This window comes from Nicotiana tomentosiformis, chromosome 6 (genome assembly GCF_000390325.3).
Source record: "Nicotiana tomentosiformis chromosome 6, ASM39032v3, whole genome shotgun sequence".
NCBI lineage: Eukaryota > Viridiplantae > Streptophyta > Magnoliopsida > Solanales > Solanaceae > Nicotiana > Nicotiana tomentosiformis.
The window spans coordinates 75,577,747-75,866,104 of record NC_090817.1 but is presented as its reverse complement, the minus strand read 5'-3'; the positions used below and the strand labels follow the sequence as shown (position 1 = coordinate 75,866,104).

The following is a 288,358-nucleotide window of genomic DNA, read 5'->3' as shown; positions in this document are numbered from 1 at the left end:
GAACCAAATTTTTCCATAATTAGCCCGTGTACGCACTCGTCACGTCGCGTACACGACGCTCACATATCACAAATTGTTACAACAGTACTAAATCCTAAGGGGATTTCCCTCACACAAGGTTAGACAAGTGACTTACCTCAAATCTCGCTCAATCAATCGATAAGGATGTCTTTCCCTCGATTTTCCGACTCCGAATGACCCAAATCTAGCAAAAAGTAATTATATCTCATGAATAAAACTACAAGGAACTAATTTAAATCATGAAACTACGACTTTAGAAACGAATCAAAAATTCGGCCCAAAATGTCAACCCTGGCCCACGTCTCGAAATCGGGTAAAAGTCACAAAATACGAACACCCACCCAACCACGAGTTCACTCATACAAAAATTACCAAAATCGGACACCAAATCGCCACTCAATTCCTCAAATCAACTCTCCAAATCCCTAACCTCAAACTCCCAATTTCCACCTTAAATCTCGAGTCTAAGCTGCTCCACCTCAGAAACTGCTGCCCTATCCTCGGACTGAACTGGAGCTACCGGCTGCATCTGTATGATCTTTGGAACCTGGTCGACCTGAACCCGCTGCTCTAGGGTACCCCCGACGGGAGTCTGTTCTCCTCCCCCCGGCCTGAGATGTGGAAGGAGCAAGCGGTATCAATCCTGCCTGAGCTAAGGTGCTGAACATGCTCTGAAACTGGGCTAGAGTCTCCTGGAGGGATGGTGCAGTAACAGGTGTCTTAGGTGCCTATCCTCCGACTGGAGCTACTGGTGGATCCTCTGTAGCAGCTCGTGCGGGTGCTCTGGCTGCACCACGTGGAGGTCCTCGGCCTCTACCTCGGCCCCGGCCTCTCGCGGCTCTAGCAGGGGGCGCGGGTGTTTGGTGATCCGATCCAGTTGTACGTGTCATCACCATCTATGAGAGAATAGAAAGACAGAAGTTTAGAGTCTGAAGTCAAAAGTCTCGCACGATAAGGAAATCAAGAAAGTGAAACTTTTCCTTACAGTTCCATAGCTTCCCGAAGATACTTACAGACGTCTCCGTACCGATCCGCGAGACTCTACTAAACCTGCTTGTGACTCACACCACCTATGAACCTAGAGTTCTGATACCAACTTGTCACAACCCCAATTTCCCCCGTAGGATGTCGTGATGGCACCTAGTCTCTAAGACTAGGTAAGCCTAACAATTTGCGGAATAAATGAATAATAAACTGAACTCCAATCTCAACACATGATATATAAATATAAAACTGCAAATCCATAATTACAATTCCCAAAACCTGTAGAAATAAGTCACAAGCTTCTAAAGAAAATATTAAGTGTCTCTATACATCAAAGTCCAAAGAGAATAAAGAAAACAACATAGTAAGGATAGAGGGATAGAGGGGGACTCCAAGGTCTGCAGACGCTAGCAGATATACCTTGAAGTCTCCACGTGCGGTCCAACTCACTGGTATCTGGTTTGGTGGGAAGAACCTGGATCTGCACAAAAAGATGTGCATAGTGTAGTATGAGTACACCACAACGGTACCCAGTAAGTGCCAAGCCTAACCTCGGTACACTAGTGACGAGGTCAGGTCAGGCCCTACTGGTTTAAAAGAAAGTAAGGCAAAAGATATAATAATATTTTTGAAATGAATGAGAATTTAAACAATAAGAAGTTTCAGAAAATTTCAACACAGTATATAGAGGTAAACAACAGGAGTACTCCCGAGGTACCGCCTTGTAGTCCCAAATGTAAATATGCACAACAGGGGAGTTCTCCCGAGGTACCGCCTCATAGTCCCAAAGTAAATATGCAAGACAGGGGGATCTCCCAAGTTAATGCCTCGTAGTCCCAAAGTAAATATGCAGTACAGGGGGATCCCATAAGGAATCACCTTTTAGTCCCAAAGTAAATATGTTGTATAGGTAATAGAAGGAAACACGAATTTACAGAAAGGATCTTACAGTTAAAGATTTAATTCAAATCAAGAAAAGCAAGTAATTCAGCTAAGCATGTTGTACAAATTGCAAGTAAGAGTTAAGGCACGTAGATATGCAATACTAGGCTAAATATGATCACTACATATGCTAAGGCAACTCAGTAAATGAATTTTAAGAGGAGACAACTCAGTTAAGGAATTCGAAAGATGACAAATCAGCAAGAACCGAATTTTTCCATAATTATCCCGTGTACGCACTCGTCACGTCGCATACACGATGCTCACATAGCACAATTTGTTACAACAGTACCAAATCCTAAGGAGATTTCCCCCACACAAGGTTAGACAAGTGACTTACCTTAAATCTTGCTCAATCAATTGATAAGGATGCCTTTCCCTCGATTTTCCGACTCCGAATGGCCCAAATCTAGTCAAAAGCAATTACATCTCATGAATAAAACTACAAGGAAATAATTTAAATAATGAAACTATGACTTTAGAAAAGAATCAAAAATTCGGCCCAAAAGGTCGACCCGAGCCTACGTCTCGGAATCGTGTAAAAGTCACAAAATACGAATACCCACTCGATCACGAGTTCACCCATACCAAAATTACCAAAATCCAACACTAAATCACCACTCAATTCCTCAAATCAACTCTCCAAATCCCTAACCTCAAACTCCTAATACATACTAAATAGGTGAGAAAAACAATGAGGAAACAAGATTATCGATCAAAAATAAGCACAAGGAACTTACCTCAAGAAATCCCTCGAAAATGCTCTCAAAACTCGCCCTAGACCGAGTTTGCAAAGTCCAAAATGACAAAAATCACGAAGTCCTTCGGTTGTAAACACTGACCAGGCTTTTTGCACCCGCGACCAATTATCCGCACCTGCAAAACCTCTTTTGGGGTAAATTTCTCCGCTTCCACAAAAATCACTTAAGTCCATCAGGGCCCGCACCTGCGGACGCGCTTCTACGGCCCTTGATACGCTTCTACGGAAACAACTCTTGGCGCCCATTTTGCTTCTGCAGTCCAAATTCCGCTTCTGCGGGTGCGCATCTGCATAATCACGTCTGCTTCTGCGGACATGCCTTCCCACACTCGTCCGCTTCTGCGACCAATCTTCCGCAGAAGAGACTCCGTTTCTGCGGCCTTCACACTGTACCTACGACCAATGGCCAATTTCCCTAGCCCCGCATCTGTGTCCTATTGTTCGCTTCTGCAGGCTCACACCTCCGTTCAATCTTGCGTAAGTGCGATTACACCAGAACCAACCCAGTACCAGAAAATCTTCTAAGTCCAAAATTGATTCGTTAACCATCCAAAACTTACCCGAGACCCTCGGGACCTCAACCAAATATACCAACCAGTCCTAAAATATCATACGAACTTAGTCGAGCCTTTAAACCACATCAAACAACTCTAAAAAACAAATCACACATCGATTCAAGCCTAATGAACTTTAAAACTTCAAACTTCTACATCCGACACCAGAACTTATCAAATCAAGTCCGACTGACCTCAAATTTTGCATGCAAGTCATAATTGACAATACGGGCGACCTACTCCACCTTTAGGAATTGGAATCCGACCCTGATATCAAAAAGTTCACTCCCGGTCAAACTTTCCAAAATTCATCAAATTTCCCAACTTTTGCCAATTAACGCTAAAATGACCTACGGACCTCCAATTCAACATCCGAACACGCTGCTAAGACCAAAATTACCCTACGAAGCTATAGGCGCCATCAAAACTCCATTCCGGAGTCGTCTTTACACAGTTCAAAGTGCGATTAATTCCTATGACTTGAGCTTCCATTTTAGGGACTATGTGTCCCATTTCACCCCGAAACCAAAAACAAATCCTCCCGGAAAGTTACATAACCACTAAATGAAGTAGATCGAGCAATAAATAGGGGTTCGGGCTAATTCCCTCAAAAAAACCAGATCCGAAGGACGACCACTAGTACCACAAATTAGAGGGAGCAATAAATAAGGGTTTGAAACTTGACTCTTCTATTCTCTCACAGATGATGAAGACACGTGCAACCGGATCAGGAAGACAACCACTAGTACCACCAATTAGGTCATCGAGAGGCCGGGGCCACTGTAAATACTGGGTCCACTGTAGAGGCCGAGGTAGGGCTCGTACTACAGAAAGAGCAGCATCTGTGGAGCCACTAGTTACTCCAGATGAGGAGTAGGTACCAGATATTATTGAGCTAGTGGGACCAGCTCAGGCACCGATAGTGCTATCGTTATTCTTGGCCTTTAGGAGGCCTTAACTTAGATTTTGACTGTATGCATAAGCCTAACTTAGTCGATTTTAATTCTAGCTATACTGGCTATCTCACAGGCTGTGAGGGAGGTGCCAGACTCCCACCGCCCGTACTCCAAAGTAGCTAGCTCAGGGTCTTCAGACACCGTGTGTGTTAGCAGTTCAGCCGGTTGCTTCTTCTCGGGTAGAGTTTGGTCCACATTTAACCGTTGAGGATCAGAAGAGGTTTGAGTGGTTTGGGAGGCTTAAACTACCAGAGTTTAGAGGAGGAGAGTCAGAGGATGCTCAGGATTTTCTAGACAGGTGTTAGCGGATTCTTCGCACAATAGGTATTTTGGAGACTAGTGGAGTTGTATTTATCACTTTTCAGTTGACAGGGGCAGCCTACAGATGGTGGCAAGATTATGAGTTGAGCAGGATAGTTGGCGCAACGCCACTTACATGGCATGAGTTCTCAGTTCTCTTCTTAGAGAAGTTTGTCCCACAAACTCGTAGATAGGAGCTGCATAGAGATTTTGAGCAGCTACACCAGTGGGATATGATTGTGACTCAGTATGAGATGAGATTCGCAGATTTGGACCATCATCCTATATGATTGGTTCCCACTGAGAGAGAGAGAGATGACCCGAAGGTTCATTGATGGCATTAACCATATGTTACAGTCTATCTAGAGAGGCCGAGATGGATGCTATGTTTGACCAGGTGGTCGAGATTGCTAGGCGCTTGAAGCAGGTTTGTAGGCTTGAGCACGAGGAGCGAAAGGGCAAGAGGCCCCGTGGGTTAGGTGGGTTTAGTGGTCCTTCATCCAGAGGCTAGTCACATCACAGCAGGGGTTGTCCTTATATGCCCGCTCAGATGGCTCGTCAAGTTCCTCGTGGTTGTTCAGCTAGCCACAGTTCTTACATCACTCGTCCATCTCAGTAGTCTTTTAGTGCACTTCAAACTCAAAGCTCGTACTGTGCTCCATCAGTTCAGGGTTTGTTGGAACCGGGTTCTTCCTATGGTTATTCTAGTTCTTGAGGTCCGATTCAGTCCCCACAGTCATTCCTAGTTCGAGGTTTCTACCATTGTGGAGAGTAGGGGCATGTGAGGAAGTATTTCCCCCATCATTACAAAGGTTCAGTGCAGCAGGGAGGCCAGACTATGATTTCTGCACCAGTTTCTATACCACCCGCTCAGCCAGCTCAGGGTAGAGGTCATGTGGGTCAAGGTCGCCCTAGAGGGGAATGTCAGTCAGGTGGTGGTCAGGCTCGTTTCTATGCATTTCCCACTAGATTAGAGATTGTTTTAGTGTACCACATGGATGCTTCAATATTATTTGACCCTGGTTCCACTTATTCATATGTGTCATCATACTTTGCTCGTTACTTAGATATGCCTCATGATTCCTTATTTATGCTTGTTCATGTATCTATACCGGTGGGTGATTCTATTATTGTGGACCGCGTATATCGGTCGTGTGTGGTAACTATTAAGGCCTATGAGACCAGATTTGATCTTTTACTACTTAGCATGGTTGATTTTATGTAATTTTGGGCATGTACTGGTTGTCTCCATGTCACTCTATTCTTGATTGTCACGCTAAGACTATGACATTGGTGATGCCGAGGTTGGAGTGGAGAGGCTCCCTGGATTATGTTCCTAGTAGGGTGATTTCACATTTGAAGGCTCAACAGATGGTTGAGAAGGGATGTTTGGCGTACTTGAACTTTGTGAGGGATGTTAGTGCTTATACTCCAACTATCAAGTCAATTCTTGTAGTGAAAGACTTTCCAGATGTGTTTCCAGTAGACCTGTCGGGCATGACACCCGACATGGACATTGATTTTGGTATTGACCTGGTGCCGGGCACTCAGCCCATCTCTATTTCACCGTATCGCATGGCACCTATAAAGCTGAAGGAGTTGAAGGAAGAGTTGCAGGGGCTACTAGATAAGGGCTTCATCAGGCCTAGTATTTCACCTTGAGGCAGCGCCAGTTCTATTTGTGAGGAAGAAGGATGCTACTAAGGGTGGCAAGTGGGCCGGTCCAGCCTGGGACCGCGGGGCCAAACGGGCTAAACGGGCCAGGACCGTTTGGCCCGGTTTTAGCGGGCCTGGGCCGGTCTCGTGGGCCGGTCCTATGATTTGGGCCCGTCAGGCCCGGGACCGGCCCGGTCCCTTAGCGGGCCAAACGGTCCCAACGGCTATTTATAAAATATAGCCATTGGGCTGGCACATCTTGATTAGTTTCTTTTTCTTCTCAATGGTGGTATTAGCACCTTGTTGTGCTCATTCCATAGGGGGATGAAGACTAAGAAAGATATTGCCATATTTTTTAATGCTATAATAAAATTACAAGGCATATCTCTTTACAATATTTTTGTCTTTAGACTTAGATATTATTTTTAACATCCTTTTGTCTTTAGACTAATATATATACTATACTATACTATATATACATCTTATATATAGTATATAAGCTGTATATATAGCTTATCGAATATAGCTTTTATATATATATATATACTATACTATACTATATATACATTTTATATATAGTATATAAGATGTATATATATCTTATCGAATATAACTTTTATATATATATATACTATACTATACTATATATACATCTTATATATAGTATATAAGATATATATATAGCATATCGAATATAGCTTATATACAAATATACTATATATACATCTTATATCGATATATATATATATATATATATATATATATATATATATATATATATATATATATATATATATACTATGTATACATCTTATATACTATATATAAGATGTATATATAGCTTATTGAATATAGCTTATATATATATACATCTTATATCGATATACTATATATACATCTTATATACTATATATACATCTTATATACTATATATATTCGATATTAAATATTGAATATTAAAATTTAGGATGTTAAATAAAATTTAGGTCACAATTCTATAATAAAATTTACAAAGCCTTGCCTTAGATATTTTTTTTAACATCCTTTTATCTCTAATATCTATTTAATTTTTTTTAAAAAATAAAATATATGTTGGGCTCACTTAGCCCGTTTAGCCCGCGGGCCGGAACCGTTTAGCCCGGGACCAAACGGTCCCGGTCCATACAAAAAGCCCGTTTAGACCCGGGCCTGTTTGGCCCGTTTAATTTGGGACCGGGCCCGGGACCGTTTGGACCAGCCCACTTGGCCCGTTTAGGCCCGGGACCGGCCCACTTGCCAGCCCTAGATGCTACTATGAGTGTGTGTATTGACTACAGGCATCTGAAACATTATTTGACCAGCTTCAGGGTGCTAGAGTGTTCTCGAAGATTAATTTGAGGTCAAGGTATCATCACTTAAATATTCGAGATTCAGATATTCTGAAAACGGCTTTCAGGACCCGCTATGTTCACTATGAGTTTTTGGTGATATCTTTTGGGATGACCAATGCCCCAACAACCTTTATGCACTTGATGAACATCGTATTCCAGCCATATCTTGATTTCTTTGTCATAGTATTCATTGATGATATATTGGTGTACTCATGTAGTCAGAAGGATCATGAGCAGCATCTGAGGATCGTGCTCTAGACTTTGAGGGAGAAAACACTATATGCTAAATTCTCCAAGTGTGAGTTTTATCATAATTTGGTGGCATTCTTGGGGCACGTGGTGACTAGTGAGGGGGGTCAAGGTGGATTCGAAGAAGATTGAGGCAGTTCAGAGTTGACCTAGACCATCTTCTGCTACAGAGATTCAGAGCTTCTTGGGTTTGGCAGATTATTATTGCCGTTTTGTGGAGGGTTTCTCATCCACGACTGCATCTTTGACTATATTGACTCAAAAAGGTGATCCTTTCAGATGGTCTGACGAGTGTGAGGTGAGCTTTCAAAAGCTCAAGACAACATTGACTACAACCCCAGTGTTGGTGTTGCCTACAGGTTTGGGATCGTATACCGTGTATTGTGATGTGTTATATGTTTGGCTTGGCGCGACGTTGATATAGGATAGTAAGGTGATTGCCTACGCTTCTCGGTAGTTGAAGGTTCATGAGAAGAATTATCCTGTGCATGTATTAGAGTTGGCAGTCATTGTTCACGTGCTGAAGATGTAGAGGCACTATCTGTACAGTGTTCCATGTGAGGTCAATATCGACCATCAGTCTCCAGCACCTGTTCAAGTAGAAGGACCTTAATTTGTGGTACCAGAGATGGTTAGAGTTATTGAAAGACTATGATATCACTATATTATATCATCCGGGGAAGGCCAATGTGGTGGCCGATGCATTGAGTAGGAAGGCTGAGAGTATGGAAAGTTTGGCATTTTACCGGTTACAAAGAGGCCACTAGCCATGTATGTTCATTCTTTGGCCAATCAGTTTGTGAGATTGGACATTTCTGAGCCTAGCTGGGTTTTTGCTTGCATTGTAGCATAGTCATTATTGTTGGAGCATATCAAGGCTCGTCAGTTTGATGATCCTCACTTGTTGGTGTTGAAGGATACGGCGTAGCGGGGTGGTACTAAGGAAGTTGTGATTGGTGATGATGGTGTTATGCGGCTTCAAGGACGGATTTGTGTTCCAAATTGTTGATGGGTTGAGAGGTTTGATCCTTGAGAAGGCTCACAGCTCGCTCTATTCCATTCACCCTGGTGTCATAAAGATGTACCGTGATTTGAAACAAAATTATTAGTGACGGAGAGTGAAGAAAGATATTGTTTCTTATGTCTCTCGGTGTTTGAATTGTCAACAAGTGAAGTATGAGCATCAAAAATTGGGAGGGTTGACTCACAGATTAGAGATACCGGAGTGGAAGTGGGAGCGCATCACTATGGATTTTGTGTTAGGCTTACCACGGACCTTGAAGAAATATGACGCAGTCTGGTTTATTGTGGACTGGTTAACTAACTCTGCACACCTTATTCCGGTGCTGACTTCCTAATTATTCGAGCGGTTGGCTCAGATTTACATTCAAGAGATTATACGCCTATATGGAGTGCCCGTTTCCATCATTTATGACTGAGGCACACAGTTCACGTTGCAGTTTTGGAGAGCGGTGTAGTGAGAGTTGGGCATACGTGTAAAGTTGAGTATATGATTCCATCCCCTGATGGACAAGTAGTCCAAGTGCACTATTCAGATCTTGGAGGACATGCTACGTGCCTATGTTATTAATATTTGGGGTTCTTAGGATCAGTTTCTCCCATTAGCAGAGTTCGCCTATGATAACAACTTTCAAATAAGTATCCATATGTCTCCTCATGAGGCCTTATATGGAAGGAGATATTGTTCTTCGGTTGGTTGGTTTGAGTCTGGGAGGCTAGGTTGTTGGGCACTAATTTGGTCTGTGATGCTATGGAGAAGGTTAAGGTGATTCAGGAGCGACTTCATACAACACAGTCCATACAGAAGAGTTATGCTAATAGGAAGGTTCGTGATATTGCGTATATAGTGGGTGAGAAGGTTTTGCTCAGAGTTCCGCCCATGAAGGGTGTGATGAGGTTCGGAAAGAAGGGGAAGTTGAGCCCTCGGTATATAGGCCGTTTTGAGGTGCTTGAGTGAGTTGGAGAGGTGGCCTACATACTTGCCTTACCACCTAGTCTATTGAGTGTTCGCCTAGTATTTTATGTTTCTATGCTCCAGAAGTATTATGGTGATCCGTCGAATATTTTGGACTTCAACACCGTGTAGGTAGATGGAAATTTGACTGATAATATAGAGCCGGTGGCCATTTTGAATTGGCATGTTCGAAAGTTGAGGTCAAAGAATATAGTGTCAGTGAAGGTGCATTGGAGAGGTCAGCTAGCGAGGAGGTTACTTCGGAGACCGAGCAGGAGATGCAGATCAGATATCCTAACCTTTTTGAGACTCCAAGCATGATTTTAGACCCATTCGAGGACGAACATTTGTTTAAGATGGGGAGAATGTAACGACCCGACCGGTTATTTTGTGTATTGTAGCCTTGTTCGCATATTTATTGCCTCTTCTATGTTCATTTGTGGTTATGTAACTTGTCGGGGTGGTTGGTTTGGTTCTGGGGATGTTTCTTAATGAATTGGGACACTTAGTCCCAAAGTTATAAGCTTAAGTTGGGAGAGTTGACCAAAGTTTGACTATTGTGTGAATGACTCCGGAATGGAATTTTGACTATTTTGATAGTTTCGTATGGTGATTTTGGACTTAGGCGAATGTCCAGATGTTGATTTGGAGACCCATAGGTTGATTTAGTGCTTTTTGGAGAAAGTTGAAAAGTTGAAGGTTTGGAAGGTTGAGAGATTTGACTTGGAGTTGACTTTATTGATATCGGGTTCAAATTTTAGTTCCGGAAGTTGGAATAGGTCCATTGTGGCATTTGGTACTTGCATGCAAATATTGAGGTCATTCGGAGTTGTTTTATCTTGTTCGGCGCACGTTTTGAATTTTGGAATGTTCATTAGTTCATTAGGTTTGAATTGAGGTGTGATTCATAGTTTTGATGTTGTTTGGTGTGATTTAAGGAGTCAAGTAGGTTCGTGTTATGTTTTGGGATTGGTTGGTGTGATTGGACGGCGTCCCGGGGGCCTTGGGCGTGTTTCAGATAGGTTTTAGACCATTTCTTGAAGTGTTTGATTGCTGCCAGTTGATGTCTGGTTTCCTCCTTCGTGATCATGAAGAAGGGGATGCGACCGCATAGGGTGTTCTTGATGGCAGGCGAGCTATTCTTTGCATTCGTGAAGTGGTGATCATGTTTGCGGAGGGTTCGGGGCATTGAACAATGCGATTGTGCTAGGGTGCACGCATTCGCGTAGAAGGGAGTTCTGCTGGGGGGCTTCAGCTGTAAGCTTTCGCAATCGCGTAAAGCTTCCCGCGTTTGCATATTTGCAAGGTGGTCATGCATCGCGTTAGCGATGGGGAGCTCGTGTTCGCATAGGCCAATGCTAGGTCAACGATTGTTTGTGCTTTGCGATCGCGATGAAGGTCCCATGATCGCGATAAATATACCTGGGAGACTATTTAACATCTCTATTTCAAGGGTTTGGACATTATATAACATTGAGTTAGAGAGTTCGGTTTTGGGCGATTTTGGAGGGTATTTTCTCGTTCTGGATTGGAGTAAGTGTTTTTAACTCGGATTTGTTATTATTTCATGATTGTATCTTTGTTTTTAGCAATTAATTGGTGATTTAAAGTGACGAAATTGGGGATTTTAGTAATAATTTTCCTAAAGTAAAAATTGAGGATTTGAAGGTCGATTTGAGGACGGAATTGGATGAAATTGGTATGGCTGAACTCGTAACTGAATGGGTGTTCGGAATTTGTGAGTTCGACTAGGTTCTGGGGTGTAAGGTCGGGGTTGACTTTTTGATTTTGATAAAGATCAAAACTTTATTGTTTGAAGTTGTTTCCTACGGCATTATTTGATAATATTAAGTTGTTTGTGACTAGATCCGAGTCGTTCGGAGGCCGATTCGTGTGGGAAGGGCTTTTTGGAGTATTGATTTGCGCGTTTTGAGGTAATTAACATATCTAAACTTGTATTTGAGGGTATTTAGCCCTGAGAACTATACTCTATGAGAGGTATTGGGGTGACGTACGTGCTAGGTGACTGGCGTGTGTGCGTGCACCAAAGTTTTCATGATTAAAGGTGACTTTTAGGCTATTATGGGATTGTTTTGCTATCATGCCTTGTCATATCTGTGAACCCTAAAACTGTATGATCATTTGAGTTCTGATTCATGTTAGAATTCATGTCTAGGCTATGTGCTACTTGTTTGAGACTTGATAGTGTTATTCTTGCCAGTTCTAAGCTATTTGCCTTATTTGTACACATACTCACAGTCATGATTCTATATCCGTGTATGATATCTCTATCTCCGTACTTTCTTATTTGATTCCTCACATGTTGTTGATGCCTTATATGTGTAACATTGTTTAATTGAATATCGTGAGATGTGGGACTTGATCAGTTAATGACTAAGTTTGGTCCATAGAGCCGATTTGGTATTGATTTTGAGGTGACGCGTATGCCAGACTCATATTAGGCTAAGTGTTCTTGATTTGGGGCGATGCGTGCACCGAGCCTCACCATTGGGCTATGTAATTATGATTAGCGCTTGGGCATGATCCGTCCCTTCGGAGTTAGACATGCCAGCAGTGGGCGCATGAACAATATTTTATATACGTGCTTGATGATGGGCAGTGATGACAGGCATCCTTACAGTGCTAAGTGTAATTATTCTTGATGGATCTACTGTGAATTATGTATTTGACATGTAGGCATAGAGATGTACTTTTCTCATGCTAGCTGGTAAATGAGATATTTTATCTGTGTTGGGCTTTAACTGTTATATATGAAAAACATGCCTAAATTCCTGATATGTGAACGAGCTAAACATGATATCATTGAGATACTTGCTTACATAGTTTTCCTTTATATCCTGAGGTTTATTAGTTATTAACATTGGTTTCTGACTGTTTCTTCTGAGCTCGTCACTGCTTTCAGCCCAATTCTAGGTTTGTTACTTTTTGAGTACGTGGGGTCGGTTGTACTCATACTATACTCTATACTTCGTGTGCAGATCTAAGTACTTGTGGATGAGGTGATCTCTAGAGTTCTGCTACTACCGGATTTTGGGAGACTACGAGGTAGCTACTATGTTGTTCGCAGGCCTTGAAGTTCTCTCATTATTTCTATTATTACTGTCCCACTATTCAGATAGTTGTATAAGAGGATTTGGCTTGTATTTTGATATTCAGTAGTGCTCATGTACTCGTTGACACTAGATCTTTGGGATGGTTGTAGCAGTATTATGATTGTTTTCATTAGATATTGCATAATATTTCAATTGTTAAGCTCATTAAACCATGTTTATCCAATTTTACTGTGCTTGTGTGACCATTGGCTTGCCTAGCAAGTAGTGTTAGGCACCGCCGCGACTCTGGTGGGAGTTGGACTATGAATTCAGATTTGAATTTGGATATTCGTAGGAGGTTTTGGCTCTTCGTTGGTAACAATCTTCTCCCAATTTTGTTGGTCTGATACAACTGTTAACGGCCAACTTTGGCCATCCCCTTTTAAATTGATTTATTTATACTTAATAATTTACAATAATTATTTTCAAAGTATTTTAGTAATAAATATATATTTTTCATAAATTAATCAAGAATTAGTTTTAAAATTAATCACATAGTATTAACATTATGTAATTACAAACATATTCACTATTTTTAAGATTATTAAAATAATTTTTATACATACGTTATATAGGTTCCTTAATTAATTTGATAAATTATTATTTAATTTCTAGTCAATTAGATTATTATGTGAAAATTCTAAATTTAGAGTTACAATGTAGAAAATAAAGTATATTATAAATAATTAATTTCAAATAATTAGTAGTATATAATAATAATTTTAATATTTACCACATTTATTGAAAACTATTAAGTTTATTTAAATTAAATTCAAAAGGGGTTAAAAGACCAAAAGGCCACGATTGCAATTCGTGAATCAAATGTAAAATGGGCATCTTTTAAATTATTTTTGGCCCAAATGACAAGCCCATTCCGAAATATACCCAACCCAAACAATCCCATCTCATCCCTCTTGGCAATCCTTGCCATCACTTCTCAACCAATCAATGCTCGCCATGTCACCTGTCTCCAGCACATACAAAACAAACACAAACCATCTGGGCCGTCCATCTCTTAAATCAACGGCCCACGTTTTAAGCCTATTTCCTCTTTAAATTTCAATCGCCCAAAGATTTAATTACAACCATCCAATCAAAGTAATCCAACGACCACCGATTTTCCCTATTTAAATCATTTCTAAATTCATATTCATCAAAATGATTGGAGCTGTTGATCAACAGATCCAACGACTCCCATTCCATCTAGCTATCTTAACTTAGAGACAACCCCTATTCCCTCCCCAAACCCTAATCATTCACTTGAAGACTCAGCCGCCCTCATTTCCCTAAACTCTCTCTTTTCTCTCATATGTCTCTAGCCCATCAATCCCAAATCCTTGCACAAATTTGTGCAAGATCACACAAATCAAACCCCAAATGTTTAATCTGCCTCCTTATCCGCGAATCTGCTATTTTCCTCTTTCAATAACTCAAATTCAAACGCCCAGTTCTGAAAACCTAAGCTCAAAATGCCATTAATCTGATTTTCCTTATTTTTTCAAATCAAACATACAACACATCCTCAAAATCCCTGGGCTATGAAACTTGTTGTTTTCTTTCCGTTTCACTTTTGAAATTTCAAAAGCCCCAATTATGAAATCACTGGCCAAAACATGAAACTTCAAATCCTGTAATACTCTGTCAAATCAGAGCATGCATGGAACTATCTTCAGAGAATCATCATGAAATTCTATATCTAGAGGTCAAACGCAGTGACCTCTAGGTTTTAGGGTTTGTCCGTTGGTTCGTAGTTTTCAACAATCGATTACCCTCATCTCAAGTAAACTCAACATTGTTTTCCCCATGTGTCCTCTGATTTTACCACTACTTTGCTATCATCACTCAACTATCGTCATCCTCCACTATCTGAATTGAATCCTTTGAAACCCTAGAGCCTTAAATGACACTATAAAAAGGGGTCTTCAATGCTCTCACCTAACACACACAAATACGAGCACTATCAACCTAACACTGATAGCACCTAAGAAAATTTAGAGTTCAAGAGCCTAGGTTTTCTTAATGTTCTTTTCTTTTAATTTTCTGAGTATTGTCGCTGGTTCAAACTTGAGGCTCCTGGGGTCTTAAGCAACTGAGAAAGCTTTCGATTGGTCTGCTGCCCTAAAAAAGGTCAGCACATCCCTCATATCTCTCTTTTTTTCATCTCCTTTGAATGTTTCGAACATGTTAGTTATATTCTCAGGATTACAGTTGTTTTATGGTGTTTGTGATTAGCATGTTAGTGCTTATGTTCTGATTAGTCTAATATCCATTTGTGATTATTTGTCCTGCTTTTAAGTCTTTAATCGATGGTTGATTAAGCCATGAAGGGATTCTTGTTGATTTTTTGTTTCTAGTTTATAATATCCTACATGTTTGAGTTGTAATGTGACTTGAATGATTGTGCATACTTGCCTAAATCCTACAGTCTTTCACTGATGATTCTGCAGCAACCTTCACCCCTATATGTTACTTCTCTGTATTATGTTAGTCCTGTATTTAAGATTATTGTTTGGTAACCATGACTGAGATGAATCTAAAAGTGCTTAAGTTTATATCATCTACCCTTTAACTTAAACATGAAGCTCTAAGTGTTTATATGTTCCTATATTCTATACTTATGTCTATTAAACTGTGAAGACCATTTCTGGTTGATCATTATGATATTCTCATTCTCATCTAGATGTTGTTGTATCTGTTAACTTAGTTTGTTTGAATCAAATTTTCTTATCTTCATGAATCCCATGAAGTTCTATTTGTACACATATGTTACAACTAAGTTATCTTTCCCTCTTAACACAATCTTGATCCTATCTCCTTTCTTTGTTATAAATGGCTGATGACTTGTTAATCTGAACTTGGTTGTTTTCTTGATTAGTTAACATGTTCAGCTGCACATCCAATCCAAAACTTACTTGGTATAATAGCCCCTGTCTCTAATCCTTTTAGGTTATCATTGGTCTTTGAAAAGATGACATGCATTTTATTTTTTAAGACCGTCTTCCCTAAAAATAGGACCTAGTTTCTCTGCTATAACCAAGTGATAATTTGTGAAAGCAGAAGCATGATCATTTCATACTTAGATACTAATCTAGACTTAGGTTTGAGTTAAACCTATTTTAATGGAATGCCTTTCCTTTATCTGTAACTCTTTCTCCAAATGTCATGCTTAACCTGAGTCTATAAATATATAAAGCTTCCCTGTCTGTATGAAGCTATTGTTCACTTGAAGTGTTCTTATAACTAACTAGGTATTGCATATTCCTGTTTAGTTCTTGATTTCATGTCTTGTCCAGAACCACCCAGTCCTTTCCCTACTGTTAATTTGAAATCAAATCTGATCCTTAAATCTTATAAGGACCTTTGCTGATGCTATCTAAACATGATAATTTATTTGAATCTAACACTATTAGGAGTATGACTCTGTTGAAGTCTTTAGGGATTCCATGTTTTAATCTGGCAACTTGCAGACCTATTGAGAGAGTTGATCTTGTTCTAGATATCTTTGATAACCTTTGTAAATGGTTAGTCATGACTGTGTTATCTGAATCTCCATTAATGACTTTTAAGGCATTAAAGTAGTATTATCAACCTATGTATGTGCTAGAAGCTAATCAATTAATTCACATTTGGTTTGCCAGAAACAAGAACATCTGAATATGTTGAGTTGTTGCATATATGACCCTGTATAGCTTGCCTTTCTTTAGAATATGTTCTTCTCTAATGTTCAGACGTTTATACCATACTTGTGAGGTTTTTTGCTCCTCGCCTAGGTGTGTTTGAAAGTTAGACCTTTAAATTCACTTGATATATGTCTGTTTGGTAGACTATATGTTCTTATGTTAGGAGGGAAAGTATATTTTTAAGGTAAGTAATGCTATAACATGTAGTTTACATTGAAAGGGCCTCATTGGCATCTAAACATGTACGGAAAACATGTTGTTAGTGTTTGAGGGTATTTGGGAGTAGAGTTTAACTCTAGGTTGGGCTGTTCTCCCCGACACAAGCATTGCCCTGGGCCTTGAGTCCCTTGGGAACTTTGAAGTGTCGGATTATTCAAAGGGAGCATTGAGCTTGGGTGGAACTTCCTCCTTAGTCCTTAATGTATTGATGCATTTAGTTCTTTAGGGGTTTAATGCTTAATGACAACGAAATATTTTCAATGTGAATTATTTGCCGAGTAGAACTACCACATTAATATAATTTCCCACATTATTCAAATTATTAATTATTTTCTTGTTCCAATTATTTGTCAATATACATTTCTTACATGTTTATGTGGGGCATGCTTCTAATGACCTTCTTTCTTTTTGGGCATGTATACATTTGGGCCTACTGAGTTCCTAAGGGACTCAGGCCCAAACAAGCTTTGCTGCATTTTTGAAGATCCAGTCGGCTATAGCCGCACCTTTTAATTATTGGGCCTACCTTCTTGAGGCTCAACCATCAGAGTCTAGTCCTCTCTCCCTTACTTTTTTCGTTACTATTCATTGCTTCCATAGCCTAGTTTCTTTCTTTATTACTTTCGCCTACTGCCTTTGTCATTTTATCATATTTCATTGTCATGTATTTAACACTCATATATTAGATTATGTGCTTTACCTTCATGGTTTAATATCAACTGAAACATAGGCAAACCTTAACTAATATAGGATTTAAAGAGAATTAGTTAGTAATTAATCTTTGCTTCGCTAATTATAATTTCTTCATCTTGTACACTCACCTCTCTTAATGATTTTTTGAAGCCCAGGCTCTAACCAAAAACAGCATCCCATTTTCAAAAGAAGTCAAGAAAGAATCTCTGGTGTTTTTTTACTAACATGAAATGAAACCAGATTTTTCATAAAAACGGTACTGCCACCCAAATGAGTTTTCAAAGATTGCTCTTCTTCAGAATTTTAAACCAAGGTACATTTAGAATCATTCCTACAAACATCTTTTAGAATTATACACATCTATTCTTTAAGTTAATTGCTTCCATAACTTAACAATCACAAGCCTTAAAATATGAAAATACTTTCAGAACTCTCTTAGCCTTCAATAACTCTTTTATAATCTCACATCCTCCTCAAGCCTCACATCCCTTATATACACACCCTTAATACATAGTAAGCCATGCCTTAGTAGTAATTAAGCATAGTACAAATAACTAGTTCCTAAAATATTAGTCTATGTCCTATGGAGCTACCTCAGGTAGATGTTAAAGGATGCCTAACACCTTCCCCTTAGAAGAACAAGAACCCTTACCTATAATCTCACCGGTTTGCAGACCTATAAGGAATATGACTTAGTAATTAAATATGTACCCTAATATACCTTTAAATATTAGGTGGCGACTCTCTTTTATCAACAATAGAGAAACTACAAGTTAAATCTTGTCTTGACTAGTACAAAATAAGGTGCAACAACATGACAACTCTGCTTGGGATACTTCACACTTAGGTTCTGCCCTTAGGAGACTTAGACTAATTGGGTATCTAGATTTGTTTATACCTTGCTTTGATTATAGTTGAAATTGCAATTACACGCTTACCTGCTTTGTTTGATTTTTATAATTATTTGCTCTTTATGATTATCATGCTTATTGTTGCTACGCCTTTGCCTGTTACTGCTTTATACATTGTCATCACATTTCTTCCAATTGAGTATTGGTTGTACACTATCACACACAATGGCATGCGTGGGTTGTCTTTTACACCCCTCCAAACCTTCTTTTCAAAACTCTCTAGTTTCAGAGAATGGCTTTGTCAGGTCAACTGACATAACTTCTCGCAACCTTCAGTCCAATTCAAAAGTAGGAAACATTCTACTCTAGTAAAATAGGTCATATTGCATAAACTTTAGGTGAGTCGGTCCTTGGCATCGACACACAATTAGGAAAGCCACCCTAATGTCAATGGGTCGTGCACCCAATGACATAACTTATATGGAAATACAAACAAACATGACAAGATACTTAAAGAACCGAAGCAAACACTTACCCAAATATCTTTCTTTTACCTACCTCAGAAAATGGAAATCAACCAAAACATCCCTGAAATCAGCATGGTGATGGGAGCACCACATAAGTTGAAACAGTAGTGGAAGAATATTCATCGGGAACACGGAGATGAGGTTCGGACCCACCTGGGGTCATTAACTGCATTGATGAACATCCGAGAATATAGGGTGATCACTCGCCTGTTATTAGAATTTTAGGATCCGGCTAAAGTGGTATTCAAATTTGTCGACTGTGAGTTAGTATCGGCATTAGATAAAGTCACAAGATTTGTGGAGTTGCCGTTCAACGAAAGAAAGCCAGTATTTCCAGTTAATGTGCCTGGTTACTGGTTCTTGGATGCCTTAGGCCTTGCCAACAACACAAGTCTCAGAAGTATCGAGGACGGATGGGTGAGCCTCGATAAGATGTTTGACTAATTTGGGCACCGTGAAGGCTACGAATGGTATTCAGGGGAGTTTCAATGTGATCAAGCAACGTGGGAGAGTCTCAGTCCTATCACTTTCACAATAACGCTGTTCGGATTGTTGGTCTTCCCGCAGTGAAAGGGCCGTATCAATATCAACCTGTTACTAGTGGTCATAGCAACCTTTCGTGGCAATCTTTAAGCTAATTTGGTGTTGATGGTGTTAGCTGAGATGCTGAGAGCTTTGTACGCATGTGCACGAGGGTATGATTTGTTTGAAGGTTATAACTTGCTGCTTCAGATTTGGGCTACTGAACATTTCTTCCAGCGAGAGGCCACTATCGACTAATTCGTGGGTGTCAGCAATATGATCCGCAGCCACAATGAAAGAATGCGACACTGGATCTCCCCACATGGGCAAGAAGAATGGAGGGAAACGCTGACCAATCTGACAGGAGAATGGATAAACTGGAAACTCTCTTGGTTAGGTGGAAGGGCAATCTTGAAGACTTTTCAGAAATACTTTATTGAGTTGATGCAACTTAAAGGCATTCAATCATACTCACCCCTATGGGTCCTCAGATAGTTCGGGATGATCCAAGATGTGCCCCTATGGACAAGGACAACACTATACGAGGATGAGTACAATGGAAAAATCCTAATTCCTAGGATAAAAAGGCTGCAAGAAGAGTGGAATGACCTGGTAACAATGCCTATGAGTCAAAACTAGTAGTGTACTTCTAAGTATTACGTCTGGATTAGAGAAGAAGGAGAACTAACCCGCCGAGCAGAGAGGGTATAGATTGGTTAGACGATATGATGGTTGCTTTGTAGATTTATCATGAGATCCTACCGTTATCTTATGACCACGTCAATGCATCATCAGGTGGTCCCAGGATCCATTGACCACATGTAGCCACCTGTTGAAGACAATGATCGGGTAGTGGAGTGCATCCAGATAAAATCAAGCACAGAGCCAGAAGAAGATCCGGAGGAGGAGTCGGAATTAAATGATGATGAGGAGGAGTTTGAGAAAGACCCGGAGGAGGATCTAGAAGAGGAGCCATAAGAAGAGAAGGATATAGGAAACGACTCAGGGGATGGTTATTAGAATTTGTTGATTTCCCCCTCTTTCTCGCTTTGTACCCTTATCCCTAATTTTCTCTCTTTTACTTTCCAAAAGGGAAAGTTGTCCAGGCCCATGCAGTTCTATGAAACAATGATGTAACACTTATTCCTGCTTGTATCAATCCAAATTATCAATGAAAACAAACTGCTTCGGATCTAAATGTGTCAAGTCTAAATGTCTGTCAAATATCTACTCATTGCCTACCTCCGGCAATGAGAGGTCCCCATGAATTCTAGGAACGCGCTAGCTGTAATGCACGAATTATCTGCTCAGTGTAATTTCCTGCTCGTACAAATAAAGAAACTAACTCTTGTTCCTTCTCTTTTCTTTCTTCTTACTTTTATTTGCTTTATTATTACCCCTAAAAAGAAAAGAATTTGGTTTGTGTCGACCAAAACAGGCGGAACTACCATACAATCTAAGGTCAAAAGGAAAGATATTAGCCGCAAAAGACCCAACTGAACATGCTCTGGTCATATCCGACAGCACAAGGCGATCGGGGGAAAACGACAACACTAGGAATGATGAACACTTCCTCAATCACCTTGATTTCCTTCTTTGGATTTATTTCCTGACCACTTTCCTTCCACATCATGCCAAAATAACCACTCCCCAACTTCAACTCCCACCACTCAAGTAATACCTCCAGTAACCCCCGCTAACCCACCAAATCCCCATATACACACCCCTTACGTACTACAATACAGTCAGACATCACAGAACCCCCTATTACCACTAATGCAACTACCCCTCCTCGTGAAGGAGTCACATTCACCACTAACCAGCACATACCTGTGGCACATGCTACCCATGAGCGGTATGTTCCTCCTGTATATGCCCTTTTTGAACCTACCTTTACAATACCTATCACGATCAGGGTGCCTTATGAGATTGACCAATACGCCGAGATGGAGAGAGAAGCCAGGTGTAAGGAAGAAGAATCAGTATCTGAGCAGTTGCAAATGTTGAGAAGGCAAATGAAGAGTCTCCAAGTTGCCCAGGGAAGTGAAAGTTTGGACTATGAGGATATATGTATTCATCCAGATGTGGATATGCCAACAGGCTACGAACCCCCAAAGTTCGATATCTTCAATGTGACGAGGGACCCTCACGCGTATTTGAGGGCATAATATGACAAGTTAGTCGGAGTGGGGAGGAACGAGAAGCTAAGGATGATGTTATTTATAATAAGTTTGATGGGAGAAGCATTAACCTGGTATACTCGACGGGATCCGCGAAATTGGAGAACTTTGCAAGATATAGCGGAGGACTTCATGAATCATTTTCGATTCAACACCGAGATCACTCCTGATCGGTTCACACTAGTGAACCTGCAGAAAAAACCATTTGAGTCATTCCAAGAATATGCACGACGGTGGAGGTCGAAAGCTGTCAGGGTGCAACCTCCACTGGATAACAGTGAACTAATCAAGTATTTTATCAGAGCCAAAAAGGGAATATACTTTGAAAAGATGATGGGAATGATGGAATAGAATTTCCCCGAGCTGATCAAGATGGGAGATTTCTTAGAAGAGGGAATAAAATCTAGTAAAGTACAATCCATGGCAGCACTGCAAGTGGCCAGTAAGGCCATCCAGTCAGGGTCAATCAGTAGCGGAAAAAGAAGAAATATGAGGTCTCAGCAGTTGTCCCTTACTACCAACCCAACCCACATCACTGGAGCACATCTTATTCCCCAAAAAATCATTCACCACCACCCACCTACGCTCCAGTCTATAATACCCAGCCATATTACCACCCTCAACCACAATACAACCCTCCTCGAACCAACAACAACCAAAACCCACAACAACCATATGCTCTTGTCCAAACCACTACTCACCAGAACCAACCTACCTATGCACCACGCCCTCATCCCAAATTTGAAGAGAGGGGTCCTAGAGCTTATGCCCCAATTGCTGAGCCTCTGGCCCAATTGTTCGAAAGATTGAGAAGAGCAGGATTGATACACCCAATCAAAGAAAGGGTTCCTGAACATCCCACCAAGTATTTTGATGACACTAAAATATGCATGTACCATTCTAATGTGCCTGGGTATGATATTGAAGATTGTTTCAAGTTAAAAAATAAAACTGAAACCCTGATCAAGAGCGGAGCCATTCAGTGCACTACGGCACCACATAATGTGAAACGTAATCCACAACCAAATCATCGAAACCAGGGAGCTAACATGATAACATTAGATGAAGAGTATGACCTAAAGTGAACAATTATCTGTTACAACCCAAATTCGCATACCATAGATCACGCCGTAAGTTAGTCGACGTAAATCCAGGAAGAGATTATCTTTGAGATAATAAGAAGTTAATCCTATTGGTCTTAGATGATACAAGGGTGTATAAGAGTGGTTAACAAGTATTAGAAGTTAAACGAATCAAGGATGTTGTAACCCGTATTTTCGGGTAACACTAGAGGTAATTAACTGTCCCAAGAGGTCTTGTTTTAATGTATTTGAATCATATAATATCCGTATCATAAGTCTTGAAGTCAAGCGAGTTATGAAACAAAAGTCGATAAAAGTTGTCGCAACTTAGGTTTATAATTTTACTTAAACTTTAGGTCAAATGTTACTACATTTTTCTCCCAATGTGCTTGGAATTATGGGGTGATCTACCTATCAAATTGAAGATCTATGAGTATAGTTTCCAACGCATTAAACCGTTCATCGATATGATCTCGGAATAGAGAGATATTTGTGTTTTCGCGAGAGTGCACCAAGCTGCTCTCTATGGGGCCCACAAAGGCGGTTTAAGACATATGGACATATATAAGATACCTCAACCCCGTTTTAAGTCATTATTTTTCAGTATATTCAGACCTTATAACCCTAAAAACAGTCTCTCAAGGATCTCTCATGATCCAAGACCCAAACAAAGGGCAAACAACACAAATCAAATGTCGGGAATCCCATGGCGCTAGTAAGTTTCTTGTTCTTCTTGTTGTTGCTGATTTTTGTGTTGTTCCAGCTCGTGTGGGAGGTTGTTTTAAGTGTTTTATGTTCTGTAAATACACCTTCAAGTTTTAATATCAACCCTAGGTGATTTCAAGTCTTCTAAAGTAATTCTAGTGCCGAAAAACCCGAATTAATTGCTAGTTTCGCTTCCTTGTTCTTGTGGCAGAATTGAAGGGATATTTCGTGGAAAATTAAGGTCAAATTGGAGTTTTTATTTCTGTTTAAAGGTAAGGAACCTCTTACTCTATATATATTTAAGATTATCCAAGTTGTGGCTAAGTCGTTGAAGCTAGAACTTGTGAAATATATATCGAAAGGCTTGGTAGTAATGTTGTTAGTTGGTGGACTGTTTTGGAGGCTCAATATGATTATTAATGATGTTGTTTGGGCTGTTTGGTGATTGTATTGACTTGTGGGAAGTCATATAATTAGGGGAGGTGCTGTCCGTTTCATCATAAAATAGGTTGCGGTCGATACATAATAGTTACGACGCTTAAACGATAATGATAGTGTCATTTCTCTTATTGTAGACTAAGGAGTCGTGACATTTGCATAGCTTGAGGTTGGGCAGTATATACAAGGTATGTGAGGCTATCCCCTTCATTCTTTTGCACGACTCCGATTGTACATAATGTAATGAACGAGCTCCCAAAGATACTCTACTCTTAGAAGCTAGCAGTACTTACATTGCTGCCCTTCTTATGAAACGATTGATATTGATGTTACTTCTCTTATTCTTATATTATCAATGTTGTTGGTAGTTCCTGATTCTTATAAGATTCTTGATGAAGAGTTAATCCTAATAACGTGTACGAAGGATACCGACCTTACGTCACTCCGAAAGGTTCAAAATATGATTCCAATGAGTCCAGCATGCATCATATATATGTATCTATTTTACTCTACCGAGCCGCGCTATAGTTGGCCGGGTATGGCACCTATTGTGCAACCACTGATCAGTTGGGTTTTACCGAGCTCCACGTGGCCGGGTACGATTCTACCGAGCCCTATGATGGCCGGGTACGTTTTACCGAGCCTATTACGGCCGGGTACGATATGATGATGGTGATGCCCACAAAGACGTATGTTTTAAAAGTTTATGTATATATATGTATGTATCATGTATTTCATGTCAGTAGCCCTCAGAGGTACCCAAATGTCACAGGTTGTATATTCTCTATCCCTGTTTACATTACTGTTCTCACTTATGCTTTCCTGCCTTACATACTCAGTACTTTATTCGTACTGACATCCTTTTTATTTGTGGACGCTGCATGTCATGCTGCAGGTCCTGATAGATGGGTAGACGTAGCTCCCCCACCACAGTAGGTTGTCCAGTTCAGCGGTTATTGGCGAGATTTCTTCTCCGGACTTGCCGTGGTCTTGGTATGCATTTTTGTTATAGACATTATGGGTATGTCGGGGCCCCGTTCCGGCAATATTGTAGCACTTATGTTCCTTTAGAGGCTCATAGACAGGTGTCGACTTATGTATGGTTTAGAATGCCTTATCGACTGATTTTTGTTGTATAGTCTTTCATGGCAGCATGGTAGCTCGTACCTTATATATAGTTTCTTGACAGTCTTGTCGTCCCATGTTATGTATGTTCATGACATTATCTTTCATTGTTGGATGTTCATGATCCATGTCTACTATTTGTATTGATATTGTCGGCCCTTAAAGATAATAAGAAAGGTTAGATAAAATGTACGTTGGTGCTCGGCAAGTATGGCCCGGGTGCTAGTCATGACCCTCCAGTTGGGTCGTGACATTATCACTATAGGAAATGCAGAAACTGAAAGGATCCCTCCTCAAAAGGCTTCGATCATTACAGTACAACTAAGGCCTACAATTACGGTTTAGACTTATCAGCAGCCACATGCTGTTGTTACAGGAGACGAAGAAGGTCGGGAGTACAAAACCGTCCCATGGACGTACCAACAAAAGGGAAAGGCCAAAATGATATACTCTGCCGCAGCCCATGGTATGACTAGATCTGAGGATGCTACACTCCTGAAGATGTCAATCGAGGAAACCCAGGGAGAGAACAAATTCCAAGGAGGAACATAACAGATCCAAAAGCCGCCAAGGTTTGGAAGAGAATGTCCAGCAAAAAGCTAGAGAAAACCCGAGCACAGATATCAATCATGGATCTATTAATGAGCTCCGACAGTCATAAGGATGCCATGTTGAAAGTACTAAGTGGGGTAAGTGTCCCAAGTAACACCACTAGTGAGGTGTTGGCCGCGATAATTGGGAAAATGATCGAAGCAAACATGATCACTTTCAGAAGAGAGGAACTCCCTGTCGAAGGCGCAAGTCACAACAAGGCTCTTCACATCACTATCAAATACGGGGACAAAATAGTGTCCCATGTGTTGGTCGATGGCGGATCTGAGGTCAACCTTTGGCCACTATCCACCCTACGAGAGTTGGGAATTCATTTGAGGGAAGTCAAAGAAAGCCATGTAAGAGTGAGAGCCTTTGATGGTTCGCAAAAAGATGTTATCGGAGAAAGTTATCTAGCCTTGCAAATCGGGTAGGTCGATTTTCCGATATTGTTTCAAGTAATGGACATCTCTTCTTCCTACAATTTACTGCTGGGTAGGCCCTGGATACATATGACAGGGGACATGCCATCCACCTTGCACCAATGCGTAAAATTTGAATGGGGGATGTCAGAAGATCGTGGTTCATGGTGAGTGGGGTCACTTCTCCCATTTGGAGTATGCTGTTCCATTTATTGAAGGGCTGGACGGAGTTGCCTTCCATGCTGTGGAAATCATGCAGACTACCGAGATGAAGAAAACTGAGCAAAACTTGGGAATGCAGTCGCCGTATAGATCCAAGATGGCTATAAGGGAGATGATAAAATATGGATACAGTCCAGGAACATGGTTAGGAGCAAAGTCAGATGGAATCACAGGGCCAATTGAACATAATGGCAGAAAGGAAGGGCTGGTATAGGATATCACCCTCCGGAAGGGAAAGTTTGAATCGTTAGCTTCGGGAAAAAGGTTTTTTTGCCAGAGCACGTTGCAAGTTTGGGACAGGGTTCAGTACCCGAAGATGATATCATCGACAAGATAGGAAAGCTGTTCGTGAATATGATTGAAGAATGCCGTAAAGGAACTAACATCAAGACACCGACTATAAGGGATGCCGAACCAGGGGAAGAGCTGCATAATTAGATCGCTAGTCCATCTTTGGTTTGCCGGGAGTCTTGGTAGTATGGAACTATAAAAGTTTTCTTTTGAAAAGAGCACAGTCAATTGAGGCATGTACCATGTCTGCACCTTTTTGTCATTTGCCTCTTATGAACGCTTGAGACATTCCCCTTTTGATGAAATAAAAAGAATCATTTTTTTCAAATATTGCAACTTTATTTACCACTTTATTTATACTTAGATTTTCTTTTCAGTAATCAAACCGATAAAATACCGTGTTCCACGATTATGACATGTAACGAAACCGTTAAGCGCAATGACCCAGATTACAAGGAGTATGACAAGAGCATGATGCCCGACAATCTCCCACAGGAGATCGAGCTATTGGAGAGTAAAAAAGCCCAACCTCGAAGAAATAGAAGTGGTTAATATTGGAAGTGAAGAAGATGTAAAAGAAACCAGGATCAACATTCACCTAGAAGCCGAGCAGAAGGAAAAAATGATTGAGATCCTCCGACAGTACATCAATGCATTTGCATAGCCCTATGATGACATGCCGGGATTAAGCACCTACATTGTTTCGCATCGACTACCCACCGATCCTACCAGACCGCCGGTCAAGCCGAAACCTTGAAAGTTCAAACCTGATTTAAGTCTGAGGATAAAGGAAGATGTGACCAAATAGATAGAAATGAATGTGGTAAGGGTCACCAACTATCCAAGCCATTTGGAAAACATCGTCCTAGTACCCAAGAAGGACGGAAAGATCAAAATATGTGTAGACTACCGAGATCTCAACAAAGCTAGTCCAAAGGACAATTTCCCCTACCAAATATCCACATCCTCATCGACAAATGCGCAAAGCATGAACTGCAGTCATTTATTGATTGTTTCGCTGGATACCATCAAATCTTAATGCATGAGGAAGATTCAAAGAAGAGAACTTTCACTACGCCTTGGGGAGTCTACTGTTATAGAGTTATGTCGTTCGGTCTCAAAAACGACGACGCTACCTATATGAGGGCCATGACGACCCTCTTGCATGACATGATTCATAAGGAGATTTAAGTGTATGTGGATGACATCATCATAAAGTCTCTAAAGAGCTAGGAGCACTTGGACAACTTGAGGAAATGTTTCGAACGCCTGCGAAGATATAGTTTCAAGTTGAATCCAGCAAAGTGCATGTTTGGAGTCCCTACTGGAAAACTATTGGGCTTCATTGTAAGCAGGAAGGGGATAGAACTGGACCCGTCGAAAATCAAGGTCATCCAGGAATTACCGCCACTAAAGAGAACCGAAAGATGTCATGAGTTTCCTGGGCAGATTGAATTATATCAGTCGTTTCATAGCCCAGTCTACGGTAATCTAAGAACCCACTTTCAAGCTGTTGAAGAAAGTTGCTGCCACAAAATGGACGGAGGAGTGCTAGAAAGCATTAGACAGAATCAAAGAGTATCTTTCAAGCCCGCCGGTGTTGGTTCCCCCCGAACCAGGGAAACTATTATTGTTTGTCAGTCTTGGATAACGCCTTCGGCTGTGTGTTGGGGCAGCACGATGAAACTGGGAGAAAGAAGCAGTCCATCTATTACTTGAGTAAGAAGTTCAAGCCATGCGAGGCCAAGTATACCCTAATAAAACGCACTTATTGTGCTCTAACTTGGATTGATCTGAAGCTAAGGCATTACATGTTAGCATATGCCACACATCTGATATCTCGGCTCGACCCGCTCAAGTACATCTTCCAAAAGCCGATGCCAACTGAAAAGCTAGCTAAATGCAAATTCTCCTCAGCGAATTTGATATTGTGTACATAACTCAGAAGACTATCAAAGGACAAGCCTTAATCGACCACCTCGCCGAGAATCTAGTGGATGGGGATTACGAACTGCTTACCACGTATTTCCTCGATGAAGAAGTACTATTTTCCAGAGAAGATATTGCAGAATCATACCCTGGGTGGAGAATGATTTTTGATGGAGTAACAAAGTTCAAAGGAGTCGGAATTGGGGCATTCCTAATTTCGGAATCTGGACAACACTATCCAACATCGGCAAAGATAAGATTCCCTTGTACCAATAATATGGCTAAATACAAAGCGTGCATTATTGGGATTAGAATGGCAGTCGACATGAACATCAAAGAACTTTTGGTCATAGGAGATTCCGATTTGCTGAAATACCAAGTCCAAGGGGAATGGTCCACCAATAATGTCAATATACTGCCGTACTTGCACTGCGTGAAGGAGTTGTGCAAGAAGTTCACAAAGATAAAGTTAAAGCACGTCCCTAGGATTCCTGACGAGTTCGCCAACGCCCTTGCAACCCTATCATCTATGATTCAACATCCAAATAAGAACTACATATGTCATGACCCAAAACTCACTATAGGCTGTGATGGCGCCCAATGTCGTCGTTAGGCAAGCCAACAATGAACTACCAACTTAATTATTCTCAAAATCGTGAATTTTATTAGATAAAGAAATCAACAAATTCAAATCATGAAAACTTAAAATTTTAACAGAATAGATAATAAAAGTGTGTAAGTGCTAAGCAAAATCACAAACAACTTCTAAAACATCCCAAAACCCAGTGTCACAAGTGCATGAGCATTTACTAAGGAGTACAATAATAATACAACATCTATCTAGAATGTAAATAAGACATGATAGAGTAAATGGTATGATGGAGACTCTGTGGACTGCGATACGTAGCCTGGAATGCAGCTCACCATAAAGTCTCCTCAACAGCTGCGCCTATGTGCCAAGATGACCATCAATTGAACCTGTCAGATCCTGCATAATTAGTGTAGAAGTGTAGCATGAGTACGTAAATCAACGCGTACCCAGTAAGTATCTATCCTAACCTCGGAGAAATAGTGACGAGGGGACGACATCGACACTTACTAGAGGTCCAATAAAGCAATATAATAAATCATAAGTAGATATGAAGCACAAAACAATAATGGGGTAAATCTATAAGTTACATAATCTTCCAAAAATTTCTTTTAAAGGGTATGATTTTCTCAGTCTTGTATTCTACCTCAACAGCTCAGATATATCAAATGCCAGCATCAAACGGATAAGGAATACCATATAAACTTCCAGACTCAGTGGAAGGATAATCTTGTGAACATTCGGAATGCCGGCGATATAATACACGATTATGCTGAGGTCGTTCGGCCCGATCCAAAATAATGTGTATACTATCGAGGTTCGAGCGGCACGAACCATTGAAGCATCTATTATTTTGCTGAGGTGTTCGGCCCGCTCCACAAGAAAGGAAGAAACTTATCGAAATATGAGTCACATGCTTACAACACACATACAGGTGCATAATGATAAATATACTCCTTTACGTTCATCAAATATCTTGGCAACAACTCAAGGTGATAAAGCTCGGCCTAATATATTTATATGTTTCTAAATCAATTTCAGTTATAATTTCAATTAATTAAGCTAGCAAAATGAGTCCAAACAATTCAAATATTACATGATAAAGTCCTAAGTCTACCCGAATATAAACATGCTTTAGCTACGTACGGATTCTCGTCACCTCGTGCGCACGTAGCACCCACAACTAGTAGCACATAACAATTACATCAAACCAGAGTCCATCGATCCGAAACTATTCAAACAATGTGCAAACCAATAAAAATACACTGTAATACCCATAATTAATCAATTCATAACAATTTCCAACTTCGCTCGAAATGTCAACAAAGTTAACCCTCCGGCTCACGTGCCCGGATTCCGAAAATTATTAAAAATAAATATTACCCATAACTCATATGGTTCATATCCATAAAATCATCCAATTTCGTTCATGAATCGACCCTCGAATCAAAGATTTATCATTTCTCAACTTTGAGGCTCAAATCCCAATTTTTACAATCCAAACACGGATAAAAATAATAACCAACGGAACTAATCATGGAGAAACATCAACATAAAGGTCATATATTTACCCCCTTGTTTAGATGAGAACAACGCCGCGAATATCACCTCAAACGTAGCTCTAGAACTCAAGATATGCCCAAAATACTAATATTCTCGGTTTAACACACTGTCTAGATGATTTTTCTTCATCGCCTTCACGGGAGAGCTTCGCGTTCGCGAAGATCAATTTTTCGTGTTGACTGGTCAACCCAGAAATCCTTCTTCGTGTTCACGGAACCTCTCTCACGTTCACGAAGAACAAAGTTTCGCACCAAAAACCAACAATTTTGTCCGACACGCAAATGGGCATAACTCTCTCATACGACATCAGAATTCGACGATTCTTGTTGCTATGGCTCCGTAATTACGATACAGATCTAATAATTCAATCCAATCATAAAGAAAAGGTTTTTACTCAATATAGTATCCTTTATACCCAGGAAAATGACGTTGAAACATCAAATAAGAGAGCGATACAACCCAAACACATCCGAAACACACCCGAGGCCCCCGGGACCCCGTCCAATTACACAAACCTGTCCCAAAACATAACACGAACCTGCTCGAGGACTCAAATCACACCTAACAACATCAAAACTATGAATCGACGGTCGAAACCTTTCTTTAAACTTTCAAACATTCAAACTTCGACGAACACGTCCAGTTCCTACTTAAACATTCTGGAATGATGCCAAACTTTACGCACAAGTCACAAATCACGATGTGAACCTATTCCAAGGCTCGGAACCTGAACGGACATCGATAATACCCAAATCTACCTCAATCCAAACTTAGGAATTTCTATAACTTTCAAAATGCCAACTTTCCACAATAAGCGCCGAAATGATTACGGGCGACCCGATACTCAATCCGAACATACACCCAAGTACGAAATCATCATACGAACCTATTGGAACCTTCAAATCTCGATTCCGTGATCGTTTACTCAAAAGTCAAACCTTAGTCAACTCTTCCAACTTAAAGCTTCCAAATTTAGAATTTTCTTTCTAAATCAACTCCGAACTTCCCGAAATTCAATTATGACCGCACGTACAAGTCATAATACCTTAAGTGAAGCTACTCGAGGCCTTAAACAGCCGAACGACGTGCTAGAGCTCAAAACGATCGGTCGGGTCGTTATATTTCCCCCCACTTAAATATATGTTCGTCCTCTAATGTGCCAAGAACTGTTTTGGAGTTGTCCAAAATCATTGTTTAACACCTCGTGCACCTACCCGTGCCACCGCAACCCATGTGAGTACATAGCTCGAGCCAGATTGAAGATCCTCCTTATAACCTTAGCTAACAAGCCTTAGAACCAAATTCCAACATCCGTAATTCTCCATGAGACCCGATTTTAACATACAAACACCGCATCAATCACTACACACTGTACCAAAACATGATCATGCACCTATGCTGAAATCACACCATGCACCACATAAGTCGGTTGCGCATAAAAACATTCTCTGACCACAATAGCTGAAATTTCACGAATCTGATGCCCACAATACACCCCATAACACATATAAGCGCTGTTCTAATTCTCGCAGTACTGCCACGACGAAAGAGATGTGTAGAAGCTCATAACCACCTGCCGAATCAATAAATCATGGAGTCTCTCCTCCTGACAAGAACCATTACTTCATTCTAAACTAAATAACAATATTTTATCTTTCATATACCCTACATAACTCCGATCGCACTAATGTCAGGTCCAATGACCTCATCTCACCTAATACAAGTTGCTCGTGCAATAAGCTGCCTCAAACACCGTCTAAAATTCCATACAGCGCCAACTAGCTACAACTCGAATGTGACACATAAGGTGGAACAAACTCTGGAAAAGAGCTACCTAACCCGCGTAACGAATAAAACAACCAAAAAAAGGCTAAGAACCTTTCTTAGAGAATGAGAAACAAAATACATAGAAATAAGTATAGGGAACCGTACCCAACATCTCACTGTTGCGGCATGCAACCCGATCCAAACAACATACATGTGGCGGCGTGCCACCTGATCCAGACATACCAATAAAAAAAAGGAAATACCCATCAAGCCATAATGCTTATACCTACGTAATACCCGAATATCGGCCACAAGCAAGCCAAGTGCATAAATACCACTCTGGGGAGACAGATAGCATCATGCGCCACAAAACTCGAGTTTGACTAAGGTGCAATAATGACAAGCTACACAGGACCACAACAACTGTGCGAATAATCAATCCGTATCACAACCCACATGGCATAATATAGTATTACATAGGATAACTGATGACAAGAATAACATTCAATACCCAAAGACTTCTCCATAAATAGTGCTATGCTGAATGAACACATCCGACCTAACGTAGAGCATAGATTCACATTAGATCTACTAGCGGACCTCAAACCGATTTCGATCACCCCATACTAGGCCAATAACCTTCCAAGAATCCACAATGACCCTATTCATGACACATAAGAGTAACCATCAAATCCGGAACAAAACCCCACAGTCTGTAACCAAATAAATAGAGCGCCTCTTAGTCATAATCTCTCCTGTTTGTGACTGTATCAAAATCTCCATACCTGATTTAAGTTTCTACAATTGGATGACTAACACATCCCAATTATACGATCTTCCCATGGGATATACTCCCACAACCTTCCACACCAGGTAGTAAAATCTGAACGTTAATGGCCATCGACCATTTTATTTCTATAATACTGGCCAAGCATTCACATTTCAATACACAAAGCCTCTTACACATGACACTGTTCTCAGGTGACACTAAGGAAAATGCCAGCTTACTCTGAACATCTGAATTCTTCCCTGCTCATCCGAGCTCGTGACATTCTTATCAACACAGAGCCGCAACCTTGATCCTCAACTTCCAATTCTCATGCCGCTCACTGCACCTATCATGCCGCTATGCGAGAGTATAAGAATTCATCATAACCACTGAACTAATAGTAGAATAAACACTTCATTGGCTAGAAACCTTTCACTTAACTAATTTCAGAAGAACAATTGCAACACATAACTAAATTCCCATAATCGTAGAAAATACAAACTTCAAGTCGTGGTCTAAACCTCCATAACTCTTCCGAAATCCATCTACACAACAAGGCCATTTGAATCAAATACCTCCCAAATCAATTAAAATATGGTGGCTGTCAAGCCCGCACGTACAACCACAAAAAACATATATAACTTAACACGCTGAAAGAACTGATTATTGCCACAATCATGCTGATTCAACCATTACTAACAAACCCAACTTCTTTCAATTTACTCTTGACTTACCTTAGAAATAATAATAGCTCCATTCAAAACATAACGTAACCCAACAACACTCATCCTGAATGACCCAATTCATGCGATCATATCGTCTCAATACCCATGAACCATCTCATACCCTCACTATGCGCACAATAGCACCTCCAACTGGTACACCCATTCTGAACGATCCTCTATGAATCTGAAGTTGTTTCCTCCTATTTATCCAATATTGCACCACATACCCGATGATAACATAGAACACTCCAAATCCCTTTCATAACCCAGTGCAAAAACTCGATCCTTAACAACACAACGGGCATGGAATCCTTAGGCACAACACTTTAATTCTTAAACCCACTAGAACCGTTGTTGAGAGTCACCCACTATGACCTAGTCCCGAATATAATCAAACTCCAACGCTCTGTTAGCACAGGAACACTCCTAAATAAGCAACCAGATGAATCACATCCACAAGAAGCATAAACTATGAGTCTTCCCAAAATCTGCACATGAATCGATAAGGAAAAATATAGCATACATTCATCAAGTTCTTTGCTCGAATTACCCCTGATGCTTTCTTTTCTTAGTCATAAATAATCCACCTATGCACCGATAACCAGAAACCGCACAAGCAGACAACCACGCAATTCAATCGTAGACGGTGGACTCCCCCACTTAGCTTTAAGCTACCATCACATAATGTAGAACCTACAAAGTTTCCTCCTTCTCAATTACCATGATCTCGCACCGTCAACCCGCCAGATTTCTTGTGGTCTCTTATTAAACTTTTCATGAACATTCCAAATTATTAACCACAATCGCATATTCAACCTTCTGTCGGGTATTAAGTAGAACTCTTCGAAGAAACTTCATCAAAAGCATGAAACCGCTAACCCGCACATAGGAGATAACCCACTTGTGGGATTCCATTTTGATATCATCCAACGACATTGCCCTGGTTACAACTACCACGAAATCAACAAATCCCTCCTAAGCCCATGCTCGGCCACCAGTTGTAAAGGTCTGTTTATTCCCTATTGACATCAACTGAAAGTTTGACAATACATTCCAAACTCAAAGTCACGTCGCATCCCATAAAGATAATCAAGATTTTACACCCCCCTTCATTCCAAGCAAACTCTCTTCTGTCATATTAACCCTTCCTTGGTGCAATAGCAATCGCCCCCAAATGGCATTTATGGACTTGGTCATTGTCCACCATGATTCTCAAATCGCTCTAAACTTTTATGAAGGCATGTGGCTATCCTACCACAGAATCCATATGCTACTCTGCCTCTCCCACTTCAGTTAAACCATTTCCTTTAAGCAACTTCTCGACCTCTGCTTTTCATACTTGACCTGCTAGCAATTCAACCACCACGAGACACCTCCCACCATGTCCTTCCTCATCCTTCGCTACCCAAATGCTGCCTCAAATCAAAATCCATCTCTGTAGCACTTGAACTAATAAATTTTTACCAACTGTAAGACTCCTCGAAGATCATCTTTCTCGAGCCATCATCATTAGAAACACCGATTCGATTCTGAAACCGCTACACACCGCCATCTCTAACAACCACTTCTTAGGCACCATTTCACAATACCCTACCCTGAAGGCAAATCAAAGAAGACTATAACACATGCGAGCCATAATGTGTTTAAACAAGGATGACGACACCACGTCACAAATAAGAATTCCACCCTGCTCAAAAATATCAAGTCTCGTTACTCCATCAACCAAAGCCTGAACATCCATAGTCTGATTGCCTTTACTCCGCTGGAATTAAATGTCGAACCTATAAACCATGCATTGAGAAATCCTCCTTTCGAGTCATTCACTGCCTCAACACATAAACAAGCACCCTACCATTACACCAACAATGTGGGATAACAATGCATGAACATCATAATAATTTGTGCATAGCCTCGAAACCATATGAAATAAAGATACTGAGCTAAAACGACAGAATACCCTTCCACAAGGCGACGATAATAGCTTGCCCAAACATGCAGGGAGAAACATCCTGCACCACGTCTGCTGTACCTATACAACTCCTCGATGCCCAATTGATGACAAGCTCTCCACATCGCATAAGATTGAGTAAGAAGGAAATGAAGGCATAAGCTTTAATGGAATCAAATCGCACGAAGAGGACTCAAGAAACAGAGCTGTAGCCTCTCAAAGATAAGTACAAACGTCTCTGTACCGATCCGCTAGACTCTACTAGACTTGCTCATGACTCGTGAGACCCAAGTGAAGCTAGAGCTCTGATACCAAGCTTTCACGACCCAAAACTCACTATAGGCCGTGATGGCGCCCAACGTCGCCGTTAGGCAAGCCAATAGTGAACTACCAACTTAATTATGAACTTTATTGTTCTCGAAATCGTGAATTTTATTAGATAAAGAAATCAACGCATTAAAATCATGGAAACTTAAATTATTTTTAACAGAATAGATAATAATAAAAAAAGGACAGCCCGGTACACTAAGCTCCCGCTATGCGCGGGGTCCGGGGAAGGGCCGGACCACAAGGATCTATCGTACGCAGCCTTACTCTGTATTTTTGCAAGAAGTTGTTTCCACGGCTCGAACCCGTGACCTCCTGGTCACATGGCAGCAATCTTTTATTATTATTTATTCGTAACAGAATAGATAATAAAGGTGTGTAAATGCTAAGAAACATCACAAACAACTTCTAAAATATCCCAAAACCCGGTGTCACAAGTGCATGAGCATTTACTAAGGAGTATAATAATAATACAACATCTGTCTGGAATATAAGTAAGACATGATAGAGTAAATGGTATGATGGAGATTATGTGGAATGCGATACGTAGCCTGGAATGCAGCTCACCATAAAGTCTCCTCAACAGTTGCGCCTACGCGCCAAGATGTCCACCAATTGAACCTGTCAGATCCTACACATTTAGTGCAGAAGTGTATCATGAGTACGCAAATCAACACGTACCCAGTAAGTATCTAGCCTAGCCCCGGAGAAGTAGTGACAAGGGGTCGACATCGACACTTACTAGAGGTCCAATAAAGTAATATAATAAATCATAAGCAGATATGAATTTTCAGTCTTGTATTCTACCTTAACAGCTCAGATATATCAAATGCAAGCATCAAACGAATAAGGAATACCATATAAAAGGCCAGGCATCAGTGGAAGTATAATCTTGTGAACATTCGGACGGTCGGCGATATAACGCACGATTTTGCGGAGGTCGTTCAGCCTGATCCATAATAATGTGTACACTGCCGAGGGTCGAGTGGCACAAACCATAGATGCATCTATTATACTGCCGAGGCGTTCGGCCCGCTCCACAAGAAAGGAAAAAACTTATCGAATTACGAGTCACATGCTTACGACACAGATGCAAGTGCATAATAATAAATATACCCCTTTACGTTTATCAAATATCTTGGCAACAACTCAAGGTGATAAAGCTCAGACTAATATATGTATATGTTTCTAAATCTATTTCAGTTATAAATTCAATTAATTAAGCTAGCAAAATTAGTCCAAACAATTCAAATATTACATGATAAAGTCCTAAGTCTACCCAGACATAAACATGCTTTAGCTACATATGAAATCTCATCATCTCGTGCGCACGTAGCATCCATAACTAGTAGCACATAACAATTACATCACCTAGGGGGTAGTTTCCCCCTCACAAGGTTAGACAGGACACTTACCTCGCTCCGAAGTTCCATAACCGGCTCTCGCGCCTCTCTAACACCTCAAACTAGAGCCCATCGATCCGAAACTAGTCAAACAATATGTAAACCAATAAAAATACTCTTTAATTCTCATAGTTAATCAATTCATAACAATTTCCAACTTCACTTGAAAAGTCAACAAAGTCAACCCTCGACCTCACGTGCCCGGATTTTGAAAATTATTAAAAATAAATATTACCCATGGCTCATATGGTCTATAACCAGAAAAGCATCCAATTGTGTCCATGAATCGACCCTCGAATCAAGGATTTACCATTTCTCAATTTTGGGGCTCAAAACCCCAATTTCTACAATCCAAACACTGATAAAAATAATAGCCAACGGTAATAATCATGGATAAACATCAAAATAAAGGTCATATATTTATCTCCTTGTTGAAACGAGAACAACACTCTAAAAATCACCTCGAACGGAGCTCTAGAACTTAAGATATGCCCAAAAATACTACAATTCTCGGTTTAACACACTGTCCAGATGATTTTTCTTCATCGCTTTCGGGGGAGACCTTCGCGTTCGCGAAGAGCAATTTTTCGCGTTGACTGGTCAACCTAGAAATTCTTCTTCGCATTCGCCGAACCTCTCTCACGTTCGCTAAGAACAAAGCTTCGCACCATAAACCAACAATTTTGCCCGACACGAAAATGGGCGTAACTCTCTCATACAACATCATAATTCGACGATTCTTATTGTTATGGCTCTGTAATTATGATAAGGATCTAATGGTTCAATCAAATCACAAACAAAATATTGTTTTCTCAATATAGTATCTTTATACCCAAGAAAACGACGCTGAAACATCAAATAAGAGCGTGACATAACCCAAACATATCCAAAACACACCTGAGGCCCCCGGGACCCCGTCCAATTACACAAAACAGTCCAAAAACATAACACGAACCTGCTCGAGGCCTCAAATTACACCAAAAAACATCAAAACTACGAATCGATGATCGAAAACTTTCTTTAAACTTCCAAACATTCAAACTTCGACGATCGCGTCTGGTTCATACTTAAACATTCTCGAATGATACCAAACTTTATGCACAAGTCACAAATCATGATACGAACCTATTCCAAGGCTCAGAATCGCGAACGGACATCAATAATACCAAAATCCACCTCAAACCAAACTTAGGAAATTCTAAAACCTTCAAAATGCCAACTTTCTATAATAAGCGCTGAAATGCTCCCGGGCGACCCGGTACTCAATCCGAACATACGCCCAAGTCCAGAATCATCATACGAACCTTTTGAAACCTTCAAATCCTGATTTTGAGATTGTTTACTCAAAAGTCAAACCTTAGTCAACTCTTCTAACTTAAAGCTTTCGAATTTAGAATTTTCTTTCCAAATCAACTCCTAACTTCTCGAAATTCAGTTCCGACTGCACGTACAAGTCCTAATACCTGAAGTGAAGCTACTCAAGGCCTCAAACCGCCGAACAACATACTAGAGCTTAAAACGACCGATTGGGTCATTACAAATCGACCCTATCGAGGTAAAGATCAGGAATCCACATGCCTATTGCTTTCCTGTAGATGGAGAACTAGATGGTAAACCTTGGTATCACGACATCAAGAAATTCCTTACAACTAGAGAATACCCGGAGAATGCTACTAATGGTCAAAAGCGATCCCTCAGGAGGCTGGCAAACCACTTTTTCCTCAACGGGGAAATCCTGTACAGGAGGACCCCAGACTTAGGTTTGTTGAGATGTGTAGATGCCGCTGAAGCGACCAGACTGTTGGAAGAAATACATGCAGGAACATGCGGACCCCACATGAACAGGTTCATATTAGCCAATAAGATTTTAGGAGCTGGATATTTTTAGATGACTATGGAAAGCGACAGTATCCGCTGCGTGCAGAAGTGTCACCAGTGTCAGATTCACGGAGATTTCATCCGGGTTCCACCAAATGAGCTAAACGTAATGGGTTCACCTTGGCTATTCGTCGCCTGGGGCATGGATGTGATTGAACTTATAGAGCTCGCAGCATCAAACAAACATCGTTTCATTTTGGTAGCTATCGACTACTTTACCAAATGGGCTGAGGCATCAACTTACAAGGCCGTCTTGAATAAGGTAGTGGAAAATTTTGTCCGAAATAACATCGTCTGCAAATTTGGGATACCGGAGTCTATCATCACTGACAATGCCGCTAACCTCAACATCGACCTCATGAGAGAAATCTGTAAGAAGTTCAAAATTGTCCACCGCAATTCCACAGCCTATAGACCATAAATGAATGGGGCAGCCGAGGCAGACAACAAGAAATATCAAGAGGATTCTGCAAAAAATAATGGACAATCACAGGCAATGGCACGAGAAACTACCTTTCACTTTACTGCGCTATCGGACTACCATGAGAACATCCACTAGGGAAATGTATTACATGTTGGTATACGGCATTGAAGTGGCGATATCTGCAAAGGTCGAGATATCGTCTTTAAGAGACATTCAAGAGGCAAAATGGGATGATGCAAAGTGGATAAGTGTCAGGTAGGAACTACTCATGCCCATTGATGAGAAAAGAATGGATGCAGTATGTTATGGTCAGTGCATTTAACAAATGAGTGAAGCCTCGTCAATTCACACTAGGGCAGTTGGTTCTAAAGAGAATCTTTCCCCATCAACAATAAGCCAAAGGAAAGTTCGCACCAAACTGGCAAAGTCCTTATGTGGTTCACCGAGCACTGTCGGGTGGAGGTCTAATCTTGGCAGAAATGGATGGAAGAGTCAACACGAAGCCTATCAACTGAGACGAAATCAAGTGGTACTATGTCTGAAGGCAAATAGAGTTAGGTTTTTTGATGTAACAGAACTACATTCAACTTAACTTCCAACGGAGGGATATGTAGGCAACCCACATAGGGTTCAGTTTATCTCCCCTCTTTCTCTTGTAATAGAAAGAACAAATATCACTTTTGTATGCTGTTCAGGAACTATGCCGACTTGATTTCCTCATAAAGGAATATGTAGGCAATCGTCATTAGATTCAGCCATCTTTTGTAATTGAACTACGTTCTAGCCCGATTCCACTTGGATACGTAGGCTGTCTGAGTCAGACTTGGCTATTTTTATTCTTAACCTCATCATTTTGCATCTATTATAATCGAACTACGCTTTGAACTGATTCTATTTGGTTACGTAGGCTGCCTGAGTCAGGCCTGGTCATCTTCATCATATTTCATCATAACCCACGAACTACATTCAGACCTGATTCCGTTTTGGATATGTAGGCAACCTGAAAAGGTTCAGTCTCAACCTTAGGAAAGCCTTGTAATGCATTAGTTCAAATTAGGATGCAATCGCAACAACAAGCAGCCGCATTGTTAGAGGCGTCACAAAAGATAAACATTAACAGGACGAAGTTTTCTCGAAGATACGCTCACATGTGGAGAATCTTTTGTAACACGTCATAATCCAGAATGACGACATTTGCCTTAAAAATAAGTTATTTTTGAAATGTTTTCTAAAGTAAAATATATGGATATACAGTAATTTGTTCCATCTATCGAACTTCATGGCGAAATCATATCCCAGGCCGGGGCAAACTAACACTGTGCTCAACACAACCGACTTCCCCTCCCCACTAAGAAGTTTTCTTTGAGTGCAGGGTCGACAGGGAGTAAGGAAGCATTAAGACCACACTGGGGCAAATGACGGACCCGCCACTTGCCTAAGATTATCTCTCCTCCTCCTTTACTTGAATTTTCCTAGTTCATCTAAAGCTAACTTTTGAATCCTTTGCAGGTACCTCGGAATCAAATGATTGATACAGAAGTCTTGTATATAGCAAATCGCATGCTCAATCAATCGGAGCATCTGGTACAAAACTAGTCATTGACTTCACCAATTGAAGTCCTGCATATAGCAAACTGTCTGCTAAACTAATCGGAGCATCTTGTACAAAGCGAGCTGTCAACTTCACCAATTGAAGTCTTGTATATAGCAAAATGTCAGCTCAATCGATCGGAGCACCCTGTACAAACCAAACGTTGACTTAGCCAATCGGAGCCTTGCATATAGCAAACTGCAAAATTCCTCCAACAAAGAAATTCGCATCGCCGCTCCGTCACAACGGATGCCAGAATAGACAGTCACAAACCTCGTCACTAATGTTCCGCCAATCGATGGCTGCAACTTAGCTTCGCAGTCAAGAGTATCTTTTGGGCATGCTTTTATTTCGTTTGTTGTCATTTTGAATGTTTTAACATTTTGCTCATTCAGCTTCAGGCATGGTCACAGTTTAGCCAATCACTCCCAAGCAGAGATTACTTTACGTTTCATTGCAAAGCTCTCCCAACAAGAGGAGACGCAATTTACAAATCAAGCTCTCCCGACATGTGGAGACATTTCTCAGTGCAAAGCTCTCTCGACAAGCGGAGACGGACTTTACCAATCAAGCTCTCCCAACAAGCGGAGACAATTTTCAAATGCTCCGACAGCTGCGGAACGGTATACAGCTCGGCTAACAAATCGAGTCAGGATCAAGTATCCTATCATCCCAATCCCAAATAATGGCTCACCGGCGGCCATGCATCATCATTCCTGCATCATTTACATCGCATCTTAATATATTATGTATTATAATATATGGTTATGTGTGTATTTCATTCATTTTGCATGAACAAACACCGCAATGTGGAACCTTTCTTAGCAGCAGACCAAACTACAACACTGTGGGGACATCTAATCCAGTAGCGGGTTTAAGATCCCAGCTCAAGACAATCAACGAAACTCAAAATTTTGAATCATTCAAATCAGGACGCAACATTCAAGCTACCATAAGTGACCAATCTTCCGTCTCACTGTATCGTCACAATACTATACTGGGGTAATTCCTGCAAGTGCCTCTTCCCCAAAGTCCCCACTCCAGAACCATATGAGGCCTGATCCTCATTAAGCCCGAGGTATGTAAGCAATTCAAAGCCAGAATTCGGCCCAATATTCCCAAACCTTTCTAGCTTCTTCCTCAACTCAATCCTGCAATTCACCATCTCCATTTCGTGCAATACTTGCCCAAAGGTCGGGACAAAATTGGCTTTAGTTCAATTTATTTTCCCGAAAACTCTTCCATCGTCTCCGGTCAAAGAGGGGTAGATGTTGACGGCCAATTTTGTCCCTTCCCTATTAAATTAATTTTTTTATACTTAATAATTTACAATAATTATTTTCAAAGTATTTTAGTAATAAATATCTATTTTTTACAAATTAATCAAGCATTAGTTGTTAAATTAATCACATAGTATTAACATTATGTAATTACAAACATATTCACTATTTCTTAAGATTATTAAAATAATTTTTATGCATACGTTATATAGGTTCCATAATTAATTTGATAAATTATTCTTTAATTTCTAGTCAATTAGATTATTATGTGAAAATTTGAAAATTAGTGTTACAATGTAGAAAATAAAGTATTTTATAAATAATTAATTTCAAATAATTAGTAGTATATAATAATAATTATAATTTTTATCACATTTATTGAATACTATTAAGTTAATTAAAATTAAATTCAAAAGAGGTTAAAATACTAAAAGGCCACGATTGTAATTCTTGAATCAAATGTAAAATGATCATCTTCTAAATTATTTTTGTCCCAAATGACAAGCCCAGTCCGAAATATACCCATCCCAAACAACTCCATCTCATCCCTTTTGGCAATTCTTGCCATCACTTCTCAACCAATCAACGCTCGCCATGTTACCCGTCTCTAGCACACACAAAACAAACACAAACCATCGGGGCCGTCCATCTCTTAAATAAACGACCCACATTTTAAGCCTATTTCCTCTTTAAATTTCAATTGCCCAGAGATTTAATTACAACCATCAGATCAAAGTAATCCAATGGCCACCGATTTTCCCCATTTAAATCATTTCTAAATTCCTAATTATCCAAATGATCAGAGCCGTTGATCAACAGGTCTAATGACTGCCATTCCATCTCCCTATCTTAACTCAGAGATAACCCCTATTCCCCCCAAAACCCTAATCATTCACTCGAAGACTCAGCTGCCCTCATTTCCTAAACTCTCTCATTTCTCTCATCTATCTCTAGCCCATCAATCCCAAATCATTGCACAAATTAGTGCAAGGTCACACAAATAAAACCCCATACGCTCAATTTGCCTCCTTATCCGTGAATCCCACTGTTATTTGCCTCTTTCAATCACTCAAATTCAAACGCCCAGTTCTGAAACCCTAAGCTCAAAACACCGTTAATCTGATTTCTTCCTTGTTCTTTCAAATCAAACATATAGAACACTCATCTTGTCCCTGGGCTATGAATCCTGTTATTTTTTCCATTTTACTGATGAAATTTCAAAAGCTCCAATTATGAAATCACTGACCAAAACGTGAAACTTCAAATCCTCTAATACTCCGTCAAATCGGAGCATGCATGGAACTTTCTTCAGAGAATCATCATGAAATTCTATATCCAAAGGTCAAACGCAGTGACCTCTAGGTTTTAGGGTTTGTCCGTTGGTTCGTAGTTTTCAACAATCGATTACCCTCCTCTCAAGTAAACTCAACACTGTTTTTCCCATGTGTCCTATGACTTTACCACCACTTTGCTATCATCACTCAACTATCGTCATCTTACACTATCTGAATTGAATCCTTTGAAACCCTAGAGCCTTAAATGGCACTATAAAAAGGGGTCTTCAACTCTCTCACCTAACACACACAGACATGAGCACTATCAACCTAAAACTGATAGCATCTAAGAAAATTTAGAGTTCAAAAGCATAGGTTTTCTTACTATTCTTTTCTTTTCATATTCTGAGTACTCTCGTTGCTTCAAACTTGAGGCTCCTGGGGTCTTAAGCAACTGAGAAAGCTTTTGATTGGTCTGCTGCCCTCAAAAAGGTCAGCACATCCCTCATCTCTCTCTTTTGTTCATCTCCTTTGAATGCTTCAAACATTTTAGTTATATTCTGAGGATTACAATTGTTTTATGGTGTTTGTGATTAGCATGTTAGTGCTTATGTTCTAATTAGTCTAATATCCATTTGTGATTATTTGTCCTGCTTTTGAGTCTTTAATCGATGAATGATTAAGCCATGAAGGGATTCTTGTTGAGTTTTTGTTTCTGAGTTTATAATAGCCTACATGTTTAAGTTGTAATGTGTCTTGAATGATTGTGCATACTTGCCTAAATCCTACAATCTTTCACTGATGATTCTGCAACAACCTTCACCCCTATATGTTACTTCTCTATATTATGTTAGTCCTGTGTTTAAGATTATTGTTTGGTAACCATGACTGAGATGAATCTAAAGGTGTTTAAGTTTATATCATCTACCCTTTAACTTAAACATGAAGCTCTAAGTGTTTATATGTTCCTCTTTTCCATACTTTTGTCTGTTAAACCGTGAAGATCATTTCTGGTTGGTCATTATGATATTTTCATTCTCATCTAGATGTTGTTGCATCTGTTAACTTGGTTTGTTTGAATCAAATTTTCATCTTCATGAATCCCATGAAGTTCTATTTGTACACATCTGTTAAAACTAAGTTATCTTTCCCTCATAACACAGTCTTGATCCTATCTCCTTTCTTTGTTATAAATGGCCGATGACTTGTTAATCTGAACTTGGTTGTTTTCTTGATTAGTTAACATCTTCAGGTGCATGTCTAATCCAAACTTACTTGGTATAATACCCCCGTCTCTAATCCTTTTAGGTTATCATTAGCCTTTGAAAAGATGACATGCATTTTATTTTTTAAGATTGTCTTCCCTAAAAACAGGACCTAGTTGCTCTGTTATAACCAAGTAATAATTTGTGAAAGGAGAAGCATGCTCATTTCATACTTAGGTTTGAGTTAAACCTGTTTTAATACGATGCCTTTCCTTTATCTGTAACTCTTTATCCTCATGTCATGCTTAACCTGATTCTATAAATATGTAAACCTTCCCTGTCTGTATGAAGCTGTTGTTTACTTGAAGTGTTCTTGTAACTAACTAGGTATTTCATGTTCCTGTTTGGTTCTTGATTTCATGTCTTGTCCAGAACTACCCCAGTCCTTTCCATACTGTTAATTTGTAACAAAATCTGATCCTTAAATCTTATAAGGACCTTTGCTGATGCTATCTAAACATGATAATTTATTTGACTCTAACACTATTAGGAGTATGACTCTGTTGAAGTCTTTAGGGATTCCATGTTTTAATCTAGCAACTTGCAGATCTATTGAGAGATTTGATCTTGTTCTAGATATCTTTGATAACCTCTGTAAATGGTCAGTCATGACTGTGTTGTCTAAATCTCCATTGATGACTTTTAAAGTGTTAAAGTAGTATTATCAACCTATGTATGTGCTAGAAGCAAATCAATTTGTTCACATTTGGTTTGCCAGAAATAAGAACATTTGTATATGTTGAGTTGCTGCATATATGACCCTGTATAGCTTGCCTTTCCTTAGAATATGTTCTTCTCTAATGTTCAGACGTTTATACCATACTTGTGAGGTTTCTGCTCCTCACCTAGGTGTGTTTGAAAGTCAGACCTTTAAATTTACTTCATATATGTTTGTTTGGTAGACTATATGTTCTTATGTTAGGAGGGAAAGTATATTTTTGTGGTAAGTAATACTATAGCATCTAGTTTACATTGAAAGGGCCTCATTGGCATTTAAACCTATAAGAAAAACATGTTGTTAGTGTTTGAGGGTATTTGGGAGTGGAGTTTAGCTCTAGGTTGGGCTGCCTTCCCCGGCACAAGCATTGCCCTAGACCTTGAGTCCCTTGGGAACTTTAAAGTGTCGGGGGATTCAAAGGGAGCATTGACCTTGAGTGGAACTTTCTCCTTAGCCCTTAATTCATTGATGCATTTAGTTCTTTAGGGTTTTAATACTTAATGACAACAAAAGGTTTTCAACATGAATTATTTGCCGAGTAGAACTACCATATTAATATGATTTCCCGCAGTATTCAAATTATTAATTATTTTTTTGTTCCAATTGTTTGTCAATATACATTTCATACATGTTTTGAATATGTTAAGTATGTGGGGCATGATTCTAATGACCTTCTTTCTTTTTGGGCATGTATACATTTGGGCCTGCTGAGTTCCTAAGGAACTCAGGCCCAAACCAGCTTTGCTACATTTTCTGAAGGATCCAGTCAGCTATAGCTGCACCTTTTAATTGCTGGACCTAAATAAGTTTTCAAAGATTTCTCTTTTCAGAATTTTAAACCAAGGTACATTTAGAATCACTTTCCTACAAACATCTTTTAGAATTATACAAGCATCTATTCTTTAAGTTAATTTCTTCCATGACTTAACAATAACAAGCCTTAAAATATGGACTACTTTCAGAACTCTCATCCTTCAATAACTCTTTTATAATCTCACGTCCCCATTAAGTCTTACATCCCTTATATACACTCCCTTAATACATAGTAAGCCATGCCTTAGTAGTAATTAAGCATGGTACAAATAAATAGTTCCTAAAAATTAGTCTAAATCTTATGGAGCTACCTCAGGTAGATTTTAAGGGATGCCTAACACTTTTCCTTTAGAAGAACAAGAACCCTTACCTATAATTGTAACGATCCGGCCAGCCATTTTGAGTATTTTAGCACCCGTTCCCCCATTTACTGCTCAATTTGTCCTTTATAACTGTATTATGACCTATCGGATTAGTTAGTTCGGGTCCAGAGAGATTTCGGAACGAATTGGGACACTTAGTATCGTAATTTAAAACTTAAGTTGGAAAAGTTGACCGAATATTGACTTATGTGTAAATGACCTCGGATTTGAATTCTGATAATTCAAATAGCTCTGTATGGTGATTTTGGACTTAGGAGCGTGTCCGGAAAATTATTTGGAGGTCCGTAGTGGAATTAGGCTTGAAATGGTGAGAGTTGAATTTTTGGGAAGTTTGACCGCGGAGTTGACTTTTTGTTATCGAGGTCGGAATGCGATTATAGAAATTATAATAGCTTTGTTCTGCCATTTATGACTTGTGTGCAAAATTTGAAGTCATTCCGGATTGATTTGACGTGTTTCGGCACAAGATATAGAATTTGAAAGTTCAAAGTTCATCGAATTTGATTTGAGGTGTGATTCATCGTTTCGATGTTGTTTGGTGTTATTTGAGGCCTTGAGTAGGTCCGTGGTATGTTTTAGGACTTGTTGGTGTATTTGGTTGAGGTTCCGGGGGACTCAGGCGAGTTCTAGATGATTACCAGATCAAAAAATTAGAGTTGTGAGGTTGCTGAAACTGTAGCCCTTCTGGTGTGATCACACCTGTGAGGGTCTTGGCCGCAGGTGTGAAGTTGGAGGGTATCAGCAAAGGTCGCAGGTGCGATGGGATTTCCGCACGTGCGATTGCGCAGATGCGGATAAAGATTCGCAGAAGCGAAAAATGGTGAGGAAGTCGGGCAGCGCAGGTGCGACATTTTTTCGCAGAAGCGGGTGCACAGGTGCGAGCCCAGGCTCCGCAGGTGCGAAAAGCCTGGGCAAAACCCTTTAAGTTCGAGGGTTCGATATTTTTACCCATTGTAGGATTTTAGAGCTCGGTTTGGGCGATTTTAAATAGGAATGTTTCCACACAACTTGGGATAAGTGTTCTTGACTCCCTTGTGATTATATTCCATGAATCCATCTTCATTTTTAGCAATTAGTTGATGAATTTAAAAAGGAAATTGGGGGTTTTGGCCTAAAGTTCATAAAATGATTTTTTGAGTTTTGAACATCGATTTAGAATCGGAATTGAGTGAAATTAGTATGGTTGAACTTGTAATTGGATAGGCTGTCAAATTTTGTAAGTTTTGTCAGATTCCGAGATGTGGACCCCATGGGCGATTTTTGGAGTGTAATTTCGGATTTTATGAGAAAATATTTGTATTTTGATATGAAATTAATTCCTATAAATTGTGTGGACTGAATCAAATTTATTGTGGCTAGATTCAAGCCGTTCAGGAGTTGATACGCGCCGAATGGAATTTCAGGAGCATTTTGATCTTGCTCGGAATTTGGATTCGTCTTATTCGAGTAAGTAACTCTTTTAATCTTGGAGCTGAGGCTATGAACCCTAAATATATGTATTATGTGAATTGTTGGGAGGTGACTCACATGTTAGGTGACGGGCTTGTGAGCGTGCACCATAGAAATTATGACGTAATTATTTCCGTAAAATTTTTTAGTCAAATAATCTTGGCATTTTCTATGCAGTTTTATGTGTTAAAGAAATTGAGCTGAGAATCATATTAAAAATGATGCTGAGGCCATGTGCCAGTATTATTGAGACCCACAAAGGTCATATTGCTGTGAATTATTTGTTTAAATTGTAATTTCATACTCAGTCATATTCCTTCCATTGCATATCATATCTCAGTCTCTATTGTTATGTATTGATGCATCATATCATAATTTTGGGCTAGTTTCATGACATTGTCAGCCTGAGAGACTGGAGAGATTGATGACTGAGCGAAGCCAAGGGCCTGATTGTGAGGATAATTATGGGATCGGTCTGCACGCCGCAGCTGGCCATATTAGCTTTATATATTATTATTATTATTATTATTATTATTACTATTATTATTATTATTATTATTATTATTATTATTATTATTATTATTATTATTATTATTATTATTATTATTATTATTATTATTATTATTATTATTATTATTATTATTATTATTATTATTATTATTATTATTATGTGGATCGGAGATGCCGGCCTGCAGCAGGCCTTATAGGCTTTACATAGCACGTGAGTTATCCGTGCAGCACGTGAGTTGTCCGTGCGGATCCAGATATTGATACTATAACACGTGAGTTGTCCGTGCAGCACGTGAGTTATCCGTGCGGTTCATAGAGCTTGGGCTGAAGGAGCACCTCCGGAGTCTGCACACCCCCAGTGAGCGTGGTTGATATTATTGAGGGATGGATCTTCCCTGGACATGAATCTTGTCTAAAGTAATATATACCTGGAGATGGATCTTCTCTACGGGCTGGATTGGCACTACTCGGTAATGAGTGACTGATGATCAGTTGATGTGTATATTCCAGGATAGATCTTCCCTGGGCCGGATTGACCATATACAGTACCGAGTAATTGGGCATGATGAGTGGAATGTGTGAGAAAGTGAGATTGAGTACTCTGAGAGTGTGAGTACATGAGTTCATCTTTGAGATACATTGTATTGACATGCACACATGACATACATGCATAGAGATGTATTTTCCTCATGCTGTACGGTATCACATCGTTCATGATTTCTCACACATATTGGCAGATGGGCATAGTGATGCATTTGTTTTACATTGGTTATCTGGAAAGAAAATGAAACATCTTATTTATTATTGAAAGGATTTTGGGAAAATTATTATTTTCAAACTTATTCATATTTTTTGCAACTCCGGTAAACGATTTGGGTTTTCATTGATGTATTTGAAAGGCAGAACTATTTTCAGAAATCATGTTTTTGTTGAGCATTTGATTGTTGAGTTACTTCTGGTATTACTTGTTTTATGTTGTTATGAACTATTGTTAGTTATTGAAGTTGGGACCCGACTTTGGTACAAGCTCGTCACTACTTTCAACCTAAGGTTAGGTTTGTTACTTATTGAGTACATGGGGTCGGTTGTACTCATATTATACTTCTGCACCTTGCGTGCAGATGTTGGCTGTTGCTATTGCTATGTTCGTTGGGAGCTGGATCTGAAGATGTACCTGCGTTCCAGTTGTAGTTGCCTCTTGTTCATGGTAGCCTTAGATTCATAAAACTCTGTTTATATACTTTTCAAACATATGATGTATTTACTTCATACCGGCGTTGTAAACTCTATTCTTATAAGATCATGATTTATAGTACCAGTTCTTGGGGAATGTATAAGATTAAGATAATTCTTTACTTAAATTACGTTATTAATTGTTATTGAAATTGGTTAGTGGTTAAGTGGCTTACCTAGTGGGTGGGTTAGGTACCATCACTACTAGTCGGATTTTGGGTCGTGACAATAATCTCACTGGTTTGTAGGCCTATAAGAAATATGACTTAGTAATTAAATAGGTACCCTAATATACCTTTAAATATTAGGCAGCGACTCTCTATCATCAACAACAGAGAAACCACAAGTTGAATCATGTCTTGACTAGTGCAAAATAGGGTGCAACAACAACTATTCTCCTTGAAGATTTCCTTTTTCGTCTGTGGTTTCTCTGACTCGCTCTCTTTATTGGTAACGGTCTTCTCCCTACCTCCCCCCTTGTGCCATCATCGGCGACCCACTGTGATTTCCCCTCCTTTTATACCACCATATGGGGCCCACCGAAAACCCAGCTAAGTGCCCTCCCTCTTTTTATCTTCTACTCTTTATTCTCTTCTCTTCTCCCTTATATTCTATCCTTCCACCCTCTAATTCATGCCTTTTTTTTTCGCCCTCTTTTCCCCATTCTCTTCTCCCCTCTAGCAGACACCTCCATATCTATTGTCCTTTTTTTTTCTTTTATACTTCCTATATTGCTTTCTTGTGGTGGTGTATTCAAGTGATCTAGAAACCAAACCCAATGGAGGCGATCAGAGAAGAAGCGCGTGAAGTACACGCACCGACAATGGCTAGCGGCAGTCAGGTGCTCTAATAATGCCATGTCGTTCGTGAGCATAACCAGGTTCTTACTCCCTGAGTTGGTACCTTCATATCTCTTGTCTCCTTTCTGTCTTGTTTTCTTGTGATCTATATAATTGCCATAGTATAGTACAATACTAGTTTGTCTGTTTGTAGGACAGATTGATGCCTTTTAGTTTTAGGTTTGATTCATTTCGTTTTGACTCTTTGCTTGCCTATACTCAATTTTGATTCATGTAGTTCGTTTGGTTTCTCTGCTGATTTCTCTAGCATTAGTGCTTTAGTAAAGTACTTTACTTGCCAATTTATCCTCATAACTTGTCTCTTAATTAGTTCCTTTAAGCTCTAGCCATTATTCTTCTCTCTGAGTCTCTTCAATTGTACTGTGGTAATGCTCACTTAATATTCATATAATGGTAGTGGTGAACAATTGTAGAATAAGGTCATATCCTCAGATGGGGTGGTGGGTGGGGGAAATCTAATGAGTTAGATAAGATTCTCCATAAGAGGAGGATCAATATAGCTTGTGTCTAGGAGACTAGAAGGGTAAGAACTAAGGCTCGGGATTTAGACAGGTTAAAACTGTGGTACTAAAGAGACGTGAAATGGGTAGGTTATTTGGTTGATAGGGAACTAAAAGAGCTAGTGGTAGATGTTAAGAGGGTCAATGACAAGTTGATCTCTATTAAGATAGTTGTTATTGGGGTGGGGGTCACGTTATTAGTGTTTACGCACCTCAAGCGGGCATGGACGAGGAGGTTAAAAGGCACTTTCGGGAAGACTTGGATGAGGTTGTGCGTGCAGTTCCACACTCTGATAAACTATTCATAGGTGGAGACTTCAATAGACATATCGGGGAGACTTCTAGGGGGTACGACTAGTTCAAGGAAAAGTGGAAGCCAAGAAAGCAGAGTTCTTGAAGCTAGTGATGAGCAAAGACGAGGAGGAGAGGAGTAGAAATAGAGAAGGGTATAAGAAGGCCAAGAAGGAGGCGAAGTTAGCCGTTAGGGAGGCTAAGACTGCAACTTTTAGATGTTTGTATGAAGAACTTGCAGCCAAAGGCAGGGACAAGAAGTTGTACGGGTTAGCCAAGGTATGGGAGAGGAAGGCTTGTGACCTAGACCACGTTAAATGCATAAAAGACAAGGGTGGAAATGCTTTGGTAGATGACTCTCTTATTAGATGAAGATGGTAGTCGTACTTTCACGGACTCTTGAATGAGAAGAGGGATAAGAATATTGTGCTGGGGGACTTGGAACATTCCAAGAGTAGTAAGGATTTTAGATATTGCAGGCGTATCAAGGTTGAAGAGGTTATATGGGCTATGTGTAAGATGAACAAGGTAGAGCAACCGGGCAAGACGTGATCCTTGTGGAATATTTGAAGAACGAAGACAAGGCAGACTTAGAATGGCTTACTAGGTTCTTTATGTCATTTTTAAGATGACGAAGATGCTTGGATAATGGAGGTGGAGTACGATGATTGCAGTATACAAAACTAAGGGTGATATCCAAAATTGTAATAATTATAGGGGTATCAAGCTGCTAGTCACAGTATGAAGATTTGGGAAAGAGTGATGGAGGCAAGGGTGAAGAGAAATGTATCTACTTCAAAGTACTGGTTCAGTTTTATGTCAGGGCGTTCGACTACTGAAGTCATTCACCTTATTAGGTGATAAGTGGAGCAATATAGGGACAGAAAGAGGGACTTACATGTGTTGTTCATTGACATAGAGAAAACTTGCGACAAAGTCTCGATGAAGGTTCTTTGGAGTTGTGTGGAGGATAGAGGGGTGCCTGTAGCATATATTAGAGTGATGTAGGATATGTATGATAGTGTTAAGACCCGTGGTTAGGAATGTGGGATGTTACTCAAGACACTTTCCAGTCATGATGGGATTGCATTAGGGGTCCGCGCATAGCCTATTTTTATTTGCCTTGGCAATGCATATTCAGACACGTCACATTCAAGGGGGAGGTTCAAGGTGCATGTTATTTGCGGATGGCATAATACTGATGGAAGAGACATAAAATGGTGTTAATGCGAGGCAGGTTTGCACACAGACCCTGGAGTAAAAAAGTTTCAAGTTGAGTAGGACAAAAATAGAGTACTTGGAATGCAAGTTCAGTGATTTGACTCACGTAAAGGATGTGGATGTGAGGCTGGATTTAAAAGTCATCCCCAAGAAAGGGAGTTTCAAGTACCTCAGATCTATAATCCAAGGTAATGTGGAGAATAAACAGGATTTCACACATCGGATGAAATGGAGGCTTGCTTCCAAAGTTTTGTGTGATAAGAAGGTACCACCAGGACTTAAAGTTAAGTTCTACAGAGTGGTGATTAAGCGTTGTATGAGGAAAAATGTTGGTCTGTCAAAAACCAAGAGAGATAAGATTAGGAATAAATATATATAGTACAAGGTAGGAGTGGCTTCTTATCCGTAGATTCTTTTACTATATGTTATTTATCTCACTTTGATTATTCTATCACCTTATCTCCTTATCTTGTGGTTATTACTACTTGTTATTTATACTTTTTTTTATTTTTGTTTGAGTCAGGGGTCTATCGGAAACAACCTCTCTATATTCACAAAGGTAGGGCTGAGCTTTGCGTACATCCTAACCCCCCTCCCTAAGACCCCACTTGGTGGGATTACACTAGGTATGTTGTAGGATTCATTGGCTCTATTTGTCAAAACTTGGTAATTTAAAGAAGAATCAGAGAGTTCATCGGTTTGATCAGGAGTTGACTTCGGTGTTATTGGGATGCTATCGTAGTTTTGAGACCTTGTTTAGGTATTAATGGCTAATATGAACTTGTGCGCAAAGTCCGATTATTATCCGGAATGTCTAAGTATGATTCGGATGCGTTCGGCGAAGTTTGAAGGTTTGAAAGTTAAGAGAAAAAATTGATCTTCGATTCTTGGTTTTGATGTTATTGTGGTGCTTTGAGCCATTGGATAAGTTTGAATAATGTATTTGGACTTGTCGGTGTGATTGGACGGGCCCCCGAGGGGCTCCGGTATGTTTCAGATTAAGTCTAGACACTTTTGGGAGTGGATGTCTTGGCTGGTTCTGGTATGGTTGTATCTGTGGCCTGGTGTTTGCATCTGAGATGTTGCATTCGCGAGTTTGGTATCACAGAAGCGATGAGGGAACAGCCTAAAGAGAGTCACATCTGTAATGTTGTAGTGCAGACTCAAGGTCTGCTTTGGCGAAGAAGATGCACATCTACGAGAGTTTTCAGGCCAGGCGGGGTCGCTCCTACGGGTCTTGTGAACTCATGTGGAGCCGCGTTTGTGGAGTTATTTGCTGTAGGTGTGATGGCCATCTAGGAAGTGTTCGTATATGAAAACTTAGTGACGTAGAAGCAAGATCGTAGAAGCGAGCTTTTGGGTCGCAGATGTGAGAGGACCTCGCAACATGTTATATTTCGAGGGTTTGTTCTTTTCTCATTATTTTGAGTTTTGGAACATGGAAATAGGCAATTTTGGAGGAGATTTTTACTACGACTTTGAGGGTAAGTAATTTTCACTTAGATTCAAATATGTGTGTGTGTGTGTCTCTCTCTCTCTCTCTCTCTCTATATATATATATATATATATATATATATATATATATATATATATATATATATATATATATATATATATATATATATATATTGATTTAGATACTTTATTTATGGAATTTTAAAGGGAAATTTGGGGTTTTTGCCTACAATTTAAGAGTGTATTTTGGAAATTTAAGTACAGATTTAGACTCAATTTTGGAATATAATTACATGTATCGACTCAACAGGTTATGGGTCATCGAGATTTGGTATTGGTTTCGAATTTCAGGTACGTTGGCCCGGGTTAACTTTTGTTGACTTTTTGGGAATTCTTAAAAGATTGAAGCTTTATGGATTGGGATCGCTTCCTATAGCATTGTTTGACTTACTTGGTTGATGACTGACTTGGATTTGCGTGGTTGGAGGGCTAGAGTGAGGTTTATACGCAATTTAAGGCTGAAGGCTAGCCTGGATGAGGTAAATATTGTTACATGCCACACTTTCATGTTAGAATACGGCTTAAGTGAATCAATATAAAGTTTAAAGAACTTTACAAAGATAATGATGTGTTAAAATAAGTGTTAAGGGTATTGTGAGGGTTGGAGGCTAAACGAATCAAAGATGTTATAACCCGCACCTTTGGGGTAAAACTAGAAGTGCTTAAGATGCTAAGGAGGTCATGTTTTAAGGTAGTTGAATCATATAATATTCTTATGTTAAGTTTTGAAGTCAAACAAGTTGTAAAATAAAAGTCGGCAAAAGATATTGCAAGTTATGTTCATAATTTTACTGAAATTTAGGTCTAATATCACTAAGCTTTTCTCCCAATATACTTGGAGTTACAGGGTGATCCACCCACTAAATTGAAGCTCAATGAGTCTAGTTTACAATGCTTTAAGTAGCTCATCAATGCGATGTCATATTAGAGAGATATTTGCATTTTCACATTACTGCGCGGTCTGTGTAGGTGACAAGCAGACTGCGTAGGTGACAAGTAGGTGTGTCACCTACTTGCTTAAATGAAAGGACCAACGAAGTCCCGAAGAAGGGACTAGTTGAATCGGCCATAAGGTCCCTTTTAAAGGATGATTTCATTCATTATTCCACTCATTTTTAGAGCCTAAGTTTAGAGAATAAACCCCTTCAAACTTCTCTCAAATATTCCACACAAATCCTAAGTAATTTCAAGGGATTCTAGTGCCAAAGAACATGAACTGCTTGCTAGTTTCCCTTTCTCCTACTTGAAGATATGTTGGGGGACTAATTTCAGATGAAGAGAGCCTAGGTTTCATGGTTTCTACTCATTCCCAGGTAAGTTTATGCTCCTTCACTTATCTAAACTTCTACAAGTTGTAACTCAATAGTAAAGGCTAAAACTTGTATGTTTCGAAAGATTTAGTGTGATGTTGTTGTTGCGTCATTGCTGGGGTATGGTAAACTCATTTTTTAAGTTGAATTCGTGGATGGTTTACAGGAGAAAAAGATTATTTATGTATTTTTGGTTGTGTTACTCGATTTGAAAAAAAAGAGAAGTTTAAAACATATTTCTAGTAATCTGAAAATCATAGTTATGTTATTGTCGAGACTGCTTGGGAGGTGTTCTTGCAGAATTTTATGGGTAGAAAATTGATGGAATAACTTGAGTATATTGTGATGTTATTATCAATATTTTCCTGGGAAAAAAAAGAAGGGGGATGTTTTTTGACAATATAGTTTATTAGACATGAACTGAGCATGACACTCGACATACTATTGTGCTGGTTTTATTCCATACATCTATTGGTTATTCTTTGGGTTGTTGTTGCAATATAGGATGTGGGAAATATAACAAAAACAAGGGAGATTCTTCCCGTTTTAATATAAAATAAGCTTATCATTCGTTGTACGATAGTTGTATCTTTTGTAGCTTAACAATAACATTATTATCATTGTTGTAGATTAAGGTGTGACAAGACGAGTTCAACGTGGTTATTGGACATATTCTGATAAGGTATGCAATGGATATCCCATTTATTTCATTGGCATGAATCCGTAGTAAGTATGAGTTGGATGAATCTTGGACGAGAAACGCATATTGTAGAGCTCGTGTCTCAATAGATGTTATATCTTTCCGTATACTTCCATCGTACCTTATTGAGAGGGATTCCCATTCGCTTTATGTTATTCCATGTTGTTGGATAAAGATAAAGAGTTACATATGTACCTCCGTACAGCCTACTATATACATGATATACAACATTATATACATATGTTTTATGTAGTCTGGCCACTTGGTCAGTGAGAGTTTACTGTTGCCTGGCCACTTGGTCAATGAGAGATACTATTGCCTAGCCTTATGGTCAGTGAGAGTTTATATTTGGCTAGTCTTATGGTTAGTGAGAGTTTAATGTTGCCTGGCCATTTGATCAGTGGGAGATACTATTGTCTGGCCTTATGGTCAATGAGAGTCTATATTTGTCTGGCCTTACGGTCAGTGAGAGTTTACTGTTGCCCGGCCACTTGGTCAGTGAGAGATACACCAAGCCCTATATATGGCCGGCTAACTATGATAATACTAGTTAAGTTGAATCGGGACAGGTGAGTATATGTCATAACATTCTTTAGTTTCCAGTTTACTACGTACTTCAGTTTAGTTTTAGCTTTCAGTTATTATGTTGCCTTACATACTCGGTACATTATTTTGTATTGATGTCCCTTATGTCGGGGCACTATATTTTATGCCTGCAAGTTCTGATAGATAGCTGGATAGACCTTTCCAGTAAACAGAGTCGGACATCAACTTGATTGGTAAGCTCCACTTCCCCGGAGTTACCAGGCCTAAACTTTGGAGTTCATTTTGTCACATATAGACTTGATGGCTACAGTTTTGTTATCTCTAGAGGCTTCTAAACAAGTCATGTTTTGTATGTCAGTATTGTGGCCTTGCCGACCTTGTGTACATGTTCAGTTTAGTATTATTTGTTGTAGACATTTATGGCGGCCTCGTTGGCCTGCATAGTTATGTATATATGTTTGGGTGTGTTTACCCTTATGTGAGTTATATATTATCTTTAGATGATTTCAGTGTACGCCCTTGTCGGCCTTAGTTGGTATTGTCTGCTTGCAGGTAGGCCACGTCAGCCTAAGTTAAGGGTTACCCCTCCAGGGTTCACAGCTACAGAGTGGTACGCTCGGGGCGAGTATGATATCGAGTGTCGGCCATGCATACCCAGGTTTGGGGCGTGACAATTATCTTGCCTAATCTTGTTGAGGGAATAACCCTTAGTATATGACCTTATTTGTCTAATTAGAATGTGTGAGAAGTGACATATATGCGAGGTAACAAGTGTAATTATGGGTGCTATGCATGATTCATGACTAGAGTGGTCTTTAGGCTATACCATGCCTTGTTTTGGATATTATGCTTCCTGCTGTCATGCTTATGTCACGAATGCTATGGCGCCCAACACTATCATTAGGCAAGCCAACAGTGAACCACCAACGCAATTATCCGTTCATAAACCTTTTAGAATCAAGAATTACATTAAGTGAATTGAATTAAGTCTATAAACCATGATAAAATACTTTCATTCTTACTAAATCACAAAATATGAAACAAACATAAAAGAGAAATGATGATAATATTAGGTAAAATCATAATTATCTACTAGAAATTCTCAAAACCAGTATCACAAGTGCATGAGCATCTAGCAAAATATACATAACTACTATAACTACCGCCTGGAATACAAGTAGACAAAATAAAATAAACATAGAGGAAGGAGACTCCGGGTGTTGCAGGTTGAAGCATGAAAAGGATCTCACCACTAAGTCCCTAGCTAAAGCGGCTATGCGCCCAAGTGACCACATGAATTACCTATCTCAGTACCTGCACAATTAGTGCAGAAGTGTAGCATGAGTACGTAAATCAACACATACATAGTAAGTATCTAGTCTTACCTCGAAGAAGTAGTGACGAGGGGTCGATATCGACACTTACTAGTGGTCCAATAATAATGTACATAAAGTAGGCAGGTATGAAACACAACAAGTAGCAACGAGACAAATAGATATAAATAATAAGATTCTTAAGTAAGAGTAATTACGAAATCATTAAATACCATAAACTGTATCGATGGAATAAGGTAAAGCAATATCAAATACAAAATCAAATCTTAAGTCAGGAAAGCTCATATGTACGCTGACTCCCTATCGAGTATTTTGCACGAGTCTGTCGAGGCGAACGACCTGATCCCATAAGAATAGTATTACACAATACCGCCGAGGCGAACGACCCAATCCCATAATGGTATTTCACAATACTTCCGAGGAAAATGGCCCGATCCCATAATGATATCTCACAATACTACCGAAGTAAATATCCCGATCCCATAAGAACATTCAGCAACACTGCCAAGGTGAATGACCAGATCATATAGGAATGGAGAAACTTTCTCACCAGTGAATATACGTGCGAGCTAAGAAGACATGAGACTACCGATCACATAAACACAACACGATGATGGAAATGCAAGAGAAAAAGAATTGTTACTGATCATCAAATATCCCATAAAATTCAAAGTAAAGAGGTTCGGTCAATACATAAATTCTCGCCTCAATCTCAATTATAAATTCAAGTAATCAAACAAACAAGTTTAACTCAAGCAGTACATATAAGGCATGGTGTTGGTCTAAATCTACCCGACAATAAACATAAATCTAGCTTACACACCGACACTCGTAACCTCGTACGTACGTAGCACCCATAATACGTTAGCATACAACAATAAGATTCCAACAGGGATAATTCCCTCTTACAAGATTAGGCAAGAGACTTACCTCGTTTCCAAGCCAACTACTCGGCTCCCACACCTCACTAATCACCTCAGATCGATGCCGAGCAATCAAAAACTAGTCACAGGACATACAAACCAATCAATATATGCTCATAAACTCATAATTTAACTATTATAGTCAATTCTTAACCCACCTCACAAAGTCAACAAAAGTCAACCCTCAGACCACATCCCTAGATTCCGAACAATTTTTAAGATAACTGTTACCCATAGTATTACGAACTCGAATATACAACTTATACCCAATTCCATAATCAATTTCATGGTCAAATCCTAATTTTACCAATTTTTAGGTTTTTCACTGAAATCCCAAAATTCTACTAATTTCCATGTTACAAATTCACACCTAATCCATATATTTAATTCACAATAGATATAAATTACTTACATTATGATACTTGATGAAAATCGCCCTTCAAAATACTCCCAAATCGCCCAAGACGAGATAAATGGGTGAAATGAGCCTAAGTCTCGTATTGAAAATCACATTCTACCCAGGGGTTCTTCATCGCGATTGCGAAAGAAACCTCGCGATCGCGGAGGCCAGACTGCCCCTACCCTGCGATATTTCATCGTGTTGCCTAGGTTACGTTCGTGATGCACATGTCACCCAATTCTCCGCGTTCCCGATCAACCCAAGCCACGTTTGCGAAGGCCTAGCGCTTGCCAGCCCATCCGCCTAATTCCTTCTTAGCGTTCGCGATGGAACCTTTGTGTCCGCGAAGAGGAGACAGGTCCTCTATCGCGTTCCTGAATCCTTCTTCATGTTTGCGAAGATCAATCCACTGGCCCCTCCAAAATCCTTCTTTGCGATCGTGGAACACCCTTCACGATCACAGAGCACATCAACACCCGTAAAATTTGCCAACTTCAACATTGCTCCGGGTGGTCCGAAACTCACCCGAGCCACCCGGGACCCTATCCAATTATACTAAAAAGTCCTTAAACATAATTCTGACCCACTCGATATCTTGGAACACATAGCATATTAATGTAACCAAGAATCGCACCTCAAAACCAAATTATTCAACTTCTAAATTCAAACTTCTTCCAACTAACTTTGAACGCGATGAATCTACTTAGACAACTCAAAATGACACCAAATTTCATATACAAGTCCAATACGACAATATGAACCTACTCCCAATCCCCAAATATCAAACGGGATCCAATAATACCAAAGTCTACTTTAAGTCAAACATAGAAAACTCTACAATAACAAAATAACAACACTAACAACAACAACATACCCAGTATTATCCCACACCATGGGATTTGAGAAGGATAGTGTGTACGCAGACCTTACCCCTACCTTGTGAGGATAGAGAGGTTGTTTCCAATATACCCTTGGCTGAGGAAAGAATAAGCACCATATTAATGAAATATATAGACAAGAAGGGACAACACCAAAAAGCCATATAAAAGCAGAATAAAAACAACAAGATAGTAAGGTGATCAACAATGAAATAAAACAATAGTTAGTCATAAAAACCTACTACCAACAGAAAGCGAGACTGTATGCCAATACTACTGTTATGAACACTCTTGACTACCTACTCTACTACCCTAATCATCGACCTTCATACTTTCCTATCAAGGGTTATGTCCTCTGTCAGCTGAATTTGCGCCATGTCTTGCCTAATAACCTCTCCCCACCTCTTCTTTGGCCTACCTCAACCTCTCTATAGGCCCTTCAATGTCAACCTCTCACACCTCCTCACTGGGGTGTCTGTGCTCCTCCTCCTCACATGACCAAACCACCTAAGCCGCGCTTCCTGCATCTTGTCCTCAATAGGGGCCATACCCACCTTGTCGTGAATAACCTTATTTCTAATCCTATCTAACCTGGTGTGCCTGTGCATCCATCTCAACATACTCATCTCTGCTACCTTCATCTTCTGGACATGAGCGATCTTGACTGGCCAACACTCAGCCCCATACAACATCGTTGTTCTGACCACCACTCTGTTGAACTTACCTTCAAAATGCCAACTTCCGACAATAAGCACTGAAACTATCCCCGTCCACCAAAAACTCGATCCGACCATATGCCCAACTCCAACATCACCATACAAACCTATTGGAACCTACAAATCATAATTCTGAGGTTGTTTACCCAAAGTATTGACTTAAGTTAAACTTGATCATCTTAGGCCACTATTATGGAACTAAGTATTCTTAGTTCAACCTGAACCTTTCTAAAACCAAACCAACAATCCCCGCAAGTCATAAAATAGTAAAAGCACATACAAAGAGTCTTAAATAGGGAAATAGTGATCTAGAAAACAAAACAATATGTCGGGTTGTTATGACTTATTATGTTTGTACGATTACATGAACTCTTGAAACATGCTAGATATCATGTGTTGGTGTTGATTTCTGAATTTGAACATGATATTTGCTATTGTATGACGTATCCACGATCTGAGCTATGGTTTTACACTTTGCACATACATACACCTTTGCATGCTACTTTATCAATCCGTGAGTATACGATTTGATATTCGTTATTGTATACATGTATTCTTGTATATACTTTCTGTATCATGGACTGGATTGACAGCACATGAGTGGTCCGTGTAGATGTTATTGATTATGGCACGTTAGTCCATGCATCATTATGATTAAGGCACGTTAATTATTCATGCAGCATGTAGATAAGGCCCATCCGCCTAGGGTCGTCCTCTCATGTTTCTCCTTGATGACGTACACGCAGATTATGAAAAACTTATTAGTTGTTGGATTTTGTGCATCTTCTCTATATGCAAACTCCTTGAATGTATACATGATTTTCACTGCGTATCTTCTCTATATGTTAGCTTCGAAATGTATACCTGTCTTTTATGCATATATTCTCTATATGTTGCTTTACTTGATAAAATGAAGCATGGTACATATCTTCTCCATATGTTAATCTCTGTAACTTGACTTACTTATTTATATGTAACATGTCTTCTTATCAGAGTTGTATTTGTATTATTATTCTTAGTCGCACATGACTTATACTACCAATCCTTGGGGTAATTGTATGGATTTTCACCTTCTTATTTATTGATATTGATGATCTTTTATTTGAATTGTATTATTCATTATTTGGCTTAACTAGCACGTTGGCATTAGGTGCCATCACGACTAGATGGGATATTGGGTCATGACAAGTTGGTATTAGAGCTCTAGGTTCATAGGTTCTAAATGTCATGAGAAAATGTCTAGTAGAGTCTTGCGGATCGATATGATGACATCAATACTTATCTTCGGGACGATACAGGTGTTGACACTCAATTTTGACCTTCCGTATTTTAAAATTAACATTTTCATGCTTTCTAGTCATTAATGGCAAAATATAGCATTTTTGCACATTTTTAACTTCAAAGCAATTTATTGATAATTATTTCTATTTTTATAAAATATAGAAATTTTTATCATTTTATTGCGATTAGTTAAATACAATCATTTTTGTATATTTGCTAAACTTCAAAATATATTTTTTAGTAATTGTCCTATTTTTCAAATATTAGGATTTTCTATCAATTTATTGTCCCATAAAAAAATTATAACTCCCTCCGTTTTAATTTAAATGAGATAGTTTGACTTGGCACGGTGTTTAAGAAGAAAAAAGACTTTCGAAACTTGTAATTTTAAAAACTTAAGGGGTAAAAGCTTTGTGGGGCCAAAATATTTGTGTGGTTATAAAAGCTTCTCATTAAGGGTAAAACGGGTAAAATGAAGAGTTTAAAGTTGAATTATTTCCAATTGTAGAAATGTGTCATTCTTTTTGGAACAGACTAATAAGGAAAGTATGTCATCTAAATTGAAACAGAGAGAGTAAAATACTATTATGGATATTTTCGAATAAATACTACAAGTCATATGTTCTAATTAAATAATTATCTTTTATAGCACAGTCTATTAATTATCTGAAAGCCAGTAGAATTTATTTTAAAATACAGATCAAATCCAGTCAAATCCTATGTCTTGTCACATCTTATGTGATAAGATATCTGATGTGACATGACATTCTATGTGATTAAACATAATTTTTATTCTTTGGGTAATGACCATGAGACAAATTGAAAAGTAATGATGATATTCTTTACACAATGGGTAAACGAGGGGTTTAATTTTTAATATAAATAAAGAGAGGGGGTCTTGTATAATTTTTAACACTTCACACACATAGAATTACTTAAAAATCAGTTTTTGACAGGGACAAAACCCTAATTTTAAGCCATCACTCTCATTCTCTCACTCTTTTGAGAGAATTGTCGCCCAGTCCTCTACACGCCACTTCCGTCGATGATGGACGAAAAAACGGTGAACCACCCATGGCCTCCGACTCCTCTCTCACCTCTTCATCTCCCTTCTTCTTCTCTTTCATGATTCTTCACCCACACACCATTGTGCTATCCATCATAACCGGCCAAGCATTAGATCTGGCCGGATATTTTTCTTGCGATGTTTACTATTTTTTTCTTTTGCACATTCTTTTCGGTGACCATCACCGTTGAAGCAGAGCCTTAGCATGGATTATCAATTGGCTTGCTCCATTCATTCTTCTTATAGCCAGATTTCGCCAGAAAATTACTCTGGTGACCTCCGTTAAACTTGACACCATGTTTCTTTTCTTTTGTTACTAATTTGTTTGTTCTTGTTGTTGTGTAGATCTGGAAAGAGATGACATTTTTCAGAGAGCTGTGTATTTTTTGCCACTGCTCCGACGTGGATATGTCTGTTTGCTGGCGATCTACGTGTACGCCATTTTTGCTTGACCATTGCTCTGGTTTCGTCACCGTTGAAGCAACGTCACCGACCAATGAACATTCACACATCTTCTGTCTCGCCTGTTTCCCAGAAGCTAACGTTCATGACCCATTTCTCAAAAAATATATGATTCTTATGTTTGTTGTGGGATCTCTATTTGACATTTTGGTTGCTTGCTCGAGACCCTTTATTATGTTTGGTGGAACTTTAACCCCATGGTTGTTGCATCTCTGTTATGCCACTTTGACTTTAACTCTGAATATGATTTTTGATGGGCTATGCGTTGGAAGGTTGAACATTGATATTGTGTCGTTGGTTACCTTCACCACGTGAAATGATTTTAAACAAATACATACATGTGAGGCCGATGAAAATAACGAGTTATTGAGACCATGACCCTCTGATTGACTCTCCGAACTTGGCCCAAATTAAAAGGCGATAATGTAACGACCCGACCGGTCATTTTGAGAATTAGCATCATGTTCGGTCGCTTAAGGTTTCGAGAAGTTTCGTATTATGTATTATGATTTGCGTGTGTGGTCGAGTACAAATTTCGGATGATTTGGGATTTATTTGGAAGGATGATTCTGGTTTTAGAAGTTTAAGTGAAAAAAGTTGACTGGAGTTTGACTTTTGTATAGACGACTCCGATATGGTATTTTGATGATTCCAATAGCTTCATATGGTGATTATGGACTTAGGCGTTTGTCCAGATTTGGATTTGGATTTGGCAAAAATTGAAAAGTTGAAAGTTTGGAAGATTGAGAGGTTTGACCGGGAGTTGACTTTGTGGATATCAGGTTCGTATTGCAATTTTGGGAGTTGGTATAGCTCTTTTGTGTCATTTGGAACTTGCATGCAAAATTTGACGTCATTCGGGGTTTATTTGATTCGATTCGGCACGAGTTGTAGAAGTTGAAAGTTCATAAGTTAATTAGGTTTGATTTGAGGCGCGATTCATAGTTTTGATGTTGTTTGATGTGATTTGAGGTCTCGAGCAGGTCCGTGTTATGTTATTGAGCTTGTTGGTATGTTTTGAGGGGATCCCGAGGGCCCCGGGTGTGTTTCAGATTGGTTACGAGCCATTTCTCCATATTTTGGACTGTTGATTTCTGGTGTCTGATGTCCTTATTCGTGATCGCGAAGTGCCAGTCGCGATCGCGTAGGCTGTTTTGTGACTGGCCATTTTTTCTTCTTCGCGTTCACAAAGAATGGTCCATGATCACGTGCTTGTGTAAGTTGCTTCATCGCGTTCGCGGTAGGTGTTACGCAATTGCGTAGTGGGCGACCATGCTGGGGAGGCCAGGTTTATTGTTCTTTGCATTCACATCATTTGGTTCGCGATCGCGTAAGCGGAGGTCACTGTGAGTCGTGTTTGCGTCTTTGTTTGCACGTTCGCGTAAGGTTATTTTTGGCAGCCTTCATTTTTTTTCTTCGCGATCGTGAGGAATGTTCCACGATCGCGATGTGTAATATCTAGGCAGAATATAAAAGTACTCTATTATGAGGGTTTGTCCATTTTTATCATATCTTGAGTTGTAGACCTCGAATTTGAGCGATTTCTGAGGGGTTCTTCACGTGTTGGATTGGGGTAAATGTTCTTTACCCGGCTTTGGTTTTATTTCATGATTCCATCCATGTTTGTATCATTAAATTAGTGGTTTGAGTTGGGAAAAATGAGAATTTTGTGAAAACTTTCAAAAATGTAAAATAATGATTTGGAGGATGAGTTGATGTCGGAATAGGATAAATTTGGTATGGTTGGACTCGTATCAGAATGGGTGCTCGGATTTTATGAATTTTGTCGGGTTTCGAGGTGCGGGTCCGGGGTTGACATTTTGGGTTGACTTTTTAGTTTTCATTAAATATCGAAACTTTATTACCCGAAATTGTTTCCTATAGTTTTTATTTATAATATTAGGTTATTTTGGGTAGATTTGAGCCGTTCGGAGGTTGTTTCACACAAGAAGGTCATTTTAGAGTATCGGTCTAGCATCTTTGAGGTAAGTATCTTGCCTAACTTTGTCTAGGGGAACTATCCCTTAGGATATGAGTCGTTTGTGCTATTTGTGTCATGTGAATGCCGTGTACGCGAGGTGACGAGTACGTACTCAGGCTTATATATGGAAGTTGGTCAGTCTAGACTCTTAGGCATCTTTTATGTACTTATTTGGAATTGTTAGCACATGTTATATCTTTTATTCATCATGTCTACTATCACATGCTTTATTTGAAGTTGTCGTTACATGTCACATTCTTTACTTGTCGAGTTTGATCTTATATGCTTTATTTGGAGTTGCTATCACTTTTATCATTATGTGATTTATTTTACTGTGGATTTACTCTTAGTTGAAATTATCGTCATGTGATATCCTTTTGTTGCCGGGTTGTTCTCATGCATTTAGAAGTGGTGCTAGTTCATGCCATCTCCTTCATTGTTAGCCTAATTCATACACTAGGGTCCGAAGTTTGCCAATTCATGGAAGTACTTTCACTATCGAGGTTATCCTTAAACAATTAATTGGAATTTAAGTTATCGAGAGTCATTAATCTATTCTAATTGAAGTTGTGATTAAAAGGGGTGTTGTTCCTTGTTGAGTTACTTTTCCGTTCATTTTGTTGTTATTGAGATTCTATATATGTTGTGTTGAGCCGTGGACTATTTGTGGTAAAAATATTAATATCGTTGAATCTTTGGAAAGGTTGTGTCTTACGGGCACTTGTGATATGAGTTGATATGTTGTGTTGTTGTGATGATAGCACATGTAAATTGTTGTGTGGTTTGGTTGTTGTTATGCGGAGTATAAGGGTGGCATTTCTCCGTTGTTATTATGCGGAGTATAAGGGTGACATTTCACCGTTGTTATTATGCAGAGTATAAGGGTGGCATTTTACAGTTGTTGTTATGCAAAGTATAAGGGTGGAATTTCACCGTTGTTGTTATGCGGAGTATAAGGGTGGCATCTCACTATTGTTATTATGCGGGGAATAATGGTGGCATCTCACTGTTGTTGAATGTACGGAGTGATACGGGTGGCTATTGTGCTATTGTTCTGGTGGAGTGATAAAGGTGGCAATTATATGGAGTGATACGTGTGGCTATAAGATAGATAAGGGTGACTAATGATAATGTCAGGGCGGAGTTATACGGGTGGCTATCAGAGAGATAAGGATTGCAATATCAGGAATGATGTGTATTGGTTTGGAGACATTGTGTTGGTGATTTTGGTGTGATAGTGTGCTTTTCCTTGTGTTTTTCATACACCTTACGTGTTACACCCCATGTTTTCGTACGTAAAAGTACGCCATAAGTAAATTGATGAAAGCTCGGAAATGAGATTATTTTGAGATTATTAGTGTTATGCTATTTCAAGCAAGTGATAAGCTAATTCGTGAAGGTGAAAGGGTAAACAAATCGAATAAAATGAGTTTCGGCGAAGTTTGACATTTTGGGATAAAATACGGTCCAAGATATAATACCCCGTATTTATGGACTAGTACCATACAAGGTACCATATGACCATGATAGTAAGGTGTATAAAGTATATTAAAAGTAGATAGTATTTTAAGTAATTTGAGATAATTCTTAATTATGCGGGTAATTGGTTAATTATTGGGTAATGGGATATTACCTAATTAATTAAGCATAATATAGATAAAGTTAAATGCTCCCAACGTGAAAGCAAAGGGGTCTTGATTTAAAGACCAAGTAATGACTATTAGTCATTAAAATAGGTGGCTCATTTTGAGGACTTTGTGGCCAAGTCACGCTTATCAAAGTGGGGTCCACGCCACCAAGGTTACAAAACAAGATACTTACATCTTCAAAGGTTACAGATGAACTTCAGCAAGTAAACGTTATACCAAATTAGCATCAAAATCAAAAGAGAGATATATCCATCTTCAAAGCAACGTAAATGTTTTAGCAAAGATCAGATTTTCAATAGCAACGTGATTTGCTTCAAGAATTTCATACGTAGTTATACTGCGTAATAGCAATGGGATTTACAATTTTAAGGGAGTACGATGCAATCTCTATCAAGAATATCATACGTATTTTCCCCTAATTCGATCCGTTGTTACGTGTTCTTCGCAAAAGATGTGTGTTAGAGGGATTGTCAAGAGAATCGATTCAGGTATGTTAAGACTATTTTTTTTGGCATGATCAATACGATATAAATAAAACGAGCAAAATACGCAGCTTTCATAAATGACTCTATTCATAGAAATACTAGAGGTATCTATATTCTTGATTCTTACTATGAATTATTATTATATCTTCTGTTCATGGATATCAGAAAAATACGTATTTGATAAAGTTTATCTGAAAGGCATATTGATTTTTATGACATTCTGAGAAATCTTATTAATGTATTTCTTATGCATTTCATGCATTCATTCATGTACATTGACCCATGACCATATGGCGTTATATACGCGTATATATATATATAGGATATGGAAAAAAGGTTACGGCGTTATATGCGCACCACCACCTGATCAGCTAATATACGTTGATGATTTGCCCACAGTGGCCGAGATGATATTATGGGATGTCCTCAGAGGCTTGATGATGTTATGTACGCATATACCTATGCATGGTATGACATTTCTACGCATATGCATGGCATTGTAAATATTATTGATTCACAGAGTTATTGAGACTTACATGTTGAGTCTTTTACTCCATGTTTCTCATATCTATTATTTACTGATGTTTATTGCTTACATACTCGGTACATTATTTGTACTAGAATTCCTTTTGCCTAAGGACACTGCGTTTCATTACCGCATGTCCCGATAGACAGGTTGAGAGCCCTCCAAGTAGGCTATCAGCTCAGCGGAAGATGTTGGTGCGCTCTATTTTCTCCGGAGTTAATATTTGGTCAGTATCATTAGGACATGTATTGATTGGTATGGAGGGGCTCTGTCCCGACCTTTATGACAATTATGTATTCTTAGAGGCTTGTAGACAGATGTCATGTGTACAGGTATTTGTATGGCCTTGTCGGCCTATGTTTTGAGTTTATAAATGATCATGTTGGCCTTATAGGCCCGTATGTCACGTGTATGGGTTTTTATATTAGGTTGGGTCGTTCTATGTCAGGTAATTCCCTCATGTTTACTCTGTTTATCTCATGACGCCCCTTCTGGCCCACTTACCTATGATGATGTAATAAGAAAGATACGTTATGTTAGTACTCAGTTGAGTAAAGTACCGGGTGCCCGTCGCGGGCCATCGGTTTGGGTCATGACAAAAGTGATATCAGAGTAGTTCTGTCTTAGGGAGTCTACAAGCCGTGTCTAGTAGAGTCTTGTTTATGGGTATTTTGTGCACCACACTTATAAGCAGGAGGCTACAGGACATTTAGGACTGTCACTCTTTCTTCTTACTCTAGATCGTGTGGTCTAGCTCAGTTGTAAGAACTCAATTTCCTAAACTTTATCTTATTCATAATACGATGATGCCTACATCCAGAAAGATGGTTGGTAAGAGATATAACTGTGGAAGAGTTGAGTCAAAGGAACTCAATATTTGCATCATGTTTATGATGGATAAATATGAGGTATTCAGCAGATCATGTGTGTACTAAGATGTGTAAACTTCTTGATAAGGATCCCTAACGCAAGAATGTCTATCCACTCGTACGGTGAAAAGGTATAAGAGAATCGGGAGGTAGATATAAGTTTCAACAAGTAAAAGAAGCAAGACGAAAAAGGGTACGAGCTACCCAGCTTATGAAGATTATTGCAGAGGAATATAAGCCTTTTGAGTTACCTTCAACAATAACAGAGGTACGTACAATTGGCCACACCTATCTCATTTATGCCCTATGGGGGCTAACAAAATTAGTATAAGAGAAGGCAGGATGTCAGGATCTAGCTGGGGTTAGGGTAACCCAAAATGGTGGATGGATTGTTAGCGTTAGCTGACATTTCCGAAGGATATTGCAAATGTACTAATAGATCTCCTTGTGAGACACCCAAATGGTGCACTCTAAAATAGTATAGCTAGATATGAGTACTATAAAAATAGGCACTGGAAGCCTAGGAGGGATAAATATTATCTTAGTGTGGCTCCCGTCCCTAGAATGTTAGGCAACCCGAAAAGCCAGTAGATGGAGCAAAGGGAGCTAAAAGCAAGAGAATGTCTTGTTGAAGTTTTCAGAATAAAGCGTTAGACATAAATGTTAGCGGGAAATAAGAAGAGAGTTAATGAAGCATTATGAGTAAGATATGATACATGGATGACAATGGTAGATTGAAAAGATAATAGTATTATAGAGTCTATAGTCAAGTGAAGGAAAAGACGAGAGATGACAGGCCTTGAGACAACAAAAGAGTATAGGCCATAAAGTCATATCCTCATTTCGAGAAATATGTTCGTGACTCCAATATGATTACCAAAAAGAAAAAACAAACTAGACCCCAGAGTAATAAGAAATCAGCATGGATTGATGAACAAGATAAACTAAACATGAACTAGGGACTGAATAATAGTCGGTATCATGAGAATTTCAGAGATTGGGACCCGGCGATAATAGAATGGACGACAGAAGAATACCCTTTGAAGGTCATTCAGGAAGACGCTTCCCTAAAGCAAGCAAGGTGAGCAAAGTTAAGCTTAAGGGAATGTATGTTCTAGTTATACTAAGTGTCACCCTCGTGAGTAAGGAATTTTGTTATCCTTGGTACAGAAGGATTACCGTAAGGCAAGTAAGGGTCATTGATGGTGTGAAAAGACGTCAAAGATAAAGAGGTAAAACATCTATGGGTAGATCGTCGTAGCGCTAAATCTTAAGTACTCCCCTAAAGGGGGTAATATAGAGTTATATGGCATTTAAGTCAGAATTAAGTGGTTCAATAACTATGAAATGGTAAAGGAAGAATGCGATAAAAATAAGAAAGGAATGAGATTACACTTATTCAAATCCTATAGATATGCTACAATTCTAGAACATTATGCAAGCACGAAGGAAGTAAGGGTTCCTGCCCGGGATGTTATTGATAAATAAGGAGCCAGTGTGATAGGTAAGTTAACACAAAGTAAATAACCTAAGAAAGATTACGCGGAATATTGATATGAGAATGGGCCAACGAGTAGCTAGTAGTTGATTCAGAAAGAGCCTAGTTATGGCTAAACAAGAGGACACAGACAAATCAACAGATTGTGCAAGATGAACATAGTGAACCCTAACATGGGGAATTCAGTCTCGCAGATATGACATAGTGATCCTTGAGAAATATTCAGATAGGAGTTGGGGTAGTTAAAGATACTGCATGAGGGTCACGGAAATAAAAGAAAGTGCCATTGGGAAGACAGTTAAAATATCAGTTCAGAAGCAACCCTACAAGAACAAGGGCGTAGAGGTAAGTAACTACAGATAATTATAGGCGAGGAAGGATATAAAAAATTCCGTTGAGTATACGATGTAATAAGCTCGTAGCTTTACAAGAGTCAGAGGGCCCTCCCTAAGTACTACAATGAAAGACTAGCTGAGGAAATAAGGAAGAAGGCTTCCACCTAAGCACAGTGACCTAAAGAGGAAATGGTCTTGTAACAACAGTCTCACTACAACATTGTAAGCACTATATAAGAAAGTGACACCTACAGTGGCTAATGAACGGGAAGTAAAATCAAAAGTAGGATTTGAGATCATATGAGTTGCACAAAAATTCCGGCATGCGTGGGAACTAAGGTAAGCTAAGTATACACGCAACAAGGGGGCAGAAAGACTAGGAAAAGTAATAGCTAATACCAGAAGCCACGTATCGGGAGATAGCTTAAGCCTAGATAAAGGTTGATCAGAAGGAAGAGGAGACTAAAGAGTTACATCAACTAAGTAAATTAGGAGTCTGATTATTGGACCAGAAAGTTATAGACATCATGATTGAGAACATTGCAGAATTTCTCTTAACATCAGAGGTACAAGAGAGATAGTACAACAACCATATTTTATGATGGCTGTACAACAAATCCAGTTAGAAGAGTAACAACCTCATAAGAAGTTAGTATGAAGCTACCACCAGGTTGTATATGCACCAGAGGTGTAAGTATTATAAGAGGGCTTCAAGTTGTGGATGTGAATTATACCTATGTGGAAGGGGGGTTATGAAAGAGATAGAAGATATGATGTGAGACTTTAAGATAAGCAAGGTAAAGGTGAACAACATACAAGATACTCAAGCGCAGAAGGTTGTGAATAGTCCATACTACGGATAAAAAGCTAGAAGCGTGGAGATTTAGTATCCGGGAATGATAACGGCGTCGTCAGTGGCATATCTTCCAACCTATGGTTTCTAGGTATCGAGAAGCCTGATTAAGGGAGTAAAGAAGAGTTAGAGACGATGTGATGTCTCGCTTGATGTTCCAGGATGACATAAGGAAATCTATGATGCAAGCAATTTGAAGGAAGGTTGCGAGTAGTATAAATAGATATGTGTAGGTCGCAAGCTATTGTATGGTAAAGTGACAAGGTTCTAGAAGACAAAAGTAAGGATAAGAAAGGGCGAGTGAGAAGGTGACGAGAAGGGATAAGTCCGGATAAAAATACCCAAGTAACGGGAATCATATTGGGATGCTATGAAAAATGGTTGTGGAAGTATAGTATCGCCCCTAGGTAGATCAGTCTAATTACTCTAGATGTACCCGACAAGACGTGAGCCCTAGCGGCAGCGTTACAGTAGAGGTCAAGTTATCAGTGGTCGATTATGGATCAACGTTATGGTGAATCGACAATAGATGGGTAAAGTTCCAATATATGAGAGGGGATAAGGATTCCATCCCTTAGATGAACAATAATAATGAAGCATTGAAGGACATGGATTTATACATCTATGATAAGAAGAAACGAAAGTAACCTAGAGTTCGGTAGTAGACCTCAGTAACAATAAATCGAAGTAAGAGTTATGGAATAGTATGACCTACCTAGATGCAGTAAAGTCATACGAATGGATAACCGGGTCTATGAAATAAGATATTGCAATATTTGTAAGTTTAACAAAGTATCGAGAAAAGAACTTCCGTATACCTATCGATGCCAGAGAGACATATTATCAAGCTCTGTATATGCTTACAAAGTAAGGCCTAAAGATTGGCTAAAAACTGGAGGAAAAAGGAGAGAGTCGCATAGGCACACGTACAAGGAAAAAGTCGTACATGCTGCATGATAGAAGGTAGCAAGAGTTACAAGGTTGGAAGAATTCTGACCACAGACCGTGGTGTGAGAAAGAGGCCTAAAGGGGGGAATGCCTTGGACTTTGGATTTATTTACAGAACAATTGCCTAGATGGAAAGAAGAGTATTAAAGTATTCACAAGAGCTATAGATTATGATAAATGCATCAGTCAACATTCGAGGACGAATGTTCCAAAAGGGAGAATGATGTTACACCCCATGTTTTCGTACATAAAAGTACGCCATAAGTAAAATGAAGAAAGCTCGAAAATGAGATTATTTTGAGATTATTAGTGTCATGCTATTTCAAGCAAGTGATAAGAAAATTCGTGAAGGTGAAAGGGTAAGCGAATCGAAGAAAATGAGTTTCGGCGAAGTTTGACATTTTGGAATAAAATACGGTCCAAGCTATAATACCCCGTATTTATGAACTAGTACCATACAAGGTACCATATGACCATGATAGTAAGGTGTATAAAGTGTGTTTAAAGTGGGTAGTATTTTAAGTAATTTGAGATAATTCTTAATTATGTGGGTAATTGGTTAATTATTGGGTAATGGGATATTACCTAATTAATTAAGCATAATGTGGATAAAGTTAAATGCTCCCAACGTGGCAGCCAAGGGGTCTTGATTTATAAACCAAGTAACGACTCTTCATCATTAAAATAGGTGGCTCATTTTGAGGACTTTGTGGCCAAGTCATGCTTATCAAAGTGGGGCCCACACCACCAAGGCTTAAAAGCTTCTTTAATTCACAAAACAAGATACTTACATCTTCAAAGATTACATATGAACTTCAACAAGGAAACGTTATACCAAATTAGGATCAAAATCAAAAGAGAGATATATCCATCTTTATAGCGACGTAAATGTTTTAGCAAAGATCATATTTTCAATAGCAACGTGATTTGCTTCAAGAATTTCATACGTAGTTATACTGCATAATAGCAATGGGATTTGCAATTTTAAGGGAGTACGATGCAATCTCTATCAAAAATATCATACGTATTTTCCCCTATTTCGATCCGTTGTTACGTGTTCTTCGCAAAAGATGTGTGTTAGAGGGATTGTCAAGAGAATCGATTCAGGTATGTTAAGGCTATTTTTTTTGGCATGATCAATATGATATAAATGAAACGAGCAAAATACGCAGCTTTCATAAATGACTCTATTCATAGAAATACTAGAGGTTTCTATATTCTTGATTCCCTCTGTGAATTATTATTATATCTTCTGTTCATGGGTCTTAAAAAAATACGTATTTGATAAAGTTTATCCGAAAGGCATATTATTTTTTATGACATTCCGAGAAATCTTATTAACGCATTTCTTATGCATTTCATGCATTTATACATGTACATTGACCCATGACCAGATGACGTTATATACGTGTATATATGTATATGGGATATGGGAAAAAGGTTGCGGCGTTATATACGCACCACCACCTGATCAGCTGGTATACGTTGATGATTTTTCCACAGTGGCCAAGATGATATGATGGGATATCCTCAGAGGCTTGATGATGTTATGTACGCATATACCTATACATGGTATGACATTTGTACGCATATGCATGACATTGTAAATATTATTGATTCACAAAGTTATTCAGACTTACATGTTGAGTCTTTTACTCCATGTTTCTCATGTCTATTATTTACTGATATTTATTACTTACATACTCGGTACATTATTTGTACTGACGTCCCTTTTACCTGAGGACGCTGCGTTTCATTCCCGCAGGTCCCGATAGACAGGTTGAGGGCCCTCCAAGTAGGCTATCAGCTCAGCGGAAGATGTTGGTGCGTTCCATTTACTCCAGAATTGCTATTTGGTCAGTATCATTAGGACATGTATTGATTGGTATGGCGGGGCACTGTCCCGACCTTTATGACAATTATATATTCTTAGAGGCTTGTAGACATATGTCATGTGTACGGGTATTTGTATGGCCTTGTCGGCCTATGTTTTGAGTTTATAAATTATCATGTTGGCCTTATAGGCCTCATGTTTACTCTGTTTATCTCATGACGTCCCTTCTGACCCACTTACCTATGATGATGTAATAAGAAAGATACGTTATGTTGGTACTCGGTTGAGTAAAGTACCGGGTGCCCGTCGCGGCCCATCGGTTTGGGTCATGACATTACGTGGCTTGCTTTGTTGTTCAATGAGCTACTCCATGTCTTTGATATTAATTTTTGACTTGGGATGCAGTAGCATACTCGCACAAGCATACATCGTAGCATGCCACTTTTACTAGCTCATGAGTATGAAACTTGACATTTATTTATTATGCACATGTGTTCTTGTATTATCTGTTTCCATGTTGATATTGATGCATGTGACCATGTCGGGCGGATTGTGATTGTGAACCTGTGACCATACCAGGCGGATTGTGATTTTGAGCCTGTGACCATATCGAGTGGATAGTGATTGTGAGCCTGTGACCATGCTGGGTGTATTGTGATTGTTAGCCTGTAATCATGCCGAACAAATTGTGAATGTGAGCCTGAGATCATACCGGGCGGATTGTGATTGTGAGCCTGTGACCATGCCGGGCGGATTGATATTTTGGCAAGTGAGTTATCCGTATGGTTGTGATGCGAGATGCGGGGACGAGGTGTCGTGAGTATATGATGGTAAGTTGAGACCCGTGACTTGTGACTATGAGATGAAGCATCAACGGAGTGATTTCATTGTGAAACTTGTGTTAGTTCGGCTTGACTAATTGATTGTCCTGTGTGTTCCTTATTTGGTTTTAATAGTACTTCACGGTGTTCTTATTGCTTTACTGTTTATATCACTTCTTGGTTCTTGTTGCCATTTACTAATTTCCTCTTTCCATTATTAGTTTTATACTTCTATACTGCATACGTTATTTTGTCTAGTAAGTGTCTTGACTTGTACCTCGTCACTACTCCACCAAGGTTAGTCTTGATACTTACTGGGTATCGACCATGGTGTACTCATACTACACTTCTGTACATTTTTGTGCAGATCCACATACTTCGTAGTTTGTTGATTGTTAGACAGAGGATCAGATATTATTGTGAAGAATTCAAGGTATACCTGCCGTCGCGTTCGCTGGCCTCGAAGTCACCTTCAGAAGTTATTTTTTTACAATTTATTTCTATTCCGGAACAATTATACTTAGAGATTTTCTAGTGAACTCAGTAGAGCTTATCACTTGTCATACCAGTTTTGGGATTGTTGGCTTTGTATAGAATTTTTGTTTCATATTTAATAGTTATTGGTTGAATTTGATTGTTAATTCAGTAAGTGTCAGGCTTACCTAGTCTTAAAGACTAGGTGCCATCTCGATATCCTACGGAGGAAAATTGGGGTCGTGACAGATGTCTATAAATTCATCGAAAAATAAAAAGACAAGAACGCGATGAACCTTCGGACGGTGACACGGTTGTCCATCGTAGTCACAACCAAGGCAATTCTCGTTTTCATGCCTTGACGGAATCAAATATACAATCCGATCCTCCTAAACTATTTTCAAACTATTTCCAAATATATTACAAACAGATTACACTTTAGTTTATTTTACATTACATTACTTTACTAATATATCTTCTCCTTTCTTTGCGAGGTACCTTACCTGGAAGCACTTCGAAGTACAATTCCCGGAGATGAAAATAAAACCCCCTCATCGAATTCCCACTTCGTACTTCCCGTTCTCGGATACTCAAAATACAAGTATAGTAGAGTTATAGATAGATGCCATATTTAATTATTTTGATTTCTTGTATGGTATTTTGTTTGATTATGACAATACTTAGGACAAAACGCATCTAGTTAAATAATTGAATCAATATTCAACATGCGCATCCAATAATTGCGCAGCTTGCATCTATACTTTGATTATTATGTACACTTTCCATAACTTGATTAATTGATTAGGATCAATACACACCTAATTTATTAAACTAGTTGTTCGTTATATAAGTATGACATTCGTTTCTAATCAAATAATTATGTATTTTCTTACATGTGTGCTAGCATGTCTAGTTATACTTCTATTTGTAAATTACTCTTTTTAATTAGCTTATTTTAAATCACACATGTTTGTCAAAAATAGATTTAATTAGACTTAGCACAATTTATGATAATCGGCTCTTTTCTATGAAGTATACATAACATAATTAGTATATATATAATTTTGCATAATTAATTATTTTCTTTTAAAATCCTCTCAAAGTCTAGAACATTTTGTCACATTGGACATCCCTTAGATTCATGTGAATATAATCCCTTGTACTCTTTTATTTTCTTAGCATGTTCTTTGTTAGCCATACACTTGTTAAGAGATACTTTTTTATTCTTTTAAACCAATTTCAAACAAATACTATTTCACATATTCTATTTCAAAGTTGTTGATCATAAGTCAACTCTCATAGGATTACTCTTTTAACTCAAACTCCCATCCAAATATTTTTGTTTGTCAAAATATAACCTTTTATGCTTTACTAATTAAATGCATATCTTCCTCAAAGCTTCAACCATTCTCACATATTTTGTTTACTTTCTTGTGCACACTCAATTACATATTTGACTTCAAGTTTCATGCTTTATTGTAAATAGACATAAGTCTACCGGGAACCACACTTTGTGGATCTTAAGTGATGTTTAATCCCTTTCCCTCGAGATAACTGAACCCTTACTCAGAATCTCAACAGTTTTGCAGACTATAGTCAGAGCACACATTACATAATATTTTTAGGTGTCCTAGTGTACCTTAAATACTAGGTGGCGACTCTAAACCCCGATTAACCTTATAGAGTACCATAAGTTATATTTTGCTTTATCTCATGTAAAGTAGGGTGAAACAATAGGGCATCTAGGAAACTTCACTTTCTTTCTTTTCTTATCGTGAAACCTCAGCTTGAAGCTTATATCTTTGATTTCTTTTCATTCACTCGTATGTAATACTGAGCACTCGATATCAGCTATGCACCGACTTGTGACATCGTGGATAAGGTGCGATATGTACTTTTGTGTTGTGAAGGTAGGACAATCTGGGCTCAGTAAATTCAGTTGTGTGAGTATGTATTTTTGACTCTTATGTCTGGTAGTGTCCCTAGGAGTGGGATCGATGGCTCAATGTGTGAATATATAGCTATATGATGAGTATTCTATGACTGAGAACTACGCCTATATGGTTTGGTTGTCACATGAAGGATTTTCTTGGGATGCAAAGGGCTATAGATGCTTGATTTTTGTCTTGATGTATTGCATAGTCTTAAGATATGGATGTGTCGATTTATCTTCAGTTTTTGATTTGTCAAATAAAGTAGATTCTTATATCTTGTTGATAAGTGTAGACTCGGTAAGACTAATTGATTGCATAGTGGTTGTGACCATGGTAGGGTCATAGAGAAATATCAGTTCGATACTACGCAGGTGGGTTATCTCCTGCGAGAGCGTTTGAGGCTGACTTATTTTTATGAGGTTTCTATGAAGCGTTTTCCTTCTATCTAGTGGAATTCATGTGCTATGATTGGAGCTCGGATAGCTTGAGTAAGATGGCATGACCTCTACCAGGATGAGTATGCAATTGGTGAATGATTTGGAAGGTGAAATGACTAGTGCTGCATGAGCTTACGAGGAGATTCGGCTGAATAACAGTGCAAGACCATGGCAGTATGAAGGAAAAGTATTGTTGGATATCAGATGATGTATTTTGTGGCTTCGATCCAAGTGGCAGAATATACTATCTACGATCAGAGCGCATGATCATGTGTTATATTAGTTTTAGACTAAAGCATACTTATAGATCAGTTATAACTTGAAAAGGATGACTTCAATGATGATTCAAGCAAGGGATTTGCTGGACGCAAGAAGTAATATGCTTTATTGGTATATGAATGTCATAGAATGACTCAGGTTTGATATTCGTTGTGGATTTAGTGCGCAAGAAGAAAGGATTCACTCGGTTGCTTAAAGATGGGATTGCTCCTAAAGTATTTGGGTTCTTATAGAGCACAAGTTGTTAAACGCGTGTAGGTTGTGCATCAAATTTAGAGCAAAGTGGACGGTTCTTGAGAAGGTTTTAAGGGTTTCAAGAGTCATTGGTAGTGTATCTAAGGATTCTCATAATTGTGTATGTCTAAGATTTGAGATTTTCCTTGGATGGTGTCGTGAATTGAGGTATTTGTATATCATTATTGATTCTACATTGCATTATTAAAGAGATAAAAGAAACAACTTCGGATTCAAATGAGGTCGTCATAGAGCGGGTGCTTTGGTTTGAGGTGCTATTGGGTGCATGAGAGGGAATTAAGTAGATGAGAGGGAATTAAGTAGTTTATGAGTCTTCGGACGACGCGATTTCACATTGGGATCACTTGGGAGGAGTTTTTATTAAGGTCTATAGTGTTATCTTGAAGGCAAATCAAGAGGAATCTGAAGAAGTTAGGTCAGCTTTGTAGCGGTTTGGATCATCATAGTAACAGAAGTGATCAACTTTTTTGGCATGATGGGGTTTTGCAGTTGTTTTGCAGTAATACTTTGGGTTTGGAAATCTACATGAATCAATTGATTTAGAGAGAATCAGTTCTGATGGTTTGATTTTTTACAAATAGGTTTCGAAGAGTTTGCGATGGTTTTGACCACAACTTGAGACTAATGGCTTCTGCAGGTATCGAAGGTTTGTTGTGTGTTGCGATGTTCCCTTGGATTGAGTTAAGTGGATGCTTCCTGGTTGATAGAGAGTTTATCCTACTTATGATTCAGAGTTGATGACGTGACTCTCGCATACTCATATTGTAGCGTGTTTGATGCGGTGAGATGTGTGGAATTGGGATTGAATGCGCAAAGTTGCAGTTCAGTTTTGAAAGGAAGGTCATAGGTTCTAGACAACATGGGAGATTTCATATGTGTAAGGTAATGTTAGCACTTTCTTGTATTGCCCGAGAAGGATCATTGTCTATTGAATTTCGAATACCTGACTAGTACTACTGGGATTGCATGGTTGGTAACTATTGACGATCAAGTTTGCTACTCGGCGCAGAGGATTTATAGGGGTAATTCTCATGAGGTGATTATGTACATTATTTAGGTAGAAGAGTTAGAGATCGTGTATGGAGATTCTTGTATTCATGAGACTAAGAAATTGGGTCTTCTTAGAGGCAGACTATCTATTTGGTTGCAGACTGTGACCGTGTGTTAAGGGTTGGATAGCGAATTGCATGTGTTATGAATAGGCCATTGTGGACCTTTGGAAGGCTATTCATCTATTCAGAATGCTTTAAATTGATTTGTGGGCATATTGGCAGGCCTAGTGGGAAGGTGTATACTGCAATAGATTGGATTTGTTTACCCAACACAATATTTGCTAGGGGTATTTCATCGGCTAGAGTTGCTCTTATTCATGACCTAATCTATCTCTTGTGTTATTCTCTTATGCTACGATGTATCGTTAGACCATTTGACTATTCACACGCATTATTTGGTTTTGTTTAGGCCTTGTGGTGATAGTTGAGCGAGATGGCTCTTGAGATGCTGAATTACTTATTGCACCTTAGTCGTGATTTGCCTGTTTGTAGTATATTTTGCTATTCGTCTTTCCATAATTATGATCATACACTTAGAGTGCTAGCCATTGATACACTTGTATTAGTGTATTATGAGCACTACGGCTTGATGGGTATTCCATGTGGATTGATATATTGGGATCAGGTTATGCGCCACAACAGAGTTATATTTAGATACAATTATTTGTGCTTATTTTGTGTGTTTTGTTTCTATCTTGTGAGATGGACTCATAACATTGTGCTTTTGTGTGTGTGTATTGAACTTGTTGGAAAGTTGTCCTATATGGTTCTCTTCCCATTATTGGTCACATTTAAGTTGTTGCTTGTTTGGTGCACGAATTGCATCATATATAGTTCTAAGGGTTATTTGATGTGGCCTGTCAGTCGAGTAGATTTTACTAGACGAGATAAGATTGGAATTAGTGCAATCGGAAATAGATAAGGAATGTTTGAATGAAGAATATCATTAGTTAGCTTAGAATTTGGCAATGGATCTTGTCAATCGAGGGAACTCCACGACTTGTTGATCTGATGGGTGATTTTGAGTTTCTACATATTTCTTTCATTATTGGCAGTGTTTTGAATGAGGCATATTACCGATATCGGATTTGGTAATAAGCAGCTAATGTGGACGGAAGGTATTGCTATGAGCATATGAGGTATGCAGTATATGGTTATATCTTGGATTATATATTTATGGCTTGATACAGCTTGTTGGGAATGATACAATGTATATATATGAGAATCAAATCATAGAGGGAGTTCCAGAAATTGGGATTTGGTTCTAAGGATTGTAAGCTAAGGTTGAAGGAAGAATCTTCGGTCAGGATTGTATTAATCAGATTTTATGGATCTACGTAATGTAAGATCACCCATGGTTGTGTATGATGAGCTTATACAATGATTTGATGGCTTTGTAATGACTATTGGCATGTTTGAGGACGAACATATATTTAAGTGGGGGAGAATATAACGTTCCAACCATTTATTTTGAGTTCTAGCATTTCGTTATGTGAATTGAGACTTCGAATGGCTTCATATGGTGTATTATAACTTGCGTGTATTGAGGTTTGCAAGGTTGGGATAGATTGGATAGAGTGGTTCTTAAATTGAAAGTTTTAGATTGGAGGAGTTGACCAATATTTAAATTTTGAGTAAACAACCTTAGAATCGAGATTTGATGGTTTCAGTAGGTTCGTATGGTGATTTTGGACTTGAGCATATTTTCGTATTTGAATTTGGATATTTGTAGGAGATTTCAACTCTATTTGTCAAAAGTTTGAAATTTGAAGAATTGAAGAGTTCATAGGTTTGATCGGGAGTTGACTTCGCTATTATTGGACTCCTATTATGGCTTTGAGACCTTGATTAGGTACTAATGGTCAATGTGAACATGTGCGCAAAGTTTGAGTGTTATCCAGAATGTCTAAGTGTGATTAAGACGCGTTTGGCGAAGTTTGAAGGTTTAAAAGTTAAGAGAATAATTTGATCTTCAATTATTGGTTTTGATGTTATTGTGGTGATTCGACCATTTGGATAAGTTTGCATAACATATTTAGACTTATCGTTATGATTGGACAGGGGTCCCGAGGAGCTCGAGTGTGTTTCGGATTGATTCTGGACCCTTTTGGGAGTTGATGACATGGCTGGTTCTAGTGTGGTCGCACATGCGGCCTAGTGTACACATTTGCGAGTTTTGGTATCGCAAAAGCTATGGAGGAGTAGCTTCAGGAGAGTCGCATATGCGATGTGGTAGTGCAAACGCGAAGTCCGCTTTTGCAAAGAAAATACGCATCTGCGAGAGTTATCAAGCCAGGATAGGGTCGCTCATGCGTGTTCTTGTGCATGCATGAGGAGCAGCGCCTGCGGAGTTTTTTGTCGCAGTTGCAATGGTCTATAGGGAAGTGTTCGCATATGAGAACTTAGTGGCGCACAAGCGAGCTTTTTAGTCGCAGATGCGAGAGGCTCTAGCAGCATGTTATATTTTGAGGGTTTGTTCTTTTCTCTTTATTTTGAGATTTGGAGCACGGAAAAAGGCAAATTTAGAGGATATGTTCACTACTAATTTGAGCGTAAGTAATATTCACTTGGATTTGATTATATATCTTGATTTCCCATTGATTTACACACTTTAATCATGAAATTTTGAAGGAAAATTTGGAGTTTTTGCCTACACTTTAAGAAAATATATTTTTGGGATTTGAGTATTGATTTGAACTCGGTTTAAAAATCTAATCACATATTTGGACTCGGTAGTTTATGGGTCATCGAGAATGGTATTTATTTCTAATTTTAGGCAGTGGTCCTGGGATGACTTTTGCTGACTTTTTTGGAATCGTTCAAAGATCGAAACTTTATGGATTGGGATCAATTCCTATAGCATTATTTCACTTCCTTGGTTGATAATTGGCTTGGATTTGCATGGTTGGAGAGCTAGAGCGAGGTTTATACTGAATCTGAGGTTGAAGACAAGCCTGGATGAGGTAAATATCTTGCCTAATATTTTTCATGGAATAACCTTTAGGATATAACCTTATTTGTCTAATTGGAATATGTGAAAAGTGACGTATATACAAGGTGATTAACGTATTTACGGGTGCTATGTATGATCCATGACCGGAGTAGTCTTTAGGTATACCATGCCTTATTTTGGATATTATGCTTCCTACTATCACACTTATTATGTTTGTATGATTACATGAACCTCTTGAAACATGCTAGAGATCATGTGTAGGTATTGATTTTTGGATTTGAACATGATATGCATTATTGTATGGCGTATCTGCCTAATCTGAGTTGTAGTTGTACATACACCTTAGCATGCTACTTTGTCAGTCTATGAGTATGGGATTTGATATTCGTTGTTGTATACATGTATTCTTGTATATACTTTCTATGTGATGGACTGGATCGGCAGCTCGTGAGTTGTCCGTGCGGATGTTATTAGTTATGGCACGTGAGTTGTCCAAGCGGTTGTAATGATTAAAGCATGTGAGATGTCCATGCATAGTGTGGATACGGATCCATCCCCTAGGGTCGTCCTCTCATGTTTCTCCTTGATGACGTACACACAGATTATGGAAAATTGATCAGTGGTTGGATTTTGTGTATCTTCTCTATATGTAAACTCCTTGAATGTATACATAAGTTTCACTGTGTATCTTCTTTATATGCTAGCTCTGGAATGTATGCATACCTTTTATGCATATCTTCTCTATATAATGCTTTACTTGATGAAATGATTCACGGCACTTGTCTTCTCTATATGTTAGTATGTGTAACTTGACTTGCTTATTCATGCATATCTTCTCGATATGAAACTATTGCTGAATTACTGATACTTCATGCCTATCTTCTCTATATGTAACTGTTGATAATTTAATGATGTTAAGCGTTTATCTTCTCTATATGCTGAGTTTTTAAATTGGTATGAAACTGTGCATACCTTCTTTAGATGAAATTGTTGACGAGTTTTTTTGACATCAAATGCATATCTTCCTTTTTTGTTGAACTGCTAGTTGGTTTACGATGTTGGAGCATATTTTCTCTATGTGCACTGATGATCTTATCTATAATTCATGCTTAGAGTTCGGTATTGTTGTTGTGTACATGTATATATTATTGAGTTGTACAGGTTAAGTAAACTGAATATGACTTGAAAACCTCGTCACTACTTCACCAAGGTTAGTCAGGATACTTAGTGAGTACATTGGGTTGATTGTGCTCATACTGCACTTATGCACCTTGCATGCAGATCTTGTAGCTGAGCTGTTGTGTATGATGAAGGCTAGCATTGGAGTTGTACTAGTGTTCTAGATACAAGCTACCACTTATTCAAGGTAGTTTAGAACTTATATTTCTGTTTATGTAAGTTTCAAACAGATGACATAACATTTCTTCTTATCAGACTTATATTCGTATTCTTATTCTTAGTCGCTCATGACTGGTACTACCAATCTTTGGGGTAATTGTATGGATTTTCACCTTCTTTTTTATTGTTACTTATGATCTTTCATTTGAGTTGTATTATTCATTGTTTGGCTTACCTAGTATGTTGGGGTTAGGTTCCATCACGACTATATGGAATTTTGGGTCGTGACATTTTATCAATCTCCTTTTAAAAGGATCATATATGTCACGACCCAAATCGGAGGGTCGGTACGGGCACCCGGTGCCTTACTCAACCAAGTACCAACATAATGTATCTATATTTTTATACCATTATGGGTAAATGAGCTAGAAGGGGTCGTCATGAGATAACCGGAATAAAATATAAGGGAATACTCGACATAGGATGACCCAACATGATATACAAACTTATACATGTGACATACGGGCCTATAAGGCCTACATGATCATTTGTACACTCAAAACATAGGCCAACAAGGCCATACAAGTATCCATATACATGACATCTACAAGCCTCTAAGAGTACATAAATGTCATAAAGGTCGGGACTGGGACCCGCCATACCAATCATTACTTGTCTAAAGCATACTGACCAAATAGGCAACTCCGGAGCAAGTGGAGTGTGCCAACACATTCCAGTGAGCTGATAGCCTACTAGGTAGACTGTAAACCTATCTATCGGGACATACGGGCATGAAACGCAGCATCCCCAGGAAAAAGGGATGTCAGTACGAATAAAGTACCGAGTATGTAAGGTAGGAAACATAAGTAAGAACCGTAATGTAATGAGAGATAGAGAAGATACAACCTGTAACATCTTAGTGCCTCTGAAGGCTACTGACATGAAATGCATGATACATATATATACATAAGATTTTAAAAACATTCGCCTATGTGGGTATCATCATCATCATATCATACCCTGCCTCAAAGAGGACTCGGTAAAAATATACTCGGCCATCATAAAGCTCGATAGAATCGTACCCAGCCATGTAGAAGTTGGTAAACCCAACTGATCAGTGGTTGCATAATAGGTGACGTACTCGGCCGACTTCGCGGCTCGGTAGAGTAAAATAGATACATATATATAATGCATGCTGGACTAATGGAATCATGTTCTAAACCTTTCGGAGTGACGTAAGGTCATCTCACCTTCGATTAACATTATGGACATCCATACCGTCAATATTAACCTTAATAGGATTCAAGGATCATACATACTTGCTTAGAATAACTTTATAAATAAAGAACAATATGGACAACCTTAGTTGCTAGGAGTAGATCCGTTATGAAATAGCGTATCGTTTACGTTCATTTCATGTTATATCATGCCAAAATAAATAAGGAAGTGACTTAACATACCTATATGATCTCTTCATTAATCCTCAACCAAGCTCAACACAACTTCTTGCGACTACAACAAGTGATATGATATTGTTGTCAACATATAATGTCGTACCATCGTATTTGGCTAGTCGTACAGCTTATGAAAAATTGGGCAGAAACTCTCCTATTTTTACTACATCCCAAATACCACTAAGTGTCATCAATAGCCCAACAACAACAACAATAACCAACAACAATATAATCCAATATGAGCTTTTCCGATTATCTTCACAATCATATTGAGCGGCAAGCTCACTTTTACTAATAACAAAACATAAATTGAATCTAACTCTTATTCCATAAATTCGTTCGCAACCTTCAGAACATCATACTTATATCTACTATATGGTTCCTAGTTTAAAATATCCACAAAATGACTTCCAAAACAACCTCATATGCCTAGTACCCTAACTTTTATCGCCAATCACTTGTATTTCGTGTTGTATACGTCAATAAACTTAGTTAACACCTAGAAAAGCTTCACAATAGCAAAAACAACATTATCAAATTATTTCTCATAATTTTCACCCACCACAAACCATATATGTGGCCAAAAAACAGTCCATCCAAAAACATAACCTTGTCAACTTTTATTTCATAACTCGCTTGGCTTCAAACCTTGACACACAAATTTCACACGACTAAAATAACTCATAAATTTGCATTCTTATCATCTTAAGCACCTTAGTCTCACCCCACAAGTATGGGTTACAATATTCTGAACTTGCCGACTTTCAAAGAAACTTATTTTCTTCGATTCGATTAGCTTCTTAACTTTCCAACCCTCACGATACACCTTAAAACTTTCTTTAACCCATTATTATCTTTGTAAAGGTCCTTCAATTCTCTGACATATATTGATTCACTTAAGAATAATTCTAACTTGAAAGTATGGGGTGTAACACCCTTCTCCCATTTGGAAAATTCGTCCTCGAATGTAAGGGAGTCTTATAGGAGAAACTAGCTCTTACGGATTTTACTGAAATTTTGATAGAGTCTCCTTTGCAAACATGACTATCCCATACTTTGTGTCCAAATAATTCTGCTCCTGAAAACGCTGTAATGCTTCAATTCTGAATATCATTTAATCATAAAGTTAGTGTTGATCGAAATCGCATAACATGGGATAATAAAACACATGATTGAGCTACAGTCGTCAAGAATTTTCTATCTAAAACAATTGAGGGTACTTAGAATTTGTCTCTTCTATGGCTTCCCCCTTCTTACCTGCGACGTTCCTATTCCACCATGATATTTTTATGGAAGTTACTTTCTTGGTCCTTAACTTGTGGACAAGCTGATCTAAAATAACAACTACAACCTTTTCGTAAGACAGGTTATTTGTAATCCGAACCTCATGTGCTTCTGCAACATAGATTTCTAATTAATTTATAGCTACTTGAATCTTCTCATAAGATCGATCCTTTGTTACTTGTATATCATTTAATGCATTTCTTCAATATCCGAACATGATAGCCAGGTGAATGGATCCTAATTCTGAGAAAAAATTCACTTTAGTCCCTTCTTTGGGTAGTTTGGACATGGATTTGTATATGTCTTGATTAGCTTGTCCCATTAAGTTACTATGCTCTTTATGAGCAAAATTTTCAAGAAGGCCTCATTATCAATTCGAGATTTCCTTAAGTCTCAGCGTCGCGTTTTGGGGTTCGATCTATAACGTTTCTAAGCACAAACACTCTTGAAATAGGATGACTTTTCTATAACTTGATACGTTAAATCAGGTTGAATAATTCTGTCTTTCAAACTGCCTTATGGGGAATCTATATTTCCTTCTACATCATGCTTTATAAGGAGTTATTCTGTGCAGTTTAAAATATTTCCTTATGATCCTCCCACATGTATAGATACTACTATAGTTATTGTTGTGTACTACTCAATAGTCGGTAATTGATTATCCCATCCTTCCATAATATTTGGCATCTTAGATTGTAACATGTCTTTGAGCATCTGAATTGTACGCTTTACTTGCTAGAATTATCTTATGTACCCATGTTTCTTGAGAGGGCTTTCAAAAGCTATTTGTAATTGAGCAACTCTATTAACTGTAATCGAGGCAGAAATATTTTGTACCTGATCTACCTTCTGCACCCTTCCGTTATATATAACCTTTAGTAATATATCCAGTAAAAATAAATAGATTTTTGTCAAACTAACCACAATCATCCATGTGGAATCGAACTTGCTATATTTGTAACGAATCTTATGCCAATCTTTTCTCCTTTATATATTAGGTCACTTTATTCATGTCAATCCATTGAGTTCTTGATGTTGTATTTTGTCCAATCAACAACTGGAGTATTAAGCTACGAACCCTACAATGATTTCCTTCATGTCGTCCTACCAATGTAATCCTTTGACAACATGGTATACTTTTGACGTTCCGAGATGAATAGAATAGTGTGAATAATGAACCTCTGTCCCAATGCGCAATCGGCCATGATATTTCAAGATCCCTCCTTCAATAGACTCAAAAAGTTGTAGTTGTCTCTTGCCGAATACTTCTATTTACTCTCTAAAACGGAAATCTTCCCTATATACAAGAGATGACTCTACCATATTCCAGGCCATTATATTTTTATTAACTGATTCTGCCAAGCGTATTTCGAACCTGTTAATTGGTGAAGACCTCTAGTCAACCCTTATTTCCTTTTGGGCTTGCTCATTATCAAACTACCTATGACTTATGACTAAACACATCCATTACAATCTTAGTTCCGCTCTTTTTATTCTAGTTCTAAGTCGTCTTATATGAAACATATATACCATTATGGTTCTCTATTCCTCCTTATTTTTCTCACTGCCCCTAGTTGTCAACAACTTCTTATTTGGCTTATATTATGATATTCCTCCTTTGCAATCCTGATCAAATTCCCACACATTCTAAATACCTTGTATATATAGTTTTGGATCTCATCTATTGATTTTTATCTTCTTGTTACCGTATATATTTGACGCATTCTTCATTTGTTAGGTTCCAATTTATAGAAGAAACTAACATTGTGAAATAGCTTACCTTCATACTGCTTCTTTCTACTTCGTCCTTTCCTTATTGTCTATCCTAAGTCTTATTCTTGATGTCGACTTTATTATTTCCACTTTGATGGTTTCTCTTCTTTAGATTTTGTTTCCTTGAAATATCGTATTAACTCCCTTGTTCTTGTTATCATCTCGATTATCCCTCAATGTTACAATATTTAGACATTACCATGGTCTATCTTTAATTTCAAAAGTCATTGTACTCGGGTCTCTTTCTAACTCCCTATGATTGTTCTTCCTTCTCCTTTCAATCTCAGCAAATTATTTTGGAGTTGTCTTCCAACTTTAACGAATTCTTCATGTTAACATTCCCATGTATAAAGTGATTGACTATGCTTGTCGTCTATTTATAAACCAGTATTTTCTTTTTCCTTCTAGTATGGGGGTAAGGCTGCGTACATCCTACTCTCCCCAGACCCCACTTGTAGGATTATCACTGGGGTTTTATTGTTGTTGTTGTTCCATATCCTTTGTACCCATGCGTTACTTTAAAATTACTCATACTTCTCTCCCAATCCTCTAATTCTTTTGTTGTTAAACAAAAATGCTCTTGACTTAGTGCTTTACCACCTCGTCTTCCACCCTTAGGAAAATAGTTCAATATTTCACACTTGAAGTCCTACTCATCCTTCCATCTTCTGTAGGTCCGTATCCATAGTAGCTTACAATTGTCCTACGGGTAACCTTTCTTCATCTAAGACAATTTATATGGGTCTATATATGTAGCGAGTCATACGTTCTTGATGTCATGACTTCTTTCGACAAGTTTAACTTTAGTTCACGTAGATTGTCAAGGATATCTTTACCACTTTTGTTTTAGGGTTCTTCTCCCACTAATCCTATTCCCCCTTATGCTTATTCACTCTTTCTATCATTGCAATGCTAGCTAGTGTGAGAGTCCTTTGAGTCTCTAATAGGGACCTTAGTTCTAGTTCATCCTAACTCATCCTCCGATATCAGCACTGTCGCGCCCTTTCTTTCTCGCGAAATCGGACTTCGACACGTGATAACTCTTTTAAAGGGATGGTATTAAAAGAGAGAGTCTCCACCTAACGGGTTTGAGGTGCGTTAGGGCACCTATTTGCAAATAACTCTGGTTTAACCAGTTTGCATCACCAAAGATCGGGTAAGGGCTCAAATTACCTCGAGGAGAAGGTGTTAGGCATTCCTTGAGGTCCACAACTGTGGGTCCCGGCCGAACTCGAATTATATGAATTAGTAAAAAACAAGAGGGAAAGACAAGAAGTTTGGGCAATTATTATCAAAAGCCTACAAATAAACACAAATAATTGACTTTAAGACAAGATGGGTGGTCCTAAGTTTTTTAGCCTAAAGGATCACCCCATGCAACATAAATAATACTTCGTAACTCCCTCGAGATGGGGTGTTACTCGTATTATTCAGCGGGCATAGACTATCATCTCCTGCTACCCGATTATTATCTTTAAGTTTTTACCTAAAACGCACTAGTTGATTCTAAACCGTGCCTTATGCGTGCACTACCCGTCCCATGCCTATGGTCCAGGAGGCGTTTGGACCTTTATTTTGTGTGGTTCTAGACTTAACTTAGGTTGCTCAAAATTATAAAACTAGGCGACATACAAAACAAGTTGGACTTCATGTGAAGGCAATTACGGGCTCAAGTTAGCCTCCACACTTAGACAACAAATGCATGCAAACAAATTAGGCGCTTGACAGCTGCAGATTTTAGACAATGGGCAGACAGTTTCATATGTAGAAGCTAATTTAGAATGACTTCTAAGTGACTATGCAGTTGCCTACTGATTATAGGTTATAAGAGGTTAAACCTATATACATGATATCTAGGTGATTCACGTAATAACTAACAATGATAATCATAGGAATATATTCAGAACTGCTTAGTCGAGTCTTATAGGCATACTTTCTAATAATAATAATTAGCACAGTGTTGAAAGTTCAACCTTAGCACTTGAGAGAAACGAGCAAGATAATAATTAAGACTGGTTTTAGACCCTATAGGCAGGATTTCTATAGTCATAATTGAGACTGATTTTAGATCCTATTGGCATGGTATCTAAATTGCAGATTAGGTAGCATGTAAATTAACAGGATCTTATGCAGCCTAATGCATGTGCTCATTGAGATATTGGTCATTTAATATCCTATAGGCATGGTTTCTAACAGGTAAAAGCAGAACACATTTGAGCAAAGTAGAGAACCTACAGGCAGGATTTCTAACGCATAAAAATTAAACACATTTGAGCAAAGTAGAGCACCTATAGGCAGGATCTCTACCCATTTCACTGCAAGTATTAAGATAAATCCCATTTTCCCAGTTTTTACTAATACCCCAATTGTTATTACAAAATTATTACAGTCCCTACACTGAATAAAATTACAAACAACGATAAAAATAAGTGTAGTGGGCCTAAAACAGGCCCAAAGTGTACCCATCCCAGCCAGGCCTTCAGTTTTGTATCCAAACAGGTTTCAACACAGCCCAGAAACCACAAGAGAACTTGGATGATACCCAACAACCATAGTTGATCAAAAGGTTCAGAAAACAGTCATTTACACAAGCCAATTAGCTTATTCAGTAGGCATAGAGAGGGACCGAATTGAGCAGTCAAGAAGAAAGTGGCCAAGAACCTTAGGCCCTAGTGTGTCAGAGTTCACAAGGGTCTCAAAGTGGACCCCGAACAGTGCTCACACTAGGGAGGTTAATAGAGAGGTTTTAGGAGGCCTTGACTTTCAACCGTCCAAGAATTAGAGACTCAGAACAGGGAAACAACCAATGAAAATAGTAGCAAAGTAACACGGTTTAGAAAAGTGCATTTACATTTTTTGGAGTCAAACACTACAAAGTGATCACATAATGGACATATCAACACAGAGGGTGCATGATTTCAAGAAACTAGTTGATGCTGCAAGTTGTCACTTAACACATTGGGGAAGGGTATATTTGTAAGAAGCAAGGAGTCTTACACTTTTGGGATTACAAATTTAATGAGCAAAGAGACATTAGGCCAGTAAGACAAACAGTTATCACTAAATCAACAAGTTCAAACCTAAAGGATCAAACTATGCTAAACACATAGATTAAACAGTACAACTTATACCAGCAAGGCAAATAGAATCACATATTATAGGGGAAACAAGTCAGGAAAGACTAGTCTAAGATAATTGGTTGTTAGGTGTACAGAATTGGCAGGATAAGAACATACTAAGTGACAAACATAGTCATAAGAGCAAAATTACAGCTAGAGTGAGGGTTTCAATGCAGATTAGGGTACATCATGGGTGTAAATTAGTCACTTTAGAGATCGAGAACAAGGCAGGAAACATAATGAGGCCAAGTAGCCAAGGCAAACACTTAGATACCAATACATTAGGCTAAACATGCTTCAAACTATCCAAATTGCTTAAATTAAATACAAATACATTTTTTGGACTAACAGAGCATGAGTCAATGATAGAGAGGTTTACATCGTAACAGAATCACATATAAACAGAGTCAAGAAATTACATCAAGTCATGCAATTTCAGAAACATGGATATGCTAATTAAAACATAATGGAATGAACATTGCGAAGTTTGAGAACTAACCAGTTATTGCTCAACAGGTAGACAAACAAGAAAGGTCGAAAAATAGGAAATACGATGGCCTTGGCTTTCAACTAGCCAAGAGCCAACATAGAACAAGAGGATAAACGAACACAGAGAAAAAATCTTAGTTTTTTTTAGTGGGAATTTTAGCGATTAAGAGTCTGTCTAAAAGGGAATAGGGGAGGGGTTTATATAGTAGTAAAAATCGAACAGTAAACAAGGGAAACAGAGTAATTTAAGCAACAAATAAGGTAAATATACATGAAAATAGGTCTAAAAATCAATTTAAAGGAGAAATCTGTAAACCCTAGTTTTTAGGGAAAGTGAAAATTGACAGAATCTAAACAAAAATCGAACTCACATAGTAGTCTGAATGTATATAGACAGAATAGTGTTCAAAATCAGAGATTTGAACCATTTTTGTTCGATTTCAGAGGAGATTTTCTTGCCATGTTTAGGCAAGCACTTAGGAAATACCATAGGAGAAATGGCAATCGAATCCCATATTTAGTGGGATTAAGAGAAGGTTTTAGGGGGGCGGCGATTAGGGTTTAGTTGAAGAAGGAAGGGGGGGGGGGTTGAGAGAGTGTGAGGGCGGCGGATTGCAGGGGAATGATTAGGGTTTGGGGGTGATGGGTTAATTAAAGAGGCGAATTAGATGTGGGTCGTTGATCTTAGAGATTAACGGCCATGATTTAAAAGAGGTTGGGTCGGGTCGTTTCGAATGGGTTACTGGCCGGGTTTAGAGGGTTGGGTCATTTCGGTTTGGGCTGGGGTATTTGGGCTAGGTTTTGAGGGTTTCAGGCCATTATTTGGTCCGAAATTGGTTTAAAAGTGGGGATGTTATTTAAATACCCAATATTTATCAAAAATAATTTATAAAAGTAATTAATAGATAATAAAAAATATTATTTGTATACTAAAATGATTACAAATAACTACTTAACATTATAAAAATATAAAAAGTCATTTTCTGCATAAATAATGTAATTATATATGCATGTGAGCTATTATTGCAAAATGTGCAATTTAGCCTTAATAATGCAAATGTAGTTATAAGAAATACACTGAAAAATATTTAAAACCTCATGCTGGTGTAAATGATAAGTTTAGATGATTAAATCATCATAAATTAATTTGGAGGATAATTATTGGATATTTATACAATAAAAATACAGAAATAAATTGGTTTAAAGTCTTTAAAAATCATGAAAAATTATAAAAAAATACTTGTGTATGCTTATGCACTATTTTGGAATTTTATATAAATATATATATATATATATATATATAGGGAAAAATTGGATATCAACAGCTGCCCCTCTTTACCCGGGAATGATGAAAGAGTTCTCGGGTAAAGAAATGATGACTGATTTTGACCGAATGGGGTGATTTTGAAAAACTATAGGCCGAACCCTGATTTCTGAGTTGCCTACATATCCCCAGTTTTAGAGGAATCAGTCCATGTATAGTTCTGGATCCAACGGTGGAATAAACTGATAGAGTTGTTAGAGGAACGGACAAGCTTTTCTGGACATGATGATATCGGGATTGTAAATGGATGTATCTGGGGGTGGATATGGATATTTGAACGGTTATCAGATGGGAACGAGTAACGGACAGTGGTTGGTTACGTTTGAAATAATTGCAAGATATAAACGTTGAACGGAAACCGGAGCGAAGATTGCTCCCGTTAGGAGAACGGTTACTTCCTAGATTGCCTGCGAAACTTAAAACACAATGCATGAAAGTATATATGGATTATTGCGAGAATTTAAATATGATGCAAATTCCTTTTGGACCATGAAAGTTGTCTTTGGACGATGGGGATGGTGTCCTTAGACTATGATGTCCTGGGCCATGAATCGTGGGATAGGGGATTCGCAGGCCATGAAATGATTTTCTCGGGCCATGAGGATGGTTCCTCTGAACTATGACGCCTTTAAATAATGATGTGTAATATTGAGAGATCCTCAGGCCATGGCATGGTGTCTTTCGACTATGAAGATGATGCCTTCGGACTATGACGCCTTTGGACAGAATGGCGATATTTCATCCCATGAGATGCAAAGACATAATGTAAAATGAAACAAGACAGAGATTGGTCTCGTATAAGATCGGGGGTAGAGCTTAGCCCCGAGGTAGAGAATAGTGCAAGGTTTCGAATAACATAGCATTTGTGGTTATGTAAGGAGAGACATTGTTTAGTCTCATACAGGAATGGAGACAATGCTTAGTCTCGTGCAAGGGAAGGCAGTGCTTAGCCTTATGCAATTAAGGAGGCAGGGCTTAGCTTCATGCAAGATGGAGATAATGCTTAGTCTCATGCAGGGGAAGGCAGTGTTTAGCCTTATGCAATTGAGGAGGCAGGTCTTAGCTTCATGCAAGATGGAGACAGTGGTTAGTCTCATACAAGGGAAGGCAGTGCTTAGCCTTATGCAATTGAGTAGGCAGGGCTTAGCCTCATGCAAAGATTGGAGACAGTGCTTAGTCTCATGCAATGGAAGGCAGTGCTTAGCCTTATGCAATTAAGGAGTCAGGGCTTAGCCTCATGCAATGGAAGGCAGTGCTTAGCCTTATGCAATTAAAAAGGCAGGGCTTAGCCTCATGCAAGATGGAGACAGTGCTTAGCCTCATGCAAAGGGAAGGCAGTGCTTAGACTTATGCAATTAAGGAGGTAGGGCTTAGCCTCATGCAAGAATGGAGACAATGCTTAGTCTCATGCAAAGAACCGATAATAAGTAGGAATAGAGTATTTCTTAGCTGGAAATGTGTTTGCGCTTGGAAGCTTTGTCATTATGAAGATAGTGATTCTGAGGTGTGCCTGAATTTAAGAATATTTCTTGTTCCTGCATCCAAAGGATAATCGTGAGTTTTACGGGGGAATGTTGGTTCGTGCCTCCGCCTGTCTGCTTTTCTTTGCTCTGTATCGAAGTCTTGTTTGAGTTACCACGGGTAGCATCTGGCTATTTCATAAAAATAAAGTTTTCGAAAATATGCGTGCATATGATGAATGTAGTTATTTAAAATACATTAGTATGCAATATCGGATAAATTAGATGAACCAATGACTGTGACACTTTAGAGGCATTGCGACTTTCTTAGTATTTTGAGGGTCCTCATCAAAATTCTGCCCCAGTTTACTTAGGTGATTCTCTGACCGTTCTGCAAATGATGACGTTGGCTAGACTTGCTCCGGAATTTTGAGGGTCCTCCTCAAAATTCTGCCCCAGTTTCTGGTTGTGGGGAAAATGAAAATTTTATTAAATTGTGACCGAACCTGCAGGGCTGCCTACATATCCCCTCTTAAACGGGAATCAGATCGAGCGTTGTTCAATTACATCAGATGAAGAAATACGAACATTCTAAACATAATATCTTTTGACTGCGTCTGAATTGATAGGCTTTGGCCAAAACTCTCCGTCCATTTCTGCGAGTATGAGTGCTCCTCCTGTTAGTACTCTGTGAACCATGTAGGGCCCTTGCCAATTGGGCAAAAATTTCCCTTTGGCTTCATCTTGATACGGGAAGATTCGCTTCAGTACCAGCTGCTCCGGTGCGAACTGTCTAGGTTTGACCCTTTTGTTGAAAGCTCTGGACATCCTATTCTGATAGAGTTGACCATGACACACTGCATTCATTCTCTTCCCATCAATGTGAGCTAATTGTTCATAGCTGCTTTTTATCCATCCTGCATCACTGAGTTCAGCTTCTTGTATAATTCTTAAAGAAGGAATTTCAACCTCGGGAGGAATGACAACTTCGGTACCGTAGACTAGACCAGCAAATAGGGAATTGCCCCGGTTGATATGCATACTGTGGTACGGTACCCCAATAATGCAAATGGTAACTTCTCGTGCCATTGGTTGTTGTTGTCTACCATCTTCCTCAGTATTTTCTTGATATTCTTGTTTACGGCCTCCACGACTCCATTCATTTGAGGCCTTGTATGCTGTAGAATTCTTGTGCTTGATTTTGAAGGTCTCGCACATAGCTTTCATTAGGTCACTATTGAGATTGGCGGCGTTGTCGGTGATGATGGACTCTGGAACCCCGAATTGGTAAACAATACGATCTCTGACAAAATCTGCGACGACTTTCTTGGTTACAGCTTTGTAGGATGCAGCTTCGACCCATTTTGTGAAGTAGTCTATGGCCACTAAAATGAACCTGTGCCCGTTTGAAGCAGCAGGCTCGATTGGTCCAATGACGTCCATTCCCCAAGCGGCAAAAGGCCAAGGTGCACTAGTTGCATTGAGTTCATTTCACAGCACCCGTATCATATCTGTGTATATTTGGCACTGATGACATTTCTGGACATACCTGATACAGTCTGTTTCCATAGTCATCCAAAAATAACCTGCTCTCAGTATCTTTTTGGCTAAAATGAAACCATTCATGTATGGTCAGCAAGTTCCAGAGTGTATCTCTTCGAGCAGTTTGGAAGCTTCCTTGGTGTCAACACACCGTAATAACCCTAAGTCTGGAGTCCTTCTATACAGAATTCCTCCACTTCGGAAGAAATGGTTGGACAATCTTCGGAGTGTGCATTTTTTAGTATGATTTGCATGCTCCGAGTACTCTCCTTTTGCCAAGTACTCCTTGATATCATGGAACCATGGATTCCCGTTTGCTTCTTCTTCAACATGAGCATAGTAAGCTGGCTGATTATGAATCCTTACCGGAATGGGGTCGATGAAATTCTTGTCCGGATGCTGTATCATGGAGGACAAAGTGGCCAATGCGTCTGTGAACTCATTCTGGATTCTCGGGACATGTCTAAACTCTATCTTCATGAACCTCTTCATCATCTCTTGCACATGATATATATATGGTAATATCTTGGTATTCTTTGTAGCCCATTCTCCCTGCACTTGATGTACCAGAAGATCTGAATCACCAATTACCAGTAATTCCTGGATATTCATGTCAACGGCCAAATTGAGCCCCAATATGCAAGCCTCATATTCTGCCATATTATTGGTGCACGAAAATCTGAGTTTCACGGATACCGGATAATGTTGACCTGTTTGTGACACCAAAACGGCTCCAATACCCACTCCTTTGAAGTTTGCAGCTCCATTGAAAAATATTCGCCATCCGTCGTAGGCTTTGGTGATATATTCTCCTACGAATGATACTTTTTCATCAGTAAAATACGTTTTTAGTGGTTCGTATTCTCCTCCTACAGGATTTTCCGCAAGATGATCCGCTAATGCTTGTCCTTTAACCGCCTTCTGAGTCACATAGACGATGTCGAATTCACTCAACAATATCTGCCATTTTGCCAGCTTCCCTGTAGGCATGGGTTTCTGGAAGATGTACTTCAGAGGATCCATCCTTGATATGAGATATGTGGTATAGGAACAGAAGTAGTGCCTCAGTTTCTAGGCTATCTAGGTCAAAGCACTGCAGGTGCGTTCCAGCAAAGAATACCGTGCTTCGTAGGGTGTGAACTTCTTACTCAGATAGTATATGGCTTGTTCTTTCCTACCCATCTCATCATGTTATCCCAAGACACAACCAAAAGCCCCATCTAATACGGAGAGATAAAGTAGCAGCGGTCTACCAAGTTATGGCGGGACCAGGACTGGCGGTGTGGACAAATATTCTTTGATTTTGTTAAAAGCATTCTGGCAGTCTTCAGTCCAACTGGTTGCGGCATCCTTCTTTAACATTTTGAAAATCGTCTCATAGATCACAGTTGATTGTGCTATGAAGTGGCTGATGTAATTAAGACGTCACAAGAAACTCATCATGTCTTTCTTGTTCTTTAGAGGTGGCAAATCCTGGATAGCCTTGACCTTCGATGGGTCTAGCTCAATTCCTCGGCGGCTGACGATGAATCCTAATAACTTTCCTACAGGGACCCTGAAGGCATATTTTGCGGGATTCAATTTCAAATTGTACCTCCGAAGCCGATCAAAGAATTTTCTCAAGTCTGCTATGTGATTTGTACTCTTCTTGGATTTGACAATGACTTCATCCACATATACCTCTATCTCCTTGTGTATCATGTCGTGGAAAATAGTTATCATGGCCCTCATATAAGTGGCCCCAGTGTTCTTCAGACCAAACGACAACATTTTATAGCAGTACACCCCCCCCCACGGTGTAATAAAAGCTGTCTTTTCGGCATCCTCTTCATCCATCCAGATCTGATGATATCCCGCTAAGCAATCCACAAAGGATTGGAGTTCATGCTTGGCGCAGTTGTCGATCAGTATGTGTATGTTGGGTAATGGGAAATCATATTTGGGACTTGCTTTATTTAGGTCCCTATAATCGACGCATACTCTAACTTTCCCATCCTTCTTTGGAACTGGCACGATGTTAGCCAACCAAGTTGGATATTCAACCACTCTGAACTTTGATCTGCTTGGTGACTTCTTCTTTGATTTTCAAACTCATATCTGGCTTGAACTTTCTGAGCTTCTGCTTTACCGGCGGACACATTGGGTTGGTAGGTAGTTTATGAGCTACTATAGACGTGCTCAAATCGGTCATATCATCATAGGACCATGCAAAGATATCCTCATACCCTTTCAAGAACCGGGCGTACTCTGCCTTCTCTAATGGTGATGGGTGGATGCTTACACGTGTTTCCTTGACTGTTTCGGAGTCTCCTAGATTAACTATTTCAGTCTCATCCAAATTAGACTTAGGCTTGTTTTCAAAGTTTTTCACTTCTCTGACAATTTCCTCGGGTACTATATCCTCTTCCAGATCCTCTGAATCATTATCCTTATGTTGTGTTGTCTCATTACATGTCACAGTCGTAAGTTCATCGGGATAGGTAACAATAATGTTGTAGAGAAAAATGTAAAGAATAATAATAGATACTAAAAACAATAATGCATTAGATAAATTTTGTAAACGTCAAACAGATACGGCTCGATTACCCGAGCAATTATTTCAAACCAAAACATGCTTAAAACAAAATACTGAAAATGTCTTAAATGCTAAAAAAATATTGCTTTTAAAATAAATGATGCTAATTGCCAGGCTACCCAGGAACTCGACGGGCCCTTGATAGTGCAGCAGTCCAGTTCTTGAGAACAAATCCCTTCTCCGCGATCTGAATAATGAGGCCTTCCTCCTCCCCCTCCTCAACTATCGCACTGCAATCCATGTCTTCATCATCCAGAAACAGATTCCTTATACCAGCTAGAACTACATCTTCTTCAGACTCCCATATCATGTCAGCTTGATGAAATAACTGGCTCAAATGTGGTACTGGTTGCTCTAGAGAGTAATAAGGACCACGCCATGGTGGCGACCAATTCTGATACTCGTGCCAGGTGTATTCATACCCAAGCCCAAAAGTTGTGCTGTGACGCTTTAGCTGTATTGGTTTGGTGATCCCCTGGAGATTCTTACCGAGACCTTTGCCAAGCTCATACCCTGTCCATGCCAATATGCCTTCTATCTTACTATTCTACCATTTGTCCTTTTCAATTGCATTGACGCGCTCGATGTGATGGTATGTTTCTCCACCCAACTTCCTTCTATTCTCGATGATCGGAACAGTTTGACTGGTGTAAACGGGATTACTTCCATCCCCATGGATGATCACTTCTTGATGGTTCCACTAAAACTTCACAACCTGATGTAGAGTAGAAGCTACGGCCCCAACGACATGTATCCAAGGTCGTCCCAGCAATAGGTTATAGGTAGCAGATATGTCCAACACTTGAAACTCAAAATCAAACCAGGTTGGGCCCATCTGTAGGCTAAGGCCTGTTTCCCCAATTGTGGCCCTTTGAGACCCATCAAATGTTTTCACATTCATACTTCCTGCTCGTATCTCATGCAGGCCTTTACCCAATCTTTTCAGAGTAGTTAGTGGACATATGTTTAGACTCGAACCCCCATCTATCAGGACTCTAGCAATGAACTTATCCTCAAACTACACTGTGATATGCAGTGCCCTGTTGTGACTTAGTCCTTCTGGTGGTAGCTCGTCTTCATGAAAAGTGATCTTATGGCTTTCCAACACTTGTCCTACCATATTGGCCATCTCCCCACTGGTATTGTTATTGGGTACATAGGCTTCATTCAACACCTTCATCAGGGTATTCCTATGTGCCTCAGAGTTTTGCAGTAGTGATAAAATTGATATTTGAGCAAGGGTTTTGTTCAGGTGATCAACCACTGAATACTCTCTTGCCTGCACCTTCTCCAAAGATCGTCTGGGCCAGTCTCACTGATAGGAGGTTTAGAGGCCGCTTCTTTGCTCGTTCCTTCCAAATGCTCGACTGTATAAATTCTACCAGTTCTGGTCATGCCTTGTGCTGCACCTGTTTCTTCCATTTTTGCCCTTTCCTTTTCGTCTTGCTTCTGCAACATAATCCCATGGTATAGCATTAGACATATAAGATGGTGTAGGTGCTACCATCACGGTGAAAGGTGTTGTTACTTCAACCTCAAACGGAGTTGGTGCAGCTACCTCAACTTCAATTGGTGCCTGAGTTTGTACCATGATAGGTGTGAGAGTGACTGGAGATGTTTTAGGATTATCCCCTTCTCGAAAGAGTCCAATTGACCCATCTAAGTCCTATTCTTCATCGGTCTCTATCATGTTCACCCCACCGCCCCTGTGATCTTGGAGAGGATTGTTACGGACATTGGGTGCAGCCTCCTTTGCCTGTATGACTTTGGTGTCAATTAATGTCTGAATCTTATCCTTCAAAGTACGACACTCATCAATAGTATGACATTTCATGCCTGAGTGATAGGCATATGTCTTATTTGGATTAATCCACTGGGAAATATTTTCCATAGCAACAACGGGAATGGGAGTGATATAACCGACAACCTTTAGTCTCTCGTACAGTTGGTCTATAGGGTCAGCAATTGGGGTGTATTGTCTGGGTGGTCTACGGTCAAAATTTGGTCTAGGTTTTTGGTAGTTTTGGCAGGCTGGTAGTGAGTGGTAGTATGCGGGTTGGGTGATATAGGTATGGTAAGTGGTGGCAGGTTGTTGGTATCTGGGAGGTGAAGGCTGATATGTGGGTGGAGGTGTTTGGTATGTGAGAGGAGACTTCGGACCTTGGGCTACCATTACTGCACCTACTTCTTTCTTCTTGGAGATACCTCCTGACTGCAGGGCCTTATTTGTGGCTTGGAGTGCTTCAAAATTTGTCAGCATTTTGCTTTTGATCCCTTCTTCTATTCTCTCTCCCAACTTGATGATATCAGAAAATTTATGGTTTTCAATAACCATCAATCTTTCGTAGTATTGTGGATCTTGAGCTCTGATGAAGAACTTATTCATCTGTTCTTCTTCCAGCGCTGGCCTTACTTTTGCAGCTTCAGACCTCCACCGAGTAGCATACTCACAAAAAGTTTCTGTTGGCTTCTTCTTGAGATTTTGAATGTAGAAAATGGCTGGTGCATTTTTTGTGTTAAACCTGAACTGATCCATGAAATCTGATGCCATGCTTACCCAGTTAACCCATTTCTTTAGGTTCTGACTGATGTACCAAGACAGGGCATCTCCAATGAGGCTTCTCATGAACAGCTCCATGCGGATTCTTTCATCCCCGCCAACTCCTACAAGCTTGTTACAATATATTCTCAAGTGCACCTTTGCATCACCAATTCCGTCGAACATTTCGAACTTAAGAGGTTTGTAACCCTCTAGCAGTTCTACATCTGGCTAAATACACAAATCTTCATAATTCAAACCCTCAATGCCTTTGCCCCTTCGACACTTTGAACCCTGTCGGTAAGTTTCTTGAGTTCCTCTGCCATGTTCTTGATGAGCAGGTCCTTCTCGGCAGATTCGGGTATGTATAGTGTCTGTTATGGGATGTGGGGGTAAGGTTTCCACATATATGGGATTGCTTTGGTGGACTCCGGGAATCTTGGCATAATGGTGGTAATTGGTTGAGTTTTGCGGGTCGAGAGTAGGCTGTGGTGCATTCTGAGGAGTGTGGTATGTGGTAGTTTGTGGGTACTAGGTCAGATGATGATGATGCTGTGGAGGAGTTGGTACTGGTGGAGGATTAGGATTTTGGGGAGGCGTGGTGTATTGATGAGGTGCGAGAGGATTTTGCGGGTACTGGTTTTGTGTGTTTTGAGAAGGTGTTGGGTTTTGGGTGTTTTCTTGGTTGATGTCGGGAACATTCAGGGCAAGGGAAAGGTTTACCAAGTTACGGACCTGCTCAAGTTCCTCTTGTAATTCCAGTATCTTTTGCTCTAATCGCAAAACCAAGTCATTTTGTGCCGGAGTACTCCGACCATCCGAAGTCTCAACATTCTCAGCATGTGTAGCATTGTCTTTCCTGATACCGTTCAGATCATCCATCTTAGCCTTTCTTTTGTTCTTAGGATCACTTGGAGGAGGAGAAGGTGGAGGACCTCTAGATCTGGTATGATATGCCGATGAAGCTAGTATGCACAAACCAACCTTAGGGGAATGGAATAAACAAAGAAAAGAAGAAAAACAAAAGGTAAACAAGTTAATAAGGAGTATTAAAAGGATATTTACAATATTTAAACACGTTGCGGAATTATAAATTCGCATCCTAATTTGGGGACCTCATCGTGCCGGAGGTAGGCCTAGCGACATATAGCTTTAGAGAAAACTCAATGTCGATAACTGTGTCATTTCATTAATATGATAAATAGACCAAATCTCTACTAAAACAACAATAATTATAAAGAGTCACTAGTGGCATTTGCCTTATTACAATCAAATTCTAAAACGAATCTAGAAAATATCATTCCTAATCTACTCGGTCCCAGAGGGACCTTCTCCAAGCTTGGCCTTCTTAGCCCCGTCAATCAGATTCCCCAGGTCACGCATGTCCAACAGCAGATATGCCCTTGCTAGATGTCCTCCTTCATTGCCCTCTGCGTTCTGACAATCCGAGACCCTTTTCCTCATCTTTCCCTCAAGTTCCATCAAACCCTGCTCCAAATACTCCAACCTTTCTGTTGATTTAGTAGCGATTCCCCTCTATTCATTGAATTCTTCCATGTCCAATTTATGTTGTTCCAAATGCCTGGCCTCATATTCAAAGACCCTTTTGCGCAACCTCCTGTATTTGACTTGTTCTTCAGCAGCGTCGTCTATGACCCTATTTCTCAAATCAAACCCTGGCTTGACCTCTCCTGCTATATCATCGACCAACCATGATGGGTAGAAGTACACATGGCCGGCATGATACCTATCTGGCTCGATGGTATCTTTCTCTACAATAATCTTTTGATGCCACATGTGATGTGCCTCGAACTTGAATGGAATGGCATTCCCTTGGAAGTCTACTTTGTAATGAACCATTTTGGAAACTCGTGGTATAACTTGTTTTTTCCCAGCTTGCCTCATGACTCTGATAGGAGCATAAGGATAGATTCCCTTAATCCGATTAGCACTAGATGAGTAACATCTCTCGACCTGATGATGAATTCACTTCTAGGGAACCATTCGAACATCCAATGTACCTTGTCATCAGTCAAATTGCTAAAGAAATGTACCCACCTCACAGCGTTTCTCGGTTGTGCAAACCTGTCGGGGATAAAAGTCATTCTCTTCGAATGGTGATAAGCTATGTGGTCATTCCATGGTCGTCGCAGAAATTCTTGACGGTATTGTCCTCTCTAAAGGTATCCCAACAACCATATTTGTAGCAACAGATTGCAACCCTCGAAATGCCTATATCCCTTTTTGCAACGGTCTAAGGCTGGGTACATCTCAGCCCCGATCATTGGGACAATAGTGTAAGTTTGTCCCTCAATTCCTTCCATTAGGGTCTTAGTGACCTAGCTAGGCGAGTGTGGATCCTTTCTCCTTGTATCAGGAATATCAGCATCCCCAGAAAACAGACAATGAATACAAAAAGCCGGCGGTGAGTCCAACCCAAAGAAGTGATGGAAAATTCATCATGGTAAAGACGATATGACTTGATGTGACCATAATGCTCGTAAAGGAAGTCGAATGGTATGTAACATTTCTTCAGACAGACTAACTCATCATTTTTCCCAAAACCCATCATTTTTAGGAAACCTCGAGAAGTACGGTTTTTCTGTACCAACAAGGCAGGGATATCCCATGGGAGCCCACCGAAGCCTCCTATTTTCTCTAGAAGGGGAGTCATTTCTATGTCACCAAAATGGAAGATGGCCCTCTTCTCATCCCAGAACATGGTGGCAGCCTCAATTAACACATTGTTTGGCTAAATATCTAACAAAGAAGGTAAATTCTCGAGAACTCTTTTCACAGGGTTTTTGTCACTTGGCGAGAGATTTTCCCACCAATCTAGCAACAAAGGTGGGATACTTCGAACCATGCCGAACCTGGGGACTTCGTGCCTCATTTCTGCAAAACAAATAAAGTTAGATCTTTCCCCCTCCGGATTCGACCATTTACACATTAATGATTAGCATATCGGTACGTTTTCTCCAAATAATGCACATATCATGATTGTACCCATTGGGATTTAAAGAAATCCCGGCGGTCTTTGTACAAGACTTGCTCTACAGAGTTATTACGCGAACAGTGTTCTAACCTATACTAGGTTTAGACATGATGTATGCACAGTTAATATTAGAGTGGAGGTTTCTAGAAGAGTCTAGACCGGTACCCTTAAGTGGACAACTTGAGAGGGGAAGGCACAGAACCGTCGATTGCACCGCTGATCGACTAGTTTTACAGCAAATAAGCCTTTCCAAATTTAAAAGGGTGATTTAGGAAGAGCGCGAACACTCATCAAGCACCGCAATGGTATTAATTATGCACGAGTGGAATATGATGTGCAACATGCTTTATGTAAAGATAAAACAACACGTTGTCAAGTATTTTTCATGATAAAGACGGTAAATACAGTATTAAATAAAACATAAAGACATAAAAAGAAAGATAAACAAGAAAGAAGTTAGTTCGTGTAACATGAAAGAATTATAATAAAGCAAGCAAGGGGGTAAGGGTAGGGAGAGACATGATGTAGCAAATTTAAAAATGATTTGAAGCAAGTGAACATGACTAGAAAATAAATAAAAAAGCACATTGTAACCAAATTAAGCAAACATTTGCGTATTAATACAAATTCAAAATAGAGGGAAATAAGGGAAAGGGTGTACATGTAGTCATAAAAAGGAAAATGGAAGCAGGATGTTCATGTAACAATAAAGAACAAGGAAACACATTCATCAAAGAAGACTAATTCATATAGACCAAGTTCGCTATGGTAAGAGCCTAAAAATATCCCCAGCAGAGTCGCCATGCTGTCGCGCCCCTTCTTTCTCACGAAATCGGACTTCGACACATGACAACTCTTTTAAAGGGATGGTGTTAAAAGAGAGAGTCGCCACCTAACAGGTTTGAGGTGTGTTAGGGCACCTATTTGCAAATAACTCTGGTTTAACCAGTTTGCGTCACCAAAGATCGGGTAAGGACTCAAATTACCTCGAGGAGAATGTGTTAGGTATTCCTCGAGGTCCACAACTGTGGGTCTCGGCCAAACTCGAATTATATGAATTAGTCAAAAACAAGAGGGAAATACAAGAAGTTTGACAATTATTATCCAAAGTCTACAAATAAACACAAATAATTGACTTGAAGACAAGATTGGGGGGGGGGGGGGGCGTCCTAAGTTTTTTAGCCTAAAGGATTACCACGTGTAATATAAATAATACTTTGTAATTCCCTCGAGGTGGGGTGTTACTCGTATTAATCAGTGGGAATAGACTATCATCTCCTGCTACCAGATTATTATCATTAAGTTCTTACCTAAAGCGCACTAGTTGATTCTAAACCGTGCCTTATGCGTGCACTACCTGTCCCATACCTATGGTCTAGGAGGCGTTTGGACCTCTATTTTGGGTGGTTCTAGACTTAACTTAGGTTGCTTAAAATGACAAAACTAGGAGATATCCAAAACAAGTTGTACTTCATGTGAAGGAAATTAAGGGCTCAAGTTAGCCTCCACACTAGACAACAAATGCATGCAAACAAATTAGGCGTTTGACAGCTGCAGATTTTAGACAAATTAAAGTTATTGAATCCTATAGGCATGATATCTATGTGATTTTAAATGGGCAGACAGTTTCATATGTAGAAGCCAATTTAGAACGACTTCTAAGTGACTATACAGTTGCCTACTGATTATAGGTTATAAGAGGTTAAACCTATATGCATGATATCTAGGTGATTCACGCAATAAATAACAATGGTAATCACAGGAATATATTCAGAACTGCTTAGTCGAGTCCTATAGGCATACTTTCTAATAATAATAATTAGCACAGTGTTGAAAGTTCAACCTTAGCACTTGAGAAAAACGAGCAGGATAATAATTAAGACTGGTTTTAGACCCTATAGGCAGGATTTCTATAGTCATAATTGAGACTGATTTTAGATCCTATTGGCATGGTATCTAAATTGTAGATTAGATAGCATGTAAATTAACATGATCTAATGCAGCATAATGCATGTGCTCATTGAGATATTGGTCATTTAATATCCTATAGGCATGGTTTCTAACAGGTAAAAGCAGAACACATTTGAGCAAAGTAGAGAACCTATAGGCAGGATTTCTAACGCATAATAACTGAACACATTTGAGCATAATAACATATTTGAGCAAAGTAGAGCACCTATAGGAAGGATCTCTACCATTTCACTGCATGTATTAAGTTAAACCCCATTTTTCTAGTTTTTACTAATACCCCAATTGTTATTACAAAATTATTACAGGCCCCATACTGAATAAAATTACAAACAACAATACAAATAACTGTAGTGGGCCTAAGACAGGCCCAAAGTGTACCCAGCCCAGCCAGGCCTTCAGTTTTGTATCCATACAGGTTTCAACATAGCCCAGAAACCACAAGAGAACTTGGATGATACCCAACAGCCATAGTTGATCAAAAGATTCAGAGAACAGTTATTTACACAAGCCAATTAGCTTATTCAGTAGGCATAGAGAGGGACAGAATTGAAAAGTCAAGAATAAACTGGCTAAGAACCTTAGGCCCTAGTGTGTCAGAGTTCACAAGGGTCTCAACGTGGACCCCGAGCAGTGCTCACACTAGGGAGGTTAATAGAGAGATTTTAGGAGACCTTGGCTTTCAGCCGGCTAAGAAATAGAGACTCAGAACAGGGAAACAACCAATGAAAATAGTAGAAAAGTAACAAGGTTTAGAAAAGTGCATTTACATTTTTTGGAGTCAAACACTACTGTAACGACTCGGCCAATCATTCCGAGAGTTGTAGCCCCGTTTTCCCCATTTCTGCTTATTTATGTGTTGTTCAGCTGTGTTGAGTTGATAGATTTGGGTTCGGAGTAATTTTAGACTTAGGAGTGTGTTTGGAATGTAATTTGGATGTCTGTGGTAGAATTAGGCTTGAATTGGCGAAAATTAGAAATTTGGCGATTTTGGTCGGTAGTGAAAAATTAGGTATCGGGGTCGGAATGGAATTTTGAAAGTCGGAGTAGGTTCATAGTGTCATTTGTGACGTGTGTGCAAAATTTGAGATCATTTGGACGTGGTTTGATAGGTTTCGACGTCGTTGGCGAATTTTGGAAGTCTAGAAGTTCTTAGGCTTGAATTCGAGGTTGATTTGGTATTTTTGTGTTGTTTTGGTTGTACCGGAGGTTCGCCTAAGTTCAGGTAGTGATATATGACTTGTTGGAATTATTGGTTGAGGTCCCGAGGGCCTCGGATGAGTTTCAGATAGGTTTGGGTTGTGTTGCGCTCGTTTTTCTTATGTTTTAACGCCGTTTCTTCAAGCATAAATGATATGATATTGAATGTAATGAGCGATTTCCTTTTTGATTGAAGCATTAGATCCGTATCGTAATTAAGGACCCGTAGCAAAGAGAATCATCGAATTTGGACATCGTATGAGAATTTTATGGTCATTTTACTAAGAATTAGGTTGCCATATTTGCCAGATTAATTACGCAATTGCCACTGACGGTGTATTTAAAAATCTGCACTATTTGCAAATATTAAAACCTACATATCTCCTTCATTATAAGGTCAAATTGAGTGATTCAAAAGCCTAACTTGACTAGCATTTCACAAGGAATCCATTGGAGGCATAAAAGGTGAGTTTGGGGATCATTTGGCATGAGAAACAAGGCAGAATAACTAGCAGAAAAATATATAAAATAAGGGTTTGTTCATTCGGTCATATTTTGAGTTTGGGAGCTCGGATTTGGGCGATTGTGGAGGCGATTTTCACCATAGAGATTGGGGTAAGTGTTCTCTACTTGGTTTTGGTTATATTTTATGAATCCATTTTCGTTTTTGGGATTTGATTGATGATTTCAAAGTGAAATTGGGGGAGTTAGGGCTTGAGTTTTGGAGAGTTTTAGGTAGGGATTTGAGGGACCAAACGGAGTCCGATTTTGATTAATTTTATATGGTTAGACTCGAGAGAGAATGAGGGTTCTAATTCTTCCATTTTTGACTGGTTCTAAGACATAGGCCCGGGGGCCGGGTTTTAACCGATTTCGGATTTTTGGCATATTTTATAGTTTTTATTGTGAAATTCGATTCTTTAGCACATGTTGATAGTAGTATTCTGATTTTGGTTAGATTCGGAGCTTTTGGAGACCGAATCCAGAGACGAGGGTATCCCGTAGTAGGATTTTACGCTGTTGAGGTAAGTAACAGTTTTAACTCTAGCCTTGAGGGTATAAACTCGGAGAATTTGATATCATGTGATTGTTTGGAGGTGATACCCATGCTAGGTGACGGAGATGTGGGTGTATACCTCGAGGGATTGAGACTTGGTCCGTCCTGTGAGGCTGTGTGGCCTAATAACCATTATTTGTGTTTATGCATTTACTTGTTGGTGAACTTGTCTACCTTCACGTTAGAGATCATGTTTAGGATTCATTCATGCTCACGTTATTTGTACTCAGTCATAGAAATTATTGTACATGTTTACCTCAGTCTCTATTATTTTGATGATATGTTGTGATACTTGATGTGGGTTGTGTCCCCTTATTTGTGGTGCATTGTGAGGCTGGAGAAGTACATGAGTGAGTGAGGCCGAGGGCCTGGTTGTGAGGATATTAATACCATAGTGAGTGAGCTGTCCACATAGAACGTGAGCTGACTGTACGGATCCAGGTATTGATATTATGGCACGTGAGTTGTCCGTGCTTAGCGCTTGGGCTTTGGGAGCCCCTCCGGAGTCTGTACACTCCCCAGTGAGCGCAGAGTGTTGAGTGTTTTGAGTGTTGAGTGTTGAGTGCGAGTGATGAGTGATGGAGTGACACTGCTGTGAGGTTGTATTTATTTGTGATGTTGCTGCATTTATCTGTTAAATTTCTTTGTGGCATCTACTGATTTATGGAACTTACCTGTTTATTTCTTTTTATTTTTAAATTGTGAAAATAAATAATTGGACTGTTTTACTTAGCTCGTCACTACTGCTCAGTTCCTTAGTTATTTCTATTACTATTGAGTCGGTTGTACTCATACTACACCCTGCACTTTATGTGCAGATCCAGGTGAGTTAGAGCGCGGCGATCGTTGAGTTCAGGCTGACTATTTATGGAGATTGCAAGGTAGCTGCTAGCGTCCGTAGGACCTTGTTACTCCTTTTGTCATTTCTTCTTTTGGACAGTTAGATAGTTTATATATCTTAGTTTATTGTTTTAGACGCTCATGACTTAGTGACACCTCGATGTTTGGGGCTCATTTCCATATTTTTCTATATTATATTTAGAGTTGATTTTGTTTATGAAAAATTTAAATGTTGAAATATTTTATTAAATTCTTATAATCGGTTTAGTAGTAATATTTCGGGAAGTAGGCTTGCCTTGTAACACGATAGGCACCATCACGACCATGGTTAGATTTTGGGTTGTGACAAGTTGCTATCAGAGCCTAGGTTACATAGGTCTCACGAGTCATGAGCAGGTTTAGTAGAGTCTTGCGGATCGGTACGGAGACGTCTGTACTTATCTCCGAGAGGCTGCAGAACCTTTAGGAAAACTTCACATTCTTGAATTCTTATCGTGCGGTATTGATTCAGCTTGAAGTGTAACTCTTTGAATTCCTTCCACGCATTCGTATGCGCACATGGGCGCTCGGTATTAGTTGTGCATCAAGGGCTTGTGATTCCTTGGATGAGGTGCGAGATATGATTTCTGTGTGTTGATGTCGGGCCAGTCTGGAGGACATGAGGCCAAGTTTTGACTGTAGCTTGAGCAGTGAGGTATTGATTGGGTGAGCGCGTGCTTGTGGTACTTTTGGGGATATTTAAGAGAGTATTCGGTGGCTTATGAACCTTAGGGTGGTGTGGTTTTATGCTTGGGTCTCGTGTGGTGAGTCTGGGTTGAGGATTGTGGTGTTATGGCGGGGCAAAGTATCAATTTGAAGGTAATTCAGAAGAAACTCGGATAGATAGGTCATCTTGGTAGTAGGTTGGATCGGCATGGTAATGGGTATGATTAGTTCTTTGGGTGTGTGTGAGGTAATGAGTTCTACAAGTGTTTTGTGGCAATGTCCTTGGGTTTTTGGTGGTCTGCATAGCTTGGTCGAGTTAAAAGGATTCAGTCTTGACGGATTGGTTTTGTGCCATTGGGGTTCGTAGAGAGCTCTTGATGGTTTTGAGAATAACTCTTGGCACATTCGAGGACGAACGTTTGTTTAAGAGGGGGAGGATGTGACGACTCGTCCAGTCATTCCGAGAGTTGTAGCCCCGTTTTCCCCATTTTTGCTTATTTATGTGTTGTTCAGCTGTGTTGAGTTAATAGATTTGGGTTCGGAGTAATTTTAGACTTAGGAGTGTGTTCGGAATGTAATTTGGAGGTCTGTGGTAGAATTAGGCTTGAATTGGCGAAAGTTAGAAATTTGGCGATTTTGGTCGGCAGTGAAAAATTAGGTATCGGGGTCGGAATGGAATTTCGAAAGTTGGAGTAGGTTCGTAGTGTCATTTGTGACGTGTGTGCAAAATTTGAGATCATTTGGACGTGGTTTGATAGGTTTCGACGTCGTTGGCGAATTTTGGAAGTCTAGAAGTTCTTAGGCTTGAATTCGAGGTTGATTTGGTGTTTTTGTGTTGTTTTGGGTGTTCCAGAGGTTCGCCTAAGTTCAGGTAGTGATATATGACTTATTGGAATTATTGGTTGAGGTCCCGAGGGCCTCGGATGAGTTTCAGATAGGTTTGGGTTGTGTTGCGCTCGTTTTTCTTATGTTTTAACGCCGTTTCTTCAAGCATAAATGATATGATATTGAATGTAATGAGCTCCGATTTCCTTTTTGATTGAAGCATTAGATCTGTATCGTAATTAAGGACCCGTAGCAAAAAGAATCATCGAATTTGGACATCGTATGAGAATTTTATGGTCATTTTACTAAGAATTAGGTTGCCATATTTGTCAGATTAATTACGCAATTGCCACTGACGGTGTATTTAAAAGTCTGCACTATTTGCAAATATTAAAACCTACATATCTCCTTCATTATAAGGTCAAATTGAGTGATTCAAAAGCCTAACTTGACTAGAATTTCACAAGGAATCCATTGGAGGCATAAAAGGTGAGTTTGGGGGTCATTTGGCATGAGAAACAAGGCAGAATAACTAGCAGAAAATATATAAAATAAGGGTTTGTTCATTCGGTCATATTTTGAGTTTGGGAGCTCGGATTTGGGCGATTGTGGAGGCGATTTTCACCATAGGGATTGGGGTAAGTGTTCTCTACTTGGTTTGGGTTATATTTTATGAATCCATTTTCGTTTTTGGGATTTGATTGATGATTTCAAAGTGAAATTGGGGGAGTTAGGGCTTGAGTTTTGGAGAGTTTTAGGTAGGGATTTGAGGGACCAAACGGAGTCCGATTTTGATTAATATTATATGGTTAGACTCGAGAGAGGATGAGGGTTCTAATTCTTCCATTTTTGACTGGTTCTAAGACATGGGCCCGGGGGCCGGGTTTTAACCGATTTCGTATTTTTGGCATATTTTGTAGTTTTTATTGTGAAATTCGATTCTTTAGCACATGTTGATAGTAGTATTCTGATTTTGGTTAGATTCGGAGCTTTTGGAGACCGAGTCCAGAGACGAGGGCATCCCGTAGTAGGATTTTACGCTGTTGAGGTAAGTAACAGTTTTAACTCTAGCCTTGAGGGTATAAACTTGGAGAATTTGATATCATGTGATTGTTTGGAGGTGATACCCATGCTAGGTGACGGGGATGTGGGTGTATACCTCGAGGGATTGAGACTTGGTCCGTCCTGTGAGGCTGTATGGCCTAATAACTATTATTTGTGTTTATGCATTTACTTGTTGGTGAACTTGTCTACCTTCACGTTAGAGATCATGTTTAGGATTCATTCATGCTCACGTTATTTGTACTCAGTCATAGAAATTATTGTACATGTTTACCTCAGTCTCTATTATTTTGCTGATATGTTGTGATACTTGATGTGGGTTGTGTCCCCTTATTTGTGGTGCATTGTGAGGCTGGAGAGGTACATGATTGAGTGAGCTGTCCGCGTAGCACATGAGCTAACCGTGCGGGTCCAGGTATTGATATCATAGCACGTGAGTTGTCTGCGTAGCACGTGAGCTGACCGTGCGGATCCAGGTATTGATATTATGGCACGTGAGTTGTCCGTGCTTAGCGCTTAGGCTTTGGGAGCCCCTCCGGAGTCTGTACACACCCCCAGTGAGCGCAGAGTGTTGAGTGTTTTAAGTGTTGAGTGTGAGTGATGAGTGATGGAGTGACATTACTGTGAGGTTGTATTTATTTGTGTTGTTGCTGCATTTATCTGTTAAACTTCTTTGTGGCATTTACTGAGTTATAGAATTTACCTATTTATTTCTGTTTATTTTTAAATTATGAAAATAAATAATTGGACTGTTTTACTTAGCTCGTCACTACTGCTCAGTTCCTTAGTTATTTTGGTTACTACTGAGTCGGTTGTACTCATACTACACCCTACACTTTATGTGCAGATCCAGGTGAGTTAGAGCACGGCGATCGTTGAGTTCAGGCCGGCTATCTGTGGAGATTGCAAGGTAGCTGCTAGCGTCCGCAGGACCTTGTTACTCCTTTTGTCATTTCTTCTTTTGGACAGTTAGACAGTTTATATATCTTAGTTTATAGTTTTAGACGCTCATGACTTAGTGACACCCCGATGTTTGGGGCTCATTTCCTTATTTTTCTATATTATATTTAGAGTTAATTTAGTTTATGATAAATTTAAATGTTGAAATATTTTATTAAATTCTTATAATCGGTTTAATAGTAATATTTTGGGAAGTAGGCTTGCCTTGTAACACGATAGGCGCCATCACGACCATGGTTAGATTTTGGGTCGTGACAACTACAAAATGATCACATAATGGACATATCAACACAGAGGGTGTATGAGTTCAAGAAACTAGTTGATACTGCAAGTTGTCACATAAGACATTGGGGTAGGGTATATTTGTAAGAGGCAAGGAGTCTTAAACTTCTGGGATAACAAAGTTATTGAGCAAAGAGACATTAGGCCAGCAAGACAAACAGTTATCACTAAATCAACAAATTCAAACCTAAAGGATCAAACTATGCTAAACACAGAGATTAAACAGTACAACTTATACTAGCAAGGCAAATAGAATCACATATTATAGGGGAAACAAGTCAGGAAAGACTAGTCTAAGATAATTGGCGGTTAGGGGCACAGAATTGGAAGGGTAAGAACATACTAAGTGACATACATAGTCATAAGAGCAAAATTTCAGCTAGAGTGAGAGTTTCAATGCAGATTAGGGCACATCATGGGTGTAAATTAGTCACTTTAGAGATCTATAACAAGGCAGGAAACATAATGAGGCCATGTAGCCAAGGCAAACACTCAATTACCAATACATTAGACTAAACATGCTTCAAACTGTCCAAATTGCCTAAATTAAATACAAATACATTTTTGGGACTAACAGTTTAGGCATGAGTCAATGATAGAGAGGTTTACATCGTAACAGAATCACACATAAACAGAGTCAAGAAATTACATCAAGTCATGCAATTTCAGAAACATGGATATGCTAATTAAAATATAATGGAATGAACATTGCGAAGGTTGAGAACTAAGCAGTTATTGCTCAACAGGTAGACAAACAAGAAAAGAAAAGCGATATGACCCAGAATCTTAGATGTCTCAAGTTCCCCAAGGGTTTCAAAGAACACAGGGTGGTGCTCACACCCAAGGAAGGTCGGAAAATAGGAAATCTGGCGGCTTTGGCTTTCAGCCGGCCAAGAGCCAAAATAGAACAAGAGGATAAACGAACACAGAGAAAAAACCTTAGTTTTTTTTAGTGGGAATTTTATCGATTAAGAGTCTGTCTAAAAGGGAATGGGGGAGGGGTTTATATAGTAGTAAAAATCGAACAATAAATAAGGGAAACAGAGTAATTTAAGTAACAAATAAGGTAAATAAACATGCAAATAGGTCTAAAAATCAATTTAAAGGAGAAATCTGTAAACCCTAGTTTTTTAGGGAAAGTGAAAATTGACATAATCTAAACAAAAATCAAACTCACACAGTAGTTTGAACGTATATAGACAGAATAACATTCAAAATCAGAGATTTGGACCATTTTGGTTTGATTTCAGAGGAGATTTGCTTGCCATGTTTAGGCAAGCACTTAGGTAATACCATAGGAGAACCACCAGTACCAAAGGGGGTCGGATATGGCAAGAAATGGCAATCGAATCCCATATTCAGTGGGATTAGGAGAAGGTTTTAGGGGGGCGGCAATTAGGGTTTAGTTGAAGAAGAAGGGGGTTGAGAGAGTGTATGGGTGGCAGATTGGAGGGGAATGATTAGGGTTTGGGGGTGATGGGTTAATTAAAGAAGCGGATTAGATGTGGGCTGTTGATCTCAGAGATCAACGGCCAGGATTTGAAAGAAGTTGGGTCGGGTCGTTTCGAATGGGTTACTGGCCGGGTTTAGAGGGTTGGGTCATTTCGGTTTGGGATGGTGTATTTGGGATAGGTTTTGAGGGTTTCAGGCCATTATTTGGTCCGAAATTGGTTTAAAAGTGGGGTAGTTATTTAAATACCCAATATTTATCAAACATAATTTATAAAAGTAATTAATAGATAACAAAAAATATTATTTGTGTACTAAAATAATTAAAAATAACTACTTAATATTATAAAAATATAAAAAGTCATTATTTGCATAAATAATGTAATTATATATGCATGTGGGCTATTATTGCAAAATGTGAAATTTAGCCTTAAAATACAAATGTAGTTATAAGAAATGCACTAAAAAATATTTAAAATCTCATGTTGGTGTAAATGATAAGTTTAGATGATTAAATCATCATAAAATAATTTGGAGGATAATTATTGGATATTTATACAATAAAAATGCAGAAATAAATTGGTTTAAAGTCTTTAAAAATCATGGGAAATTATAAAAAATAATAGTGTATGCTTATTAATCAAATGATGATGCATATGCACTATTTTGAAAGTGTATGTGTGTATGTGTGTGTGTATATATATATATATATATATATATATATATATATATATATATATGAGGGAAAATTGGGTATCAACAAGCACCTCACATCTGTATGGTTAAATTAACCTTCCGATAATCCCCGTTAAAATTACTAATCCAGTTTTAATGAAAACGGGGCCCATATTGCTTTATAACCTTAGAGCTCACTTGCCTATGAATCATATTGTACTCCCATACTTTAACTTACGTCCCTTAATAGTCTTCCCTATTCACTCATACTGCTCTATTTGGTTTCACACAAACCTTTTACAAAATTCCACTTCTCGTTTCTTTCAAAGTAATTTCAACAAAACATCCTTGATTCTCGACTTCCCGTACTCTAACATGCCTCATTCTTTAGTTATCTAATATTTTTTTACTTATCTGATCACGCACAAGTCACTGCACAAACCTAATCTACTATAACCTACCACCATCAACTGTCCTGGCCCTCTTAGTCTAATTCATAGCTTCATCAGAATCATCTCTTGGAAATATAGACAGCTCATGCTCTCTGAACTCCTTAGGTTGTGAATTTCCTGACCCTTCATGGGCTCTATCACTATTAGGGCCCCTCGGGTGATGCCAATCCTGAGAGGCTACCAACTGCGTCAATATATATACTGTTGTTCTTACATAGACAAGGTCGGTGGTGGAACGCGCAGAGTTAATGATGCTGGAGCCTCCCTCGGCTCCTCTAATATTAGTGGAATCATGGCTATCTGAGGGAGTGACTCACCCTGGTCCTCAGACGAATATGTCTCAATAGAGGGCATGTGTCTCAAACCCGCTCCTAATCCTTCCTTAACATCCCGACTAGCCGCAACTCTTTTGTGTAATGAAAACTTTGTACAACCTATATCAACGCATACGTTAGACTCGATTCCCTACAACTCCGCTCTTTCACACGATCCAGAATATGAAAGGAAGGTAACGATCCTAAATATCCCGTAGCCTCCTGCTTATAAGTGTGGCGTGTAACACACTCATAAACAAGATTTTACTAGGCATATTTTGTAGACATCCCTAGGATGGAGCTGCTCTAATAACAAGTTTGTCACAACCCAAATCAGAGGGCCGTGACGGGCACCCAGTGCCTTAATCAACCGAGTACTAACGTAACATATCTATCTTATCATACCATCATGGGCAAATGAGTCATAAAGGGCCATCATGAGATAACCAGAATAAAACATAAGGGAATACTCGACATAGGACGACCCAACATGATATACAAACTTATACATGTGACATACGGGCCTATAAGGCCGACATGATCATTTGTACACTCAAAAAATAGGCCGACAAGTCCATACAAGTATCCATATACATGACATCTGTCTACAAGCCTCTAAGAGTATATAAACGTCATAAAGGTTGGGACAGTGCCCCGCCATACCAGATCATTACATGTCTAAAGCGTACTAACCAAATAGGCAACTCTAGAGCACGTGTAGTGCACCAACACCTTCTGCTGAGCTGATAGCCTACTAGGAAGACTGTCAACCGTTCTATCGGGACCCGCAGGCATGAAACGCAGCATCCCCAGGAAAAAGGGACATCGGTACGAATAAAGTTCCGGGTATGTAAGGCAAGAAACATAAGCAAGAACCATAATGTAAAGAGAGATAGAGAAGATACAACTTGTAACATATGAGTGCCTATGAGGGCTACTAATGTGAAATGCATGATATGTATATACATAAGCTTTTAAAAACATTCGCCTCTATGGGCATCATCATATCGTACCCAGCCTCGAAGAGGACTCGGTAAAAACGTACCCGGCCATCATAAGGCTCGGTAGAATCGTACCCAGCCACGTGGAGCTCGATAAACCCAACTGATCAGTGGTTTCACAATAGGTGACGTACTCGGCCGACTACAGCCCGGCTCGGTAGAGTAAAATTGATACATATATATAATGCATGCTGGACTCATGGAATCATGTTCTAAATCTTTCGGAGTGACGTAAGGTCGTCGCACTTTCGATTAACATTATGGACATTCATACCATCAATATGAACCTCAATAGGATTCAAGTAACATACGCACTTGCTTAGAATAACTTTATAAGGAAAGAACAACATGGACAACCTTAATTGCTAGGAGTAGATCCGTTATGAAATAGCATATCGTTTACGTTCATTTCACTTTAGATCATTCCAAAAGAAAGAAGGAAGTGCCTTAACATACCTATATGATCTATTCCTTATTCCTCAACCAAGCTCAACACAATTTCTTGTGTCTATAACACGTGAAATGATAATGCCGGCAACATATAATGTCGTACAATCGTATTTGGCTAGTCGTATAGCTTACGGAAAATTAGGCAGCAACTCCCTTATTTTTACTACATCCCAAAGACCACTGAGGGTCATCAACAACCCAACAACAACAACAATAACCAATAATAGCAACAACAATAATATAATCCAATATGAGCTTCTCTATTTATCTTAACAGTCATATTGAGCAGCAAGCTCGTTTTTACTTATAACAAAACATAAATTGAATCCAACTCTTTATTCCATAAATTGATTCACAATATTCAGAACATCATACTTATATGTACTATATGATTCCTAGTTTAAAACATCCACAAAATGACTTCCAAAACAGCCCCATACACCTAGTACCCTAACTTTTATCGTCAATTACTTGTGTTTCTTGTTTTCTACTTCAATAAACTTAGTTAACACCTAGAAAACCTTAACAACAGCAGACACAACATTATCAAATTATTTTTCATAATTTCCAGCCACCATAAACCATATATGTGGCTAAAAAACAGTCCAACCAAAAAGATAATCATGTCCTATGTTCTTTCAAGTGCTATCTTATAATTTTTCACTCAAACAACACAACCAACACAAGATTAACCTTATGAACAATTAAGAAGATGTTATACATACCTTGGACATCAGCTACAACTCGAACCCCCATCTCAACTTAGCTCACAATAGCCCTCAATTACACCACAACATCATAGAAGCATTCTTTTGTAGTCATTAACACTTTTGATGATGATTTGAGTTGATTTTCCTTGATTTTGGTTCTTGGGATCTTGCGATATGTTAGACAGGATTTTGGAGAGCTTTTGGATGAATTTTGGTTGAGAAATGACCCGAAATGAGGTTGAAACAGCTTTTAAAAGAAGTAAGGTCTGTGGCCATCTCAAGTGGGTCCCAACAGGAGCTGTTTGCGTAGTCTCGCGAAAATGTGAATATCTCTCCACTCCGACGTCGTATAGATGAACGGTTTAATGCATTGGAAACTAGACTCATAGATAATAAATTTTTTGGATCTGTCAACCCTTAAATCCAAGTATATTGAGAGAAAAGCTCAGTAACATTAGACCAAAATTTTCAGTAAAATAATGAACGTAACTTACGACAATCTTTGTCGACTATTGTTTCATAACTCGCTTGGCTTCAAAACTTGACACACAACTATCACAAGACTAAAATACCTAATAACATTATCTTCTCATAATGTTAAGCACCCCAGTCTCACCCCACAAGTACGGGTTATAACATTTTCAAACTGGCCACTTTCGACGAAACTTATTTTTTTCGATTCGATTAGCTTCATAACCTTCCAACCCTCACGATACTCCTTAAAATTATTTTAACCCATTATTATATTTGTAAAGGTCCTTCAATTCTCGGACTCATATTGATTCACTTAAGAAGAATTCTAACTTGAAAGTACGGGGTGTAACAATATAGCCAAAGTGAAATTTCGCTATTTTCTTTTAATTTTGTATAAACTTTTTATTATATAATTCTCTTTTTATTTATCTTATAATTGGTAGACTTTTTGGATCATAGTGGAACGTCCTTAGTCTTAAATTAAGCGCACGTGCGTCACTTGATAAATTGCTCACTTTCTTGCACAACTTGCTCATGATCTTATTATGCCAAGTTGTAACAACCCGACCGGTCGTTTTGAGCTTTAACGTTCCATTATATGGTTTGAAATTTTGAGTAGCTTCATATTATTTATTATGACTTGCGTGTATGGTTTGTTGCAGTTTCTCGCGATTCGGGATTGATTTGGAAGAATAATTCTCGTTTTAGAAGCTTTAAGTTGGAAGAGTTTACCAAGGTTTGACCTTTGGTAAACGAACTCAGAATAGGGTTTTAATTATTCCAATAAGTTTACATGATGATTTTGTACATGTACACAAAGTTTGGTTAAAGTTCGATGAGTTTTGAATAAGTTTGGGTTGTATGGTGATTGTTTTCGATTTCGACGTTGATTTGAGCATAAAGGTTACCATAATGAGCAAACGACCTTTGATTTGTGTTTCGACTAAACTATTATATCTGTATCATAATTTTGTAACCATAGCAACTGAAATAATCAAGTTTCGACATCGTATGAGAAATTTATGGTTATTTTATTAAGAAGTGGGTAGCTAGATTTTTAGATTAATTACGACATTGCCACTGAATTCGTATAAAACATCTGCACTATTTTCAAATATTTAAACCAACATATCTCCTTTATTATAAGGTCAAATGGAGTAATTCAAAAGCCTGACGTGATTGGAATTTCACGATAAATTCACTAGAGGAATCAAAAGTGAGTTTCGTGATCGTTTGGCACAAAAAACGAGACATAACAGCTGGGTTCTTTTTGGCTATTAATGTTGTTAGAGTTTTTCTCATCTTGAAAGTTTGGGATTGGGATAATTCAAGTATGTTCTTCAAGTTTCTTCCATGGGGTAATGTCTAAACCATAACCTAAGTATTTCGCTTTGATTCTTTCCCTTAGTTTAATCTTTAATCCAGGATTTTAATTGAAAACCCATTTAATTCTTTAAATCAAGACCTAGTGTTATGTCCTAAATCTTAAAAAGTGAAAATGATTTAGAGGCGTGTATTTACCAATTCCTTTTGGGGTCTTGTTCTCCTATATTGGGAGAATAACGTACTCAAATTTGGCGAGTTTTGGAGGAGTAATTCGAGAGATATGGGACCCAACTAGTGTGGGTTGGACTCTTGGGTTATGAACCCCCAAGAGCGATGTTCTGCCGAATTGGTTGACATATCATACTCCGATGAATCAGTTTTCATTCGTGTGAGCTTGTATTGATTCGGGCTTCACTTGGGTAAGCTTGGATTCAGAATTCAAGGCTGGCTCAGCATTGACTTTCGTTAACATTTTGGAAAAAATATAAAGATAATAGCTTTATTTATTGTAATTGGTTTCTCTTACATTGTTTGATGTTATTAAGTCATTTTTGGTTAGATTTGAGCCGTGTGGAGGCGAATTTTAAGGGAAAAGCTATTTTGGAGGGATGAGTTGGCCTAGTTGAGGTAAGTATCTTGCCTAACTTTGTGTGAGGAAAACTAACCCTTAGGATTTGGGTTGATTATGCTATTTATGTTATGTGAAAGTCGTGTACGCAAGGTGACGAGTGGGTACACGGGCTATATGTAGTATTTGACTGGTTTAGATTATCTAGACTCTTTCCATGCCTTTAATTGAATTGTCATAACATGTTATATCTCTCATTGTTAATCTATTCTTACATGCTCGATTTGACATTGTTAGCACCTGTTCTACCTCTTACTTGTTATTTTGCTCTTATATGCTTTAGTTAAAGTTATTGCCTTCCTTATTGTCTTGTTACCTATTAATTGTTCTTTTAATTGAAGTTGTTATTTCGTGAAATATCATCTTGTTGAGTTATTGGTATTGATGTTGTAATAATCGTTATCATATCGAGATAAAGTTGTTCCTTTCCTTGCTGAGCATTCTCATTCATTTTGTTATTGTTGAAATTCTTGTACACATTGTGGTTGAGCCATGGCTATTTGTTGTGGAAATATAGGTGTTGTTGACTTTGTGGCAAGTTGTGGCATATGGGCACTTGTGGTGCGAGTTGTGATTCTTTTTTTATATTGATACACATGTGGTGGTATAAGCCTAGGGGTTGATACGCATGCGGTGAGATAAGGTGGGTTTGATACGCGTGTTGCTAGTAGGGGAACTACTTGAAGCCACGCGGTGAGATAAGGTGGGCTAAAACATAAGGAGCAATTTCGGGAAAATTTATTTTCAAAACTAAATGTAAGTCTCACGCGGTGATATAAGGAAAGATTGTGATTGAAATTGTGAAATGTGAATACAAGGAGATACCTCGGTTGTGATTTTCACTGTACATTCCATGTTGGAACAACTTGTTGATTTGAACGGTCATTGTTCTTCCTTCAACCATTCATCCGCATTTTGATTGTGTTTGGTTATCGTTGTTATCTTGGTGTTGGAACGATTGTGATTTCTTGTGTGAGTCATGCATTCTACGTGATTTACTGTGTTTCTTTAACATGCCAATTTGTGCCTCCGTTATAATTTGGTGAATTGATTGTCATATGAATTTAATTGCGTGGAGTCACTATATCATATTTTGTTGAGTTGCTGGTAACATAATGGTTTAAATTCAAAATGAGTTAGAAGCGTTTATTTCCCGATTCCTTTTGTGGACTTGTTCTCCTATATTAGGAAAACAACATACTCGAATCTGGCGGGTTTTGGAGGAGTATTTTGGGAGATATGGGACCCAACTAGTGTGGGTTGGACTCTTGGGTTATGAACACCCAAGAGTGATATTTTGGCAAATTGGTTAAGCTATCGGACTCCGATTGAGTCAATTTTCATTCATGTGAGCTTGTATTGATTCGGGCTTTGCTCTAGTAAGCTTAGATTCAGAATTCAAGGCGGGGCCGGCATTGACTTTTGTTGACGTTTTGGGAAAAATATAAAGATTATAGCTTTATTTATTTTAATTGGTTTCTCTTACATTTTTTGATGTTATTAAGTCATCTTTTGTTAGATTTGAGCCGTACGGAGGCAAATTTTAAGGGAAAAGCTATTTCGGAGGGTTGAGTTGGCCTAGTTGAGGTAAGTATCTTGCCTAACTTTATGTGGGAGAAACTACCCCTTAGGATTTGGATTGATTATGCTATTTGTGTTATGTAAAAGTCGTATACGCAAGGTGACGAGTGGGTACACGGGCTATATGTGGTATTTGACCGGTTTATATTATCTAGACTCTTTCCATGCCTTCAATTGAATTATCATAACATGTTATATTTCTCATTGTTAATCTACACTTACATGCTCTATTTGACGTTGTTAGCACTTGTTCTACCTCTTACTTGTTATTTTGCTCCTATATGCTTTAGTTGAAGTTATTGCCTTACTGTTACCTCTTAATTGTTGAATCACTTTTAATTGAAGTTGTTATTTCGTGGAAAATCATCTTGTTGAGTTATTGGTGTTGAAGTTGTAATAGTCGTTGTCACATTGAGGCGAAGTTGTTAATTATTGAGATACCTTTCCTTGTTGAGCATTCTCATTCATTTTGTTATTGTTGAAATTCTTGTATACATTATGGTTGAGCCGTGGGCTATTTGTTGTGGTAATATTGGTATTGTTGACTTTGTGGCAAGTTGCGGCATATGAGCACTTGTGGTGCGAGTTATGATTATATTGTGATATTGATACGCATGTGGTGGTATAAGGCTAGGGGTTGATACGCATGCAGTGAGATAAGGTGCGCTTGATGCGCGTATTGATAGTAGGGGAACTACTTGAAGCCACGTGATGAGATAAGGTGGCCTTATACGTGCTATTTCGGGAAAATTTATTTTCAAAACTAAATGTAAGGCTCACGCGGTGATATAAGGAAAGATTGTGATTGAAATTGTGAAATATGAATACGAGTCGGTACCTCGATTGTGATTTTCATTGTACATTCCATGTTGGAACAACTTCTTGATTTGAACAGTCATTGTTCTTCCTTCAATCATTCATCCGTATTTCGATTGTGTTTGGTTATTCGTTGTTATCTTGGTGTTGGAACGATTGCGGTTTCTTGTGTGAATCATACATTCTATGTGATTTTATGTGTTGCTTTAACATGCCAATCTGTGCCTCCATTATAACTTGGTAAATTGATTGTCAAGGTGAATTTAATTGCGTGGAGACACTATATCATATTTTGTTGAGTTGTTGGTAACATAATGGTTTAAGTAAAAGAATTATTAACATGGTTTATTCTATGTGCCTCTTAAGATAGAACTCGTTATCTCACTCGGTGCCTTATTATTCTAAATGGTTATCCCACTTTCACTATAATTGGGTTCTCAAATTATACTCATCACCCTAATAGATATTTACCTTACTTAAAATTGTTATCATGTTTTTCCTTAACAAATTCTATATTTAATTCGTTAATTTAACTTATGTTTTGCTTTGTTACTCAATTTTATTGATTTCTAAACTAAACTCATCTTATACTCTGTTTCGTACAAATTGTATATTAATTTACTTTACTTGATTTCCAAAATAAACTCATTTTTTCATTTGACACCTTACTTTATTCAAGATTGTTATTATGTTTTATTGTGTTTAAATATAGCTTTCATTCATCTAAATTAATATTTATCACAGTTGCTAAGTACATGGTAGCATGTGGGCTTTGTCGTGCGAAGGTGATTGTTATTGTGGGCACGAGGTGCCATATGTGTAAGATTTGAAAATTGTGGTCCATAACTTGTGGTTTATGAGGTGTGGTGCCTTGGGGTAATTCTTGTTGTAAGTCCATACGGTGGGAGCGATTTGATTGTTTGAGTTGTCATCCGTTTTTCCTTATTTGAGTTCACTTACATCTCATCGGTGTTATGATTATGTTGTTTCTTTATTACTCGTTTACTACTTGCTGCCATTTATGTTTTTATTACTTCATTGTAAATCAATATTTTTTTCTGCCGTTGGTCTTACATTGATGTTCTTTCCATTGTTAGATTATGTATATCTTGAACAGGTTTCTATGTCTAGTAGGTGTCTTGACCTGGCCTCATCACTACTCTATCGAGGTTAGGCTTTATACTTACTGGGTACCATTGTGGTGTACTCATGCTATGCTTCTGCACATTTTTGTATAGATCCAGGTATTTTGATTGTGTTGTTGAGAGTTGCATCTACACGGTGGGAGACTTCAAGGTATACCTGCTTGATGTTCGCAGGCCTTGGAGTCACCATCTTGCTTTATTATGCAACTATTAAATTGTAATTCAAAACAGTATTGTGTTTAGAAATTCTAGTGTGTTTTAGTAGTGCTTATGACTCCGTACTACCGGTTTTGGAAAATGTATAACTATTGGCCGCTTGCGGCTATGTTTTTCATTTAATGGTTTATGATAAATGACTAAATAGTTTAATTCTGTTATTAAATCAGCATGTATTAGGCTTACCTAGTCTTAGAGACTAGGCGCTATCACGACATCCTAAGGTGGGAAATTGGGGTCGTGACACAAGTCAGCCTACAACACTAGGAATCGTTATGGGAATGATATAAATAACACAAGAGAATTTCAAAGGAAGCTTTGTATTAGAGAGAACTTGAATTGTTTGTTTGATGAGTCACAAATAAATAGCCCTTTTTTATATACTAGTCTCCTAAGGGCTTAGTGAGTGAATAATAATTGCTACACAATTCCCTTATTATTTACAAGTAATTTTAGTCTCTAGAATTCTCTACATAGCTAAAATCTTTCGAGGACTTTTCTAGCGAATTCATAAGGCTCTAGGGTCTTCCAATGAAAATCTTCATATTTCTCGAGAAACTTTATGCAAATGCTAGCCTCCTTCCTATATAAGCTTTTCACATGGAAAAAATATATTCCAAATAGCACTTATGTGGCATGATAATGTGGCGGGTCATGACACTCTCCGTCGCGCACAAAACTAGAGGAGTCAAGCATGCTAGCAAGGCTGGGACCATGGAGGGCAACCAAGTAGGGAGTGGAAGCACGAACCTGATACTTGAAAAGCTGCTAGACTTGGTTGAGTTATGGGGAGATGCAGGCCAAGATTAAGGATTGAGGCCTCATTGCTAGCCGTCCAAATTACAAATAGGGCAGGTGACCGGTACCTTGTGACATGGGAAGGCAAACCACTCCATAAGGCATCCTGACTAATGGAGAAAGATCTTTGAAAACACCAAGGCAAGGTGCGTGTGTACTTTGTCGATTCTTTCTACTGAGGACGGCAAAAAATTAAATGGGGAAGAGTGTCGTGACCCGCCATATTACATGCCACATACGCATATATTTTTTCTATGTGGAAAGCTTGCATAGGAAGGAGGCTAGCACTTGTGGAGACGTTTTAGAGAAATATAGAGATTTTCCTTATAAGACCTTAGAACCCTATGAATTTTCTAGGAAAGACCTCGGAAGATTCTAACTATGTAGAAAATTATAGAGAGGGGACTTACTTATAAATAATAAAGGACTTATGTAATAAATATTAGTTACTCACTAGCCCTTAGAAGACTAATATATAAATGGGGCTTTTTTGTAACTTATCAAGCAAACAATTTAAATTCTCTCTAATACAAAGCTTCCTTTGGAAATTCTCTTGTATTCTTTCTACTTTTCCTTAGCGATTCATAGTGTCTTAGGCTGACTTAGAATAGTAAGATCGTGAGCAAGTTGTGGAAGAAAGTGAGCAAGTTGTCAAATGTCGCAAGTACGCTTAGTTTACGACTAAGGATGTGACAAGGTAATATTAGAGCAAAGGTTGTGACTAAGAGAATAGTGAACGACAGAGAAATCAATGTTGTTAATACCCAAGTCAATGTCACCCAGGATGCAGCCGGCAAGAAGGGTCGTAACAAAAAGCAAAATATCACCAATAAGAGCAGGAGGTGATGTCCGAGATTGTCACGACCCAAAACCTATAATCGGTCACGATGGCTCCCAACGGCACCGTTAGGTACGCCAATATGTGAACCTCCAATTTAATTATTCCTTTTTAACTTTTAAAAATGGAAATTTCCTTAAATATACCAAATAAAAGTAAAATCTCATGGAACTGTACATACTTCTTTCAGGGAAATACCACGTGTTAATAATACATAAACCACGGTGATAGTAATAATAATAAGTACACCGGTGCATAACCGCTAGTAGCCCCCAAAATCCGGTGCCACAGGTGTATGAGCAATCTAGGGAATATACAAAACTACTACAGCTATTGTTTGAAGTAAAATATACAAAAATAATAAATAAGGTAGAGGGAGACTTCAGTGTTGCAGATCGAAGCAAGGCAAGCAGCTCACCACTAAGTCTCTGTGAAGTTGCGTCTATGCGCCCGTGTAACCGCCAAAAGTACAGGTCTCAGTACCTGCACAATCAGTGCAGAAGTGTAGCATGAGTACGTAAAATAACGTATACCCAGTAAGTATCTAGTCTAGCCTCGAAGAAGTAGTGACGAGGGGTTGACTTGACACTTACTAGTGGTCAAATAATAATAAAAATAAATAAATTAGACATGGAGGATGTACAACAAGTAGTAACGAAACAGATAAATATTAATACTAAATCTCCAAACATGGATCAATATAGAGTCACTAAAATGTCATAAATGGCCTCGAAGGCACGAACTCAACTAATATCAATATCCCAAATCAAGTCTCAAGTATTGAGCACGAGTCTGCCGAGGCGAACAGTCTGATCCCATAGGAATAGTGATACACAGTACTGCCGAGGCGAACGACCTGACTCCATAAGAGTAGTGTTACCATATTGCCGAGGTAAACGACCCGATCCCATAGGAATTATTACCATACTTCCGAGGCAAACAGCCCGATCCTATTAGAATGGAGAAACTATTTCACTCGCGAAGATACATGCTTGTTGAGAGGACACGGATTTATTGTTCATCAATTATTCCATAAATTTCCAAAATAGGAGACTCAGTGTTACAACCCATATTTGCGTACGTTAGATCACGCTGTTAGTTAGTCGGTGTAAATATGAGAAGAGATTATCTTTGAGATAAAAAGAAGTTAATCCTATTGGTCTTAAATGATACAAGGGTGTATAAGAGTGGTTAACAAGTATTAGACGTTAAACGAATCAAGGATGTTATAACCCGTATTTTCGAGGAAAACTAGAGGTGCTTAATATTCTCAGGAGGTCGGGTTTTGAGGTATTTGAATCATATAATATCCGTATCATAAGTCTTGAATTCAAACGAGTTATGACACAAAAGTCGACAAAAGTTGTCGCAACTTACGTTCATAATTTTACTTAAACTTTAGGTCTAATGTTACTCCGCTTTTATCCCAATTTACTTGGAATTACAGGGTGATCTACCCGCAAAATTGAAGATTTATGAGTCTAGTTTCCAACTCATTAAACCGTTTGTCGATACAACTTTGGAGTAGAGAGATATTCGCGTTTTCGCAAGACTGCGCAAGCAGCTCTCTATGAGGGCCACATAGGCGGTTGATATAATTTTATATATATGAGACGCCTTAAGCCCGTTTTAAATAATTATTTTTCACTCTCTTCAGTACCTAGACACCTAAAAACTCTCTATCAAAGTTCTCTCATGATCCAAGAGCCAAACAAAGGCAAACAACACAAAGAACAAGAAACTTACTTGCGCCACTGGATTCCCAACACTTGATTTGTGTTGTTTGCCCTTTGTTCGGGTCTTGGATCATGAGAGAACCTTGATAGAGAGATTTTAGGGGTCTAGGGTCGGAATATTGTAAAACATAATTAGTTAAAACGGGCTTAAGGCGTCTCATATATATCAATTTATCTCAACCACCTATGTGGGTCCCATAGAGAGTTGCTTGTGCAGTCTCACGAAAATGCGAATATATCTCTACTTGAACGTCGTATCAAAGAATGGTTTAATGAGTTGGAAACTAGACTCATAGATCTTCAATTTTGTGGATATATCACTCCGTAATTCCAAGTAAATTGGGAGAAAATCTTAGTAACATTTGACCTAAAGTTTAAGTAAAATTATGAACGTAAGTTGCGACAACTTTAGTAGACTTTTGTTTTATAACTCGTTTGACTTCAAGACTTATGATATGGATATTATATTATTCAAATACCTCAAAACACGACCTCCTGAGAATATTAAGGACTTCTAGTTTTACCTAAAAATAGGGGTTACAACATCCTTGATTCGTTTAACTTCTAATACTTGTTAACCATGCTTATACACCCTTGTATCTTTTAAGACCAATAGGATTAACTTATTATCATCTAAAAGATAATCTCTTCTCGTGCGAATATGGGTTGTAACACCCTTTCCCTTAGGAACATTCATCCTCGAATGTAAGGGTTTATGGGGAGTCTAACTCATCGTGGATTCCGACGGAAATGTCAGGCCGAGTTTCCCCTTTAAAATGGACACTAGCCAAATTTGCAAGTTGTTAAACCCAACCTATGTCCTTACAAGGCTATACAAAACATTATGGATATGTACATTATCTGCATATCACCATTTTGTATTGAGGAAGAGTATTCTTAAGCTATTGCTTACCTCATAGAGCCGTTTCAGCTTCAATTGCATCCTGCGTTCCCCCGGCATCCTTGTTATTTTCAGTCTGGAATAGGTAAGGGTATTTAGACTTCATCTCCTCTTCTGCTTCCCATGTCATTTCTTCCATATTCTTGTTCCTCCACAATGCTTTGACGGAAGATACATCCTTTGTTCTCAGCATGAAGACTTGTCGATCTAATATAGCCACTAGTACTTCGTCATATGATAGATCCTCTATAACTTGTACATCTTTGATAGGGACGACCCGAGAAGGGTCTCCAATATATTTCCTCAACATAGATACATAGAATACCGGGTGGACAAATTCCAATTCGTATGGCAATTCTAACTCATAAGTAACATGTCCAATTCGTCGAAGAATCTTGTACGGCCAGATATACCGCAGATTCATCTTACCCTTCTTCCCAAAACGCATTACACCTTCATCGGTGAGATCCTCAGGAAAACCCAATCACCAACCTCAGACTCCAAATCATGACGTCGATCGGAATAAGACTTTGCCTGCTTTGTGTGGTCCTCAGTTATTCTTATATCACTTTCACCTTCTCAATGGCTTGGTGAATCAAATCTGGCCCATATAATTCTGTTTAACCGACTTCAAACCATCCAACTGGTGATCTACGTCTCCTCCCATATAGTGCCTCGTACGAGGCCATTTTAATACTGGAATGGTAGCTATTATTGTAGGCGAATTCTATGAGTGGCAGATGATTATCTCAATTCCCCTTGAAATCTAGAACACATGCTCATAGCATATCTTCGAGTGTCTGAATGGTACGTTCAGCCTATGCGTCAGTTTACGGATAGAATGCAGTGCTGATATTCACTTGTGTGCCTAAACCCTTCTGAAACGACCTCCAAAAGTTAGTCGTAAATTGAGCTCATCGGTCTGATATAATAGATATCGGCACACCATGAAGCCTAACAATCTCCTTGATATACAGCCTTGCATAATCTTCAGCAGTGTAAGTTGTCTTAACTGGCAGAAAATGGACAAATTTTGTAAGTCGATCAACTATCACCCAGATGGAGTCAAACTTATGATAAGAGCGAGGTAATCCAATAATGAAGTCCATATTGATCACCTCCCATTTACAGGTCGGAATCTTTATATTCTGAATCAATCTATCGGGTTTCTGATGCTCGATCTTTACTTGTTGACAATTAGGACACTGGGCTACAAATTCTGCAATAGACTTCTTCATGTTATCCCACTAATAGAGCTCCTTAACGTCATGATACATCTTTGTCGAGCCGGGATGGATGGAATATCGGGACTGATAAATCTCAATCATAATCTTCTCTCACAACCCTACCACATTAGGCACACATAATCGGCCCTGGTATCTCAGTGACCCATCTCCTCCAATCTCGTAAGCCATAATCTTAAGCTGTTGAATGCCCTATCTCAATCGTACTAAAGTAGGATCTTCGTATTGCAGTGCTTTTACCTCGTCTACCAAAGATGATTCTGTTGTATTATGTACAGTAACACCTCTATCATCAGAGTCTAACAATCTGATTCTCATATTGGCCAGCTGATAAAGCTCTTTCGGCAACCCTTGTCTACCTGCCTTAATGTGTACTAAGCTTCCCATTGACTTACGACTGAGAGCGTCTGCCACAACATTGGCTTTACCGGGATGGTGCAATATATCGACATCATAGTCTTTCAATAATTCAAGACACTTTCGCTGCCTCAAATTCAACTCCTTCTTCTTGAAGATGTATTGTAAACTCTTGTGATCTGTGTAGATGTCAACATGGATGTCATATAAGTAGTGATGCCATATCTTCAAAGCATATATTACTGCAGCCAATTCCAAATCATGAGTCAGGTAATTCTTTTCATGTTTCTTCAACTGTCTCGATGCATAAGCAATCACCTTCCCACGTTGCATCAATACACACCCCAAACCTATACATGAGGCATCACAATATACCACATAACCTTATGTTCCTTTTGGGAGAGTGAGCACTAGCGCGGATGTCAATCGATTCTTTAGCTCCTGAAAACTACGTTCACAAGTGTCAAACCAGTGAAACTTGGTAGCTTTCTATGTTAACTTAGTCAATGGTGTTGATATAGAGGAAAGACCTTCTACAAACCGCCTATAATATCCTGCTAGCCCCAGGAACCTACGGACTTTTGACGGTGTTGTAGGTCTCAGCCAATTCTTCACTACATCGATCTTCTAAGTGTCGATAGTAATACCCTCATCAGATATCACATGGCCAAGGAATGCTATTGAGTTGTGAATTCGGAGAGCTTAGCATACAACTTACGATCCTGAAGGGTCTATAATACTATCCGCAAGTGGCCTGCATGTTTCGCTTCCGAACGAGAATACACCAGAATGTCATCAATGAATACGATCACGAACACATCAAGATAGGGTCTGAATACAATTCATGAGATCCATAAAAGTTGTTGGGGCATTGTTTAGCCCAAATGATATCACAAAGAACTCAAAGTGCCCATATCCTGTTCAGAAGGTCGTCTTTGGAACATCCTTCTCCTTAACCCTCACCTGATGATACCCTGAACGTAAGTCAATCTTGGAGAAATACTTGGCACCCTGGAGTTGGTCAAATAGGTCATCATTCCTTAGAAGAGGATACTTGTTATTTAAAGTAACCTTATTCAACTATCGATAATCGATACATATCCTTAATGACCCGTCTTTCTTTCGCACGAACAAGACGGGCGCACCCCAAGGTGAAGTGCTAGGCTTAATGAAGCCCTTATCCAGTAAGTCCTTCAATTGCGCCTTCAACTCTCGCAACTCTGTCGGGGCCATCCTGTATGGAGGGATATAGATCGGTTGAGTGTCATGCAACACATCAATGCTAAACTCAATCTCCCTTTCAGGAGGAAGGCCTGGGAGTTCTCCTGGGAAAAAGTCTGGAAATTCATTAACCACGGGGATTAATTGTAGAGTAGGCGGCTTCGCCTCCGTATCCCTAACGCGGACGAGATGATAAATGTAACCTTTTGAGATCATCTTCCTTGCCTTAAAATAGGAAATAAACCTACATTTTGGTGTAGCAATGTTCCCCTTCCATTCAATGACGGGTTCACCGGGAAACTGAAACCTAACCATATTCGTATGGTAATCAACGTTTGCATAGCATGAGGCCAACCAGTCAATTCCCATTATCACATCGAAATCAACCATTTCTAACTCAAATAGATTCGCCGAGGTTTGATGACTACAAATCATCACTGTGCAACCTTTATACCCTTCTAGCAATCACAAAATCTGCTATCAGAGTGGATACCGCAAGTGGTTTACTTATCAATTCAAGTTCAACGCCAAACTTATTAGACACAAAGGGTGTAACATATGATAATGTAGATCCCGGATCAATCAGCACATATACATCATAAGAAAACACAGACAATATACCTGTAACAACATCCAGAGACAACTCGAGATCCTGCTGACCCACTAGAGCATAGGTTCAATTTTGAGTACCGGTCAAACCCAGCACTGCACCTCTACCTCTACCATGACCTGTCGACTGCTGAAAACCCCATGCTGGAGGTCGAACTGATGAGGAAGATCCAGACACAAATCCAGATGGCTGAGCCATACCACTACCTCCTCTATTAGAACAATCCCGCATGATATGGACAGGCTGTCCGCAAGAATAGCACGCATCGGAACCTCGACGGCACAGTCCAAAGTGGTCCTTTCCTCACTTATCACAACGGTGTGTTGGGGGTCTCGTCTAGCTAGTATCCATATGATATTGCAAGCCTGATGGCCGCGAATTCTTACCTAGACTAGAATAGATAAATCGATCATACTGAGGCCTGTAAAACTGTGGAGGAGCACTAGCTACAGGTGGCGCCAAACTCCTCTAAGACTGGGGCCTAATACTACCTATAAAGTCACTAGAATACTCTGCGAATCTCTCCTTCTTATGCTGGACCCTATCCCGCTCCCTATTTGCCCTTTGCTAGCGCTTACGATCCTCTAGTGTTTAGGCATAAGGCTGAATACGGGAAATATCCATGCCCTACACCAAAGAGGTTGTCGTGCACTCATTTATCAGATGTGGTCCCAACCCATTCACGAACAGGTGCACCCTATCGCTCATCTCGGCCACCATATGGGGAGCATACCTTGATAAAGAATCAAACTGCATACTATAATCTTGCACACTCATATTACCTTGTCGAAGGTTCAAGATCTTATCAGCTCTAGCACATCGTATCTCAACTAGCAAGTAGTGGCGAAAAAAGGCCACAGAAAATTCCTTTAACGCAGCTGGAGGAGCGTTCGAACCCCTGGATCTCTCCCAACTATCATACCAGAAAATCACTAAATCCTATAACCGATAAGAAGCCAACTCTACTACCTCAGTATCACTAGCGTGCATAACCTACAGTGTACGATGAACCTGATCAATAAAAGTATGTGGGTCCTCCTTGGGGTCTGATCTGGTAAACACTAGAGGATCTAGATTAATAAAATCACAAACTCTCGCACTAACCGGTTTATCAGCAACACTAGTATTCTGCCTCTGAGCCTGAGCAGCTACCAATCTAGTCAACAACTGCACTGCACTGCACATATCGTAGTCCATAGTGCCAGACGGAGGAACTGGAGGTGCTGGGTTCCTCCTAATATCCTTTGGAGGAGACGGAGTAGATGAGGTATGAGATGACATCTCACTCTGAGCCTCACTTTGGACAGCTCTGGCTAGAGGCACCTGACTGGTACCCTCTCCCGCAGATGTATTAAGCCATCTACTAATCGCTTGCTTCCTAGTCGAAGTCATCACTGAAGGAAAACAAGGTAAATATTAGAGATGAACACTTACCACTCAACTCTACGCACGATCTAGATTCAGGAAAAAGGTAACAACCCTAGATGTCATGTAGCCTCCTGATTATAAATGTGGCACGCTACACATCCAAAATCAAGACTCTACTAGAGGGCCATGACATACAACCCCTAGGACAGACTTGCTCTAATACCAAGTTTGTCACGACCCAAACTAGAGGGCCATGACTGGCACCCGGGCCATACCTGCCGAGCACCAACGTGCATTTTATCTAACCTTTCTTATTATCTATAAGGGCCGATGAGATTAACATAAATGGTAGGCATGAATCATGAACAACCAATAATGATAGATAATGGCATGAACATACATAACATGGGCCGACAAGGCTGTCATGAAGTTATATATAAGGTACGAGCTGGCAAGCTGCCATGAGAGACTATACAATAAAAATCAACCGACAAGGCAATCCAAACTTTACATGAGTTGACACTTGTCTATGAGCCTCTAAAGGAACATAAGTGCTGCAACATTGCCAGAACAGGGCCCCGGCATACCCATAATGTCTATAACAAAAGTGCATACCAAGACCATGACAAGTCCGGAGAAGGGATCTCGCCAATAACCGCTGAAATGGGCAGCCTACTATGGTGGGGGAGCTGCGTCTACCTATCTATCAGGACCTGCATCACGACATGCAGCATCCACAAATAAAAGGGACGTCAGTACGAATAAAGTACCGATCATGTAAGGCAGGAAAGCATAAATAAGAACAGTAATGTAAGCAGGGATAGAGAATATACAACTTGTGACATATAAGTGCCTCTGAGGGAAACTGGCGTGAAATGCATGATATATATATATATATATATATATATATACTTTTAAAAACATACGCCTATGTGGGCATCATCATCATCATATTGTACTCGGTCGTAATAGGCTCAGTAAAAATGTACCTGGCCATCATAAGGCTCGGTAGAATCATTCCTGGCCACGTGGAGCTCGGTAACACCCAACTGATCAGTGGTTGCACGATAGGTGTCGTACCCGGCCAACTATAGCATGGCTCGGTAGAGTAAAATAGGTACATATATATAATGCATGTTGGACTCACTGGAATTACATTCTGAACCTTTCGGAGTGACGTAAGGTCGGTAACCTCCGTACACATTATTAGGTCTAAATCTTCGTCATGGATATTATAAGAATCAGGAAGTACCAATAACATTGATAACATAAGAATAAGAGAAGTAACATCAACATCAATCGTTCCATAAGAATGGAAACAATGTAAGTACTGCTAGCTTCTAAGAGTAGAGTATCTTCGGAAGCACGTTCATTATATTATGTAGGGTAAAGGTCCAAATATGCCCTTGTACTATACGAAATTGAGCACATTTGCCCTTCGTTAATACTTTAACTCAAATATGCCCTTACCGTCACATAGTTGGTCCATATATGCCCTTAGAGTTACACAGTTGGCCCATATATGCCCTTTTCGCAATGGAATCCACCCAAACTAATTAGCCCTTTCGTTAATTGTATTAAAGTGTATTACAAACACTATTTCCTTTTTATTAGTATTTGTTTTCCTTACCTTTCTCTTTTCTTTCTTCTTTTTTCTTTTCTTCTCTTTTTTTTTCCTTTTTCTTTCTCCCTTGTCTGTTTCCTCCATTACTGATGTCTTCTCCATTTTCGTCACCAATTTCACTTGACAAAACTCATGAATTTCAATTACTAAAATAATTCTCCCATAAGGTAATCAAGTTCCAGTTTCACTGGCCCTCTAAATAAATGAAATTAAATTATTCCAAAAATTATGGTTTAAACTTTAAAATAAAAAAAACATCTCAACCTTTAACAATACTCAAAAGACCAAAATATTTAAATTATTTCCAGAAAGATAATTTAATGATTAAATGCCTAAAGTTCAAGTTGTAGTCTTTTTTTATCTTTTTCAGCTAGACATTTTCTATTTATTTTTATTAACTATGTAAATTAGGGGTGTACATGGAACGGGTTGGTTCTGTTTTTATCAAAACCAAACCAAACCAATTATATCGGTTTGGATTGTTCGATTTTGTTGGATTTTTCGGATTTTTTGTTACATAAATATTATTTCAATCTTACTTTGTTAAATGTTTTAGAACTAAATATATGTTCAGTAAAAATTAAAAAATTGACAAACATATGATCTACAAAAATATTCTTATGGGAGAATTTTTTTAGTAATTGGAATTCATGAGTTTTGTCAAGTGAAATTGGTGACGAAAATGGAGAAGACATCAGTAATGGAGGAAAACGGATAAGGGAGAAAAAAAAAGAGAAGAAAAGAAAAAAGAATAAAGAAAAGAGAAAGGTAAAGAAAAAAAGTACTAATAAAAAGAAAATCGTATTTGTAATACACTTTAATACAATTAACGAAATAGCTAATTAGTTTGAGTGGATTCCGTTGCGAAAATGGCATATATGGGCCAATTGTGTAACTCTAAGAGCATATATGGACCAACTATGTGACGGTAAGGGCATATTTGAGCTAAAGTATTAACGAATGGCAAATGTGCTCAATTTCGTATAGTACAATGGCATATTTGGACCTTTTCCGTATTATGTACAAGCAGAGTCGTGCAAAAGAAGGAAAGGGATAGACTCATATACCTTGTATATACTTCCCAACCTCAAGCTATGCAAATTTCATGACTCCTTAGTCTACAATAAGAGGAATGATAATATCGTTATCGTTTAAGCGTCGTAACTATTATACATCGACCGCAACCTATTTTATGATGAAACGGACAGTGCCTCCCCTATTTATATGACTTCCAACAAGTTAAAACAATCAGCATACATCCCAAACAACATCAATAATAATCATATTAAGCCTCTCAAAACAGTCCACCAACCAACAACATTACTAACAAGCCTTTCGATAGATATCTCACAAGTTCTAGCTTCAACGACTTAGCCGCAACTTGGATAATCATAAATACATGTAGAGTAAGAGGTTCCTTACCTTTAAACAGATAGAACAACTCCAATTTGACCTTACTTCACCACGAAATGTTCTTTCCAATGCTGCCACAAGAACAAGAAAGCGAAACTAGCAATCAATTCGGGTTTTTTGGCACTAGAATCACTTTGGAAGACTTGAAATCACCTAGGGTTGATATTAAAAAGTTGAGATAGTATTTTATATAACTTAAACCACTTAAAACAACCTCCCAGACGAGCTGGAACCATCCAAAAATCAGCAACAACAAGAAGAACAAGAAACTTACTAGAGTCACGGGATTCCCGACACTTGATTTGTGTTGTTTGCCCTTTATTTAGGTCTTGGATCATGCGAGAACCTTGAAAAAGAGTTTTTAGGTGTCTAGGATCTGAAGATAGTGAAGAATAATGAGTTAAAAAAGGCTTAAGGTGTCTCATATATATCAATTTATCTCAACCGCCTATGTGGGTCCCATAGAAAGTTGCTTGCGCAGTCTCACAAAAACGTGAATATCTCTCTACTCCGATGTCATATCGATGAACGATTTAATGCGTTGGAAACTAGACTCATATATATTTAATTTTATGTTTAGATCACTCTGTAATTCCAAATAAATTGGTAGAAAAGATTAGTAACATTGGACCTAATGTTTAAGTAAAATTATGAACATAAGTTGCGACAACTTTAGTCGACTTTTGTTTCATAACTCGTTTGACTTCAAGACTTATGATATGGATATTATATGATTCAAATATCTCAAAACACGATCTCCTAAGAATATTAAGCACTTCTAGTTTTACCTGAAAATACGGGTTACAACATCCTTGATTCGTTTAACTTCTAATACTTGTTAACCACTCTTATACACCCTTGTATCATTTAAGACTAATATGATTAACTTCTTATCATATCAAAGATAAACTCTTCTCAGATTTACATCGACCAACTTACGTCGTGATCTAATGTACGCGAATATGGGTTGTAACAGACATATTGCTTATGAGTTAGAATTGTCATCTGAATTAGAATTTGTCCACCCAGTATTCCATGTATCTATGTTGAGGAAATGTATTGGAGGACCTTCTTGGGTCGTCCCTATGAAATATGTACAAGTTACAAAGGATCTATCATATGAAGGAGTGTCAGTGGCTATATTAGATCGACAAGTCCGCAAGCTAAGAACAAAGGATGTAGCTTCCGCCAAAGTATTGTGGAGGAAAAATAATACAGAAGAAATGACATGGGAAGTAGAAGAGGAGATGAAGTCTTAATACTCTTACCTATTCCAGATTAAAGATAACGAGGATGTCAGGGGAACACAAGACACAATGGAAGCTGAAATGGCTCTATGAGGTAAGAAATAGCTTGAGAATACTCTTCCTTAACACAAAATGGTTATATGCAGATATTGTACATATCCATTATGCTTTATATAGCCTTGTGAGGCCATAGGTTGGGTTTAACTTCTTGAAAGTTTGGCTAGTGTCCATTTTATAGGGGAAACTCGGTTAGAAATTTCCGTCGGAATCCACGATGAGTTAGACTCCCCATAAACCCTTATATTCGAGGACGAATGTTCCTGGGGGGAGGTTGTTACAACCCATATTCACGTACATTAGATCACGCTGGAAGTTAGTCGACGTAAATCCGAGAAGATATTACCTTTGAGATGATAAGAAGTTAATCCTATTGGTCTTAAATGATACAAGGGTGTATAAGAGTGGTTAACAAGTATTAGAAGTTAAACGAATCAAGAATGTTATAACCCGTGTTTTCGGGAAATATTAGAGGTGCTTAATTTGCTAAGGAGGTAATTTTTTAAGGTATTTGAATCATATAATATCTGTATCATAAGTCTTGAAGTCAAACGAGTTATGAAACAAAAGTCGACAAACGTTGTCGAACTTACGTTTATAATTTTACTTTAACTTTAGGTCAAATATTACTCAGATTTTCTCCCAATTTACTTGGAGTTACGTAGTGATATACCCACTAAATTGAAGATCTATGAGTCTAGTTTCCAACGCATTAAACTGTTTGTCTATACGAAGTTGTAGTATAGAGATATTCGCGTTTTAGCGAGACTGTGCAAGCAGCTGTCTCTAGAGGCCCACATAGGCGGTTGAGATAAATTGATATATATGAGACGCCTTAAGCCCGTTTAAACTCATTAGCTTTCAATATCTTCAGACTCTATACACCTAAAAACTCTCTCTCAAGGTTCTCTCATGATCCAAGATCCAAACAAAGGGCAAACAACATAAATCAAATGTCGGGAATCCCGTGGCGCTAGTAATTTTCTTGTTCTTGTTGTTGTTGCTGATTTTTGTGTGGTTACAACTCACGTGGGAGGTTATTTTAAGTGGTTTAAGTTCTGTAAAATACTATCTCAAGTTTTTAATATCAACCCTAGGTGATTTCAACTCTTCCAAAGTGATTCTAGTGCCGAAAAATCCGAATTGATTGCTAGTTTCGCTTCCTTCTTCTTGTGGAAGCATTAGAAGGATATTTAGTGGTGAATTAAGGTCAAATTGGAGTTGTTCTGTTTAAAGGTAAGTAACCTCTTACTCTACATGTATTTAAGATTATTCAAGTTGCGACTGAGTCGTTGAAGCTAGAACTTGTGAGATATCTATCGAAAGGCTTGTTAGTAATATTATTGGTTGGTGGACTATTTTGGGAAGCTTAATATGATTATTATTGATATTTTTTGGGTTGTTTGGTGATTTTTTAACTTGTGGGAAGTCATACAAATAGGGGAGGTGTTGTATGTTTCATCGTAAAATAGGTTGCGGTCGATATATAATAGTTACGATGCTTAAACGATAACGACAGTATCATTTCTCTTATTGTAGACTAAGGAGTCGTGACATTTGGATAGCTTGAGGTTGGGCAGTATATACAAGGTTTGTGACACTATCACTTTCCTTCTTTTGCACGACTCCGATTGTGTATAATGTAATAAACGAGCTTCCAAAGATACTCCATTCTTAGAAGCTAGTAGTACTTACATTGTTTCCCTTCTTATGGAACGATGTATGTTGATGTCACTTCTCTTATTCTTATGTTATCAATGTTGTTGGTACTTCCTGATTCTTATAAGATCCATGATGAAGATTTATTCCTACTAACGTGTACGGAGATTACCGACCTTACGTCACTCTGAAAGGTTCAGAATATGATTCCAATGAGTCCAACATGCATTATATATATGTACCTATTTTACTCTTCGACACATATTTTGCAACCACTGATCAGTTGGGTTTTACCGAGCTCCACGTGTTCGGGTACGGTTCTACTGAGCCTTGTGATGGCTAGGTACGTTTTTACTGAGCCTATTACGGTCAGGTACGATATGATGATGATGATGCCAGAGAGCCATATATATATGTGTGTGTGTGTGTGTGTGTGTGTGTGTGTATGTGTGTGTGTGTGCATGTATCATGCATTTCATGTCAGTCGCCCTCAGAGGCACTCATATGTTACAGGTTGTATATTCTCTATCCCTGCTTACATTACTATTCTTATTTATGCTTTTCTACCTTACATGATCGGTATTTTATTCGTACTGACGTCCCTTTTATTTGTGGATGTTGTATGTCGTGCTGCAGGTCTTGATAGATAGGTAGACGCAGCTCCCCCACCACAGTAGGCTTCCCATTTCAGCGGTTATTGGCGAGATCCCTTCTCTGGACTTGTCGTGGTCTTGGTATGTACTTTTGTTATAGACATTATGGGTATGTCGGGGCCCTGTTCTTGCAATGTTGCAGCACTTATGTTCCCTTAGAGGCTCATAGACAAGTGTCGACTCATGTATAGTTTGGATTGTCTTATCGGTTGATTTTTGTTGTATAGTCTCTCATGGAAGCTTATCAGCACGTACCTTATATATAGGTTCATGACAACCTTGTCGGCCCATGTTATGTATGTTCATGCCATTATCTGTCATTGTTGGTTGTTCATGATTCATGTCTACCATTTATGTTAATCTCATCGACCCTTATAGATAATAAGAAAGGTTAGATAAAATGCATGTTGGTGCTCGGCAGGTATGGCCCGGTGCCAGTCATGGCCCTCCAGTTTGGGTCATGACACTTAGTGTCACGATCCAAAATTCTCACCTTCGAGACCGTGATGGCACCTAACATTTCACTTGCTAGACAAGCCAACATTAGAATAATATTATTCATTTTAAAATAATTTTTAAATTTATTAATAATAAAGAATTAAATACGGAAGTAAAATCTGAAATGTAGTGAATAATTCATAAAATAACGGTGTCTAAATACCATCCCAGAATTTGGTGTCACTAGTGCACGAGCTTCTAGAATAAAATAGAGATGTCTGAAACAAATACACATCTAAAGTAAGTAGACGGGGACTTCAGAACTGCGGACGTCGTGTAGTTATACCTCAAGTCTCCTCTGGGTAGCTGGAATCCGAGCAAGTCTATGGTACGCCGCTGGGGCCAACTCTGAAATCTACACAAGAAGTGCAGAGTGCAGTATCAGTACAACCGACCCCATGTACTGGTAAGTGCTGAGCCTAACCTTAACGAAGTAGTGACGAGGCTAAGTCAGGTCACTTATATTAACCTGTACGCAATAATAATAATAACAACAATAATAGAAATAATTCAGGTGATTTATTTTAACAGTTGAAACCAACTCAGCAGTCATATCCAATTATTATTTCCATCAATTTCCATTGCAACGTGCAAACCGCTCCCACAATATATTCATATTCAATCTTCCAATATATTTATTTTAGTCAAGTATATATAGACTTTTAAATAAGTCTATTGCGGTGTGCAACCCGATCCCCCAGTATGGACTTTTAAAACAAGTCTGTTGCGGCGTGCAACCCGATCCCCCAATATTGACTTTTAATAAGTTTGTTGCGGCGTGCAACCCGATCCCCCCATATGGATTTTTAATAAATCTGTTGCGGCATACAACCCGATCCCCCAGTATATTTATTTCAGTTGATTCTGTTGCGGCATGAAACCCGATCCCCCAATATAGACTTTTAATAAGTCTGTTGCGGCGTGCAACCCGATCTCCCAGTATATTCATTTCAATTGCTTCTGTTGCGGCGTACAACCCGCTCCTCCAATATATTCATTTACCAATTCTTATAGAAGAAATTGCCCAATAAATGCAACAATTAATATAAAATTATAAGACAACAAGCATACAATAATAATGATTTAATTATGAAACAAACAATGACAAATAACAATTTATTATAGAAATCAGAGAGAAAATAGGCAGTTTAATATTTAATATGCTACATGACAAGTAGCAATTAATGCACATAAATCAAATAAGCATGTAACAATTATTATAGAAATTCAATAATTAATATTTGGCAAAGAATAGGAGAGAAACAATTATTATAACAACTAATTCGTATATTAAAACAAATTTAGGATTTTCAAATAATTATGCAACAATTAATTTGACGACGTATAGACACTCGTCACCTCACCTATACATCGTTCACATGTATTTCACATAACAAATAATTTAAGGGTTCTATTCCATCAAGTCAAGGTTAACCACGACACTTACCTTATTTTGCAAATTCCAATAAACTATTCGACCACAGCATTTCCTTTTGAATTTATCTCCAAAAGCGTCAAATCTATTCACAAATAATTCGATATACTCAATACGAATTATAGGAATTAATTCCATATGAATTTACTAATTTTCCGGATAAAAATCTGAAATTTATTTAAATATTCGTCAGTGGGACCCACGTATCAAATCCCAGAAAAACTCGCGAAATCCGAACACCTGTTCCACTACGAGTTCAACCATACAAAAATTATCAAATTTCGATGTCAAATGGACCTTCAAATCTTAAATTTTCGTTTTTGAAAGATTTTATAAAAATCTGATTTTTCTTCCATAAATTCATGGATTCATGATGTAAATGAGTAAGGAATCATGAAATATAATCAATATAGGATAAGGAACACTTACCCTAATCTTTCCTGTGAAAATCTCCCAAGCATTCGCCTTACCCGAGCTCAAAATGACCAAAATGAGTAAAACTCTCGGACTCTTCGATTTATACACTACCAAGGCATTTCCGCACCTGAGGACTTTTGCCCAGCTTGCCCAGGCCACTTCTGCGATGGATTGCTTGCTTCTGCGAGCTCGCACGTGCGGTCAAAAATCCGCAGGTGCGATTACACCAGAAGGCCAAATTTCAGATTTTTCCTTAAGTCCAATTCTTGATCCGATTTCAATCCGTATCACTCTCGGGGTACTCGGGACCCCGTACGAATATACCAACAAGTCCCATAATATAATACGGACTTACTCGGGGTCTCATATCACGTCAAACAATGCTGAAATTACAATTCATACCTCGATTCGAACTTTGAGTTTTAAACTTTTCAATTTGTAAATTTCGTGCCAAAACATATTAAATGAATCCGGAATGACTTCAAATTTGGCACACACGTCCTAAATGACATAACGGAGCTATTCAAATTTTCAGAATCGGATTCCGACTCCGATATCAAAAAGTCAACCCCGTAGTCAAACTTGGAAATCTTTAGCCTTTAAATTACTAGCTTCCGTTAAATGGTCATAACTTGAGCTAGGGACCTCCAAATTAAATTCCGGGCATACGCCCAAGTCCCAAATCACGATACGGACCTACCGGAACTATCAACATACTGATCTGGGTCTGTTTGCTCAAAATATAGACCAAAGTTAACTCAATTGTGTTTTAAGGCTCTATTTTATATTTTAATCCATTTTTCACATAAAAACTTTCCAAAAAATTCTACGGACTGCGCACGCAAGTCGAGGAGTGATAAATAGTGTTTTTCGAGGTCTTAGAACATAGAATTAATTTTTAAATTAAAAGATAACATTTTGGGTCATCGCATTCTCCACCTCTGAACAAACGTTCGTCCTCGAACGAAGTTAGAAAAAGTACCTAAGATGGTGAATAAGTGTGGATATTTACTCCGCATGTCCGACTCGGACTCCCAAGTAGATGTATCTACCGGCTGACCTCTCCATTGTGCTCAAACTAAAGAATAACTCTTAGACCTCAACTGCTGGACCTACCGGGCTAGAATAGCCACTGGCTCCTCCTCATAAGTCAAATCCTTGTCCAATTGGACTGAGCTGAAATCTAACACATGGGACTGATCACCATGCTATTTTCGGAGCATAGACATATGGAACACTGGATGAACCGCTAATAAACTAGGTGGTAATGCAAGAATGTAGGCTACTTCACCCACCCTTTCAAGAATTTCAAAGGGGCCCAATATACCTAGGGCTCAACTTGCCCTTCTTTCCGAACCTCATTACACCTTTCATAGGTGAAACCCGGAGCCATATTCTTTCTCTAACCATGAATGCAATATCACGAACTTTACGGTCGGCATAGCTCTTTTTCCTAGACTGAGCTGTGCGAAGTCGATCTTGAATAACCTTGACCTTATCCAAGGCATCCTATACCAAATCGGTACCCAACAACTGAGCCTCTCCCAGTTCAAACTAGCCAACTGGAGAACGACATCGCCTTCCATATAATGCCTCATATGGAGCCATCTGAATGCTCTCCTGGTAGCTATTATTATAAGCAAACTCTATAAGTGCCAAGAACTGATCCCAAGAACCTCCAAAGTCTATAACACAAGTACAAAGCATATCTTCCAATATCTGAATGATGCGCTCTAACTGTCCGTCTGTCTGTGGATGAAATGTTGTACTCAACTCAACTCGCGTGCCTAACTCACACTATTCAACCCTCCAGAAGTGTGAGGTAAACTGCGTACCTCGATATGAAATAATAGACACGGGCACACCGTGAAGGCGGACAATCTCACAAATGTAAATTTCAGTTAACCTCTCTGAAGAATAGGTAATTGCCACTGGAATGAAATGTGCTGACTTGGTCAACCTATCCACAATGACCCAAACTGCGTCAAATTTTCTCTGAGTCTATGGGAGTCCAACAACAAAATCCATAGTGATACGCTCCCATTTCAACTCAGGAATTTCTAACTTCTGAAGCAATCCACCTGGTCTCTGATGCTCATACTTAACTTGTTGACAATTCAGACACCGAGCTACATATGCAACTATATCCTTTTTCATTCTCCTCCACCAATAATGTTGTCGCAAATCTTGATACATTTTAGCGGTACCTGGATAAATAGAATACCTAGAACTCCATATTCCCCCCACAACAACTTGTTTGGCATCACCGTGTTGCACTGTATCCTTAAGGACAAGTAAATGAGGATCATCATACTGCAACTCTCTAATGCGCTCATATAAAAAAAACGAGCGACTGTGCAAGCTAGAACCCGACTGGGTTCTGAAACATCTAACCTCACGAACTGATTAGCCAAAGTCTGAACATCTGCAGCTAATGGCCTCTCACCAACCGGAATATACGCAAGACTGCCCATACTCACAGCCTTTCTACTCAAAGCATCGGCCACCACATTGGCCTTTACGGGGTGATATAAAATGGTAATATCATAGTCTTTCAACAATTCCAACTATCTTCTCTGCCTCAAATTAAGATCTTTTTGTTTGAACAGATACTGAAGGCTACGATGATCAGTAAATACCTCACACGTGACACTGTCGAGGTAATGCCTCCAAATCTTCAGTGCATGAACAGTGGCTGCCAATTCTAAGTCATGAACATGATAATTCTTCTCGTGAACTTTCAACTACCGCGATGCATATGCAATCACCCTGCTATCTTGCATTAATATTGCACCAAGCCCAATGTGAGATGCATCATAATATACTGTATACGATCCTGAACCTGTGGGTAATACCAACACTGGCGCCGTAGTCAAAGCGGCCTTGAGCTTCTGAAAGCTCAACTCACACTCGTCTGACCATCTGAATGGAACACCTTTCTGGGTCAGTCTGGTCAGTGGGCTTGCTATAGATGAAAACCCTTCCATGAACTGATGATAATAACCTGCCAAACCCAGGAAGCTCCGGATCTCTGTAACTGAAGTAGGTCTAGGCCAATTTTGAACAGCCTCAATCTTCTTAGGATCCATCTTTATGCCTTATGCCGATACAACATGCCCCAAAAAGGCAACTAAGTCTAACCAAAATTTACATTTTGAAAATTTGGCATATAACTGATTATTCTTAAAAGTATCAAGCACCATCCGAAGATGTTGCTCATGCTCATCTCGACTGCTGGAGTAAATCAAGATATCATCAATGAATACAACCACACAAAAAATCCAAATAAGGCTTGAACACCCGATTCATCAAATCCATAAATGTTACCGGGGCATTTGTCAGCCCAAATGACATCACTAGGAATTCGTAATACCCATACCGAGTCCGAAAAAGTGTCTTAGGGACATCAGATGCCCTAATCTTCAACTGATGGTAACCAGACCTCAAATCAATCTTTGAAAATACCTTGGCACCCTGCAGCTGATCAAATAAGTCATCAATTCTTGGTAGCGGATATTTGTTTTTTATAGTGGCCTTGTTCAACTGCCGATAATCTATACATATCCGCATAGAGCCATCTTTCTTCTTTACAAATAGTACTGGTGCATCCCAGGGTGAGACACTGGATCTAATAAATCCCTGATCAAGCAAGTCTTGTAACTGATCTTTCAATTCTTTCAACTCCGTCGGGGCCATACGGTATGGTGGGATAGAAATGGGCTGAGTGCCCGGAGCCAAATCAATACAGAAGTTAATATCTCTGTCGGGTGGCATCCCCGGAAAATCTGCAGGAAATACTTCTGGAAATTCACAAACAACTGGTACTGAATCCATAGAAGGAACATCCGCACTGGGATCACGAATATAAGCCAAATTGGCTAGACACCCTTTCTCGACCATACGTCGAGCTTTCATACAAGAAATAACCCTACTGGCAGAATGGCCAGGAGTTCCTTTCCACTCTAACCGAGGTAACCCCAGCATGGCTAGGGTCACTATCTTGGCATGACAATCCAATATAGCATGATAAGGTGACAACCAATCCATACCCAAGATGACATCAAAATCTACCATATCAAGAAGTAGAAGATCCACACTAGTCTCAAGACTACCAATAGTAACCACACATGAACGATAGACATGATCTACTATAACAGAGTCTCCCACCAGTGTAGAGACACACACAGAAGCATCTCTATGGCAAACTGGAATAATACATGTGATCACAACATCAGATGACTCGGCCTTAGGCCTAGCTGGAAAAGCATAAAATCGGGGTTGGGCCCCACCACTCTGAACTGCATCCCTGGTACGGCCTCTAACTGGCTGGCCTCCACCTCTAATAGCCTGACCTTCACATCTAATGGCCTGACCTCCACCTCTAGCTTCCTGACCCCTACCTCTAGCTGGCTGAGCAGGCGGTGAAGCAACCGGTGCCGGTATGATGGCACGAGAATCCTGCCGGGATCTGTTACTCGCCAACCTAGGGCAATACCTCCTGATGTGTCCAATGTTCCCACACTCATAACACCCATCTTAATGTCATGGTTGTTGAAGCTGAATTTGACCTGAATGGGTCGGATAACCGTTGTAGTAACTCTGGAGTGGTGGTGCACTGATAGGAGCTGAATGTGCACTAAATGTGGGCTACCCAGAGTAAGGCATAATAGGACCGTGTCTCCCTGAAGCACCGTGAGATGCCCGAAGTGCTGAATGAAATGGTCTGGGAGGATGACCCCTACCAAGATTACCCCTGCCTCCATGCGAGGCACTACTAAAACCACCAAACTGACGAGGCCTCTTATCAGACCTCTGCCTACTCTCATGTGCAAGAACCATCTCGACCCTCCTCGTGACATTAGCAGCTGCCTAAAAAGAAATCTCACTTCCGGTCTCCTTAGCCATCTAAAGCCTGATAGGGTGAGTGAGTCCCTCAATAAACCTCCTCACTCTCTCTCCCTCAGTAGGTAGTATAAGGAGAGCATGATGGGCCAAATCCACAAAACAGGATTCATACTGAGTAACAGTCATACTGCCCTACTGTAGACGCTCAAATTGCCTGCGGAAATCCTCTCTCAGTGTAATAGGAAGGAACTTCTCTAGAAATAGCTGAGAGAACTGCTCCCAGGTAAGTGCAGGTGATCCAACTGGTTTGGTCAATGTATAATCTCTCCATCACCTCTTGGCGAAACCCATCATCTGAAATACAACAAAATCAACCCCATTGGTCTCAACTATGCCCATGTTCCGCAGCACCTCATGGCAGCGGTCAAGATAATCCTATGGGTCCTCAAAAGGTGTACCACTGAAGTAAACTGGAAAGAGCTTAGTAAACTTATCCAGTCTCAATAAGGCCTCAAAAGACACGGCAGGCCTATCACTTGTCTGTGTCGCAATAACTGGCTGAACTTCCCCAACTGGCGGGGCTGCTGGAGCCTGATTCTAGGGAGTCATCTGCTCTGGAGCGGGAGTAGTGGGAGTTTGTGCTCCTCCCCCAGCCTGAGAGACAACCGGTGGAACTGGAAATGTACCATTCTGGGCCAAGCCCTCCATAAGACTCACCAAATGGACTAGAGCATCCTGAAGCACTGGAGTAGCTATGAATTCTTCCGGGACCTGAACTGGTCCGACTGGTACATTCTAAAGTGGAACCTCCTCCTTAAGATCTACCTGAGGTTCTACAACATGTGCAACTGCTCGAGCTCTAGACTGAGCTCTACCTCTGCCTCTGCCTCGGCCTCTAGCACGACCTCGACCTCGACCTCTACCCTTGGCCATAGTTTCCACCGGGGGCTCAGATCCCTGTCCATTAGTAGATGTATTACGTGTTCTCACCATCTGCGAGAGAAAATAAGAGTAGAATAGTTCAATCATCGATGATAGAATAAATTCGCACGACAGAATAAGAAAGAAGTGATATTGTTCCTAAACTTCATAGCCTCTGAGAGATAAGTACAAACGTCTCCGTACCGATCCTTCAGACTCTACCAAGCTTGCTCGTGACTCGTGAGACCTATGTAACCTAGTGCTCTGATACCAACTATCATGACCCAAAATTCCCACCTTCGGGACCATGATGGAGCCTAACATTTCACTTGTTAGGCAAGCCAACATTAGAATAATATTATCCATTTTAAAACAATTTTTATATTTATTAATAACAAAGTATTAAATGCGGAAGTAAAATCGAAAATGTAGTGATTAATCCATAAAATAACGGTGTCTAAATACCATCCCAGAATTTGGTGTCACAAATGCACGAGCTTCTAGAATAATACAAATAAAGGTTTGAATAAAATAGAGTTGTCTGAAATAAATACACAGTTAAAGTAAGTAGACGGGGACTTCAGAACTGCGGACGCCATGCAGTTATACCTCAAGTCTCCTCTGGGTAGCTGGAATCCGAGCAAGTCTATGGTACGCCGCTGGGACTAACTCCGAAATCTGCACAAGAAGTGCAGAGTGTAGTATCAGTACATCCGACCCCATGTACTGGTAAGTGCTGAGCCTAACCTCGACGAAGTAGTGACGAGGCTATGGCAGGTTACTTACATTAAGCTGTACGCAATAATAATAATAATAACAACAATAATAGAAATAATTTAGGTGATTTATTTTAATAGTTGAAACCAACTAAGTAGTCATATCCAATTATTATTTCCATCAATTTCTATTGCAGCGTGCAAACCGCTCCCACAATATATTCATATTCAATCTTCCAATATATTTATTTTAGTCAAGTATATATAGACTTTTAAATAAGTCTGTTGCGACGTGCAACCCGATCCCCCAGTATGGACTTTTAAAACAAGTCTGTTGCGGCATGCAACCCGATTCCCCAATATGTACTTTTAATAAGTCTGTTGTGGGGTGCAACCCGATCTCCCAAAATGGACTTTTAATAATTCTGTTGCAGCATGCAACTCGATTCCCCAGTATATTCATTTTAATTGATTCTGTTGCGGCATGGAACCCGATCCCCCAGTATATTCATTTCAATTGATTCTATTATGGCGTGCAACCCGCTCCTCCAATATATTCATTTACCAATTCTTATAGAAGAAATTGACCAATAAATAAAATAATTAATATAAAATTATAAGACAACAAGCATACAATAATTATAATTTAATTATGAAACAAATAATGACAAATAATAATTTATTATAGAAATCAGAGACAAAATAGGCAGTTTAATATTTAATATGCTAAATGTCAAGTAGCAATTAATGCACATAAATCAAATAAGCATGTAACAATTATTACAGGAATTCAAGAATTAATATTTGGCAAAGAATAGGAGAGAAATAATTATTATAATAATTAATTCATATATTAAAACAAATTTAAGATTTTCAAATAATTATGCAATAATTAATTTGATGACGTATAGACACTCGTCACCTCGCCTATACGTCGTTCACGTGCATTTCACATAACAAATAATTTAAGGGTTCTATTCCCTCAAGTCAAGGTTAACTAAGACACTTACCTCGCTTTGGAAATTCCAATAAATTATTCGACCACAGCTTTTCCTTTTGAATTTATCTCCAAAAGCGTCAAATCTATTCACAAACAATTTGATATACTCAATACGAATTATAGAAATTAATTCCATATGAATTTACTAATTTTCCTGATAAAAATCCAAAATTCATTTAAATATTCGTCAGTGGGACCCACATCTCAAATCCAGGAAAAGATCGCGAAATCCAAACACCCGTTCTGCTATGAGTTCAACCATACAAAAATAATCAAATTCCGATGTCAAATGGACCTTCAAATCTTAAATTTTCGTTTTAAAGATTTTATAAAAATCTAATTTTTTTCTTCCATAAATTCACGGATTTATGATGTAAATGAGTATGGAATCATGAAATATAATCAATATAAGATAAGTAACACTTAACTCAATTTTTTCCGTGAAAATCGCCCAAGAATTCGCCTTACCCAAGCTCAAAATGACCAAAATGAGTAAGAATCTCGGACTCTTCGATTTATACACTGCCCAGGCATTTCCGCACCTATGGTGACTAGGCTCGCACTTGCGAGTTCGCATTTGCGAGATAAATCTCACATCTGCAAAATGGGACTGCCAGGCAAGGCCTCGCATCTGCGGAGGAAAAATGCGCACCTGCGCTAACCTCCGCTTATGCGATCATTGAGTCCGCTTCTGCGGATGCGCGGGTGCGTGCAAGTTTCCGCACCTACGGGCTTTTTCCCAGCTTGCCCAGGCCACTTCTGCGATAGATTGCTCGCTTCTGCGAGCTCGCACATGTGGTCAAAAATCTGCAGGTGCGATTACACCAGAAGGCCAAATTTCAGATTTTTCCTTAAGTCCAATTCTTGATCCAATTTCAATCTGTATCACTCTCGGGGTACTCGGGACCCCGTATGAATATACCAACAAGTTCCATAACATAATACGGACTTACTTGGGATCTCATATCACGTCAAACAACGCTGAAATTATAATTCATACCTCAATTCGAACTTTGAGTTTTAAATTTTTTAATTTGCAAATTTCATGCCAAAACATATTAAATGAATCCGGAATGACTTCAAATTTGGCACACACGTCCTAAATGACATAACGGAGCTATTCAAATTTCCAAAATCGGATTCCGGCTCCGATATCAAAAAGCCAACCCCGTGGTCAAACTTGAAAATCTTTAGCCTTTAAATTACCAGCTTACGTTAAATGGTCATAACTTGAGTTAGGGACCTCCAAATTATATTTCGGGCATACGCCCAAGTCCCAAATTACGATATGGACATACCGGAACTGTCAACACACTGATCTGGGTTCGTTTGCTCAAAATGTTAACCAAAGTCAACTCAGTTGAGTTTTAAGGCTCTATTTTACATTTTAATTCAGTTTTCACAGAAAAACTTTCCGAAAAAATTCTACGGACTGCGCACGCAAGTCAAGGAGTGATAAATAGTACTTTTCGAGGTCTTAGAACATAGAATTAATTTTTAAATTTAAAGATGACATTTTAGGTTATCACACTTAGTCAGTATTTTATTCTAGCCTCAATCCTAGTCATAAATTAAGGAAAATCAATATACAAAGTGAATATAAATAGCACATTTTAGGCTGATGTGAATCTAAGTCTAACCGGACATAACATGAATATATCTACGTACAGGCTCTCGTCACTTCATGCGTACGTAGCTCCCACGACAAGTAGCACACAACAAGTAATTCATCAAATGGAATAATTCCATCTTACAAGATTAGGCAAGAGACTTACCTCGCTTCCTAGCTCAGTATCCGACTCTTAACCTCACTAGAAATCCCCAAACGACATCGAACAATCCGAAACTAGTCAAAAGTTGTATAAACTAATCAACATACGCTCAAAATTTCATAACTTAACAATTAAACTAATTTCCCAACCAAATTCGGAAAGTCCATAAAAGTCACCCCCAGGCCCACGTGCCTAGATTTCAAAAACTTTTGAAGATAAACGATACCCATGACATTACGAACCCAAATATATAATTTATTCCCAATTCCATAATCAATTTCATGGTCAATCTTATTTTTATCAAACCCCAGGTTTCCAACCAAATCCCATAATTTTGACTAATTCCATATTAAAATATACCAATCCATGTATTTAACTCAAAAATGGGTAGGATTCACTTACCTTGTGATGCTTGATGATAATCCTCTCAAAAGAGCTCTCAAAATCGGCCAACCCAAGTGAAAATGAAAGAAAATAAGCCAAATCTCGTATTAAAAATCAAGCATGTCCATCGATTCCTTCTTCGCGGTCGCGGAAGGTCCATTGCGATCGTGAAGACCAACTTCTACCACTGACCAAAAATACCCTTCATGCTTGCGACCTCATGGTTGCATTCGGGATGACCAACTAACCCTGCCCTTTGCATTCGCGTTCCACCAGTTGCGTTCGTGAAGGCTAACAGCCTACCAACCCCATGCCTCTCCTGCCTTCTTCGCGTTCGCGGTTTGGCCTCTGCGTTCTCGAAGAGTAGCCAGGTTCTCCTTCGCGTCTGCGGACCATTCTTCGTGTTCGCGTAGGGAAATCAGCTACCCCTCCAAAATTACTTCTTCGCGATCGCGGGATACTTTCGCGATCGTGAAGCATACCAGCACACCAGCAAATTTTCAGCCAACTTTAACTTGCTACTGGTGGTCCGAAATACACCTGAGCCACCCGGGACCCCGTCCAAATGTACCAACAGGTTCGTAAACACACTACAGACTTACTCAAAGCCTTGACACACATAAAATAACCTCAAAACTATGAATAGAAGCTCAAAACCCAATTAATCAACTTCTAATCTTCAAACTCATTTCAACCAACTCCGGACACGATGAAACATACTTAGACAATTCGAAATGATGCCAATTTTACGCACAAGTCATAAATCTTTATACGAACCTATTCCAATGCTCGGAATCCCAAACGAACATTGTTCACACCGAAAATCCACTTCAAGTCAAAGTTAGGAAATTCCAAAACCTTTAAAATATCAACCTTCAACAATAAGCGTTGAAATGCTTCCGGCCGACCCGAAACGCGATCCGAACATACGTCCAAGTCTAGAATTATTACACGAACCTATTGGAACCTTCAAATCCCAGTTCCGATATTGTTACTAAAAATATTGACTCGTGTCAAACTTAACTACCTTAGGCCACTATTATGGAATTAAGTGTTCCGAATTCAACCCGAACCCTTTCAAAACCAAACAAACCATCCCCACAAGTCATAAAACAGTAAAAGCACATACGAAAAGTCTTTAATAGGTTACATGAATCTATAAAGAAAAATGACTGGTCGGGTCATTACAGATATTGTATCAAACGAAGGGCTTACATCCCTATAACCATTTTCTATTGAGGCGAGTGAGGATAAAGCGGAGGTCCTACTCGAGGACATCTCACTTGGTAAAGAGTGGGTTATGAAGGTAAATGTGGGCATAGACACCGTGGAGATCTTTACAAAGCTAAGGAAAACTATCACTACCTTAGATTACATACTCATGGAGGAGCTGAGCACTATCGATACCATGAAGGCTAAGATGGAGGTACTCGAGAAGAAAATTGATGCTGGCATGATCTAGGCAGCCAGCAATATTATTGTGATGAGGGAGACTAAGATCAAGGCTTCTAATCCATCAATGTTCAAAGGTATTCATAATGCACAAGAAGTGGAGAACTTTCTTTGGCACTTGGAGAATTACTTCAAACATGGAAAAATGAGGGACGACGGGGCCAAGATCAATACCGCTATGTTGTACCTCTCAGAGATTGTCGTAATGTGGTGGCGTTAGAAGTATGTCAACATGGAGAAGGGTCTATGAAAGATTGAGGTGTGGGAGCAGTTCAAGAAGGAGTTGAAGAAGTAATTCTACCCGATGAATATGGTGTACGAGGCTAGGCGGAAGCTAAGGAAGCTCTGATAGAGGCCACAATTCGAGAGTACGTGCGTGAGTTAACTATCTTAGTGCTATAAATTTTGATATTATCCGAAGAGGATTCCCTCTTTTAACTTCATGGATGAGTTGCAAAATTGGGCGAAGCAGGAGTTAAGAAGACATCAAGTAGCCAAAGTGGACGAGGCCATAACGGTAGCTGAGTCGCTCATTGACTTCAAGATGGAGCCTGCCAAGTCCAAAGGGGGAAACGCCGAGACAAATGAATGAGATCATGACAAGAACAAGAGGAAAGGCATAGTCGAGACACACAAAGGCAATGGAAGAGGTCCATCCCATGACGGACCAGGGTCCAAGGGCAACGACAAGGGGCTAAACAGTAGTGGTTTACGTTCCCAAGGGAGGGTGCTACTTTTGTAAAGGGCCACATTATACATTCCCAAGGAAGGAGCACCTACAGTTGGGGAAACTTGCAGTAATGGTTAGAAACTTTGCGCAGGAATATGAGGATGACACAGGAGAGGCCTCCTACATCGAACGGATGTGCTTAGAATCTAATCCAAGAGTAGGGGATTCCAAGGCATCTTGACACTATGCAAATGGAGCATGGTGGTAGCAAGAAAAGTTGGATGGATATAAGTGAAGAGAATGGCGAGTTTCAAAGTGATGGCACATTATCGGACATAGGCGATGCTCCAAGCGGAGGGCCTAAGCTTGCTAACAAGGCTAGGACTATAAAGAACATCCAAGTAGGGAGTGGAAACATTGACTTGATGCTTGAGAAGCTGCTAGACTTAGTCAAGTCTTGAGGTGATTCAAGCCAAGAGCAAGGGGAGACATCCAATTGTCGGAGGATCGAGGCCATCATTACTAGCTGTCCAAAGTACAAACGAGAAAAGAAGAAAGGTGACCGGAACCTTGTGATATGGAAAGGCAGACCACTCCATAGGGCATCATGGCTAATGGACAAAGATCTTCGAAAATGTCAAGGCAAGGTGCGCGCGTACGTATCGATGCTTTATTCTGAGGGCGACACAAAATTGGGTAGGAGGGAGTGTCATGACTCACCACATCATCATACCATATATGTGCCATTTGACATATATTTATTTTGTATGGAAAGCTTACATAGGAATGTGGCTAACACTTGTGGGAAGGTTCTAGAGAAATATGGAGATTTCCCTTAGAAGACCCTAGAACCTTATGAATTTGCTAGGAAAGTTCTCAGGAGATTCTAGCTATGTAGAGAATTATAGAGGGGACTTACTTGTAAATAATAAGGGGCTTGTATAATAATTATTATTTATTCCCCTTAAGAGACTAGTATATAAAGGCGGCTATTCATTTGTAGCGCATTAAGCAAACAATTCAAGTTCTTTCCAAAATAAAGCTTTCTTTGACAATTCTCTTGTGTTCTATATATCATTCCCTTAGCGATTCCAAGTGTCTTAGGCTGACTTTACATAGCAAGATGAGAAAGTTGTGCAAGAACGTGAGCAAGTTATCAAGTGTCGCACGTGGACTTAGTTTAAGACAAGGACGTAACAGCAGTCTAAAGATGCTTTTAACAAACTAAAAGTTTTATGAGAAAAAAATAGACCATGGTTAAAATTTTGTTAGCTTTTAGACTACAAATATTAGACCATAATCTAATATATTATAAGCAATTTAAAATTATATGAGCAAATATTAGGACCGAGTCTAATGTTATTTGAAAAGGTAAGTTTTCAAAAGTTATATGTACACAACTTTTATTGGACAAAATTTAATATAAAGCCTTAAAAAAGACACATAACTAAAAAATATTTATAATCATGCATCAAAATCTTCTTGAGTCATCAATTTGGCCAAAAGTATTTTTTATTATCGAAATTATTTTTTTTAAAAGTTAAAATGTTTGGCCAAATTTTTTTTAAAAAATAAATTACTTTTAAATTAAAGTAGAAATTATCTTTGTGAGGCTGAAAAATATAACTTCTCCTTAAATGCACTTTTCAAAAGAAACTAATTTTAGAAATTTGGCCAAATAATTTCTAAGTTACAGTCAATAGTATAATTATAATACCAGCCGGTAGCAAGTGACACACAAAAAGTGGAAGGCGAGGCGAGGTTAGTTCAAGCATGTCGTACGCGCGTCGGCACAACTTGCATTTTCAATAACCTCCTTTAGCATTCATTGGATTTTACTTCCCAGTTTCCCACTGGTGTGTGTCTCTCTCTCTCTCTCTCTCTACTTTCATTATCTTCTGTTCATGTTCTATGTTCATGCATCAATAATTTGCAAATTACCACTTCTCCTTTTTCTCATCAATCAGCCACCTTTCTTCTGATAAGATAAAACCACTGTTTTGTCCTACAAACTCATCTTCAAACAAACAACCTTTTCACTTTCTTCCTTCTTTTCCCACAAGTAGTCCCAGAGGCCAGATCCCTCCCAGATGTAGCCCTTTTCTTTCTTTAGCCTGCCCTGAGTTCATTCTCAGCTGGCTTGATAAAAGAGTTTGAAGAATTAATTAAAAATATGGCCTTTGCAGCTCAACAAAAAAAGGCCCTTCATTCTATGCTATCAAGTAAACTCACCCACCTCAAAATCCCAGATTCCTCTTCTACTGATCCAGACTTTGATTTCTCTGAAGTTTTTGGTCCTCATACTTCTTCTTCTCCTTCATCATCATCTTCCAATTTTCTAACTGACCCACAAATCATTCACAGTAGGTCCCACTCTTTTGTGGGTCCCTCCCCTAGATTCACTCTCTCGTCAAAGACTCTACCTTTACACCAAGAAGTTGATTCTGAGGGTGAAAATGATAGTGATAAAGTTGATACTCATAGTCTTGAAATTAGTGGAGATAATAAGGGAGTTAGGAAAATAGGGCCAGGGGATTTTGAGATGTTGAGGATGATAGGGAAAGGTTCTTTTGGGAAGGTTTTTCAGGTGAAGATGAAGGGTTATGGTGATGATGGTGATAGTGATGATGGGATATATGCTATGAAGGTGATGAGAAAAGACACAATTATAAAGAATAATCATGTGGATTATATGAGGGCTGAGAGGGATATTCTCACCAAAGTTGAGCACCCTTTTATTGTTCAGCTTAGATACTCTTTTCAGGTAATACTTGTAGCTTATACTGGACTTGCTCATGTTGTTTATTCTATTTCGAATTGGTGGGTATATTAATTTGACTGCATAGATAAACATTCAGCATATCTTGGTGAGAATAGTATTAGTTGAATACTTAAGGTGATCAGTGGGGGATCCATATAACCGACCTCAACTTGTTTGGGATTGAGGCATAGTTGTTGTTGTTGTTGTTCTATCTTGGCGAGAATAGTGTATGCACATTAAGGGAGTTAGCTAAATGTTATTCCAGCCATCAATCTGAATTGATGTTAGAACTAGATGATCTTATGAATTAAGGGTTATTTGGTTCTGAATTAGAAGCTGAATTTAGGCCTATGGTTTTGTTCTTTCATTAATTTTATGTTAAGGAGGTATTTTAAAGGCGAGCTCTTTTACTTTTGCCTCTCTCTGTGGGGAAGTCTTTATAAATAAAGAGCAAACTCTTTTGGTATCTGTTTGATTTCTAATGTCATCCATTTGTCACCCATGCCTTCGTTTTGTGCTGCGACAACATGAGCAAGTTTTGAGCTTTATTAGTAGTTAACCTTATTAATTACTAGTGAAATTAATTTCAAGTGGAATAGCTGTTCTTTTTGTCTAGAATCTAGTAAGTTCATTGAGTATTTGATACGATCTTTTAGCGGATTTGTTTAGACAATTTCAGAGTAAAGCTCATTTTCTCTGTTGAATTTCTGTTGCGATTTTTTTATGTTTTAGTTTCCAAGTTTTCTTTGACTTAGATTTTTTTCTTCGATCTTCAAGAAGATTTATTTGGACAATTTTAATGTGAAGTTCAATAACTTGAAGTTCTGTTGCTGTAATTTTCTTCTGTTTAGTTTCCATATTTCTCAATGTTTTTATGTACAGATTTTGTCTTTCCTTGGTATACTCATGATTTTGCTATTGATCTTTGAAATCATTGAACAATGTTTGTTGATGCCTTTACAGTCTCAGACCAAGCTTTCTTGCCCTATGACGTGGTTTTTTTACAATGTCTTTCCTTAAGTTTTTTATGTTGGAATATGTTGCAGACGAAGTCTAAGCTGTACTTGATTTTGGATTTTATAAATGGAGGACATCTTTTCTATCATCTATACAGACAAGGGATTTTCAGGTACCCTTGTGTATGGCTTATTAGCTAACGAGTCATGATACTGCGTTCAGCTCTTTCTAACTTCAGCTCCTGTGTGTGTTTTGGGTAGTGAGGACCAGGCAAGGATTTATACTGCTGAGATAGTTTCTGCTGTTTCACATCTTCACCAGAGAGGGATTGTGCACCGAGACCTCAAACCTGAAAATATTCTCATGGATGGTGATGGACATGTAACGGCCTTGCCTATTGTACTCTACTGCTGAAACATGACTGATGCATGAAAGAAAATAGAAATAAGAAATATCATTTTTCCTTTGAACTTTGCAGTTAATTTCGCCCTCTTGTTAAGCATCTCTCATTTTCCACCCAGGTCATGCTGACAGATTTTGGACTGGCAAAAGAGATTGATGAATCAAGCAGATCAAATTCGATGTGTGGAACCACGGAATACATGGCTCCAGAGATTTTACAGTCAAAGGGCCACAATAAAGATGCTGACTGGTGGAGCGTTGGGATACTTCTGTATGAGATGCTGACTGGTCAGGTAATCTAAGTATTTGCAGTAACATTAGAACACTAAAATCATGCAGTTTTGTAACAATGCAAAAAGCATAGACAGTTCATTGGACATTCTATGGAGCTTATTTGTTATGAAATGTACTATTGATTGCATTATTGTTTAGAAAGATTTTTGTTGGGTCTATTGGAACACTTTTGACTCTTGTTTCTTTCAGCCACCATTCACACATTCAAATAGAAAGAAGCTTCAGGAAAAAATCATCAGTGAGAAAGTGAAACTTCTACCACGTCTGACCGGTGAAGCTCACTCTCTGCTCAAAGGAGTATGTACAAACTATCAATTGACTGCTTGCCCAGACTTTTATAGAAAAATGCTTGTAATTCAACTGAATGACAACTTCTACTTTTTTCCTTTAGTTGTTGCAAAAGGACCCATCAAAAAGATTAGGCAGTGGACCAAGAGGAGGGGATGAGATCAAAAGTCACAAGTGGTTCCGGTCAATCAATTGGAAGAAATTAGATGCCAGAGAACTACAGCCTAAGTTCAAACCAGATGTAATTGGCAGAGCTTGCACTGCCAATTTTGACAAATGTTGGACTACGATGCCACCAGATGACTCACCAGCAAATACTCCGACAGCAGGCGAACACTTTCAAGGTTACACTTATGTAGCACCAAATCCTTGGCTCTCCTCTAGTTGATTAAGACTGTATCCTGACAAAATTTCGAACTCCTTTTGTTTGCTAGTGTAAGCTCATTCTTTGTTACAGAGAGGATCATGAGAAATATATGGATTAGATTGTATGTTGATAAAAGCAAACTCTTCTAACTCTTTTGTTTACTATTGTAAGCTCATTCTTCTTATGGACAAGATGTGAGAAATAAACACATTTGTCTTTGATCGCGTAGCTCTCGTGTTTACATATATGTTTCCTCTCAAGCCTAATTGATTCTGCTCTCTTGAAATTGTATTTTCTTGAAAATATGTTTACCGCAAGAGAGTGTAAGAATGTGTTCACAGACAAGCTTTTCCACCACAATCGTGTTGCACCATTGTAGGATCACAGGATGGAGGATGGTAATTGCGAGTCTGATAAAAAAAGGATAGAGGATGGTTACTATGGTCTATACTCTAAAATAGTGTCTCTTGTTACCGGGTGTGTTGGATTGTACTTTGTTTCCTTATCAAAAAGTATCTCTAATTAACTAAGTTAACTGGACATCAACATGCCTAAATTTTCACTTGAGGCATTGAGAGTACACATGTGAAGGCAATCTTAAAACAAGAATCTCTGACATTTATAATTTCATGGTTGATATTCAGTGAACGTGGAACTTTAGCTGCCAATATTCCAGACAGCATGGCTCATTAGTTCTCACTTATGTGATGATTTCCGACATTTTAATTTCAAATTGTTATGAAAATTTATCAAAGTTGTTCAGTATTCAAGAACTCTAAATGACTTATGTATGATTCACTACAAATTATGTGTGCTGGATATATGAAAAGAGAGGATATACAAGGCCTTGTGGCTTAATGCAAGTGAATTGTATCACAAGAATATTGCCATTTTGTTCAAAACTGAATACAAGAGCAAATTGAGAGTAGTGTTAGTGCACTAGTGAAGTGTACAAGTGTATACCCTTTGGGGGATGAGTTTGATTTGTGGTTTTTATTTCCTTTGTATCTATTTCCTTTTACCGGAGATATGTCTGTGGGAGAATCTACTTGATTCTTTTACATGGTTGCACAATCTTATTCAGTATTAGTTGAGAATGGTAGAAGGTGTATTCCCAACTACTAGTTTTAGGAACTGGTGCGACATCAAATGATGCAACTGGAAAAGTTGTAGTCACTCTTGTGATGAGTAAAGTAGTGCTCTTTTGAACTCTATTAGGACATAACTCTAGTCATGTATTTATGAATAGATGAGTGCCACTCTTATGATCTTGAGTGTGTTAAAGGTGTCTGTTAGTCATATGAAATTCTGAAAGATAGCTTTTTCTTTTATTTCTTCTGCCTAATATCTGATATTTTCTCCCTGTACCTTGTTGGTTGCTGATTCTGCTCACTCTTTCAGTATCTACAAATACCTGTTTTTGACTACTGATTTATGGCTCAAGAAACGTTATACATCTCTCTTATATTTGACCAAGCACCTCAATTGTTTTTATACCTGTTCTTTCTTTCTTCGGGTTAATACTAAACTTTATCAAAACTAAATAAACAAAGGTAAACGAATTTTCCTTTTTATTGGACGTTAGTTTCGCAGATTTTTTAGTTCCACGTCAATTGCTTCCCCTAGAACCTGAGGGTGTACATGAAAAGTTTATTCAACCGAAGAACTGTACACATGCATGTATAAGCATCACTATATCTTGCTTCATAACAAATCTGCCATAGCAGTGAATTAAACTAGAGATGTTTATAGATGCCGGGACGTTCTACTACGGAAGCTATCCACCTTATCAGGAGGTTGGTGAAACAGTACAGGGATAGGAGGAGGGATTTGCACATGGTATTTATTGACCTAGAGAAGGCGTACGACAAAGTCCCTCAGGACGTGCTTTGGAGATGCCTGGAGGTGAAAGGGGTGCCGGTAGCGTACATTAGATCGATAAAAGATATGTATGATGGAGCTAGGACACGGGTCAGGACCGTGGGAGGTGACTCAGAGCTGTTCCCTGTGGTTATGGGGTTACACCAAGGATCCGCGCTTAGCCCGTTCTTATTTGCCCTGCCGATTGATGCCCTGACACACCATATTCAAGGGGAGGTGCCATGGTGTATGTTGTTCGCTGATGATATAGTTCTGATTGATGAGATGCGAGGAGGCGTTAATGAGAAACTGGAGGTTTGGAAGCAGACCCTGGAGTCCAAAGGTTTCATGTTGAGTAGGACAAAAATAGAATATCTGGAGTGTAAGTTCAGCAGCGTAACGTGGGAAGCGGACATGGTAGTGAGGCTCAATTCACAAGTCATCCCCAAGAGAGAGTTTCAAGTACCTAGGGTCAATCATCCAGGGAGATGGGGAGATCGACGAGGATGTCACGCATCGTATTGGGGTGAGTTGGATGAAATATCGGTTAGCATCTGGAGTCTTGTGTGACAAGAAGGTGTCATCGAATCTCAAAGGTAAGTTTTACAGAGCGGTGGTTAGACCGTCTATGTTGTATGGGGTTGAGTGTTGGCCAGTGAAGAATTCACATATCCAAAAGATGAAAGTAGCCGAAATGAATATGTAGAGATGGATGTGTGGGCATACTAAACTAGATAGGATAAGAAATGAAGATATTCGAGAGAGGGTGGGCGTGGCCCCGGTGGACGACAAGATGCGGGAAGCAAGACTTTGGTGGTTTGGGCACGTGCGAAGAAGAACCATAGATGCCCCGGTTAGGTGTGAGCGGTTGGCTTTGACAGGTACGAGAAGAGGCAGAGGGCGGCCTAAGAAGTATTGGGGCGAGGTGATCTGGCATGACATGACGCGAATTCAGATTTCCGAAGACATGGCTCTTGATAGGAACATGTGGAGGTCGAACATTAGGGTGGTAGGATAGGGGGTAGTCGAGAGTTCTTCCCTCTTTATACCGAGTAGTCTGATAGAGTTTTGTTTAGGTTTGTTAGCGGTCTATGTTGTGTTCATATTGTTGTTTTGCATAGTTTTGTGTTATTGTACTTTCACTTATTCGTTGTTGTTATTATCTTTCCGGCATCTTTTGTTGTTACAGGCCTTTCCTTTTGTTTCTTTTATGATATTATTGTCTCTTCGGTTGAGCCGAGAGTCTCCCGGAAACAGCCTCTCTACCCTTTTCGGAATAGGGGTAAGGTCTGCGTACACTCTACTCTCCCCACCTCACTAGTGAGATTTTACTGGGTATGATGATGATGATGATGATGTTTATAGATACACTAAGATCGAAAGGTTATGGTGTTTATCTCTGACAATTAACTGTTAATTGCTTAGGATGTGACAGTTATTTTTTTGTTAATAGTAGTAAGTTGTCTCCGATCAGTGAGACTTTTAATGGTATCACTCCGGGAAAGGAATGAAGGGTTGCGTTAGAGTAACGGTCAAGTTGTTTACGTGTGACCTATAGGTCACGGGTTTGAGCCGTGGTATCATCCACCGATGCTTTCATCAGGGTAGACTGCTTATACATACCCATTGGGGTGCGACTTCTCCGGACCCTACGTGAGCGTGGGATGCTTTGTGCATGGGAACAAGGTTGCTGAAAAGGAACTCTGATAGATAAGGAATATCATAACCATGTGAAGTAGAAGTGTTCTATATGTATCATAACCATGTGAAGTAGAAGTGTTCTATATGTATAAGTTTGGTCTGCATGCTCTCTTGAATAAGCTGGCTTCTTGAAACTTCTAAGAGGCAGGCACTTGTGATGTGTGAATAAGATGGTTTTCAATGCATAGTCCTTATCCAGATATTTTGAAAAAAGTTGCATAAAGTTTGGAATCAGTTGATGAGCACTGGTGACTACTTAATGTGAACTTAAACAAGTTATAACTTCATATGGCTTATGAAAAGTAGAAGGCATCTTATTCCAGTTACTTTTAAATGGATAACTTAGTTGTGCTCATAATCACCAGATTGGGGGGGGGGGGGGGGGGGGGGTTAGACCTTGTTAATCACGTGGATAGCTATATTATTTCTTAAAGTTTCCAAATTTATCTTAATATGAAAATTGACCAAAGTTCCACTTTAGTTGGAATCGCTTCAAGAACTACCCTCTTATCCAAAGTTTAATATATTTGCTTGTAGACTGGTGAGCAGCATAGATTCCCTTATTCTTCTGAGTTCCATTTGGACAACTAGAAAATTAGAGAAAACATCTTATTGCATAGAAGAGAAGGATCTAGCCACTAATAAAGCGACTCTTAGGATTGATGAAACTTGAGGGAGATTCCAGTCATTTTTTATAACACAAATGAGAAATCAGCTGAGGTTCTTTACCTTTATACTATATATATATATATATATATATATATTATATATATATATATATATATATATATATATATATATATATATATATATAGGGTTTGGCTTGTTATGCAATCACATTATCTGTTCTTGAAAGCATCTGGCAGTTAGAATCTGTAGCTCATTATTTGCCATGAGCAACAAAAGCAGAAGCAACAAGTCCCTCTGTGAGAAGTCAATAAAGATGGTAACAAATGTGATCAGGCTATCATCATTATCTATTGCCAGGATGAGCCTTGGAATTTCCGTGCAACCAGAAACCGTGAAAACGCCTGTAACAGGACCTGCAACATTCGTCAAAGGCTCAACAACAGCACAATTTCCTGAGAGCTTAAGGTCACAGGAGCCAGTAAACATCAAGAAGCCGATTGCCTACTTGATTGAACCAGTCAAGAATGATAAATCCATGCATGTAATTCATGAGAAGAACAGTGTAGATGGGAGGGCATCTGATTATATAAGAAAAGTGCATGAGAAGAATCGCCATGATTCAAACGAGGCCATGAGTTTTTCTGCATTCATAATTCCACCTCCACCGCGTTTCATGTAGTCATGTTTGTACTGTCAGCTATGTGTATTTCTGTCTTCTACTATCTTGAATAGAATAAACCCCTTAAGTAGATGATGGATCATAACTTTTCTTCATCTATCTTGGATAATATGCTTTGCTTCTCTTGAGAACAAGCTTATGATTAGTGTCATAGCTAGCAATGAAGAATCTTCTTCTTTTGTCCCTTTGTCTAATAAAGGCTTGCCAGCATCTTGCACTCTACCATTCTTCCTTTATTGCTTGGCGTCCATTGATCATCTGTCTGTCATTAAATCAATTAATTGGAGTCGGTTATATGAATCTAGTTAGAATCGCTTACATGAATTCATTGTATCCATTCGGCTTTATTCAAGTATATTTTATTCCGATATTAAATAAGTTGTCTTTTAGGTGAATCAAGGTTTCGCCAAAAGTAAGTGATGTTGGGCATATTTCGATATGTGTTGATGTTACTTTACCCATGTTTCAACCGCTTTTTGATGCTATTTGATCTTTAAAATGCCCAACATGGTTTAATTATTGGTTTTATGACTAATTGAGTTATGTGTGATAAATTAGGGTGTTTGGAGTAAAAAAATATGAAGAAAAAGTGCTCTAGGCAGAGGAAGAGGGGTTGGATTTCGTGCACCCTTAGCAGTGAAGTCGGCCCATAGCATCCGCCATAGCATCCGCACCTGGGCAAAGCTGAGAAGGAGGAACAAAGGGTGGATGCGACGCATCCACCCCAGCATCAATCCCTGTAGCCAAGTCGGATTAGGAATAGGAGAACTTTGGCCCACGACTTTTGTACGCAATATATAAGCCAAAAACGCCTCTTTTAGGGCATCTAACATATTGGGAAGGGTGAAAAAGCCACGTCAAAGCTGTGGAGGCCGGAATTCATCAAGTTCCATCTTTCTCCCACCAAACTTAGTAATCTTTATGTTTCTTTGTATGATTTGTTGTTTGGCTACCATGTCTATATGGAGCTAAACTTCACGTTCTAGGATTGTGGTTCTTTCATGACTATTGTTATTCGGATATTGATTTTGACTTCTTGATTTATCATATTAGTTTATTTATTCAATCTTGCGCTTAATTATTTGATTGCTTGATCACCAATTGAATATTATCTACGAATCTAGAATTGAACTCGAAAGTGAGAATTCTATATTGCATACAGGATTAAGTAGGGCAAGTTCTTGAACTCGGGCATCGGGGAACGGATTCGTGGTTAGGATAGACATATACCTAATTGCCTTGCTTGGTTGATTTACAAGAATTATAAATGCATTCTTGTTGATTCTAACTCCATAGACATATAGGCGTTAGGTTAGCTTGAATAGGCGAGTAAGAACTCGACAGATTTTTATGAGCAATATTAACCCTGTCAACCAATAAGCTAGATAAATTAGTCGGTCAATTCAATTTAAGAATACAATAGGATTGTTAGATAGCCCATAACCCTAGATCGTTTTCATTACATTGATATCATAAAAATCTGCTCTTTCTCTGTTCAAAGTTCATTATTTATATTTTTTATTTAATTAGTTTAGAATCAAATATTTTTAGGTTTAATTCTTATTTAGATAATTAGGATAGTCTAATTTAGTTAATAGTTAATCATAAGTCCTCGTGGGTTCGACATCCGACTTTTAGTCACTTTATTACTTGACGATCGCGTATACTTGCGTGAGTGTGTTTGGTCACAACAAGTTTTTGGCCCCGTTGCCGGGGACTTAGAAATTAGCTATTTTTCTAGATTAGACATTTTTTTTATCTATTCATTTTTTTTTAGTTTAGTTAGTATTTGTTATTTATTTTAACATGGTATCTTGGAATGAAAATTATTCGAATGATGGTTATTCTTATTTTGATGATCCTTGTCCATATTGTGGAGGACCCCACTGGTGAAAAAATTGTTAGAATATTTCCGGGATCGATTTGTGCGCACAATCTCAATCCTTTGAGTGGAATATTTGTAATATGTGTGGTGGTCAAGATGGCCATTGGGATGGTTGTCCTAATCCTGTTCATCCTTCTCTGAGCCCTTATTATGATCTTTCTAATGATGTTTCTGAGTTTGATAGGGGCAATGAAGTGCAGGATATGGAACCTGATGCATATATTAGGGATATTCTGAGGCAAGTAGCAGAGCAACAGGATGAACTCAAAAAAGATATGAAAAGAATGAGGGCAACAATCACAAGAATGAAGGCCAATATGGAAGAATTGAATGAAGAGAGCGAGTACCAGCAAGAAGATAATTTTGAAAAAGTGTAGATTTTGAGCCATATGTCGCTGGTGGAACAATCCGAAAGATTAGAAATATATGAGGCTCAACGTGAGAAAATTACAAATGAGATGAGATACTTTATAGAAGGAAGAGCCAAATTGGGACAAGAGATCGATAAATTTGGCACTACTATTCACGACTTAGAGGTTCAATTGAATACAAAGGTTGATGCGTCTAACGCCCAACAAAACAGTAATGAGTTGTGTAAAGCTGAAAATGAGCTTATACGCCAAATTGAGGAGCTAAAAGTGGAGAGCCAATGACTCAAGCATATTTTTGTTGATGATGCCCATGTTGAGAAAAGTACACTAGAGCCATGTGAGGAAGTAGATAATGTTATATTTGAAGATTCTTGGGTATGTAAATATGAGGATGTAAAGAGTAATACAATTCTAGAGTTAGGGCGTATTGGTCCTCATTCCAATCATTTTTCTACATTGTGTTTAAATAGCAAGATAGTAATCAAGCCATCTGAGCCTGTGGGGGAGTCAAAGGGTGAGGATGAGAGTGCTTGTATTCTTGAATTTGTCATGCCAAAAAGCAAAAAATACATTCCTCATCTAAAGGCCGAGAAGTGTAGAGTGAAAAATTTATTACTTGGCTTGGTTATCTTTGTAGCCCCACCACTGGAGCATAGCCGCAAACTGGGTGCCATGTTAGGGGCTCAATTCATAAGTTCGAGGTGGAGGCAAAAAGTGATTCACGTCGTGATGCTACGTTAAATCAGGCGCTTGTTGGGAGGCAACCCAGCTTTACTGCTTTCTTTTATTTTTGTTTACTTTTTATTTTATTTTATTTTTATTATTTTATAGTATTTATTTTTGTTTTGTAGGATTATGAGCATAGGAAGCAAAGCCATTAGAAGAGTGCAAAAGCGAGCTAGATGGTGAGGACTAAGTGTGGGGTGCCCACACAAAGGACGATGCCTGGGGGAAGTCTGAGTACCTCGTGAGCCGCTATTGCTTCGGCCTTTGGCCTACCAGGGAGTCTCGTTTACCCTCTTATTATTTATAGTGTGCATTGAGGACATTGCAAAATTTTAAGTGTGGGGTGAGGAGATCGTTTGGATGAGTTTCTGTGCTATTTTAGCTTAGTTGTAATACTCATTCTTAAGTGTAGTAGCTTTTGTGAAAAAAATAAATAAAAAAAAAAGTAGAAAAATTAGACTTTTCCCGACGATTGATCTCCTAGACAGTTTTCTTGAGAGATTAAAGTCTAAACAAAAATCCAAAATATATCTTTTAGCTTTCTTTAGGTAGTAATAATCCCCTGTAGTTTTTCTTTGTGCCTCGGTTCTTTTTCATGGGATGTAGTTTGAACCGGGTAGCTTTTTTCTTTCCGAGTAGATTAGGAATTTAGGGAATAAAAGGAGCAAGAATGATGAACCTAGACGCCCTTGACTTGTTTGATAGTAACATATTTATGCTTTGGCATGTGTAGTATCTTCTGTATGATTTGAATTTATTGATGATGCCTTGTTAAATTGGATAGCATATTTTGTGGCGCCTATGTCTCGTTTACATGACTTATGTTCATCTTGTGTTTAATACTTAATATCTCGTGGCTCCGTGAATACTTGCATTGCTTGAGAGTCGGAATGTGATCGTCCTTAGTGAGTCATGTGCCATGTGTGGTGAGGTTTTTGTGTTGTCCATGTATTGTACTTGTGTCTAGAACTTGCTCGGTATGTGAGTTGAAGCGAAATTTTAGGTGATGCTCGGTTTGAGAATTGATTTTAGGCTTTCTTTGATCTTTTTGAGCTTATTGCTTATCATAAATAAAATTTATCCCTAGTTAACCATTTTGAGCCTATTGACTTTTATTTGGTACCCACATTATAAGCCTATACCCTTTTTATTCTTAATTGACATTGTTTTGATCCTTTTACCTCTTAAAGCACTTTAATTATTAGATGAGCGCTAAAAGAAGTAAGAAGAGACTAAGTGTGGGGTGACTTTTGAGTGGAACCAATGAAAGAAAGAAGGGTGCACTTATTTTGTAAAATAATACACCACTAGCGGAAATTGAAAGAAAAAAAAAAGAGAAAAATTTGGAAAAAAAGAAAGAAAAATATAGATGAATAAATTGTTGTCTTGTTACTGCTAGCGGGTATGAATTAAAGTAGTGCTTAAAGAAAGTGGAAATATTATTGGGGGTGATATTATTTGTGAAATTGAAGTGGTGTTGAAGAATTTGCGCTTAAGTTATTTGATGATGTGTTAAAGTGCTTAGGAGGTTGAGTCACTATTCCTAAAATATATCCTACCCTTCCCTTAGCCCACATTACAACCATGAAAAAGTCCTAAATGATTTTAGATCGAGCGAGCTTACATTAGTAGAGATTTACATTAAGGGCAAGCCTATGGTACCAATTGCATGCATGTGACTTCTCTGTGAGAGTGAGCGATTTTCTTTGATATATGTGAGTCATTAAAATATATTTGATCATGAGATTCGAATATGTGGATTGAACTCGCTCTCTTGTTCTTGTTGTGAGGGCACATGGTTTCATGAGGGATAGGTAACGTTATTAGACTTCTCTATGATGTTGGGTGTTCAAGCCATGAATGCATTGTGACATTGAGTCGGTTTTTGAGGTTAGGATTGTTGTGAGCATGTTGTCTTTGTTTGAATATTTTTAAAAGAATGACACAAGTAAAGGTAAGTGCATATGATGCATATTCTAGAGCCTAATTGTGGCAAATGATCATGGTCATAGGTGTAGTATGCTTTGAATTATAAAAGCTTAATTTTGTTTCGTCTACTATAGTAATGGTTTATTCGAGGACGAATAAAGGTTTAAGTGTGGGGTGGTGATGTTGGGCATATTTCGATATGTGTTGATGTTACTTTACCCATGTTTTAATCGTTTTTTGAAGCTATTTGATCTTTAAAATGCCCAACATGGTTTAATTATTGGTTTTATGACTAATTGAGTTGTGTGTGATGAATTAGGGTGTTTGGAGTACAAAAATATGAAGAAAAGGTGCTCTAGGTAGAGGAAGAGGGGTTGGATTTCGTGCACCCTTAGCAGTGAAGTCGGCCCATAGCATCCACCATAGCATCCGCACCTGGGCAAAGCTGAGAAGGAGGAACAAAGGGTGGATGCGACGCATCCACCCTAGCATGCGAAGCTGAGAAGTGGAGGACGAGGTGGATGCGACGCATCCACCCCAGCATCAATCCCTGTAGCCAAGTCGGATTAGGAATAGGAGAACTTTGGCCCACGACTTTTGTACGCAATATATAAGCCAAAAACGCCTCTTTTAGGGCATCTAACATATTGGGAAGGGTGAAAAAGCCACAACAAAGCTGTGGAGGCCGGAATTCATCAAGTTCCATCTTTCTCCCACCAAACTTAGTAATCTTTATGTTTCTTTGTATGATTTGTTGTTTGGCTACCATGTCTATATTGAGCTAAACTTCACGTTCTAGGGTTGTGGTTCTTTCATGACTATTGTTATTCGGATATTGATTTTGACTTCTTGATTTATCATATTAGTTTATTTATTCAATCTTGTGCTTAATTATTTGATTGCTTGATCACTAATTGAATATTATCTACGAATCTAGAATTGAACTCGAAAGTGGAAATTCTATATTGCATACAGGATTGAGTAGGGCAAGTTCTTGAACTCGGGCATCGGGGAACGGATTCGTGGTTAGGATAGACATATACCTAATTGCCTTGCTTGGTTGATTTACAGGAATTATAAATGCGTTCTTGTTGATTCTAACTCCATAGACATATAGGCGTTAGGTTAGCTTGAATAGGCGAGTAAGAACTCGATAGATTTTTATGAGCAATATTAACCCTGTCAATCAATAAGCTAGATAAATTAGTCGGTTAATTCAATTTAAGAATACAATAGGATTGTTAGATAGCCCATAACCCTAGATCGTTTTCATTACATTGATATCATAAAAATCTGCTCTTTCTCTGTTCAAAGTTCATTATTTATATTTTTTATTTAATTAGTTTAGAATCAAATATTTTTAGGTTTAATTCTTGTTTAGATAATTAGGATAGTCTAATTTAGTTAATAGTTAATCATAAGTCCTCGTGGGTTCGACATCCGACTTTTAGTCACTTTATTACTTGACGACCGCGTATACTTGCGTGAGTGTGTTTGGTCTCAACAAGTTTTTCTAATTGAGTTGTGTGTGATGAATTAGGGTGTTTGGAGTACAAAAATATAAAGAAAAGGTGCTCTAGATAGAGGAAGAGGGGTTGGATTTCATGCACCCTTAGTAGTAAAGTCGGCCCATAGCATCCGCCATAGCATCCGCACCTGGGCAAAGCTGAGAAGGAGGAACAAAGGGTGGATGCGACACATCCACCCTAGCATGCGAAGCTGAGAAGTGGAGGATGAGGTGGATGCGACGCATCCACCATTTGTTCCTCCTTCTCAGCTTTGCCCAGGTGCGGATGCTATGGCGGATGCTATGGGCCGACTTCACTGTTAAGGGTGCACGAAATCCAACCCCTCTTCCTCTATCTAGAGCACCTTTTCTTTATATTTTTGTACTTCAAACACCCTAATTCATCACACACAACTCAATTAGTCATAAAACTAATAATTTAATCATGTTGGGCATTTTAAAGATCAAATAGCATCAAAAAGCGGTTAAAACATGGATAAAGTAACATCAACACATATCGAAATATGCCCAACATCAATAAGATTATCTTAATCTTGCAGTAATTATTGCATGTACATATAAGTTTTTATATTGAACAAAAAGACTCCCAGTGAACACCAGACATAGTGCAAGGGTAACGTGTACAAACAAGTTGGTACCGTCTTTATGGATCCGCATCGTCGTAAGACTAAACGATTTAAAATCGATGTAGAGCATAACCAAACTATCTCAACTGACCTTATCTTTGTTATTCTCTATGTTTGCAATGTACCCTTCGTCATATATGACCATCTTCAATATTATCCAATCTTAACATTTAAATTATTGCCACATTCATTATATGGGTTTTTTAAACCTAATTCATAAAATATTATTGGTCACCATTCTACAGGACAGGCCTTTGCTTTGTGTTAAATCTTGCGATTTCATTCATCCTTCTTATAGGATTAAACTTGTGGTGCATGTTTCTATCTTACTTCTTCCCTCTTTATCCTAAAATACTTCTTACAATGATCTATAATTCCAACTTTCGATTGTTAGTTTTGTCAAGTCATCTCAAAATAGAACTGTCTGGCATATATGGAAGAAAACATATTGACAATAAAAGGGAGATGGATTGAGAAAATATTCCAAATATCCAGACGAGAAGCAACATAAGTTGAAACTGATGATGTTTCCTTCTAGTAAAGCTTCGTTAATAATTTCCTTATGAAAGAACACATTATTAGAGAGAAAAAATAATAAAGAGAGAAAAGAAAAATCCATATCTGTCTCAAGTGGCAAGAGAATATTGTTGAGCAAAAGGGGAATATATTTCTCCTCTGTGGACCTCCAACAAGAATAGAAAACTTATTGCGATGTGAACGTGGCAATCTGTTATTCACCCCTTGCGGATATGTTCTTTCCAGGTGTAAGAGCATTTCCACAGTAAAAGCATACACTTTCTATTTTAATTTTTGATAATATAGGTATTCGATCGAATCAGCTCAGCTATTATTCCATCAGGAATAACCCTGTGCACCAAATTTTAGGTAACTATAAAGGAGTTAAACTTTTCTGGATCTGCTAAGATTTAAATTCTAGTCTCATATAGTAATCATTATTCCAGCTTCATCAGCAACACTCTTAGATGCACAAAGAAACACACATTTGAGTAAGAACATCATTTCATGACTTTTAATGAGCAATGTTACAGGAAGTACTTATCTAATTAACCGGCTGGATTCATTGTTTACTTTTTTTTAGTTGGTATATCTAAATAATACACTAATTATAAATGATTATACATATGTTATTTATGGTTTATATACATTTTCGCTAACTATTTTTCGTTTAAGCGGTTGGGTTGACATATATTTAAATTAATTCTTCTATAGCGGGAAACACCTCAACCGCCTTGGAATTAACTCATAGCATCGCCGACTGACTAGTACTGATATCTCCACACATTGAATCGACATTTTTAGATGAAATGATGATGCGTAAATTTTACAAATGGTAATATAATTATGACTTTTTTTTATTAAAATAATATAATTTTATTTTCTAATACAAAAATTATAAAACTTTCACTAACTCACACAAAAATTACTGAGACCGAAAAAATACAATTTTCTGGTAGTATTTTCTTATTTTACTTTTTTTTATTTTCAGTCTAATAAATAATAACCCAATTAAAATAGGAGAAATATATATATTTTTAGCCTCTTTCAAAAAATAAATATATATATATATATATATATATATATATATATATATATATATATATATATATATATATATATATATATATATAAAAGCGCAAAGGCCCTTAGCGAAATGTTGTTCGTCTTTTTTGCTCTTTAAAAATAGATTGCATACTAGACAAAAGTGTAATTTAAGTTTTTTCCTAATATTTAGGAGCTTTAAATCAACTAAAATTATAAATATTAAATCTTTTGCTTGTCTGAATATGTAGAAAGTCCAAAATTAAAATTGATTAGAACTTTACTCTATATAAACTCTTTCCTTATTTGGACAAGTTAACATAATTATAACCTTTCATATTAATTTTTCCAATATTAATTTTCAGAATAGAAAAATAAAGAAAAGGAAAGACGTACAGAAACAAAAAGGTTTGCCTGTTTTAACTCCTTCGGGACTGCATTTTTTACTTATTTTCATTTTTTTTGTTTGCTTCTCTTTCTTCTCGCTTATTATTATTGCTAGTCTCATGATACGTGCGTTGCGCAGGTATTTTATCTCAATGAGCACAAAAAGTTTAAACATTGTTTTAAATTTATGCTTGAATCATAATATATATGTATATATGTGTGTGTGTGTAATGACCCGACCGATCGTTTTGCTTTCTAGATCCCTGTTCTTCTAAATAAGACTCCTCGTATGTGCTTTTACTATTTTATAACTTGCGGGGATGGTTAGTTCGGGTTTGAAAGGGTTCAGGTTGAAATCGGAACACTTAGTTCCTTAATATTGACTTTTAAAAGTTAAGTTTGACTTGGATCAATATTTCTAGTAAACGACCTCGGAATCGGGATTTGACAGTCCCAATAGGTTCGTATGATAATTTTGGACTTGGGCGTGTGTTCGGATCGGGTTTTGGATGACCCGGAAGCGTTTCGGCGCATAAAGTTGAAAGTTGGCGCATTGAAAGTTTTAAATTTCTTTAAATTTTGTTTGGAGTAGGTTTTGGAGTTATCGAGGTCCATTTGGAATTCTGGGCCTGGGAATAGCTCTGTATGATTATTTAAGACTTGCGTGCAAAATTTGGTGTCATTCCGAGTAGATTAAGTATGATTCGGCGCGTTCGAAGTAAGTTGGAAGGACTTGAAGTTTATAAGTTGATTCTATTTGGTTTTGGGTTGTGATTCTCAGTTTTAATGTTGTTTTCCGCATTTTGAAGGTGTGAGCGAGTCTGTTTTATATTCACGAACTTATTGGTATGTTTGGTCGAGGCCTCGGGGCCCCTGTATAGTATTCGGAGATTCGACGGAGCTTGTTTGCTCTTGGGAGAAGAGCTATTGGTACCTGTCATCTGGTGCGTTCGCACCTGCGGTGGAATGGCCGCAGAAGCGGTACCGCAGATGCGTCGCCTCGCTCGCAGAAGCAGAAAGAGGAAGGGTCAGCGAGCTCTGCAGAAGCGAAGCATTTTCAAATAAGCGAACTCGCTGGTGCGATGAATAGGTCCGCAGATGCGGAGAGAGGCAGCCTGGCCATGGTCGCAGGTGCGCGAGGCGAACCGCATAAGCGGGCTCGTAGATGCGGGACTTGACCGCAGGTGCGAGAGGTCATGGGTCGTGCATGTTTCGCAGAAGCGGTCCCGCAGAAGCGGAGATCCTGCCGCAGGTGCGAAAAACATGCTAGGTAGATTTCTTCATTTCTCTCACTTGTTGGTCGAATATAGAGCTCTTTGAGAAGGGAGTTTCACCTAGCACTTTGAGGTAAGTGATTTCTATGCAATATAAGTTTAAAGCATAAATGATGGGTAGATTTTAACATGTAAAATTATGAAAATTATAGGTTTAGTTGGAGAACCTAGGTTTTGGATAAAAATAGGATTTAACTACAAAAATTATTGTGAAATTGGGTAAAAATTATATATTTGAGTTCGTGAGTTTATGGATAATATTTACCTTCGAAAATTTTCTAAATCCGGGCATGTGGGCCTGGTGGAGAATTTTAGGAATCTTCTAATTTGGATTGGGTAATTACTCTAATAGTGAAATTATGAACTTTTGAACATGTATTGATTAATTTACATAATTTTTGACTAGTTTCGGATTGTTCGGCACCTAGTTGAGGCTTTAGAACGAATTTGTGGGCTGGAAAATGAGTTTTAAGACGAGATAAGTCTCTTGCCTAACCTTGTAAGAGGGAATTTATCCCATAGGTGATTTAAATTACTATTTATTTCTAATTGTAGGGGCTACGTACACACGAGGTGACGAGAGTCTGTGCGTAGCTACTAATTATGCTTATATCCGAGTAGTTTAGGACCCAAATCTTAAAATATTTATAATGTTTGTACCCTACTTGTTAATTAAAGTGCCTAAATTATATTGGAACTTGATAGAGGAATTATAAAAGACCGAATTTTACTTACTTGAGTTTTGGCAGGTTACTTGACCGTTAATAAAAATTGTGTTTCTTTGTGTATTAGCCTTGTAATAGCTAATAAATCGGATGTTCATAAAGTATCCTCTCTTCTTGTGGAGCGGGTCGAACGCCTCGGTAGTAGAATAGATGCATCTATGGCAGTCTTATCTTCTCGGCAGACCAGCAGGTTCTCTTCCCATGACTTGGAACCAGTACACACGTCTCTTCCTCGATAGATACATTCCACCCTCTCAGAGGGAAGAGTTGCGGTTTTAGTTCGAGCAGCTCCAGTAGGGCCAGATGTCAGTGATCGACTATGAGGCGAGATTCTCTTAGTTGTCTCGCCATGCACTTATGATACTTCCTACCGATGCAGAGAGAGTGTGGAGGTTTGTTGCCAGTTTGCACTCTGGTATCCAAGCCATCATGGCCCGAGAGGTTGAGGTGGGGACTTCTTACGAGATAGTTCGAAGGATCGAGGGTGTCCGTCAGTAGAGCCGAGAGCAGGCGACGAGGGATAAGCGATTTGATATTCTGGAGAGTTCAGTGGTGCCCCGGCTGGGGGCTGGGGTCAGTTTGTGAGGGGTTAGTCTAGCAGGCCCTCATATCCAGCACCGTCGCCTCCTCGGGGGTGCTCCAGTGCGGCCTTATTTTAGCGCCATTCCAGAGAGCTCGTACCGTCCACCAGCTATTCAGGGTTCCTCCAGTGGGCCTTCAGGCCATCAGGGCCAGACTTCAGGTCCGCAGTTCGACATACTGGGAGGTTGTTTCGAGTGAGGAGATCTTGGTCATGTGAGGAGGTTCTGCCCCAGTCTTCTGGGCAAGGCAGTGCAGTAGGGCTAGTAGCCTATGATTACAGCACCAACTGCCACACCAGCTGTCCGGCCGCCCAGAGGCAAAGGATAGGTGGGTAGGGGCCGTCCTAAAGGTGGAGGCCATTCAGGTGGCGCTCCAGCTAGGTTCTATGATTTTCCGGCCATACCAGATGCAGTGGCCTCAGATGCTGATCACATGTATTATTTCTATCTACGGTAGGGATGCTTCAGTACTATTTGATCGAGGGTCTATATATTCATATGTTTCATCTCTGTTTGCGCATTTTATGGGTGTTCCTCGTGAGTCCTTGGGTACTCCCGTTTATATGTCCACTCCAGTGGGCGATTCTGTTATTGTGGAGCGGGTCTATCGGTCCTGTATCGTGACTTTTTGTGGTTATGAGACTAGAGCGGATCTTTTGTTGCTTGATATGGCCACTTTTAAGGTCATCCTGGGCATGGATTGGTTGTTCCTATATCACGCCATCCTTGATTTCCATGCCAATACTGTTACCTTGGCGATGCCAGAGTTTCCTAGATTGGAGTGGAAGGGTTTGTATGTCAGTACATCTAGTCGGGTTATCTCTTTTCTGAAGGCTCGACACATGGTCGAGAATGGTTGTTTGGCTTATCTAGCTTATGTTCGGGATACTACTGCAGAGACTCCGGCAATTGATTCAGTGCCCGTGGTCCGTGAGTTCTCCGATGTGTTTCCTTCTGATCTTCCAGGCATGCCACCAGATCGTGATATCGGTTTATGTATTGTTTTGGCTCTAGGTACCCATCCTATCTCTATTCCACCGTACCTCATGGCTACGAAAGAGTTGAAGGAGTTGAAAGAACAGCTTGGGGAGTTGCTAGCAAATGGGTTTGTCAGACCGAGTGTGTCGCATTGGGGTGCACCGATGTTATTTGTAAAGAAGAAAGATAGGACTATGCGGATGTGCATTGATTACCGCCAGTTGAACAAAGTTACCATTAAGAACAAGTACCCGTTGTCGCGAATTGATGATTTGTTTAACCAGTTGCAGGGTGCTAAGGTGTTCTCTAAGATCGACTTGATATCGGGGTACCACCAATTGAAGATTCGGGATTCGGATGTTCCGAAGATGGCTCTACGGACTAGATATGGCCATTATGAGTTTCTAGTGATGTCCTTCAGTTTGACTAACGCCCCGGCGGAGTTTATGGATTTGATGAATCAGGTGTTCAAGCCATATATTGATTCGTTTGTCATTGTCTTCATTGATGACATTTTGATCTACTCGCGTAGCATAGAGGAGCACGAGCAGCATTTGAGAGTGGCGCTTCAGACCTTGCGGAAATAGAAGCTATATGATAAGTTCTCGAAGTGTGAGTTTTGGTTGGATTCCGTAGCATTCTTAGGGCATGTCGTATCAGGCAAGGATATTAAGGTAGATCCCAAGAAGATCGAGGCAGTTCAGAGTTGGTCTCGTCCTACCACAACGACCGGGATCAGGAGCTTCTTGGGGTTAGTAGGTTATTATTGTCGGTTTGTGGAGGGATTCTCATCTATTACAGCACCTCTGACTAGATTGACCCAGAAGGGTGCTCCGTTCCGATGGTCCGATGATTGTGAGGCGAGCTTTCAGAATCTCAAGACCGCATTGACTGCAGCGCATGTGGCTTGAGTTACTAAAAGATTATGATATTACCATCCTTTATCATTCGGGCAAGGCGAATGTGGTTGCGGATGCCTTGAGCAGAAAGGTAGAGAGTATGAGTAGTTTGGCATTCATTTCAGCAGAGAAGAGACCATTAGCTTTGGACATTCAGTCCTTGGCTAACATACTTGTGAGGTTAGATATTTCAGATCCCAACCGAGTTCTTGCATGCATCATCACCCATCCTTCACTATTCGAGTAGAATAAGGCTCGCCAGTACGACGATCCGCACTTATTGGTTCTCAGATAGACGGTACCATAGGGTGGTGCCAAGGAGGATACTGTCGGTGAGATGGTGTTCTGCGACTCCAGGGTCGTCTATGTGTCCCTAATATTGATGGATTGAGGGAAAGGATTCTAGAGGAGGCACACAGTTCTCGGTATTTTATTTATCCATGTGCTAAGAAGATGTATCGCGACCTGAGGTAGCATTATTGGTGGCGGCGGATGAAGAAGGACATAGTTGAGTATGTAGCGAGGTGCCTTAATTGCCAGCAGGTTAAGTATGAGCATCAGAGGCCAGGTGGCCTACTCCAGCGTGTGGTCATACCTGAGTGGAAATGGGAGCCTATTACTATGGATTTCGTAGTTGGGTTGTCACGGACCTTGAGGAAGTTTGATGCAGTTTGGTTCATTATCGACAGGTTGACCAAGTCGGCACACTTCGTTCCGGTTGTAACCACGTATGTTTTAGAGAGATTAACTCAGATTTACATTAAGAAGATTGTTCGGTTGCATGGTGTGCCTATTTCTATCATATCGGATATAGGCCCTCAGTTTACTCGCATTTCTGAAAGGCAGTACAGAGTGAGTTGGGGATCCGGGTAGAGCTCAGCACAGCCTTTCATCCGCAGACCGACGGGTAGTCGGAGCGGACGGTTCAGATCTTGGAGGATATGATCATAGCATGTGTGATTGACTTCGGAGGGCAGTGGGATCGATTCTTGCGTTTGGCCGAGTTTGCTTACAACAACAATTATCAGTCCAGCATCAAGATGGCTCCATTTGAGGCTTTATATGATCGGCGATGTCGTTCGCCTATCGGATGGTTTGAGCCCCGTGAGGCTAAGTTATATGATACTGACTTAGTGAAGGATGCCTTGGAAAAGGTAAAGTTGATTCATGAGCGACTTCGCACATCACCGTCCTGACATAAGAGTTATGCGGATCAGAAGGCGCATGACTTATCATTCATGGTGGGCAAGAAGGTTCTCTTGAAGGTCTCGCCGATAAAGGGAATCATGAGGTTCGGGAAGAAGGGCAAGTTAAGCCCAATGTTTATAGGACCATTTGAGGTGTTGAGATGAGTTGGTAATGTTGCTTATGAGCTTGCCTTGCCTCCCAGTCTATCGGGAGTTCAGTTAGTTTTCCACGTGTCTATGCTCTGGAATTATCATGCTGACAGGTCGCATGTGTTAGACTACAACACAGTTCAATTAAATGAGAGCCTGGGTTATGAGGAGGAGCCAGTTGCCATTATTGACAGGCAGGTTCGCTAGTTGAGGTCCAAGAAGATTTCTACGGTAAAGGTTCAGTGGAGGGGTCAACCAGTTGAGGAGGTGACTTGAGAGACCGAGGAGGACATGCAGAGAAGATATCCATACTTATTCGGCACTCCAGGTACGATTGTAAGCCCGTTCGAGGATGAACGTTTGTTTAAGAGGTGGAGAATGTAACGACCCGACCGGTCGTTTTACTTTCTAGATCCCCATTCCCCTATATAAGACTTCCCGTACATGCTTTTACTGTTTTATAACTTGCACGGATGGTTAGTTCGGGTTTGCAAGGATTCGGGTTGAAATTGGAACACTTAGTTCCTTAATATTGACTTTTAAAGGTTAAGTTTGACTTGGGTCAACATTTCTAGTAAACGACCTCAGAACCAGGATTTGACGGTCCCAACAGGTTCGTATGATGATTTTGGACTTGGGTGTGTGTTCGGATCGGGTTTTGGATGACCCGGGATCATTTCAGCGTATAAAGTTAAAAGTTGGCACATTGAAGGTTTTAAAGCTCTTTAAATATGGTTTGGGGTAGGTTTTAGAGTTATTGAGGTCCGTTTGGAATTTCGATCTTGGAAATAGCTCCGTATGGTGATTTAAGACTTGCACGCAAAATTTAGTGTCATTCCGAGTAGTTTAAGTATGATTCAGCGCTTTCGAAGTAAGTTGGAAGGACTTGAAGTTCAAAAGTTGATTCTATTTGGTTGTCGGTTCTGATTCTACGAAGCTTGTTTGCTCTTTGGAGAAGAGCTGTTGGTGCCTGTCATCTGGTGCGTTCTCACCTGCGGTGGAATGGCTGCAGAAGAGGCACCGCAGATGCGTCGCCTCGCTCGCAGAAACGGAAAGAGGAGGGGACAACGAGCTCCGCAGAAGCGAACTCGCTTCTGCGATAAATGGGTCCGCAGAGGCGGAGAGAGGCAGCCTGGCCATGGTCGCAGGTGCGAGGGGTCATGGGTCGTGCGTGTTCCGCAGTTGCGGACATTTGACCGCGGAAGCGGTGATCCTACCGCAGGTGCAGAAAAATCGCTGGGCAGAAAGGGTGCATTTAAGTCGAGACTTAGGTTCATTTCTTCATTTCTCTCACTTGTTGGTCGAATATAGAGCTCTTTGAGGAGGGAGTTTCACCTAACACTTTGAGGTAAGTTATTTCTATGCAACATGAGTTTAAAACATAGATTATGGGTAGATTTTAACATGAAAAATTATGAAAATTATAGGTTTAGTTGGAAAACCTAGGTTTTGGATAAAAATGGAATTTAACCACGAAAATGATTGTGGAATTGGGTGAAAATTATATATTTGAGTTTGTGAGGTTATGGGTAACATTTATCTTCAAAAATTTTCGGAATCCTGGAACGTGGGTCTGGGCGCAAATTTTAGGAATCTTCCAATTTGGGTTGGGTAATTACTCTAATAGTTAAATTATGAACTTTTGAATATGTATTGATTAATTTACATAATATTTGACTAGTTTCGGATTGTTCGGCACCGAGTTGAGGCTTTAGAGCGAATTTGTGGGCCGGAAAGTGAGCTTTGAGACGAGGTAAGTCTTTTGCCTAACCTTGTAAGAGGGAATTTACCCCATAGGTGATTTAAATTACTATTTGCTTCTAATTGTTGGGGCTACGTACGCACGAGGTGACGAGAGTCTGTGCGTAGCTACTAATTATGCTTATGTCCGGGTAGTTTAGGACCCAAATCATGAAATATTTATAATGTTTGCACCCTACTTGTTAATTAAAGTGCCTAAATTATATTGGAACTTGATAGAGGAATTGTAAAAGGCCGAATTTCACTTACTTGAGTTTTGACGGGTTACTTGATAGTTAATAGAAATTGTGCTTCTTTGTGTATTAGCCTTGTAATAGCTTTTAAATCGGATGTTCATAAAGTATCCTCTCTTCTTGTGGAGTAGGTTCTCCACCCATGACTTTGGACCAGTTCACACGTCTCTTCCTAGACAGATACATTCCACCCTCTCAGAAGGAAGAGTTGTGGTTTCAGTTCGAGAAGCTCCAGCAGGGCCAGATGTCGGTGACCGACTATGAGGCGAGATTCTCTGAGTTGTCTTGCCATGCACTTATGATACTTCCTACCGATGCAGAGAGAGTGCGGTGGTTTGTTGCCGGTTTGCACTCTGGTACTACAGGTTGGTGCCAAGGAGGTTACTGTCGGTGAGAATGGTGTTCTGCAACTCCAGGGTCGTCTATGTGTCCTTAATATTGATGGATTGATGGAAAGGATTCTAGAGAAGGCACATAGTTCTCGGTATTCTATTCATCCAGGTGCTACAATTATGTATCGCGACCCGAGGAAGCATTATTGGTGGCGGCGGATGAAGAAGGGCATAGTTGAGTATGTAGCGAGGTGCGTTAATTTCCAGCAGGTTAAGTACGAGCATCAGAGGCCAGGTGGCCTACTCCAGCAGATGGTCATACCTGAGTGGAAATGGGAGCACATTACTATGGATTTCGTAGTTGGGTTGTCGCGGACCTTGCGGAAGTTTGATGCAGTTTGGGTCATTGTCGACAGGTTGACCAAGTCAGCACACTTCGTTCCAGTTGTGACCACGTATTCGTCAGAGAGATTGGCTAAGATTTACATTCAGGAGATTGTTCGGTTGCATGGTGTTCTTGTTTCCATCATATCGGATAGAGGCCCTCAGTTTACTTCGCATTTCTGGAGGGAAGTACAGAGTGAGTTGGGGACCTGGGTAGAGCTCAGCACAACCTTTCATCTACAGACCGAAGGGTAGTTGGAGCGGACAGTTCAGATCTTGGAGGATATGCTCAGAGCATGTGTGATTGACTTCGAAGGGCAGTGGGATCGATTCTTGCCTTTGGCCGAGTTTTCTTACAACAACAGTTATTAGTCCAGCATCAAGATGTCTCCATTTGAGGCTTTATATGATCGGTAATGTCGTTCTCCCATCAGATTGTTTGAGCCCGGTAAGGCTAAGTTATATGGTACTGACTTGGTGAAGGTTACCTTGGAAAAGGTAAAGTTGATTCAGGAGCGACTTCGCACAGCACAGTCCATACAGAAGAGTTACAAGGATCAGAAGGCGCGTGATTTATCATTCATGGTGGGCAAGAAGGTTCTCTTGAAGGTCCCGCCGATGAACAGAATCATGAGGTTCGGGAAGAAGGGCAAGTTGAGCCCAAGGTTTATAGGACCATTTGAGGTGTTGAGACTAGTTGGGGAGGTTTCTTATGAGCTTGCCTTGCCTCTCAGTCTATCGGGTGTTCATCCAGGTTTCCACGTGTCTATGCTCCGGAAGTATCATGCCGACAGGTCACATGTGTTAGACTACAGCATGGTTCAGTTAGGTGAGAGCCTGGGTTATGAAGAGGAGCCAGTTGCCATTGTTGACACGCAGGTTCGCCAGTTGAGGTCCAAGAAGATTTCTGCGGTAAAGGTTCAGTGGAGGGGTCAACCAGTTGAGGAGCTGACTTGGGAGACCGAAGAGGACATGCGGAGCAGATATCCACACTTATTCGGCACTCCATGTACGATTCTAGACCCATTCGAGGACGAACGTTTGTTTAAGAGGTGGAGAATGTAACGACCCGGCCGGTCATTTTTCTTTTTAGATCCTTGTTCCCTAAATAAGACTCCCTACATGTGCTTTTGTTGTTTTATAACTTGCGGGGATGGTTAGTTCGGGTTTGAAAGGGTTCGGGTTGAAATCAGAATACTTAGTTCCTTAATGTTGACTTTTAAAGGTTAAGTTTGACTTGGGTCAACATTTCTAGTAAACAACCTCGGAACCGGGATTTGATTGTCCCAATAGGTTTGTATGATGATTTTGGACTTGGGCGTGTGTTCGGATCAGGTTTTGAATGACCCGGGAGTGTTTCGACGCATAAAGTCGAAAGTTGGCGCATTAAAGGTTTTAAAGTTCTTTAAATTTGGTTTGGAGTAGGTTTTCGAGTTATCTAGGTCCGTTTGGAATTTCAAGCCTGGGAATATCTCCGTATGGTGATTTAAGACTTGCACGCAAAATTTGGTGTCATTCCGAGTAGTTTAAGTATGATTCGGTGCGTTCGAAGTAAGTTGGAAGGACTTAAAGTTCATAAGTTGATTCTATTTGTTTTTGCGTTGTGATTCTTAGTTTTAATGTTATTTTCCGCGTTCCGAGGGTGTGAGCGAGTTCGTTTTATGTTCATAAACTTTTTGGTATGTTTGGTCGAGACCTCGGGGCCCCCGTATAGGATTCGGAGGGTTGACAGAAATGTTTGCTCTTTGGAGAAGAGTTATTGGTGCCTTTCATCTGGTGTGTTCGCACCTGCGGTGGAATGGCCGCAGAAGCGGCACCGCAGATGCGTCACCTCGCTCGCAAAAGAAGAAAGATGAGGGGTCAGCGTGCTTCGCAGAAGCGGAGATCCTGCCGCAGGTGCGGAAAAATCATTGGGTAGAAGGGGTGCATTTAAGTCGAGACTTAGGCTTATTTCTTCATATCTCTCACTTGTTGGTCGAATATAGAGCTCTTTGAGGAGGGAGTTTCACCTAGCACTTTGAGGTAAGTGATTTCTATGTAATATGAGTTTAAAACATAGATTATGGGTAGATTTTAACATCTAAAATTGTAAAAATTATAGGTTTAGTTGGAAAGCCTAGGTTTTGGATAATATGGGATTTAACCACGAAAATGATTGTGGAATTGGGTAAAAAAAATATATTTGAGTTCGTGAAGTTATGGGTAACATTTATCTTCGAAAAATTTCTGGAATCCGGACACGTGAGCCAGGGGGCGAATTTTAGAAATTTTTTAATTTGGGTTGGGTAATTACTCTAATAGTTAAATTATGTACTTTTGAACATGTATTGATTAATTTATGATCAGTGAAAGAATTACGTATTTACTGCTTGTTATTGAGTTATTATTATTGTTTATATAACCCATGCTTATTTAGAATTTTTTTGTTTTATTGTTAGCCCATAGTAAGTGTCGAAGTCGAACCCTCGTCACTACTTCTTCGAGGTTTGACTAGATACTTACTGGGTACATGTTGTTTATGTATTCACGCTGCACTTCTGCACTAATCGTACAGGATCTGAGGCAGGTGCATCTGGCGGTCATATCGGTGCGCACCCCCGTTACCCCGAGGTCTAGTGGTGAACTGCTTCTTGAGCCGTTCTGCAGCACCTAGAGTCTCTCTTTTGTATCTATTTTCTGTCTACTTTATTTCAGACAGTAGTTAGAGTTTTATATATTCTACTAGTTGCTCATACACTTGTGACACCAGGTTTTGGCACACATACTATTAGACTTTATGGTTTTGGAGTATTTATGTCACTATATTTGCCCACTCAGTTGCCTTCATTTTATTTTATTAAATTTTCTACTTCTTAATATCTTAATAAATGTAATTTAATTATTTGAAAACTTATTAAAAGAGTAATCACATGGTCAGTTCACCGGTGGCTTCTCTAACGGCGACGTTGGGCGCCATCACGTCCTATAGGAGAAATTGGATCGTGACAGTGTGTGTGTGTCAAAAAAAAAATTAAGTTCCTAAAATTGATGATTCTAGATTCTATTTTGCTAACTCAATTAAAGAACAAACTTTGTCCCACAAGAGTTCTCAGTCATCTCAGTCAATATATTTAACATAAAATGTATTTCAGTTTTATAATTTTATTACTTTAATTTTACAAGTTATGCATCCTTTTTAGTTTAAAGAAGATCATATAACTTTGAAGATTTAGAATTATTTTATTTTTATTTTTAAAAAGCTATATATTATTATTTTTATTTTAAAGAGACATAAACGTGATGTCATCTAACAGACATAAGACGTTAATTACTATCCTAAAAGGAGTAAAAATATGAAATTCATGTAAAAATCAGAATGAGATTTTATTCTTTCAATTAATTCTCACGGATTTAGTATGTTAGTTTTCTTATGTGTGTATAATCAGTTTTTATATTTAATTGGGACGTTTTAAAAGTTAATCTAATTTGATTAAAAAATAATAATTTTTTAAATACTTTCATGAGAAAATTGTTACTAAAATAATTTTCTTGAATTTTTTTAATCAATATTTTTTTTTGGTCATGTTTATAAGCATGCTCATAATTAAGAGCAAACTTCATTTATGGCCAGCCGCTATAAACTAATATCAGTCGCTAGCCACAAAATTACAGTATACATTTTATAACCCAAAACTAATTAAAAGGCTAGCCCAAGACCACCGCCACTCTTCCTCTCTCTGTGGCATCCTCCTCCACTCTGTCTCAGCGTCAATGAGAAGATCAAAAACATATAACCAATTCCTAAACAGAGACGGCGATTTCCACGGTCAACGGGGACAGGGTAAATTGCAACAAACCCCCTAAACTCCAGGTGGTAAGTTATCATTTTGGGTATTTCAATTCCTTGTCTTTTTCTTTTTTCTTTCTTCCTTTCTTTTATTTGGCAATTGATTATATTTACAGAAGTACTACGTATTTCTTTCCCTGAAAAGACAATCAATTGAGCGCAAAAATAAAGAACGTCAGAAAGAGAAATTGAAAGCAATCAGGCCTTTTTTTTCTCTGGTCTCATGGGTTAAGAATTCTGCCACGTTTGTCTGAAGTTTGTGTTCAAGAGATTTAATGGGTCCCTAATGGGCAAACATGGAAGTGTAAGGGAATTATACAAAATAGACAATTACTATATAATTTACATACAATAGACTGTTACTATACAAAATGTATACAAAAATAGACTGTCATTATACAAAAAATATACTAAATAGACTGTCACTATACAAAATATATAAAGAAAATAGACTGTCATTATACAATTTATATACAATAGACTATCACTATACAAAATTTAAACAAAATAGACTGTCACTATACAAAATATATACTAAATAGACTATCACTATACAAAACAATATACAAAATATACCGTCACTATACAACATATACCGTCACTATACAATAAATATACAAAATAAATTGTCACTATACAACAAATATACAAAATAGTCATTTCGGGCTATTAGATGTAATATGTTTGGGCCAAAGGGCCATTTCGTGTAAGTGAAAAAAAATATAGGTTATTAAAATTTTGAAGGGCTACAGAGGGTAATTTTCTCCATATTTAAACGGCCAAATTAAAAAACCAAAAAAGGCATTCCTAATTTCTTCGTAGCAATGTATGTGCACGTAGTATAAAAATTATATTTTTATTATAATAAATATTTAAATTCATTTATCTCTCTTAAATAATACTTCCTCCGGTCCAAAATAAGTAATTTTTTGGCTATTTTCACACACATTAAGAAATTCACATTTTAACATTAATTAGCAATAAAATTTATCATATTATCCTTTACTATCTCTTCACATTTTTTTTTATATTTTTTTTATATTTGACAGAATGCCATATTGGGATTTGGGGTGATTATTATCAACTCTCACTAAACATTGAATGGAGCAAATGGCAGACTAAGCAACGGCAGAACATTGAAAACTTTGTGATTTCAAATTTTCAGCTAGAATCTCAATTTGTCATGTATTTCAATTTTAAAACATCAACAAAAAATAAAATGGAGCCACAAAATTTCAATTTCCCACCAAGAATTCTCTCATCACATAACATAGATCTAAACATTCCTTTTGAATATGAGAATGAGTATGTTGGTAGGGAACAATTGGCTGATCTCAATGTTGACACAAATGCTATTGCCTCTCCATTTTTATACTAACAACTATTCCATAGTTGAAGAGTAACAGAACTAGAGAAGTGGAAACGTGAATCTGATCATATGGAAGAATTCAATCGCATTGGAAATAAACACTCATAACATATACTCCAATAATATTTACTCAAATGGCAATGTAGAAAAAAATAATTAACTCATTCTTGAAATCTGAAAAAATCACTTATTTTGGACCACAAAAAATTTACTTATTTTGGACCGAAGGGAGTACTAATTGCAAACTAAGCCTTTACGGTCCTTTTTCGTAATTTGATACCCAAAAGTACTTCTTGGAATGATTGACTAAACACAATTTGCTTGCAAAAAGTACTACTCAATAAATTGGCCAAATACAAACTCAATAAATTGGCCAAACACAAACTGCTACTTTACAAAAGTACTTTTCTAAAAAGCACATTTAAACAAAAGTACTTCTAAAAATAAGCAGTTTTTGACAGCTTGGCCAAACGGGCTCTTTGCGAGGTGTCATTAATTCTTTTTATTTCTTTTTACATTCATAGAAACAAATGACAATTTCCGATATCATTTTTAGATTCATTTTCACTTAGCAATATTTTTCTAGGACCTACATGGTCAATCTTTCCATTCTCACATCTCTAGAAGAGACAGAAGTTTACTTTTTAAATTTTTCAAGAAAATTCTACATAAGTTCTCAAAAATCATAATAAGGCATTACGACTTTTTTAAAACATGATATTTTTTTTTATTGAACTTGTAACGACCCGATCGGTCGTTTTAAGATCTAGCATATCGTTCGGCGGTTTGAGATATTGAATAGTTTCACTTCATGTATTATGACTTGCACGTGTAGCCGAATTAGATTTTCGGGAAGACCAGAGTTGGTTTGGAAGAATAATTCTCAATTCGAAAGTTTTAAGTTGGAAGAGTTGATCAAGGTTTGAATTTTGAGTAAATAACCTCGGATAGAAGTTTTCATAATTCTGTTAGGTTCGGATGATGATTTTGGACTTAGGTATATAACCGAATTTAGATTTGGAGATCTGTAGGTTGATTTGATGCTTTTTGGTGAAAGTTGGAAGATTGAAGGTTTAGAAAGTTGACAGGTTTGACCGAGAGTTGAATTTATTGATATTGGATCCGGATTAGAGTTTCAAGAATTGGTATAGATCGGTTGTGTCATTTGGGACTTGCATGCCAAATTTGAGGTCATTCCGGGTTGATTTGGTATTATTCTGCATGAGTTTTAGAAGTTTAAAAGTTAATTAGTTCATTAGGCTTGAACTGATGTGTGAATCATAGTTTTGATATTATTTGGTGTGATTAGAGACCTCTAGTAGGTTCGTGTTATATTTTAGGACTGGTTTGTGTGAATGGACGAGGTCCCTGGGGCCTCGGGTATGTTTCGGATATGTTTGGGTTGTGTCGCGCGCTTATTTGATGTTTCGACGTCGTTTCTTTGGGTATAAAGGGTATTATATTGAGCAAACAACCTTTTATTTGTAATTATATTGAACTATTAGATTCGTATCGTGATTACAGAATCATAGAAACAAGAATCGTCGAATTTCGAGGTCGTATGTGAGCGTTACGCCCATTTTCGTATCGGGAAAGATTGTTGGTTTCTGGTGCGAACCTTTATTCATCGCGAACGCGAGAGAGGTTCCGCGAACACGAAGAAAGATTTCGAGGTCGACCGGCCAATGCGGAAATTTTTTCTTCACGAACGCGAAGGCGAAGAACAAAAATCACCTGGGCAGTATTTTACATGGGCAGACCGAGCATTTTAGTATTTTGAACATATCTTGAGTTCTAGAGTTCTATTTGAGGTGATTTTTACGGCGTTGTTCTCGTCTCAACAAGGGGGTAAATACCTGACCTTTATTTTGATATTTTTCCATGATTATTTTCGTTGATTATTATTTTTATCCATATTTGAATTGTAGAAATTAGGATTTTAAGTCCCAAAATTGAGAAATGGTAAATCCTTGATTTGATGGTCAATTTATACTATATAAGTTAAGAGAAATGGAAAATTGGATGATTTTCTGGATATATACTATATAAGTTAAGAGTAATATTTATTTTTGATAATTTTCGGAATCCGGGCACGTGGACTCGGGAGTTGGCTATGTTGACTTTTCGAGCGGAGTTTGGAATTGTTATAAATTGTTAAATTACGAGTATTGGAGTATATTTTCATTGGTTTGCACGTTATTTGATTAGCTTCGGATCTTTTAGCATCGATTTGAGGAGTTTGAGAGGCGTTGGAGCCGGTTATCGAATTTCGGAGCGAGGTAAGTCTCTTGTCTAACCTTGTGAGGGGAAATTTACCCCGTAGAAGTTATATCTATTATGTGCTACACGTTGTGGGAGCTACACACATATGAGGTGACAAGTGTCCGTGCGTATGATATAATTTTTTATTAGCTACAGTTGCATGTTTAAATGCTTAATTTACATTTAGCCCGAGACTCGACTCGCGTAGTGTATTGGACTTGTTATTTTAGATACTTGATTTGTCGTGATTGTACCTTTCTTTACGGATTTCTTCCGGGTTGTGCGTATTCGTTCGATATTTTTTTTGAATTTTATAACTCACACGTATATTCATAAGTGGGATCAGTGACTGTTAAAGTTTCATATTCTAATGGGATCGGGCTGAACGCCTCAACAATACTCTTATGGGATCGTGTTGTTCGCCTCGGTGGTATCATATAACACACTCTTATGGGATCAGGCCGTTTGCCTCGGCAGAGTAACATATTCTTATGGGATGGGTTGTTTACCTCGGCAGTATCATGTCACATATTCTTATGCGATTGGGTCGTTCGCCTCGGTGGGATTATGTATCACACTGTTATGGGATCGTGTCGTTCTCCTCAGCAGTTCTATGAAATACTCTTATGGAATCGGGCTGCTCGCCTCGAAAGAATTGTGCGAAATACTTGATAAGGAGTCCGCGTACTCATGAGTTTCCTGACTTGAGATGTGACCATTGATTTGGCATTGACCATTACGTATTTCATTTGAGGAGGTATCCGACAACTGAGGAGTTTATATTGACTGTTCAGTTGAAGACCGTATTATTTGCCTATATCTGTTCTCACTGTTTAATTACCATATTTCATACTTGTCTACCTTATTATATTTGATTTATTGGACCACTAGTAAGTGTCAATGTCGACCCCTTGTCTCTACCTCTTCGGGGTTAGGCTAGATATTTACTGGGTACGCGTTGATTTGCGTACTCACACTGCACTTTTACACTGAATGTGCAGGTACTGAGGCATGTATATTAGGTGGTCATCTTGGTGACGAGCGCAAAACACTAAACGAAATAAATGCTCACTAGCTAAAGATAGTATGGTTATGATTATCATCTCCATAGGGATTGGATTTAAACAATGTTCAAGTAATTTCTAGTTTAACGCTATTCAGGATGATTAACACATTTGTTGGGATGATTAATAACTAAAATTAAATTTAAAACAAAACAATTACAGTTGATCACTGGAAGACAAGAGTTGAGCAACATTGAAATATCAATAGGAGAAATAAGTGTCGTGACAGGATAGGTACAAGATAGCTATTTGGGATCCAACTCTAGTTCAATTCAATCTAATGTTCTAATGATTCTCACGAATTCACTCGATGATTAGTTCAAACATGTAGTCAAGACTCCCCTCTCGATTAAATTTTTACTATACAAGGTGAACTAATATAAGCATTGTGAAAATATGCAAACATGCGTTAATGGATTGGTCTTTAGGAAAACGTCTCTCGAATATTCTCCTAACTTGATTTGATCAACAATTCAACAAGCTCTTTCGATTACTTAAGAGAATCACTGAATTAAACCAACAAAATAATACAAGATAATTACTACAATATTTCTCTTTCGATTAAATAAACTGGTGAATAAAGTTGCAAACAATTCAAAGCTCCATAAACGAATTCACGCAAAGAACTAGAGTTAAAATTCACAAATATCGATCAAAACACCATATCCGTCAAACTCTAAGGGAAACTACTCCATAATCATGGAGGAAGTCATCACAAATATAATTAAAGAGTAAGAAAACATCAATCTAACGTTACAATCCAAACTCTCGTATTGAATTGATGGAAAGATGATGAAATCTTGTGTCTTGTACCCTCCAATGCTCTCCAAAAGCTTCCAAGGTCAAAAGTCCTCTAAAATTCGTGTTTTTGATGTATTTATACCAAAAGTCCTCTACCGCAGCACACTGGGCACCGCATTAGTGGGAAAGTTTAGAGGCCTATTTTTTTCACTCTGTAGGAATTTTGCACTAGTGCCCCGTGCCCCGCTACGCTTGGCGCTGCGCGGTAGTACATTTTTCTCAAAGTAATGTTTTTCTCACCTGTTGACATCCAAACTTGGTTTTCGATCGCCGAACGTGATCCCGGCCTAATTTCTTGGACTTTTACTCAGACTTTAAAGCTCCAATTTGTTCAAATTAGCTCCAAATTATCTTAATAGCTCGAAATCATTTTCGGCAAGGCATAAAACACGGAATAAGTGCAATACACTAACATTTAAGCTCAAACACAAGTAAAATGCAGTAACTGAAGTGCAAACTATGACTAAAACACGGGTTTCTAGCCTACCATCAACACCTCATACTTATACCATTTCTTGTCCGCGAGCATTCAAACTACACTTCACATAGAGATGACCTTCTTATCAGACAGCTTCCCTAACTCATCATGCCAAGAATATTTAAAGCAGACTAAGCACCCTATCATAACATACTAGCCTCAAGACTCTACTTAAAAGAACCACACATTTTTTTCACAACCTGCTCACTTACTCTAATACAGAGGTCAGTGTCATTACCTTTCCTTCGCAAGTAATGTGCCCTCACACCAAAAAATAGAGATTAGTTCCACACAAAATAAAATTCACGAACAAATAGGAACTCAAGATAGATAGAATTCACTCACTCTTAGAATCAAAATTCATGTGCCATAGAAGATGTACCATAGGCTTTCCCGTAGTGTAATACTCTCCTAATTGAGCTCATTCAGTCAAGGATCAAGTAGGACTTAATTCGGTAGTAATGTAGGTTGCAGGAGGAGTAGGATACATTTAGATATAGGACTCCACCTCCCTAAGTACTTTAATACATACAATTTTACAATTTAAACCCCATACTTATTTTGAACCAAACCCCAACCTTCACAACATCAAGCTCCCACTTTCTTTAAGCACAAACACGATGAGAACTACCACTAGCAAGGCATCAAATATTTTCTAATGCATACACAACTCTTTTGTTTTTTTTCTTTTTTTTTCTCCTTACATGTGGCTCTCACAAATTTTCAACTAATGCACCTTTCTCCCTTTTTCAATAGTTCCACTCAAAAACCCGACCATACCTCAACTTAGCTTTTACAAGCTCATAACAAATTCAAGTGCTCAAGAGAGGCAAAAGGTTCTAACAGATAGACAATTCAAACAAAGGGTCAGGCTTGTAGTGTGATTGCCAAAGAAATAGGAATACATGCTCAACGGGGCTAACTAAGATATACATTATTTATGTGGGTAAAAGCATATAGGGTTCTCAACAAAGAATGCCTATATCACTTCCTAGACTGAACAAGATTACTATTTCGCTTTGCAAATACACAGGACAAGTTCTAGACAACAACTGACATGCACAGAATATCAACAAAACCTGACTCACACATTGGCACATAACTCACTCAGGACTCTCTAGTCAAAGAAGTTAAGCAAAGTAACAATCAACCAATTTAAGGCACTTATACACGAGTCAAGATCTAAGCCTAAGCATCACAACTAAGGCACTCACCACTCTCACGACACAATAAAGTCAAGAAAAGTCATCTCCATTTAATACATAGCACAAGACTTCATTATTCCTAATAAAAGAAAAACTAACTATACCCGATTCAAACAAAACCCTTGTAAAAGAACCGCGACATAAAGAAAAACCAAGGGGAATTGTTACACTATCTAACAAAACAAAACAAAAATAAATGGCTAAAATATTTTTTTTCTTTGACTTTAATCCCTCAAGAAGACAGCCGAGGAAATTCATAGTCAGGAAAAGTCAAAAACAAATTCAATAAAAAAAAATAAAAACAAACACCCATGTACATATTTACATCCCCAATCCTACACTTTAAATTGTGGCATGTCCCCATGACACATAAATAAAAAGTAAGAGGTAAAAGAAACTTCCCTGATTCATCTTGTAGGGGTCTGAATCGAAGTCGGGATCTCCTTCACATGCCCGACCTAGTGCATACATCCATGTTGAGAGCTTCTTTTCGACATTCTTTGGGTACACCCCACACTTGTCAGTTTGACTCTCCCCAAGTTGCTCCTTTAAGGGCCCCTTACTCCTTCCATCTTAAAGATCACCCTTTCCTCCCCCACTCTGAGCATGAGCTGCCTTTCCAGAAATACCCCGCCAAGAAGGGTCTTTCTAAATCAGTGGGACTTCCTTATTCTCCTCCATGTTCACCACAATGAAGTCCACAAGGAACGTAAATTTGTCTACCCGAACTAGCACATCTTCCACTATTCCTTCAGTGTCATGACCCAAAATCCAACTAGTCGTGATGGAACCTAACCCAAACCGTAGGTAAGCGAATTAACAACTATTCAATTCCAATGAAGTTTACACAGACAATTAAGTGAAAGAAAATATCTGAATCTTATACATTCCCCAAGGACTGGTAGTACAAACCATGAGCTTCTAACATTATAATTTACAAGGCTGATATGAAATAAATACATTATTTGTTCGAAATGTACATAAACATATTTTTATGAAATCTAAGGCTACCATGAACAAGAGGCAGCTACAACATGAATGCAGGTACGTCTTCAAATCCAGCTCCCGTCGATCACAACAACATCAACATTCAACATCTGCACGCAAGGTGCAGAAGTATAGTATGAGTACAACCGACCACATGTACTCAATAAGTAATAAACCTAACCTAAGGTTGAAAATAGTGACGAGCTGGAACACAGGTCGGGGTCCAACACCAATAGCCAACAACAGTTCATAACAACATAATAGAAGTAATCAAAGAAGTAGTTCAGAGATAAAATGCTCAGCTCGTTCACAATTCTAGAAAAATAGGCCTGCTTTTCAATTATATCAGTGAAAACCCAAATCCTTTACCGAAATCACCAAATTCATGAGTAAGTTTGAAAACTGTAATTTTTCCCAAAAACTTTCAACAGATAAATGTTTCATTTTCAAATGGCATGAGGAAAATATATCTCTATGCATACATGTCAATATGAATGAGAAGTCATGAATGACGTGATATCGTACATCTTGAGGAAAATGAATCTCTATACCTATATGTCAAGTGTGCATGTCAATGCGATGCAACTCAGTGATAAAACCATATGCATACTCTCAGAGTATCAATTCACTCAATCCTCCAAGTCACTCAGTCCTCACAGTCACTCAGTCCTCACAGCCACTCAGTCCTCACAGTCACCCAATCCTCCCAATCACTCGGTATTTGCACTTGGCACACTCAGTAGGTACATACTCCGGAGGGGCTCCTTCAGCTCAAGCGCTATAACAAGCTAATCATGGCATAAATCAGTAAAACATGTTGTGGCGTGCAGCCCGATCCCATAAATATTTGCACCATCAGGCCCTCGACCTCACTTAATCATCAATCTCTCCAGTCTTTCGGGCTCACGATGTCATGAAAGTAAATCAGTCCAAAAATAACGATGTGATGTATCAATAAATGGTGACAGAGACAGAGATATGATATGCACATAAACGAATATGACTGAGTATGAAATTGCAATGTAAGCAAATAACTCAACAGCAAAAATGACCTCAGTAGGTCCCAACAGAATAAGCATGTAGCCTAGACATGGTTTCTAGCATGGATCACAGCTCAATAGCTCTAGTGCGTAGAGAATTTCATGGTTACATATAAGATCAGGTAACTACACAGTACCACAGAAATAATAAAGTCACAATTCACACGGTGCACGCCCACACGCCCGTCACCTAGCTTGTGTGTTACCTCAACACCAAACACATAACATGTAATTCGGGGTTTCATATCCTCAACACCAAGTTTAGAAGTGTTACTTACCTCGGACCAGCCAATTCTAATAGCGAGCAAGCCGAGCGATGCTCCGAAATGCCATCTCGTGCGTACCGACCTCCGAACGGCTCAAAACTAGCCACAAGAAACTAAAATATATCAATTAACGCCAAAGGAAACAAACCTAATCGAAAAAGATCGAATCTTTAATCAAAAGCGCAAAATCCCAACCCGTTCCCATACCTCGGAACTCAACGAAACTTACAAAATCCGATAATCCATTCAATTACGAGTCCAACCATACTAGTTTCACTCAAATCCGACTCCAAATAGACATTCAAAACTCAAAAACTCACTTTATGAAGCTTTAGGCTAAAATCCCCAATTCTCTTTAAAACTTATAATCCAATTACCAAATATTAAGATAAAATCACGAAATATAATGAAAACCGAGTGTAGAACTCTTACCCCAATCCTTGTGATGAAATTTGCCTCCAAAATCGCCACAATCCAAGTCCCACATCTCAAAATATGAACAAAACGACCAAACTCTCGATTTAAATGCTTCTGAACAGCCATTTCCACTTTTACGGACACATGAGCTGCTTCTGTGATGTCGCTTCTGCGATGTCGCTTCTGCGATACAAGCTCCGCTTCTGCGGACTCCACAAGCCAGCTGACCCCTTGCACCTGTGGATCTCCATCCGCTTCTGCGCAACTGCAGGTGTGAAACCAAACGTGCTTCTACGTTCAAGCTCGCTCCTACACCCAAGATCATCGTTTCTACGGGGCCGCAAATACGCCCCAATTTCCGCATCTGTGATCTTCATTGCCCGGGTCTCACCTCGCTTCTGCAAAGAAGGCACCGCATCTTCGACCAATTGTCCACAGATGCGGCCACACCAGACACAGCAACCTTAGCCAAATGCAACATGCGACGAAATGGTCCGAACCTCGTCCGAAACTCACCCGAGCCCCTCGGGACCCCGTCCAACTATACCAACAAGTCCCATAACATACTACGGACCTACGCGAGGCCTCAAATCACACATAACAACATCGAAACAACGAATCACACCTCAATTCAAACTAGAATGAACTTTGAACTTCCAACTTCCAAAACTCTCGCCGTAACATATCAAATCGACCCGGAATGAACCTAAATTTTCCACACAAGTCCCAAATGACATAACGAAGCTATTTAAATTCTCGGAATCACAATCCGAACCCGATATCATCAAAGTCAACTTTCGGTCAAACTTGTGAACTTTCCAAGCCTTCAAATTTCAAATTTTCGCCAACTTATGCCGAAACCTTCTAGAAACATCCAAATGCAAATCCGGGCATACACCCGAGTCTTAAATCACCATTCGGACCTAACGGAACCATAAAACTCCAATCCAAGGTCAAATACTAAAAAGTCAAACTTAGTCAACTCTTCCAACTTAAAGCTTAAACCATGAAATTCATTCTTCCAAATCAATTCCGAATAACCTGAAAACCAAAACCGACGATTTACATAAGTCATAATACATCATACGGAGCTACTCATGCCCGTAAACTACTGAGCAAAGTGAAAATGCTCAAAACGACCGGTCGGGTCGTTACATCCTCCCCCACTTAAACATACGTTCGTCCTCGAACGTGCCCAAAGTTGTTCTTAAGCCGTCAGATCACCGTGTAACCTTACTATGCACATACCTGGGGGTGATCCTATGTCACCCTATTCCATATAGGCCCGACAACACAACATACTGAAGATCATTACTTCAACCTTAGCCCGTAAACCACAGAATCCAATTTTCACATCTAGAATTCCTTACTATACCCGAATCTCGCACCTACACAATATATAATTCTGAACAAGTTGTATCGAGCCATAACCATAACCCAAGATGTAATCACATGATGTACCATATATCTCAGATGCTTACAGCAATGATTTTTGACCACAGCAGCTGCTCAAAACACACCCAATACCGGTAATGAACCTCATATCAAACAAAACCTCATTCTAAAACCTTCTTACACTGCCAGTGATGAAAGAAACATGCAGAAACTAATAACTACTCATCAGACCAACAAGTCATGGATTCCTCTCTTGTCTAATCAGAACCAAATCCAAATCCTAAGCCGACTCCCGATATTATTTCTCCAAACACACTGTAATCAAATCTGATAGCACCCATTCTAGGCCTGATAACCTCATCTTATTAAATATAGCCGCCCAACTGACATGCCACACATATACAACCTTAAGCCCTAAACCGTGCAATATGTGCACCAATACGCAACAAATTCAAGTGTACTCAAACATAGAAAATGACTTAAATGAGAGAACAGTCCCACAAGCTCAACAAGTACCACCACAACGTAATGCTAAAAACCCATCACACACCATATAACCAAAAGACACGAATCAATCACAAAGGATCATATCCCGACATACCCCAGCTGCAATGCATGACCCCATCCAAATACTGGTCCATATGAAATACCTCCAGCCAAAATCCTCAAAATCAACGACCACGCGCAATTCGACATCCAGTACCCAAGGTGCATGACCATAACCATAGAGGAGCTAATAACACAATGCTAAAGACTGGAAAGAACATCACCACATGCGCAATTAGTCATTCAACACTCTAATACCCATCTCGTTCAAATTCCGCTATAAGGCCCAAATAGGATCGCACCATGTGTGCCTATAACCAACGGATCCCAACCCCTCGTAGCATAGAAGTGTAACTCATAAAATATCTTAGAACATGAATAAGCTCAACTCTAACCGAATGGCACATCCCTCAACAACAGCAGTACGGTGTCAACTAGTATGACCCGGTGTAGAATACACATCCTCATTGGGCCTACAAATGGACCCCAAATCCACTTTGGTCACCCACAAATAGATACATAACCCTCCGAAAGTCCACAACGACTAAACCTTAACACATACTATCACCTGGCTAGCTTTGGTCACATCTTCACATTCCACAACCAAGAAACGATCTGTTTCTGAGAACTTCTGGTCTCCAAGTCCATAGACTACATGAATCACCATATCCGATCCCAACTCTACCACCCGAATGTCTAACACATCTATCATACACGATTATCCCACGAGGAATACTTCTATAATTCTTCTGTGCCATATAGCAAAATCTGAATATCCGCAGTCGATCAACCGAACGAGTACCCCAATACCAATGAAGCATCCGTAGGTCAACACTCAGTTCACCTTATGAAATGTACGCCCTCCTCAGGCAATACCAAGTAGTAATATCATTTATCTAGTCATCTGAAGCCGCCCCATGTTGTCTAAGAATTCATGCCCTTCATTTCAAAACTAAATAGTGACCTTGCACATGCAAATCTTAATCCTACACAACCTACCGCATCTATCATGAATATGAAAAGTACAAGAATCTCATAGCCAACTCTGAGTCACAGGCAGAATACATACTCAATTAGTCAGAAATCTTCCATTCGATCCTATCCAGGAGAAAATCATAATACGCAACATACTCATCACGCCGGTAGGAAATATCCATCTCAAGCCATGATAGAAACCATCGATAAATCTTCGAAACCCATTTGCCCATAACCAAACCATCAGAACTGAGTCTCTCTAACTTAACCAAGCCACGCAGGTCGCCAAACCCAAGGGAATTGACACCAAAACACCTGTAGAGCCTCACCACATCATAAGTATCTAAAGAACCCATCATATCTATTACCTTGTTGATCCAACCTACTACTAAGATGTACTATTTCACTGAGTTCCATCCGAATTATCCTCAAGTTGACACTCCTCGCTGTAATACCATGATCCTCAAACAAAACTCACCCCACAAGATCCTAGAATAAAACCACACCTCCCTAAGCCCATAAGGCACTGTATTCCCTCTCAAGCACCCCAAAAGTACCACAATTGAGACACCTGCTCCGAAGAGTCATGTGAACCTGAAACTATTTCTTTTACCTTACTGATACTAAAATGTAGAATTCATAGTGATATAGAAATACCGTGAGTCTCGAAACCATCCAATGTAACTCTCAGATCCTAGCCATATGCTAATCAGGAAAAACTCACAATTGCTACGTATAAATCTTGAACCCATTAGATCCTTCTCAAGAGTCATCCATTCTGCTCAAATCTCAGTTGCGTCGCCCAAAAGGACCAAACGACATATGCCCCATTAGCACAACAAATCCCAAAGAAGTAATTCACACCTTTCAGCAACCGAGCAATTTCCTACTCCACGCGCACTACATCCTTCACGAATAACAACTCAATCATCCCATGATTCCCATATACACATAAAGTGTAACATAACTTGTATCCAGAAATTTCTTTACTCAATTCATCCTCGATCTCAACCTCTGCAAATCATAACTGATCCACAATTATGCCTCAGACCAAAACCAATACAACGTGTAACCATGCAATCAAATTGTCGATGGCAGACTCCCCCACTTGGCTCAAAGCCATAGATCAAAACACTCGATAACTTGCAATAACCATACTCTATTACTACCATAATACCGCAGGGAGATTCAACTAAATCCTTCATAAGCTCATGTACCACAAATCATCCACAGATCTCACATTCATCCTTGTGACGGTCAGTCCAACTATTAAAACCGATCCAAAATCAATTCGCACAAATATAACCCACTGGTAGAAAAGAAAGCCTCCTCACAACATCATAAAATCACACATCCGTAGATTACTTCACATGTTCCTGCTTAGCCTTAAACTGACATCTCTTTAAACCCATTTACAACCATAACTACTATGCAATCACTCAATCTTCCTGAGTCGGAACTCATCAATAAGACATGAGAATCGAATTTGTTCCACAATTAAGCAACATGAAAGACCCTTCACTACACTCATAACTCGAGACTATACGTCACATCAAGATAGAAATCAAGCATCCGATAGTCTACATCTCAAGCAACGTTTCTCGTTACATTCATTCTATCTAAACACATCTCGCGATCACATCATACTCATCATATAGCCATCCAGCCACTCATCGAGCCACAAATTTTATTCATAGGGACGCTACCAGTCACACAAGTCCCAAAAGCACGTGCTCACACAGCCGAAATCCTCGTGCTCAAGCTACAGTCAAAACCCGACCTCAAGTCCTCCATACTGGCCCATCATCAGCACACAGAAATCACATCTCGTACCTCATCCATGGAATCACAAACCGGCGATGCACATCGGATATCGAGAACTCACATGCGCATACGAATACGTGGAAGGAATTCAAAGAGTTAAGCTTCAAGCTGAATCAATGTCGCACGATAAGAAAAGAAAGATGGGAAGTTTATCCTAAATTCCATGTAGCCTCTCGAAGATAGGTATGGACGTCATCATATCGATCCATAAGACTCTATTAGGAACTTGCTCATGACTTGTAGAACCTATGAACCTAGATCTCTGATACCACATGTCACGATCCAAAATCCAACTAGTCGTGATGGCACCTAACCCAAACCGTTAGGTAAGCCAATTAACAGCTATCCAATTCCAATGAAGTTTACTAAGACAATTAAGTGAAAGAAAATATATGAATCTTATACATTCTCCAAGGACTGGTAGTACAAACCATGAGCTTCTAAGATTAGAATTTATAAGGCTGGTATGAAATAAATACATTATCTGTTCGAAATGTATAAAAACATATTTTTATAAAATCTAAGGCTACTATGAAAAAGAGGCAGCTATAACAGGAACGTAGGTACGTCTTCAAATCCAACTTCCGTCGATCACAACAACATCAACATCCAACATCTGCACGCAAGGTGCAGAAGTGTAGTATGAATAAAACCGACCCCATGTACTCAGTAACTAACAAACCTAACCTTAGGTTGAAAGTAGTGACGAGCTGAAACACAGGTCGGGGTCCAACACCAATAGCCAACAACAGTTCATAATAACATAATGGAAGTAATAAAAGAAGTAGCTCAGAGATAAAATGCTCATCTCGTTCACAGTTCTAGAAAAATAGGCCTGCTTTTCAATTATATTAGTGAAAACCCAAATCCTTTACCGAAATCACCAATTTCATGAGTAAGTTTAAAAACTATGAATTTTCCCAAAACCTTTCAATAGGTAAATGTTTCATTTTCATATGGAATGAGGAAAATACATCTCTATGACTACATGTCAATATGAATGACGTGACTTCGTACATCATGAGGAAAATGTAAATCTATACCTATATGTCAAGTGTGCATGTCAATGCGATGCAACTCAGTGATAAAATCATATGTATACTATCAGAGTATCAATTCACTCAGTCCTCCCAGTCACTCAGTCCTCACAGTCATTCAGTCCTCACAGCCACTCAGTCCTCCCAATCACTCGACACTTGCACTCAGTAGGTACCTGTGCTCACTGGGGGGTGTACAGATTCCGAAGTGGCTCCTTCAGCCCAGGCCCTATAACAAGCCAATCATGGCCTAAATCAATAAAACATGCTACGACGTGCAGCCCGATCCCATAAATATCCGCACCATCAGGCCTTCTGTCTCACTCAGTCATCAATCTCTCCAGTCTCTCGGAATCACGATGTCATGAAAACAAATCAACCCAAAAATAATGATGTGATGTATAAATAAATGGTGACAGATACTGAGATATGATATGCACATGAATGAACATGACTGAGTATGAAATTACAAAGTAAGCAAAAAACTCAACAACATAAATGACCTCAGTGGGTCCCAACACAATAAGTATGTAGCCTAGACATGGTCTCTAACATAGATCACAACTCAATAGCTCTAGTGCGTAAGGAATTTCATGGTTACAAATAAGTTCAGGTAACTACACAGTACCACAGAAATAACAGAGTCACAATTCATATGGTGCACGTCCACACGCTTGTCACCAAGCATGTGCGTCACCTCAACACCAAACATATAACATGTAATTCGGGGTTTCATACCCTCATCATCAAGTTTAGAAGTGTTACTTACTTCGGACCAGCCAATTCCAATACCGAGCAAGCCAAGCGATGCTCCAAAATGCCATCTCGCGCGTATCGACCTCCGAACGTTTCAAAACTAGCCACAAGTAACTCAAATATATCAATTAACACCAAAGGAAACAAACTCAATCGATAAAGATTGAGTCTTTAATCAAAAGCCAAAAATCAACCCAAAATCCAACCACGGGTTCGCGCCTCGAAACTCGACGATACATACAAAATCCGACAACCCATTCAATTACAAATCCAACCATACTAGTTTCACTCAAATCCGACTCCGAATCAATATTCAAAACTCAAAAACTCACTCTATGAAGCTTTAGGCTAAAATCCCCAATTTTCTCTTTAAAACTCATAATCCAATTACCAAAAATGAAGATACAATCACGAAATATAATCAAAACCGAGTGTAGAACACTTACCCCAATCCATATGATGAAATTTACCTCCAACATCGCCTCAATTTGAGTCCCGCATCTCAAAATATGAACAAAACGACCAAACTCTCGATTTAAAGGCTTCTGCCCAGCCATTTTCGCTTTTGCGGACACATGAGCCGCTTCTGCGGCGTCGCTTCTGTGACACAAGCTCCGTTTCTGCGGACTCCACTAGCCAGCTGACCCCTCGCACCTACGGATCTCCATCCACTTCTGCGCAACCGCAGGCGCAAAGCCAAACGCACTTGTACGCTTAAAGTCGCTCTTACGCCCAAGACCATCGCTTCTGTGGGGCTGTAGATGCGCCCCAATTTCCACTTTTGCGATCTTCCTTGACCAGGTTTTACCTTTCTTCTATGATGAAGGCCTCGCATCTGCGACATCGCTTCTATGACCAATTGTCCGCATATGCGGTCACACTAGAACCAACAGCCTTAGCCAAATGCAACATGCGACGAAATGGTCCGAACCTCGTCCGAAACTCACCCGAGCCCCTCGGGACCCCATCCAAATATACCAAAAAGTCCCATAACATAACATAGACCGACTCGAGGCCTTAAATCACACATAACAACATCAAAATGACGAATCACACCTCAATGGGAACTAGATTGAACTTCCAACTTCCAAAACTCGCGTTGAAACATATCAAATCAGTCCGAAATGAACCCAAATTTTGCACACAAGTCTCAAATGATATAACAAAGCTATTCAAATTCCTGAACCCGATATCATCAACGTCAACTTTCGATCACACTTATGAACTTTCCAAGCCTTCAAATTTCAAATTTGTGCCAATTTGTGTTGAAACCTTCTAGAAACATCCAAATGCAAATCCGGGCATACGCCCGAGTCCTAAATCACCATATGGACCTAACGAAACCATCAAAATTCCAATCCGAGGTCAAATACTAAAAAGTCAAACTTGATCAACTCTTCCAACTTAAAGCTTAAACCATAAAATTTATTCTTCCAAATCGATTCTGAATAACCTGAAAACCAAAACCGATGATTTATATAAGTTATAATACATCATACGGAGAAACTCATGCGTGTATACTATCGAGCGAAGTGCAAATGCTCAAAATGACCGGTCGGGTCGTTACATTCAGGTATGATTGTGGTCTGATCCGCCTGCTGCAAGGACACAGGTATTGACCTAATTTCTCCAATCTCTCCCTCTAATTTCCTGAAAATAGATAAAGTCATAAGATTAATAGAAACACCTGAATCACATAAAGATTTTTCAAACTTAGTACTTCCTAAAGAGCAAGGTATAGTAAAACTCCCTGGATCTCCATACTTTTGCGGGAGCTTGTTTTGCAGAATGACACTACAATGCTTTGTCAACTTGACAATCGATGTCTCCTCCACTTTTCGCTTTTTGGACAATATCTCCTTCAAAATTTTAGCATAAACTGAACTCTGTGAGAGCACCTCTGTGAAAGGTATATTCACATGCACCTGCTTGAGCACTTCTAGAAAGCGCCCGAATTGTTTGTCCAGCTTCTTTCTTCTCTGCTTCTATGAGAAAGGTAGAGCAGGCATTTATTTGCTCTGCTCAGTCTCCTCATTCGTTGGAATTCCATCTTCCTTCTTCTTATGAGCTCTAGTCTTCCCCTTCTTCTTCAGACCATTATCCACCCTCACTTCACCTTTTTGAATGTTGCCATTTTTCTGCTCCTCCAATATCTCCACATGTCCTTCATTTAACTCATTCTTTTGCTTTGATATGGATCCTCCAATTCGTGCTCGCTCCTCAAAGACACCACATTTATTGTCTCTTTTGGATTTCTCAGTATCAGCAGGGAGAGTTCCTAGAACCCTCTCAGACAATAGATTAGCTAGTTGCCCCACCTGTCTTTCCAAGTTTCGAATGGTTGTGCCTTGTTCTATGATAGTTGTGACATGGTTTTCAAGCCTCTCATCTGTCTTAATAATAAAGGCATTCATCAGATCATCCATGCAAGACTGATTAGACTGTGGAGGCTGATATTGCTGCCTTAGTTGATTTTGAAAACCTGGAGCTCCTTGTCCCTGGGGTCTGGAGTTATTTTATTGCCATGCATTTGCAGTACCACCTGGTAAACTCCAAGAGAAACCTGGGTGTCTCTGTCCCATGAAGTTAAAATTGTTGCCACTTCAGCTGAAGCTTGACACTCATATGTAGCGTGTCCCATTCCACAAAAGCCACGTGCTTCTTGCGTCTCACTCTGTACCTTGGCTAATGTCAACTTTCTTATCTCTCTGGCCATGGTGTCTAGCCGAGCTTGGACTGAAGTGTTAGAGTCTACCTGGAGAACTCCAACTAATTTTCTTCTATGGTTATCAGCTGTAGGATATTGATTTGCATCTTCAGATAATACATTCAGAACTGCAACAATCTCCTCAGAAGTTTTCTTCATAAGAGGTCCTCCAACTGTGTTGTTTAGCGTCCGCCTGCTAGAAGGTGTCAGACCATCCCAGAAATCTTGGAGTTACATCCACAAATATACCTTGTGATGCTGACATCTTCTCACAATATCCTTAAATATTTCCCGTGCTTCAAACACCATTTTTGTATCTTTCTGCTCGAATTTGTGGATCTCTCTTCGAATTTTCCCTGTTTTTGCAGCTGAAAAATATTTTTCAAGGAACTTCCTTGTCATATCTTCCCAAGTTTGAATTGACCCAATCGGCAAACTCCGCAACAAGTGCTTAGCATCTTCCCTCAGTGAAAAAGGAAATGTCCTTAAGTAGATAGCATATTTTGATACCCCGTTGTGCTGGAAGGTATTCATAATCTCATCAAAATCCATCAAATGAGTATTTGGATCTCCATTGGGTTTGCCACAGAAGACACAATTGTTCTGAATGGTCTAAAGTAGCCCTTGCTTGATCTCAAAATTATTGGTTGCGATCGGAGGGGATCACACAATAGATACTCCTTGGTTGTAGACTGGCCTGGCGTAGTCTCCCAGTGATCGTCCAGGCCTGGGCATATTATTTTCAAATTTGTCTTCATCTAGAGGCCGGTTTAGGTTGAATCTTCGTTCTCCATTCCCGTCAACCATTTCATCAGCTCTAGGAGCTACTTCAGCAGCTGCCCGTGTGGCTTCTTCCTGTTGGGTTGCTTCCCGTGCAGCCAAATCAACTATCTCCTCACCATTCTTAGCCATATTTTCTTGGGTTGAGGACTGCCCCAAGAATTTTCGTTGAGTTCTTTCTCTTTTCTTAGTTGTCGTAGGCGGTTTTCCAACTCCGATTTGTAGTGTATTACTTCTTTTGAAGAAGACCGAGTCACACACCAATGAACTTAACCTGTTGCCTGCACACGGAAGAGAAAATTGTGAATAATAAAAAAAAATACGAAATTAGCGCCAAAAACTATTTTAAACACTACTGATTGTCAATCCCTGACAACGGTGCCAATATTTGATGAGCGCAAAACACTACACGAAATTAATGCTCGCTAGCCAAAGATAGTATAGTTATTTGGGATCCAACTCTAGTTCAATTCACTCTAATGTTCTAATGATTCTCATGAATTCACTCAATGATTAGTTCAAACGTGTAGTCAAGACTCCTCTCTCGATTAAATCTTAACTCTACGAGGTGAACTAATATAAGCACTGTGAAAATATGCAAGCATGCGTTAATGGATTGTCTTCAGGAAAACGTCTCTCGAATATTTCTACTAACTTAATTTAATCAACAAGCTCTTTTGATTATTTAAGAGAATCACTGAATTAAACCAACAAAATAATGCAAGATAATCAACACAATATTTATCTTTCGATTAAATAAACTAGTGAATAAAGTTACAAACAATTTAAAGCTCCATAAATGAATTCAAGCAAAGAACTAGAGTTAAACTCCACAAATATCGATCAAAACACTATATCCGTCAAACTCTAAGGGAAACTACTCCATAATCATAGAGGAAGTCATCACAAATATAATTAAAGAGTAAGAAAACATCAATCTAAGGTACAATCCAAATTCCCGTATTGAATTGATAGAAGGATGATGAAATCTTGTGTCTTGTAGACTCCAATACTCTCCAAAAGCTTCTAAGGTCAAAAGTCCTCTAAAATTCATGTTTTTGATGTATGTATACCATGTAGGAACGGGCCCGGATGAAACTATCTTTTCCAAACCTAAGTGGAAAAAGTTGGGCAAGAAAATACACTACCGCGGCGCACCATGCGCCGCACTAGTGGAAAAGTTCAAAGGCCTATTTTTTTCACTCTGCAAGAATTTTGCACAAGTGCCTCGTGCCCCGCTCTGCATGGCGTGGCGCGACAGTGCATTGTTCTCAGAGTAGTTGTTTTCTCACCTTTTGACATCCAAACTTGGTCCTCGGCTCCCAAGCGTGATCCCGGCCTAATTTCATGGGCTTTTACTCAGACTTCAAAGCTCCAACTTGTTCTAATTAGCTCCAAGTTATATTAATAGCTCGAAATCATTTCCTAAAAGGCATAAAACACATAATTAGTGCAACACACTAATATTTAAGCTCAAACACAAAGTAAATGCAGTAATTTGAGTGCAAACTATGACTAAAATATGGGTTTCTAGCCTACCATCACTTGCCGCTTTGGCGCAGCTGCTGAGGGGACTTTATGGTGAGCTGCATTATACACTATGATTCGTAGCACACAGAGTCTCCATCTTATTCAGTTATTATATCTTGTCTATTTTGTATTCCAGACAGATGTTGTGGTAGTGTTGTATTGTTCTAGTCGATGCTCATGACCTTGTGACACCGGGTTTGAGGGATTCCTAGTGGATGTTCATTATGTTATTTCATGTTATTATTATCACTTCACTTTATGATTTATTTATATATGGAAATTTGGTAAAGAAAAGCACAGGTTTCTATGAGTGCTAGATTTTATTCTATTTATTTAATGAAATTTCTGATTTTAAAAATTTAAAATGAATAGTTAAGTGGAGGTTCACGCGTTGGCTTGACTAGCAGCATAGTTAGGCGCCATCATGACCTATTATTAGATTTGGGTCGTGACAGCTTGGTATCAGAGTTCTAGGTTCACTTGGGTCTTACGAGTCTTGAGCAAGTCTAGTAGAGTCTTGCAGATCGATACAGAGACGTCTGTACTTATCTTTGAGAGGCTACTGGTTGTTAAGAGATCTTTCCTTTCTTGATTTTTCGTCGTGCGATTTTATTTCATTGAAGCTTATGTCTTCATTGCCCTCCTACTTATTCGTACGCGATGTTAAACGTTTGGTATCTGCTGGGCACCGTTGAGTTGTGGAGATGCTACAGATATAGTGCAGGATATGTTTCCTTACGTATTTAGGCTAACTATTATCATCGTCTTGTGGAGGGGTGTTCTGTCATTTCAGCCCAGTGTTAAAGTTACCTATGGTTTCGAGGCTATGCATAGTGTATTGTGATGTTCATGCATTATTTTGGCATAGTGCTGGTGTAAACGGTATGATGCTTAACTATGTGTTTCGACAATAAATGACTCGAGATGAGGATTATTCAATTCCTGGTTTAGATATGCAATATTTAATTCCAGCAGAGGAGAGGCAATCAGGCAATGGATGTTTAGGCTTTAGTTGATAAAGTAGCGAGATCGGATGTTTTAGAACTTGGTGGAATTCTTGTTTGTAATGTGGTGTCGTCGTCTTTGTTTGAACGCATTTAGGCTCGTCGGTGTGATGGTATTCATCAGTTTGCCTTCGGGGCGAGGTGTTGTGAAATGGTACCTAAGAAGCGGGTATAAGAGATAGTGGTCTGTGGAAGCTTCTAGGTTAAATCGGTGTTTCTAGTGTTCATGGCTCGATAAAGATGATCTTTATGGAGGATTAGAGATGGTGGAAATTTATTAGTTCGGATGCTACAAAGATGGATTATGATTTGAGGCAGTATTTTAGTAGCAAAGGATGAGGAAGGACATGGAGGGTTATGTCTCGTGGTAGATGAGTTGTTAGCAAGTCAAGTACGAGCAAAAGAGATCGAGCAGGTTTCTGAGAAAGTTTGAATGTGATGGGAAGAGTTTGCTTGGAACGTAGAGGGATGTGTAAGCTTGATTTCCGTTTTGGAATGCAACATGACTTCGAGTTTTGGAATGTATTGTTGGACATTCAATTGATGCTAATGGGATGAACGGACTCTTACAGCTGGTGAATGAGTGTAAAACTAGGAGAATCAACTGATTTCATAATGGACGTGGTTATGGCTATGTCGTTAGAGGATGTCGATATGAGGTTACACAGGTGGGCTATCTCCTGCGAGAAGGTTAGGGGTTGCATGACTCCTAATGAAGTTCCTATAAAGAGTTCTTCCTTCTATCCAATGGGATGCATGTACTGTGATGTGAGCTTGGATCGCTTGAAGAAGATGGTATGACTGTCAGGAAGTCGAGTGTGCGATTGTGGCTAATAATTTGGTATGTGTTATGATTAGTGCAACAAGAACTTATGAGAAATTTGGCTGAGAAATGGTGCGAGTTCATGGTAACTGAGGAGGATGAGTCATTGTGGATTCTAGATTTATGTGATTATGGCTTAAAGCTAAGTGGGGGAGCCTACCATCTATGATTGGGTCACATGGTGATGTGCCTTTGCAGTTTCGGGTTATCGGTACGTTGGTGGATTAGTTATTACTAAGGGAAGAAAACATCAGGGGTAATTTGAGCAGGGGATTTGATAGATGTGATGTACAAGGGAAAGTATTCATCTGGTTGCTTCATTGGAGTGCTCATGTGCTAACGGAGCACTAGTGGTTTGGTTAATAATAAGGATTGGACTAGAGTGGGCGACTCTCAATAATGGTTCTAGTGGATTCGAGATTTTAGGTGTGGTGCTTAAGGATTTTTAAGTTCGTTATGTGGATGAGGATTGGGTTTTGCAGCAGAGTGTGAAGGGTACTTGGTGCATTTCTATGTTATCAACGGGTTTGTGGTGCAGTGTTAGAAAAATAGGAGAAACAACTTCGGATTCGCAGAAGATTTAATCAGTGCAAGTGTATCAGTTGGAGTTACTATAGACTGCATGAGGAGGGTATGAAATGGCTTATGGGTATTGAAATGACGTGGTCTCATGATTTGGGTAATTCTGGATGAGTATTGATTGGGATATGTTATGTAATTTGATAGAGGTATCGATTCTGAAGGCAAGTCAAGAAGAAATCGAAAGAAGTTGAGTCAGCCTAGTAGTGGTTTGGATCGACATGGTTAAGGAAATGATCAGTTCCTTCAGTGTGGTAAGGCAATACAGGTGTTTTGTGGTTGCACGTGCTAGCTTAACAACCTCCGTCATTTGATTGATTTGGAGGTATTTGATTCTGATAGTTTTGATTATGTGTGAATGGGTCCCGGAAGAGTTATGGCGGTTTAGAATATGACTTGAGTTCTATGTCTTTTGCGGCTATGGGGAGTTGGTTGTGTGTTGCGATTCTTCTTCTAAAATGAGTTAAGTGAAAGGTTCTAGCCGATGAAGTATTTATTCTACTGGTGGTTCAGAAGTTATGATAAAATTCTTGTACTCTCGTGTAGCAGCATGATAGGTGCAATGAGCAATATGGAATTGGAATTTGAGGATCAAGGTTGTGATCCAACTTTGACAGGACTGTCACGAGCTTGGAAGAGCTGGGGATAGATTTCAGATGTTCAGAGTATGTTGGCGTTATTTTTGTGTCGCCTGAGAATGATGTTCTGTGGAAGAGGCATTATGAATTGATTTATGGATTCTTGATTTACATTACAGTGATAGTATGGTTGGTAGCCATGGATGTGCAGATTTTGCTACCTGGTGCGAAAGGTCGTGGGAGTATTTCTCGCGGGATGATGGTATAAGTGTGGCATGTCAGCCATTTATGTGGTAGATATTGAAATCAAGTAAGGAGATTCTAGTATTGTCGCTGGTGGGAGAGTTTATGTCTGAGAGGCGCTCTATTTCTTTGGTTGTGGACTATGGGAGTTTGTTCCAGATTAGACGGTAGATCATATGTGTCATGAATAGGGTCATTGTGGATCTTTGGAAGGTTATTGGCCCATTTTGGGATGATCAAAATCGGCTTGGGATCCGTTGGAAGGGCTAATGTGAATGTATATTTTATACTATATCAAATATGCTTATTCGGCATAGCATCGCTTATGGATGGGTCTTCGGGCATGGTGGATGATATTCCTGCCTTCGTCTATTTCAGGTGCTATTCTTTTACGCCATATAGGTTGTGAGACGGCTTGATTATTCACACGTGTGTTGTGATCCTGTGTAGCTTATGGTGCTATGTGAGCGAGATGCCTCTTGAGATGCATGTCGTTTATTGCACCTTAGTCGTGCTTGGCTTTTCGTAGCACATTGCGCTACATGTCTCCCAGGGTTGTGTTTATGCACTCGGGTGCTTGTGGTCGATATTTGGGCACTTCGTGGGTGTGAGAATTATGTCTTGATAGGTATTTCCTTATTGATTGTTATGTATGGATCGGGTGGCACGCCGCCACGGGTATGATCTGTAAATTGGGTTTCACGCCGCAACAGTGAGATGTTGAGTACGCATCGGTCACGATCCAAAACCCACTATAGGTCGTGACGGCGCCTAACGTCACCGTTAGGCAAGCCAACGCTGCACTATTAGCTTAATTATTCATTTTATTATTTTTTTTAAAAACATAAGTCTTATTAAGTAAGGGATTCAATGCGTTTAAAATCATGAATACTTAAATTATTAGTAAGATATAAAATAAAAGATGAAAATACTAAGCCGAACCATAACAGTCACTAGAGTATCCCCAAAATCCGGTATCACAAGTGTATGATCATTTACTAAGGAGTTTGATGTTAATACAAAATTTGTCCGAAATGTAAATAAGATAGGATAGAGTAAATAGTACGATGGATACTTTATGGGCTGCGATACGTAGCCTAGAATGTAGCTCACCAAAAGTCTCCTCAGCAACTGCACCTACGTGCCAAGATGACCACCAAATGAACCTGTTAGGTCCTGCACATTTAGTGCAGAAGTGTAGCATGAGTGCGTAAATCAACACGTACCCACTTTTCTTCACCAAGCTCACATCCCAGTACTTGCCTTCCGCTGTGTAGAAAGTAGAACTCTTTGTAGAAACTTCATCAAGAATCACGCAGCAGCTAACCTGCTCGCAAGAGATAGCCCACCTATGGAATTCCATTTCAACATCTCCCAACGACATTGCCCTGGTTACATTTACCACGAATTTAGTAAACCCTCCTGAGTCCATGCTCGCCCGCTAGTCATAAGAGTCTATTCATTCTCCATTGACATCAACTAAAAGTCCGACAATACATTCCAAACTCGAAGTCACGTCGTATCCCATAACGATAATCAAGCTTTTACACCCCTCTTCATTCTAAGCAAATTCATTTTTGTCATATTAAACCTTCCTCAGTATAGTATCCACTGTCCCAAATGACATTTATAGACTTAGTCATTGTCTACCATGATCCCCAAATCGCTCTAAACCTTCTCAAAGTATGTGTCTATCCTACCACGGTCTCCATACGCTACTCTGCCACTCCCACTTCGATAAAGCCATCTCCTTAAGCAACTTCTCGACCTCTGTTGTCATGTTTGGCCTACTGGCAATTCAACCACCGTGATACACCTCCCACCATGTCCTTCCTCATCCTTCGCAGCCCAAATACTGCCTCAAAAATCAAAATCCATCTCTGTAGCACATGAACTAATAAATTGCTACCAACTCTAAGCCTCCTCGAAGATCATCTTTCTCGATCCATCAACATCAGAAACATCGATTCGATTCTGAAACTGCTACACACCACTATCTGTGACAACCACTTCTCAGGCACCATTTCACAACACCCTGTCCCGAAGGCAAATCAAAGAAGACCATAACACCGATGATCCTTAATGTGTTCAAACAAGGATGACGACACCACATCACAAATGAGAATTTCCACCAAGTTTGAAAATATCCTATCTCGCTACTCAGCGAACCGAGGCCTGAACATCTATAGTCCAATTGCCTCTCCTCCACTGGAATTAAATGCCGAACCTCTCAACCATTAATTGAGTAGTACTCCTTTCTAGTCATTCATTGACGCGGCACATAAATAAGCACCTTACTATTTACACCAACATCATGTGATAACCACTCATGAACATCATAATGCACCGTGCATAGCCACGAAACCATAGGCAACACTAATCATTGCGCTGAAATGACTGAACATACCTCCACGAGGCGACGGCAATAGCCCAATCAAATATGCAGGGAGAAACATCCTGCACCACATCTACAGTACCATTACAACTCCTCGATGCCTAATTGATATCAAGCTCTCCACGTCGCATAAGATCGAGTAGGAAGAAAATGAAGGCATAAGCTTCAATGGAATCAAATCTCACAATGAGGAATCAAGAAGGGAAGTGCTCCTAAAAGCCCTGTAGCCTCTCGAAGATAAGTACAGACGTCTCCGTACCGATCCACAAGACTCTACTAGACTTGATCATGACTTGTGAGACCCAAGTGAACCTAGAGCTTTGATACCAAGCTGTCACGACCCAAACCCCACTATAGATCGTGATGGCACCCAACGTCGCCATTAAGCAAGCCAACAGTGAACTATTAGCTTAATTATTATTTTTTTTATTTTTTTTTTAAAACATAAGTCTTATTAAGTAAGGGATTCAATGCATTTAAAAATCATGAATACTTAAAATATTAGTAACAGTCACTAGAGTATCCCCAAAACTCGGTGTCACAAGTGCATGAGTATTTACTAAGGAGTGCGATATTAATACAACATCTGTCTGAAATGTAAATAAGACAGAATAGAGCAAATAGTATGATGGAAACTCTGTAGGCTGCGATACGTAGCTTGGAATGCATCTCATCAAAAGTCTCCTCAGCAATTACGCCTACGCACCAAGATGACCACCAATTTAACTTGTCAGGTCATGCACAATTAGTGCAGAAGTGTAGCATGAGTACGTAAATCATCGCGTATCCAGTAAGTATCTAGCATAACCCCAGAGAAATAGTGACGTGGGGTCGACATCAACACTTACTAAAGGTACAACAAAACAACATGATAAATCATAAGCAGATATGAAGACAACAACAATAATGGGGGTAAAACTGCAGGTTACATAATCTTCCAAACATTTCTTTTAAAGATATGAATTTCTCAGTCTCATAGTCTATCTCAACAGCTCAGATGTATCAAGTGCCAATTTCAAACGGATAAGGAATATCATATAAAATGACAGGCATCAGTGGAAGGATAATTCGTGAATATTCGGACTGCTAGCGATATAACGCACGATTATGATGAGGTCGTACGACCTGATCCAGAATAATGTGTACACTACCAAGAGTCAACCGGCACGAACCATAGATGCATCTATTATATTGCCGAGGCGTTCGGCCCGCTCCACAAGAAATGAAGGAACTTATCGAATTACGAGACACGTGCTTACAATAAAGTACATCAGCATAAAGTGAATACAACCTTTACTATTTCTCAAATAACTTACCAACAACTCAAGGTGATAAGGCTCGGCCTAATATTTATATATGTATCTAATTTTAATTATAAATTCAATTAATTAAGCCAACAGAATGAGTTCAAAAAATTTAAATATTGCATGATAAAGTCCTAAGTCTACCCGTACATAAACATGCTTTAGTTACGTATAAAATCTTGTCACCTCGTGTGTACGTAGCACCCACAACTAGTAGCACATAACATTTACATCACCTAGGCGGTAGTTTCCCCCTCACAAGGTTAGACAAGAGATTTACCTCGCTCTGAAGTTCAATAATCAGCTCCCACGCCTCTCTAACACCTCAAACCAATGCCCATGGATCCGAAACTAGTCAAATAATGTGCAAATCAATCAAAATATACTCCAATGTATATAATTGAACAATTTATAATGATTCTCAACTCCGCTCGAAAAGTCAATAAAGTCAACCCACGAGCCCACATGCCCGGATTTCGAAAATTCTTGAAGATTATCATTACCCATAACACCATGAACTCAATTATATATTTTATTCCTAATTCCATGTCTAATTTCTTGGTCAAAATTCAAAAATACCAAATTCTAGATTGTTTACCAAAATTTCAGAATTTCTACTAATTTTCATGTTTAAACCCATATATAAATCATGTATTTAACTCATAATGTGTAGAAATCTCTTACCTCAAGATTGATGATGAAAATGGCTCCTCCACATCGCCGTAAAAATCACCCAAGCAAGAGAAGAATGAGTGAAATGAGCAAAAATCTCGATTTAAAACAATTCTGCTCAGGCCCGTCCTTCATCGTGTTTGTGACCACCCGATCGCATTCGCTATGCCCAGCTGCCCCTACCCCTTCGCATTCGCGTTTCGTCCCTCACTTTCGCAAATTTAGAGTCAAACCTTAGTCAACTCTTCCAACGTAAAGCTTCCAAATTTAGAATTTACCTTCCGAAACAACTCTGAACTTCCCGAAATTCAATTTCGACCACACGTACAAGTCATAAAATATGAAGTGAAGCTACTCACCGCCCCAAATCGCTGAACGATGCACTAGAGCTCAAAATGACCGACCGGGTCATTACAGGTTCCTTGTACCTTTTTTGTGTGTTTTGTTTCTCACCCTTGTGATAGTTCATATTGTTTGTCTGGTTGATTTGAAGGTTATGCAGGCTACGTAGTTCTTTGATAGAGTTTGTATTTCCTTATTGGTCATATTCGGTTGTATCTTGTAGGTGCATTGATGGCGTTGTACTGAGATTTTAGACGGTGTTTGAGGTGGCTTATTGCCCGAGCAACTTGTACTGGGTAAGACGAGGTTATTGCACCTAAAATCAGCTTCAATCGTATTTATATAATGTATATTAGAGGAAAAATGTCACTAATCAATTAAGAGTGAGGCAATGGTTCTAGTCAAGCGAAAAGACTCCATGAGTTATTGATTTGCCAGGTGGTTATGAGTTTCTACACATCTCTTTCATCGTTGCAGTATTGCGAGGGTTGGAACAGGTTTTATATGCATTATGAGGTATATTATGGGAATCGAGTTCGTGAATTTGCAGCTATTGTGGTAGGAGGATGTTATTATGAGCATACGAATTATGCAGTACATTGCGTGAATTCAGTGGTGCATGATCATATTGTGGTATAGCGTGTTGAGATTGATACGGCGTGTGTATGTTATAATCAGACCTGGTAGAGAATTCTGGATGTTAGAATTTGGTTCTAAGGCTTGTAGGCTAAGGTAGCAGGAAGAATCTGCAGTCTGGCTTGAGCTAATATACTCATATGAGGTGTGGTGGAACGGGTAGATGCACGAGGTGTTAAACAGTGATTTTGGGCAACTCTGGAACGGTTCTTGGCACGTTCGAGGACGAACATATGTTTAAGTGGGGGAGAATGCAACGATCTGACCGGTCGTTTTGATCTCTAGCATGTCGTTCGGCGGTTTGAGACATTGAGTAGCTTCACTTCATGTATTATGACTTGCACGTGTAGTCGGATTAGATTTTCGGGAAGATCAGAATTGGTTTGGAAGAATAATTCTCAATTCGGAAGCTTTAAGTTGGAAGAGTTGACCAAGGTTTGAATTTTAAGTAAACAACCTCGGATCGAAGTTTTGATGGTTCGATTGGGTCCGGATGATGATTTTGGACTTAGGCATATGACCGGATTTGGATTTGGAGGTCCGTAGTTTGATTTAATGCTTTTTGGCAAAAGTTGGAAGATTGAAGGTTTAGAAAGTTGAAAAGTTTGACCGAGAGTTGAATTTAATGATATTGGATCCTGATTATAGTTCCGAGAATTGGTATAGGTCTGTTGTGTCATTTGGAGCATGCAAAATTTGAGGTCATTCCGGGTTAATTTGGTATGGTTCGACATGAGTTTTAGAAATTTAAAAGTTCATTAGTTCATTAGGCTTGAATTGATGTGCGATTCATGGTTTTGATATTATTTGGTATTGTTCTTGTTATGTTTTGGGACTGGTTTGTGTGATTGGACGGAGTCCCGAGGGCCTCGGGTGTGTTTCGGATGTGTTTGAGTTGTGTCGTGCTCTTATTTGATGTTTCAGCGTCGTTTCTTTGGGTATAAAGGGTACTATACTGAGATAAAAAACTTTCATTTGTGATTAAATCAAACTGTAGATCTGTATCTTGATTACGGAACCATAGCAACAAGAATCGTCGAATTTTGAGGTCGTATGTGAGAGTTATACCCATTTTTGTGTCGGAAAAGATTGCTGGTTTCTGGTGCGAACCTTCGTTCTTCGCGAACGCGAGAGAGGTTCCGCGAATGCACAGAAGGATTTCTGGGTTTACCGGTCAACGTGAAAATTTGTTCTTCACGAACGCGAAGGTGTCCCGCGAAGGGGAAGAACAAAAATCACCTGGGCAGTGTTTTAAATGGGCAGACCGAGCATTTTAGTATTTTGAACATAGCTTGAGTTCTAGAGCTCCGTTTGAGGTTATTTTTGCGGCGTTGTTCTCGTCTCAACAAGGGGATAAATATTAGACCTTTATTTTGATGTTTTTCCATGATTATTTTCGTTGATTATTATTTTTATCCGTGTTTGGATTGTATAAATTGGAATTTTGAGCCCCAAAGTTGAGAAATGGTAAATTCTTGATTTGAGGGTCAATGGATGAAATTGGATGCTTTTCTGGATATATATACTATATAAGTTAAGGGTAATATTTATTTTTGATAATTTTTAGAATCCAGACATGTGGACTCGGGAGTTGACTATGTTGACTTTTCGAGCAGAGTTGGGAATTGTTATAAATTGTTAAATTACGAGTATTCGAGTATATTTTGATTGGTTTGCACGTTATTTGATTAGTTTCGGATCTTTTGGCATCAGTTTAAGGAGTTAAAGAGGTGTTGGAGCCGGTTATCGAATTGTGGAGCGAGGTAAGTCTCTTGTTTAACCAAGTGAGGGAGAATTTACCGTATAGGAGTTATATTTATTATATGCTACATGTTGTGGGAGCTACGCACGTATGAGGTGATGAGTGTCCGTACGTATGCTAGAATGCCTGATTATGTCCGGGTAGACTTAGACTCACGACATGCTTTAATTGTACTATTTGAGTTATTCTTGCATGTTTAAATGTTTTAATTTACATTTAGCCTAAGACTAGACTCGCATAGAGTATCGGACTTGCTATTTTAGATACTTGACGAGCTACATGATTAGTCGTGATTGTACTTTTCTTTACGAATTTCTTTTGCGTTGTGCGTATTTGTCCGATAGTTTTTTTTGAATTTTATAACTCGCACATATATTCATGAGTGGGGTTAGTGACCCGTCAAAGTTTCATATTCTAATCGGATCGGGCTGAACGCCTCAACAATACTCTTATGGGATCGTGTCGTTCGCCTCAGCGGTATCATGTAACACAGTCTTATGGGTTCGGGTCGTCCGCCTCGGCAGAGTAACATATTCTTATGGGATCGAACCGTTTGCCTCGGCAAGATTATATATCACACTCTTATGGGATCGAGCCATTCGCCTCGACAGTTCTATGAAATACTCTTATGGGATCGGGCCGCTTGCCTCGGCAGAATCGTGCGAAATACTTGATAACGAATCCGCTTACTCATGAGTTTCTTGACTTAAGATATGACCGTTGATTTGGTGTTGACCATTACATATTCTATTTGATGAGGTATCCGATAATTGAGGAGTTTGTGTTCACTGTTCAGTTGTAGACCGTATTATTTGTCTATATTTATTGTCACTGTTTACTTACCATATTTCATACTTGTCTACCTTATTATATCTGATTTATTGGACCACTTGTAAGTGTTAATGCCGACCCCTCGTCGCTACCTCTTCGGGGTTAGGCTAGATACTTACTGAGTATGTATTGATTTACGTACTCACGCTACACTTTTGTACTGAATGTGCAGGTACTGAGGCATGTACATTAGGTGGTCATCTTGGCGCATTGGCGTAGCTACTGAGGGGACTTTATGGTGAGCTGCATTCTTCGCTACGATTCGCAGCACACGGAGTCTCCATCTTATTCAGTTATTATATCTTGTCTATTTTATATTCCATACAGATGTCGTGGTAGTGTTGTATTGTTTTAGTAGATGCTCATACTCCTGTGACACCGAGTTTTGGAGGTTACTAGTGGATGTTCATTATTTTATTTTACGATATTATTATCACTTCGCTTTATGATTTATTTATATTCGAAAATTTGGTAAAAAAAAGCACAGGTGTCTATGAGTTCTAGATTTTATTCTATTTATTTAATAAAATTCCTGATTTTAAAATTTTAAAATAGATAGTTAAGTGGAGGTTCACGCGTTGGCTTGCCTAGAAGCATAGTTCGGCGCCATCACGACCTATTATTAGATTTGGGTCGTGACAGAACTAGCTAAATAGGATCATCATTCATCACTTTTAGGAACTTACACTTTTTTCTTTATTTTTTACTTTATAACTCAAACACATTATTTATATAATTTTTAAAAATTATGCGACATTAATATGGGGTACACGTGCAAAGCGCGTACCCTAAGACTAGTGAATTTAAACGAACTAAGCTACCTCAACAGGAAATTGGATGGGATAAGAGTTTGATACAATACTAATAACTGTGTCTTAGTCCCAATTAACTTGGGGTCTATTATATAAATCCTCACTTTTTCATTTATATAACTTGGATCATTTATATATATCATTTATTCTACTTTCTAACACTGTTATTCATAGATTTGTAGTATTTGTATTAGCATCTTTATATGGTATGTCTTCTTTTCTTTTATCTTCCCTCTTAATTACTACTTGTAATTTTTCTTCTATGCATTTTATACATCCTTCTAAATAACAATATTTATATTTAGCCCTATTTGTTCTACTTAGGTACCATTTACATATAAAATATTGGTTATTGTCTATATATATATATATATATAACAATAACAACAACCCAGTAGAATCCCACTAATGGGGTCTGGGGAGGGTAGCGTGTACGCAGACCTTACCCCTACCCCAAAGGAGTAGAGAGGTTGTTTCCGAAAGACCCTCGGCTCAAGAAAACAAAAAGATAAAACGACAAGAGGAGACATATATATATAAAATTCTTGAAATCTAAAATTTATTTTCAACTAATAGATATCACCTACAGTATGAAACTTTGTTACACGATCGAGAACTGAACTGTCGTTTAATAATTGTAACACCACACTATATTTCTCAAGGAATAGACACTACTAGAAAACTGTCAAAATTCAACCAAAGTATACCGGCCGAAATTGGTCGGAAAACAATACCAACCGAAGTCGGTCGGAAACAAAGTAAATTAGTCAAAAAATTCAAATAACAAATTGTACATAAAAATACCGACCGCAATCATTCAGAAAATATGGTCCCACAAAAAATATTTGCTTTATGTGACACAGTTAAAATTTTCGACCGATTGCGGTCGGAAAATGGTCAATCTTTGACCAAAGCCTGCTCAGACTTGCATACTATCTACGAAAGAAATGATTAATTAAAAAACTTATAGAATACTGACCGATGTCGGTTGAAAATTCTAATTTATTTTTTTCCGCCCTGTGTCAATTATTTTTTTTATAACAAAATTATTTTTAATATAATTATAAAAATACCAACCGATGTCAGTCGAAAATTCTAATTTATTATTTTTCGCCTTGTGCCAAATGTTTTTTTTGATAATAAAAATTTATTTTTAATATAATTATAAAAATACCGACCGAAATCGGTCGGTATTAATGGTCAAAATGGTCAAACACTTATAGATTATTGTTACTTACGATCTACATATATATAACATCATAAATTGTATATATATTTATACACACGTGCGCGCGCGCACACACACACACATACACACATTTACTGTCACGACCCCAATTTCCATCAGTAGAATGTCGTAACGACACCTAGTCTCTAAGACTAAGTAAGCCAAACAAAATATGAGGAATAACTGAAATAATAATAATTTAAATCTCAAAACGTCCTCAACTATATATAAAAGAAATCTGCAACCCAACATATACATCTCCCAAAATCTGGTGAAGTATAAGTCACAAGCTCTAGATATATACAGTAATGAACACTCCTATACATCATTGACTACACAAGGCAAAAAATCAAGAAAAGAACAGGATAGAAGGGGACTCCGAGGCCTGCGGACGCGAGCAGGTGTACCTTGAAGTCTCCAAAGCAACAATATAGCGCACTAATATCGAGGCTGATCGGATGTACCTGGATCTGCACAAAAACATATGCAGAAGCATAGTATGAGTATACCATAACGATACCGAGTAAGTGCCAAGCCTAACCTCGGTAGAGTAGTAATGAGGTCAGGTCAAGGCCCTACTGGAGATAATAAGAAACAAGACAGAGAATATAATGACATAATGAAATAACAGGGTAGTGAAACAGTAAAGAATTTACGAAAAGTAACAACACGGAATCAAGAAAAACTAATTCGACACGAAAGGAAAACAAGAATTTTATATGCTAAGGAAACAACAACCAACAATACAGCAAATAAGGAAGATCAACAAGGGCACTCCCGAGGTACCGCCTCGTAGTCCCAAATCATAAAATAACTCACTTTCCTTATATCACTACGTGGGACTTTACATTTAGTTTTAAAAATTATTTTCCCAAACTAGCACCCCACGTTTTAGCCCACCTTATCACACCGCATGGCTTCTAATAGTTTCCCTACTAGCCGCGCATATCAAGCCCACCTTATCTCACCGCATGCGTTTTAACACCCAAACCTTATACCACCGCATGTGTATCAATAATCACAATGGCACGACAGAAATATCGTGCAACAATAACAACCGCACGGTAGAAATCTCGTGCAACAATAACAACAGCATGACAGAAACCTCGTGCAAACAATCAAACAATCACCTCAACAATAACACGAAAGCCAAGACACAACAACTAAGTAAATGATATTTCATAACTTACACTGAGCCTCAAAAGAACCATGGCCTTGCAATTTAACACCAAACTCAACAGAAAGATATTTCAAGGACAGCAATTTCAAGTAAGGAGTTACACAGTTAAGTAATGAATACGGAAATTAAGAGAAGTAAGTAATTCAACTAAACATGCGATACAAGTTGCAAATAGGAGTTAAGACAAGTAGGCATGTGAACTTAGGCTAAACATGATGACTATAACATGCTAAGGTAACTCCATTAAGGCATGAAAAGGAAACTACGTAGCAAAACCCTGAATTTTAACATTTAGCATATGTACCCACTCGTCACCTCGCGTACACGGCCTTCACATATCACAAATTATCACCAAAATACCAAATCCTAAGGAAACTTTTACCCACACAAGGTTAGACAAGTCACTTACCTCAAACCACGCTCAATCAATCAACTACAAGGCCTTTCCCTCAATTTTTCAACTCTGAACGGCTCGAATCTAGTCAAAATAATTTCGTATTATAAATATAACTATAGGAAACTAGTTTAAATAATGGAATAATGATTTTAGCAAAGAATTGGAAAATCACCCCAAAAGATCAACCCGGGCCCACGTCATGAAACCTGACCAAAATTAAAAAATCTGAACGCCCATTCGATATCGAGTCCAACCATACAAGAATTATCCAAATCCGACCTAATTTAGCCTTTCAAAATCTAAAAACTTAGTCTAAGAACTTTTACATATTTTCCCAATTTTAAACTCCAAAACAATAATTAAAAGGTGTAATTAACAGTAGATTCATGGGAATTAATCAAAACCGAGTCAAGAATCCTTCTCCAAATGCTACCTATGAAAATCCCTCAAACTCTCGCCTCAATCCGAGCCCTCAAAGTCCCAAAATAAAAATGAAATCAAACTCTCGATTTTCCCCTTTTCTGCCCAGTTATGTCGCGCCTGCGACCTTACTGCCGCATATGTGGCTCCGCACCTGTGGAATTTCCATCACAGGTGTGGTTATGACTAAGCCCGGCACACTTCGCATCTGCGAGGGCAGGCCGCACCTACGTTTCTGGCTGCACATGCGCTCTTCTCCATCGCAGAAGCGACACCGCTTCTGCGGAACAATTGATGCACCTGTGAGCCATGCCTGGACTTCCCTATCCACTTCTGTGTTCCACTGCTCGCACATGCGAGTCCTCACCTGCGGCTAATCCCTCCGCAGGTGCGATGACACCATAACTGGGAGCTTCAACATTTGCATAAGTCCAAATTTTGTTCCGATATCGATCCGAATCACACTCGGGGCCCCCGGGACCCCATCCGAATATACCAACAAGTTCCAACCCACATAACGGACTGACTTGAGGCCAAAAATCACATAAAACACAATCAAAAACACAAATCGCACTCCAATTCAAGCCTAATGAACTTATGAAATTCCAAATTCCGAAACCGACGCCGATTCATACCAAAACAACTCTGATTGACACCAAATATTGCACACAAGTCATAGATGATATTACTTACCTATTCCATCTTCCGGAATTGGGATCTGACGCCGATATCAAAATGTTCACTCCCAGTCAAATTTTCCAAAATTCCACCAATTTCTAACTTTCGCCAAAACACACTGAAACGACCTATGGACCTCCAAATCAATGTCCGGACATGCTCCTAAGACTAAAATCACCATACGGAGCTATTGGAACCGTCAAAACTCCATTCCAGAGTTGTCTTCACATAAGTTAAACTATGGTCAACTCCTACGACTTAAACTTCTAATTTAGGGACTATGTGTTCCATTTCACTCTGAAACTCACCCGAAACCAAAATCAAACATCCTGGCAAGTCACGTAACCAGAGGAGGAAATAGAGAGAGCAATAAATAGGGGATCAGGGCTAATACTCTCAAAATGACCGGCCGGGTCGTTACATATACACATACACACACACATACATACACACACACATACACACACACACACACACACATACACACACATATATATATATATATATATATATATATATTAAATATTAAATATTGTTTTTTTAAAAGCTATTTATATAAATTGACTAAAATCGACCGACTTCGGTCTGTATTTCTATTAAATTAATTCTTTTTTAAAATTAAAATTGAACTATCGACCGATTTCGGTCAAAAATCTGTGGTCAAACGGTCAATTAAAAACTTAAATGTACCGACCGCAATTTCCGACCGATGTCGGTCAGAAAATTTTAGTATAGCCTGCCACAGACAGGTTTCTTCCCCATTTCTCTCTGTTTTCTTTCTCTCATTCTTTGTCACCACTGTCGTGCCACCCACTGCGGCGCCACTCCCAAAATCATACCCCTCTCCTATCTTTGAAGGTTAGTTATCTATATTTATTAATTTTTGTTATTTAAATTCTTTCAATTGTATACACTAGGCTTTACAATTTGGAATTTTGGGATTATCTCAATTGATTTATAATTTTTTAGATTTAGAATTTACTCTTATTGATTTTGCTTATGAAATCATGTAAGGTACTTGGCTTAGCTAATTTAGAAGATATTATGTTAGAAAGTTATGATTATGCTTTTGCTTAGCTAATTTTTATTTTTTTTCAATTTTATTGATCATGATTTAGGACTTATTAAACTATGATTTTGGGCTTATTAAATTATGATTTAGGGTTTATTAATTATTATTAATAGTAAGTAAGTTAGTCTAATTGAATGACTTAACTAATTCAATATTCTAGTGAGTCTAATTATGTTTAATGGTAGGGTTAGAACAATATTGTATTCAAATTAATATGCACTCAAATTATTTAAATATTGTACTTTGTAACTAAAGTTTATTATGTAACTTAATTCTATAAATTAATTTGAATAATTAATTAATATAATATATAATTTATTTCTTCTTTTTGTATATGGAATATCGTAGTTGGATGTATAATAGGAATTATCCTAATTGTAGATTTTTAAGGGAGGAATTTATAGAAGGGGTTAAGGAATTTATTAGGCATGCAATGTCACTTGAATTGTTTCGGATTGGAGGGATGATTAGGTGTCTTTGTACGAAGTGCAAGTGTTTAAATATTTTGGGTTCGGAGGATGTTACGACTCATCTTTATAGAAAGTGGTTTATGGATAATTATTTTGTGTGGGCTAGTCATGTAGAGGTTGATGGTACTGATGGTGTATTTCATAACGTAGTTGTTGGTGAAAGTAGTAGGTCGGTAGAGAATAGCGTTCAACATCCTAGATACCATGAAATGGTTACAAATACTATTGGGATGCACTTCGAGTTTGAAACCCATGAAAGTGTTGAACAAGCTCCTAACGAAGAGGCAAAATATTTGTATGAACAATTAGAGGCAGCTAGTCGTCCACTAAGTGAAGGGAGTATGCACTCTCAGTTTTCTGTTGCGGTTAGATTATTAAGTATCAAATCATATACCAATATTTCTCAAGCGGGAATGGATTCTTTCATTGGCCTTATGAGTGAACTAGTTGACCTAATTTTCAACATACCTGAATATTTCTATAAGGCCAAAAGATTGGTTTCTAAGTTAGGACTCTCGTCTATGAGAATCGATTGTTGTGAAGATGGTTGCATGTTGTATTATAAGGGTGATGTAGATTTAGAAAGTTGTAAGTTTTGTGAAAAACCTCGTTTTAAGAGGGTTTCCAGCAGGAAGAAGGTTGTTGTGAAGTCGATGCATTATTTACCTCTTATTCCTAGATTAAAGAGGTTGTACGCATCGATGAGTTTGGCTCCTCGTATGAGATTATGAAAATAGAAGGTCGCCCGGTGTTATGTGTCATCCTTCAGATGGGGAAGCTTGGAAGCATTTTGATAGGACGTATCCAGATTATGCTAGTGAATCGAGGAATGTTCGGTTGGGTTTGTGTGTTGATGGTTTCACGCCATTTTCTATTTCTGCAACACCATATTCATGTTGGCCAGTCTTTATTATGCCATATAATCTTTCACCTAAAATGTGTATGACTAGTTCATATATTGTTTTAAATTGTGTTATTCCCGGTCCCTGCAATCCAAAGAGTTTGATTGATGTATATTTTAAACCTCTTATTGATGAGCTAAAACAGTTGTGGTATGATGGAGTTGATACATATGACATATCAACTAAGCTGTAACGACTAGACCGGTCGTTTTGAGCTCAAGTGCATCGTTCGGGGGTTTGAGGCCTTGAGTGTCTTCACTTCATATATTATGACTTGTACGCGTGGTCGAAGTTGAATTTTGGGAAGTTCAGAGTTGATTCGGATGAAAAATTCTAATTTCGGAAGCTTTAAGTTGGAAGAATTGACTAAGGTTTGACTTTTGAGTAAACGACCTCAGAATCGGGATTTGAAGGTTCCAATAGGTATATGATGATTTTGGACTTGGTCATATGTTCGGGTCGAGTATCGGGTCGCTCAGGAGCATTTCGGCGCTTATTGTGGAGAGTTGGTATTTTGAAGGTTTTAGAATTTCCTAAGTTTGGTTTGAGGTGGACTTTGGTGATATCGATGTTCGTTTGGGGTTTCGAGCCTTGGAATAGGTTCGCATCTTGATTTGTGACTTGCACACAAAATTTGGCGTCATTTCGAAATGTTTAAGTATAATTCGGACGTGTTTGTAGAAGTTTGAATGTTTGAAAGATTAAAGAAAGGTTTCGATCGTCGATTCGTAGTTTTGATATTGTTTGATATGATTTGAGGTTTCGACTAAGTTCGTATCGTATTTTGGGACATATTGGTATATTTAGCTAAGGCCTCGGGTGGCTCGGGTGAGTTTCAGACGGGGTTCAGATCTATTTGAGCCTTGTTGTAGTTGATGGGATTTTTCTATTGCTAGTACGATCACTTCTGCGAATCCTTAGTCACAGATGCGACTTCACAGAAGCGAGATGATGGTTGCAGAAGCGGCAGGAGAAGGGGCAAGGCAGTGGTCGCAGGTTCGAAGAAATTCCTGCACCTGCGTGATCGTAGATGCGGTCGCTGGCAACGCAGAAGCGATGGGAAGCGCAGAAGCGCAATGGCAGCTCGCACCTGCGTTGGCGCAAAAGCGGACATTCTGTCGCAGGTGCGATGGAGCATCTACGTAGTACACTTCACAGAAGCGAGCTTTATCTCACAAAAGCGAGCTCGCAGGTGCAACATATTCGTCCGCAGGTGCGAAAGTCGCTGGGCATTTGGGTGTTTTTAATCCAAGACTTAGCCCATTTCTCTCACATTTTCATTTGGTTGGGCGATTTTTGAAGCTATTGGAGGGGATATTTTCATCATCTATTGTGAGGTAAGCTATTCCCACCTATTGTGAGTTAAATACATGAGTTATATACGGATTTATACATGAAAATTTACGGAAATCGTGGGATTTTGAAAGAAACCTAGATATTGGTATTTTTGGCTTTTTACCACGACTTTGGACATGGAATTAGGAATAAATTATATATTTGAGTTCTTGGTGTTATGGGTAAAGTTTATCTTCAAACAATTTCAGAATCCGGGCACATGGGCCCGAGGGTGGACTTTATTGACTTTTCGAGCGGAGTTGGGAAGTGTTATGAATTGATTAATTATAAGCATTTGAGTATATTTTGATTGATTTGCACATTGTTTGACTAATTTCGGGTCGCTTGGCTTTGAATTGAAGAATTGGAGAGGCATTGGAGCCAGTTATGGAACTTCAGAGCGAGGTAAATCTCATGTCTAACTTTGTGAGGGGGAAACTACCCCCTAGGTGATGTAATTGTTATGTTTATTAGTTGTGGGTGCTACGTACGCACGAGGTGACGAGAGTCTGTACGTAGCTAAAGCATGTTTATGTCCGGGTAGACTTAGGACTTTACCATATAATATTTGAAATATTTAAATTCATTCTGCTGACTAAATTAATTGAAATTATAATTGGACTTAATTTAGAAATATATACATATATATTAGGCCGAGCTTTATTACCTTGAGTTGTTGGCAAGTTATTTGAGAAACGGTAAAGGTTATACTCACATTGTGTTCAAATACTATATCGTAAGCTCTTGTCTAGTAATTCGATAATTTCTTTCCTTTCTTGTGGAGCGAGTCGAACGCCTCAGTAGGATTATGTACCACACTCTCATGGGAGCAGTTTGTTCGCCTTGGCAGTGTAATAGATGCATCTATGGTTCGTGTTGCTCGATCCTCGACATTGTACACGTTATGATGGGATCGGGTCGATCGCCTCGGCAGTATCATATTCTTTCTAAGATCCGGCCATACGGCCTCGGCATAATCATGCGTTATATCGCTAGAAGTCTGAATATTCGCGAGATGTTCCTTCCATTGATGCCTTGCATTTTATATGGGAATTCTTAGCCGTTTGTTATTGGCACTTGATGAATTCCGAGTTGTCGAGATAGAATACGAGATTGAGAAATTGATATTGTTAAAAGAAATTTTGTAAGATTGTGTTAGTTATAGATTTACCTCACTACTATTGTTGTACTCGTATCTGTTTATGATTTACCATATTGATTTATTAGACCACTAGTAAGTGTCGATTGATTTATTAGACCACTAGTAAGTGTCGATGTCGACACCTCGTCACTACTTCTCAAGGGTTAGGCTAGATACTTACTGGGTACGCGTTGATTTACGTATTCATGCTGCACTTCTGCACTAAATGTGCAGGATCTGACAGGTTCATTTGATGATCATTTTGGTGCGTAGGCGCAGTTGCTGAGGAGACTTCATGTGAGCTGCATTCCAGGCTACGCATCACAGTCCACAGATTCTCCATCATACTATTTATTTTATTCTGCCTTATTTGTATTCTAGAGATATGTTGTATTATTATTGTACTCCTTAGTAAATGATCATACACTTGTGACACCGGGTTTTGGGATATACTAGCTGATGCTTACGGTTCTGTATATTATCATCGACTTTCACTTCTCTTATAAACTATAAATTTTGTATGTTCCTGTGGATTTAAAAGTGTAAATTTCTTCCTTATTAAAATTTATGATTTCGAAAAAAATAAAATAGGTAATTAAATTGATCAATCACCGTTGACTTGCCTGACGACGACGTTAGGCGCCATCACGATCTATAGTGGATTTTGGGTCATGACATAAGCAAAATTTTAACTTGCGTGCTAATTTAATGTGGACCATTAATTATGTTCTTGTGTATGGAATGTTATCTGGGTGGATGACTACTGGAAATTTAGCATGTCCTTACTGCATGAAAAATGGTAAAGCATTCACTTTAAGACATGGCTGAAAGCAGTCATGGTTTGATTGTCATCGTCAGTTCTTACCAGTTGATCTTGAGTTTAGAAAGATGAAGAATGCATTCAAAAAGAATACAATTGAACATGATTTTCCACCTCCAATTTTTTCCGGTGAGGAAATTTGGGAGAGGGTTCAGAACTTCACTAAAGTTACCGAGGCCCCGGATTCTAGATTTCCTGGATATGGTGTTACTCATAACCGGACAAAATAGAGCATAGTTTGAGAGTTGCTATATTGGAAGGATAATCTTCTCCGACACAATCTTGATGTCATGCATATTGAGAAGAACTATTTTGAAAATTTGTTTAACACAGTGATGGATGATAGGAATAAGACAAAAGATAACCCGAAGGCTAGACTAGACTTACAAGAATATTGCAGGTGACCTGAATTACATTTGTAGTCTGTGTACAATGGCAAAGTGTTCAAGCCCAAGGCTAGATACACATTCACTTTGGAAAAAAGACGATAGATTTGTGAGTGGGTTATAAACCTAAAGATGCCTGAGGGTTATGCTTCGAACCTAGGAAAATGTGCTGATATGGTTGAAGGAAAGCTGACTCATATGAAAAGTCATGACTGTCATATCTTCATGGAAACTTTATGTAACGATCCGGCCGGTCGTTTTGAACTCTAGTGCGTCATTTGGCGGTTTGAGATCTTAAGTAGTTTCACTTCAGGTATTATGACTTGTACGTGTGGTCGGAATTGAATTTTGGGAAATTCGGATTTGATTCAGAAGGAAAATTCTAATTTTGGAACTTTAAGTTGGAAGAATGGACTAAGGTTTGACTTTTGAGTAAACGATCTCGGAATCGGGAATTGAATTTTCCAATAGGTTCGTATGATGATTTTGGACTTGGGCGTATGTTCGGGTTGAGTATCGGGTGAACCGGGAGCATTTCGTCGCTTATTGTGGAAAGTTGGCATTTTAAATGTTTTAGAATTTCTTAAGTTTTAATTGAAGTGGATATGGAATTTGGAATAAATTATATATTTGAGTTTGTGATGTTATGGGTAAAGTTTATCTTTGAAAAATTTCGAAATTCGGGCACGTGGGCCTAAGGGTTGACTTTATTGACTTTTCAAATGGAGTTGGGAATTATTATACAATGTTAAATTGTAAGCATTGGAGTATATTTTGATTGATTTACACATTGTTTGACTAGTTTTGGATCGATGGGCTTTGGTTTGAGGTATTAGAGAGGCGCGGGAGCCGGTTATGGAACTTCGGAGCGAGGTAAGTCTCCTGTCTAACCTTGTGAGGGGGAAACTACCCCCTAGGTGATGTAATTGTTATGTGCTATTAGTTGTGGGTGCTACGTATGCACGAGGTGACGAGAGTCCGTACGTAGCTAAAGCATATTTATGTCCGGGTAGACTTAGGACTTTACCATATAATATTTGAAATATTTGAATTCATTCTGCTAGCTTAATTAATTGAAATTATAATTGAACTTAATTTAGAAATATATACATATATATTAGGCCGAGCTTTATTACCTTGAGTTGTTGGCAAGTTATTTGAGATTAAAGGTTATACTCACCTTGTGTTCATATATTGTACCATAAGCTCGTGTCTTGTAATTCGATAATTCCTTTTCTTTCTTGTGGAGCGGGCCGAACGCCTCGGCAGGATTATGTACCACACTCTCATGGGAGCGAGTTGTTCGCCTTGGCAGTATAATAGATACATCTATGGTCCGTGCCGCTTGACCCTCGCCAGTGTACACATTATGATAGGATCGGGCCGATCGCCTCAGCAGTATCATATTCTTTCTGAAATCTAATCGTACGACTTCGGCGTAATCATGTGTTATATCGCTAGCAGTCCGAATATTCACCAGATTTTTTCTTCCACTGATGCCTTGCATTTTATATAGTATTTCTTATTTATTTGATATTGGCACTAGGTATTTTCTTAGCTGTTGAGATAGAATACGAGATGAGGAATTGATATCGTTTAAAGAAATTTTTGGAGATTGTGTTAGTTACAGATTTACCTCACTACTACTGTTGTGCTTCTTATCTGTTTATAATTTACTATATTGATTTATTAGACCACTAGTAAGTGTTGATGTCGACCCCTCATCACTACTTCTCCGGGGTTAGGCTAGATACTTATTGGGTACGCGTTGATTTGCGTACTCATGATGCACTTCTGCACTAAATGTGTAGGATCCGACAGGTTCATTTGGTGTTCATCTTGGCGCATAAGCGCAGCTACTGAGGAGACTTTAAGGTGAGCTGCATTCCAGGCTACGCATCGCAGCCTATAGAGTCTTCATCGTACCATTTACTTTATTCTGTCTTATTTACATTCCAGACAGATGTTGTATTATTATTGTTGTACTCCTTAGTAAATGATCATGCACTTATGACACCGAATTTTGGGGTTCTACTAGTTGATGCTTACGATTTCGTATATTTTTATCGCCTTTCATTTCTTTTATAAACTATAAATTTTGTACGTTCCCGTGGATTTAGAAGTGTAAATCTCCTTCCTTATTAAAATTTATGATTTCGAAAGTAATAAAAAATAAGTAATTAAATTGATAAATCACCGTTGGCTTGCCTGACGATGGCATTAGGCGCCATCACGACCTATAGTAGATTTTGGATCGTGACACTTTAATCCCTATTGCATTTTGTGGTTTACCTGAAAATATCCGAAAACCTATCACAGAGATAAGTATGTTTATCAAAGACTTATGGTCTACCACATTAAGGGATGAATACCTATTTCAAATGAATCATAACATTCTTGTAATCAGTAATAAGCTGGAAAGGAATTTTTCATCTGATTTCTTTGATGTCATGGAACACCTTCCAGTTCACCTTGTACACGAGGCGCGACTTGGAAGGCCGGTTCAATGCAGGTGGATGTATCCATTCGAGAGGTAATGAACAAACCTTGATTCATTCTTGTAATTTTCTTTAACATTAGCTTCTAATATGACAATGTGCAAGACTATTGGCAAGTGTAAACGATTTGTTAAACAGAGAAATAAGATTGAAGGATCCATACCTCTTCGACAGTCATGTGTCATTTGCTAGAAATAGGCCCAAACCGCACAATGTCGTGATTGAGAATGATCTAATATATCCACCAATATCCATATTCAATCAACTAGGCCGAGGTTCTAAAGATCGATAAAAAAGGAGCCTAAGTAGTATGGAGTACAAATCAGCTTCAAATCATGTGTTGCAATTGTCCGGAAGTGCAACCCTTTCTTAAGTAAGTGATGACATAAGATTAATTTACATGGACTACTATTTAATTCAGTTGATGCAACTAACAAAATTTTCAATGTGTCGCTCAGTGACTTCGTGAGTTAATTTGGCCATGATGTTGTATATTCTACATTTGAGGCATGGTTTAAAGAGTGTTTAAGTGCATCTTACGTACTTTCTCACATGTGAATATACATACTTGGTCACTTGTGAATATACTTGCTCACTTATGATTTATTTAACACTACATGTAGGTCAATAATCCAAATAACGGTGTTAATCAATTTTTGAAAGATATATCTTGGGGACCTGCACCTACAGTTACAACTATGTCTAAGTATTTTGTGAATAGTTACAAATTTCACACCGAGGAATGCTCCAAGTATTAAAAAAAAATCAATAACAGTGGGGTGTATGTCAAAGGAGGTCAAGGCAACCAGGATGGGAAAAATGATTATTATGGTGATCAAAGAGATTCTAGAATTATCATATTCTTGGCCAAATAAGAAGATCATACTTTTTCGATGCAAGTGGTTTGATCTAACACCTAGAAGAGGTGCAAATGTACACTCGCAGTACAACATAATTGAGGTTAATAAAAAGAGGGAGTATGATCGCTATGATCCTTTTATAATTGAAGAAAAAGTTAGGCAAGTGTATTATGCTCCATATCCATTGTGGAGGGATAAGGTTGATTGGTTTGTTGTAATCAAAACTAAGCCTGTTGGTAGGGTGGAAGTTGAGAATGTGCTAGATGTTTCTTACCAAAACGATACTTCAAGTGTTAACCAAATGGTGAATGATTAGTTAGAAAATGACTTGGATCATCCTCAATGCATATTAAAAGAAGTAGATATGGAGTAAATAACAATTATAGAAAATGAGGACAAAGAATCACCTGATGAAAATGAAATAAATGAAGAGGAAGAATTTTCGGACGAGGAAGGATACTTCGAAGATGACTAGCATGTTAGTTTTTTCAAGCGCTCTCAACTTATATAGATTTATATTCTCAATTCTAACATTTTCTTTAATTTATGCAGATGATCGGTAGGGGTCGAGGTAGGTCTAGGAAGGATAAGAGGCCTATTGATCATGAGGATAGTGCTACACCCTCGCTTCCTTCCACTCCACACTTGCATCCCTCCGCTGCTGATGGCCGGCAGCAATCTTCTTACCATTCTCCACCACAGGGCTATACCCCGCTTCCTCCACATGATCCTGCATATAATTATATAGGTCCACCGAGTCAGAAGTCACAAGGCCATGTGGTGATACGCCTGTCATCTGCTCCATTTTCTTCACCATCAGCTGGTTCGCATCCATCATTACATACAACTGGATCGCATCAGTGGTCTGGATCGCAGCAAGGGTCTAGATCGTATCCATCTTCATCAGCGACCCCGTCTCCCTCTATGTGGAGTTCGTCTCCTAGCATTTTTAGACTTCGCCTTCGGGATAGTAGTGCTGAGCCAGACGCCTCCCCTTCTACGCACGCTTCAGATACACCAGAGTATGATGATCCAGAGGAAGTGCGGTATGATCGTTATCATAGGATGATCATCAGGCCTGAGGGTAATGGGTAAGATTTATTTATTACTTCTTTATTTTTACTGAATTATAATAGCTAGTCTTGTTTATTTAATGTAATTGCTATGTTGCAGGTTCATACCTAGTCATCAGACTACAAAGATAATCACTGAAGCTCTTGGTCGGTTGTATGATGCACCCTATGCAACTTGGAATGATTTTCACCGGAGCTCGTGGAGCAAATCTTCAACCAATTTAAAGTTTTAATACAATTCTTATCTATTTAAGCATTATATTAATAATATTTTCATCTAACATTACACACTTCATTTACAGACTAAGTGTGCCTGGGTTCCATTCTTGCAAATTTTGAGTTCAAATGTCGTAAGAGACTATTTGATTCCTTCTATTCTGCTCGGAAGAAGAGCAAGAAGCCTTCATGGGTTCTACCACATTAATGGGAGGATCTGCTGAGGCAGTGGACCACTGAAAAATTAGAGAAGAGGAGTGAACAGGGAAAGAAGGTCCGGGCATCTAAGAAGGGTGGCTCCTTGCACTGTATAGGTACAAGGAGCATGGGGACTGCGATGAGACTACTGGTAATTCCTTAAAATATTTAAATCTATTTTTATCCAACTATATTTATATATTTTAATTTAGTTAACATGTTTTATTATAATTGTAGGAAACAAATATGGGAGGAAGATGACTCATGCTGAGTTCTTCATGGAGACTCACATCCGGAAGAAGAAGGCACCGACAGATCCAAATAGATAGATCGAGGACCGGGCGGAGACTACATATGTAAGTTTCATAACTGCCATAACTTAAAATTAATATTTATAATATTATATAGTAAATAATTTTCTATCTTCTAAATAAAGGGTCTTTACAAGATTACTGTGGAGGAGTACAATCAGAGCTTGCCAAAAAATGAGCAAGGCGAGCGACCTTCCATTTCAAACAAAGACGCGCAGAAGATATGGTTGGATATTGTCAGTGATCCTAAAAAGGGGATAGCATACGGCCTTCCAGATAGATCATTTCGTCACTACAGGACTGGATTGCAAGGTATAGGGACTTCCGCCCAGGGCGAGGTACTTGATAGGTCGACTCTCTCGGCTATGGAGAAGAAAATCTCAAAGTTGTCAACAGAGCTTGAAGAGGCAAAGGCTAGAGAAGAAAAGAGAGATAAACAATTTGATAGCCTTCAAGGTCAGCTAGAAAAGAGGGAACAACAATTTAACGTCCTTCAAGGTTAGCTGGCCAATCTTCTTGCTAGTGGTGCTTTCCTCATTTCTCGGTCTCGTGAGTCTTCCCCATATGCTAATCCTTCTCGTCGTGATCCTTCGAACCATGCCGTTGATGAAGCTTCTAGTAGTGAAGATGGAGATGATGCAGTACAAAACACTCCTTGAATGGTGTGTATTGATTGCTAAACAAAGTCTTGAACTTGTGAATATTTAGTTGAAATAGTTTTAAATGATGATTGTATTGTTGATATTATTTTATTATTGAACATTTGTATTGTTGTTGTTGTGGTTGGCGTTGTTGTTGTGGTCGTTATTAGCATTGTTGTTTTGGTAGGCGTTGGTTAATTGTTGTTGTTGGTTAATTGTGGTTGTATGGTAGCAATATAATATTGTCATTATAGGATGGTTATTAGTAGTAATTGAAAGGTGGTGTAGCTTAAAGGCAACCATATTCTGTCAGGTTTTTACCCAGAAAACCGACCGACTTCCGACCAATTTCGTTCGGAATTCTCATATTAAAACCTAGAAATTCATAATTTTCGACCGACTTCGGTCGGTAATTTCAATGTGCAATCTGCAGAATTTTGAAATTATCGACCGAAATTGGTCGGAAATAACTTTTTTATTTTTTTTTATTTTTTAATGATTCCGAACAATTTCAAAAGAAAAAAAAATTATCAAATAATTATATTTCCAACCGAAATCGATCGCTATTTTAAAAAATAAATAAATAACAATTTACAAATTACCGACCGATTTCGGTCGGTATATTTATTTTTCCAACAAAAAATGTCAAATAAAGTGATCAAACTTTGGTTGAATTAACCGACCGACTTCGATCGAAAATTGCGACCGTTTTCGGTCACCACACGTTAGCGACCACTGTTTTTTCGACAAATTAAAATCGGTCGAAAATCAATCGATTTTCCTTTATTTCCGACCGATTTCGGTCGGTTTTCTTGGACGATTTTTGGCACTTTTCTAGTAATGAGAGAAATTTTTGGTAGAGAGTATTTTTTTTTTCTAAATGGACCTTATTCGATATAGTTCTAAATTAGTCAGACTAATGAATTTCGAATATAAGATCAATAAACAATTAAACCAATCACACTGTATCTAGATCTCTGATATGCAAAAGGTTCAAAAAAAATCAGAGGCCCTTCTTCTATATTCTCCTCTCCAACTTAAAATTTTAGTTTTTAGTAAATTAAAAGAGACTAAGGCATAAAATACTTTGTTTTTTAAGACAAGTCAAAATGATAAAAACGGACCAATTAAGCAAAAACCTAAATAAGGTATTTGGAACAAATGAGCAATTTATAATTATGTAGAAAACAAATCAAAATCACAGAATCATGAAATATCATAACCTTGATCCAATTGCCTGATATACGAGATATTCAATTTCAGCAATAATCTCACCTAATTAAGAACAATATCATCCTTTCCAAATAGAGAATATTTGATATTGCCTATAGAAATTCAATTCACCCTATCAAACTCTATCTCTTATCTAACTCTCTAATCTTCCTCATAACACTTTGCAAAATCCCTATATACAATTATAGGATTTTAGATCACTTACCTAATATAATTAACTCATCTCCCAAACTATAAATTCCACTTTTTACTATCATAATTTATTTCATCAAATTCCCTAGTCACCAATACCAATACACCATGACTAAGAAAACTTTCTTTTCGACTCTTATTTCCTTCTTCTTTTGCTTTTTTTTATTGTTCAACTGTTCTTTCGCAGAAACTGAAAGCAGAGGTACTGAGAAACACCATGTGACAAAAAGCGAAACTGTTCATTGGTCGCGGCGGGCTTTTCCATTTGTGCCACCACCACCAAAACCTAATAGTGTTGGCAGTATTTTTCTTCCAATTCCTGGTGGTGATGTGCCAAAATTTCCCCTTCCACCATTGCCTGGTTTTAAATTTCCACCAATTCCTCCATTTGCTTTTTCACCATTGCCTGGTTTTAAATTTCCTGCCATATTTCCTCCATTCCCTGGAACTCCTCCTAATGGTGGTGCCAAAGGAGATGATAATAAGAAGAAGAATTGATATATTTGAGTGGTATTAGAATTGGATGTAATTATTGAGATTAATAAGAAGGAAGCTTAATGTTTAGTTTAATCTTTTTTGGTGCAATTAGAACTTCAGATTAAGACTTTGAACTATATATGTTTCTATTGGGGGTTCTTTATTGCATTTTCATAATGTACGTACCTTATGTATTTCATTTCGATTATTTGCAAAATTTCTCATTTTTAGTTTCTTTTGGGATGCCAAAATCATGTCCCCCTTAAGTAACATTCTTCATGCATACTAAAACTTCCATTAAGGTGGATGTTTAAAAAGTAAACTTTAAGAATATCGACAAAAATTTGTAAATTGAGACAAAAACTTCTTGTTTATGTTTATATTAGGACGAATATAATATGATGGTTGAGATTAGAAGTCTTAAATTTGGGCCCTGAGAATGAAATTTTCATCTTGGTAAGGAATGCGACATAATTTAAAATTGATTGAATTGGTGAAACAACTTATCCAACATGAACTTGCATTAACTAAATTAGGGAGTTTCTTACTTGATATGGGCATCCCGGAGTACTAAGCTCCCGATATGCGCGAGGTTCGGGAAAGTGCCGGACCATAAGGATATATTGTACGTAATTTTACTCTGCATTTCTACAAGAGTTGTTTCTATGCCTCGAATTCATGACCTCCTGGTCACATGACAACAACTTTATCAGTTACGCGAAGACTTTCCTTCAATTTCTTACTTGACATGACTCTGAAGTAATTGAATTAGTCAAACAACTTACCCGATCTGAATCTGAATTAACTCAACTAGTGAAATGATTTAGCGGACATGAATTTGAATTAATTGAATTGGTGGGTTTCAAAATTGAATGCCTTAAAAACGCAAAGGACTAGGACACAGGGTATAGCCTTATGAGGTTAATTTAAATAGTAGACCTTTAGAATAAGTAGGTGTCTGACCTATATGTCCTGATTTAGTTGCATTTTACATCTTTAGGATGTTTTTCCTTTAGTAAAAGTACGAGGACTTGAGTTATAAGGAACTTTTATCAAATCGAAATCAGAATGGTGTACTACGTACACTACTACCAACTCGCGAAATGTTCAAGGGAAAAAAATGACAAAATTACATAATATTCTATCAGACTCACTGTTTATTTTTTCAGATAATATATATTAAATAATAAAGTATGTACTAAGTATACACAGTTATACAAATATTATACATGAATTTATACATATTTTTTGTTTCACTACCAACTTGCGAAATATTATAAGGAAAAAAATAGGAATTTTTATATAAATAGCTAATCGAATTTACTGTTTATTTTTTTCAGACAACATATATAAATTACACATAAATTATAGACGATTATAGTAATATTATACATAAATTTATACATATATTATTATATTCATCAATAATTTTTACTTTAACCAGTTGGGTGAACGGCTATTTAGGTTAGCCAACAGCTATGATGTGTACGTGGATGAAGATTTGTTACTGTGATGAACGCACGACAGGAGTTCATGAGATATTGTAGTACTAAAGATATTCTGTGCAAACAATACTCTAATGATCCAATCAGTGTTTTCTTCAAAACATCCATTTTAAGAATTAGAATACTATTTGTACAAAAACTTCACTAATGATTGACATAAATAAATAAAGAATTAACTATCTGATAAACTTAATGTCACGATCCGAAAATCCCATCCTCGGGACCGTGATGGTGCCTAACATTTCATTTGTTAGGCAAACCAACGTTAAAATAATTATCCATTTTTAACAGTTCAACTTAAATAATAAATAAGAAACCGAAATAATTGAAATGAATTCTGAAGTAAGGAGCGAAAACATAACAACTGAAATCTCTACTACAGCCTGAATCTGGTATCACAAGTGCACGAGCTACTAGAATACCGCAGATAAAGGTCTAAATAAAAGTAAAGTTGTCTGAAAGGAAAATCCACAGCTAAGATATAGTGGAAGGGGACTTCAGGGCTGCGAACGTCGAGCAGTTGTACCTCAAGTCTCCCCGATGATAGTCAACACGAGCACGCTACTGACCGCTACTAGGACCGACTCCAAAATCTGTACAAGAAGTGCATAGTGTAGTATGAGTACAACTGACCCCATGTACTCTGTAAGTGCTGAGTCTAACCTCGACGAAGTAGTGACGAGGCAAAGGCGGGTTACTCACAATATAACCTGTACGCAGTATAAAATAATGACAGAAAAAGAAAATACAGAAACGAAATAAGACAGTTAACTTAAGAAAATAACTCAATCCTCTACGAAATCTAGTGAATGCCAGATATTACTAATCCTTAGAGTCTCATATGAAAGTACCGAAGCCAACACAACACAATAAGAAATGGAACATATAAACTGTTGCGGCGCGCAACCCGATCCCACCGTACAACAAAATTCTTCCTTATTCTACCATATAAATATCAACAGTAATAATAAATAAATATATATTGTGGCGCGCAACCCGATCCCACCATATAATCAGAATCAATATCATAATTCACCCTTATTTCACCATATCAATCCACCATTATTTCACAAGTTGCGGCGGGCAACATGATCCCACCGTATCAATATAAATTCACCCTTATTTCACCATATCAATCCACCTTTTTTTCACCTGTTACGGCGCGCAACCCGATCCCACCGTACAGTATGAATAAATCATTAAGTGCATCTAATTTAACAATTTAAATCACAAGAGTCCTTTATGATTAATGGATATAAAGCGGAAACAGAAAGGGAATCTCGTCTCAAATTAAAAATCTACCATAATGAATACTAAACAGCAAAACAGTTCAAATAAATGACAACTAAGGGTACAAATAAGTCATTTCAAGTAGTAGCAGTAAATTATGGAAGCACGGGAAAATCTAACATTCTTAACATGAGAATTATAAGTAACAAGTAGCAAATAAGTCATGGGAAGCAATTAAAACATGTAACAGTTAAGGCATGTAATGAAATAATTCATGAAATACGGGACAAACAGGGAAACAAGTATTTTGGCGACGTATATACACTCGTCACCTCGCATATACGCCGCAACACATGAATTTCACATAGCACATAACTCAAGGGTTCCTAATTCCCTCAAATCAAGGTTAAACCCGACACTTACCTCACTCCGCAATCAACTCAAAATTCAATCACGGTCTTGCCTTTCGAACAAGCCTCTGAACCAACCAAATCTAGCAAATTATTAACCAAACAATTCAAATTAAACTTTAGAAACTACTCACGAATGAAAGAGGTTCAATTTAGATCATTATTGAAAAAGTCAACAAAAGTCAATCCCCGGGCCCGCTTGGTCAAAACCCAAGATTCGAACCAAAACCCGATCACTCATTCATCCCCGAGTTCGGTTAGGCAATTTGTTTCAAAATCCGACCTCAATTCGAGATCTAAAATCCAATTTTACAAAAATCATTAATTCTACCTAAATCCCCAATTTCTACCATGGAAGTCCTAAATTTAAGGTTGAAATCTTATGAAATGTAGTGGGTAATTGAAAGAAAGTAGGTTAGAGTCACTTACAAATGAATTGAGGAAGAAATGCTCTTGAGAATTTGAGAGAATGAGCTAAAATCCCGTCTATCTCAGCTTTTGACCAGGTGCAAATGTCGCAATTGCGACCTGGGGTTCGCAATTGTGAACCCCGCAAATGCGAGACATACTTTGTAAATGCGAAGAAGCTCCATCTCTGCTATCATCGCATTTGCCATGACTTGTTCGCAAATGGGAACGATGGTCCTTCGCAAATGCGACCCTTTTGATCGCAAATGCGACCTCAGCTGACCCAACCCCTCTTCGCAAATGCGAAGATTTTTTTCGCAATTGCGAACAGGACAGCAATTTGGTTTTTCGCAAATTCGAACACTGACCTTGCAATTGTGAGGTCAGAGACCTGCACCAGAACAGATTTTTCACCAGCTATTTTAAGTCTAAAATTACTCTGGAGCCTATCTGAAACTCACCCGAGCCCTAGGGGCTCCAAACCAAACATGCACACAAGTCCAAAACCATCATATGAACTCGCTCGCGTGATCAAAACACCAAAATAACACCTAGAACTATGAATCGGACACCAAAACGAATGAAATTCTCAATAAAACTTAAGAACTTTCATTTTAACAACTGGACTTCCGAATCACGTCAAATCAACTCCGTTTTGCACCATAATTACAGTAATGAACCTACACCAAGTTTCGGAATCAAAAGCCAGACCCGGTAGCAATAAAGTCAAATTTCGATCAAATTTATAAATTCTTTAAACCTTTAAACTTCAGATTTTCAACAAATTATGATAACTCAAGTTAGGGACCTCCGAATTCGATTTCGGGCATACGTCCAAGTTTTAAATCATGATACGGACCCATCAGGACCGTCAAAATACGGATCTGGGTCCGTTTGCTCAAAACGTTGATCGACGCCAACTCAAATGAAGTTTTAAAGCACGAATTCACATTTTAATCATGCAAATCGAGGAAGGCTAAATGGAATTATTTGAGGTTTCGAAACACATAATTAAGGGTTAAAACTCTAGATGACCTATCGGGTCATCACACTTAAACACTCTCCTAATCCATATGAACGACTTGCTTGAAAACCCTATAAATTCCCCGCCATGTCTACTCTCATATTTCATCTTAGAGCTAGTGCAAGCCCTAAATTTCTTAGTTATTAAACATTGCTAAGAAAAGTCTCACTTTTCTCATTTGCATTTTCCTAGTTCTCAACCTATGTTTTGCAACTGAGAACGTGGCTACTACGCAAAAGTCTGATATATCCTCACACGATAAAAAATTAGATTGGTTTCATCCATAGTTTCATCCACATCCATAGTTTCATCATCCACATCCATGGACATTCGTTCATCCTCCGATGTGTGCCGGTGGTTTTCATCATGCATGGCCATTCCCTCATCCACCAATGCCTGCTCATGGCCATCCATGGAAGTTTCCATGGCCATTCATGCATCCACCAGTTCCATCTCCACCTGAAGGCACTACAAGAAATAAGGGCTACGATGACATTTAATAAATATCGTATTAAGTGTCATAAATATCGTAAAATTACTTACCGACATTTATTTTACACTTAGGTCAAATGTCGTAAATTTCAATGTCGGGAAATTTCTGACATTTATATTAATGTCAGTAAATAATTTACTGACATTTATTTCACGACTCTTTTTGAAATGTCACATTAAATCTTCTGACATTTAATATACTGTCGGTAAATAAATAGTTTGTAGCTTATTCAGTTTATGCCATTTAGAAGTGTCGGGAAATTTGAGTGACTAGTGATACTTCTGTAGCACATCCATTAATGTCAAAATTAAAATACTCATTGATGCTTATGTAACACATCCTATAATGTAGAAACTAAATTTTATTTTATTAACAGGAAAGTATAACCATCAAAGTTCAAATAGTACCTACAAATGTCATTCACCATAGACAATTTAAACATAAATAAAATATTTGCAAACATAAGATCCCTATACAAAGAATAAAATTGTGAATAGCTATACATCTTTACAATTAAACATTGCTGGATTCAAACTAATATTGGAGCAAGAGATATCTTCATTTCTTCAGCTCTTTTTTCCACTCACTACAAGAAATCAACCTTATTGCGGCGACTAAAATAGCTACAAAATTCCTAATAGTCGCTGCTAAAAGGTATCAGTGGCAACTTTTGTATTTTCACAAGCACAACCGTAACTGAAGGTTATTTGTGGCGACATTTGAAGTCGCCGCTAAAAGAACATATTTTGTGGCGATAGAGTTGCCACAAAAAGTTGGAAAAAATGCTACAAAAAATTGTTCCATAAGAACAAATATTAGATGGGTCGCCACTGTATATTCACCTTTAGTAGCGACTAGCATCGCCACAAAAATATTTATGTTCAGTGGCAAGATTATGTCGCCACTATAAATGTCTTTTAGTAGCGACAGGCGTGGCCATAAAATATTTAACCATGAAAGATACAATGTTTTCTGTAGCGACTAAAGTCGCTGCAAAAGAAATAAACTTACAGTGGCAACTTTTATATCGCAACAATTATTAATTTTTTGACAAAACTATGTCACCACTAAAACTTATTTTCTCAGCAATTATAACGACCAAAATTATATACATTTCCATGCCAGTAGGAATCTAATTCTCTAAAATTTCATATAGAAATATTCATATCAATCGACTATCAATATTAAAGCAACCAATAATGTTTGACAAACACCAAAAGAATTTCTCAAGCCGAATATTATAAATACTATCATTACTAAAGAGTCAATTACATATATACTTGTCACGACCCAAACTAACCCTGTCGTGATGGCGCCTATCGTGAAACTAGGCAAGCCGACTCATTTCCAAAACAAACCGATATTTTCATTTAAAAGATAATTTCAAGGCTATTTAACATAAAAACCTTCGTAAAGGAGTTCAAATCAAAATAAAAGTGCGGAAAAGAAAAGCCCGACATCGGGGTGTCACTAGTCATGAGCATCTACTACAATTTATCTGACAGTATCGAAACTAACAAAGTCTAAAAAATAGCTAAATACAACTAAAGGAAGATAAGAGGGAGAAGAGCAGGGTTGCGATCGCCAGGCAGCTACCTTGTTATCCCCGAGAAGATCTGCAACCGGAATAGTCAACAACCGCTACCATATCCAGATACGCCTGGATCTGCACACAAGGTGCAGGGAGTAAAGTGAGAACGTAAACTCATAAGTAACAACAGTAAATAAAGACTGAGAAGTAGTGACGAGCAATAATGCAAGTAAAGTTCATATCACAAAAATTCAGTAAAATAAAACATGTTTTTAAAACCAGAGTTTGAATAAAATCAGCTCTTTTAAATCTAGTTCCAGTAAAATCATTTAAAGACATCTTTCAATAGTTTTCAAACAAAGGCTCAATGCAAAGGTGAGCAAAAATAATAAAATCATAATCAGCCCCTCGGGCAACATCACTCATATACAGCCCATTACGCAAACCTCATAATCACTCGTATACAGCCCCTAAAGGAATGAATTCCACAAGAAAAACTACCAATTTAGACCAAAAACCCGAAATTGGCTCAAATTCAGCCCCGGGCCCATGTCTCAAAATCCGACAAAAATTACAAAACTTGAAATTCCATTCACTCACGATTTTAGTCATACCAAATTTACCAAAATCCGACAATAAAATCCCCTTCAAAACCTCAAAATTTCATCTCAAGAACTCTTCCACTTTTTTCCCAAATTTTCACCCCAAATCACAATTTAGATGATAAAAATCAAGATATAATCATGAAATTTAACCAAAACCAAGTGAGGAACACTTACCCCAATCAACTCCACGAAAATCCCTTCAAGAATCACCCAAATCCGTGATCTCTAGCTCAAAATATAAAAAATGTGCTCAAACCCTCGATTTGAATTTAACACTGTCTGCCCAGATTTTACCCTTCGCGACCGTCCTCTCGCGTTCGCGTAAAACAACTTGACTGCCTCACCATTTTACTCTTCGCGAATGCGACACATGCCTCGTGAGCGCGATGCCTTACTAGCTCAGACCTTCTCGAATGCGACTACCACCTCGCGAACGCGTAGAACAAGGACTCGGGGTCCCCAACTGCCTCAATCCGCTTCACGAACGCAGCCTAGCCCACGCGTTCGCGGTGCACTGCCTGATAACCTTATGCGATCGCGTCTTCATCTTCGCGAACGCGAAGAGAAATTTTAGCTGACCTCTCATATGACCTACGCGTGAACGCAATGAAGAAAAATGTCTGCAATAACACCAGAAATTTTGCCGACTCCCTAAGTCCAAAAATGACCCGTTGAGCATCTCAAACTCGCTTGAGGCCCCGAGGACCTCAAACAAACATACCAACCAATCCTAAAACACCATACGAACTTAGTCGAGCCTTCAAATCACGTCGAACAACATTAAAACACGGATTATGCACGGATTCAAGCCTAATGAACTTTGAAATTTCTAAATTCTACAAACGACGTCGAAACATATCAATTCACATCCGAATAACCTCAAAGTTTGTACACAAGTCATATTCAACACTATAGACCTACTCCAACTTCGGGAATCGGAATCCGACCCAGATATCAAAATTTTCACTACCAGTCCAAATCTCCAAAAATTCGACTTTCGCCATTTCAAGCCTAAATAAGCTATGGACCTCCAAAACACAATCTGAACATGATCCTGAGTCCAAAATCACCCAACGAAGCTAACGGAACCGACGAAACTCCATTCCGAAGTCGTATTCACACAGTTCCGACTACGGTCCAAATCCTAAGGCTTAAACCTCCATTTAGGGACTAAGTGTCCCAAAACACTCCAAAAACCAAAATGAAATCTCCCGGCAAATCACAATAGCAGAAAAAGATATGGTAGAAGCAGTAAATAGGGGATCGGGGCTATTACTCTCAAAACGACTGGTCGGTCGTTACAATACTACCCGACACTTCATTGTGCATTATAACTGTACGCATATCCATATCCCAAAAAAGATAAAATATTAAGTGCCTTGTAACTGCTCCTTGCTCGACACCATCCTTGAACGATACCACTGTTTAAGTGCCTTGTCCCTGCTAGACAAAAGTATTATATATAAGGAACATAATGAGATTTGTTATATCCAAAAACATGCATAGACGAATAAATTAAAGTACAAGCTAATTATACATTAGTATAACACAAAGTTAATTTGTTTTATGCTATTTCATTTGTGAAATGAAATGGCTTGGTTCAGGTAAGCATGGTTTACAACCTAAATATTACTACTCAAATAGTCATATTATCTTAGACAATGATGTATCATCAGGTTCACAAAGATTTGAACTTCAAACCATCTCAACTACTATAATGCACATATTTGAACTTTTTCACTCAGTATCAGAGTTAGGCAAATAAGGTCATTTACAATGATAGTCTAGTTACAATGATTGTCTATAATAGTCTATTTACTATAGTTCTATATTCACAGTAGACTGTAGCCGTCACCATATCTTTCCTTTCCAAAACGTTTCCTCACAGAAACTTCAGGACTAGTTAAGTACGACAACAACAGGTAATGGTTTAACGAATATAGTTTGCTTACAAACGTCAAAGATGTGATGAGGCCGCTGAAATTGCAATCTATTAGGGCAGCAAGAGATGTTTTTCATTTGTTGTATCCACATACATAAGTGCCACACTATTTTCAGACAGGTTTGTAGCAGATGGTGCTTCTGTCATTTCTCATCTTTCACATACAAGGTTTCACAATCACATTCAATCTACGTTGCAGACTCCACAACAAGCCATAATTTACATGTCAAAAATAACTTTACACAAATGTACACATACACAATTAGAATACATGTAAATATCAAAGCTATGTGGCCAGCTTTTCTGTTGAAATAGAACCAACACATTACTATGAGGCAATCAAAGATAAGAAAGCAGTAAAAGTAAAAAGAGAAGTTAGTTAGCTCCCAAATTTTCCAACAAAGGGGTTTATGTAAAGAGAATGAAAAAATCAACTAACGATTTGGATCTTCCATCAAATTTGAAGTCAACAAAGATCCAGAATCTATAAGTGATGTCAGATGCATGGAACAAAGGATTCAGAGTTTGCTAATCTTCGAATTATAATTTCCCCCCTTTACACATATCAGGTATATGTAATATGTCTCTTAGCATCCATACATCCAGCTTTATATTGCACTCTTTACATTTTGGGACGTCTCAAAATGTTTAACACCATTCCATTTTTATCACTTTCACAACACTGAAGATTCAAATTCATTAAACTATTTGACTTTCATATTTTGGTCTGAGGTTTTGATAATTTTTCTATATATTACTTCAATATTTCTTCCATTATCCTCAGATAATTTATATATAAGTCAAATTAGAATCTAAAAACAAACACTAGTAAGAAGTTGGGAAAATCACTCTTAGATCCTTTAAACCATAGCCTCAACCATTTCTGACCCCTCACACATTAAACGACATGAGATTTCCTGATTGCAGTATAAAAATAGTCCCTCCAACCATGAGCGATAGATGCTACTATCATATTTTAACTATATACATGTGTAAAATAGTAGTATAAGCATACTACTTTATTCAACTAAGTAATCAACAGTAAACACTAAACCCCTAAACATGAAGTCACTACAAGTCACTACAGAAGGAAGGAAGAAGAAATGCCGAGAAGGAAGAAGAATTGTTAAGAAGGAGCGGAGCAAGTACCTGTTGTTGTTGCATTCTGGTCATGAAACTAGCAAATTGTTCCTGCATCTTCTTGTCCACTTCTAGAGAGATCCTCTTGTCTACTTCTGCATTTGCGTGTTGACGCTCCTCTGCTAACTTCCTTTCCAACTCAATTTCCATATTTCTTCGCAACTCAGCAGCCATTTGTTCACGTTCTTCTTGCAGCTTCCTATCCATCTCGGCTTGCATCTCTTGACGCACAATATCAATAGCAGAAGACCACTGGCCTCTATGTTTGCCTGCTGAATGTTACTCTTTTTAGGAGGCTTCTTTTCGTATCCTTTTCCACGAATATAGCATGTTTTCTCACCAAGAACAGAGGATAAAATCCCATCTCTAGTCATGGGATGCTCGATCTCTTCAGATTGTTGCTGAGCGACAACTTCCTGGAGTTGACCCTGTATTTATGCATAATCATTTAAATCAAAACATAATAAAACATATTAAATGAAACTTACAGAAACAGAAATATAATAAGTCTTTTTAGATAATTACATGAATTTGTTGGGACTGTGAATCCAACCACACCAGTTCGCCTCTATCATTCTTGCGTGTATATTGGATCTCCCAAACTTTATCTGGTGTGTCTAATTCTCCAGTAATAGAATTTCTCTGCAATATAGTTTCGGAGAAAAAATATATAAGCAAATATATAAATATATAAATAACAAAGAAGCATATGTGATAGTAGGGGACTAAATATATTTTTACCGTAAATTCCTCTACTTCTGCAAAAGACTTTGTACCACAAGTATGCTTAGTTATTTGTTTTTCTCTATTTCTTTTGTTCCTCTCACTTACAACCTGTAAGTAAACAGATTAATAAATCACCATTCAAAGAGACAATCTTCAGGTATTAAGTTAATACCTTAAATTCCGAACTTCCAGTTCATCCATCTAATATGGTGGCCAAGATGTTTATTCTCCAAATAGCCAACCTGGTTCCCAGGATTAACAAGGAAAATAAACAGATGCTATTTTCCTAAGGAAAATAAACAGATGCTAAACATCCATCTATTTCAGTTCATCCATGCTATTTTCCTCTTACACACCCTTTGATTAAATGCTTTAAACTCATAGTTGTAGTGGAATTAACATCCGCAGAACCTAAGAGGTGCTTCATTTTTTTTATTTTTTGTTGATTCTACAGATGTTAATTCAGTTGCAGATGTTCATTTTTGTACTTCCAAGTTCTCGCAGATTGTCACACTAGTTTAAAAGGGAAGTAGTTCTAAGTGCGAAAAGAAGTAAAAGTAATTCGTTCTTTCACAAAGAAACTTTCAATCAAGAACTAGTTCTATTAAGAAGATTCGTCTGTAACTATTAAACAAAGATTGAACCATACTCACTTAAATAGGATGTCTCCAACTCACAATAACAATAACAAGAAAGCTGAAATGGACACCTTTACAAAACTAAAAAGGCAAAAGCATGACTAATTAGTTCACAAAATGGCAGTTCTTCTTGATCTCGCCCTTCCACCCTGTAAGGATATCCAAGGTACCCATATGCACCATTGCATTTGCAAATTTCTTACCCCACACCTTTGTAGCGACATAAATGCTTTCGACCAGTTAATGCAAGAACTATAAACAAAAAATCAAGATCTCCTATATTGTAAAAGATCATTCATACATAGCATAGTCCAAAGCTACCTATTTCATATTTGGCCTCCCTCCATCACAAATTAAACTTTTAATAAGAAACAAATAATTAATCCATGTGCTAATAGTTGTGTAAGGGTCACTCCTTGTGCATTAGGTAACTGAAACAACTATTAGTTTAATGAACGGTTATTTTTCATAACAGAAACAAATAATTAATCCAATTACACTTTGAGCTGACACTTTGTACACAGGAAATAATGATGTCCCAAATTCCAAAATCCAGCAGAAAATTCTTGTGCTTCATCCAAGTGAAGAAGAAAAAACTACTGAGCAGAAGAAAATAAAATAGAAATCAAAACTAGTGTATGTATATATTTAAGAAAGAAGCAGAACCAAGAAGCAATAGTTTTGGAATTTGGAGGGGTTCTGATTGTAAACTGAACACCTCTCAATCAAACATCATATTGTCCAGAAATTCTGCTTCTATATTTTTTTTTTTCTTCACACTTATTTTAATGAAAAGAAAGGGACCTCTCGAGAACCACAAGAGACCCTAATTTCACCACATCATTCGCAAAGAAGTATTATGTTTTCTAATAACCATACAATAACATGTGTACCTTATAAAATTAAAAATTGCATGTCTACTGATTTAGGCACATAACCATATAAGAACAAAATAAGAATGGAATGCCGACATGTAAAAGGTCTCTCAAAAAGAAGATTTTAACTTACACAGGAAAAGATATAGTGGAGATTCTGTCAAGACCGAGAATCGACAATAACAACACCAAATACGCTTCAAATGATTCTTTCTGTGTGATTTTTTCTTGTATTCCTGTAGATTATCAAATGGCTCAGACAAATTCGAGATGAAATCTGAGAATACAAATGTGAAATTGCTGAAAAAATAATTATCCCTAACTGTATTAGGGATTTGAGCATAAACGAAAAGATTAGGAACAGAAATTCAAGATGAAATCTTTTCCAAAAAAAACGAAAAATATTAGGGATTTGAGCATAAACGAAAAGATTAGAGATTTGAACATTATCCCTAACTGCATGTTAAAAAAAAATTCTTAGAGAATCATTATAAAAAAAATACCCAATGTAAATATATCTTACATAAATCTTTATGGGATTTTAGTTAGATATGAGATAGTAACAAATAAGAAGGAAAGGATGCACGAAATTGATTAGGAATAGAAATCGTTTCTTTGATTCTTCCTCCATGAAATTATCGATTAAAGAAGAGCAACTTCTTTCCCCAAAAAAATAAAAAAAGATTAGGGATTTGAACATACCTGACAAATGAGATTCACATTTTGATTTGAGGGATTTTGATTTGGCTGAAATTTTTGCTGAGGAGAGTAGGCCGATTCTAGAGAGAATTTGGCTGAAATTTTTGCTGAATGTTAGGGCTTATGTTCGTTCATACCAAGAGCAGGCAAGTTTTAATTAATTAGGATAGGTATTTTGCTTTTTTTAATTATTTTAAAAGTAATAGAGATTTACCAGCGACTTTCCAAAAGTCGCCACTAAAAATATGGAGCCAAAATTTTATTTTACACGGGACGGAAAATTCCAGCCACATCAGAGATGACCTAAAAAAAGTCTCTGCTAAACGTTAACCATCCGTAGCGACTTATAAAATCGCTGCTAATAATATAACTTATTGTAGCAACCTATAGGGTCGCTGCTATATATCGTCACTAATAATCCAATTTCTTGTAGTGACTCCTTCTGCTACTTTCTTTTAGGAGCTTCCTCCCCAAGTCGCTTGAGTGCCTACTCATTTGATAATCTCCTGAATTGAGAGAGAAAGATTGTCTGAGGTGATGATCAAATGATGGCTAATACCACTAATTATTGCAGAATTCCAACTTTAAGTAATAAATTCCCTGGAAGAGGACAGAAAGGATATTGGGCAACTCTATAAACTATGCAGTAGGATTTAATCAAAGATAACAGCTATTCGCTTAAGTAGTATGTTATTATGGTCCAATACTTATTTTTCTAAGTAAAGTATATATCTCCTAATCTAGAAAATATAACAAATAAAACTAACTTACAAAGACTGCAACAATCAATTACATACTATTTGGCTTAAAAGAAATCAAGGAGAATAACAATATTTTCATGAATTTGACACAAAGATACACAACAAGTCTGAAATGTTAAACAAGTCGGTAAAAGTTTGGTGGAGTATTGAATTTGGTGATATTGGAATTATCAATCCTAACCTTAGCAACCACCGTTAAGGAGCAACACTTTAATCACTCAGCAGAAGTTTATTTTACAAAAAATAAACATGGAGCTCCAAAACTAGCATACATCTAAATTGAGCTCCATAACCAGCACACATCTAAATGGAACCCTACGAGAAACAGAACTCATTTGAGTGAGACGTACTTAATGTATCGTATATAAGTAAACAAAAAATACAAAAGAAAACTTAAAAATATACTGAGCTTTTTTAGAACGAGACTAAATAGAGGCAAAACTAAAGATACATGCATAGCCTGTTTCATCCAAATTCCACTATCAAGCAAAACTCTTTGTTCTTCAGCTTGCCAAATGCAATTTGTATCATATTTAAAATCAGTGTCAGAATTACCTCATTTTCACATTCCTCCTACCAATAAATTGATACCAATGATTAATCTTTACATTGGAATAGACGTGTGAGCCAACAATCAACCATTTGAGTATCTTTAGATAAAAAACCTGACAACATTCATTACTCTAATTAGAGGTAGACAATAAATTTCTTACTTTAAAGCAAGATGGAAAACCAAACAAAATTAACTTAATGCTTTATCAAAAACAAAATAATTTACTTACAAAAAAAACATCTTTACCTTCCCCCAAGCACTCCAAACTAGATATCATACGAACATATGAAAGCGCTGCATAAAAGCAGCAAATATTTCAAAGAAAGCACCAATTTTGCCGACAAATATGTGATGACCCAAAATATCATGTTTAAATTTAATAAGAAACTCTGTGTTCTAAGACCTCAAAAAGTACCATTTATCATTTCTCGACTTGCGTGCGCAGTCCGTACAATTTTTCGGAAAGTTTTTAAGTGAAAAATGGATTAAAATTTGAAATAGAGCTTTAAAACTCAACTGACTTGACTTTGGTCAACATTTTTAGCAAACGAACCCGGATCAGTGTTTTGACAGTTCCGATAGCTCCGTATCGTGATTTGGGACTTGGGCGTAAGCCCGAAATTTAATTTGAAGGTCCCTAACTCAAATTATGACCATTTAACGGAACTAGCAATTTAAAGGCAAAATATTCTAAGTTTGACCACGGGGTTGACTTTTTGATATCGGAGCCGGAATCCGATTCTGGAAATTTGAACAGCTCCGTTATGTCATTTATGACTTGTGTGCCAAATTTGAAGTCATTCCGGATTCATTTAATATGTTTTGGCACGAGATTTGCAAATTGAAAAGTTTAAAAACTCAAAGTCCGAATCGAGGTGTGAATTGCAATTTTGATGTAGTTTGATGTGATTTGAGACCCCGAGTAAGTCCGTATGATGTTACGGGACTTGTTAAAATATTTGGATAAGGTTCTGAGGGGCTCGGGTGAGTTTCGGATAGGCCATGGGATATTTTGAACTTAGAAAATTTTGTTGGTATAACTAAACCTGTTGCAGGCCTCTGATCTCGCAAATGCGAACCAAGCAGGTATGGCAATTGCGAGATTTTTATCGCAATTGCGAAGAAAGCCTAGGCCAGCGGTTCTCGCAACTGCGAAGAGCCAATTGTCGCAAATGCGACATAATCTTCGCATTTGCGAAGGCAACGGGATTGTGAAGGGCATCGCAATTGCGAGTGTTTCTTCGCATTTGCGAAGCTCAGGTCGCAATTGCGACACCTGCAGCTGAACAAAATGACTTTTGGGCGGGATTTTTGATTCATTTCCCAAATCTTCAAACCTAAAACCCTCAAGAGGCGATTGTGGGCGATTTTCACGGAAAAATATTGGGGTAAGTATTCCTTATCCTATATTGATTATATTTCATGATTTCATACTCATTTATATCATGAATCCGTGAATTTATGGAAAAAATAGTTTTTTTCTAAAATCTTCCAAAAACGAAAATTTAAGATTTGAATGTCCATTTGACATCGGAATTGGATAATTTCTGTATGGTTGGACTCGTCTCGGAATGGGTGTTCGAATTTCGTAAGTTTTTTCGAGATTTGGGACGTGGGTCCCACTGTCAAATATTTTAATGAATTTTGAATCTTTATCCGGAAAATTAGTATATTCATATGGAATTAACTCCTATTATTCATATTGAGTATATTGAATTGTTTGTGAATAGATTTGAAGCTTTCAGAGACAAATTTAAAAGGAAAAGTTGTGGTTGAATAATTAATTGGAATTTGCAAAGCGAGGTAAGTGTCGTGGTTAACCTTGACTTGAGAGAATAGAGCCCTTAAATTATTTGTTATCTAAATTGCATGTGAACGACGTATAGGCGAGGTGACGAGTGTCTATACGTCGTAAAACTAATTGTTTGTCTGCTTACTTGAAAATTCATGAATTATTTTAAATCATAAATTAATTATTATAATAATTATTTCTCTCCTATTCTTTGTCAAACATTAATTTTTGAAATCACGCATTAATTGTTACATATTATTTGAATTATGTGTTTTAATTGTTATTTGATATTTAGCATATTAAATATTAAACTGCCTATTTTCTCCCTGATTTCCATAATAATTTGCTATTTGTCATTGTTTGTTTCATAATTAAATCATAAGCATTGTATGCTTGTTGTCTTATAATTTTATATTAATTGTTACATTTATTGTGAAATTTTCTCCTATAAGAATTGGTAAATGAATATGTTGGAGTTGCGGGTTACACGCCGCAACAAGATTGATTATAATGAATATATTGGAGGATCGGGTTGCACGCCGCAATAGACTAATTAAAAAGTCGACATACATATATATATATTGGTGGATCGGGTTGCACGCCGCAACAGACTTGATTAAAATGAATATATTGGAGGAGCGGGTTGCACGCCGCAACAGAACCGAATGTGAATATATTGTGAGAGTGGGTTGCACGCTGCAATAGAACCGAATGTGCATATATTGTGAGAACGGGTTGCACGCTGCAACAGAATTGAATGTGAATATATTGTGAGAGCGGGTTGCATGCTGCAACAGAATTGATGGAAATGATAATTGGTTATGACTGCTGAGTTGACTTCAATTATTATGAATGAGTTACCTGAACTATTTCTATTATTGTTGTTGTAACTAATATTGCGTACAGGTTAATGTAAGTGACCCGCCTTAGCCTCGTCACTACTTTATCGAGGTTAGGCTCAGCACTTACTAGTACATGGGGTCGGTTGTACTGATACTACACTCTGCACTTCTTGTGCAAATTTTGGAGTTGGTCCCAGTGGCGTACCATAAACTTTCTCGGATTTCAGCTACCAGAGGAGACTTGAGGTATAACTGCATGGCGTCCGCAGTTCTGAAATCCCCGTCTATTTTACTTTAGCTGTGTGTTTATTTCCAGACAGCTTTATTTTATTCAGACCTTTATTTGTATTTATTCTAGAAGCTCGTGCACTTGTGACACCAATTCTGGGATGGTATTTAGACACCGTTGTTTTTATGGATTATTTTACTACATTTAAAACTTTACTTCCGCATTTGTTTCCTTGTTATTAATAAATTTAAAATTGTTTTAAAAAATGGATAATATTATTCTAACGTTGGCTTGCCTAGCAAGTGAAATGTTAGGTGCCATCACGGTCCGAATGTGGGAATTTCGGGTCGTGACAGTTGGTATCAGAGCACTAGGTTACATAGGTCTCACGAGTCACGAGCAAGCTTAGTAGAGTCTGAAGGATCGGTATGGAAACGTCTGTACTTATATCTCATAGGCTATGAAGTTTAGGAACAATATCACTTCTTTCTTATTTTGTCGTACGATTTTATTCTATCATCGATGATTGAATCATTCTACTCTTATTCTCTCGCAGATGGTGAGAACACGTAATACCTCTACCGATGGACAGGGACCAGAACCCCCGGTGGCAACTACGGCCAGGGGTAGAGATCGAGGTCGTGCTAGAGGCTGAGGTAGAGCTCAGTCCAGAGCTCGAGCAGCTGCACCTATTATAGAACCTCTGGTGGAGTTTCAAGAGGAGGTTCCAGTTCAGAATATACCAGTTGGACCAGTTCAAGTCCAGGAAGGATTCATAGCCACTCTAGTGGCACCAGCCGTCTCACAGTCTGGGGGAGGAGCACAAACTCCCACTACTCCCGCTCCAGAGCAAATGGCTCAAAAAGAATCAGGCTCCAGCAGCCCCGCCAGTTGGGATAGTTCGGCCAGTTGTTGCGGCACAGACCGGTGATAGGCCCACCATGTCTTTTGAGGCCTTATTGAGACTGGATAAGTTTACTAAGCTCTTTCCAGTTCACTTCAGTGGTACACCTTCTGAGGGCCCACAGGATTTTCTTGAACGTTGCCATGAGGTGTTGCGGAACATGGGTATAGTTGAGACCAATGGGGTTGATTTTGTTGTATTTCAGATGACGGGTTCCGCCAAGAGGTGGTGGAGAGATTATACATTGACCCGACTAGTCAGATCGCCTGCTCTTACCTGGGAGCAGTTCTCTCAGCTATTTTTGGAGAAGTTCTTTCCTATCACACTAAGGGAGGAATTCTGCAAGCAATTTGAGCGTTTACAGCAGGGCAGTATGACTGTTACTCAGTATGAGTCCCGTTTTGTGGATTTGGCCCGTCATACTCTCTTTTTACTACCTACGGAGGGAGAGAGAGTAAGGAGGTTTATTGAGGGACTCACTCACCCTATCAGACTTCAGATGGCCAAGGAGACCGGAAGTGAGATCTCTTTTCAGGCGGCTGCTAATGTCGCAAGGAGGATCGAGATGATTCTTGCACAAGAAAGAGGGCAGAGGTCCGTTAAGAGACCCCGTCAGTTCGGTGGTTTCAGTGGTGCCTCGTCTGGAGGCAGGGGTAATTTTGGTAGGGGGCATCCTCCCAGACCGTTTCATTCAGCACTTCATGTATCTCCCGGTGCTTCAGGGAGTCGCGGTCCTATTATGCCTTACTCTGGTCAGCCAGCATTTAGTGCACATTCAGCTCCTATCAGTGCACCACTACTCCAGAGTTACTATAGTGGTTATCCGGCCCATTTGGGTCAGCTTCAGCTTCAGCAGCCACGGCATCAGGATGGGTGCAATGAGTGTGGGAACATTGGTCACATCAGGAGGTATTGCCCTAGATTGGTGAGTAACAGATCTCGGCAAGATTCTCGTGCCATCATACCGGCACTGGATGCCTCACCGCCTGCTCAGCCAACTAGAGGTAGGAGTCATGCAGCTAGAGGTGGAGGTCAAGCTATTAGAGGTAGAGGTCAGCCAGTTAGAGGTTGTCCCAGGGACGCAGTTCATTGTGGTGGGGCCTAGCCCCGATTTTATGCTTTTCCAGCTAGGCCTGAGGCCGAGTCATCAGATGTTGTGATCATAGGTATTATTCCAGTTTGTCATATAGATGCTTCAGTTCTATTTGATCCAGGATCTACTTATTCCTATGTGTCCTCCTATTTTGCTTCATATTTGGTTGTGCCTTGTGATTCTCTGAGTGCTTTTGTGTGTGTATCTACACCGGTGGAAGACTCTATTATAGTAGATCATGTCTATCGTTCGTGTATGGTTACTATTGGTAATCCTGAGACTAGTGTGGATCTTCTACTTCTTGATATGGTAGATTTTGATATCATTTTAGGTATGGATTGGTTGTCCCCTTATCATGCTATATTGGATTGTCATGCCAAGACAATGACCCTTAGTTATGCCGGAATTACCTCGGTTAGAGTGGAAAGGAACTCCTGGTCATTCTGCCAGCAGGGTTATTTCTTATATGAAAGCTCGGTGTATGGTAGAGAAAGGCTGTCTAGCCTATTTGGCTTATATTCGCGATCCCAGTGCAGATGTTCCTTCTATGGACTCAGTACTAGTTATTCGTGAATTTCCAAAAGTATTTCCTGCAGATCTGCCGGGGATGCCACCCGACAAAGATATTGATTTATGTATTAATTTGGCTCCAGGCACTCAGCCCATTTCAATTCCATCATATCGTATGGCCCCACCGGAGTTGATAGAATTGAAAGAGCAGTTACAAGACTTGCTTGATCAAGGATTCATTAGACCCAGTGTCTTGCCATGGGGTGCACCAGTATTATTTGTAAAGAAAAAAGATGGCTCTATGCGGATGTGTATAGATTATCGGCAGTTGAACAAGCCACTATCAAAAACAAATATCCGCTGCCAGGAATTGATGACTTATTTGATCAGCTTAAGGGTGCCAAGGTATTTTCGAAGATCGATTTGAGGTCTGGTTACCATCAGTTAAAGATTAGGGCATCTGATGTCCCTAAAACAGCTTTTCGAACTCTATATGGGCATTACCAATTCCTAGTGATGTCATTTGGGTTGACAAATGCCCCATCGACATTTATGGATTTGATGAATTGGGTGTTCAAGCCTTATTTGGATTCTTTTGTGGTTGTATTCATTGATGATATCTTAATTTACTCCAGCAGTCGAGAGGAGCATGAGTAGCATCTTCGAAGTATGCTTCACACTTTGAAGAATAATCAGTTATATTCCAAGTTTTCAAAATGTGAGTTTTGGTTAGACTCAGCTGCCTTTTTGGGGCATGTTGTATCGGCAGAAGGCATAAAGGTGGATCCTAAGAAGATTGAGGTTGTTCATAATTGGCCTAGACCTACTTCAATTACAGAGATCCAGAGTTTTCTGGGTTTAGCAGGTTATTATCGTCGGTTCGTGGAAGGGTTTTCATCTATAGAAAGCACATTGACTAGATTGACCCAGAAAGGTATCCCATTCAGATGGTCAGACGAGTGTGAGTTGAGCTTTCAGAAGCTCAAGACCGCTTTGACTACGGTGCCAGTGTTGGTATTACCTATACGTTCAGGATCGTATACGGTATATTGTGACGCATCTCACATTGGGCTTGGTGCATTATTAATGCAAGATGGAAAGGTAATTGCATATGCGTCGCGGCAGTTAAAAGTTCAAGAGAAGAATTATCTTGTTCATGACTTAGAATTGGCAGCCATTGTTCATGCGCTGAAGATTTGGAGGCATTACCTCTACGGTGTCTCGTGTGAGGTATTTACTGATCATCATAGCCTTCAGTATCTATTCAAACAAAAGGATCTTAATTTGAGACAGAGAAGATGGTTGGAGTTGTTGAAAGACTATGATATCACCATTTTGTATCACCCCGGAAAGGCCAATGTGGTGGCCGATGCTTTGGGTAGAAAGGCTGTGAGTATAGGCAGTCTTGCGTATATTCCGGTTGGTGAGAGGCCATTAGCTGCAGATGCTCAAACTTTGGCTAATCAGTTCGCGAGGTTAGATATTTCGGAACCCAGTCGGGTTCTAGCTTGCACAGTCGCTTGGTCTTCTTTATATGAGCGCATCAGAGAGATGTAGTATGATGATCCCCATTTACTTGTCCTTAAGGACACGGTGCGGAACGGTAATGCCAAACAGGTTGCTGTGGGGGAAGATGGGGTTCTGCGAATGTAGGGTCGTATTTGTGTGCCTAGTGTGGATGGGCTTCGTGAATTAATTCTTGAAGAAGCACACAGTTCCAGGTATTTTATTCATCCAGGTACCGCCAAAATGTATCAAGATTTGCGGCAACATTATTGGTGGAGGAGAATCAAAAGGGATATAGTTGCATATGTAGCTCGGTGTCTGAATTGTCAGCAAGTTAAGTATGAGCATCAGAGACCTGGTGGTTTGCTTTAGAAGTTGGAAATTCCTGCATGAAAGTGGGAGCGTTTCACTATGGATTTTGTTGTTGGGCTCCCACAGACTCAGAGAAAATTTGACGCAGTTTGGTTCATTGTGGACATATTGACCAAGTCAGCACATTTCATTCCAGTGGCAGTTATCTATCCTTCAGAGAGGTTAGCTGAAATTTATATTCGTGAGATTATCCGCCTTCATGGTGTGACCGTGTCTATTATTTCAGATCCAGGCACGCAGTTTACCTCACATTTCTGGAGGGCTGTACAGCGTGAGTTAGGCACGTGGGTGAAGTTGAGTACAACATTTCATCCATAGACAGACGGACAGTCAGAGCGCATTATTCAAATATTGGAAGATATGCTCCGCACTTGTGTTATTGACTTTGGAGGTTTTTGGGATCATTTCTTGCCACTTGCGGAGTTTGCTTATAATAATAGCTACCAGTCGAGGATTCAGATGGCTCCATATGATGCATTATACGGAAGGCGATGCCGATCGCCAGTTGGTTGGTTTGAACCGGGAGAGGCTCGGATGTTGGGTACCGATTTGGTACAGGATGCCTTGGATAAGGTCAATATTATTTAGGATCGACTTCGCACAGCTCAGTCTAAGCAAAAGAGTTATGCCGACCGTAAAGTTCGTGATATTGCATTCATGGTTGGAGAAAGAATATTGCTCCGGGTTTCACCTATGAAAGGTGTAATGAGGTTCGGAAAGAGGGGCAAGTTGAGCCTTAGGTATATCGGACCCTTTGAAATTCTTGAAAAGGTGGGTGAAGTAGCCTATAGGCTTGCATTACCACCTAGTTTATCAGCGGTTCATCTGGTGTTCCATGGGTCTATGCTCCGAAAATTTCATGGTGATCCATCCCATGTGTTAGATTTCAGCTCTGTCCAGTTGGACAAAGATTTGACTTACGAGGAGGAGTCGGTGGCTATTCTAGCCCGGCAGGTCCGACAGTTGAGGTCTAAGAGTTATCCTTCAGTTCGGGTGCAATGGAGAGGTCAGCCGGTAGAGGCATCTACCTAGGAGTCCAAGTTGGACATGCGGAGTAAATATCCATACCTTTTCTCCAGCTCAGGTACTTTTTCTAACTCCGTTCGAGGACGAACGTTTGTTTTAGAGGTGGAGAATGTGATGACTCAAAATGTCATCTTTAAATTTAATAAGAAATTCTATATTCTAAGACCTCGAAAAGCACCACTTATCATTCCTCAACTTGCGTACGCAGTCCGTACAATTTTTCGAAAAGTTTTTATGTGAAAAATGGATTAAAATGTGAAATAGAGCTTTAAAGCTCAACTTAGTTGACTTTGGTCAACAATTTTAGCAAACAAAACTGGATCAGTGTTTTGACAGTTCTGGTAGCTCTGTATCATGATTTGGGACTTGGGCGTATGCCCGAAATTTAATTTGGAGGTCCCTAGCTCAAATTATGACCATTTAACGGAACTAGCAATTTAAAGGCTAAAGATTCTAAGTTTGACGACGGGGTTGACTATTTGATATCGGAGTCGGAATCCGATTCTGGAAATTTGAACAGCTCTGTTATGTCATTTATGACTTGTGTGCCAAATTTGAAGTCATTCCGGATTCTTTTAATATATTTTGGCACGAGGTTTGCAAATTGAAAAGTTTAAAAACTCAAAGTCCGAATCGAGGTGTGAATTGCAATTTTGATGTTATTTGATATGATTTGAGACCCTGAGTAAGTCCGTATGATGTTACGGTACTTGTTGGGATATTTGGATAAGGTTCCGAGGGCTCGGGTGAGTTTCGGATAGGCCATGAGATGTTTTGAACTTAGAAAATTTTGTTGGTATAACTGAACTTGTTGCATGCCTCTGATCTCGCAATTGCGAGATCAGGCATCGCAAATGCGAACCAAGCAGGTATGGCAATTGCGAGATTTTTATCGCACTTGCGAAGAAAGCCTAGGCCAGCAGTTCTTGCAATTGCGAGTTTATCTTCGCAATTGCGAAGGGCCAATTGTCGCAAATGCGACATAATCTTCGCATTTGCGAAGGAAGCGGGATTGTGAAGGGCATCGCAATTGCTAGTGTTTCTTCGCATTTGCGAAGCTCAGGTCGCAATTGCGACACCTGCAGCTGAACAAAATGACTTTTGGATAGAATTTTTGATTCATTTCCCAAATCTTCAAAATCTAAAAACCTCAAGAGGCGATTTTGGGCGATTTTTACGGGAAAACAATAGGGGTAAGTGTTCCTTATCCTATATTGATTATATTTTATGATTTCATACTCATTTATATTATGAATCCGTGAGTTTATGGAAGAAAAAATAGATTTTATCTAAAATCTTCCAAAAACGAAAATTTAAGATTTGAAGGTCCATTTGACATCGGAATTGGATAATTTCTGTATGGTTGGACTCGTCTCGGAATGGGTGTTCGGATTTCCTAAGATTTTTCCGAGATTTGAGACGTGGGTCCCATTGTCGAATATTTTAATGAATTTCAGATTTTATCCGAAAAATTAGTAAATTCATATGGAATTAACTCTTATTATTCGTTTTGAGTATATTGAATTGTTTGTGAATAGATTTGAAGCTTTCGAAGACAAATTTAAAAGGAAAAGTTGTGGTTGAATAATTGATTGGAATTTGCAATGCGAGGTAAGTGTCGTGGTTAACCTTGACTTGAGGGAATAGAACCCTTAAATTATTTGTTATGTGGATTGCATGTGAACGACGTATAGGCGAGGTGACGAGTGTCTATACATCGTCAAATTAATTATTTGCGTGCTTACTTGAAACATCATAAATTGTTTTAAATCATAAATTAATTATTATAACAATTATTTCTCTCATATTCTTTGTCAAACATTAATTCTTGAAATCCTGCATTAATTGTTACATGCTATTTGAATTATGTGTTTTAATTGTTATTTGACATTTAGCATATTAAATATTAAATTGCCTATTTTCTCCATGATTTCCATAATAATTTGCTATTTGTCATTGTTTATTTCATAATTAAATCATAAATATTGTATGCTTGTTGTCTTATAATTTTATATTAATTATTATATTTATTGAAAAACTTTCTCCTATAAGAATTGGTAAATGAATATATTGGAGGAGCGGGTTGCACGCCGCAACAGAATTGATTATAATGAATATATTGGAGGATCGGGTTGCACGCCGCAACAGACTTATTAAAAAGTCCATATTGGAGGATCGGGTTGCACGCCGCAACAGACTTATTAAAAAGTTGACATACATACATATATATATTGGTGGATCGGGTTGCACGCCGAAACAGACTTGATTAAAATGAATATATTAGAGGAGCGGGTTGCACGCCGCAACAGAACCGACTGTGAATATATTGTGAAAGCGGGTTGCACGCTGTAACAGAACCGAATGTGGATATATTGTGAGAACGGGTTGCACGCTGCAATAGAATTGAATGTGAATTTATTATGAAAGCGAGTTGCACGCTGCAACAGAATTGATGGAAATGATAATTGGTTATGACTGCTGAGTTGGCTTCAATTATTATGAATGAGTTACCTGAATTATTTCTATTATTGTTGTTGTTACTAATATTGCGTACAGGTTAATGTAAGTGACCCGCCTTAGCCTCGTCACTACTTCGTCGAGGTTAGGCTCAACACTTATTGGTACATGGGGTCGGTTGTACTGATACTACACTCTGCACTTCTTGAGCCGATTTTGGAGTTGGTCCCAGCGGCGTACCATAAACTTGCTCGGATTTCAGCTACCAAAGGAGACTTGAGGTATAACTGCATGGCGTCCGCAGTTCTGAAGTCTCCGTCTATTTTACTTTAGCTGTGTGTTTATTTCCAGACAGCTTTATTTTATTCAAACCTTTATTTGTATTTATTCTAGAAGCTCGTGCACTTGTGACATCAATTTTGGGATGGTATTTAGACACCGCTGTTTTTATGAATTATTTCACTATATTTCAAATTTTTCTTCCGCATTTGTTTTCTTGTTATTAATAAATTTAAAATTATTTTTAAAAATAGATAATATTATTCTAACGTTGGCTTGCCTAGCAAGTGAAATGTTATGCGCCATCACGGTCCGAAGTTGGAAATTTCGGGTCGTGACAAAATAATATCATCAAATTCAGAAGGAAATCTTATCTTAATTTTAAATAATATATCGTCTGTAGCCGATCTCGTCCCAAGTCGCAACTTTGTTTTCTCAATCCTTCTCATCTACGACGGTATCAAAGGCAGAGAAGAAGAAATCGACGGACAAGGCACATTAGCAGAGGATTCCAAAGGCCAGCAAGAACTCAACGATGGGAGCAGAGTGAAGGAAACCTAGACTAATTATATCACCGGAGTCCGGAGCCGCCGTTGTAGGTCTAATTTCTTTTGTTTCACGTATTTAAAAGTTACGCATTAGGTTATAGTTTCCTTCTTTAATTGTAATTATCGGTAATTGCTTATTAATATTGCATCATTTAAATCAAAATGTCATAATTTTCTCACAATTGTTATCAAATGTCATTATGTTAGCAACATTTTTTAATAAATGTTACAAAAGTAATTAATTTCTGACATTTATTATAAATGTTACCAAATAAATGTGGCCGTAGTGAGGAGAGACAAAGGAGAGAAGAATTAATTGAAGAGATGATGAGAAGTAGTGTTGGATCAATATTCTGATCACATATTTTTCTTTAGGTTATTATCTTTAGGATTTATGTCTTAGGTTATTTGATAAAAATAAATAATTGCTCTAGCTAGGGTAGTTGTTTTAATTTCAAAGGTTCGAAGTAGCCGGTAGAAATGTTATTCGGCTTATCATGAAATGAAATTCGTTTTTTTATATGTATTGTTGCTTTTGCTTGTATGATTTGTGGTTATTTTATGTTGATTGTTCTCCAATTCTATTATTAACATGTCTTTCTATGTACCTTCTGTTATGCATTCAGAAATTAATGTAAATAGGCTATTACAGATATTCTTTATGTAACTAATTGTTTGTTGGAGGCCCAACTCTTATTGCACCCTTCCTAGAAGGTGACTATGCAGAAACTGGAAACTTTTTGCTAGTATGTAAATTGTGTGCGCGCGCGTGTATTATATACATATATAATATGCATATTCTATATTTTTTTGGCTAACGAATGCAATTAGTTTCGTCTGACCGGTCAATTTTATATTTTTTCCTTAAAATAGGAATGACAAAATCCAGTCTGACCCAATACCCATATACATAAATTAAAATAATACTAACAGCTTGTTTGGATGGTTGTTACGTATCGTTTCATAATGTATTGTATCATACTGTATTGTATTGTACATTATCATTTGATAAATACAATATTTGGATAGATTGTGTCGTTTGTCATTATTTCATGATATCACGTACCAATAATATGAAGAATAAACTTACAATATTATAAAGAACAATTATGATACAAGGTAAAATTATTATATAAAAAGTTAGGGTAAATGATAAAATAAAATTATTTAATAATAATGAAGGGTGAGATTTAGAGAAAAAGACAAGGTAACGACGCGACCACACTAAATCGGTCGTTACATAAAGTGGCACATTTCGTCATTATGTAACGACGGATTTAACGATACGATACAATAAAATTTAAGTAACAATCAAAACAAACATCGTATTTAAAGTAACAATACGATACAATACAATGGGTAATCCAAACAAGCTATAAAATTTAATCATTCCCCCACAAAAAACTTAGTTTGGAATGTATGAGTTTCTAATAAATAAATAAAAAGAATAAAAGGTATAATTAGAGACCACTTGAAACAAAAATGATATTAATTTGAATGAAAATCTTGAAAAGAAAAATAAAAGATAGAAGTATTGTATTTTGAAGGATTCACTTCTAGTGTTATTTTAATTTATATATATGGGCATTGGGTTGGGTTATGTCATTCTTATTTTAATTGTATTTTATTTATTAGACTGAAAATAAAAAATAAAAAATGGTGGAATAAGAAAATACCACTGAAAAAGTTATATTTTTCTGTCACTGTGATTTTTGTATGAGTTAGTAAAAATTTTATGATTATTGTGTGAGAAAATATAGTTATATGACTTCGGTGAAAAAAATTATCCTTATATGAATTTTTACCTATCTATACTATATTATAAACTTATTCACCCCTCATAGAGGTGTTATTACTTAATTACATTAGCATATACGATTTACCATTTATGTACGAAATAATATATTAGACTCCAATCTTACCCATTTTAGGCTTCATTCTTCTCTTTTTTCTTCTCTCTATGGATATTTCTCTCTTAGTTCCTCTTCGATTTGGCTTTTGTAGATGAACATGCTCGGAAATTTGAAGAATGGTGAGGAAAAGTGATTCAACTGGTTAAAAGCCATAGAATACATACACGAAGCACCAATACAAATGGGTTACCAGAACCTTTTTTAGATGAATAAACAAGGCATTGTCAATAGGAGTGACGTTTGAAACTAAACTGGAACTAATTGACCGTATAATTAAAACTAAACTGAAGTTGTTCAGATATACATGAGCTTAAACTCCATTGATAGCCATTAAAAAGCTTAGAAGCTTTGAATTCGAAAATCAAAATTTGCAAAATTGTTATTTGTTTGGATTGGGTATTGTTGCAAATGATTGAAAATATTCTTTAGGATTTATATCTCAATTTTGAGAGAACTTGGTGAAGATTCGAGGTGGTTTTGATTGGAATTTCAGATTGAAACTCGAACAAAAAGACATAAACAAATTATATATATTTTGTATGTCGAGTGTAGAAACGATATATAAAATATCTACAACTTACATAATTGTAAATAAATTGTATGTAAATTGTAGTTTTGACTGAATTTTATATAAAAATTTGTATTTAAATTATAGATAAATTATAGATTTTGACCGAATTTATATTTATTTTATAAAAAACTTTAGTTTACCTTCTGTAAATATGAAAGCTTAGATAAAACCAAGTAAATAAGTACAAACAAAGAATTCACACATTTTTTAACTTAATCAATTCTACAAATTGATCGAGCTGAAAGCTGACGTGAAAATTCCCTAGATAATAGGTAGCCAGCTAGTTACGAGAAAAATGGCAATACTAGCTAGTGATAAAAGCTTATCGAAGTCAGAATCCAAACAACAGGTGAGCAAAGAACCAAAGAACCAAGCAATTAGAACCAAGCAATTAGAGCAAGGGCGGCTTAATTTGTGGTCTAAGGTCAATGTTGATTAGAGGCCCTAAACTTTATTTTTATTTTTTTAAATCACACACACATACACATATATATATATATCAAGGGCGGCTTAATTTGTGGTCTAAGGTCAATGTTGATTAGAGGCCCTAAACTTTATTTTTATTTTTTTAAATCACACACACATACACACACACACATATATATATATATATATATATATATATATATATATATATATATATATATATATATATATATATTTGAATTCTATTTTTTTAATATTTTGAGATACAAAATTATTAATAACTTTTTATAATCGATCTCTCCTAAAAATATTTTGGACAATATTAAAATAGTTTTTAACTCTTTTATTTTAGTTTTGAACAACTTGATTCATATTTTTCGTGGCATATTTAAATTCTAATAAATGAATAAAAGAAATATATAATAACACTTAAAGTTATAATAATAGAATTTAATTCAAAAAAAATGATGACTTGATTTCAAGATATTTTTTAGCTCCTTCAATAACACAAAATATTTAAAACTTCAGGAAAAAACAAAAAAGAATGCACGATATATGATATCAATAGTACTTTTAGGCTATGTGGGTTTTCGAATAATACTACTTCTACCAAGTTATCAGCCTTAAACCCGAAAAAAGCAAGAAAGAGAATATATAAGAGTATAAAGTTATGCGAGCGATCAACTCTTGAACAAACCAAGAAAGAAAATGAATATTGTAAAAATATAATTTAGTATTACATATTTTCTAATAAAATGGGTAAAAAGTGGAATATAATAATCACTTGTTAGATTTTTTGTTCATACAAAAAGAAGTTTGAAAGAAATTCACATTTATAAAAAGTAATACGATCACTTCAATTGGTTACACATCTATTCTTTCCTTCTATAAAAATAATATCTAATTTTCAAGGTAAAAACTACTCATTATTTTTTTAAAATAACCTATAAACCTATTTTGATATTAAAAAAATGGGCCCCAAATTTGAGGACATCAATCAAATGCTTTAGAAGCTTTACCCTATAGCAGGCCTGGAGCAAGGGTACCACCATTCTTGTAAACCATTAATGTCAAATCAAGAAAACCAACGAGAATTATAATTGCAACCCACCACATGGACGACACTCTTAACCCAATCAGGATTTTGGATAACAGTATCACATGGCCATAACTCATACATCACCACCCACATATATTTACAGGACCACTCTCCACTACGTCAGTGCAATGAGAGAGGACCAGATTCCATCCACGTTCATCAAATATCAACGATAAATTTTGATTGTGCTTTTTCAATTGAAAACTTTCATTGCATTCAACTGTGACCTCATTTAGTATTTTACCTTAAGAAAATACTAAAGGTGCTGGAAAGGAAATTACCACCCACTGATATTAGCTACTAATAGGGCTGAAGTTATTCAATGTTCTTGTTTTTTCCCTTAACCACGGACAAAATAAATAAGGAAGAGGCTATAGTAAAATAATACTAGTAGCATTAAACAGGTAACCACAAGGCATGACATATTTCTGGTCTGTACAAATCAGGACCAAATGTCTAGTCAATTAATCTCTCCTTAAATAAACATTCCCTTAATATAATTATGAGTGCAGCGTACCCACTCTTGTCCTATTTTTACTTTCCATATTGCTTTCATTTTTTTCTCACAGATCCTTCGATCTCATGCCACACTAATGATGCTCTCTCCATTACTGAAGCTTGGCATTACTTTAAATGCCGAGTGGTGTCTAGTAGATGATGCTTGTCCCTGATCAAGTGACAAGGATAATCTCAGTGACAATGGTTCGACTTCTGAGATCTGGTTCACGTTAAGGTCAAATACTGTTGATGGATTGGGCATTGAAAGCATAGGAAGAGGGCGAACTGGCGTATACGAATTCACTTGATTTCGTTGCAACAGAGTTGGACTTTCTCTTGACTGATCAATCTGTGCTGGTAACATGATAGGTGCCACTGGAAATGCATTGGTTTTGGTAGCCTCTATAGTAGTAGGCAATGTTGGTGATGATGCTACAACTGGTGGAACTGGGATTTCTTGCTTATTTTTTCCCTCTTCTATTGGCATAGCTGATACCTGTTTGCCATAGAAAGAGAACCTTAGAAATTGAAGTCCAAAAAACAAATAGCATCACTAAAAATCTGAGTGGCGGAGAATTCAGTCAGTGTTCATAAAATTTGATCTCTTTTGAAAAAGCAAGTATAAAAATAAGAACTTGACACCAAGGAAAAATCTTTTTAAAGCTTACACTAAAAAGTACTTCAAATTCTCAAGGCACAACAGAAAAAGATGCAAACTGAAAAAACAACAAGAACAGCAACAAGACCCAGCAGGCCAGCACCAATATCAATTCAAGAAAAGGAAAAACTTACAATGAGAATTAAAATACTACCTCTGTTTAAAAAGAGTGATAGGATCGACCTACAAAAATCAAACCATCTAGTTTTCTCCCTCAATAATGATATCAGTTCCTTTATTTTATCTAAAACAGTCAACACACAATGGCTTACCACCTAAACAAGTGATTTCAACTAGTACAGGGTTAAAAGGAGAGAAAAAATATAGTTAAAAGAAATTGTTTTGACTTTTCGTTAATAATAATGGTGAGATAAAATAAGTTTGATAAAGGAAGACATGATTGAGTGCAAGTACCGAGTCAGTGGTGATATCAAAGAGGCTAGATCGGCGGCGACGACGGTTGAGGTTGCTTCGTCGGAGGAAGTACTTCTGAGCATGACTTGCAACCTGTGTCGGTGTACGTGTCTTTACGAAGTTTCTAGAGATTCCTCTCCAGTCTCCTTTCCCCACTTTCTGCAATCCTAATAGGAATAACTTGTGCTCTTCCTCCGTCCATGGTACTCCTTTATACAAAACCAAAACAACCGCAGCTCCATCAAAAATCAATCTTTAGGGGAAATGAACTTTTGTACAAGATCTAATTTTTTCTATGATTCGACATCAATTTTTGAAGTTTTGTTTTTAAAAATAAAATTTACATAACATAAATCACAACTTTTGTATGGTTAAACAATACAAATTTGACTCTGTACCAAACAAATTAGGAAGAAAGTATAAATAAAACAATTGTGCAAAAAGAGGGGACACGATCGATGAATCTACTAGAAAGTTGACTCAAGAGAAACATTAATTGCCCAATAACGGAGAGAAACAATTGAATCAAAGACGAAAAAAGAAATTCTGCAATTGTAAAAAGCGGAAAATAACATCAATTTTTCACGAAAGACAATCAATAATTCGATAGCAAAAAGAAAATAATAGGATGAGAGATCTCACCTCGCTTACGCTCGCGACCGCTGTTGGAGTGGTGTTGAACAGCGTCATCTGCAGAGGCATATCCTTCCTCAGCCACTTTAGATGTATCAGCGCTGTTGTTAGCATTTGGCTGTTCGTACTGTGAGAGATTGTTCAAACTGACGCTCTTCCTCATAGGATCCACTTTTACTCTCACACCAAACAGCATGATTTCTCCTCCTACGCCGCCGCCGGCCACTACCTCCACCGACGATTCATCGCAACACGCGCTCGACATCCTTATCGAAGAATCCACGAATCAATCGACCAAGTGATAGATATCTGTATAAACACTTTTGCTGTATCGTATATAACGCTTCACAAGAGAGAGCCGTACACTTATTGAAAGGAGCGAATAAAGCGGAACGGAGAGGTGTATTGAGATTTGGAAATATATAAAGGGTGCTGACAAGTGTGATTTGGACAAGGACCACTTACGAAAATTTAAAAATTAAAAAAAACAAAAAGATTTAATTTGTAATTACGATCTAACGAATTTCAACATGGTAAATGGATGTGGAAAATGTTTTCTAACCTTTCAATAATTTGAATTTTGATGGATGTTTCTGCACAATTAAAAACGTTCAAATATTTTTTTAAGCAATTGAAAAAAGTTTAAATATAATTCTCTGTGGCTTCTACCATGTCTACTACTGTCAAATTGAAATCAATTTTTCCACGGTAAAAAAATCCTTAGTTACAGCAACATAATGAGTCATATTTTAACAACGAAGACATTTATAATTCAGTAAATAATACTCCATCCATTTTAATTTATGTGAACATATTTAATTGGGCATAAAGTTTAAGAAAAGAGAGAAGATTTTTAAATTTATGGTGTAAAATGAGACACATATATTTTATTTGACTATAAATCATTGCATAAAGATAAATTATTTCCAAATAAGAAAATATATCATTCTTTTTGGTACGGATTAAAAAAGAACCTAAATTAAAACGGATGGAGTAGTATTCTATTACGTATTATTACTATTTTAATTTGTCATTTTATCATTTAAATTAAGATGCTGTGATATTAATGATAATGTTTCTCTCGTGTGGCTAAGGGTAACTTTATTAAGCTTTGGAGTTTGAGAGGAACACGTGGCGATGAATTGACGGTTTATCCGAATCTTCGGTGTCGAGCTGAGTCTGATTTTATTGGAAGTCTAAACCAACTCATTTCTGATATGGTATTTTAATATAGATATAGTGTACCAGTCCTGATATTGGAAAATTTTTGTGGGATTGAGTTTTTTCTGCCAAAATAGAAAGAAAAAACAATTATACGTACTCATATCGAGTACAATATGTATTCTTATCAAGTTCTTAACATGTAAAAAATGGTGTCTTTTTCTCACTTTAATGTCAATAATATTATTCATGATTCAAACAATTTTTTATTCTATGAACTTTTGCTTATAAATATAATGATTTATATTTTTCTTTGTTCTTACTGTTTTATTTTATGTGCATTGTCACTATTTGAAGAGTCAAAAGTAAATAATTATAATATTTTAAATTATTAATTCTCGTGATTATATATTTGATTCATCTTCGTTACATTTGTTGGGTATGTGAATAAAATTTCACGTGAAAAATAAAAAGAAAAAAAAATTTACTTATAAGAAGTTATATATTTTTAATGTGGTGTGATGTCTTTTAAGAAAAATCCTACCTGCTTGTTTCAAAAACAGACAATATCATATACTGTATTAAGATTATCTTAGGACTGTTTTAGGGTATCGATATTTATGTACGAAGAGAGTAGTTATGCATATCTGTTTGTTCTTTTTTTCTTTTGGCTTTGATTTTAATGGCATCAGCCAAGATAATTGTACTGAATTTTGACTTTGTGGCTACTTGTTTTGTCGGAATTGGTTTCGGGAAAGCAATAATTACTAAGGTCATTATTTCGTCAGATATTTAATTGGATGCAAATTCCAATCACCATTCAGAAAGTCTGTATCATCATTAATTCTCATCACTTTATGTGTGTTTTTTTTTATATTTTTCATCTGATGTTTGCTTGACATTTACTAGACCAAGTAAATTATCTCTCCACGTATAGGAGTTTTACTGCGACATAATAAAATAAAGCATAAAACTTATTCGCAGAATCACGCACTTTTATCAATTGTAATTAATTATGTATATGACATTGATTATAAATTTATTAAATTAGTGTGATACACTTTTTTTTTTACAATTAGCTTTAGTGTACGTGTGTTGCACGTGTGTATCGCGTCAGATTCTTTATATTAGCTCATCCATAATTTAAATATTTAACTGTCATTTTAATTTTATCCAATGAGAATCAAAGCGTAAAAAATGATTATCAAAGCGTAAAAAAATTGACATGATTTTCACTTTTGGAGATTTGTGTTTGTAAAATCATTAGTGTTATTGCCTCTTATCAATCACTTCACTTTCTCTCTCATTCTCTCTTTCTATTGTATTCTTAAATATTTGTTAGTAATTTGTTCAAATTATTGATCAATGTACTTTTTAAATATTCTAGTAATAACAATAATAGTAATAATTTTTATTATACTTGTTAAAAAAATTAGGAAGAAAGAATGAAAATACATGTATGAACCTAACATTTGATCTGGGATAGTCTATTTAATCAGAATAAGAATTTAATGGTATAAAATCAATATTCTCATTAAAAGAAAAATTAGGAAGAATGAAAACACATGGATAGCGCCTGCTCTTGGATATCTATTTAATTAGGATCAGAATTCTAAAGATATAAATTTCTTAGGTGAATTAAGTTCCTAAATATTAGGAATTTATATAATTCAAAGAAGGAAAGATTTAATAATTAATATTTTAGTTGATTTGAAATTTTTAAATATTAGAAAAATAATTAAATTATAATTATAATTTTGTCTAATGTGAAACCTATTTTTATGGATAAAAAAGGTGAACGACATTTCGATAGGGGTTTCGTGCTTTTAATATGGTATAGATAGATATATAATTCTAATGTCTTATCATAACTTTGGTATATGAATTGTGTGTTTGCTTTAGTGGCTCAAACATAACAAAATAATATGTTGACTTGTAATCAAATATATCATGTAATAATATTATGCTCTTTATGACCTTAAAAAATAAATTCTATTTCCTCAAATACATAATATGAATTTCATCTTATTCCTTACTGAAATTTAAGTGAAGAATGCGAAAAATAAAAATAAAAACTCCATATTATTAGGTTTAATTATCATACGAATAATTTAATTGGATGGGTATTGTTTAAACCCAACAACATATATTTCTATAAAGAAATAAAATGATTATCATAAAAAATTAAGATAAAATATTAATATTTAGTATTATTATTCTAACCATATGAAGCCTTCATAACGAAGGTATTGTAATGTAATATAATTCTAGAAGGGTATACAAGTTTATTTCATGTAAGTTTTAATGTAAACTCAGATAAATCATTACAATAGTGTTTGTAATATTTATTATTATTTGCATATGCAATTTAATTTTTTGAATCATAAAATCGAATTACATCTAACTGATTAGAAGCTATTCATTAATAATATTTAGTAACACGGTACTTGAGTTCAATTACCTCACATAATTTATGAATAATATTATTAAAAAATTTCAAGTTTCAGAAAATGCTGATCTCATTTAGTGAGCTCAATAAAAGAAGAGACTTCGCGCGCACAACTTCTCATACCTTTATTGTGATTTATGAGAACTTCTTTAGGAATATTTATATATATGTCCTAATAGCTAATACTGAAACAAATAAATAACATAAAAATACTTTTATTAATAAGGATAAATAAAACAAATTGAAAAATTAAATATGTTGGTGTTTCGGAACGAAGAGGTTAGCCTTATAACTCATAAAAAGACTGAAACGATGTAAATCTAAAAATAACTAATGTTGAGTTAATATGTTACAATGAATAACTTAACACATATAAATATAGGAGCATTTGTTGGAATAAATACAAATAATAATAATAATAATAATAAATAATGGCTACTCGTTTAGAATACATTATTTTTTTTACTATTTCATCCTTATTACTTCAAGTTTGTATTTTTATCAATTTTGACTCCTAATACTATATTATATTCAATTTTACTATATTTTCCTAATTTATTTCACCATTAATGCTCGTCTTATGCTAATTAATTAATTCAAAAGACTTAATTATTTGTTCTCATTATTGTAGAAAATATTGCTTGTTCGTTCAAATTCTTTATATATTTGCTCATTTGTATTTTAAAATTTTTAATATAACTATTATTTTTTCCAAATGATTTCTATTTTCAAAGAGTAAAAAATTAATGTGATATTTCACTTTTGAATCTTTGTATTTGTAGAACCATTAGTGTTATTGATTCTTGTCAACTATTGTTTTTTCTCTTTGCTTTTGTATTCTTAAATATTTTGTTAGTAATTTGTTCTAATAATTGATGGGTCTACTTTTCAAATATTAATAAAATAAATATATCACTTGAACTTGATTCGGATTAGAATTTCAAAAGCATATATATTGTGTATTATCATTGGGTAACATAAGAAATTAGAAAAGGCTATTCATTTTGTTTTCTAGTGTTATATTCGTTTGCTTAGGTTAGCTTTTCATTCTTAGTATCCTAATAAAAAAAATATTTGTTTAATGCTTATTTAACACTAATTATAATTAGGAGATTAAATGTTCGAGCTTCTTTTTTTTTTTCCGTACGTTTGGTAAAAGTAAGTATAAATAGAATAAATTAGCTGAAAGTTGAATATTTCTGCTAACTTAGGATAAACGATGATATTTTTCATTTGTCAACTAAACCTTAAGTGTTCGAAAATATTTTGAATTGATTTCCATGCTTATAGCCATAGGCGGAGCTAGGATTAGAAGTGTATGTGTTCTAAATTTTAATAAAATACTGCTTTAAGCGATAATCGAAACTCCATCTTTTCCAGCGAACCCACAACACTTACCGTTGAACCAAGACCTCTTTTGTTACTGAGTTCGGCAGTATATATTTATATAGATTTAGTAAATATTTCAATACAAATACAGGGTTCCGGAAAAAATTATTGGATTCACCCGAACCCGCACCCACTATTTTAGCTCCGCCCCTGCTTATAGCATGCGTTTAGGACTCATTACATAGAAGTTCAAGTAAGGAAATATCTAATATGTAAATTTAGTTGATTTTGAAATCCTAAATATTAGGAAAATAATACCTATATTTAGTTAATTTAAAACTCCTAAAATTAGAAAAATAATTAAATGACTATTTTGTCCAATATAAAATCTATTTTTAAAGAATAAAAAAGACGAATGATATTTCGCTAAGGTGTTCGTGCTTTTAATATAGTATATAGATAATACAGTAGTTCTGATTATTCTCCTCTGTGTGTGCTGATTATCTCTTTTTCAATTTTATAATTTGAAAACACTTACTATATTAAAAATGGTCAAATTTTATGTCATGGCAATTTATATTTACACAAATCATTTGTTTGCAATTTATTAGCATGAAATTCAATCTAATGTTGTTGCTAAGAATAACTGAACTATGACTCAAATATTCTAACTTTGCTTACCGCAAAAAAAACTACTTTTTACTTGTTGGAAATTTTATGTATTAGAGTTTATTGATTTTTGCTTCAGCAATAAACTTATTCCTCAACTTCTTCTCTTTCCGGCAAAGTTTTCTGATTAGTCGGTGAATGGAATAGTTTAAAAATGGTCAAATCAAGAAAGCTAAGTTAAACAGGTCCACCTACCATTACCAAGCGATAACATTATCTTTCTGAAGATAAATTTGACTTTAATTAAGATAATAATAATTTCATTAAACTTTTGATCAATAATAACGTGATTTGGTTCCATGCACAAGAATCAATGTTGTATTATTATGAACTTAAAATAATCAAAATTATTGGTGCAAGTGGATGATAAAATTAAATAAATAATTAGGCAATCACGTGAAAAAGGAAATGCTTGGCGATTGATTAACTGACAGGCTTGTCTAATTAAAAGTATTTAATTAAGTCGGACATTAGTTAGATACTTAGATACCTTGCTATTGTAAATGGGAGTAACAGATCTTGAAATCTTTACAACAGAATTATATGGATGGGCTACCTGTGCTCCTTCCTCAATTATTTGATTCAAGATAATGTTAAATTTCTTGCTAGTTAGGGCCACCCAATTAATTACCTATTTTATCTGTTAGTCTCTTTCAATCATTATTTATACCAAGTGCCCACGTATTATCAAAGCTACATTTTAGTCCATTTTAGATTTGACTCATTACTAGGGGTGTCAATAGTTCGGTTTGGCCGGTTATTTTATAAAATTGGTACTATATCAATTTTTCGGTTATTCTATTATGTATAATTAAAATTAGACTTTTCGAAACCGTCTCAATCATGTCGGTTTCTCTTCGGTATCGGTACGGTTTGGTTACTTTTCGGTATTTTTTAAAATATCATGTAAAATTCACCTAGAAGTAGAATGCAATAACATACGTTCTTTTATAGGACTTAGCAAAACTCTCTAGACATTTTTACTGTTTAAAGGGTGATGAATTAAAAAAAAAATGAAAGATGGCTAGAGTATAGATCCATCAACTATTCTATAATAATATTAAAAAAAACCAAGCAAAGGCAAAAAAAATATAAATCACACGAGTGGAAAGATATTAACCAAGCTGGGACTCAAGAATAAAGTATACAGAAGATTAAATATTCAAAAAGATAAATCTAAAGTATATAAAAGTAAACATATTCAATACATTATAGTTTGCTACTCATTATCGCTAGTTGTGTCTTGCTAATAAAGATACTTGAAATAACTTAGTTTAAGTAGATGTAGCATAATAGGTTTTAGGAATTAGTATTTTGAGTTTAATTACTCGTTGACTTGTAATAGCTTGCATAATTCCAAGGCCCAAAGAAAAATTTAATGCATTATTATTTTTAAACTTATTAAATAAATATATTTTTCACATGTAAAATTTATTCGGTACGGTTCGGTATTTTTTCGGTTTATTTTTATAAAATAAAAAACTTACCCTAATTATCGGTGCAATTATAGATTTATATAAAAACCTATAGTTTCTTAAAAAGAAACCTAAAAATTGGTTTGGTGCGGTACAGTTCGGTCGGTTTAGTCGATTTTCGAATATCTATTATATGAAAGTTAAGTTGCAAGAGAACAACTATCGTAACAATCTTGTTTGAGTGCTTCAAGTTAAGGGTGTCAATGGTTCAGTTCGGCCGGTTGTTTTATAAAATTTGTATCATATTAATTTTTCGGTTATTTTATTATGTATAATTAACATTAGACTTTTTGAAACCGTCTCAATCATGTCGGTTTCTCTTCGGTATCGGTACGGTTCGGTAAATTTCAGGTATTTTTTTAAAAATATCATGTAAAAGTCATCAGTAGAACTAGAATGCAATAACATATGTTCTTTTATAGGACTTAGCAAAACTTTAAACATTTTTATTGTTTAAAGTGATGAATTAAAAAAATATAAAAGATGGCCAAAGTATATATCCATCAACCATTCTATAGCAACGTAAAAGAAAACAAGCAAATACAAAGAAAATATAAATCACACGAGTGGAAAGATATTAACCAAACTGAGACTCAAGAATAAAGTCTATAGAAGATTAAGTATTCTAAAAGATAAATCTAAATTATATGAAAGGAAACATATTTAATACATTGTAGTTTGCTACTCGTAATCACTAAAATACTTTGTGTCTTGCTAATGAAGATGCTGGAAATAACTTAGTTTAAGTAGAAGTAGCATAATAGGTTTAGGAATTAATATTTTGAGTTAAATTACTCGTTGACTTGTAACCGTTTTCATAATTCCAAAGTCCAAAGAAAAATTTAATGCTTTATTATTTTTAAACTTACTATATAAATATATTTTCTACATATAAAATTTATTCGGTACAGTTCAGTTTTTCTTCGGTTTTTTTTGTGTAAAATAAAAAACCTAGCCTAATTATCGGTACGGTTATAGATTTATATAAAAACCTATAATTTTTTTAAAAGAAACCTAAAAATCTATTCGGTGCGATACGGTTTGATTGGTTTAGTGATTTTTAAATATCTATTGACACCCTTACTCTTTACTAGTTAATCATGTTGGTTGCATTCTTTTTTTCTTTGTTTGCTCGGTTATTTCGGGTAGAAGGATAGAGATCACTTTATATTATTCAGAGATTTTAAATTTAATTAAGTCTAAAAGAAACTGCTTCCTCTTTTAGTGAGTCCTTGTGGCATGATACGACTTAGTTGGGCTAGTAGACACTAGATAGCACATGATTAATTTAACTTTTTTTCCATATTTTTTTGGTAATGATTTAGCTTTCATATTAATTATACAGAGGTTCCATAGATTGTAATACAACATTAGTTTTGTATTGGTGTTGCTATACACGTATATATACTGATTGTACATTATATCCAATCTAAAATAATACATAGCTTTCTGAATAAATTATCTTAGTGTCAATTATGCGATTTTATATTGGGAACTAAACGGTATATCAATTGTAATGAAATTGACTTTTACACCCAAAACCAAACATCATATTAGTTGTCGCGACCCAATTTCACCTGCAGGTCCTATAGGTCGTGATGACGCCCAATGATACAGCTAGGCAAGCCAACTAGTGATTTGAACCATATTCAACTCTTTTAAAAATTTCCCGAATAATTTAAACTCTTCTTACTTGCAATAATCAAGACAATGTGAAAAGATCTGGTAAATTAAAATAATCAAAAAAATAATTAAATCCAAAAATTCTACTAGTGTGTGTGCCAAGACTTGGTGTCACAAGTGTATGAGCATTTATTAGATTATACAAAAATTCTAAATACTGTCTGAAATGAAATAAACATAATAAAATTTCAAGAAGAAACACTAGTTGCTGCAGAACGGCGAAAGGCAGCTCACCACTAAACCTCTTGATAACGTGGGTGTGTGCTGATAGGTCCAACTATAGCAGCTGTCTCAGGTCCTGCACAAAAAGTACAGCAAGTGTAGCATGAGTATGTAAACAACGTGTGCCCAGTAAGTATCAAGCCTAATCTCGAAGAGGTAGAGACGAGAGGTCGACTTTGACACTCACTAAGGGTCAATAATAATAGTTGAAATAAAATATAGAATTATTTAAATAAACATGATTCATAGAGCTAACAATAATCTTATCTAACCAACAGAAATAATTAAATTCCTTTAAATGCAACAATTTCCAATCTATTAATTAAATTCATAAGTTGTATTTAAAATATCAAGGTATCGTGTAATTATTATTAGGCACGATTTCTGTCGAGGTCGTACGGCCCGATCCAGAGTGTCGTGTACACTGACGAGGGACGTGCGGCGCGAGCCATAGATGAATCTATACTGCCGAGGAGTTCGTCCTGCTCCACAAGAAAGGAGGATATTTTCTTATGTACCTCTGGAATGAGAGTATATTTATTATAAGATTAATTCGAGAGGATGAGCAATTTCTTTTGACAATTAAATAAATTTAAACGGAAAATTAAGTATATATGAGATTTTCATCTTTTACTATCTTTCCCTAAAATTTTACAATATAGTTCAAATATTTTAATTAAATAAAGGATATAATTTACGCACACAATTCATGCTTTGAGACATAAACTACCCGGACTTTAGTATAGATAGTAGCTACGTACGGACTCTCGTCACCTCGTGCGTACGTAGCCCCCACAATTAGCAACAATTATTAATTTAATCACCTATGGGGTAATTTTTCCCTCACAAAATTAGACAAGAGACTTAGCTCAACTTGCTCCAATTTAATCCACTAGTAGGCCTTTTCCTCGATTATCCAACTCTGTATAGCTTGAATCTCGCCAAAATTAATTGATACAATCACTAAAAATTATAGGAATCAATTTCATAAGAAAATACTACATTTTCAATAAAAATCTGAAATTAACTAAACAATCGTCTGTGGGCTCCACGTCTCGGAATCCGGCGAAGATTACGAAATATGAATACCCACTCAACCACGAGTCTACCCATACCAAAATTACTAAATTTCGATAACAATTCGGCCCTCAAATCCTCAAATCTATTCAAGAGAGTTTTTCAAATTTTTTCAACTTAATTCATCAATTAAATGATAAAAATAGTGATGGCTTCGGGTAATTTAACCAATATTGAGTTAAGAACACTTACCTCGTTATTTTTTCTGAAAATCTCCCAAAAATCGCCTCAATCCGAGCTCCAAATCGGTAAAAATAAAAAATGGGACGAAGTCCCATTTTCAAAACTTAAACTCTCTGCCCAGTGATTTCTTCTACGCGATCGCGTAGCACAAATTTTTATTACCCAAAAATAACCCTACGCGATCACGAAGTTCAAACGTACAAGCCTGCGTGATCGCAAACCAATTCACGCGATCGCGAAGCACAAACGTGTGGCCTCCCCTTCTGCTCCACTTACTCTACGTGAACGCGACCTTCTTCACGCGTTCGCGAATACCAAACTCCCAGAACAAAAATATCATTGCCTCAAACAAACCTACGCGATCGCAAACTATCTCACGCGATCGCGTAGAACAAAGTCACATCTGCCCAAATTACCCTACGCGATCACATACGAACTTACGCGATCGCGTATAAGGAAATCAGATGAAAAATACCAGCAGCTATGAGGAATCTCCCAAAGGCCAGAAATGCTCTGTTAGCCATCCGAAACTCACCCGAGCACCTCGGGACCTCAACCAAATATACCAACAAGTCCTAAAACATCATACGAACTTAGTGAAAACCTCAAATCACATCAAACAATGCTAAAACCACGAATCATACTCTAATTTAAGCTTAATGAAACTTAAAATTTTCAACTTCTACATTCGGTGCCGAAACCTATTAAATCAAGTCCGATTGACCTCAAATTTTGCACACAAGTCATAAATGAGATATCGGAGCTATGAAAATTTTTGGAACTGGATTCCGATCCCGATATCAAAAAGTCAACTCCCGGTCAAACTTTCAAACTTAAATTCTTGTTTTAACCATTTCAAGCCTAATTTAACTACGAATTTTCAAATTAAATTTCGAACATGCTCTTAAGTCCAAAATTATCATACGGAGCTATTGGAACCGCCAAATCCCGATTCTGGAGTCATTTTCTCAAAATATTGACCGAAGTCAAACAAAATATTTTAAGGCCAACTTAAGGAACCAAGTGTTTCAATTTCAACCTGAACACTTCCAAATCACGAATCAACCATATATGGAGTTTTATTTAGGGGGCGGGGTTCTAAAAGTCAAAATGACCGGTTGGGTTATTACATTCTACACCTCTTAAATAAACGTTCGTCCTCGAACGGGTTTAGAATTGTACATGGAGTGCTGAATAAGTGTGGATATCTGCTCCGCATATTTTTCTCGGCCTCCCAAGTCGCTTCCTCGACTGGTTGGCCCCTCCACTGGACTTTTACTATAGAAATCCTCTTAGACCTCAATTGGCGAACCTGTTTATCAACAATGGCAACCGGTTCTTCTTCATAGCCCAAACTATTATCTAGTTGAACTGTGCTGAAGTCTAACACATGTGATAGGTCGGCATGATACTTCCGGAGCATAGATACATGAAAAACCGGATGAACTTCCGATAGACTGGGAGGCAAGAAAAGCTCATAAGTAACCTCCCCAACTTGTCTCAATACCTCAAATGGGCCTATAAACCTTAAGCTCAATTTCCCCCTTTTCCCAAATCTCATGATTCCCTTCATCGGCGAAACTTTTAAGAGAACTTTTTCACCCACCATAAATGATAAATCATGTGCTTTCTGATCTGCGTAACTCTTATGTCTGGACTGTGTTGTACAAAGTCGCTCCTGAATCAACTTTACCTTTTCCAAGGCATCTTTCACCAAATCAGTACCATATAACTTAGCCTCACCGGGCTCAAACCATCCGATGGGCGAACGACATCGCCGACCATTTAAAGCCTCGAATGGAGCCATCTCGATGCTGGATTGGTAACTGTTATTATAAGCAAACTCATCCAAAGGAAAGAATTGATCCCACTGACCTCCAAAGTCAATCATACATGCCCTAAGCATATCCTCCTAAATATGAATTATCCGCTCTGACTGCCAGTCGGTGTGTGGATGAAAGGCTATGCTGAGCTCTACACGGGTCCCCAATTCACCCTGTACTACTCTCCAGAAATGTGGAGTAAACGGAGGGACTCTATATGATATGATGGAAATTGGCACACCGTGCAACCAAACTATCTCCTGAATATAAATCTGGGTCAACCTATCTGAAGTATACGTAGTCACAACCGGAATAAAGTGTGCCGACTTGGTCAACCTGTCAACAATCACCCAAACTGCATCAAACTTCCGCAAAGTCTGCGACAACCCCACTACAAAGTCCATAGTAATGCGTTCCCATTTCCACTCTGGTATAGTCATCTGCTGAAGTAGGTCACCTGGCCTCTAGTGTTCATATTTAACTTGCTGGTAGTTTAGACACCTAGCTACATACTCAACTATGTCCTTTTTCATTCGTCGCCATTAATAATGTTGCCTCATGTCACGATACATCTTTGTAGCACTTGGATGAATAAAATACCGAGAACTGTGTGCCTCTTCTAGGATCTTTTTCCTCAGTCCATCCATATTAAGAGCACAGAGACGATCCTGGAGTCACAGAACACCATCTACGCCAATAGCAACTTTCTTGGCACCACCCCATAGTACCATTTCTCGAAGAACCATTAAGTGTGGATCATCATACTGGTGAGCCTTGACCTGCTCAAATAGTGAAGACTGAGCCACAACATATGAAAGAACTCGGCTGGGCTCTGAAATATCCAGTCTCACAAGTCTGTTAGCCAAGGACTGAATATCCAAAACTAATGGCCTCTCCTCTGCTGAAATGGAAGCCAAACTACCTATACTCTCTGCCTTTCTACTCAAGGCATTTGCAACCACGTTTGCTTTACCCGGATGATACATAATAGTAATATAATAATCTTTTAGTAACTCAAGCCATCTACGCTGTCTCAAATTTAGGTCCCTCTGCTTGAACAAATGCTACAAACTGCGATGATCAGTGTAAACTTCACAAGACACCCCATAAAGATAATGCCTCCAAATCTTAATAGCGTGAACAATCGCAGCTAACTCCAAATTATGCATTGGATAATTTTTCTCGTGGGGCTTCAGCTGACGTGAAGCATATGCAATAACTCGCCCTTCCTGCATCAATTCACAACCCAAGACAATGCATGAAGTGTCACAATACATTGTATACATCCCCGAACCGGAAGGCAATACTAACACTGGTGCTGTAGTCAATGCTGTCTTGAGCTTCTCAAAGCTCACCTCACAACCATCGGACCATCGAAACGGAGCACCCTTTTGGGTTAATTTGGTCAAAGGTGCTGCAATAGATGAAAAACCTTCCACGAACCGACGATAATAACCTGCTAAACCCAAAAACTTCCTGATCTCAGTCGCCGAAGTGGGACGATGCCAATTCTGAACTACCTCAATCATTTTGGGATCAACTTTAATGCCCTCGCCAGATACAATATGCCCCAAAAATGCTACAGACTCTATCTAGAACTCACATTTGGAGAACTTAGCATATCGCTTTTATTCCCGCAGCGTCTGAAGCACCACTCTCATATGCTGCTCGTGCTCTTTCTTATTGCGCGAGTAAATCAAAATATCATCAATAAAGACAATGACAAACGAATCAATATATGGTGTGAATACCTTGTTCATCAAATCCATAAACGCTGTCGAGGCGTTAGTTAAACCGAAGGACATCACCAGAAACTTATAATGACCATATCTAGTCCGAAAAGTAGTCTTCGGGACATCCGAATCCCGAATCTTCAACTGATGGTACCTCGAACTCAAGTCTATCTTAGAGAACACCCTAGCACCCTGCAACTGGTCGAATGGATCATCAATACGCGACAACGGGTACTTGTTCTTAATAGTGACTTTGTTCAATTGGCAAAAATTGATACACATCCGCATAGTACCATCCTTATTCTTCACAAATAATACCGGTGCACCCCAAGGCGATACACTCGGTATGACAAACCCTTTGGCTAGTAACTCCTCAAGTTGTTCTTTCAATTCTTTCGGAGCCACGCGATACAGTGGGATAGATATAGGCTGGGTATCTGGAGCCAAATCAATACAGAAATTAATATCATAATCTGGTGGCATGCCTGAAAGATATGAAGGAAATACATCAGAGAACTCCCGAACTACAGGCACTGAATCAATAGCAGGAGTCTCTGCAGTAGTATCCCGAACATAGGCTAGATAAGCTAAACAACCTTTCTCAACCATGTGTCGAGCCTTCATAAAAGAAATAACCCGATTAGATGCACTAAGAAACGAACCCTTCCACTCCAGACTAGGAAATGCTGGAATAGCCAAGGTAAGAGTCTTGGCATGGCAATCTAGGATGGCATGATATGGAGATAACCAGTCCATGCCCAGGATGATTTCAAAGTCGGCCATCTCAAGAAGTTAAAGATGTGCTCTAGTTTTATAACCACAGAATGTAATAATACAGGCCCAGTAGATCCGATTCACAACAATAAAATCGCCCATATGAGTGGACACATAAACATGAGTACTCAAGGACTCACGAGAAACACCTAGAAAATGAGCAAATAGAGATGACACATAGGAATATGTAAATCCTGGATCAAATAATACGGAGGCATCTTTGCCGCAAATAAAAATAATATATGTAATCACGGCATCTGAGGCCTCTATATCTGGTCTGGCCGGAAAAGCATAGAACCGAGCTGGAGCGCCAACTGGCTGGCCTCCGCCTGGCTGACCTCTACCTCTAGGACAACCCCTACCCACCTGTCCTCCACTTCTTGGTACTCGGACGACTGGTGGAGCAACTAGTGCGGTAATCATAGGATGCTGACCCTGCTGCACTGGTCTACCCCGAAGCCTGGGGTAGAATCTCCGCATATGACTAGGATCCCCGCACTCGTAATAATTCTTCGGTGCAATGGGCTGCTGACTAAGAGTCTGGCCCTGGTGACCTGAATACCTACTAGAAGAACCCTAAATAGCTGGTGGGCGATAAGAACTCTCTGGCACAACACTGAAATAAGGTTGCACTGGAGGACCCGGAGGAGGCGGTGGTGCTGGATATGGGGGCCTGCTAGACTGCCCTCTCACAAACTGACCTCTTCCCCCATACGGAGCACCTCTGAACTCTCCATAATACCTAAATCGCTTATCTCTCATAACCTGCGCTCGGCTACGCTGACGCACACCCTCAATCCTCCGGGCTATCTCTACGACTAGCTCATAAGAAATACCCATCTCAAACTCCCGATCCATAGTGGCCTGAATGCCAGTATGTAAACCCATAACAAACCTCCACACTCTATCCGCCTCAGTAGGGAGTATCATAAGTGCATAGCGAGATAACTTAGAGAACCTCACCTCATAATCGGTCACTGACATCTCACACTGTTGGAGGTGCTCAAATTGAAACCGCAACTCTTCCCTCTTGGAGGGTGGAACATACCTATCCAGGAAGATACGGGTGAACCTGTCCCAAGTCATGGGAGGAGAATCTGCTGGTCTGCCAAGAAGATAAGACTTCCACCATCTACAGGCTCTGTCCTCTAGCTGAAAAGTACCAAAGTCTACCCCATGAGACTCCAATATCCTCAAGTTGTGCAGTATGTCCCTGCACCGATCAATGAAGTCCTGGGGATCCTCATGTCGCTCACCCCCAAAGATTGGAGGATGTAGTCTAGTCAATCCGTCCAATAGTTTCTGCGGATCAGCGGCTGCAGCTGGCCTGGGCTCAGGTGTAGCTGCTGCCACTGGCTGGGCTCCACCCACGGGTAGTGCACCTTGGGTATGATATAGAGAAGCTACCTGCCCATGAGCCTGTGCGGTCGGAGTCTATGCTCCCCCGCCTGCCTGAGATGTGGCTGGGTCTGCCGCAAATAAACCGACTTGTGTCATAGCGTCCATGAATCGCAACATACGACCCATAACATCCTGGAATCCCGGTGCAGATGTGAAATCCACCGGGGCTGGCTCTGCCACAGGCACCTCACCCTGTTCCTCAACAACGGAATTTTCTGCTGGACCCACTGGCGGCATAACTGGAACAGTCCTGGGACGTCCTCGTCTCCTACCACGGGCTGGAACCCTCCCTCGGCCTCTAACAATTGGGAGAGTAGCTCTTCCCTGGTATGGAAGATGAAGAAAGGAAGTTTCCTAACACCCTATAGCCTCTCGAAGATAAGTACAGACGTCTTTGTACCGATTCGCAAGACTTTATTAGGCCTGCTCATAACTTGTGAGACCTACGTTCTAATACCATGTTGTCACGATCCAATTTCACCCATCGGTCGTGATGGCGCCCAACGATACAGCTAGGCAAGCCAACTAGTGATTTGAACCATATTCAACTCTTTTATAAATTTTCCGAATAATTTAAACTCTTCTTACTTGCAATAATCAAGACAATGCGAAAAGATCTATTAAATTAAAATAACCAAGAAAATAATTAAATCCAAAAATTCTACTAGTGTATGTGCCAAAACCTGATGTCATAAGTGTATGAGCATCTAGTAGATTATACAAAAATTCTAAATATTGTCTGAAATAAAATAGACAGAATAAAATTTCAAGAAGAGGCACTAGTTGTTGCAGAACAGCTCAGAAAGGCAGCTCACCACTAAGCCTCTGGATAACGTGGGTGCACGCTGATAGGTCCAACTATAGCACGTGTCTCAGGTCCTGCACAAAAAGTGCAGCAAGTGTAGCATGAGTACGTAAACAACGTGTACCCAATAAGTAACAAGCCTAATCTTTAAGAGGTAGAGACGAGAGGTCGACTTTGACACTCACTAAGGGTCAATAATAATAATTAAAATAAAATATAGAATTATTCAAATCAACATGATTCATAGAGCTAACAATAATCTTATTTAACCAACAAAAATAATTAAATTCCTTCAAATGCAATAATTTCCAATCTATTAATTAAATTCACAAGCTGCAATTAAAATATCAAGGTATCGTGTAATTATTATTATTAGGCACGATTTCTGTCGAGATCGTACGGCCTGATCCAAAGTGTCGTGTACACTGCCAAGGGACATGCGGCGCGATCCATAGATGCATCTATACTGCCGAGACGTTCGGCCCGCTCCATAAGAAAGGAGGACATTTTCTTATGTACCTTCGTAATGAGAGTATATTTATTATAAGATTAATTCGAGAGAATGGACAATTTATTTTGACAATTAAATAAATTTAAACGGAAAATTAAGTATATATATGAGATTTTCATCTTTTACTATCTTTCCCTAAAATTTTACAATATAGTTCAAATAATTTAATTAAATAAAGGATACAATTTACGCACATAATTCATGCTTTGAGTCGTAAACTACCCGGACTTTAGCATAGATAGTAGCTACGTACGGACTCTCGTCACCTCGTGCGTACGTAGCCCCCACAATTAGTAACAATTATTAATTTAATCACCTATGGGGTAATTTTCCCCTCACAAGATTTGACAAAAGACTTACCTCAACTTGCTCCAATTTAGTCCACTAATAGGCCTTTTTCTCGATTATCCAACTTTGTATGGCTCGAATCTAGCCAAAATAATTCGATACAATCACTAAAAATTATATGAATCAATTTCATAAGAAAATATTATATTTTTCAATAAAAATCCGAAATTAATTCAAAAATTATCTGTGGGGCCCACATCTCGGAATCCGACAAAAGTTACGAAATATGAACACCCACTCAATCACGTGTCTACCCATACAAAAATTACTAAATTCCGATAACAATTCGGCCTTCAAATCCTCAAATCTATCCAAGAGGGTTTTTCAAACTTTTCCAACTTAATTCACCAATTAAATGATAAAAACCGTGATGGATTCAGATAATTTAACCAATATTGAGTTAAGAACACTTACCCCGTTGTTTTCTCTCAAAATCTCCCAAAAATTGCCTCAATCCGAGCTCCAAATCGGTAAAAATGAAAAATGTGACGAGGTCCCATTTTTAGAACTTAAACTCTCTGCCGTGTGATTTCTTCTGCGCGATCGCAAACTTCCTCACGCGATCGCGTAGCACAAATTTTTATTGCCCAAAAATAACCCTATGCGATCGCGGACTTGTCCACGTGATCGCGAAGTTCAAACTTAAAGGCCTACGCGATT

The 288,358-nt window shown here is 38.3% G+C and overlaps 4 protein-coding genes and 2 long non-coding RNA genes across 12 annotated transcripts; 3 read left to right on the top strand and 3 right to left on the bottom strand.

The window, feature by feature from the left end:
* The first annotated feature begins 5,801 nt into the window (after positions 1 to 5,801).
* Positions 5,802 to 6,179, top strand: LOC138894231 (uncharacterized). The gene has a single exon (XM_070178914.1). It carries the CDS (start codon positions 5,802 to 5,804, stop codon positions 6,177 to 6,179), a length of 378 nt encoding a protein of 125 aa, XP_070035015.1.
* Positions 6,180 to 28,328: 22,149 nt separating this feature from the next.
* LOC138894230 (uncharacterized) lies at positions 28,329 to 28,970 on the top strand. The gene has a single exon (XM_070178913.1). It carries the CDS (start codon positions 28,329 to 28,331, stop codon positions 28,968 to 28,970), a length of 642 nt encoding a protein of 213 aa, XP_070035014.1.
* A 21,309-nt stretch (positions 28,971 to 50,279) lies between these two features.
* Positions 50,280 to 252,516, bottom strand: LOC108947417 (uncharacterized). 2 transcript variants are annotated; one of them, XR_011408687.1, is made up of 5 exons: positions 252,288 to 252,516; positions 252,005 to 252,047; positions 251,409 to 251,571; positions 243,292 to 243,397; positions 50,280 to 50,297 (listed from the first exon to the last, which is right to left on the bottom strand). It is a non-coding gene; the product is annotated as an uncharacterized lncRNA (long non-coding RNA). The 2 variants fall into 2 exon arrangements; XR_001971858.2 differs by lacking the exon at positions 50,280 to 50,297 and having other exon boundaries at positions 243,220 to 243,397.
* On the top strand, positions 157,119 to 160,613 carry LOC104109512 (serine/threonine-protein kinase AtPK2/AtPK19-like). The gene is made up of 6 exons (XM_009618840.4): positions 157,119 to 158,080; positions 159,124 to 159,206; positions 159,295 to 159,415; positions 159,556 to 159,729; positions 159,920 to 160,027; positions 160,122 to 160,613. The coding sequence occupies exons 1-6, from the start codon at positions 157,490 to 157,492 to the stop codon at positions 160,404 to 160,406; spliced, it is 1,362 nt and encodes a 453-aa protein (XP_009617135.1). The 5' UTR covers positions 157,119 to 157,489; the 3' UTR covers positions 160,407 to 160,613.
* On the bottom strand, positions 243,977 to 251,131 carry LOC104109511 (uncharacterized). Of its 6 annotated transcripts, none has more exons than XR_011408684.1 (7): positions 250,975 to 251,131; positions 250,406 to 250,508; positions 248,775 to 249,001; positions 248,559 to 248,675; positions 248,043 to 248,461; positions 245,126 to 246,391; positions 243,977 to 244,481 (listed from the first exon to the last, which is right to left on the bottom strand). It is a non-coding gene; the product is annotated as an uncharacterized lncRNA (long non-coding RNA). The 6 variants fall into 6 exon arrangements; XR_011408685.1 differs by having other exon boundaries at positions 246,228 to 246,391; positions 250,975 to 251,130; XR_004510339.2 differs by having other exon boundaries at positions 246,228 to 246,391; positions 248,775 to 248,867; positions 250,975 to 251,129.
* A 15,710-nt stretch (positions 252,517 to 268,226) lies between the features above and the next one.
* LOC104109510 (transcription factor MYB1R1-like) lies at positions 268,227 to 270,454 on the bottom strand. Its single transcript, XM_009618839.3, has 3 exons — positions 270,065 to 270,454; positions 269,423 to 269,631; positions 268,227 to 268,846 (listed from the first exon to the last, which is right to left on the bottom strand). The coding sequence occupies exons 1-3, from the start codon at positions 270,318 to 270,320 to the stop codon at positions 268,433 to 268,435; spliced, it is 879 nt and encodes a 292-aa protein (XP_009617134.1). The 5' UTR covers positions 270,321 to 270,454; the 3' UTR covers positions 268,227 to 268,432.
* Between the last annotated feature and the right edge of the window lie 17,904 nt (positions 270,455 to 288,358).

Bases quoted from the DNA above. Each gene is read 5' to 3' on its own strand.
- LOC138894231 (XM_070178914.1), top strand. From the start codon at position 5,802: ATGACATTGGTGATGCCGAGGTTGGAGTGGAGAGGCTCCCTGGATTAT.
- LOC138894230 (XM_070178913.1), top strand. From the start codon at position 28,329: ATGCAAATTCTCCTCAGCGAATTTGATATTGTGTACATAACTCAGAAG.
- LOC104109512 (XM_009618840.4), top strand. From the start codon at position 157,490: ATGGCCTTTGCAGCTCAACAAAAAAAGGCCCTTCATTCTATGCTATCA. The intron at 159,207-159,294 runs GTACCCTTGTGT...TGTTTTGGGTAG, and splicing joins TACAGACAAGGGATTTTCAG to TGAGGACCAGGCAAGGATTT. The intron at 159,730-159,919 runs GTAATCTAAGTA...TGTTTCTTTCAG, and splicing joins ATGAGATGCTGACTGGTCAG to CCACCATTCACACATTCAAA.
- LOC104109510 (XM_009618839.3), bottom strand. From the start codon at position 270,320: ATGTCGAGCGCGTGTTGCGATGAATCGTCGGTGGAGGTAGTGGCCGGC. The intron at 269,632-270,064 runs GTGAGATCTCTC...TTTTGTATAAAG, and splicing joins CGGTCGCGAGCGTAAGCGAG to GAGTACCATGGACGGAGGAA. The intron at 268,847-269,422 runs GTACTTGCACTC...TATGGCAAACAG, and splicing joins TTGATATCACCACTGACTCG to GTATCAGCTATGCCAATAGA.